We start from the raw sequence: 288,358 nt of genomic DNA, 5'->3' as shown, positions 1-288,358 counted from the left end.
CGTGCGCGACATCACATCGTATGTCAACACGACGCATGCAAGTGCATCGCGTTGCCATGTACATCGTTGGTCATTAGATCGAAAAAGACACTGACTTTGCCGAGTTACGTTTCTTTATTTAAGAAGAAGAACAGTGCCCCTTCACATTACGTGCATTCCTTTTGGAAACTGGAAACTGTATATTATGGGCCTTTTTCCTTTTGGAAACTGGAAACTGTTTGTTTATTTAACAACCACACTTCACATTACGTGCAGAGAGCGAAGAATATGATGTCAGAATATGATGTCATTTTTGGTTTATTTCAGAACACACTTCACATTAAACTGGAAACTGTTTGTTTATTTAACAACCACACTTCACATTACGTGCAGAGAGCGAAGAATATGATGTCAGAATATGATGTCATTTTTGGTTTATTTCAGAACACACTTCACATTACGGGGCTTTTATCTTTTGGAAACATTACCATTTTTTGCATTTAAACATATTTACGTTTCTTTATTTATATGTTGCCATGTACATCGTTGGTCATTAGATCGAAAACGACACTGACTTTGCCGAGTTACGTTTCTTTATTTAAGAAGAAGAACAGTGCCCCTTCACATTACGTGCATTCCTTTTGGAAACTGGAAACTGTATATTATGGGCCTTTTTCCTTTTGGAAACTGGAAACTGTTTGTTTATTTAACAACCACACTTCACATTACGTGCAGAGAGCGAAGAATATGATGTCAGAATATGATGTCATTTTTGGTTTATTTCAGAACACACTTCACATTAAACTGGAAACTGTTTGTTTATTTAACAACCACACTTCACATTACGTGCAGAGAGCGAAGAATATGATGTCAGAATATGATGTCATTTTTGGTTTATTTCAGAACACACTTCACATTACGGGGCTTTTATCTTTTGGAAACATTACCATTTTTTGCATTTAAACATATTTACGTTTCTTTATTTATATGTTGCCATGTACATCGTTGGTCATTAGATCGAAAAAGACACTGACTTTGCCGAGTTACGTTTCTTTATTTAAGAAGAAGAACAGTGCCCCTTCACATTACGTGCATTCCTTTTGGGAACTGGAAACTGTTTGTTTATTTAACAACACACTTCACATTACGTGCAGAGAGCGAAGAATATGATGTCATTTTTGGTTTATTATTTAAGAAGAAGAACAGTGCCCCTTCACATTACGTGCAGAGAGCGAAGAATATATTATGGGCCTTTTTCCTTTTGGAAACTGGAAACTGTTTGTTTATTTAACAACCACACTTCACATTACGTGCAGAGAGCGAAGAATATGATGTAATTTTTGGTTTATTTCAGAACACACTTCACATTACGGGGCTTTTATCTTTTGGAAACATTACCATTTTTTGCATTTAAACATATTTACGTTTCTTTATTTATATTTAAGAAGACAAATGCCGTAATGCAAAACAACATGTGGTATGACGGATAGGTTGACTTGCTTTATTTCAGAACACACTTCACATTACGGGGCTTTTATCTTTTGGAAACATTACCCTTTTTTGCATTTAAACATATTTACGTTTACATTAAGTGGCTTTTTTAATTGTGAGACTTTTGAGAGATATGGAAATGCCGTAATTTTAAACAGTAGAGCCTCCACTCATAGACCACCCACCCATCCATCCATCCATGACAGACAGCAGAAGGACACCAAAAAGAGGGGGGAGAGCGGACAGAAGGGCACGAGAAACGAGTGATAGGCACATTTTACTGCTCAGTTGTCCTAAGAAATGGCTGCGAGAGGCATCATTTGTAATAGACATTCTAAAAAGCACTCATGAAAAATCTGTTGTTGAGTTAGTAAAAATCACCACAGCAGAAAAAGTGGGTCCTCTAGCAAAAGAAAAATTATTTGACAACATACAATATGTGTTACAAAATCAGCATGCGTTCCCCGACTCTTCCCATATGGGACACACTCCATCCATGCACCCTTTTAACCAGTCATACAAACCCAGGCAAGAACTGGATAAACCCAGAGATCACTACCGTGCCACCCCACGGGCTGCGATGCGCTGTACAGTTAGCAGGAACATTACATAACATAAACATTTTGACCTATAGTTGGACAACGCTTTAATTTTTAACAAGACGTTAGCCAGTGCATTTTTTCTAAATTATTTTATTTGGTGTTCTTATATAGTGCACGAGGATCGTTGGGTTAAAGGGGCTTTACATAAAGCTAGAGAATTCTCTATAGTAGGCCTTGTTTGCTTTGAACTCCTTTGTTTCAAGGGCTGTTGAAACAGATGGCTCGTCACGAAAAAGAGGGGGGAGAGAGGACAGAAGGGCACGAGAAACGGGTGATAGGCACACAAAATCAAGGGGGAAACCATTTACACAGAGGCCAGAAGACCACCCAAAACGAGGGAAACAGAGGGTGCAACGATTGAAAATGAGGGCAAAAGGACACAAAAAGCGAGGGAGACTGAGGACAAAAAAAAACGAAGGGAACATAGAGCAGCAGAACGACACGAAAAAGAGTGGGAAGAGAGGACAGAAGGGCACGAGAAATGAGTTAAAGGCACAAAAAATAAAGGGACTAACGATTACAAAAGAGGGCAGAAGACTTACTTGTTCCAAACTATGTCGACAGGGTCACAGGCACAAATGGCTGGTGACGCGGTGGGCAATACTATATATACCCCCACCCCCCCACAAACCCATTGGCAGAAGTTTTTTTCCAAGTGTAGGGTAAGACATCGCGTTGTCATGTCGCGCGATGTTAAATCGGCGATGTGACACGCGATCCAATGAAATTGGAGGAAAAAACGGCCGGTGTAACGGCCGATGCGATGTTGTGGCCGCGATGGAATGTGCCGCGATGCGTTTTACCGCGATGGTTCGTCATACAACCCTCCAGAACCCAAGGTTAGTGTTTAATCTAATTGTTAAAGCTAGAAGAAAGTCGGGATACCTTTACTCATCATGCGTGTCCCCAAAAGTGACAGGTCTGTGTGTCACCAAAAGTGACAGGTCTGTGTGTCACCAAAAGAGACAGCTGGTGCACAACAAGCATTTGCAATGCAATGGTCTCGCCTTTAGGAAACTTTAAAGTATTTAGCCATGCAGCACATTATGTAAATACTGTTTAACACTATGTGTAACACCCCCTTTCCAGACCCAGAATTACCACGTGTGAATCGACATAATGGCCCCTTTGTCCAACTAGAGTGATGCTAAGGGGTATGGCTGAGCCATGGCAGCCTGTAGTGCTCTGAAAGCAGACCTCCTAGACTACTGCCTACCAGAGAAAGCATGTGCTGTCTCTGTGGTAATTACTGTGGACCTCTACACTTAGGATACCCTGTCTCTGAGGTATTCTGCTCAGGTACTAGTAGGCCTCTGTCATACCCCGTCTCCTATGTCTTGGGCACTCTGCCCTCCAAGTATTCTACCCATCATTGTCCCCGTGGTGCTATGTCCCCGTGGTGGTATACCCGCCCCTGGTATTCTTCCACACTCTATGTCGTCTCTATGGTCCTCTGATCTCTGTATTGGCCTGGCCCGGGGCTGCCCGCAGAGTCCCCCATGAGAGGGCCTTTGTTGGCGTAGATGGAGACAAGTGGTGGATTGTTGTGGGCGGCAGTGAACGGGCTCCCTGTACGGAGCACCGTTCCGGGCTAGGGTGGAGGGAGAGTGGCGAGGCTCTGACAGCCTCGGCGGAGGGAGCGAGCGAGGGGGGCCATGCAGGTGACCGCAGAGGTCCGGAGATGTACTCACACGCTGAAGGGAAGGAGGGGTGGGCAGGTGACCGCCGAGGTGACGCGTTAACCCGAGGAGGGGTGGAAAGGAGTTGGCCAGGTGACCGCGGAGGTCCGGAGCTGTACTCAAGCACTGAAGGGAAGGAGGGATGGGCAGGTGTGAGAAAGTGGCTCTATATATACTGGACCAAAGTAAGGTACAGTGTGTTTAGAGTCCACAATCCCCAGATGTATAACAGAGGTTAAAGCCAGGTGTGACCTTACTCTCTAAAGTGGTAGCTTGGTCGAGCAGTAAGGCAGTACCAGAGGACAGTGTAAAGCATTTGTTGTGCACACTCAGTCAGCAAAAGGTTTCATACACTCAAGGACTGAACTCCAGGCCACTTGTTTTTATATCAAAAGATATAGTGGTTTTATTTTTAGAACCAACAGGTATCAAAATATACTTTTCTCAATATGAGTGATCTCAGATGAATACTTTGCTGGAAAGCAATAAACTTTGTATACACAATAGTTACAGTGGTTGCAGTAGGCAACACCATTCTAAACACAATTTAACATTGAGCTCAATGGGCTTTTCTACATAAATGCAGTTGATTACTTTATAGATTACTTTTGTAATCCCAGGACTGGATCCTAGATTCGGTCTTGGGGTCTAAGTTGAAAACAGTTTAGTAAAAACGTTTTGGTTATTGCAATGATTTTTAAGGAATAAAAAGGTATTTTAAAAGTTGACAAACTTTTCAGTGAAAAACTGGCAATATTATCCTAAGGCAGGAAATTCAAGTCACGGGTAAAGTACGTTCTCATTACTTTTGTAATCCAGTACTGGGCTCCTAGGTCCAGCACTGGGAAATCTATCTGAGACAGGTAAGCAATTAAGTTTCAGTAGTTGGTACGATTTTTAAGGAATATTTGTAACTTTTAAAAGTAGACAGAAGAATTTTCAGAGCAAAATAGTCAATGGTTTCCTATGGAACAAAATTCAGTTATGGGTTAGTCCGGTTAAAATTACTTTTGCAGGTCAGTTCTGGGCTGAAAGGTACAGTGCTGGCTCCTCTCCTGATTCCAGGTGAGTATTTCAAAATTCTTTACTCGGCTGATTTTATAGGAATATTTTAGAGTTTCAAAACTTCACTCTTAAAAGATTTTTCGAGTCAAACCAGTCAATGCTATCCTATGGCAGGAAAGTGAAATTGGTTGTCAGGTGAGTACTCGACTGGTGAAGTTAAGGTTCTGGGCATAGACTCAGGAGTCCCCCAGGGACAGGTAGGTACAGTTGGTACACCCGCAGCGGCACAGGGGCGGCCGGGTGCAGAGGTAGTTAGGCCCAATGTTATCCAACAAGAGGCAGGGGGCCTTCGGTTGGTGGCTGCTGGCTAGCAGGCCACACGGCTGTGGGAGCTGGGCTTCTGGTCACTTGCTCAGGGCAAATGGTGAACTAGGATAGGGTACAGTTTGCACTACCAGAGGCACTCGGGCGGCAGGGTGCAGGGTGCAGGGTGCTTTTGAGCCGTCGGGCGCTCAATGTTACTCAATGACGATCTTGAAAAGGGAACAAAGGCTACAGGCTCTGGGACGGAGGACCTTCTGGAGAGACCAACACTTCGAGGGGTAAGTTGGGATCTTGGAGGATAGGTAGGCACCCAGGAGTTGGGCACAGGGGGCCGTGGGGTGCCGGGTGCAGGGGTGTCTCTTGAGGGTGGAAAATCTTACCTCCTGCTGGTCGCGGTCGGAGGGGTCCTTTGTCCTGAGGCTGCAGGCGCCATTGGGGTCATCGAGGAGGGTCTTTGGGCACTGGACTTCGGGTCCCAGTCGCCGGGGGGACATCCTCGTGGTCTTGGATCACTCGGGCATGGGTCGGGCTCGGCGGATGCAGAGTGGGTTGGTCGGCAGCTTCCTGGCCTGCACCAGGGGTATGATTGTTGAGCAGCGCCTCTGCTTAAGGGAGTCCCAGTCTTTAAGGGGGTCAAGGCAGGTAGGTCCTCCGGGTGTCCCAAGGTTCTGTCCGTAGAAGTCGCCGGGATTAGGCAGGGGCAGGTTCCAGGATCGACAGGCCGGTAGGGCTGGGGCCAAGTCAGTTGGTGTCGTCCTGTTGTTAGCAGCTGCACAGCGGGTCTTCTTCTTCTTGATCTTCTTTCTTATTTTCTTATCGGGATCTGCCAAAGGAAGGTTCAGGGAGCCCCTAAACACTGAATTTAGGGGTTTTACAGGTAGGGCAAGGGCAGGGACCAATTGGTCCCGGTCCTGGGGTGGGTACACCTCCTAGCCTGCTCCTCTCCTGTGGAAGGGGGGCAGGAGCCTAGCTGTGATTGGGCAGGGCTCCCCATCTTCAAGATGGCCGGAGCCCGGGGTCGTACTTCACCTCGCCTCTTCCACCTGAGGGGTGGGGTTGGCACAGGTTGGTACCCCCCTTCCTGATGTAGGTTTTCCCGCCAGTCTTCCCGCCAGAGTGGGAGTCAGAACTGGTGGGGGCCAGTTGCTGGGTACAGCAAATGGTCTGGGGAAGCTCACAGAGGCGGCATGCCTTTGAAGCTTCCCCCTGTCTATCCTGGGGGAGGAGACCTAGCACCTCGCCCAGGATGTGCATTGTTGCAGGCCCAGGAGAGCGGGGGCTCTCCACCCAGGGGTCCAGCAACATGTCTGCTGTGTGGCAGCCTAGGCAGCCTCTCAGTCCAGACGTGGATTGTAGGTTAGGTTTCAGGGGGCATCTCTAAGATGCCCTCTGGTGCATTTTACATTAAATCTTACACTGGCATCAGTGCGGGTTTAATGTGCATAGAAGTTTGATACCAAACTTCTCAGTTTTCAGTGCAGCCATTATTTTGCTGTGGAGTTCGTAACAACGACCTCCCAGCACCATATACTCTTAATGGCAGCACTGCACTTACAGTGCCCAGGAATGGCCCTGGGTACTGTAGGGGCACAGGGCTCATGCACCTGTGCCCACACCACTGGCATAGGGCACCCAGCTAGAAGGGTGACCGAGGTATGCCAGAGCAGTGGGTTTGTGGGTATGGCACACAGGGATGAGGGCCATGTCGACTCTCTGTTTAGTTCTGCACTTAGACACTCAGCCTGCAAAGGCAGTGTGTGGGTGTCAGGGTACAGGGCCCCTAAGGGTGGCATAATAAGTGCTGCAGCCCTTAGGGGTCTTCTCTGGTCACCATGCCCTGGGTACCTAGTGTACCATTTACTAGGGGCTGATAGGTGGCCAGAGATGCCAATTGGGTTTTAGTTTCAATACAGTTTTAGGGAAGGAACACAGGCCCTGGGCACCTGGTTGGCAGGAGCCCAGGGCACACTCAGTCAAAGCATATCAGCAGTTCAGAAAAAAGTGAGGGCATACAAATGCAAGAAATATGTCACTTTCTCACACAACCCCCCCAAACGAAATGTGATGAGACTAACATTGCCCTAGGGAGTCTTCATTGTCTAAGTGGAAGAACCTGGAAAGTCCGTCTGCATTGGCATGGGCAGTCCCTGGTCAGTGTTCCACTTCAAAGTCCATACCCTGTAGGGAGACGGACCATCTTAGTAGTTTTGGATTTTCCCCTTTCATTTGCATTTGCCATCTGAGAGGTCTGTGGTCAGTTTGAACTAGGAAGTGAGTTCCAAACAAGTAGGGCCTCAACTTCTTCAGGGACCAAACCACAGCAAAGACCTCCCTCTCAATGGCACTCCAACGCTGCTCTCTGGGAAATAGCCTCCTGCTTATAAAAGCAACAGGTTGGTCTTGGCCTTCCTCATTGATCTGGGATAGGACCGCTCCTATCCCCAGCTCTGAAGCATCAGTCTGCACTATGAACTACTTGGAGTAGTCTGGTGCTTTTAGAATTGGTGCTGAGCACATTGCTTCTTTCAGGGTGTCAAAAGCCGTTTGGCAGCTAACAGTCCAGTTTACTTTCTTGGGCATTTTCTTGGAGGTGAATTCTGTGGGGGAGTCACAATGGAGCCACATCCCTTCACAAACCTCCTGTAATACCCAGTCAAGCCAAGGAATGCCCTGACTTGGGTCTGAGTTGTTGGAGCTGCCCAGTCCATGATACTCTGTATCTTGGGCTGTAAGGGTTGGACCTGGACTCCACCAACAAGGTGGCCCAAGTACACCACAGTGCCCTGCCCTATCTGACATTTATATGCCTTGATTGTCAGTCCTGCAGTTTGCAGGGCTTGTAGAACCTTCCCAAGGTGGATTAGGTGATCCTGCCACGTGGAGCTAAAGACAGCAATATCATCAAGATAAGCTGCACTAAAGGACTCCAACCCAGTCAGGACTTGGTTCACCAACCTCTGGAAGGTGGCAGGGGCATTCTTTAACCCAAAAGGCATTACAGTAAACTGATAGTGCCCATATGGGGTGGAGAATGCTGTTTTCTCTTTGGCTTCTGGGGCCATGCCAATCTGCCAGTACCCTGCAGTTAAGTCAAAGGTACTGAGAAATGTAGCTGCCCCCAACTTGTCTATCAACTCATCGGCTCTTGGAATGGGGTGAGCATCTGTCTTGGTGGCAGAGTTATCCCTCTATAGTCCACACAGAACCACATCTCTCTCTTTCCACCCTGTTGATGAGGCTTGGGAACTAGAACCACTAGGCTGGCCCAGGGGCTCTCAGAGGGTTCAATAACCCCTAACTCCAGCATATTGCTGACTTTAGCTTTGATGCTTTCCTTGACTTGGTCTGATTGTCGATAGATTTTGTTTTTGACAGGGTTACTGTCACCAGTGTCCACATCATGGGTACACCAGTTGGTCAGACCAGGGGTCAGGGAAAAGAGACTAGCAAATAGCTGCAAGACTTGCTTGCAGTCAGTCTGCTGTTGGGGAGTGAGGGTGTCTGAAAAAACCACTCCATCCACTGACCCATCTTTTGGGCTGTAAGAGAGGAGATCAGGGAGAGGTTCATTCTCTGCTTCCTGCTCCTCATCAGTCACCATCAGCATGGTGATGTCAGCCCTGTGATTGTAGAGTTTAAGGCGGTTCACATGGATAACCCTTTTGGGTGTCCTGCTTGTGCCCAGGTCCACTAGGTAAGTGACCTCACTCTTTTTCTCCAGGATAGGGTAAGGGCCACTCCATTTATCTTGGAGAGCCCTTGGTGCCACTGGCTCCAAAACCCACACCTGTTGCCCAGGTTGTAATTCAACCATGGCAGCTTTTTGGCCTCAAGATTCTTGGATGCCTTTTCCATATACTCAGCAATTCAGGACCTTAGGCCAAGCACATAGTCTACAATGTCTTGCTTGGGTTCTTGGAGAGGCTTCTCCCAACCCTCTTTTACCAGACAAAGTGGTCCCCTTACAGGATGAGCAAACAGAAGTTCAAAGGGTGAAAACCCCACTCCTTTCTGTGGCACTTCCCTATAAGCAAAAAGCAGGCATGGCAACAGGACATCCCATCTCCTTTTGAGTTTTTCAGGGAGCCCCATGATCATACCTTTCAATGTCTTGTTGAATCTCCCAACAAGGCCATTGGTTTGTGGGTGGTATGGAGTAGTGAACTTGTACTGCACACCACACTCCTTCTACATGTGTTTCAGGTAAGCAGAAATGAAGTTAGAACCTCTGTCTGAAACCACCTCCTTAGGAAACCCTACCCTGGTGAAGACACCGAGGAGGGCCTTGGCTACTGCAGGAGCTGTAGTAGCCCTAAGGGGAATTGCTTCAGGGTACCTAGTAGCATGATCTACAACTACTAGAATGCATTTGTTCCCTGAGGCTGTGGGAGGCTCAAATGGACCCACAATGTCTACACCTACCCTTTCAAAGTTCAAGTTCAAGTTTAACATTTGTATAGCGCACTACTCACCCAGAGGGTGTCAAGGCGCTTGAGGGGGAGGGGGTACTTTACTTATTGAATATCCAAGTTTTTAGTTGTTTTCTGAAGGAGAGGTGGTTCTGAGTAAGGCGGAGGTGGGTGGGGAGAGAATTCCAGGTTTTGGCCGCTAGGTAGGAGAAGGATCTTCCCCCCATAGTGGATCTACGGATGCGTGGGATTGCGGCGAGGACTTGATTGGACGATCGAAGTTGGCGGGTGGGGGTGTAAAAGGACAGGCGCGTCTTGAGGCATTCGGGTCCTAGGTCGTAGAGGGCTTTGTGTGCGTGGGTGAGGAGACGGAACGTTATTCTCTTGTTGACGGGGAGCCAGTGGAGGTCTTTCAGGTGGCCGGAAATGTGAGCTTGGCGGGGGATGTCTAGTATTAGTCTGGCTGAGGCGTTTTGGATGCGTTGGAGTTTTTTCTGTAGTTTGGCTGTGGTTCCGGCGTAAAGGGTGTTTCCGTAGTCTAGTCGGCTTGTGACCAGTGCGTGGGTGACAGTCCTTCTAGTTTCTGTGGGGATCCAACGGAAGATTTTTTTGAGCATGTTCAAGTTCAGGAATTTGTATAGCGCACTACTCACCCAGAGGGTCTCAAGGCGCTTGGGGGAGGGGGTGCATTATTTATCGAATAGCCAGGTTTTGAGTTCCTTTCTGAAGGATATGTGGTTCTGTGTAAGGCGGAGGTGAGTGGGGAGAGAATTCCAGGTCTTGGCCGCCAAGTAGGAGAAGGATCTTCCTCCCATGGTGGATCTATGGATGCGCGGGACTGCTGCGAGGGCTTGATTGGAGGATCTTATTTGGCGGGTGGGTGTGTAGAAGGACAGTCGTGTGTTGAGGCATTCGGGTCCTAGTTTGTAGAGGGCCATGTGTGCGTGGGTGAGGAGACGGAACGTTATTCTCTTGTTGACGGGAAGCCAGTGGAGGTCTTTCAGGTGGCCGGTAATGTGATCTTGGCGAGGGATGTCCAGTATGAGTCTGGCTGATGCGTTTTGAATGCGTTGGAGTTTTTTCTGTAATTTGGCTGTGATTCCGGCATAGAGGGTGTTTCCATAGTCCAGTCGGCTAGTGACCAGTGCGTGGGTGGCAGTCTTTCTTGTCTCGGAGGGGATCCAATGGAAGATTTTTTTGAGCATACGAAGTACGTTGAAGCATGAGGAAGAGACGGCGTTGACTTGTCTGGTCATCGAGAGGGAGGAGTCTAGGATGAAGCCTAGGTTACGTGCGTGGTCTGTGGGAATGGGTGCTGTGCCCAGGGCCGATGGCCACCAAGAGTCGTCCCAGGCAGAGGGGGATGATCCTAGGATGAGGACTTCCGTTTTGTCTGAGTTAAGTTTTAGGCGGCTGTTTTTCATCCATTCGGCTACTTCTTTCATGCCTTCGTGAAGATTGGTTTTGGCGGTGTTAGGGTCTTTGGTGAGGGAAAGGATCAGCTGGGTGTCGTCAGCGTAAGAGATGATGTTGAGGTTGTGTTGTCGCGCGATGGATGCGAGTGGGCTCATGTAAACGTTGAAGAGGGTGGGACTGAGTGATGATCCTTGTGGTACTCCGCAGATGACTTTGGTGGCCTCTGATTTGAATGGGGGAAGTCGGACTCTCTGGGTTCTCCCGGCGAGGAACGAGATGATCCAGTCCAAGGCTTTTCCTTGTATGCCGATGTTGCTGAGTCGTTGTATGAGGGTGCTATGACAGACTGTGTCGAAGGCGGCGGAGAGGTCGAGTAGGATGAGGGCAACTGTTTCTCCGTTGTCTAGTAGTGTTCAGATGTCGTCTGTCGCTGCAATGAGGGTGGTTTCGGTGCTGTGTTTGGCTCGGAAGCCGGACCGTGAGGTGTCGAGGGAGTTGTTGGATTCGAGGAAGGCGGCGAGCTGGCTATTGACGGCTTTCTCAATGACTTTGGCAGCGATGTCCGGTGAAGCGGTGTCGAGTAGGTCCCAGAGTTCAGTGGCGTGTCTGTGGACCGAGCGGGTGTTCAGCAGGATGCATTTCAGGTGGTTAGAGTCGGAGCTGTGTTTGGAGTTAGTGGATTTGGCGTGGGTCTTGATGCAGGCGAATTTGCAGGAGTGGCAGGCGAAGGGACCGTGGGTACGTCCTGGGGCAGCTTCGAAGCATTGTGGTGTGCTTCCGGGGTTAAGGGCTAGGAGGGTGGCGGTGTCATACGTTATGCGGGAGGAGCTCGGTTTGCGTGGACCAGGGGGTCTGGCGCTGGGCGCGGTCCAGGCGCGGACGGGCGTAGACGGGCTTACCTTTGGCGCACCGGTGGGGCGCGACCGATGCGCGTGAACGCTGCGCGCAAATGCATCTGTCATATGCGGGAAGTGAAGGGGAGGGGCGAGGGAGGAGTAGCTGGGAGGCGGGAGTGGGGGTGGAGAGTCAGGGAGGGAAGGCAAGACAACAACAACAATCTGAGCAAAATGGCAGTAAGCCAAAAGCGATACCGGGTTGGGGGCACAGAGAGTGTGAAAAAACGCGGTGAAAATAAAGACACAATCAGGCACAATACAATATCAGGCACAATACAATTAATACAGGCAGCACAAATAGTAAGAGCGTTGCAGCGCGCTATGGGATACTAGCGCTACAGTAATATGCTAATTAGTTAAAGCAACCTGGCACACGAGGGTGAATAATAAATAAATATATTATGCGTCTTCACTGCGGTGGTCTAGTGGTAACGATACCCGTCTGGCCTGTAGGTTAGGGAGCAGCGTGAGGAGGAGCGACCGCTTCTGAGTGTTCAGGACGGTAGGATGCGTAGGATGTTGAAGCATGATGATGAGACAGCGTTGACTTGTCTGGTCATCGAGAGGGAGGAGTCCAGGATGATGCCCAGGTTACGTGCGTGGTCCGTAGGTATGGGTGCGTTTCCTAGGGCCGGTGGCCACCATGAGTCGTCCCAGGCGGAGGGGGATGAACCTAAGATGAGGACTTCTGTTTTATCCGAGTTCAGTTTTAAACGGCTGTTATTCATCCATTCGGCTACTTCTTTCATCCCTTCGTGTAGGTTGGTTTTCGCTGTGTTTGGGTCTTTGGTGAGGGAGAGGATCAGCTGGGTGTCGTCTGCGTAGGAGATGATGTTGAGGTTGTGCTGGTGCGCGATGGATGCGAGGGGACTCATGTATACGTTGAAGAGGGTGGGACTGAGTGAAGATCCTTGTGGTACGCCGCAGATGACTTCGGTGGCCTCTGATCTAAAAGGGGGGAGGCGGACTCTCTGGGTTCTTCCGTCGAGGAACGATATGATCCAGTCAAATGCTTTTTCTTGTATTCCGACGTTGCTGAGGCGTTGTATAAGGCTGCTGTTAGAAGGTGGTTCTGACACTAGGGCCGCCCAGATTTTTCGCTTTTTGAGCACCTAATTATGGAGCTTTTACTGTGGGGGAGACTCATAATCTGGGACTCATCCACAGTGAACTCATAATGAAGGAGACTGCATGGAGATTTTACTGGTGTCCGCCTGGCTTGACTAGGCCGCTGCGCAGCAGCTGGAGTATGGGACACCGTGCTGGTTACATGCAGATACGGGTGTACATGCGTGTGCACACGTGTAGGAGCTGCGCAGGGGAGATTCCTAGCGTGCGCAGCCCAGGAGCAGCTACAGAGTGAATGGTGTGGCAGGACTTATGCAGAATTGGGCGGTGACATGGAATAGGCTTTATACCCTGGGAAGGAAGATGCCAGGGAAAGTCAGTGCGTTTTACTGTGTTTTCACTTCATTATTCCCCAAAGGGGATGTGGGGCCCATGGCTAAAATGACTTCCACAAAGCCTACAGATTCCAGACATGCACTAAAGTCCATTGTAGAGTAGGTGAAAATGAGTATTCTGCAGAGTCCAAATTCATATTTGTACTGCTTTTGGGTCATACAGAACTGTCATATTTCTCTGAGCCAGCCATGACCAGACCGAGGCTGAGGGTTGACCTCAGCTGGATGGATTGATAACCTTTCTTCCACAAGCTAGGGCCTCCTCTCCTCAAAGAAGAAGATGGGTGGGGCTACAGGCTCATCCATTAGCAGCTGTCACTGGGTGCCAGGCACCAGTTTGCACCCAGGAGAGAAGGCAGTGGGGAAGGAGTTGGGTTTCAGAGGCCATGTGGCCAGAGACACTGGAGGACTCCATTTTGAACAAACCCAGAGGCTGGACAAGAAGGAGGGGGCAGGGGCAGGGAAGTGATGTGTGCTGTTTGATAGGACCCACAGAGACTTTCTGCCAGCCCCCTACTCAACTTTAAAAAAATACTTGCACAGGAAGGGAAGCTCTCTCTGGGGTGTCGTCTGCTGAGGTGGAAGGTGCTGGAGCCTGGCAATGGGCAGTTGGAAGGAGAGACCCCCTGACTGTCACCCAGGCCCCTAACAGCACCAGAAGTAGCGCCCAGGACCGGTGCACAGAAGCAGGGGCCTCTGTGCAGGGAGAAGAAAGGTGCAGGAGGAGAGCCAGGCGAAAGGCTGGCGCAGGGAGCCAGTGCAGACCGCTCCCTGCAGAGTGCACCTTCTTGGAGACCCGGAGAGTGAAGGAGAGTGCTTCAAGTGGCTGGGGGGCGTCGCCAGGAGCAAGAAGATGCAAAAGTGGGGCAGATCGGACCTCCAGGGGCTGAGATATGGCCCCAGAAGGTGAGAGACCTTGGACCTGTGGCCCCCTGACGGCGAAGCGCATGAGGCGCCGGTGCTGGTCCAGGAAAGGCCCCCGGGGTGGGTCAGGTCACGGGGACTGCCCTCTGACGTGGAGAGCCTGCGGGGGTCCCGGGTGGGACCGGGGCCCCGAACAAGGAAGGAGGAGCCAGGGGCCCGGGTGGGACAGGGCCCCCGACCAAAGTGCAGAGCGGCTGGGTGTTGGCTCCCTGCGTCGCATACCCTTACCCGGGGGTCCGGGTGGGACCGGGCCCCCCAACGAGGCCCCAGAAAGCGCAGGAGCTTGAAGCGCCCCTTGATGCCTTGCAAGGCATGAGGAATGGATTGTTTTTGGTGTTTTGGTGGCCCCAGAGGAGAGGGGTCACCCTTGAGTGTGAAAGGTGCCGGGGGGAGCTGCTGGAGCAGGGCAGTCTAGCCCGAGCACAAAGCTAAGTCCCACACTAAGTTTCTTGAGGATTTAAAAGGAATAACCCCTCAACTCTCAGTGAAGATTGCATCACCTCCTAGGCTGGAACTTTTGTTCTACAGCTGGGGGTTCATTGAGAAGTGCATCAAAGACTGAAGGGCTGAGTTGGAGATGTCTCGAGAAGGGCATCCCCTGGAGGTGAAATGGCGTAATTGCACTGAAATGCATTTATTAATGGTTATTTCTTTTAGAGGGACTGATGTTCAATGTGAAGTACTGGTGTAAGGTGATGTCACAAGCAAAGTGGATTTAAGTGGCTAGACACTCCTGCTAGGATGTCTGACGGTATTTACAACTTAATCCTGTGATCATCTGTGATGCCTTTAGGGGCTGTAATTGCAATGCATTTTTAATGATATCCAAATGTGCTGAGTACTGTCATTCTAAAGTGTGCGTAAACATGTAGTCTTGCTGCTGCGCTTAGGTGAAGACCCCAGACTGTTAGCCCTTAAGATGTAGAGGTGTATACTTTAGGGTCAGTAGGAGATGCTTGGTCAGGGTCATGTGTCACCAAGGCAGGTGTATCCCTGTTTAATGCTTGTTGGAGTAATGGGAGGGGGACGCCATTGGGATGGTGCCAGTGCGCAGGGCCCTCGCTCCAGGATAGGTTCAACTAATTGCATTGGGGGCAAGATGATGTGCATACATGGGAGTGGTGGTACTAGACCCCACCCCCACTGCGCGAAGGGCGGAGATGTTATGCAATGTCACAAAGTAATTCCAACAGCTTATGTATATTTGTAAATTGGTGTATAGTATTGAGTGATGTGTGTGTTTAATAAATGTACTCTTACTTTTATAAAGCAAAGTACAGACTGGACAATCAATTATTGAGTGTTATTTTTGCGCACCTGCAAATGGCGATTACTAGCCCACACCTTTCCCTTGTCCCTTGAGTAAGCCTCAGACTGCTCTGCAACGCTACCCTCTGAGAGTCAGGCGCTGCCCTAGGGTGTTTGGTTCCCAGTGAAGGACAAATGTGTCATGTTATTTGCGCAGGCCTCACAGATGCTGCCTCGTTTTCCAACAGGTGCTATGACAGACTGTGTTGAAGGCTGCAGAGAGGTCAAGTAGGATGAGGGCAGCTGTTTCTCTGTTGTCCAGTAGTGTTCGAATGTCGTCTGTTGCTGCGATGAGGGCGGTCTCGGTGGTGTGTTTGGCTCGGAAGCCAGACTGTGAAGGGTCGAGGGAGTTGTTGGATTCGAGGAGAGCTGACTGTTGACAGCTTTCTCAATGACTTTGGCAGGGAATGGGAGGAGCGAGATGGGGCTGTAGTTTTTAAGTTCAGTGGGGTCTGCTGTGGGTTTCTTCAAAAGGGCGCTGAGTTCGGCATGTTTCCAGCTTTCCGGGAAGGTAGCGGAGTTGAGGGGGCAGTTGATGACGTCTCGGAGATGGGGTGCGATGATGGAGTCTGCTTTGTTGAAAATGTGGTGGGGACAAGGGTCGGTTGGCGATCCTGAGTGGATGGTGTTCATCAGACGGATGGTGTCTTCAGTGGTGATTGGGTTCCAGGCGTAAAGGTTGTTGGAGGGGGGTTTTAGTTCGGAGGTGGGTGGGGTGGACTGGTCTCCGGACTGGTTTTCAAAGCTGTTATGTATGTCAGCGATTTTGTTCTGGAAGAATGAGGCTAGGGAGTCGCAGAGGTCTTGGGAGGGAGTGATGTTGTTGGTGCCGGCGGTGGGGTTAGTAAATTCTTTGACGATGTTGAATAGTTCCTTGCTGTTGTGGGCGTTGTTGTCGAGTCGATCCTTGAATGCTGATTTCTTGGTGGATCGGATTAGTTGGTGGTGTTTGCGGGTGGCGTTCTTGAAGGTGGCCAGGTTGTCAGTGGTTGGGTTTTTTCTCCAGGCTTTCTCGAGGGTGCGACAGAACTTCTTGGATTTCTTAAGGTCATCGTTGAACCAGGGGGCTTTTTTGCTACCTTGCTTTATTTGATATTTTTTCAAGGGTGCTAATTCGTCCGCGCTATGGGTGATCCATTGTTTGAGGTTGGTGGCTGCAAGGTTTGGGTCTGATGATTTTATCGGAGGGTTTTGGAGAAGCGATGTGAAGAGTTGGTCGGTGGTAATTTTGTTCCAGTTTCTGCGGGGAATTGGTTGTGGGTGGTTGTGGGTCGTAGTCTTTTTGTAGTTGAAGTGAACGCAGCTATGGTCTGTCCAATGGAGAGCTGTGGTGTGATTGAAGGAGATGTGCTTGCTGGAAGTGAAGATTGGGTCGAGTGTGTGTCCGGCGTAGCGGGTGGGGGTGTTTACTAGTTGTTTGAGTCCGAGATTGGCGAGGTTGTCCAGAAGGGTGGTGGTGTTGCTGTTGTTGTTCTTTTCCAAGTGGAAGTTGAGGTCTCCCAGTAGAATGTAGTCCTCGGAGGGGAGGGCGTGTGGGCTGATTAAGTCAGTGATGTCTTCGCTGAATTGTGTGCGGGGTCCTGGTGGCCTGTAGATGAGGGTGCCTCTGAGTGTGGTCTTGGGGTCGGTGTGGATCTGGAAGTGAAGGTGTTCGGCGGCTGCAAGGTGATCTTCGGAACTGGTCGTGATGCGGATGGTATTCTTATGGACAATGGTGATGCCTCCTCCTGTATGGTTGATGCGGTTCTTTCGGATAATTTTGTATCCGGCCGGGATGGCTATGGCGATGTCGGGCGTTGAAGAGGCGTTCATCCAGGTTTCTGTAAGAAAGGCGATGTCCGGCGATGTGGTGTCGAGTAGGTTCCAAAGTTCAATGGCGTGCCTGTGGACCGAGCGGGTGTTGAGTAGGATGCACTTCAGGTGGTTAGTGTCGGAGCTCTGTTTGGAGATTATGGATTTGGTGTGGGTCTGATGCAGTCGAACTTGCAGGAGTGGCAGGAGAAGGGTCCATGGGTGTGTCCTGGGGCGGCTTGGTAGCAGTTTGGTGTTCGGTCGGGGTTAAGGGCTGAGAGGGATGCGGCGTCGTACGTTATGCGGGTGGATTGGAAATTGCGGGGGCCAGGGGGTCTGGCGCTGGGCGCGGTCCAGGCGCGGACGGGCGTAGACGGGCTTACCTTTGGCGTGCCTTCGGCGCGCATGGGGCGCGTCCGCTGCGCGTCAGCTGTTCTGACATAAGTGGATAGGGGGGCGGAGCGAGGGAGGAGCAGCTGGGAGGCGGGAGCGGGGTGGAGAGGACGGGCTCCGAGGCACAACAAACAAAATGGATGGCAGCAAAAGCAAAACCGAAACAGGCTGGGGGCACAAAGTGTGATCACGCTGTGGGCACAACAAGGCAACAATAATTAAATGCTCAAATGAGCAATCGAGCGTTATACGGCCAATAGAGCGCTATGAATTTTAAGCAGGCAGCAATTATTTCGAGCAACAGGCAATGCGAATGAAGCCAAATCAGACCAAAATGCACAAATGAGCTATCGAGCGTTACACGGCCAATAGAGCGCTATGAATTTTAAGCAGGCAGCAATTATTTCGAGCAACAGGCAATGCGAATGAAACCCAACGATACCCAAGAAGACCAGGGAGCGTGGGGAGCGACCGCTTCTGATGTAGTCAGGAAGGTCACAAGATATCCCCACCATTGGCAGTGGTATCAGGGGGGCCTTAGGGTGGCCACCTGTCTTGACAGGTAATACAGGAGCTCACAAACTCCTTCACCTTTTGGTGCATCTGGGTCCAGTAGAAATGACTAACTAGTCTTTCCCAAGTTTTGTTCTGCCCCAGATGTCCAGCTAGGGGGATGTCATGAGCTAAAGTTAGGAGGAACTCCCTGTACTTCTGTGGCACTACCAACCTCCTGGTAGCTCCAGGAATGGGGTTACTTGCCTCAGTATACAGTAATACCTCTTCCCAATAAGCTCTGTGGGTACCACTGACATCTCCCTTTGCTTCTGCAGCAGCTTGCTGCCTCAGGCTTTCAAGAGTGGGGCAGACTTGTTGACCCTGGCACAGCTTTTCCCTAGTGGGTCCCCCTGGGCCCAGGAGTCCAGCCTGGTAAGGCTCAAGCTCCATGGGCTCAGTTCCCTCTAGGGTTTCCAAGTCCTCTCCCTGAGGAGAGGGGTCCTGAGAGGCTTGCTGTGTATAAGCTGGTCCCCCAGTCTTCTTGCTTTTTCTCTTGGTTGGTTGGGCCATACTTTCAGGCTCCAAACCTACTTGTTATAACAAAATGAAAGAAATAAATGTTTTTTCTATTTCTTTCATGTTAGTATAATCGCGGCACCCGCGCTTTACTTTTAAAATGTTATAAGTAAAGCGGGGGTGCCGCGATTATACCAACATGAAAGAAATAGAAAAAACATCTATTTCTTTCATTTTGGTATAACCGCGGCACCCGCGTATTACTTTTAAAATGTTACAAGTTACACCTCTCTCTCTCTCTCCCCCTCCAAACAGAGAGGCCACTGAAAACAGATCACAGCCTGCAAGAGACACTCTGAGACAGACACAGATCTCTCCCTCCCCCTCCTCCCCACAGAGAGGCCACTGAAAACAAATCACAACCTGCAAGAGACACTCTGAGACAGACACAGATCTCTCTCTCTCTCTCTCTCTCTCTCTCTCTCTCTTTCTCTCTTCTCTCCCTCCAATATCCACAGAGAGGTCAAGAGGTCTCTGAAAGCAGCCATCAATTACCTAAAACTTCTAACTCAAAGTTCTTCTATTCGCCCTCCACTCTCTCTGCACCCCAACACTACTGCACCCCAACACTACTGCACCCCGCTTTACTAACTTTACATGAGATGGGGAGACTCCTCGATAGCCCCGCACATATCCAAAGCCGCCGAGCTCGGGCCCGGCCCGAACGACGTTCGGGCCTGCGCTCCCGTCTATCTAGGAGTTAACTCGAAACACATGTGCGCTCACATTTCTGAGCAGGGGAACTTGCGTCGAAATAACAAAATGTCAGAGCTCAGGCTCGGCCCTCGCAGGGACCAGGACACTGAGCTGCGCCCGACTGAAAGCAGACTTCAGGCTGGCGGGAAAGACCTGATCTGAGCCCCGTGTGGAGGCGAGGCCGGGCCACACCAGCAGTCACTCCATTCTGACAACGGCACATGTGGTACAAGCAGAACATACATTTGTATGTTAATCTTGACAGAAGGGAAGGATTGCATTACCCTGGACACGCACGCGCACCCAGGCACACACACAGGCACGCACAGGCACACACACACACACAGATGCTTTCACACACCCAGCCTATATATATAGAGATAACTCAGTTTGTATCTTTTATGTAACACATGTAATCCTAAATCCTTATGTTTTGCAACTGGTTCTTATGTAAAGCGCTCTGACACCTTCGGGTAAAGTTTGCGCTATATAAAATCGCATTAAATAAAATAAAATAAATAAATGAACACAGACATAGATGTACACACGCTCAGCCACGCACACACACACAGATGCACACACACGCCAAGGCACTCACAAACACACCCAGGTACGCACACATACACAGGCACACACATATAGGCACGCACACACACACACACACACAGATGCACAAACACACACAGATGCGCACACATACACAGGCACACACACATAGGCAAGCTCTCATACACAGATGTGCACCCATACATAGGCAACCACCCATATGCACGCACACACACACTGACAGATGCACACACACACAGATGCGCACACACACCCAGGTACACACACACACACACAGATGCGCACATACACAGGCACACACACATAGCCACGCACACACAGATGCACACACACACAGATGCGCACACATACACAGGCACCCACACATAGGCACGCTCACACACACAGGCACGCACACACACACACACACACATGTGCACATATACACATGCACACACACATAGGCATGCAAACACACAGATACACACAGATGCGCACACACGCCCAGGTACGCACACACACACAGTTGCGCACACATACACAGACATACACACATAGGCACGCTCACATACACAGATGCGCACACGCAGGCACGCACCCACACAGATGCATTCAAATACACATTCAAATACACAGGCAAACACACACAGGCATGCACACATACACATACGCGCGCACACACACACACATTCATGTTTCCGTCTGCGAGGCTGGAAGAAAGAGTTAATTCCAAACTCCCGAGTGTTCACATCTAAGAAAAGACCAACATTTTCTAGAACAAAACTGGCCAATCAGAGGCTCCGGCAGGAAGTAGTGTCAGAGCTCCAAGGGGCTGAAAACAACATTTCACCGCAGCAGAAAAGACTTAACAGAACTACACCTTGAAAGAGAGGCCCATCAGTGTGTTTTATTCTGAGGACCGCAAAAGGGACACAAAAAATAACATTCCTTTTCAGTTACTAATGACAGCAGCCACTACTATTTCAGATTCCTTCCAAAGCCCCCTCATGCTCTTGCACGTGACGCTACAGCGCTGCCTGAATGAGGAGAGCATTGTACTTCAGCGGAAATATCTGAATTAGACACATCTGGGGGCTCCAGCAGGGCTCTACATGGAATGAAACATCTGGGGCAGATGTAATTAGGGGCGTGGCTTAAAAAAGTGCGCGCATAGTGCCCCCCCCAACCCCGCCGCTGGTATTTTGCTGCTTCTGTCATTGCCTCCAGATATAGAATACAATAAGTAACATTACACCTCCAACAAGCCAGGACTATTGACTTTGTCATTGGTTGTAAGTTGGGTAAGATAAATAAGAAACAACTGTGTCTTCGTTGTATAGAACATAGTGGAGAAGTGTGGCTCACTGGTTAGAGGAGGCAGACCCTGAAGCAGAGGTCAGACCCGGGACCAGGGTTCAATTCCCGACGCGGCAGGGTCTTGAGCCCAAATATCCACGGACTCGATAATTCTCGTTTCGGTGCCTACTCGAATCACGGGTTCACACTCTGCAGCTCTGGGCATTAGCCTGCTTAATCTCCACTACGGCCTCCCCGCGGCGGGATGCCTGGCTTTCACCTTGGGGAAGCCAGGACGGGTTCCCAAGGCAAGCGCCGAGATGCCTACGAGCGCTATATAAGAACGCATAATAATAATAATAATAACATGCTTCAGTTTTGAAATGATGAGGTTGTGAGAACCACAGCGAGTCTCTTTGACGTCACATCATATACAGTGAAGGGCGGCGCTGCTGCAGAGGTAACTGAGGGTGATGGCAAGAACCGAGAGCCCGATAGGAACTCGTTTTAGCAGCTGCTTTTTAGATCTGCCGGTGCTGCGTACCAGCAGGACCCGGCCCACTTAAAACACTGGGTTCATGGTAAAAAACAAAAGCTCTAACATGTTTACCCAAGTCTTACCGTCCATATTTGCCAACAGAGCTCATTCAGGCGGGAAACTCCAGATTTTTAAAGCAGAAAAGTGGCTAATTGTGGCTGTCTCCTGCCTGAAATTGCCTCTGCTTTAACAGAAGTCAGTAGGACGGATGCATTCTCCCGATGCTATTTTTTTTTTATCTCCCCCTTACCTCCTCTGAAATGTTGGCATGTGTGCCCATCGGTTCCCGATTTTCAGCCATGCTCTTAAGTGAAAGCTGCTCCCCGGAACCTCTGATGCAGACGGGTGCAAGGACCGCCGGGCTCCGCATCTCACCAGGGCGGGGGACGGGTGCAAGGGCTGCCGGACTCCGCATCTCACCAGAGCGAGGGACGGGTGCAAGGGCTGCCGGACTCCGCATCTCACCAGAGCGAGGGACGGGTGCAAGGGCTGCCGGACTCCGCATCTCACCAGAGCGAGGGACGGGTGAAAGGACTGCCGGACTCCGCATCTCACCAGAGCGAGGGACGGGTGCAAGGACTGCCGGACTCCGCATCTCACCAGAGCGAGGGACGGGTGCAAGGGCTGCTGGACTCCGCATCTCACCAGGGCGGGTGCAAGGACTGCAGAAGGACCGGACCGGGGTTATCAGCAGATGTCCCGTTGCCTCCCCCCTCTCGGAGGCTGAGCTGTGCTGGAGAGTTCCCGGAGATCTGCCCTTTTATCTGGAAATAGGAGTCTAATCCGTTCCCGCCAAATTCCCAGCGCTGCTTCGGTCCACATGTTGTAAAAATCATCTGTTACACCCCTTTTGGCCTCATGCCCATCTGTGGACGAGGCACTTTCTAGAAGTTTCATGGGTGATTGATTCAGACATTGGATTGGCTCGTGTACACATTGTGAGAGAGTGTTGCATTGTTATTAAATACGGGTTGGGTACAGGGAGATTAAGTGATTTGTCCAGAATCACAGGATGTTCAGCGTCGTTGCCGAGACTCTAACGCAGGTCCCCGTATTCAAGGTCCACGGCCCTAGTCGTTAGGCCAACTCCTCTCCCCATTAGACGAAAAAAAGCTTTCCACCAGTTCTTCTTTCGTTTACGGTATATATTGTCTCACGTGTAAAATGGTACTTGCAGAATCATACTAAAAAGACGTGCATTTCATTAAAATATAAAATTATTGATGCATTTTATTTGTATCAAGCTGCTTTTATAATACAAGCTTAAACGTTTTGCACATGAAGCATGGATAAAGTAAACATTTCACCACCAAACACGTATAAAATAGACATTGCAGAGCCATTCAAGTGGTAATTGTACTGTATTTACATAGCGCTTTCTACCCAGGCTAAGCATTAAAGGACGAGCCTGATCTAATAGGCGACACGCTACTGCAGGGGAAGGGCTGCTCATATTAATTTGTACTTGGAAGCACTCTGGAACCGCACCTCGATAATTTTAAACAGTAATTGCGCGAAAGCACTTTTAAGTATTTTGAAAGCTTTTTTACTTTGTGTACTGCTTATTATGCACTGACCTCTGTGCTCCCTTCTGTTTCCCGGTCGTGGCCCCGGTCCACCGCGGCAAGTGCCGTTTGTGTGAAGGGCGTTCTGACCGTGGGCACGCCCCCTGAGGGTGTCACTCTGCACCAGAGGCGGGGCGGTGCTTATATAGATTTCTTCACTTCTACCGCGCAGCGGTCGCGCACGGCGGGTAGCCGGCGGGTAGCCAAAGGCGAGCCCGTCCGCGCCCCGCTGCCCTAAAACTCTGGTTGCTCGTCTAGCGATGGCGCCCTATGCCCGGGAAGAGCTTCTCGCTCTTAGATATCGGTCCGACTGCCTGGCTCACACATGGTATCCTAGCTCCCCCATTCTTCTATGTAATCAGTGTGGCTTCAATATCTCTACGGCCTGCTTATCGCTACCTTCTGCTACTGTGGAATTTTAGTTCGTGTACTAAACATCATCTACGCCATCTTGCCGATTCACATATGAACATACACGACAGCCATTTTAGGTACCATGGTCTCCCTGTTCACGATCGCCCATCAGCACACTTCCCTGAACCTTGCAAGCCTTCCCCGCGCCTCCTGGCTGCCCCGCGCTCACATGCACAAGCCATGAAACCCCCCCCCATGACTCTGTCTCAGGGAATCACACCCCGCGCCTGACCAACACCTCCTTTCCGTCCATGAATACCCCTCCTTTGATGACCCCTTCCTCTGAGCCCGACTGCCTGTACGAACCGCTGGTCATCCCTTAGCCCGAGGATACAGTTTATTGCCCACTACTGTATGCAATCGCCTCTCCTGAAAGAGACCACTATTGATCATGACGTCCCCACCCCCTGAGATTCGATCAGGCGCACACATTCCAAAGGAATCGGCAGAACACTCAGCTGCGTGATAGCCCCTCCCAATCATATGAAGGGAAAGGGCCTCTACTGTTGTCATGTGTTGGACTGGGCCGGAACTGGGGGGGTGCCGGGGATGTCGTTCTCATACTTCACAATGTCCTTGCTGTAATAAAGAACGTTCACATGTCTTAGACCAGTGTATAAAAGACCAGGTCTCAGAGAGGTTGGGAGAGCACCTCGAGACGATACCTTGTTGTCTGATCTGATGTGTTCTACTCCGACGGAATAAACTTGTTTCCTGTCTTCCTGTCGCCAGCGCCTGCCTCTTTATTGAATAACTTCGTATGGTATTAGAGGCGCTTTACGCCGGGCAAATTTAACTTAGAAAACATCTACTGAAATCGCCTGACCATTTTGAATTGATCTTTATCAATTGGCGTCCCTGGGTGGGCCCATCAGCGACACGTGGATCCAGTGGGAGAGGTCCCGACGACAGAGTGAACAACTGCAACGATCGGAAGAGCTCCTGTCCGATAGACCCTCGTCTGACAGCCGATCATCTGAACTTCACTGATTCCGAGCAGACCTCTCCCGAGTGATCTACGGTCCTGACTGGGAACCACCAGGAGTGCCGCGATAGCAACAGAGAGTAGAGGACGATCGGGCGCTGGAAGCGGAAGACGAGAAACTGTCCATACGGTCCGGGTAAGGTCGTGACACACGACAAATTGCGAAATTGATTGATTGATTGTTTGAAAATACTAGTATTACTTATTGACTGTTTCTGAGGAATTCTCTATTTGCAAACAAGCACAGAATCGCCATACTCTGTTTAGTCTTTGCAGATAGTGAAGGGTAGGCAACGCAAGCCTTTAACACGTCGTGCCTATTTTTCTCCTCATTTATTGATTGATTGAATCGAGCATTGAATTGTTCGAAGTTGGTTCTCTTAAGGATCTTCTCTGCCTGCAAACGGGGAAGAATAGGAATATTCTCTCTCCCTTTGCCGATAGTGAAGGGTAGGTAACGCAAACCTTTAACACGTCGTGCCTATTTTGTTCCTCATTGATTGATTGTTTGCCCGAACATTGACTGTTTTGGGAATTGGTTCTTTTTGGAGGTATTCTCTATTTGCAAATAGCGTAGAATAGAATATTCTGTCCAGTCTTTGCAAGTAGTGAAAAGATAGGTAGTGCAGGCTTTTGCCCCCCATTGTAATCCGTCATGCCTATCTTCTCCCCATTGGTTCATAGTTGGGTCAACCCGGACCGCTTATTAGAGATGAACCATCCAGCTCCACTGGAAGGCACCCCTAATAAGGACATGTTTACTAAGCAAGGACTAGTCGCTATAGCTTATAGTAAGTTATGGCATAAATATACAAAAAAGGATCCTAAAAGTCAGTGGCCACTGATAGGTTCTTTTGATAAAAATAAAATAAAAACACTAGAAGCAGCTGTAAAAATAAACAAGGCAACGCCCACTATGCTTGATAGTATCGGCATGTGGCGCAAAGAAGCAGAACATCGCAGGAAAAGAGAGGAAGCGAAAATAGTGAGAGAGTTACGAAAAGCCGCCCATCTGGCCGCAAAAGAACTAGATGAAGGAATAAGAAGAAGAGAGGAAGTTAAACAAACGCAAGAATCAGGACTGACAGGCCAATGCCCTGTCAGGACCACCTCTGCGCTCTACCCGGAGATGCCCTCCAAACAGCGGGCAAATGACGATTTACTGCTCGGTTCTCCAATTATCTACATGCCTCCTCCTTATGCTCCCAGCCAGCCTCTAACACAACACTCACCAGTTCAAGGTGCAGGTGTGGGTGACCCTAGCGCTAGTGCCCCGGCTCTTACGGCCTTCGCACCAGCCGCATTGGTAACAACAGCAGATGAACATGAGACTAACAGGCACCTAACAGCCAGACCAAATAGGTTGAGCAAAGATGAGCGGGATGGAATCGACAAGATAGCAAAAACATTTGTAGAACGAAAGGAGAGCGAAGAATATACGATGAATATGCACAATTCGCATGCCGGTAGTCACAGACGGCATTTCATTTTACGGTTCAGCTACCACACCCTGAACGCGTATGAGGATAGGTACCAGAATAAAGGTCCTGCTAAATTGACGGCTCTATATAGAAGGGTCGATGTTGGAGATGGAGCTGAGAGCGATGTGACGGACCTCTTCATGCAAACGCTTGAGCCCTCATTAGAAGCAGCCAACACGATGATGCCTATCAGAGAAGCCGCCCCCTCCCCAAGAGGTCAGGGAACAAACGATGATATCAACCACGCAGATGCAAAAGGGAGGGTTGTGTACAACTGGGTTTACCAACCATGGGATCAGCAAGATATTTTAACCTTTAGGCAAACCCTGCCCGATTTACGAATGAACCCTACAGCCTTTTATACAGAACTAGGCACAGCCTTGGGCTCAACCATAATGACTCTAGCGGACATTGATTTGTTTTTCGGGTTGTGTCTGCCGGCTGATGTATGGAAGCAAATCCGGAAAGCCGACCACACAGACCTGTTCGGACACACCTGGAAACAACTCGATGACCTAGATAGGCAGCGAGATCCCGGAAAGAAACCTGTAAAAGACATACTGGAACTCCCCGACAAAATAGTGCAGAAGCTAAAGACGTTGATCCCAGAAAAGAAGGTAGACTGGTCGGTAGTCACGGCTTGTCACCAGAAACCTCAGGAAGATGTATCAGAATACTTCTCACGATTTGAAACAGTGTTCTCCGACTACAGTGGCCAAGATATGACCACCGCAACCGGACAACACCTATTCGTGCAAAACTACGTAAAGGGGCTATCGCAAGAGGTCTCCCAAAAGTTACAGACTAGCGAGAGTAGTTGGGGAGCCTCTAAACCTGCAGCTATCCTTCAGATGGCTCAGTATTACGAACACCAAAAGAACGAGAACGAAAGGGCAACTGAGAAAAAGAAAAAGGACTTAAAGGAACGAGTAATGATTGCTCAATTGCAGGGAGTGACTACAGGAAGGGAACGGTATAGGGGGAACTACCAGTCGAATGCCCCTAGGAATTCGGCCCCTAGAGACCGAAACCCCACACCTGGCGCTCCACGAACCGACCTCGATGAGAACCAGTGTGCATTTTGCAAAGAATTTGGGCATTGGAAGTCTCAATGCCTGGCCCTTCGGGAAATGATTAAAAATAAAGAAACAAGGGACATGACAAATGGCTCCAAAACTGGAGGGCAGGGACGAGGGCAGACCCGCGACACTACCAATGACCGATCTGACAGACCAAACACATTTGACCGCCCCCGACAGAATCAGTGCCAACAGTCCGACTGCAACAATGCTCACGACTCTGCATAGGACTGCCAGGGGCAAGGGAGGGATCCAGTCGAGCTCTGTGTTGACCAGCAAGGTCCTTACGTCACTGCTAAGGTCCTGGGTACAAAGTCTCCATTTTTGGTAGACACTGGAGCGACACGTAGTGTATTATCAAAACGACTGATTCCAAGGGCACCCTTGACTGGCTCACACATTACCTCGATAGGTTTCGATGGAACGCCCTCCACTAATCCCCTGTCTGTACCTATCTCCTTTGACCTAGGAAACAATCCCACTGACACAACATTTCTGCTCTCCTCCAACTCCCCTGACGCCATTATGGGTATTGATTTACTGAAACATTTCCGAGCTACTATTAGGTGTTCCCCGGATGGAGTCCGAGTCATCCTGTACGACAACCCGAGCATGTCCAGACCCTACCCCGCACTACATATGTACGCCATAACAGATGCGGACCTATCCTTGCTCGATACCCTACCCCTGTACCTATGGGCCAGAAACGACTCGGATGTAGGACGAATGATGATCGATCCTGTACACATAACTGTTCGACCAGATGCAATACTCCCGAAACTCCCACAGTACCGGATATCGCCCGAAGGCGAGAAGGCATTGGTAGCAATTATTCAGTCCTTGGTAGATGCAGGAGTGGTAGAGGAAGTGGTTAGTAATGTCTGCAATAGCCCTATCCTACCCATTGTCAAGAAACAAGGTGAGGGAGATGAGAAAGCGTACCGCTTCATCATCAACCTGCGAGAAATCAACAAAGTGGTGGTGCCACAGTATCCCGTAGTCTCAGACATCGCCACCATTCTGACTCTCATCCCGTCCACTGCCACCACCTTCACCGTTATTGATCTTAAAAATGCATTCTTCTCTATCCCCATCCATCCAGACAGCCGTTATCTCTTCGGCTTCACTTTAAAAAACCGTTCGTCCCGATTTTGTAGAGCTCCCCAGGGCTACACTGAAAGTCCCAGCATTTACAGCCAGGCCCTCAAAAGACAGCTGGACGCCGTCCAGCTACCAGATGGGGTGGTGTTGATCCAATATGTTGATGATATCCTTCTGGCGGCCGACACCACTCCACTTGCAATCACAGCCACTATCCACCTCTTGCACTTTCTTGCGGAGAATGGCCACAAAGTCTCCAAAAAGAAACTGCAGTTCTGCCAGCCCCAAGTAACATACCTAGGTCATCTCCTGTCCAAAGAAGGGAGGAAACTTACGCCCGACCGAATCCAAACCATCCTAGACACCCCCATTCCAAAAACACAGAAGCAAGTCCGTTCATTAGTGGGCCTTACTTCTTTCTGCCGACAATGGTTAACAAATTTCAGTCTCATTATAAAACCCCTACTCTCCCTGTTGGCCAAAGATGTTCCGTTCCCACTCCCTTGGACTCCCGAATGCCAAGCATCCTTTAAGGAATTGCGGGATGCCCTTTGCTCGGCACCCGTTCTAGGAACACCAGATTACTCCAAGCCCTTCTCCCTCTTCACTCACGAAAGGGAGGGATGCGCATTGTCTGTTCTAACTCAGCCCATCGGCGCCAAACAACGCCCTTGTGCCTACTTCTCTGCCACTCTTGATCCAGTCGCCAGAGCTCTACCTGCCTGCCTTCGAGCAGTAGCCGCTGCTGCTGTCTCTATCCGCCAGAGTGAGGGAATTGTACTTTCAAACTCCCTCACGGTATTAGTGCCCCATGCAGTTGACACCCTTTTGAACCAGACTAAGACTCAACATCTGACTAGCGCACGACTAACAGGGTACGAACTGACTCTACTTGCACCCCACATCACCCTGAAGAGATGCACGACATTGAACCCTGCTACACGGTTACCCTTGCCCGAAAATGACCCCGATGTGCCCCCTATACAAGACTGTGTGACCCTCACGGACGAACAGACTAGGAGTAGAGTTGACCTCCGAGACATTGCTCTTACAGATCCTGATGGAGAACTATGGGTAGATGGCTCTTGTATCAAACTCCCAGACGGCACCACTTCTGCTGCCTATGCGGTAACGACAGCTCGAACAGTAGTTGAAACCGCTCGCATCACACAACGATCCGCACAGGCAGCAGAACTAATTGCCCTCACACGAGCATGTATCATAGCAGCAGGAACCACGGCAAACATTTACACGGACAGCCAGTACGCCTTCGGGGTGGTTCATCATTTTGGGCTCCTGTGGAGGGAAAGGGGATTCCTGACGTCCCACGGTACACCCATCCTTCACGGAGATTTAGTCTCCGCCCTGATTGAAGCAGTTCTTCTCCCCAGACAATTAGCAGTGATCAAATGCCAGGCACACAAGAAGGTGACAGATTTAGTTGGACAGGGAAACGCACTAGCCGACAGCACTGCCCGAACCACAGCTGAGAATAGGACAACGACACGCATGTATGTGACCAGGTCACAAGCAGAAAAATGGACTGACGCTAGGGAAACGATCAGGGACATCCAATCGGCCAGCACACCACACGAATTGACTGAGTGGGCGCGGGTGGGTCTAAGGGATGATGAAGGCTGCTGGTGGACAAAAGACACGAACAAATGGTTGCTGCCTGATGCATATTTGATCCCCATACTGACAATGGCACACTCCCCTGCACACATAGGCTCTGCCCCCATGATTGAACTCATTTCCAAAGTTTGGCACAACAACAAGATCCCCGACTCGGCCAAACGCCTAGTCCAGCAGTGCCTTATCTGCTTACAACACAACCCCGGGAAAGGAACTGTGGTACCCCTGGGAGGGTTTGGGATCCCCGACCACCCCTTTGAGGTCCTTCAGATGGATTACATTCAGCTAGAGAGGTGCCAAGGCTTGAAGTACGTTTTAGTCATTGTATGTGCCTTCAGCAAATGGGTGGAAGCCTATCTGACCCGAGATAACACTGCCATGACTACTGCCAAAGTACTACTGAAAGAGTTTTTCCCCCACTACGGCCTTTGTCGAATTTTATGGAGCGACAATGGCCCCCACTTCATAGCTGAAGTTATCCAACTAATCCTGAAGGGGTTGGGGGTAAAACAAATGTTCCATGCGGTCTTCCACCCCCAATCCACTGGCCTGGTTGAACGACACAACGCTACACAAACTGAAACTGTCAAAAATAGTGGCCACCACAGGACTTAAGTGGCCAGATGCCCTCCCACTGGCATTACTATTGATGCGCTCCACTCCCACTAAGCACCACTTGACCCCCTACGAAGTTGTGTTTGGGCGGCCTATGAACCTATGGACTGCCCCCAAACCGACCTCCATTCACGACGTCCCCGACGTCCTGCTGTCAGATTATTTATACAAGTTAACTAAAACATTGTCTGTCATTCATCAACAGGTGCAGCAGGCCATCCCCGATGCTTCCAGGGGTCCCGGTCACGATATCCAACCGGGTGACTACATCCTAGTCCGGAACTTTCAACGAGCGAAGAGTCTGGAACCCCGGTGGACGGGCCCCTGGCAAGTACTGATCACCACTCGGACGGCTCTTCGAGTGGAGGGGAAGAAGCACTGGCTGCACGCCCACCACTGCAAAAAGGTTTCCTCGACCCTGGCCACGACAGACAACGTCAGCACCCAAGAAGAGCTCCTGAACAAAGACCGACCATCACTGAACTGCTATCCTGATACCGAGGCACTTGAACTTGCAAAACACTCTGATCCCACTGTGCCATCTCGAGAAGGGTATTTCCTGCGTCGAAAGGAGGGAGCTTCGGCTAAGTAGGCCACTGACTAAGTTAAAAATCTCAGAACGGTGACCCAAAGCAACCAAGGGTTACCCGGAGAGAAGCTAAACAAAGTCTGTGGTTCTGCCCACTACTGAGCACCTTGAAGATGAAGATGATGGAAGCGCCAGATAAGAAGATGATGGAAGCGCCAGATAAGAAGACGTCGAAAGCAACAGGAAATACCCACTACAGGAACCCAAAGACTGACAATTTGCACAAATCAAAGACAATCGCTTTCTTCATTGTCTTCCTCTTTTGCCTCCTCCTCATGACCTCCTTCTGGATCTTGGAGGAAAGCACACCCGCTCACCAGATGTTGCCAACCACTGTCCAGCCAACCACCATGAAAGAGCACCACCTGATCACCCTTTCACCTCAGCTCCGAGAAAGGCGTAGGGAGTTCTGGAACAATTCCTTCGTACAACTGTTGCACCAGCACAACCTTGCTGCAAATGCCACGAACTGCTGGATCTGTGGGTTGCTCCCACATGCTACCGGACACTCCATCCCCTTCATCCCTTCTCCTTCTCAGTTCACGGCTCCTGCCTCGCCTGGTTGATCCTCATGCAGGAAAGCCACAAGGACAACGCCGCTTCTGGTCAGACAGTGTCACACTTCTACTATGGGTTCTGGCTGAACAAGACAGGAAAGCCCTTTTGTCCTGCAATTTCAGGCTCAACCTTCCTTACGAACATCCCTGCCAAAGAAAGGGTCGAAATGCAAGTGCTCCACAATCCAGCCAGACCCACCTTCTCCCACCTGCGGAAACAAACGGCTGCCACCCTGACCGTGGTCCTGTCTGTCATCAGTGTCACAGGACTCGTATGCCTCAAAGGACAAGGAACGCAGCTGGTGGGTCACAGTTCTTGTCGCATCACCAAAACATTGGTCTCAGCTGACCCCCCCACCTTTGTTGCTTCCCCGAATATGTACTTTGTTTGTGGCACCAAAGCTTACACTTGGCTCCCAAGAGGCTGGAGGGGTACGTGCTACATCGCCTTCGTTCTTCCTCCCACGTATGTGGCTCCAGCCAACCACCACCGGCAAAAGCGCGCCGGAGATGTTGAACAAGCCGACTCCACCGGAGCACAGTTCCTGGATGCAGCAAAGGTACTTGTTCCTCTGTGGGGACCAATGGCAAATAGCTGCGCTATCCGACACCTGACTCACGCATTAGAAACAACCATTAACATCACCACTGGCATCCTCGCCAACAACACGGCTGAGCTTCAGGCCGTCCGCCTGGTGGCTCTTCAAAACCGTCTTGTTCTAGATGTGGTTCTGGCCGACCGCGGAGGAGCATGCCGCATCATCGGCTCCAGCTGTTGCACCTACGTGCCAGATAACTCACCTTCAGTCTACAAAGCAATCAAACACCTCCACAGACTGTCCTCAGAGGTTCACCAGGAGCAGGAAGGATGGTCGCTTGGAGGCTGGTTCTGGGACACTTTGAAGAACTGGGGATGGAGATTGTTCACGTTTTTATTGATACCAATCATGATACTGTGTGGGTGTTGCCTAGGTATTCAATGTTTACCACCTTTATGTGCACTCATTTCCAACTGTATGTGCCCAAAGACTTTGAACTTTAAACCTGAGCACATGAGTCCCCTATACGAGATAGAGGTGCGTGGTCTCATGGGGATCGATCCGAACTGACAAGCTGGCGAGACATGTTAAAGGGAGGACTGTGGAATTTTAGTTTGTGTACTAAACATCATCTACGCCATCTTGCCGATTCACGTATGAACATACACGACAGCCATTTTAGGTACCATGGTCTCCCTGTTCACGATCGCCCATCAGCACACTTCCCTGAACCTTGCAAGCCTTCCCCGCGCCTCCTGGCTGCCCCCGCGCTCACATGCACAAGCCATGAAACCCCCACCCATGACTCTGTCTCAGGGAATCACACTCCGCGCCTGACCAACACCTCCTTTCCGTCCATGAATACCCCTCCTTTGATGACCCCTTCCTCTGAGCCCGACTGCCTGTACGAACCGCTGGTCATCCCTTAGCCCGAGGATACAGTTTATTGCCCACTACTGTATGCACTCGCCTCTCCTGAAAGAGACCACTATTGATCATGACGTCCCCACCCCCTGAGATTCGATCAGGCGCACACATTCCAAAGGAATCGGCAGAACACTCAGCTGCGTGATAGCCCCTCCCAATCATATGAGGGGAAAGGGCCTCTACTGTTGTCATGTGTTGGAATGGGCCGGAACTGGGGGGGTGCCGGGGATGTCGTTCTCATACTTCACAATGTCCTTGCTGTAATAAAGAACGTTCACATGTCTTAGACCAATGTATAAAAGACCAGGTCTCAGAGAGGTTGGGAGAGCACCTCGAGACGATACCTTGTTGTCTGATCTGATGTGTTCTACTCCGACGGAATAAACTTGTTTCCTGTCTTCCTGTCTCCAGCGCCTGCCTCTTTATTGAATAACTTCGTATGGTATTAGAGGCGCTTTACGCCGGGCAAATTTAACTTAGAAAACATCTACTGAAATCGCCTGACCATTTTGAATTGATCTTTATCACTTCCTCAGTGACCGCTGGCTCGTCTAAACTACATATATTGAGCCTGAATTGCAGGTCCCTTGTGAAACATCACGAGGACATCCACGAGCTCCTCTCTGATAAATCTCCTGACGTCTTGTTTCTAACAGAAACCTGGTTAACCGAAGATTCCTCGGCCATTTTAGCCCTGGCCCTCTCCCTAGGCTATTGTATCTGTGTTCAGAACAGACCTATAGGCAGGGGAGGTGGAATAGCGGTGATTTACAAGTCCAAATTCATCTGCACTTTTGAACCCACTAATATAGCAAACAGTGAATGTGCATTATTCAAGATAAAGGTCTCTGAAACTTATACCTTCTCAGGGCTTCTGGTCTACCGTCCCCCAGGACCAGCGAGTGCATTCCAAGAGTCGTTGGTATCGATGATTTTATTATCAGCGCTCCAATCAGCCAACTTTAGCGTATTCGGAGACTTTAACCTCCATCTCGAACGCCAAGACTCTCCTGCTATATGAAAGTTTCTGGGTGACTTGGAGGCATGTCAGCTCCACCAGCTGATTGTGGGTCCCTCTCATCAGGCAGGCCACCTTCTGGATCCTGTCTTTACCAACATTGAGGAAGCCACGGCTGAACCCCCTAGTCCTCTCAGCTGGACCGATCACTTCTTGGTCTCTGTCTCAGTTGAGACAAGAGTAAGCGGCAAGGAGAATCCTCCCCCTCCCATATGGAGGCGCCCCTGGAATAGCCTAGATAATGCTGTATTAGAAATCAAACTGATCCAGTCACGCCCTGTCTGGTCGAACAATATGGAGGAGGCAGACTCTGCATACAGAGAGTGGTTAAACACCTCTCTGGATCATCTCATTCCCATAAAATGCTCAAGGCCCAAACGAGACTACTCTCATCCTTGGTACTCAGAGATGCTCGCTGATACCAAAAAACAATGTAAACGGCTAGAACGTATTTGGAGACGTTCGTACGACCCGCTGGCCAAAAGCGAGTTCAGGCTGGCCACTAAAGCATATCACAAACTTATAAGGAAAAACAAAGCCACATACTACACTGATCTGATCACGTCTAGTACCAACCGCTCCAAAACTATCTTCTCCCTGGTAAAAGAAATGACCAAGGCCCCGGACGGTATGGGCAACCCGATAGTGTCAGATACACAGTGTGAGGAACTATCCTGCTTCTTTATTAATAAGGTCAAAGGGATATATGATTCACTACAACTAGATGGCCCCCTGGGGCTCTCCAATCCTATTAGTGATCAAGCTATTCTCCCTCACTCCTTCTCTATTATACCATCTTTAGAGTGGACAGAGATGGAACACCTTACACTTAGAGTAAAATCAGGATCCCCAGACGACCCTATTAAACCTGAATTGTTCAGATCTCTACGTGATTCCGCCCTGCAGGCTGGACGAGACCTGATCAATAAGTCCTTTCAGCTAGCCTCGATCCCTAAATCATGAAAGCATGCCAAAGTGGTGCCTCTCTTGAAGAAGCCATCTTTAGACATCTCCCGGCCTGACAGCTACCGCCCCATATCACTGCTTCCCTACCTTGCAAAAGTGGCAGAAGCACATGTCAACCACACCTTGACTACCTATCTGGAGTCCAATGGGATCTTGGATGAGTCCCAAAATGGGTTCCGTGCGAACCATAGCACGTAATCGGCCTTGCTAACAGCTACAGAACATCTAAAAGCTTCACTGGATATGGGCGCAACCTCTATTTTGATTCTGCTGGATTTGAGTGCGGCTTTCGACACGGTCTCCCACAAGATATTGCTTGAGAGACTGTGGGAGATCGGAGTCAGGGAAACGGCCCTGGACTGGTTCGTGTCGTTTCTATCTGACCGTTCCTTCCAGGTGCACGCCCCCCCGTACTCATCCAGCAGGCTCCCCCTTGAATGTGGGGTGCCTCAGGGGTCTGCGCTCAGTCCCACATTGTTTAATGTGTACGTCCGCCCCCTGGCCGTGATGGCCCGGGAACGTAAGATACAATTAATATCATATGCGGACGATACACAACTCATCTTTAACTTCTCCAACAACAATGTGACAGACCAAATGAAGTTTCAAGAAGACATTTTGGCCATTTCTAAATGGCTATCTAACAACTGTCTTCAATTAAACTCCTCCAAAACAGAGGTACTTCTGATTGGCAATGGCACACAGACATGGGATGAGCACTGGTGGCCTCCTGCGCTAGGACCAGCTCCCATGCCCAAGGAGCTGGTAAAAAATCTAGGAGTGATGCTTGACAACTCGCTCAATTTAGACTCCCATGCCAAAAAAGTGGCGGGCATCTGCTACGGGCGCCTGCGCTCTCTCAGACCCATCTTGGGGTACTTCGAGCCCCCAACTCGTCAACTCATAGTCCAGGCGTCAGTCCTTTCTCACCTGGACTATTGCAATTCCCTCATGCTAGGCTCCAACACGACTACAATAAACAGGATGCAAAGAGCGCAAAATGCTGCTGCTCGTGTTTTGTTTGCTCTGCCCAAAACCTGTCACACTTCCCCTTTTCTTCGGTGATTACATTGGTTGCCTATAAAGCAACGTATTCAATTCAAAACCCTCTGTCTTACCCACAAAATCTTGTATGGCGCTGGCCCCCAAACTCTTCAAGGACTATGCTCCCATTATACCCCTACGCGCGCACTTCGTTCAGCGGACCTTTTCTTAGCACGCACCATTAAGATACGGAGGAGCAGAGCTGGTGGCCGCTCCTTCAGGTATTTGGCCCCTAAACTTTGGAATTCCATCCCTTTAAAAGCTCGAGCCACCTCAAATCATCTGTTATTCCGCAAACTTATAAAAACTTGGTTGTTTGCATCCATCTAATACACCCTCTGTCGCATTAGTGGTAGGCATGTCCGCAAGCGCTGGGACGCCCCATTGCTGGGGTAGCCATGCACTATACAAGATTCCTTAACATAACATAACATAAAGCGCTTTACTGCCAGTAGCACGCTACTCCAGAACCCAAGGTTAGTGTTTATTCTAATTGTTAACGCTAGGAGAAAGTCAGGATACCTTTACTTATCATGCGTGTCCCCAAATGTGACAAGTCTGTTTGTGCCCAAAAGTGACAGCTGGTGCACAAAACGTTTGGGGACATGATGTATGTGTGGCAGCCCTACCAGGAGATGAGCTGTGCGGTGTGTCACATGGTTTGTGTCACAGTGTGAGCATGTGTTGAAGGCGGTGTTAGGTTAGGAGGCTCATGTAAGGAAAATGATTGTGTTCCTAGGGGTGTGCGCAAAAGTGTCTTCATGGGCACGTTTTAAAACTGTGCCGGCAATGCTGTGACAGATGGTGTTTAGGCTGAGCTGTGAATGTGCAGGCCGTCCTCAAATCCCCCCACCCCCAAGGGTGGCAGTGTGAGGTTCATGAAACTCTTGTCCTTAAAAGTGACAGGTCGATTTTGTCCTTAAAAGTGACAGCGTGTGTGCGAAAAATTTCGTAACATGATGTATGTGTGGCAACCCTAACCGGAGCTGAGCTGTGTGGGGGTGTGCACAGGGATGTGGCACAGGGGGGGTGTCAGAGCGGGAGACAGTGTTGAAGGCTGTGTTAGGCTAGCAGAGCATTTAGGTTATGTAAAGAGAAATGTGTGCGCAAAAAGCTCCTTCGTGTAAGAGGGAGATGCCTGGGCATGTTTAAAATGTGAGCAGAGCAAAGTTGAGAAGAGGAAAGAAAACTAATCAGCCCGCCCCAAGTTTCCCAGGAGAATGAGTACCAAGCACAGCTGATAACGCAGCTCTTCCCACGACAGGCCGTAGGCTTAACAACAAGCTTTCAAAATGCTAATGGGTGTATCTAACAAACAAGGTCATGATTAGTAAATGTACCCTGGTCATCTCTCATGTCCCCAAACTTCAGCCGGAGCCATCCTTCCCAAGAGAATGATTCCTAAGCACAGGTGATTACGCAGCTCTTTCCACGACTGGCCGTAGGTTTAATTAACAGAGGTCAAATGTTAAAGTGGCATCTAGCATAAGCTGCTCATCGGTCAGAAAATTTTCCCACCAAAGGACCCCACTACCCGAAGGTCCGAGGGATGGGTCTGTAGCAGAGGCCTCTATAAGCACGTCACCCACAGGCACAAACCATACTGTTCCGAACCTAAAATAAAAAGATGGGGTGAAGACACTAAAGAGAAAGGAGAGGTGCTTTGGGAATTAGGTCCTGAAACTGATGAGGTAGGCCAGCTCCCCAAAGGGACTGACCTAGCCACAGGATGTAAGGCATAGTAGGCCCTGCAACTTTCAAACCACTTCCCCAACTCTTCCTCGCCTGAAATACTAGGAAGACTCTCCCAGCATTGGCAGAGTCTCCTGCCTTTGGGCTGGGGGGGGGGGTCATGTAGGAAAGTGGGTTTCTATTGCAGTAACCCCCACCCACTTTTTGCCAGACTACTGATGCACTTTTCCTTGGTGTGCCCTGGGTCCCTGCCAATCAGGTTCCCAGGGCTTGCGTTCTTCCCCCAAAAACGAACCCAGTTGGCATCTCTGGCCACAGGTCAGCCCCTGGTAAGTGTTAACACAGGTACCCAGGGCACTGTGACCGGGGAACACCCCAAAGGGCTGCAGCACTTTTTGTGCCACCCTTAGGGGCCCTGTACCCTGACACTCACACACTGCATTGGCAGGCTGCGTGTCTTGGTGCAAAACAAAGTGAAGGGTCGACAAGGCACACATCCCTGTGTCCCATGCCCACAAAACACTGCCCTGGCATACATCAGTCACCCCTCTAGCTGGGTGCCCTATGCCAGTGGTGAGGGTACAGGTGCATGAGCCCTGTACCCCTACGGTACCCAAGACCATTCCTGGGCACTGTAAGTGCAGTGCTGTCATTAAGAGTATATGGTGCTGGGAGTTTGTCATTACAAACTCCACAGCACCATAATGGCCACACTGAAGACTGAGAAGTTTGGTAACAAACTTCTCAGCATGTTAAACCCACATTGATGCCAGTGTGGGATTTAATGTAAAATGCACGACAGAGGGCCTCTTAGAAATCCCCCCTGAAACTTGACCAACTCCCAGTTACGTGACTGAGTAGCTGCTGAGACTGCCACCGCCAGACATGTTTCTGGACCCCTGGGTCGAGAGCTTGCTGCTCTCGGGGGCCTGAAACAATGCACTTCCTGGTATGAAGTGCCAAGCCTCCTCCCCCAGAATGGGCAGGATTCACGAAGGAGAAGCTTCAAAGGCATACCGCCTTTGTGAGCCTCTCCAAACCACTTGCTGCACTCAGCAACTGATCCCCACTGGTTCTACCCCCCACTTTGGGCGGGAGACGCGGCAGGAAAAACAAAGTGAGGAAGAGAGGTGTGCCCACCTCTGCCGACTCCACCCCTAAGGTGGGGGAGGCGAGGTGAAGCACAACCTCGAGTCCCCGCCATCTTGAGGATGGGGGGACCCAGCCAACCAGGGACAGGCTCCTGCCCCCCTCCCACTGGAGAGTGGCAGAATAGGCGGTGTACCGAACCAGGGAAGGGACCCATTGGTCCCTGCCCTCTACCTGCCTGTAACACCCCTAAATTTAGTATTTAGGGCCACCCTGAACCTTGCTTCCCCAGATCCAGCAACCACAAGAAAAGAAGAAGGATGAGAAGCCGTGCAAAGCTAACAAGAGGACGCCGCCCACTGACTTGGCCCCAGCCCTACCGGCCTGTCTCCCCTCGAATCTGCTCCTGCAAAACCCCGGCGTGTCCAGCGGCCAGCAACCTCAAAAACCCCGGAGGACCTGCCGGCATTCACTTTCCAAGCTGTTTCTCCCGTGAATACCGGACGTGTTTAAACTGCAGCTTCTGGTGTCAGCCAGAAACCGCGAATCCAACACACTCTGCACCCGTCGAGCCTGGCCCATGTTGGAGTGAACAAACACCATGAGGAGGTCCCACCCGGCGATCCTGACCCAAGATCTGATGACCCCCGACCTGCCTCAAGCCTCCAGACGACGCCTGCAGCCTCAATCCAGAGAACCTCCCTACCGTGATCGGAGGGGGTAAGAAAAGCCAACGTCCAAAGGCACCCCTGCACTTGACGCCCCATGGTCTTGTGTGCCCAACCCTGCAGTGCCTAACCATCCCTCTACATCCCAACTTACCCCTCAAAGTGGTGGTCACTCCTGGAAGATCCTCGTCCCCGAGCCTGCAGTCTTTTTTTGTCCGGGAGAATCTCCATTGAAATCAACAGGGCACCCGACCTTAAAACAGCACCCTGCACCCGGCTGCCCTAGCGCCGCTGACGGTGGCCCTTTGGTACTAACTTGGTCCCCAACTTGCCCTGAGCTTAACCCTGGGAGCTTTCCTCCCACAACCCTGTGGCCTGCTTGCTAACCCCCATAGGATAACATCGGGCCTCAACACTCTGCACCCGGCCGCCCGAGTGCCACTGAGGGTGCAACAAAAGTGCATCACTGACCCTGGGAGACCCTTGATTCTAACCCCCAGAACCCTGACTCAAAAGACCGATTACTTACCTCAAAACCGATAACTCATTTTTCCTCAGGGTAACATTGACACTTTTTCTCCCAAAAAGTTTCTGTCGACTTATGAAATCTACAAATATTCCTTAAAAATCAGCCGAATAACAAAAACGCATTTTCCCAACTGTTTTCAGCAAATGTCCCAGTGCTGAATCTAGGATCCAGCACTGAGTAAGAAAAAGTATCCATAACATAACTTACCTGCTAAGTGAATTTCCTCCCGTAGGATAACATTGGTGATTCTAAGTGAAAACGTTTTAAAGTGTCAACTTTTGAAAATGCAATAATGTTCTTTAAAAAACATACCTTCAACTAAAACACATTTACTCACCTGTTTTCAGGAAATGTCCCAGGGCTGAATCTAGGATCCAGTCCTGTGTTCGCAAAAGTAATCTGAAAAGTAATTATCTGCATTTTACTTAAAAAGCCCATTCAATTGAATGTACCATACCTGCAATGTGTTGCAAACTACCTACTTAAAAATGTAACCAAAACAGTGTAAAACTGTAACCAAAACTGGTTTTGGTTACAGTTTTACACTGCAATTATTAACTGTGTTCATACAGGTAATTTACTACTGAAAAGTATTCTTATGTTTACCTGTACCAGGCTTGCTTTGTTCTAGAAATAAAACAGTACAACTATTGGCCTAGAGTTCAGTTCTTGAGTGTGTGAATTCATTTGCTGACTGATTGTGTACATCAAATGCTTTACACTGTGATACTGCTCGACCAAGCTACCACTTTAGAGAGTAAGGTTCTATCTAACTTTAACCACTGCCAAACCTCTGGAGACCCTTGGACTCTATACACTTTGTATCTCACTTTGGTGCAGTATATATAGAGCCAGTTTCTTACAGGGTCTCAGCAAGAGGAGCTGTGAATAATCCGACATCCCAAGTTCCCCAACCCCCATGGCTTCCTGGCCGCCTAACACTGGGGTTTGCTGCGCAGAGTTGTTTAAAAAAAAAAATGAAGTATCTTTCTTTAGAAGCAGCTAGGCCAATTTGAAATGCCTCCCTGACAAAGATGCTAGCATCAAACTATCCACAACAGGCCTCAAAAGGAGTTGCGGCTGTTAAAATGTTAGAGTGGGAAACTGTTGCAAGGATCACAAGTCGTGAAGTGAAAACACATCTGCCACAGGGCTGCTTTCCAGGCATGGCTCGGTTATGATTAGCAGATGTCAAATTGATAACGTGACAACAGTCGTGAACAGAGCTGTGTTGAGAAGAGGGAAAAACCAAGCAAGGGCTGGGCCCAAACTTCCCCAGGAGAAGGAGATACAGGATAACACGACCGGCAGACACCATATATCACCCTTGCTCTAAAGTTGCGAAAAAAGGCAATTCCTTGTCTCACGGATCCCTTAATGTTGCTCAGGGGTTCACAAAAACTGTTACATACGGCCCGTAATATTAATAAGACCCAGCACCGATGACCTCAATCAAGTCCCACAAATTAATATAGTGACAACAGCCGTCAGTACTATAGGTTGTATACTACTCGTCACCATGTATTTTTGACAGATGGCCATGGCCCTTTGGTCTGTATGTGTATATTGGAGTCGGTCCAAATCTGAATTTAATCGGTCCTTATAATGTATTGATAAGATTATAGCTTTTTTCTGTTTTATTGGTCGTTATTTTGTGTATCAAGGCATATAAAATAATACATCTGTGAAATCCCCCCAAAAAGTATAAAACAATAAGTTAGCATTTGTGAATCAAGGCATATAAAATGATACGGCGATGAAATCAACAACAAAAAAACTTATAAAACGATAACTTAGGATTTGTGAATCATGGCATATAAAATGATACGTCGATGAAATCAAAAGCACATACAATGACCAAGCACCCTGGGGGTTGCTAAGAAGTGGTTGCAGTGTGAAATACGAGTCTGCAAACATACTGGGGGCGTGTCTAGCATGTTCCCAGAGAATATAAGCCAGCTTTACGAGGACAGTGTGTTAAGAAACACCGATTTATTCAGACGAGGAAAACTCGAGCTTTAAGACAACTTTGAGAATGTCTTGCAGTAGCGTGGAAGCTGGACCCCTTTGAGAAACTATAACAGCGATGCTGAAGGAAGCCGCAAATGCAGCAGATGCCACCGCCAAACTCGATGATAGTGATAAGGAAAATTGCGCGCCAACAACGCCTGAGGATACTACGGCGGAGATGACGTCACCGCTGCTGAATAAAAAGCCAGAGACAGGCATCGTGGAGTCGGCGCTGCTGAATATAAACCCAGAGACCGGCGCTGGTGAAGAGGCGGCTGGGCATGTTGGTAAAACACCGAACAATACCCCTGATGCTACAGACGGCGGAAAAAGACCTGAGCCTAGTGAAGATGACAAGTGTATTTACCTGCAAGAGCCTGAACCCGAGGACTCTAGCGACTGTACAGAGATGGATTCCGGAGAAGAATCTGTAAACGAGCCAGAGAAGTCAACGGATGCTCAAGAAGAAAAGTGTGAAGTTGGTAAACGAAAAGTAAGTACGAACCGCGATTTTTCAGCAAACCTTTGGGGCGTTTAGGAGTGTGAGGATGAGGCGTGTAGTTATGAGGAAGGTTGAGGTTGAAAAACCCTTTTTTCTTTTTATCAGCAAAAGAGAGGAGGAAGAGCCCCAGGTGACAACACCGCTAGCACGACTATGTTAGTTACACATCCATCGCTACATTTTTAATTTCTCTGCTGCTCAAGACAGAAAAAACTTGCAGTTGCGCATAAAAACTGCAGCTGTAAGCGCCAAGATGCAATTGTAGTGATTGGCTCCTGAGGGGGAAGCCGGGAGTTTAGTTTTTAAATTGTCACTTTGTTTGTTCATTATTTGCGCCGCATTATTTTATCATTTTGCACTGTTTTTAATTAAAATCAATCTTTGCTTACCTTCCTTCACTCAAGCCGATTAGGTGCTTGAGGAATACGCCCTTGAACTCAGATCACCGCAGGAGCGGGAGACATATTGGGCAGGCATTGGACTTAGTGCACTAGTTGGTGGCTCCTTGGGGTCTTTAAATCGAGGCTGTCAGTGCGAGCGCACAGTTCTAGCGATTGGCTCCTGAGGCGGATGCCGGTAATTTTATTTTTAAATTGTCACTTTGTTTGTTCATTATTTGCGCCGCATTATGTTATCATTTTGCACTGCTTTTAATTAAAATCAATCTTCGCTTACCTTCCTTCACTCAAGCAGATTAGGTGCGTGAGGAATACGCCCTTGAACTCGGATCACCGCAGGAGCGGGAGACATATTGGGCAGGCATTGGACTTAGCTCACTAGTTGTTGGCTCCTCGTGGTCTTTAAAACGAGGATATCAACGCATACGCGCGCAGCGGGCGCGCTAACGGCGCGCCCAAGGCAAGCCCGTCTGCCCCTGTCCGCGCCCTGACGAGCCCAGAGGCCACAGACTATTCCCCTATTAAGGAAACTAAGGTAATGCAGGTGAGCTCCTTTACCAGATACTACTCTGCTGACCCTCTAAGGGCTATAAGAGGGACACACTCTACTAGGAATCACTGTTAAACCACCTTCAATTGCACCAACAGATTCCTGAATGTGTTAGAAGCACCAATAACATGCAGGCAGTGTAATTTTACTACCATCTCCCGGGTGGAGGCGCCCCCTGTGGACAGGAAAGCCCCCCTTCCAACTCCCTGGAATTAAAAACGTATTATGTAATGTGAGGTCTCTGGCAAAACACCCTTTGGAAATTTGGGACATGATTGTCTCTCACTCACCTACTTTGTGCTTCCTAATGGAAACTTGGCTGAATTCCACCAACCGTACTATGATCAACCCTGCTATTCCGGATAATTATAAACTAATCCATCTGGATAGGGAGGGTAAAACGAGCCAGGCTTTCAGGATCACCTAACTGTAAACTGGCTATCAACAATCAGTAGTGAAAGTGTAGAACTGGGTATTTTTAAGGCTACATTATCGCCGACAGGCTGTTGGTATGGAGCCCTAATCTACTGAACCCCTGAATCAAAACTGATCTTTACCGACCTTTTGGTCGAACAAATCACTTTGCATGCCCTAGCAACCAGCAAGTTCCTCCTATTGGGAGATTTTAATTTCCATGGAGATAACACCTCTAATCCACAGGACAGCAAACTTTTCTCCGCCTTGGAAGCCATAGGACTCACTTAAAAAAATGGAAGGTCCGACTCACCAAGCCGCACATCTGCTAGACCTAGTGTTCCCCAAAGAGGATCAACTAAGTTGCAGCCTCCCTGCCCCCCTCACATGGACAGATCATTCTTTGATCACCTTTTCTATATGCCAAACTCCTGTAAAGAAGACTGGGAAACTGGTCACAAATAAAGCGGCTCAGCGTAGGCTATGGCGTAATCTCACTATGGAAGCATTGGACGAGGTCTTCATCAGTGAACCAGTTAACAATCCGATGGAAGCCCCCAATAAGTTAGAGGCTTTTAAGATTGCGTTGGAGTCTGCCTTTAATGAGATTATCCCAAAAAACGATGCCCTGTTCATCGGCGACCCCTAAACCCTTGATATACAGAAGACTTAAAGACAGAAAAAGCAAACTGTCGACGACTAGAAAGATCTTGGCGGGCCAATAATGCCCCCCAAAATAGACTGCTACATAGACAGTCCCTGGCCAGTTACCATCTGAACCTAAAAGCAGCGAAACAAAGCTTCATTATAAAACAAATTGAACAGTCAAGCAATTCCTGGAAGACTCTGTTCAGTATAGTCAAAGACTTTACTTCACCCAAGGCCTTTAATCAGTCCCCAAATGAATCCCAGGATTTATGTAATTCCATAGCCACGTTTTTTCAGGATAAGATATCCTTCATCTACGATCATTACCCTCCGATAGCCCCCTCAGTCTTTGAAACTTTGGCAGAACTGGAGGAGAAGAGGAAGACACCTAATTGCTCTTTGGAGCGCTCCAATCTAGTCACCATCGAGTAGGTCCAAAAAGGCTTAGCCATGGGAAAATCAGGGTCTCCCAATGATCCATGCCCCCCAAAAATCATGACTCTCCTAGCCAAGAGCTGCGCACCAGCAATCCGTGATATTTTCAACTGCTCCATATCCACAGGTATAATTCCATCCTGCTGGAAAGAAGCAGTGGTCCGTCCTATTCTTAAGAAACCCACAGCAGACCCCGCAATCCTTAGTAATTATCGGCCTATTTCCCTTTTTACCTCTCTTGGGGAAACTGCTGGAAAATATCATAAACCAACAACTCAGTTCCTATTTGGAACAGAACGAAATCCAGGATCCCTCACAGTCGGGCTTTCGCCCAGGCTTTAGTACAGAAACTGCTGTCCTAGCAGTTACCCACTCATTAAGACAGACTTTAGACTCGGGCGGTTCTGCGATACTGATTCTTTTAGATCTCTCAGCAGCTTTTGATACTGTCTCTCACACTAAGCTAGCTGAGAGACTATCTGATTGCCACAACAAAGGAACAGCCTTAAAATGGCTACAACACTTTCTGTCAGAGAGAACACAAATGGGCACTTTAGGTACCTATTCCTCGGCCAAAATGCCCTTGGAGAAGGGGGTCCCACAGGGCTCTTGTCTGAGTCCTACCCTCTTTAATATATATATATGGCCCCTCTGTCTCAGATTGTGGAGCAGCTGGGTTTTAAAAACATCTCATCCGCAGATGATACTCAGCTTATGTTCACAATCGGGAAATGTCCAGAGCTAGAAAAAATACGCTTCACCAATGGTATGAAGCTGATCTCAGACTGGATGATTGTGAATTACCTTCAAATGAATCCAGGGAAGACGGAGATCATGTTAATGGGAAAAGCTCCAGCCATCTGGTCAGATGATTGGTGGCCTGACCAAATGGGCATTGCTCCCTCTCCTTAACTTTCCGTAAAAAACCTAGAAATAAAAATTGACTGCTCCCTGTCTATGAATGACCATATTGTGACTATGACCGACAAATGCTTTTACGGTCTCCGACTTCTTCGGAAAATACTTCCGTTCATACCCACCTCCCATCGTAGGACTTTAGTTCACACAATGGTAACTAGTTGTTTAGATTATGGCAATGCCCTGCTGGCAGAAGTGGGGGAGACTCTCCTGGCCATATTGCAAATTGTCCAGAATATGGCCGCAGAATTATCTTAAATCGCCCGGCCGGCTCTTCATCAACCCCGCTGCTTAGAGAACTGCATTGGCTTAATGTAAAAAAAAGATCCTTTTTCAAAATCTGCTGCCTAACCCATAATGCTCTTAACGATAAAGGTCCTCGCTACCTACAACGTAAACTGATTAAATACTGCCCCAGTAGGAGGCTTAGATCCACCACACAGGGTCTGTTACAAGTTCCCCGAATTAGTCTCACCCGAAAAGGTGGGAGAGCTTTTTCCTATCTGGCTCCCAGGTATTGGAACCAGCTCCCACAGGCCTGCAAGCCATCCCAAACTCTGGCACTTTTAGAAAACATCTGAAAGCCTTCCTTTTTTAATTTCTGTTCTAGTCCGGTTTCCGCCTAGAAGAAGTCCAATCTCTAGTTAGCGCCGAGATGCCCAAGGGTGATTTGCAAAAACAACAATTGATGGACAGAATGCAGAACAATGTCATACATTCACCCCAGTACAGAGATCTGGGCCTAAATCCATCGTTTGTTTGCACTCCACACGACCCCAGGTCAGACATGGCATATGCAAATCAGCCTTGACCCTGTGCCTCATGGGAACAGTCCAGCCCGAACTGCCAAGCCATGTCTTTCCTGGACCGGAATCAAGCATCCAAGGACCGGTTTCTGGCTATCAGCCTTCATCAGCCTGGATAGCTTGACTCCAGTGGTGTGGAGAGCATGGGACTCACGTCTGAGCATACCCATCCCACTAGGGGTGACAAATGCAAAAACAACAATTGATGGACAGAATGCTCACTTTGCCACTGGAATCAAGCAAGCCTGGCTGAAGACGGCTGAAATGCCAGAAACCGGTAATAGGAAGCTTGTTTCCGTTCCAGGGAAGGCATGGCTTGGCAGTTCGGGCTGGACTGTTCCCATGAGGCACAGGGCCAGACTGATTTGCATATGGCCATGTCTGAACTGGGGTGGCAGAGTGGGCTAAAGAACGGTGATGGATAAAACCCAGATCTGTTGACTGGGTGTGAGTTTTTGATTAGTTCAGATGCTCCGTCCTTCACCACCCCCTTTTGTACCGCTTTGTTCGCCATAAGTTGGCAGGGTATGCTCAGACGTGAGTCCCTTGCTCACTTTGCCACTGGATTCAAGTAAGCCTGGCTGAAGACGGCTGAAATGCCAGAAACCGGTCCTAGGAAGCTTGTTTCCGGTCCAGGGAAGGCATGGCTTGGCAGTTCGGGCTGGACTGTTCCCATGAGGCACAGGGTCAGACTGATTTGCTCATGGCCATGTCTGAACTGGGGTGGCAGAGTGGGCTAAAGAACGGTGATGGATTAAACCCAGATCTGTTGACTGGGTGTGAGTGTTTGATTAGTTCAGATGCTCCGTCCATCACCACCCCCTTTTGTACCCCAGGGTGATTTGAGCGTTTAATAAATTTCTAATCTAATCTTCTAATCTAATTGTACAACTTTGGCATGGTGAATGTTGGGGCACGGAGCAGTATCACACACTTTTGACCACGATAGCCGCGATCATAAAATTGTGCTTGAAGGCGGGGTGGTACAACAATTGCGAAGGTTGTAAAATTGATGACCCGAGTCAGTTGCATCACGACTGTCTCACGATGGGTTGTGAATATGAAGACAGGTATATACGTAAACTATGTTGTAAGCTGGACCCCCATAAAATCATGGCCACGTTGGGGGAGGTCTTTGGCGTAAAAGAAATGTTTAAGTATATTAAAAGAGTACAGTCCCCATCAGAGAATGTTAAAAGTATGTATGAGGCGGGTGATGAAGACATAAGATCGATAATGAAACAGCATATGAGGAAGAAGAATTATCGTAGATATTTTAAGATCATGTATCTTTGTAGGAGTTTAAAACCGCGGAACATGACATTTATTAATGCAGAGTAAATGAAAACATGTTGATGTTCGCGTTTGCTACTATTATGTATGTGTGTTTTTCTGTTGCAAGAAAGTTTGTTTCGACACATGGTCGAGAACGGGGTGCGGCCGAGCGCTAAATGCGTGGAAGACGCTTTTTATTTTCTGATCAGAGCAAAGATGCCGTACCCCAAACCTGTGTTTCGTCCGACCTCGCTATGCCGTAAGGAGCCCTCGGAGGGGGACCCCTCGGCAATGGCGGCGGAGGCGTAACTTGCGATGGCGTATACACCTCGGAATACACCGAGCCCGGTGATCCACCACCAGCCTGGGACGTTGGCGAGCCTCCCATGGCATCAGGCCTCTACTCCCGCTTCTTCGACGTCGAACGGTGACCAGACGGCGAGCGTCGGCCCCTCGACGTCGAGCGTCTCTTCCTCGGCATCGACCGTCTTCCATGCCTCGACGGCGACTTCGTACGCCTCGACGGCGATCTCTCGTGCCTCGACGACGTCTTGTGCCTCGACGACGACCTCTTGGTCCTCGACGGCGACCTCTTGCGCCTCGATGGCGACCTCTTGCGCCTCGACAGCGACCTCGACGGCGACCTCTTCCGCCTCGACGGCGACCTCTTCCGCCGCGACGTTGTTCCTCTCCTCGACGACGAGGTTCCCCTCGACGACGATCTTTTCCTCTTCGCCGACGGCGAACGGCGGTGTCACTTCGACGGCGAGCGCCGACGCCGGGTCCTTCGACGTCGAGTCCGACGAGGATGATGACAAAATCGTCACAGGAGACTTCGACAGCGGTCTGTGTAACTCCCTCGACGTCGAGCGTCGACGGCGCTTCACCCCAGAGCCCTGGGGAGATGGGGAACAGACCGTGGTCATCCCTCTCGACGTCGTGGTCGGTGCAATGGACCCAGACGGAGAGTGGGCACGCTTGCTGGCCTTCCTGCCTCTGGGGAGCCCCCCAGAGGCCTCAGCACGGGCAGAAGAAGCCCCTCCAGACCCACCTTGCGCCTTCAGCCTTCTTTCCTCGAGTCCCTGAAGCCTGATCTTCTGTCTGTCCTTCAGGGTCCTGCCAGAGAAGCCCTGACAAATCTCACACTCCTCTGGGACATGGGAAGAGGGAAGGCAGAGGATACACATCTCATGGGATTTTGCCTTCTTCCTGGAACACTCCGGGAATTTGTCAAATAATGCAGGCATATTTGACATCAAAAAGGAGCAAAAGCCAAGAAGAACAGCACTAAAGTACTTTAGAAGCACTCAAATCGAAATTAATAGTGAAAATCATCAATAAACCCTTGAAAAGGGAGAGCTCAATGCTCCAGGGTTCTGCTTGCAGGAGCCGGAAAAAAGAACTGAAAGTAAAGAGGGCCCTGCAGTGCATTCTGGGATACTGTGAAGTTCTGGAAAGTTCTCTTAAAGGCACAGTATCCTGTTCTGAGCCACATAATGGCAGCCTATGGGGCTTGTCTGTCCAGATCCTCCCTCTCTATCATTCCAGGGGGTTTTTGCTGCTGAAGCAAGGGAAATCTGTGCAGGCTTTGCTGTTTTGTGGATTTTTTTGGTGGAATTTCTAGTTGAAGTACTGGACAGTGTAGCCTGTGTTATAGGCTGCATTATCTGTCTTTAATTCTCTCTTAAGTGTCTGTGAAGGTCTGCATTTTTCGACACTTTAAGAGATTATTTTTGACTGCTCCGGGGTCCACGCACATGGGCGGGACTATTCACTAGATTATGACTATACACAGAGATCCCCTACTACAGAAGTCGCTCCTACCTTAGGATGTGTACTGAGGAAATTCGCAAGCAAATTGATAAGGGGAGCAGGGCCTTCCTAATCCTACTTGACCTACCAGCCGCATTCGATACGGTAAACCATACCGTACTTACGCGCCGGCTGGAGGCAGTGGGAATTGGGGACTCCACACTCACCCTTCTTTCCTCCTTTTTCTCAGTTAGAGAACAGAGGGTGTGCTGGAATACCCTAGAATCAGGAAATTTCTATCTCCTGGGGGAGTCCCACAAAGGTCCACCCTTTCTCCTACTCTGTTCAACATATATGTTCCTCCGCTAGCCAAGCTCATTGGGAACCATGGCTTCTCACTTGTATCATAAGCGGACAATACTCAAATTATTATCTCCGTTTCAACGATGACCAACTACGTAGCAGACAGATTTCATAGATGTTTAAGCCACATCATGAAATGGATGCATAAGAATGACCTCAAATTGAATAACAACAAGACCAAAGTCATGGAATTTGGGAAGGGCCCCCCTATCTGGTCCCAATCTTGGTCGCCAGCATCGGCAGGACCCTGTCCGATCCCAGCCTCCAAAGAGAGAAATCTTAGCTTATTGTATGACACCAAGCTTGAATTATCAGCTCAGATTAACCAGTTTACATCTACTTGCTATTTCTATTAAAGGTGCTGTGTACAGTTGCCTTAGTATTATCGAGGCTAGACTATTGCAATGCCCTTTATGGTGGCATTAGCAAAGCTTCCATCTACCGTCTCCAAATGGTTCACAATGCCGCGGCCAGGATGGTTTTAATCCTCCCTAGGCGAGCTTCTGTAACAATGGCCAGAAGGGACCTCCACTGGCTTCCGATTCCTTTTAGGATTTCTTTTAAACTTCTCTGTCTGGCTCATGCTGCTATTCACGGCTCAGGATCAGAAGGTATTAGGTCTCTTCTGTGTGTGTACACCCCCAGTAGAACCCTCCGGTCATCATCGAAGAACATGCTTACAGTTCCCAGGTTTGCGAAGGCAAGATGGGGAGGCAGAGCCTTTTCCATCTTGGCTCCTAAACTTTGGAACTCCCTCCCTCTGGAGCTCACTAGTCAATCTTCCTTGCTGGTCTGCAGGAAAACCCTGAGGACCTGGCTTTTTTCTCAGGCATATTAGGGGTTGTGCTCCTAGCGGTTTCTTGGTTCAGTTATCTGGTAGTTTGGACTTCTATGTTTGTTTGTTCTGCGCTTTGATGCCCCTTGGGGCTAAGTTTGCGCGGTATAAAAATGCTATTCATTCATTCATACGATCCTGCCTTTTTTAACTATGGACCTGGGGAAAACAGTTGTTGTGGCCCTTGTTCTCTTCCGCATAGACTACTGTAATGCCCTGTACCTAGGCATTGACAAACACCAGCTCTCAAAACTCCAATCTTTACAGAATGCAGCAGCGTGTACTTTGCTAAACATTCCGAAATATGGTCATAGATCTCGTGCCATTAGAACACAACACTGGCTCCCCGTGAAACAGAGAACAGAGTTCAAAGCACTGTGCCTGTCCACAAAGTCCTATACGGGGTGGGCGTAGAGATTACCATAAACTGTTTCAATGGCACTCCCCCGTCGAAGCTTAAGATCGGCCAATAAAGGTTTGGCCCATGTTCCTAGAGTGAACAAAACTAGATGGGGAGGCAGATGCATTTCTTTCATGGCATCCTGTCTCTGGAACAAACTTCCCCTCAACATCCGGTCAATTCCATCTAGGTCCCAGTTCAGGCAACAGGCCGAGACCTGGCTCTTTCCTTCCTTATAGCTTTCAAGCATTCCATGACTCTCGCCCTCTGCTCTTTTTTCCTTCCTCCAGCGCCAAGACACCTCTTACAGGTACAACTGCAGAGTTTAACGACGGCACAAGCAGAGGGACTTTTTGAGGAAATAATGTTGGATGACCAGCAGGAGGCACTTTGCGAGATGGCTAGGGGGAAACGCCATGGACCAGGCTGCACTGCTTTGCCCTCAGCATTGTTGGATACCCTCTTGGAAGCCCATGACAAGGGCGAGTTACTGCTGCATATGAGGGAATACTGATGGGAGGTTGGTCTTGCCAGATTTGTTACTACTGACAAAATTCTTAGATTTTGTTAATAAATTCTATAGATTTACTAAAAAGGTATAGGAACATAATGAATTTTCTGCTAGGTTTGAATTCATTTGCTTACCTCTGTTTTAGAGGGTGTGAAATATTTTCAGTTTATTTGTAGTCCTATTCAGTGTATTACTCTTTAGTGATGCACCAAGACTATTTAGAAAAGCGTACTGTTGATTCTCATTAATCCCTTAAATCATTTACCAAGATAGGAACTTTTTAGAACTGTTTTAAGCTTCACAGCAACAGGATTGAATTTATTAGCATAGTGTATGCTGCCAAAACAGTCAGAAGAAATGACATTTGAGAGTATGGATTGAATTTGAATTTATTTGCATAAGTTAATTAAAACCATTTCATTACAATAAAAACATTAAAGGAAAAGGACAACACAATTCATAGAAGTTAAAAACTCTGGTACGGTGCGGTAGTTGAGTCCTAACGTTTGACTCGGTGCTTCTTCACAGGTTTGCTGTTGTTCTTTGTCCGGTATTTCGGCACTGGATTAATTATCCTGGAGCCTATGGTACATATAATATGTTTGTGTGCTTTTGCCTGCCTATCTTTATAATATTGGTCTTTTCGGAGTTGATGGTAAGGTAATTCGACGTGCTGTATTCATGTAAGCTGGCCTGGGCATGTTGGAGGTCCACTTTGGTGTAATCCATGATGACTATGTCATCTGCGTACTGAAGATTGTGTAGAGATCGATGGCCTAGTCGGGGGGTGGGGCAGGCAGCTGTTGACGAGAGCTTTCCCAGGTCTGCCATGTAAAGATTGAAAAGGAGGGGAGCCAGCACACAACCTTGTTTCAGACATCTGGTCGTACAGATTTTAGATGAGAGAGATGTGGTGCATATTTTCACCTGAACCCAGGTTTCAGAGTATAGGGACATTATGGCTATTAGGAATGAGGATGGAATGCCCATATTTATTAGTTTCTTCCACAGCAGTTGTCTGTAAACCTTGTCAAAGGCTGCTGTTAGGTCGACAAAGCTGCAAAAGAGTGGAGGTTAGTCCGGCTGCGTGGCTTGGTGACAGAGGGCAGATAGATCGATTATGTTGTCGGTTGTAGCGGCTCCGCCACAGAAGCTTGTTTGGAAGAAAGGGAGCAACTTATTTTCTTGTGCCCAATGTTCCAGTTTTTCCAAAAGGATACATGCATATGCTTTAGCTTCCAGATCTAACAGGACATTTGAGAGTGAAAGTCGCAAACACACTCCAGTCTTAGAATTAGGAAGTTGCAAGAAGGGAGGGTCTGTTTGATGTGAATAGGAAATACTGAGTAAAATGGATTAAAGTCCATGGATACAGCACTCTTACATACTTCGGAGACCCTAACATTTGCCCTGGATGAAGGGAAAAATGCAGTGCTAATTTCTTTCAAATTTACCAGTTGCCTTTGGTACAATTTGCCATGACATCCTAAAGATGTTCAGAAACTCCTTTTCTATCTGCAGTTCATAAGTTGGACACTAGAGGTCTCTGTTGAATCAAATACATATAATTGAGCTGATGACATTATGATTAGACAAGGGTCAACTTTAGTACAGCTTTTTGAAAAGTAACACAGAAGGTGCTTCAAGTAAGAATAAAGAAAATAATTTTTGCACGAAGATTCAAAATCGCCTTGCTTTAGATATGCTTTGGTGAAAGGAGAAGTCTGTCATGTGGCAGGGAGTCAGTGCTGCACTTACATTCCAGATAATACTGAGCATTAACAAATAATTTGATAAATATCTAATACTGTGAACAAGATTTATCTAATGGGAGAACATGGCGTTTGGGAGAAGACCGGTTCATGGTTTGGTGAGATTGGTAAAGGTATAGTAATCATAATAATTCTTTTAAAAATAGTAATAATTCTCAATATAATGCGTGTTGTCATAATATTGTACCTTTTAGAAACAATTTGCATTGGTGCTTTAAGTTGCAACTGCAGAGGGAAAAAAATTAAGTCAACAAAACAGTTGGCTTATGAAGAAATCGCACTCTAAGAGATGAAAGTCAAAACGCATGATCACTTGAAAGGCTTGCAGGGGAAGAAAATCGACAAACCCAAGAATGATGAAAGGAAAATACTACTTACCAGTATGCATCTGTTCTTGGCATGTAGGGCTGCAGAACCACACACTGTTGCATTAGATCACCATCTGGTGGTGGGCCCAGATGATTACACTTTGTTGTTGTCTTGGAAGAGTCTTTGTCTGCTAGGTGACTCCTCCCTTAGTGCACATGGGCATCGATTCCATCCTCAGATTATTTTCGCCATTGGGCAAATGATGGAGTTGTATCAGTACAGATGAGGATGACCATGTATTGTGTATCTAAATAAGATAATACTGGAACAGATATAGGTAGCCGGGGAGGCGTGTGGGCGTGTGTGGTTCTGGAGCCCTACATGCCAAGAACAGATGCATACTGGTAAGTAGCATTTTCCGTTCGAGGCATATGGGCTGCAGACCACACACTGTTGCATAGATTGCACAGCAGTTTCTCCCTTAGTGGCGGTCACCCACATCTGTTGCAGTAGTTTGAAATAATGTTTTAAGTACAGCCTGGCCGACACTTGCTTGTTGTTTTGCCTGCACATCTACACAATAGTGTTTTGTAAATGTGTGCGTAGTAGACCATGTAGCTGCTTTGCAGATATCACCTAAAGGTATGTTTCCTAAGAATGCCATAGATGCTCCTAATTTACTGGTAGAGTGAGCCCTAGGAGGAATGGATAGAGTGTGTTTTGTTTTTTGGTAACAAATTTGAATACACTTAACAATCCATCTAGCAATGCCTGATTTAGAAATAGGATTGCCTTTACGTGGAGGTGAAAAGGACACAAACAGTTGTTTAGTCTTACGAAAATCTTTTGTCCTATCAATGTAGTATAGAATTGCTCTTTTTACATCGAATGTGTGTAGAGCTCTTTCCGCAACCGTTTGTGGTTGTGGAAAAAATACTGGCAACTCAATTGATTGGTTGAGATGGAACGGTGAAATGACCTTTGGCAGAAACTTTGGATTTTTTTTAAGAACCACTTTATTATGATGAAGTTGTATAAATGGTTCTTGAATTGTTAATGCTTGGATCTCACTCACTCTCCTTAGTGAGGTAACTGCTACTAGAAAAGCAACTTTCCATGTAAAAAAAACCAATCCACACTTATGCAATGGTTCAAAGGGTGGACCCATAAGTCTTGTGAGAACAATATTTAAATTCCATACTGGAGAAGGTGGTATTCTGGGAGGAATTATTCATTTAAGCCCTTCCATAAACACTTTGATTGCAGGTACTCTAAACAATGACAAATGTCTGTTTTGAAGATATGCTGCTATAGCAGCAAGATGTAATCTGATTGAGGAGTACGCTAAATTAGATCTTTGTAGATGTAAAAGATAGCATATGATGTTTTGTATAGAAACATCTAATAGGTTAACGTTGTTATTTGTGCAATAGACAACAAATCTTTTCCACTTTGCTGCATAGCATGCTCTAGTGGTAGGACATCTTGCTTCCTTAATGACATCCATACAATCAGGAGGTAAATTCAGATATCCAAACTCTAAGATCTCAGGAGCCATATCGCTAGATTGAGCTGCATTGGTTCTGGATGCATGATCTCTCCATGGTTCTGTTTTAGTAGATGTGGGGAGAGTTTTAGTTTTTGATGTGGTACTACAGAGAGCTGTAGTAGCGTTGTGTAACATGGTTGTCTGGCCCCCGTTGGTGCTATGAGAATTAACGTGAGAGAATGTTGCCTTAGTTTGCTTACCACTAATGGAATTAGTGGGAGAGGTGAAAAAGCGTACGCAAATTTGCTTGACCAGTTCATCCATACCGCATTGCCTTTGGATAATGGGTGTGGGTATCTGGCGGCGAAACTTGGGCATTTATAGTTGTGGTGTGTGGCAAACAGATCTATCTCTGGCTGTCCCCACCGTTGAAAAAATGGCTGAAGAACTTGAGGATGAAGCTCCCATTCGTGTATCTGTTGTCTCTGACGACTTAACCTATCTGCTAATTGATTGTGAACTCCTGGTAGATGTTCTGCTAACAGAAAAATGTTTTGAGGGCTGGCCCATCTCCAAATGCTCTGCGCCAGCCGGGAGAGCTGTCGGGAGTGTGTCCCTCCTTGCTTTTGAATGTAATACATTGCTGTCATATTGTCCGTCCGGACTAGTACAGCTTTGTTTGATATGTAATGTTGGAACGATTTTAGAGCTTGAAGGATTGCTAGTAACTCCAGATAATTTATGTGGAGTACTTTTTGTTTCATTGTCCACGTACCTTGCACTGTGCGACTTTGTAAATGCGCTCCCCTTCCAGTGAGAGATGCGTCTGTGGTCAGTATGATTTGTGGAACTGGCTCTATAAACGTCCGGCCCTTGGAAATGTTTTTGGTGTTCCACTATTGCAGAGAGCAATGTGTCCGGTCGTCTACCACCACCAGAGCTGTTATCTCTTGTTGAGCCTGATTCCACTGACCTGCTAAACATTCTTGTATGGGGCCCATTTGTAGTCTTGCGTATGTCACTATAAAAATGCAAGATGCCATCATTCCTATTAGCTGTATGAACACTCGAGCTTGTAGTGAGTGTTGTGGCTGGAATTTTGTGATGAGATTCTGCATAGCTTGTATTCTTACTAAATTGGGGTACGCTATTGCTTTGGAAGTATCTACTGTGGCCCCTAGATACTGCTGAGATAGGGACGGTTGTAGATGTGACTTCTTTTGATTTACTGTAAACCCCAACTTGTGCAGCAGGCAGATTGTGTGTTGCGTGTGCTGTACACATTGGTTGTATGACTTGGATTTTGTTAAACAGACGTCGAGATATGGGAAGACATGAATGTTGTCCCTTCTTAAGTGTGCTGCTACTACTGCTAGACACTTTGTGAACACTCGAGGTGCTGTCGTTACTCCGAAGGGGAGCACCTTGAATTGGTAGTGCTGACCTTCTAGTACAGGGGTACTCATAGTACGGCCCGCGGGCCGCTGGCGGCCCAGTAAGCCTTCCCTGGCGGCCCGCGGACCTTGCAGACATCGTACCAGAGTTTTAAAAAATGTTTTTTTTTGTGTTTTTTTTTTGCTCTGTGTGGGCCTGGCAATTCCCGCCATAGTCAGAGTGGGGGCGCAGGGGCGCTGAGAGGTGAACCATTTCCCCACTGAAGATATCTCAACAGGGTGCGACATCTCCCTCTTTCCTCCACCTCCCGCCTCCGAAAATAATGACGCACCCCAGCTTGTACCAAGGGTACGCTTGCAGGAATCTTTTGTCATGGATCTCTGATGCAACTGCTGAGGGCTCGTGCAAAACAGAATAGCCTTAAAAAGTGTTCTAAAGGGGGCGTGGCTTGCAGCCGATCATGGTGGCTGTGTAGCCCAACAAGCTTTTCGCACTAATCCGTATGCTGATCCGATACATGGAATACCTCTGAGGGCATTAACCGAGGTCCGGGACCAAGCGGCACTGGTCGGAACGAATCTGGACCCGGCACGGAGCTGGGAACCAAGATAAATTATGAGCGGAGAGTTGGGGCCTAGTTCATTGGTGAATACCGCGCCCCACAGTGCCTCGAGAGACGGAGCGGCAGGATAGACCTAGCGGGCGGCGGTGGAACAGAGGGGCGCGGTGGGCCCCGGAGCTACGGGTGCAGCCGGTGTTTTCAGCGCCCGACTGGGGAGTTGCGGCAGAATACAAGAGAACAGAAGGGCATTGCTGTCCCCCCGGGCGACGTAGTGGAAAGATCGGAGGTTGGTGAACTACGGGTGAGCGGCACACAACGGGCTTCGTTGGAGGTCCCCCTGGGTGGGTGTGCCGCGCCTATTATATGACACTGGAGCCCCGAGCGCTTCGCTGCGATGCCCCCGTGCACCGGGGGTACTGCCGGTGAAGGACCTGACACACAACGCGGGGGATAAAAGGACTCTGAGGTCGAAGGAGGAAGGGCGCAGGGGTTGAGGAAAAGATGGCGGCTGTAGAGAAGGTGGAGACGGCTCCAGTAACAAGGTGCCTGAGCGCAAATGAGTGACTGATCTGGCGTGAAGGACGGGACCGCAAGGTGCCCCACATCAGAGAAATACCGCACGGCCCAGGGGGCGACAGTTGGTGCCTTAGGACTCGGAAGGATCGCGGCCCCTCCTCCCCCCATTGCGGCCCATTGCTGAAGGGCTCGGCTGTGTGGGTGGTGGATGGGGGTGAAACTGCTGCAGGTACAAATGCACAAAACTGCATCACACTGACACTGGTAGAGGGAAGCAATTCATAAAGAGACCACAAACTTTTTAGAACTGTATAACGCTATCCCGAGGCCGGCCCGCAGAAGTATTAGGGCCCATTATAGTGTATGCTTCCTCAGTTGCCCTCCCGGATTAACCGCACATAGAGAAACGATAATATACTGGTGGCTGGGATACTCCAGGGTCAGGTGTGGGCCATTTGTTAAGATTTTCTGGAATACATCGCTGGAGTTCCTTGACATGGCCGGCAGAGGACCCAGAACACCATCGACGCAGTCGAAACTGGACAAGTATGCATTCGATAAGAACTTCCCGCCCTTGCCAGAGGGCTGCCCCTCCACGGGGAAAACCTCGGATGGCGACAGCACAAAGAAAGTGACACTGGAGGACATCATGAAAGCCCAATCCAGTGTGCAAACGACAGTGGGCACAATTTCAACAGACGTATCACTACTAAGGGCGGACTTCCATAAAGTGACAGAAAGGATTAAGGAAGTAGAGGTGGTCACTAAATCACTAGTGGAAGATACCTCTGAACTGCAGATAGCGATAACCCGTATCCAAGCGGATAATAAGCTACTCCATGAAAATGCTGGATGATCAGGAAGGGCGCTCTAGAAGGAACAACGTACGTATTCTTGGTATTCCCAAGACCGAAGGCACCCAAACAATGGACCTTTTTGTGGAAGACCTGATCAAGACAGGGCTGCAACCCATAGGGCTGTCAAATTTATTTTCCGTGGAAAGAGCACATAGAGTGCCCGGCGGCAGACCAGAGCCCGGGGCTCCCCCGCGCCCGGTGTTGGCCGGTTTGTTTAATTTCAGAGACAGAGACGTTATCCTGCAAACGGCGAGAATCTCTCCACCAATTAGGGTACAAAATTCCACGCTAGCCTTTTTTCCTGATTATACAGCCGAAGTGGCACGTCGCAGACGAAACTTCATGGAGGTCAAAAAAGCATTAAAGGCGCAAGAACTACCCTATTCCATGTTGTTTCCTGCGAGGCTCAGAGTGGTAGCCGACGGGAAAACGTGGTTTTTGAGACGCCAGAAGCGGCTTACGATTGGCTGGAAGGCTGGAGAACAGTGGACGTTCCCCGCCGTGGAAAGCAACAACGGCAACGCCGGAAGGACGATGACTTCCCCGGAACGCAAAGGTCACAACAAGATGAGGTAATGCATTCGTCGCCCGCGAGAAACGAAGAAACTGAACATGGATAGACCCCCGAGTTACCGGCTCCTGAAGGGCTAACTGCAGCACTACACTTTGAATCGAGCTGCTTATGGACACTGGACTGAGGCAGGCCTAGGAGGGCACGGAGGGCCGCAGTTCTCATGGACCTTTTACCCCGCAAGCAAGTACCATGGGTTGGGGTTGGATGAAGCACTCTGCTAAGTTGGGAAGGCGGGCGGTTGTCATTCCGTGGAGCAGGGAGGGGGGTGGGCATGTCGAAGGGGTTTCGGTTTGGGTTGTTGAATAGGTTTAGAGTTGTTCTCGACAGCATAGACATATCGCAGGATAGGATGATTCTGGCGCTGAGACGACTCCTCCTCCCCTCACAAATGGCTCATGGCGCTAGGTTCACAACTTAACCATGCCTGTGCATCGACGCAGGTGACACCGGTAGCACCTTTACGAATAATGAACTGGAATGTAAGGGGGTTGGGTGACAAAATAAAGAGAGGCCCAACATTACAAGCACTGAAACGTCATGGCCCAACACTAGTGCTTTTGCAGGAGACACACCTCACCGGGAAAGCGTGTAAGGCCCTAGATAGATGGGGGTACAAAAGGGTGACACTCCGAATTTTCCACAGGATCGAGGGGAACGGGTATCCTTGTGAAGAAGACTTCCCCACTCATGATACTACAGAGCAAGGTGGATGATCAGGGACGCTTTGCGGCAATACAGGGACAATGGGAGGGCAGACTCCTGAATGTTGTTTCGGTCTATATACCGCCGGCGCTCCAATCAGTGGCACTACCTGCTCTGGGAGACTTTATACTAGACCTACCAGAAGGTGATCTTATAATAGGGGGGGATTTCAATGTCACAGCAGACACTACAATGGACAGATTCCCTGCTCGACCGCAGGCGTCCGGACTCTCCCGAATTCAGGGCTTCTTCGAGGCCGTGGGTTTGGTAGATGTTTGGAGAGTAATGCACCCCACAGCCTGTCAATATACGTACTATTCTGCAGTGCATAGTAGTTTATCACTAATAGATTATTTCCTGATGTTGGGCGCTAGACTACAGAGCGTCGAAGAGGTAGAAATAAAGCCCAGGGGCATTTCAGACCACTCCCCAGTGATACGGACACTCTCTTGCCGTGAGAGCTCTCGTAAAAGGATATATCCTATCTACCCTAATTATCTTAAGGTCCCCAGCATTAGAAAGGATCTCAAAAAAGCTACTAAACATTATTTTGAGGAAAACACAGCGTCAGTGGACTCACCATCAATAGTGTGGGTGGTGTACAAAACAGTCCTTATAGGTCAGGCAATAGCTTCTATTACTGGGCATAATGTTAATGTTAATGTTAAGGGAAATTTATTGAGCGCACTGTCACCATGAGTTTCCTGGAGCTGATAGGACAACGAGGTTGAGCGGGAGGAATTTAGTGGGGATGTGAAAAGAGCAGAGTTTTTAAAGATTTCCTGAAAGATAGGAGGGAGCAAGAGGTCTTGAGTGAGAGTGGAAGAGAGTTCCAAAGCCTGGGAGCCAGGTGAGAGAAGCTGCGGCCGCCAGATTTAGTGAGTTTAAACCGGGGGGTAACTAGAAGCTGAAGGTGAGTGGACCTCAAGGTGCGGGAAGGACAGTAAGGGGTGATCAGGGACTTCAGGAAAGCGGGGGAGGGACCAGTTAAGGCTTTGAAGACCAGGCAACAGACCTTAAAGGCTATTCTTTCACTGACTGGTAGCCAGTGTAGTTGATGTAATAGGGGTTTGGCCGATTGCCATCTAGGGATTTTAAATGCCAGTCTGGCAGCCTGGTTCTGGATGATCTGTAACCTAGCCAGCTGGGATTTGGGGAGGCCATGGTATAGGGCGTTAGAGAAGTCCAAGTGGGACATCACCAAAGCTATTAAAACTTGTAGCAGGGCTTCGGAGTTCAGAAGGTGGGCAACTTTCCGTATCCTGTATAGCTGGAACATACAGGAGGATGTTACAGCACTCACCTGGGCCTTGAGAGTGAGCTCGGAGTCAATAATGACCCCGAGACTCTTTACACAGCCAGCGGGAGAGGGAGGTGACCCAAGCTCAATTGGCCAGTACTCGGGCCCCAATGGGGGGCACTTCTCCCAGGGAGGAGAAGCTCAGTTTTGCCAGGATTGAGCTTTAATTGATTTTGGTTCATCCAGTGTTGGATGTGTGTCATGACCGCCTGGAAGTTGGTGACAGCGTCAGGGGAGGTGAGGGGGGAAATAATTTGTAAGTCGTCTGCGTAATTAAACACTGACGTCCCACCTACCTAGGGAGTGAAGGAGAGGTTGAAGGTATAAATTAAAAAGGAGGGGGGACAGAGAAGAACCCTGGGGGACCCCACAGGATGAAGGGACACTGGTGGCGCTGAAGGGACCCAAACTCACTGCTTGAGATCTACCCTCTAGAAAAGATTTGACCCAGGACAGGGCAGGCCCACAGACTCCGGCGGCCTCGACACGGCGGAGTAAGATGTTATGATCCACCGTGTCGAATGCCGCCGATAAGTCTAGTAGGACTAATGCCTGGGGGAGTCCTCTGTCAGCGTTGCTTCTGAGATTGTCCAGCACGGCGAGAATCACAGCCTCAGTGGAATGGGCTGGTCTAAAGCCGGCCTGGTTTATTTCCAGGAAGTTGGACTCCTCAATAAATTGCGAGAGGCAGGTAGTAACATGTGCCTCCAGGATTTTAGAGAGGAAAGGCAGGAGGGAGATGGGTCGGTAATTGGTGAGGACCGCTATAAGCGGGAGCAACAGAAAGAATTAGCTGAATTGGAATTAAAACTGCAAGCAGCAAACACAGCGCACATGGCAGACCCCTCCCCAGAAACGGCACACTCCCTGAACTTACGTCAGCAAGCACACAAGGACCACCTGCAAAGCTGGACTGCCAGTAATATTACAGCAACAAAACATAAGATATACAATATAGGGGATAAAGTAGGCAAGTTGCTGGCTTGGTTAGACAAAAGAGGGGCTGGTTCAAGAGGAATACAGCAATTGCGTACATGATAAGGGACACTTCAGACGCACCCTGCAGAGATAGTAGACACACTGGCCGGTTATTTTATAGAGATTTATACGTCAAGTCAAAATTTGACAGAGGCTGAGACAATGGACTCACTTAGACAAATTGAAACTCAGACACTCACACCTGAAGCAGCCGCGGACCTAGAGGCAGACCTGATACAGGACGAAATTCAGACGGCAATCCGCTCCATTCAATCAGGGAAAGCTATGGGCCCCAACGGGATCCCAATAGAATGGTACAAGATTGTATCAGAGACTATAAGCGCGCCCCTATTGGCAATGTATAACGATAGTTTGGAAAATGCGGAACTCCCACTGGATCAGCGCATCGCGACAATAGTGACGATTCCAAAGCCAGGTAAACCCCCAACGGAATGCACCTCCTACCGCCCGATATCGTTGCTAAATGCAGAGGCCAAAATCTTGGCTAAACTGTTAGCGAATAGATTGATGCCCCACCTCCCACAGTTGATCCATCCGGACCAGTCGGGGTTCATGCCACACAGAAACACGGCCCTAAATATCAGGCGCGTACATGGAGTGCTTGCTCGGGCTCAACAAATAGCAGAACCGGCAGTGATTCTCTCATTAGATGCGAGAATGGCATTTGATATGGTGGACTGGCAATACATGTTTGCTGTCCTGGCGCATATGGGTTTCGGCCCCAAATTTAGAGCATGGGTCCGACTACTATACACAAACCCACTGGTGCAAGTTACGGCTAACGGCCATATCTCCAGCGTACTACGACTAGAGAGAGGAACACGCCAGGGATGTCCCCTGTCACCGTTGCTATTTGCGATGGTATTGGAACCCCTAGCAACACTAATAAGGACGACCCCATTATTGAAAGGGATTGACTGGGGGGAGGGATGGGAAGACCGTCTCTCACTCTATGTGGATGACATGTTAGTCTATTTAACGAACCCGGAACAAGGTGTGCCAGGTCTCCTGGCAATCTGTGACACACATGGTAAGGTATCAGGTTACACCATAAATTGGGATAAATCAGTACTTTACGTTCTGCAGGGACCGGAGCCCGTGCTCCCCATGAACTGCCCATTGATATTAGCAGGGAATACCTTCAAATACTTAGGAATTCACATTACTAAAGATGCAACAACCTTCCTTAAGGAAAATCTGGCTCCACCTCTGGAACGCCTGAGGCGCGATGTTGTACACTGGGCGTCTTTGCCTCTAACACTACTAGGCAGAGCAGCATTATACAAAATGATGGCACTACCGAGATTTCTTTACGCACTCGATAATGCACCATACCCGATCCCTCCTAGATATTTTAAGCAAATAGCAGCACAAATCTCGACCCTGCTGTGGGGTAATCGCCCAGCACGTACAGCGCAGGTTAAGCTGCACAGGAGCTGGTACGATGGCGGAATAGCGCTACCAAATTTACAATTGTACTATTGGGTGGCACAACTCAAAGTTTTTAATCAGTGGATACACGCGCCCCATGATGATCCAGCCTATAGGGCACATCTAGGCACAAGCAATATGATGGCGGTGCTTTATAGTGGAGGAGTTGGTAAAACACTAGAGGGACCCACAAGGCAGACGGTAGCAATATGGTACACTGCACAGGCAAAACTGGGTTGGAAGGGCGTTATAACCAGACTCACACCACTGTGGGACGCAAGGGCGCTGGGACAATTAAGACGCAGTAAAGGCTTCACACAGTGGGATAACATTGGTATCTCAACAGTGGGAGACTTGTGGGATAAAGGCACGATCGTTCCTTTTGCCCAGCACCGCCAACAATATGACTTGGGTCCGAATGAAATGTATCGGTATATACAAATTAGACACGCGTTATTAACAGCGCTCCAGCCAGACACTGAAGTCCCGGAGGCCTCCCCGTTAGAAGACCGTCTACTCACAGACTATATGCAAAAGCGAGCAACATCACTTACATACCATAAACTACTCAATAACTTGCCTGACCCCACCACCATACTGAGGGAGAAATGGGCGACAGAAATAGAAATAGGAGACATGGATGAAACGGAGTGGTCAGAAGCATTGGCATCTCCTAAGGAGGTGGCAATCTCGGCAAATCGTAGGTTAGTACAACTTAAAATCTTACACTGTATATACTACACTATTACTACGTTACATAAGATACAGAGAGCGCGACACCCATACTGCCTGCGGGGATGCGGGGAGGAAGGGACATTTCTACACACTATGTGGGAATGCCCAGCGATAGTGGACTACTGGCGACAGGTGCTGCTTACTGTGTCCCAGACACTAGGGGTCTCCATTCTGCCAGAACCACGAAAATGTCTACTAAACATATGGGATCGCAATGATCTTACCCGCTATGGACAGACCTGGGCTACTCTGGGTCTCATGATCACAAAGAGGGACATAGCGCAGAAATGGGGTGCAGCAGACTTGTTCTTTCCTGTACCTCGGTGCATTTTCGCGGTACATTCTGGTATCTGATGTTGTTAATACTTTATGTATGATGGCTTATGGTGTTTGTTTGTTCTCTAAACGTGTGTTCTGACGAGTGTCTAGGGCATTGCTTCAAATGATTCTACATAAAATACATTCGCGGGTGCCGACCCGTTTGGATATGGTGATTCTGAGAAACATATGTATCATTGTTTGCACTTGCTACTACTGTTTACCTATAACGAATAGTTTACGTCTCTTATTAGGATCTTATCTGATGTTAAAGCACATTGTTGCTTTTTCCGCTGTTCACCATCATTCGCCTTTCTAAAGTACTCTATGAGTCTCTTTTCTTTGTGTGCTTTATGGCAAATGCTACTGTTTGTTCCTGCTAACTGCTGAAAGCTGCTCGCCATATTTAAAAGTGTCTCGTGTCTTTCCGCGTTGTGTGTCGCGCTGTTAACAGAATCATGTAATACAACGATTTAACAATTTGGAATGTATATTTAAAGAGTATTTAAAGAGAGTTTCATGGTAAAATGATACATAGAGGGTTACCCCCTGAAATAATGAACTAATATATACGTTTGATTTGTTTATGTTTATAGAAATATCCCTGATGAAGGCAATTAATGCGGAAATGCATTGGATATAATAGCTGCCGGGATGACTTATGTGAACTGCTACCGGAATTGGACATAGAAAGCTCAGATGGAGAAATAGAGGGGGAATGATTAGAATATTGTAATAAGATACATCGGAACTGTTACAAGTGTATGATACATTGTGGCATATGCTATTAAGTGTCCATCGGTACGAATTGTCCAAAATGTATGATAAATGTCTACATAATGTCATGATTGTCAAACAGATGTTTTGATTTAATAAAAACATGTTTAAAAAAAAAAGTGTTCTAAAAATGCCTATACGCCGCTTCAGACGTCTTTCAAGCTTGTGTCTGGAAATTAGGGGATGGCACAGGGCGGGATCAGGGTTATCAGCAGAGCTGCATCTTCACAGTTCGAGTAAAGCTAACTACACTGCGACATTGACATGCCACGGGTGAAAATGCACACTGATCGCCTTTCCTAAACTACCCCCTAGAACACAGCGCATTTGGGCTCATCCACAAGACCCGAGCGCTGGCAGAACACTGGTGGAAAACAACAACCAACTGCTCGGAAATAGGCATCTGTGACTACCGAGCCTGCTGAACCACAGATCACAACACGTTCAGAGATAAGATAAATGTCAGTAGTTTGAAATGCAGCTTTCATCGCTGTGTAAGCGAGTGTCCATTCAAAGGTACCATTTTTCATTCAAATGCTTTTTTTTTTTTTTTTTAAACCGGGCACTCATGTAGAGCTATATTCTTCTGTAATGGGCTCAGTCGATCAGCAATATATTAATTTTCACAAAAAGGGGAAGCAGAAAAAAACAGTGACCTAGCAAATGCACTATAGGCCCTAATACACGCAAGAAACTCCTACCACACACACCCATCTCTTAGTTTGACATTAAAAAACATACACTAATTGAGACTAAATGGGTCCCCACACCTATGGATCACGACACTACTGTTAGATAGGCCCCAGAAGAAAGCATGTGGGCCTTAACACCTCAAAACAGAGCTTCTACCAGCGAGGTTTGAAAGCATAGCTAACAGCCATCAACTATGCCACGACAAACCCAGAGCTAACAGGAGCAAAGAGAATACGAACTAGGAAAAAATCGGAGCAGCACCCTATCAACTCCAAGGGGGTTTAGGAGGAGTGAGTGATTTTGAGCCCTACCACCCAGGGCTTTTCTAGCTGGTTATGTCCAGTGACCACAGGGGATGCCATTGGTGGGAAGGTTAGACAGCTGGTGCCAGGCTCTTCAAAGAAGAATAGGGGACCCCCAGAAGGATCCCCACCTCCCGTATCCTAAGGGCTGCCTCTGAAATGAACGTAGCTACTCTTTTTGCGACAGGAAAGCACAAGGGTGGGAGAGGCCTGACTGCTTTCATGGAACGTTTAAAGTGCAAACAGGAGTGAACCTACACACAGAAGAACAGATAGAAAGAGGTGGGGATGAACAAGCACGGAGATTGGCAGAAACAGGCAAAGTATAATGTCTATACTTTGACAAGCGCTCTCTACAGTTTCTCTGATCTCTAGGCGTTGAAAACAGTTGTTAATCGTCTGTTCCAGAGTGGGACTCAAAACAAAAATGCTTCATGATGTGCTGTATTGACATTGTCGACACAGTCTCCCCTGATGCACCTCCCGTTGTACAGGTGCTTCTTGTGTATTGTTCGGGGGGGAGGGGGTTGGAACTTTCCTCTGCACAGTGGGGGTTTCGTGGGGCGGCAGTGACATTTCCCTGATGCATGTATTTTTGGTATAAGATTTGTTTTTGTTATCTGTGTAAAAATGTTAGTAGTTATTACATTTTTTTGTTCTAATTGTGGATTTTTAGTTCCATAGTGGGATGTGGGTTTATAGGGGAATAGGGTGGGAGGTTATTTAATTGCCTCAAATTGTAAAGCGCTCTGATATCCTTCGGGATCAAGTTCGCGCTATATAAAACTTTAGAAATAAATAAATTTAAAAAAAAGCCTCATTAACATGCCAATGGTCTTTTAAAGACCTGTGAAGTGCTCGGGTGCGGCTGTGTGTGTGCGCCTGGAAGCTGTCACAGCCCGGGCGCACACAGGCAGGGTGAGGTGACAGAGGGAGACAGACAGAGGGAGGGAGAGGGAGGGAGGGAGAGGGAAGGAGAGAGAGGGAGACCTCAGTGAGAGGGAGACCTCAGAGTGAGGGGGAGGGAAGGAGAGAGAGGGAGACCTCGGAGCGAGGGACAGGGAAGGAGAGAGAGGGAGACCTCAGAGCGAGGGAGACCTCAGAGTGAGGGAGACCTCAGAGTGAGGGAGTGAGAGGGCAGGAGAGAGAAGGAGACCTCAGAGTGAGGGAGTGAGAGGGCAGGAGAGAGAAGGAGACCTCAGAGTGAGGGAGTGAGAGGGCAGGAGAGAGAAGGAGACCTCAGAGTGAGGGAGTGAGAGGGCAGGAGAGAGTCAGACAGAGGGAGAGACGGAGTGAGAGAGTCAGACAGAGAGACAGCGGGAGAGAGAGAGAGAGAGAGAGAGAGAGAGAGAGAGAGAGAGAGAGAGAGAGAGAGAGAGAGAGAGAGAGAGAGAGAGAGAGAGAGAGAGAGAGAGAGAGAGGTGTATGCCGGGTCTGGTGGCTCAGTGGACGAAGGCGTCCGCTGCAGGGACCTGTGATCAACCTCATGGTCACTGTTTTTTTTTGTAGCTCTAGCCCCGCCCTCTTCACCACTGACCCCGCCCCCACCAGTGCGGCCCTCGGACACAAACCACATTGTATATTTGGCCCCCGAGAGAAAGTTTGTGAGTACCCATGTTCTAGTACGAACCTTAGGTACTTCCTGTGAGACTGATGAATGTGAAAGTAGGCGTCCTTGAGGTCTAATGTGGCAAGGAATTCACCTTTCTCTAACACCGGTAGAGCCTGTTGTAATGTGACCATATGAATATGGTCTGAATGTATGTACATGTTTAGGGGTCTTAGATCTAGAATTGGTCTGAGAGACCCATCCTTTTTGGGTATGAGAAAATAAAGGGAGTAAACCCTTGTGTTCTGATGTTCTTTTGGTACCGGTTCTATTGCATTCTTTTGCAGTAGTGATTCCACCTCTTGTCTTAATAGTAAGAGGTGTCCCTGTGACATAGAACGTTGTCTGGGTGGTATTGTTGGAGGGTTGGAAGTGAGATCTAGGCAATAACCTGACTGAATTATTTGTCTCACCCACCTGTCTGTAGTGATGGAGTTCCAGACAGGTAGGAACTGTTGTAATCTTCCCCCAACCGGAGTGGAATGGTCTGGGGGAATGGAAGGGAAGTCACTGTTTGGGAGTAGAGGCGTTGCGATTGTTATTGCTTCTGCCTTTATTATTGTTCCCTCTATACCCTCCTCTATAATATCCCTTATTAGGCGAGGTTTGGTTGGGCGCTTTGTAAGGAGAGGAGGTGTTGTCAGCTTGGAAACTTTTAGAGGCGCCCCTATATGAGGAGCGACGAAAGGAAGGTCTATGGGCTTGTGTTTGTAAAGCTCCCATTGATTTTGCCATATCGGTATCCTTCATTTTTTCGAGTGCACTGTCCACATTTGGACCGAAAAGATGTTGTTGGTCAAATGGCTGGTTTAATATACTGGCTTGTACCTCTGGTTTGAACCCAGAGATTTGTAGCCATGCACGTCTGCGCAACAGTATCCCTGTATTCACTGCTCTAGATGCCGTGTCTGTAGTATCTAGCGCGCATCTAATGGAGGTATTAGTTATAACCTTGCCCTCTTGTATCAAGTCAGCAGCCCTAGCCTTATATTGTTCTGGCAGGTGTTGCATGAGTGAATCCAAGTCATCATAATGTGCTCAGTCATATCTTGCTAACAGAGCTTGAGTGTTAGCAATCCTCCATATATTAGCAGCTTGTGAGAGTGTGCGTTTCCCAGACGCATCTAAAAGCTTAGATTCTTTGTCAGGGGGTGGAGCATCCCCTGTTTGCGAGTTGGCTCTTTTCCTAGCATTTGACACTACCAGTGAGTCTAGTGGCAATTGTCCCTTAATATATGCTGGATCCGAGGGAGCCGCTTTGTATTTCTTTTCCAGTCTAAGGTTAATTACTCTGGCCCTGACTGGGTCTTTAAATATTTCTGGTGTGTGTCTTACCACTCCACTAAGTATTGGAAGTGTGGTTGTGGTTGTATGTGACGTGAACAGTGTATCCATAAGAAAATCTTCTATTGGATCTGTATGCAAATCTACTCCATGGAAAGTAGCTGCTCTATGGATGAATTGTGTGAACCCAATGGTGTCAACTGGTGGAGAAGGCCTAGACGGGTATGCTTCATCTTGTGGTAGATCTAGTGCATTGTAATCTTCCCATGGGTCACCTGATGGCCCAGCTATATCATCTGTTTCATTAATATAATCTATTTGATTATAACTCTGCTGTGAGTATGTATCCCCGTAATCCCCCGCCTGTGGTATAAAGCTATGTGTGCTAGCTGGTGAATGTAAAGGAGAAATATCTGCTGTTATTTCTACTTCAGGGGAAGGAAGTCTTATAGGGGGAGTTTGAGCATGCTTCTTTGGAGGAACAGGTGATGGTTTAGTACATTCCATTTTCCTGGCACTGTGTACACATGTCCAGTCTTTGGATGAATTTTTAGAGTCTTTTGCCTTACATCAGGTTGGAAAAGCTCTTATATTGGTAAATTTCTATTCAGCGCCGATTTCTCTTGTTTGGAGCCGACAGGTTTAGGTTTCACAGTGTCTATTATCTTTGGAACGAGTCTTGGTTTCGGTTCCGAAGACTTTTCTTGCTTTTTCTTTGGATCTGTGTTTTTTGGATCCGAAGCTTTTGCTGCCGAGTGTTTAGACTCATCTGCCTTTGGTGCCGAAGTGTGTTTCGATATGGAAACTGCTTTCGGGTCCGCTTTTTTAGTTACCGGAGCCGTTTTTGTTTCGGTAACCTTGGTAACTTCTTTCGGTGCCGAACTTGGTTTCAGAACCTCTTTTGGTGCCGAACTTGGTTTTGGTTCGGTAACTCGGTATCGATGAGTGTTTCGGTGCCGGTGTTAACTTCGGCTTAATCACTTTCTGCTTTTCAGGACAAACAGACTGACTCGAGCCCGAGTCGCCTGGAGGCTTTTTAATACTCTTCGCTGCAGAGCCTGAAGGCGGGGCGTCGGAAGGTTTAGATCAGCGTGTACCCGGACCCGATGATGGGGGTGGAACCGAAGCCTGTCCCGGTATTGGGGGGAGGGGGTGGGTGAGCAGGGTCGACGCTCTTACTTACGACCTGTTGACCAGCTGGAATAAGATAGTCAACTTCGGATCGATTCTTGGCTCCTGAAGCTGAGTCCTCTGCTTCGGAAGCGATGTTTTCTTGTTGTTCTTCAACGTCAATCTCGATTGGCGCTTCGTCTATGACAAGGTCTGGTGTAGACGATGTAGACTGCTCCATGGCTCTTCGAGCTCAACGGTCCCCGATTGTTTTCTTGTACCGGAACGACGCGCAGGCCTCACAGTCTCGATTCTCGTGCTCTGGGGACAGGCACAAGTTGCAAACCTCATGCAGATCAGTGTGGGGAAACGTGTGTCCACACTGAGGGCACTTCTTGAACGGTGTTCTTTCCACGAGCCAAAGGCCCAATGGCGCAGTTGGGCCCAACGGCCCCGACAAGTGCTGGAATGGAGAAGTGGGTCCTTTCTTCGACGAAGGCGACCGGAATAAGTGTCAAAGACGATATAGATGTAGTAGATTGATTTATGGATTCGAAAAGAGATCGGTAACAGGACCGAACAATGAACACATCCGAGCCCGATGGCGGAAAGAAAACAATCCGAGGATGGAGTCGATGCCCATGTGCACTACGGTCTAAGGGAGGAGTCACCTAGCAGACAAAGACTCTTCCAAGACAACAACAAAGTGTAATCATCCGGGCCCACCACCAGATGGTGATCTAATGCAACAGTGTGTGGTCTGCAGCCCATATGCCTCGAACAAAATGTTATATTATGGTAGTATAGTTTGATAATTAGAGTGATAATGGTTACAGACGAAGATCGTAAACTGTTTTTAATTCACTAGAATATGATTAATTTAAGTGTATGCTAGAATGATAAGAGCCACAGCACCAGTTTCATATACAAGTTAGGTGTTTTCTGAATAATTTTCAACTAGAAATGCTTTTTTCCTAGATTTAGTGTAGGTCCCATATCTGATTGTTACATGTATGTGTTGTTCTATGAGAAGAAATGTTTTGTTTTTCAAAACATTTTTCGCCCTGAACTATACACACATTAATACTAAGGCCACAGCCTACTGCATTGAATATTATTTACATTTAATGAAGTGTCCATTTATTTCAAGTGAACAAGCTTTCCACATGCATGTATCTTTTACTAGTTTAGAAAAACATCAAAATACAGCTTCAGCCATGTCTGTCTATTACTAAATTGTATAAGATTTGTTCTTGCCAAGAAAGGAAGGCAAACGTTTTTTTTCTATTACAATGTTTTCAAAGGTCCTTCGATAAGTTCCAATTTAGGTAAAGCTATTATATACCTGTATTTAATAAGGATGAGTTTTTAAATATGTAAGCTTTAAGTAATGAATACATTACGAAGTAGGAGTTTACAGCACTGCCTTGCAATCTAATATATTAGATTGATTGGTTGCCATAACTGAAACATTTTTGTTCCAACCCTTCAGTGGCATTGCGAGCCCCCCACTTTTTTAAGCTTAAACAGATGTGGTGTTGACAGTCTGTTATTTATGAGCCTTCACTCTCTGCAGCTCTGCAGACAAAAGCTCTTAAAAATACAGGACTCTGAAAACAGAAGTCAAGTAAGGAAAGTTAATTACCACAAAGAAATTAAAAGGAAAAGGGAAGAAAAGAGATAGAGGGGACTGGAAGGAAGGGTGAAATGAAGGGCATATGAAAATAAAGAAGAAACTGACGAGAGGGAAGGGTAAAAAGGATGAAAGGATTGATGCAACGGCGAATGGGACTGATGGATGCAAGGATAAACTAATATTTGCGTGAGAGAAAGAAAGTGGCTGGAATGACAAAAAAGTCTGGATGAATGGGTGAATGATCGCTTTGTTGGAGGTGTGAAAGGAAACATTGCTGGATTGATAAAATAAGGGTGAATTGGTGGATGGATGAGTAAAGGGATGAATGAATCTTTGGTAGTGTCAGCGGAAGGATGGATGGCAAACTAATAATGAAAGGGTGGATGAAAGTATAAAATGACTGCTGTATTTATGAAAGGCTTAAAGATGAACAGAGGGAGTTAATAAGGGACCTCATCTAGAGTGGATACGGCTTACTCGCTTCGCTGACGCAGTAGGATTCGAAGTATGTATCAAAGTGGGGTGTATTTTAATTTGCCAGGTACTCCCTTGCAACCCATCCACATAATAAATCATGAAATGTGTGAGCCTCATTTTGCATTTTAAAACAAAGTGCAATTTGGAGATAAGTCAGACCTTTGCTAGCAAGTGTTCTGCTTTGAGACCATTACTGAGATTTTTTTTATCTCAATCAATCAATCATTCAGGGTTTTATAAAGCGTGCTACTCACCCGTGAGGGTTTCAAGGTGCTGGGAGGTGGGTGGGAGGGGTGCAGCTCCAGATCATTCGAAGAGCCAGGTCTTGAGACTCTTCCTGAAGGTGTGCAGAGTAGGGGAGCGTCTGATGTTGACTGGGAGCTTGTGCCAGGTCTTTTCTGCGACGTAGAAGGAACTTCCGCCTGCTCTGGTTCTGTGGATGCGTGGGGTCTCTGCCAGGGCGGGGTCGGCAGACGGAGGTTCCTTTTGGGTACGTGGAAGGAGACTCTCTCGTTGAGGTATTTGGGTCCGATGTTGTGGAGGGATTTGTAAGCATGGGTGAGTAGCTTGAAGGGTACTCTCTTCTCGACGGGGAGCCAGTGGAGGTCTCGTAGCTGCTGGATCCTGTGCGTGTGTCGTGGGGTTCCAAGGACAAGTCTGGCTGCAGTGTTATGGATGGTTTGCAGCTTGTGTAGCTGGGTCCTATTAATTCTGGCGTGGAGGGCGTTGCCGTAGCCCAGTCTGCTGGTTATGAGTGTGTGGGTGAAGGTTTCTCTGCATTCGGGGGGATCCACTTGAAGGTCTTGCGGAGGGAGTTGAAGCAGGTGGAGGCGACGGCGTTGATGTGGCAGGTCATGGTGAGGGAGGAGTCTAGGTAGATGCCGAAGTTTCGAGCGTTGTCTGATGGAGTGGGTGGGTTTCCGAGGGCGGAAGGCCACCAGGGGTTGTCCCAGGCAGTGGAGGAGGGTGGGAGGACGAGGACCTCTGTCTTCCCCGATTTGAGCTTCAGGCAGCTGTTGTTCATCCAGGCTGCAACAACCTTCATTCCTTCCTGGAACCAGAGTCTGGTGTCTGAGACCTTTGCTTTATTTCTTTGTGCAGAGATCTACTTCAGCCTTGCTTTGTTTGGGAGACCAATATTATGTTGGTCTGCTTCTTCTTTCTGTAAGGAAACATACAAACTATATATATATATATATATATATATATATATATATACACACACACACTTATATATTATATATATATATATATATATATATATATATATATATAAACACATATATACATACATGCATACATCAAGTTGATCATTTTAGAATTTTGTTATGTGCCATTTTACTGATATCCTAAATCTATGAGAAACTCAGATAGTACTGTTTCCTGCTACTCACCCACTCAATGTATCAATTGATTGACTGATCAATGTATTGTTTTGATGATGGGAACCAACCCGGATTAAAGTACTACATATTTTACGACACTGAAAAATGCTGACAAGTAAGACACGAAGGTCAAGACTTACAGACCAACCTATTTTTAATCATGTGACTGAGGGGCAAGAATACTGACCAGAATGTCGCCTACACTCACACAATTTGGACACCTTTAGGTTGCCCATAATTCATACCATCTTTACATACACCCTTACTACACAGCATAATGAAACTACATGACAATTCATTATCATGCAGGATGTTTCCCAATGCTAGATAACCAAGAAAATGATCAAACAGGTACACTGGCAGGTGAGGGTCTATCATCCTAAAACGTAAACCCTATTTTAATAAGATAGCAGTGTATACACTATATACGAATGGACTTAACTCTGTGTTTCACAAAATGCTCAGGGTGGACATTCAGTTCTCCTTTTCTTTGAGAATTTGAGAAATTCATTTTTTCCCTCTCCTTTCTTCAGGTACCTTTCCAGGTCTAAAGAGAATGATCCATCAAACCCACCGTCTGCCCCTCCACCGATTTCCAGGATGCCCTGGGAGAACTGATTACAGGGCAAAAGGAGTAAAGGATGTCCAACCAAGGCAGCGAGAGGTGGGAGGGTCCAATGATAGACCCAATAACAGGACGGATGGAGGTAGGAAACAAGCCCAGGCCTTGCAGTCTAGATCAAAGAAAATAGGAAATATAAGAACACAGCAGCAGACCACGGTCAAGCACGTACACCCCTTTAGTTTCAAAATTCGATGAGGTGTGCAACAACTTCCGACAACAGCTGATGAAAGATGCCTTTTTACAATTAGAGAAAACCCCAAAGGAAGGTGCACAACATTAAAGTCCAGACAAAATAATATTTTTCGAGATTCTTCTTTTATTGAATTTCTTTTCAGAAGAGAACTGGCACACAGCTAATGCGTTTCGTTCCCCAGTGCCACGGGAACTTCGTCAGGCCTTAGAGTGATCTCACGGTGTCTTAATTAGAAAGGTAAGGGATTTCTTTAAATTTGCGTAGAAGAAATTATGTGCGATCAGTATTCCAATTCTGAACAAAAATTATCGGTCAGTAATTCAACTCTTGCAAATCCACTCTTCAAGATAAGATGAAAACAGATATCCTGTACCCACGTGTATCCGCAAAATTGGTGGCGAACAACACTGGCCTATAAAGCGTCAAATCCTTGAATATCAGAGGTGTGTCAAGTGGTAACCAACGCCTTAGTAGCGGCCACACCACAGTAGAGCTGCACACCAATAGCGTGTTCGTCAATGGAGAAAAAATATATATATATAACTCCTAATATACGCGACGTTGAACTGATCCGTTCCATAGCGTTTGGTCACAGGGAGTCGCGTATTCAACCTGCCCTTCGGTGTAAATCAAAGCTTCCGTAGTACGAAGACAAACAGCATGGTCGCTTGTATGTTCCGCGGTCGACCGCTCAAGCATGGGTCTCTCAACGTCTTACACGTGAAGTGAACCCTTAGCAGAGCAGGGAGGATTCTTTGTTTTGTGGTTGCAGGTTTGGATATATTTGGCTAGCTCACTAGCTATGCCAGCCTTGAATATGGGATGCCCTCTGTGAGGCTTTAAGAAGACAAAGATCCGATTCGATTTACAGACAGGCTTGGTACTGTCAATATAATACATAAGGGCTTTTTGACATCTAATGTGTACAATGCAGGGGTGGCTCCTCCGCAAAGTCAGAGGACTGTCACCCCAATGCTTTTAAAGCAGTGCTCAAAGAAAACTATAGGATAATGTTACTTACCCAATAAATATCTGCTCTTGGCAGGTAGAGCTGTAGATTCACATGCTTTGCATACTACTGCCATCTAGTGTGGGTCTGGATGTTTGCAAGTTGTTTTTCTTCGAATAAGTTTTTCCAGTTACGAGGTAGGGGACTCCTCCTTTCGGTGATAATGCGCATGGGCATGGACTCCATTGTTAGATTGTTTTCCAGCAGAGGATGAGAATGGAGTTAGTAAGTAAGGAATACCGATGTCCATGCGTATGCATATAGAGTAAGAGAGAACTGCAATAAGTAACATTATGCGTTCAAGGCATTTGCCCTGTAGATCACATGCTTTGCATGGACTATACAGCAGTATTCTCCAAAAGCAGTGGCTATCCTGTAGCTGTTGGAGTTGTCTGAAAGAGTGTTTTAAGTACTGCCTAGCTCACATTAGCTTGTTGACTGGCTAACACATCGACACAATAGTGCTTGGTGAATGCGTGTGGTGTAGACCATGTTGCAGCCTTACAAATGTCAACCATGGGGATGTTTCCTAAGAAAGCCATAGTAGCCCCTATTTTGCAAGTGGAATGCGCTCTATGGGGTATTGTTAATGTTCTTTTTGCTTTTGCATAACAAGTCCAAGTCAGAATGCATTTGACAATCAATCTGGCAATACCTGACTTGGATATGGGATTACCCTTGTGTGGTGTTGCAAAATCAGCTAACAGTTGTTTAGTTTTACGAAATGCTTTTGTTCTTTCAGTGTAATATAAAAGGGCTCTTTGAACATCCAAGGTGTGCAGAGCTCGTTCTGCCACTGAAAAAGGTTGTGGAAAGAATACAGGTAACTCAACTGACTGATTGATGTGAAAGGCAGAAACCACTTTAGGTAGAAACTTAGTACGAAGAACCACTTTGTCTCTGTGAAGTTTGAAAAAAGGTTCTTCTATGATTAGTACCTGTAGTTCACCCACTCTCCTCAGTGAAGTGATTGCAATGAGGAATGCGGTTTTCCATGGGAGAAACTGTAGTTCACATTTATGCATGGGTTCATAGGGTGCAACCGTTAGTTTTGTAAGGATGCTGCTAAGATTCCACACAGGGGCAGGTGGAAGTCTTGGTGGGATAAGTCTTTTAAGTCCTTCCATGAAAGCTTTGATAACTGGCACTGTAAAAAGAAATGTTTGCCTATTTTGTAGGTATGCAGTTATTGCAGCGAGATGTAGTCAGAGGTGTAGCTGGGTGTGGGTACCTGGAGGTGACGTTTGGGCATTTTGCTTTTTGGTATGTGGCAAAATGACCTATTTGAGGGACTCCCCAACTTTGAATGTATGGGAGAAGAATTTGAGGGTGAAGTTCCCATTTGTTGATTTGCTGTCTCTGTCTGCTGAGAAGATCACAATCTGATTGTTTACTCCTGGGAGATGTCTGCTAGGTGATAGATTTTGTGGTGAATGGCCCACTTCCAGATATCTTGAGCCAAGCCAGACAGTTGGAGAGAGTGTCTCACCCCCCACCCCGTTTTTGTACCTAATACATAGCTGTCATGTTGTTGGTACAGACTTGGACAGCTTTGCTGACCAGGTGAGTCTGTAATGCTTTGAGTGCTAGAAACACACCGAGGGCAGAATTGAAATGAAGTCCGTTCCATCTACTGCGAGGTGGACCGACGCGGGTATGTACGAGGGCAGTCCACGAGTTACCCGATCATAAGAAGGTTTTTTCAACAAGTACGATAGGCGGAGAATGAGATTAAGTGGTTGAAAACGATACCGTTGATTGTGAGTGTCTTGCGCACCAAGGGAAACCGGAGAAACGGTGTGGAACGGGAGCGCAGCAATTCATGTCCGAACCCAATGGTGGAAAAAAGCAATCTAACAATGAATTCAATGCCCATGCACACTATCACCGGAAGGAGGAATGAGCTACCTCCTCGTTCTTGGAAAGACTTCTTCGAAAAAAAACAGCTTGTAACGATCTGGACCGAACACTAGATGGCAGGAGTATGCAAAGCATGTGATCTACAGCTCACATGCCTTGAACACTTAATTATTTCGTTTTTTGGTAGCTGTGGATTGGGTTAGAGAGTGGTGGGTCTGGGGTCACAGGGGGAGGAGAGGTGGGCACACTATAAGTGTGCATAACTGGCCGGCCGCCTTGGGACCCACCAGGCTGTATTACACAGCCTGGTGAGGAACATGCTCAGGCTCCCATTCCCTGCCTTAGTGCCAATGGCGGTCAGACCAATCACAATGCTGCATTGCAGCATTGGGATTTGCTATGGGGAGGGTACCTGTGTGCTTCCAGTTCCTGCTACTGTTCTGGGACATTGGCCGGGAAGCAGAGGAGAGATGGGGCCGTCCAAAGAGGTTAGTGGAGGTTTTTTTGTTTGTTTTCTCCAAGTACGTGGAGTACCCAGGTTGGGCATTTTGCATTTTCTGTTATGGCAAATCGGTCTATCTGTGCGGGAATCACAATAGTGTAAGTATGTAGGCCTTGCCGGTGAAGTTCTCAAATGTGGGCTTGTAGATGCATCCTACTGTACAGGCCTGAAAAATTGCCCACTTCGGAGGATGTTCTGCCATGAGGTGAATATTGTGACAGAGTCCCCAATGCCACAATAAGGGGTGCATGCACCACCCGTTTCTGTAGGTAGTACATGCCAGCCATGTAGTCTGTTTTGATGAGGTTCCACATTGCTGGTTGGAAGGCTTTGTGAGATAAGTGAACAGCTAGGAGCTCCATATAGTTGACGTTCCCTGTAAAGTCATGTTGTTGAGATGTATGCCTCATCTTGTGAGAGAGGAGTCTGTGGTAGTGGTCACCTGTGGTACGGTGTCTGCAAAGGGCCTCGATTGCAATAAGTAGTTTCCTTTTCCCTCACTGCAGAAAGCGGTGTTCCCTGGCCTGAACTAACACAAGATCTTCCAAGCGACCCTCCACCTGGGGACACTGAACATTGAGGCACTCTTGCAGGGGGAGCAAGCGTGAGGGGGATAATGGCAATACCAAGGTCAACTATCCTAACCAGCAGGAGTATTACTGTACTTACTGTGAGCAGACAATTGGGTAGAAAAAGAGGCAACAGCTGTTGAAAGGCCACAACTTTCTGCTGGTTGGGGTAAGCTTTCCATGACACTGCATCCAACAAGGAACCTACAAGGAGATGGATCTGCAGAGGCTGTTGGTGGGACTTGGTAGGGGTTTAAAGTGAACCCCAGGTTGCAGAGAAGGGGCACAATCTGTGTGTGGTCTAAGAATCGCAGCCTGCTACCAGTCTTGATAATCCAATCGTCAAGGTACAGAAAGACGTGTATGCCCTACCTTCTCAAATAGGCAGCCGCCACTGCTAGGCACTACGTTAGCTTGGTGACCCCAAAACAAAGTACTATGAATTGTTAGTTTTGTCAAAGCATAGTTGGCGTTGATGAGCAAGATGGATGGGTATGTGAAAATAGGCATCCTAGAGATCAGGGGCCATCATGTAATCACTAAAGAAGGGAGAGGACATCCTGGAGAGCTCTTATGCAAACATGTTCTGCTCGTATGTAGGGTTTAAGAGGCCTTGTGGCTGGGGAAGGGCCTGATAGAAAGGTCCTTTTTAGGTATAAGAAAGCATAGAGTAGACACTGCTGCCTTGATGTTACACTTTCTCTATGGTGCCCTTTTGTAGGAAAGGGTGTATTTTTTCCGGGAAGGAGATAGAGGTGTCCTTTGCGTTCAGTGTATATGAGGTGGGATGTTGGGAGGGGTTGCGAATGGTTCAAGGCAACAGCTGTATTGAACCTTCGCTAGGACCTCCTGGTTGTATATGATTTCCTGCAGAGACAAGAAATGGTGTCTTCCCTCTCTCAACCAATGGCTTATGATTGGGTGGTAAGGTGGCAGCTCATTTGCTGGAGCAATCTTTGCCCCTACCGGTTACCCTTTGTTGCACCCCCCTCCCAGCACAAGACTGCTGCTGCCCCTGGTAGGAGTGCGGTTGTTGGGCAAGGGCGTCTTGTATCTTTCCCCTGGGCTGCTGCTGACAAAAATAAGTGGTGTAAGGAGTGGCGGTTTAGAAGCCCACATGGACTTTGATATCTCTGTTATGTGCTCCCCATTGAATAAGAGGCTGAGGAGATGTTGATGGCCTTCAGAGAAATGGAACTAGGCATGGCGTCTGAGGATAACGCCAGTATTAACACCCCTAGAGGCTGTGACAACAGCATCTTGCACACAGCGAATGCTGATGTTGGAGATTTTCCACTCAGGTCTATCTATTTTCCCTAATTTCCTGTACTCCTATGAGAGATGCTCAAGTATTCTTGCACCTCCTGCCTCTGGGCCCCATAGCATCTCGACAGGAGTGCCACAGAACTGGCTATGTGCCAATGCATTGCTGCACCCACTGCTACAATCTTGCCCATCGCATCAATCTTTTTACTCTCTTTGTCTGGAGGAGTAGGCAGAACACCACTTGCAGCCTGTGTGGACCACCAGAGAGTCGGGCGGAGCCTGGCCCTGATGTATACCGATAAAATAGGGGAGGGTCTGAATTTCTTTTCAAGCTGTGGATTACTATCTTGAGCTTAATAGGCTCCTTAGAGCTATTCAGAGCAGATTTTAACCTGCTCTCGAGGACAGCTAAAAATGTGATTGTGCGCCCTGACTTGGGGGCGCCAAATTATCTCATGATATGCAGTGGTGTTATCAGGCGGTGAGACCTATACTCGATTGTGTTTGAAATTTGGATCACCTTAGGAGGTCTAAATTATAGCCATTCCAGGAGTCATAAGTGGCACTTGGCCCTGACAGCTCATCATAAGGTTCAAAGGGCATATAAGGACTATCTAGCCTTTGAAGCAGAAGAAGATAACTGCTTGTGTTGTCCTTATGCTGCTTCTGTGCTGGCTCTGGGAGGGAGGCTTAGAGGAAAGTAATCCTTTGCAGGCCTGTCTCCTCTTTCAAGGAAGGGGCTTGGGCTCTGGAGCTGGCAGAGAAGGGGTATTCAATGAACTTTTGCCTATAACAGTGTGGATAAACAGGCTCTACTGACTGGCATGGAAGAGGATCGGAGCTTTGACGTCCACAGCGGAGTCTCTTCTGAGACCTTGATGTTGGGGTGGCTTTCAGCTTCGAGGAGGGCTTCTGCATCAACAAAGGTTTTATTTATTTATTTTGGATTTGTAATGCGCATGGCTGCCACAGTGACGGGGCGTCCCAGCGCAACCAGAAACCAGAGAAAGAGCGGAAAAGCCTACATGCACCTAAGCAGAAGAAATAGGAAACAGCCAGGTCTTTATAGCCCTGTGAAACATCAGTAGATTTGGAATGCCTCGAAACTGCACTGGGAGAGAATTCCAGACCTTGGCCGCGAGGAGGCCGAATGAACGGCCACCGGCCCTCGCTCTCCAGACCCGAGGGACACAGACAAGCCCTTGATCAACAGAACGCAAAGTGCACCTGGGCACATAAGGCTTCAATAAGCCAGATAATCCAGTGGGGGCTTGGTGCATCAAGATTTTATAAGAGATGCACAGCACTTTGAACTGAATACGTTCTTCTATGGGCAGCCAGTGCAACTTAGGAAGCACATGAGCCACTAAATGGAATTTGGGTAAGGCTACTAACATCCACGCTGAAGGCGCTTGATGCTAGCTTTATTGGCACCTAGGTATAGAGAGTTGCCATAATCCTGTCTAGCCAGTATAGAAGACTGCACAATGGTCTGGCGCGCCCTGGGGGGAAAGAAACCCAGTAAGGGTCTCAGTCCTCTCAAGAGCCCGAAACGAACAGCGGCAACCGCTCGTCTGTTTCTCGAAAGTCAATCCACTATCCAGCCAAACGCCTAAGTACTTGACAGCCTCCTTGGGTAAAGGGGCGGATTTGAGGTGGACAGGCCACCACTGTTCAGACCAGAGATCTTGGTCCTTCCCGAACAGAAGAATCTCTGATTTACTCGCGTTTAATTGGAGACAATTAGCTCCCATCCAATCCGAGACAGCTGATAAATCCTCCTTAAACTTCTCAAGATTGGCACGGCAGTTTTTAGAAAAAGTGATCACCAGCTGGGTGTCATCCGCGTATGACACCAGCAACACCCCCCTGCCTCTAGCCACCTCAGCCAAGGGCTTCACATAGAGATTGAATAAGAGCGGGCTCAAAATAGATCCTTGAGGTACCCCATGGCACAAAGCATGATCCTGAGAGTGAAAAGGTGGCACTGAAACCTGAAAAGACCGCCCTGCCAAGAAGGACCGGATCCAGTCAAGAGCACTACCCCTAATTCCAACTGCCCATAGGCGTTCAAGGAGAATTGTGTGAGACACCGTGTCGAAAGCGGCGCTTAGGTTCAATAGGACCAAGGCCGCAGAGTCTCCCACATCTAGCCTGCTCCGGATAGATTCCGTGACGGCCAAGAGTGCGGACTCAGTACTGTGACGAGCGCGGAAGCCATGTTGCGACGGATCATAAATGTTACACTCATCAATGTATTTGGACAGAATAGAATTCACATGCGCCTCCACAAGTTTAGCCAAAAACGGAAGCTGGGATATTGGGCGATAATTTCCGGGATCTTTCGCGTTAAATTATGGCTTTTTTAACAGTGGAATAACTTTAGCATGTTTCCATGCCCTCGGAACGGCGGATAACTTCAAAGACAGGTTGACTAGTTCTAAGCCCACAGGAGCGATAGGTAACTGAAGCTGGCGAAAATGAGCGGATGGTAACGGGTCAGCTGGGGAGCCAGACTTAATTTTTGCACTTATGGCCTCAAATTCCTGGGATGACAACAAAGGGAAGACGGATAAGTTATTGTCCTCCACTATGTCCGTCCCTGCTAGCATATCATTCCCAGTGGGGGTAGTCTCATTGGATAGGCTCTGATGTATCAGCTCAACTTTATTTACAAAGTGGTGAGCTAAGTCCTCACATTGTTGATTAGAGGCTATAGGAGAGGCGCTAGTTGCACCAGCACTTTTAATGTTTTTAAGTAGGGAGAAGATGGTCTTGGCAGGGTTAGAGCTGGCGAGGATTTTGTTAGTCACAAACTCAGCCCACGTTCGGCGGATGAGCCTGTGGTATTCCTTAACCGCCGTACGATAAGCTAGTTTAGCAGATGCCTCATAGGAGCGGCGCCAAGCGCGCTCCAGTTGCTTGCATCCCTTCTTGGCTTGAGTTAGAGAGTCATTAAACCAAGGGTTCGACGTCTCACGACCCTTACCTCCCCATTTGGCCAGGATGCAGCTATCTAAGCCAGTCACCAGCCAATCGTGAAAACACAACTGCGCCTTCTCAATATCTGATGGAAGCCGGGGTTTGTGCTTTATTAACCAGGAGGCAAGCATCACCTGGTCTAACCTATGCCAAGGTCTCTTTTTCACTAAGGCTGGGTGGGCCAAATTGGCTCTACCAGGCCAAAGCAGGGAGAATGACACCAATGAATGATCAGTCCACATCTGGGGGACAGGGGGGGAAGATTTGTAAGCAGCTATGGTTGGAAAAATTGGGGTCAAGTAAGTGACCAGCTGCATGGGTGTCCTTGAGGACGAGTTGCGCCAGCTGGAAAGCTTCCAGGTCCGCTAAAAAACTTGTAATCACGGCCTTTCCAACTAGCTCAAGGTGAAGATTAAGATCACCCAGGATAGTAAAGTTTGCCGTCTTGCTGGCCAGTTGTCCGATTTTGTTCGCTAGGTCCTCTCTAAAAGTACCTGACGGCCTAGGAGGTCTATAAATCAAAAGACCGGACATTGTGAAATTGCAGTTAAGCTTAATTTTAAACAGGGCGCTTTCACAATCTGCTATATTGTCCTTGATCAAACTGACAGCATAGGCTTCCTTGGTCACCACAGCAATACCACCCCCTCTCCCACCCGTCTGTTAATGTTATTTAAAATATAGCAATCTGGGAGGGTGAGACAAGGCTCTGCCACTGAGTCATGAGTAAGCCCGGTTTCAGTAAGGAAAAGGACATCTGGGCTCTCATTCGTTAAAAAATCAAATACCTCTGCATGGTGCCTCACTAGAGAGCGACAATTGAGGCTGGAAAACTTGTATTCAGTGTCATTGCATGAGCGTGATGGCTGCTCCCCAGCATCCACCTTAAACGCACAAAAATCACATGAAAAGCCCAGGGTGCCGACTGACACCTAGAAGCCAGACCCAGGAGCTCCTCACGAGTATAACTACATAATCTACCTGGTTGAAATGCAGGGGTCCTGACGACTGGCGACGACCCGGCGCGGACGGGTGCAGACGGGTTTGCCATAGGTGTCGCATTTATCGAAATAGAGGAGGGGACCGGACAAGCAAGGCTGCAGTCACTAGTCTAACCCCGTAGTGCCTCCCTAAGATGGCGGTCGCCCTCCAGCCCCCTCCGGGAGCTCGGGGATGATGGATCACTGTCTGAGCCCCTGCTCTGCCTGTGTAGCAGCGTCCACCCGCCTTGAAAGCAGCAGCGGTTCCCTCGAAAAAGCAGCAGCAGCGGAGGGTTTAAAAGCGCGATTTCGGTAAGATATCTTTATCTCATAAAAACGAGATCCTAGGAATCGATTTAAACACAATACAGTAAGTGCAAAAAATACAAGTAATACAAATGAAGGCAATAAGAAAGCACAACTATACTCCCGGCTCACACCTCAGGAGACTGGTGCCTATAGACTTGTGACCAGGTACAGAAGGAGCCTTTTGTGCTGGCTTCAGGTGTGAGTGATGGTGCTCCGCACCCTTGATGCAGTGCTGACTCAAAAGCTGATAGGTGTAGACGTCCTTGCTAGGAGGCTTGTTCATTTTTCTTTTTAAATGTTTTTATTATTCATCATCATCATCAAGAATATATTTTCATTGCCTATTGCACAAGAGAATGCATAGTAACAAATAGCGGAAAAACAAAAAAACGAAAGAACATAGTACCTATGAAGCATTTTGCCCTTAACATATTTACTGTACTTATTCTTACAAAATCAAGATCATTTGTATCATTGTATATCTGGTTACTAACTCCCCAGTCTTAGCTTCCACTCTGTTATTGGGGCCCATATCCGTTTGGCATCCTCTCTTCTCACCCTTCCCCTTTTTTCCACTAGAGCCCATTCCAACGTAAATATGGCCAGTACCCTAGAAATCCATTGATGTAGTGTTGGTGGATTTGGATCTTTCCAAAGTGAAGCTATACATAATCTACTTAATGCCATGGCTATATACAAAAACTCGAAATGAGGTATTTCCAGACTACCTTTTGTTACCCCCAAAACCATCACTTCGTCTAGTAATGTTATATTCATTCCCAGCGAATTCTTGAAGAATTGCTCCAAGTCTTTTTTATACTTGTCTAAAGCCGGGCAAGATGCAAACATGTGGATGGTATCAGCTTGGGTAGAATGGCATCTTGGACAAGTTACACCATTAGTTCCACCCCATTGCGCCACTCTATGGGGGGTATGATATAGTTCAAACAGTGTTTTGTATTGCTGTGTTTGTACATTTGTTGCCCTCAGCACAGAGTTTAACAATCTTAGTGATTTCTCGGCCTCGTTCCCTGTAAGCCCTAATTTGGATCTCCATTTCTCATACATTTTTTCAGAATCATCCTCTTTATAGTTACACATTTCGACATATAGTTGTGATATGCTACATCCTGTCTCATTTCTTATAGCTTCGATTAAATCTATTTTTTGCATATCTCCCCCCCCACATTTCTTTGATAAGACCGACCTAACTTGTAAGTATTTGAAAAAATCCCTGTGCCTTAGATTGTATAGCCGTTGCGCGTTCTCATACGTTATAATCCCTGCCACCCTCATTAGATCTCCTATACCTTTTACTCCTTGTCTATCCCAACCTTTCATTACAGTATCATGAAATATTCCTGGCAGTGATGGGTTCCCATATAGTGGTGTATAATAGTTTATCCTCCCCAAGTTTATCTTTTTCTTGATTGTTGACCATACTGTTGTTGCTGCTCCTAGGGTCTTAAAACGTACTTTCTTGTAGTAGCTTTTTTCATCATACTTAAGTAGCCATTTATCTGAATCCTTGACCAGAAGTTCATATACGTCTGGAATCCCATCCCTTCCTCTCCATTTATCCGTTATATCTCCCCCCAGCATTCCTCTTATATACTGCAAGACTGTAGCTCAGTAATAGGTCTTGAAATCGGGAAGAGTCAGCCCGCCACGCTCTCGGGATAGCGATAAGAATTTTTGACTGCGGCGTGTTTTTCCTCCAGCCCAAATGAATCTGTTGGTGACTCCTTCCAGTTCCCTAAACCATTTATTATCAAAGATGAGGGGGATAGTCCTAAAGAGATATAAAACTTTGGGTAGGAATGTCATTTTTATCACGTTACAGCGGCCTATTGTAGTCAGGTGTAAATTATTCAGCCTATTAAAATCAACCTTGGCCTTTCTTATTATTGGATCTAAATTTTTTGCCACGACTGTCGAGATCTCTGCTGTGATAGTTACCCCCAAATATACCGCTGTTTCAGTAATTCTATGGTCTGTCCATGCTATCTTTTGGTTTATTACAACCTGCGTTTTGCCTGTATTTAACTTATATCCTGAGAGCATGCCATACATGGCTGCCTCTTCTTCTATTTCCCGTAGTGCCGTTTCAGGATCGCTAGAGGTGATCGCCAAATCATCCGCGTAGCCCAGGATTTTTGTTTCATATCCATTGAGGACTATTGGCTGGATGTTTCTGTTCTGCTCTATTCTCCTAATAAATGCATCAATATACAGAGCAAATAAAAGTGGAGAGCACGGACACCCCTGTCTGGTTCCTCGCCCGATCATTATTGCCTCGCTCTTTTCTCCCATGATCCTTAGTCTTATTCTGGGGTTGATGTATATTGCCTTTACAGCTTTTATGAACACATTTCCTATATTTACATTCTCTAACACTGCCCAAAGGAATTCCCACGAGACCCTGTCGAATGCTTTTTCAGCATCTAATAATATTAATGACATAGGGTCTCGTGAGGCTGCCGTTCCATCGAATAAGGTTAATACCCTCCTTATGTGTTCTGCGGTACCCCTCCCAGGGATGAACCCGTGCTGTCTGGGGGATACAATCTTACCTATAATACTCCCTAATCTATTTGCCAAGATTTTCGAATAGATTTTTACATCACTATTCATTAAGCTAATAGGTCTATATGACCCAGGATTAGTTGGAGGTTTATTCTTTTTGATGAATACGATCATAACTGCCTCGCTCCAAGATTCTGGGGGGGGTGCACCATTTTGGATATTGGTTATTAGATCAAAAAAGTCCTCCTCTATTTCAAGAAAAAAAGTTTTATAAAATTCTAATGGGATGGCATCCGGGCCTACCGCTTTTCCCGCCGGAAGATCTAGGACTGCTCTGTGTATTTCCCCCCGACTAAATATTTTTTCCAAGGCCCCCTTATCCTCTATATCCAATTTTTCCAGATTTGATCCTTCCAGAAACCTCTCAATATTGCTTGTCTCGGCCCTTTGTTCCGGACTATATAGTGCCTGGTAGAATTCCTTGAACCTTACACAAATATCCCTGGGTGCTGTAGCTATGCTTCCATCGTGCAGCATAATCTCCGCAATGTCCCCCTTTGTTGCCGTCTGTCTTGTTCTAATGGCTAGTATATGACCAATCTGTTCACTATATTCGTATTGCTCTTTTCTCCACGCCAGATATTTCCCCGCTGCCTTCGATGCAAATATTTCCCCCATTGCTGCTTTTGCCAATGTTAACCTCTGCAAGATGACCGTAATATCCTGTTTCGACCTTATTGCAGCACCAAGTTCTTCTTCTATGTGAGCCACTGTACCAACTCTCCCTGACACCTCCTCCCTCTCAGCCTTATATTTTCTAGCAGAGAAGCTAATTGTCTCTCCTCTTATGCCCGCTTTCATTGTGTCCCAGACTATAGCGGGAGAGGTTGTGCCTCTGTTTATCTCAAGGAACCCTTTTAACCACTCTTTCATGTGTTCAACATATGTTACATCATGGAGCAGGGCTCTCTCAAATGTCCAATTCGAAATCTGTTTGTGATGCATAGGAATTGTCAGATCTAAAATCAATGGGCTGTGATCCGACATGACCCGTGGCAGCCGGCTAACTTTACCTATTGATGATATTGCAGGGGAGACCAAAAAATAATCTAGTCTTGCTAGGGCTTTATGTGGTGCTGAAAAATACGTACTACCCCCCTATATTATGCTGCTGCTCCCATATATCTACTAGGCCGTTATCTTGCATTAGCCTTATCAGGGCCATGTGACTTCTCTTTTTCCTACCCAAATTTTTTTTGGGATCATGCTTCCATAAACCATTCAGGCCATTAATATTCAGGTCTCCACATAACACCAAGGGTTGTGGCCAATTAGATAGCTGTACATTCATAGCATTGATGACTTCAGGGTCATCTACAGTCGGGGCATACAATGAGCACAAAGTAAAGTTGAATCCCTGCACCTGACATTCCATCAGCACCCAGCGCCCATATGTATCTGCCTTCTGCCTTTTGACTATCACACACCCATGCCGTGCTAATATGGCCACCCCTCTCGTCCTGGTCCCTTGTGTTGTGCAATCAAGTATTTGAAAACCTAGCTGCCCCAATAATCCTTTTTGAGCAATCTCTATATGAGTCTCTTGCAGGCATAAAAAATCAACATGGATTGTTTTTAAATACTCCCTCACCGCTCTTCGCTTACTCGCGTCATTCAATCCACAAATATTTAGTGTGCCTATCCGCATTGACAATCTTGTTTTAACCTCCAATCCTTCCTCTGTTCTTCTATTTCCTTCCCTCCTCTCAAATTTTGTTGCTTCTGAGCTTCTCTTTTTCTTGCATATCTTGATGTGATGATATTTTTGTTATTTTTCCCCCTCTCCCCCCCCTCCTCTTAGAGTAAGCAGGCCGCTGGCCTCTGTGATGGAGTCTGGCTATCGACTCCCCTCTGCCGACCTTTGTGTCTGCATATCTGCTTGCCTGATCGAGTATTCTTTCCTTTGACATCCCGTTCACCTCATACCCCCGTGCCCTTTCTTAATGTGGTCATTTTATATATTTATACATGCATTAAACCGTGCTTACCCCACTAGGACCAGTCTAAAATCCTACATATCTTTAATCCTTTCCATGAATCACAGATGGGCTATAAAAAAAAAAAAAAATGGGATAGAAGCCTTAAAGCAGTTTAACAAATGTCTCTAGTTTCCCTGTTGGCTTCACCGCTAGCGCGTATCATCTCTATGTATTCCTTTGCCTGAATTTCAGAAAAGAACACCCTAGTGGAGTTTTTGTAAATTATTTTGAGTTTAGCCGGGTTCATTAGATAGGCCTGAAGGCCCATCTGATGGCATGGATCCAATAGCTCTCTAAGTCTCCATCTTCTTTCAACGGTGCTATGGCAATAGTCTGGAGTTGAAAAAAAGGACTGACTCTCGAACTTCCGCCTGGCGTTCGGTCTTGCTTTTGCGTATACTTCTTCTCTCAGCAGGAAGTTGCCAAAGTATACCAAGATGGCTCTGGGTCTTGATCCCTCTGTAGAGGGAGGTCCTTTCTTTTTAATAGTCATCGGAAATCTATGCACTCTTTGTATTTCCTTATCCCAGTCCCAGTGGCTCAACTCCGGGAATGCGCCTTTAAACATTTTCAGTGCATACGCTCTCATATCCCCGCCCTCTACTCCTTCTTCAATACCCAAAATTCTAAGGTTGTTACGCCTCTGGCGGTTCTCCAAGTCCTCCAACTTCCACTGGGCGTCTACCATCTGCTTTTCGTATCCTTTCAGCCTGCCCGAGTCTTTGGCTTGTTGATCTTCCATCATGCCCGTTCGATCTTCCAGGTGGGTCACTCTTATGTTTGTAGCTGTGCAGATCTTGGCCACCTTTTTCACTGCTCCCTGTAGGTGTTTGGTTGCTAAGCGGTTTTTTTTCCCCTCGACTTTTGTCGCATCTTGCAACTGCTTGATTGAATTCAAAATAAGCTGAAGCGTAGGCTCCACTGGTGCTGTCGCCCCATGTGCCCCCCAGCCACGGGGCCCTCCTTTTCGTCATAGGTGAGCAGTGTAGCTGAGTAGTCCCAGTTTAAGCCGGCCTCGGTCTCGGTGCTTACCATGCTGGTTCGTCTATGACTGCTGCCGGCCTTTTCCTGTGACTGCGTGCTTCTCTGCCGCCTCGAGAGTCTTTTTTTCCTTTGTTCTAGGCTTTTCCCCTCTGATATAGACCCATTTTCACCTTCGGAGCTTATAGCCAGGCTTGAATCTGTATGCGTCTTTTCATTGTCTTCGGAGTCAGAATGTGTGTCCTTAGACGCTTCTGATCCGTCTGTTACTGAAAAGAAATGGTCTATTAGATCAACATTGTCTTCCTGCCCGCTCGGGCCGCTGCTTGCTACTATCTTTTGCACCAACAGCCCGGTCCGCTGTGCCGTGGTGGTTGAGGTCTCAGGGGTGGTTGATATCTCGGGTAGGCCATCTGTGTTTATGTCCATATTTACTATCTCTGTGGGCACATCGGAGTGCATATCTTGCTCAGCTATATCTGCTGCGCCATTGTTATCATTGTTATCCATTATCTTGCTCCATTGTGCCTCTGTTGCAGGCGTGCTGGGCTGATCAAATGTAGATGCACTGCCAAGAGCATCTGTTCTAGCCACAGGGTTGGTGGGCTCAAAATAGCCAGTGATGTCTTTTGATTGACTGGTTAGCTGCGCAGAGTTCATCGCTGCTTGTTTTCTCGCTCTTGTTTTGTTCCAGGCTGCTGCCCCTTCCTCATTCAGTGTATTCGGAGCGCTTGTCTCCTTGTCTGCACTTTTGCCCTTGTTCCCCTCCTTTTGCTCCTTCTGCCCGAGAGGTTGCTTCCCAGGGTTTCCCCTCCCTTCTGGCGCTCTCACTCTCCCTCCTCGGGCATTTTTTGGTGCCATTTCGGTTCGCTCTGTAGCCTCTGCCACCTCTGCCACCTTGTGCAATTGCTGGAAGTTGTTTAGTAGTCCTAAGCTAAATAGATTTGCACCCTGACATTGTCCAAATATCCTTGTGAGGTCTGCTACTTCAAGGGCCCTGCCTGCCCAATCTGCCAATGTCACAATGTTTATTAAAATATCTGAAAGCTCCTCCAGTGCTGCTCTGACCCAGCCCACAGCATCAGCCTCTATCTTACCCCTGCCGACGTTGTTGCTGCTGGTGCGCTCTGCTCTGTGGTCCTCAGACGCTGTTCTCAGGGTTCTCCCGAAAGCGTCCCTGAACAACTTGCCAGAGTTCGGCATGGCTCTCGGCGTCCACCACCTCCGTTTGCCTTGAGCCGGCGCTGACAATCCGACCCTCCAGATTCTGCCACGTCTCCTGCGTTGCAGAGCGCCGTGGAATCCGTGCGCTCTGCACTCCGCCCAGCCCGCTACGCAAACTCCGCAGGCTCTGCCTGACCGCTGATACCGCTGCCGTTGCTGCTCCCCGGATGCCGCAGCAGAGGACAGCCCAAGCGCTCCGTCGTTCCGCATGCAGGTAATGTTGCAGTACGTAATTAAGTACTGTTAATCCTTTACCCGGACCCTGGCATATTTCGTCAGGTTCTCCCCTCGATCTTCCTGGTCTCAGTAGGTCAGCGTCGGAGCGGTCACCTCTAGCCGCCTAGCCAAACGCCATCTTGCTCTCTCGCAGCCAAGCCATATTTGAAGACGCTAGGAGGCTTGTTCAGCTCCAAATTATTTTGCCAGTGCAGGCAGGAACCTGAAAGTGGCCGGGGCCCTTTGCTTGACTAGTCCCAGTCCCATTTGTGCTTGGGACTAGATGCTAGACTTCTGTGGGAGCGGTGCTCTACTTCAGCCTGGGACTTCTTTGGGGTCACTTGCTTGGTGGTATGGTCCAATGGCATTCTCATGACCCTAAACATTGTCTTTGTGCACAAGCTGCTTATCTTTGGCGTTTGCCTAATTCCTTAGTGTTGGAACTCACTGGAAGACAGTCTCTGGACTGGGTGGAGGTGGAACAACTCTGAGACCCAAGGGATCAGCTTCCTTTTGTTCTTCTGTGCAGAGGGGACCTTCCTCAGGAGTGCCCAGTGCCACTCCAGAATGGTTTCTTAATTTTCAAAGCGCAGCACCACAAAAAAGTTTCATCGTGGTCAGAGGAATTACAAATTACACACACGGTGGTCCCACAACACATACTTTGAATACAAGCATGAACAATTTTGCCAAAGGGTGTCTTCCATTACTGATGATGTCGGATTTCAGGAACAGAGGCTTCACATGTTAGGGAGTCTAAAGTATCAGGGCTTATTCGAATGTGACACAATGGAATCGATAAGGAACCGAAAGGGGCTGAATTAACATGTTCACAACACAAGGAGCTCAGAGCCCACTCTGTATGTGTCTGGAGCCAATGGCGGAAAGAAAATGTAACATGATAACGTCCCAGTCCAACACTAGAAGGCAGGAACATGCTACACTTGTGTAACTACAGCCACACATGCTACAAAAAAATTGACTATTTCAAAAAAATCCTACTTTAAACTTTAGACACAAATAATTACCCAATAAAAGTCAGTTCTAGCAACATAATACTGTTAGAAAAAATAGTTTTAGTCTAAGATCTACTTGTTACTCTTCTTGAGATAAAGAGGTAAATATTTTAAAAAGAAAACCTAGGCTCCTGCAAAAAACACCCACACATGGCTGCATCGCTCACTAACTAACTAAGCTAAGGGAAAATAACTCCTTAATGTATTGTACGACTCGGACACTAATAAGCATGTGTTGCATGACCACCCAGTGACATCTAGTTAAGGAGGAACAATACAAGTAGTTTGTAGAGTGGTGCCCTTCTAGTAGCTATATTCAACTACAAATTTTAAGGACACACTCTTATATGTTGGCCACTTTCATGCCATGTGCGAAGTTTCCTATGGAAAACCACCATGACAGTGATTGCTAATAGTCAATGAGCGCCATGCCTTAAATGAAATAGCCATACCTAAGACTGCAACGTAATGTAATGTAATGTAAATTTATACTTGTATAGCGCACTACTCACCCGCAAGAATCACAAGGCGCTTGTACGAATACCGCTGTGGAACCCATCCTGGCTTTCCCTGTGAGGTGTCCACTCCTGGGCACCCCCAAGGTGGAGGCCAGGCATCCTTAGCGTTGTGGGGGCCGTTGTGGAGATTAAGCAAGCTATTGCCCAGAGTTGCAGAGTGGGACTCCATGATTGCAATAGGCACTGAGGCGAGAATGATCAGGTCCGTGGAATTTTGAGCCCAAGACCCGCCGAGGCGGGGGGAATTGAACCCTGGTCCAGGGCCAGACCTCTGCATCAGGGTCTGCCGCTCTAACCATTGAGCCACACTTCTCCAAGACTCACCTTCATACCTTGGTTTCCATGCTTCTCTTTCAAATACCATGCAGAGCAGGATCCAGGAGAGTTAAAGACCCTCTTCAGCACATTCCTTAAGTTGGACACGTTTGGCACATATGAAGGCTAACTGTTTATAAAGAATGCTTTTATTGAGCAAGCTCTCGCACACATCAATAGTCAAAGATTTTAATCTACAGTTGCCTGGTAACTGGCAAGTCAACTGCACATTTGGTTTTAGAGAAGCCATCACAGTTAATAAGACAGGTAAAGCAATGCAACTTTTTTTCTTTACTCCAGTTTACACATTTTAGTAAGTTTTCACTGTGGTACAAAAGTCATGGCTTTGAAATCCCTTAAGTGTTGGAGATGAGTGTCAGGATAAAGTGTAATAGCAATGTGAAGCAAGCATGGATGCCCACACAATGGACATCTGTGACCAAAGTAAACAACAACACTGCTACACTCAACAAAACATGTCCAACACACAACACTCTCTCAAGCAACAGTTGTTGCCAACATTTCCCAAACAAAAAAGTGAAACAAAAAGCGAAAATATGACAGTGCCAAAAATAGAGCTATATCATAAAAGTATGAAATGTTAAATATTAAACTAATGAAAAAGCACCTGCATTTTTCAAGCAGGGAACCAAACACTATTCAGAACAGAAAATCAACCTTACTACAACCCATTCAGATTGTACTTCCACAGGTTAACATCTGTCTCTTCCAAAGAAGGGAAACTGGTGCAAAGCAAGGGATGCAAAGTACCACAGCTATACCTCTCGCTATCAGTTACTTTCCATCACAATACAAAAAATTATTTCCAATTAAAAAATGGGAAGCAACTGACACATTTTAGGGTTATGCTAATTAGACATATGGTCCTTCTTGTACAGTAGTAGAGCATTTATGGAGCAGTATTTGTGAATTAGAAGCAATAGGTAAAGAGAAGCTTGACACAATATGGGCCACACAAACCTACAGAACTAAATAAGTGACCGTCTGTGATTATCAAATAGGTCACAGACCCTATTCACTCCTCGCCTCCGTTTCTGTTCACCTGCTTAATGCCTGCGCTAGTGTCTTCACTTACATTAACCACATACCTAGAATCGGAAACCGGTCTCTCAGACTCTTACATTTATTTCTCTAAACTTTCTCAAATCTAGTCTCTTAACATACTAGCTGGCATGGGTTTCAGCCATCTTTTAAACTCTTAAACGGATGGGTGGCTTTACTAAGTTCTACATATTTGCATGTGTAACAAGCTTTCATATTTCTTGCAAAGTCAAATTAACTCTCTGGCCGAATTTGTAACACCACTTGAACATCATATATTCTGTATTGGTGGTGGTAAACAACCATTAGACCAGCGTTAAGAGAGGCCTTGGCACAGGAAGATGATAATTGTTACTACTTTCTTAAACCTCACAGATCTTTTCGCGACATGTGATCCTATGTGAACTCTAGATGAATAACATACTCTATTGGCGCACTGTGCACAAATTTGCACGGCTCTACCCATGACCTCATCGCTCTATCTGCTTGGAATCTATTATTTTCAGTGTGGCACCAAAAGCGCCAAGCCCTTATCTGTGTCCTCATAGTAATCGCAGATACAAAATGTACACCACACATAGGGGAAGTCCATAGACATATGCATAGTTCGCTTACGAACTTTGCAAGACTCTAAAAGATAAGTGAACAATATAGACCAGAGGGAGATGCACCTCTGTATAAAAGCCCCAAGGCGAGCCACAGGCTGTGACTTATTCCCTAAAACACAGTAAGTAAAGGAATAAATTAATGATTGCTACATCCACCCATTTTATGTTCTCAGTTGACGGGAGCCTGGTTCTGAGAAACTCATACGAGTTTTAGTCTCTCTCTTTATGCAGCAGCATACAATCAATCAGAATTGTCCCTGCGTAGTTTCAGAACAGTCTTGTGTTTAAAAGCACGAAATCTAAATCTAAAGCAAACAAAAGAAATGGCAGGCTCATGGGTAGCTCATCCATAAAGGCTGGACTTATATCTATCTGCAGTCTTCTGTTTTGTATAGTCAACTTCTTTGCAAGGCTCAGGATGTACAGAAGTGTACTTAAGCGAAGGGGAGCTCTACCATCACAAGACGCAATGAAATGAATTAAGAAACAAAACATTTTGCAATGCTGTGGGCTAAATTCAGCTTTGAAGCAAGAGAAAACAGCAAAGGGGAGCTTTTCAAGCTCCCAAAGGTAAGCAAGGAGGAATCTTTGAAATGCTGCAGCATTTAAGAGCATTTCACCCTGCTTCAGGTGAGGTCACATTGGCTAAATAAAAGACACATTCAGAACATGAATCACATCACCAGGACGGGGGAAAGACTGAGATGAAGTGAGTGTTTTTTATGAATAACTCCTATTCTGTCAACAGAGGCCCACTGCATCTGAACACACCTTTCCTCTGTAACAGAAAAAATGTATAAAATCTATTGTGTCAGCGATGCAGATCCCAGAAGCACACAGGAGTAGCATCACGCCCTACGCAAATACATGCGGAAAATCATGGTCAGGATGTCATGATTAAATGGGAGGCTGCAGCTGGACTACCTGGAATGCCTCACTGTTTCCAAGGCCTCCTAAGTCCTGGCATAAATGGGCATTAGGAAAAATATATATATATATATATGTATTTATCAAATAAAAGAAGTCCACTTCAAGATGCGCAGCTCTTCTCACAGACAAAAGAAATTCGAGAGCTGAGTGGTGTGATGCTGCTAACGGTCCGGCCGCTGCACACAGAAGACTTTGGCTTGGTGATCTCCGGAGGCGGTCACTACCGTGGAGGCATCCCTAAGAGAGGACAGAACAACAACATCACACTCATGAGGCACACAGTTCAACATGCATTATGAAATAATATTAGCTCAGGCCAAAACAAGTACATTGGTTGATGTGTGGACAAGACCATAAGTTGGCTTAGCAATGCTATCATCTTTAGTGTGGTATAGGGCCTACTAGGGGAGTCATAAGAACAGAGCCACTGTGTGTTGGGCCGCACTTAACGTTAATGGTCACAAATGGCACTTTTACCATGAACTCTTAGCTATGCTCTTTCATCCAGTGCGTCCTTATTGCAGGATAATCACTTTGGGCCAGATGTTCGACCATTCACTCTTGCTAGTTGCAAATTGCATCAAATTGTGACTCGCAAAACTGAATGTACAACTGTCTCAGACACTGTTAGCGATTCCCAATGGGGTCGCAAATTGCATGCCTCATTAATATTCATGAGGCAAGCGCAATTTGCGACCCGATTGGGAATGGCTAGCACTCCCAGGGATGGTGGCCTGCTGACTGTGATTGCTTTTTAAATAAATTGCTTTTTAAATAAATGCAGCCCGTTTTGCTAAAAGGAAAACGGGATGCATTTAAAAATGAAACTTTTCAGTTTAATTTTTTACGGGCAGGCAGTGGTCCCGGGGACCACGACCTGCTCTTAAATAATATTTTCGTGCCCATTCACAAAGGGGAAAGGGTCCCCTGCGGACCCCTTCCCGTTTGCGAGTTGTTTACTACCTACTTGAAGTAGGTGGTAAACTTAGTGTTTTACTGCAGCAAATGCAGTCACAAAACAATGGTAAATTGCATGGAGTCTCGCTATTAGGAAGTGACTCACAAAATAGCGTTTGTACATGCCAAGACCCTTTTTTGCTGTCACAAACAGGCCAATCTCCCGTTTGCAAGCGCAAACAAGCATTTACAATGCAATGGTTTCGCCTTTGGAAAAGTTAGAGCTATTGGCATTGTAAATGACAATTACTTTTATTTATTTTTTGGTTTTTAAAACGTAAATAAAAGGGATTGTCATTTACAATGCCAATAGCTTAAACTCGCATAAATCAGAGACCTATTGCATTGCAAATGCCCCCCCCCCCCCCCCCCGCAGGCGCATATATCTACAAATATACACTTCAAGATAAAAGTCCAGAGCCGGGCTGGCCCCTAAAGCCGGAAGCAGCTACTAAAGCGTTTCATGATAAAATCAGGTTTCCCCAGACTAATGTGGAAAAGTAAATTTTGCCATGTTCTGTGTCCCTACGTGTCCTCCATCTTATGTTATGTGTGCATGATTAAATATGCATATGTATCCCCCATGTTTGATTAAAGACGCAATTACAGTTGTGTCCATCACTAGTATGCCAGTTTCCAGTTCTCGTGAAAACTACGAGTATCAGGCCTATGTAAAGTTACGTTGCCACGTTTCTCAGTGTGCACGTTATTTCATTGTAAAGTCCCCGTTTCTAGGCCTCAAAAGGGCCCGGACACCAGATTCAGTTCCTGTCTCCTGAGCCTCGCTGAGGAGCGATACAGCCCCCACCTGTATCCTCGACCCTTCACTTACTTCCTGCCTCACAGTGCCCGGCTCAGCCTGGCTCTGCCTACGAGTCTGCCAAGAGTATGTTATGATTCTAGTTATCAGTCCAGCCCCCCTTCTCTGCATTCCTAAGCTACTGAATCGCATCAATAGTTTCCGTCATTGTCTAGCCTTTACGTCTTCATGTAAGAGAAATACTGCATTTAATGGTCATTTAATATTCTTCATCACGCACTACATGTAGAATAATGCATGCTCCAGTCTTAGAGTCCGTTAGCCTCTCCCCTCCTGACTCTTAGTTTATATCAACATGTTCTCTAAACATCAGATACTAGATACTGTTTAGGTACATGTCGCCCTGACTCTCCAGACTTCAGTCTCTGCTCCTAGCACAGAGTTCATAGCCCCCAGCTTCTCCTAGTAACACGTCATTGTCAGTTTGCGCGCACCATTAGGTTAGAGGTCCCGGCTCCTTAGGTAGCCCCCTCCATGTTTCCGCCCCATTTATGACATATTCTGTTACGTTTACATCACATGTCTATGTATACGCCCCTGTTACACCCATTTTCACCCTTATCTTTCGCGACTGCTATTGACCACACCCACTGCTCCGCCTACTGTAATTCATTGTAATGTAACTGTTTTAGTATATATATTTGTGCACTGTTATTAAATGTTACGCCGATTCTGATCCTGCCCCCGGCAGCGCTGCCATCCTGTTCCCGTGCAGGTTGTCCTGTTCCCGTCCTTTATGCTGTATTAAACCTGCAAACTCCTACTACCTCGAATCTTGACTCTTATTTATTGAGCTATCTGTTATTGCTATGTCCAGTAAAACCTAGATCCGGTATTATTTATTTATATACCACATAATGGCGCCCGAATAGGGACTTGCCCTTTCCCCACGCGCCGGTGAAGCCACGCCGGCCCCCTGACCCTCTGCAGCCGTGACGGAACCATACCGTGCACGTGCAGATATTTCTGCTTCAAGTATCCCTCAGGCCCACGGAGGAGACGGAGGTGGCGGTCCAGCATCCAGACGTGGCGGTGGAGGAACGCGGCGAGTCCCGACCAGAGCCCAAGCCGAGAGTCCAAGGTCCGAGGTATCCGGAGGCCCACCCGTAACTGAAGTCCGAAGTTCGTCCGTCCGGCGTCGAAGCAGTCCAGTCCAGTCCGAGGCCTTCCGTTCTTGCTGCCCGGTGAGTACCATTGCTGGGGTAGTATCTAGACAGGGTCAATCTAATTGACTCTGGTCCGTGGGTTGGTGGTACACAGACCCACAAACGAAGTGTCCACTTCGGTGGATGCGGGTCCTGACGTGTCTCTTTATGAGACCGGTAAGTTTCGTACTGTTTCAGCAGTGCATCTAGTTTCTGTTCTAGTCAGTTCTGTTCTCGAGAAAATTCATGTATTCTGTTTTCAGTATTCCAGGTAGTATTCTGTTCGAACTGTTATTTTAAATATTCTTCATGTATTTTAATGTCGTGGTATGAATGTGAAGTAATTATCGTGTTCATTGTGTATTGTATTGTGTCTAGATTACAGTTCAGTCATGCCCTTATTCTCGAAATTACGTCAGTTAAAAACTAGAAAAGGTCTGCTAGAAGCAGCAGTTCCTGTCCCGCCTAGGGACAGTCCAGGTCATTTTATGTATCAGAAGCATGGCATAAGTGCCATATTATATCTAGATTTATGGGTAGAGTATACCAAAGAGTTAGAGGAAAAGTATAGATGGCCCGTATCAGGTACGTGGGATGCCGAGTGCATCATGAGAGTAGAAGAAGCATTATGGAAAAAGAAAGCCAGACAGTCACAGAAAGATGCCATCGAGTTATGGCGCAAAGAATCTCATAAAAGAACCGAAAAAGAAATCAGAAAGTCAGAACTAAGTAGAGAATCCTTAGAACGAGCCCAAGAAAGGGAACTAATCGAGATAGGTGAACGAGTTAAAACAGAACAGTCAGACAGACAGAGGAATGCCCTTATTAAGGGTATGTATCCTCTTCTTGCCGAGGGCTTGCCAAAAGCAACCCCGGAGGCATCCAGTAATTTTCCGCCACCACTAGTTCCGACTAAGCTACGTCACAAACCGACCGCAGCTGATATTTTCATCTCGTCCTATTTGGACGACACAGTCCCGGAATATGCAAATCCTGTTCCGCCAGTCCCTGTAAATCAGGCAATTCCTGCTCCCCCAGACACCGGGGCACCTCTTGCAGTACCTGCTACGGTACCCCCGGTCCAGCCTACATTACAATTTCCCGCCACGCTAGTACGAAGAGTATCAGTCGACGATTCCAGTTTAGGGGCCGCAGGAGGAGGTCCTCCTGGTACCCCGCCACCGCACCAACGTAGAACGTTGGCCGAGTTACATGAATGTGCGTTACAGCGTACGCCCAAATTTAAGTCCGTTGCAGAAATCCGACGAGCTCTCACTGAATGCCGCTATGATCCAGTTGCAGGTGATGATAGTACAGTAATATATTCCATCCGTGTAAGACGGTGACCGGGTATTTGGACACCCTACCAGATATGAAAGGAGATCTAGACAGAATATATCGTTTCATCCGTACAGGGGATGATCCAGAAAGTATTGGCGAAGCCATGTCTCAAAGGAAAGCGGAGATCCAGCTCATGATATTAAAGTTTCTGATTAATTGTCTAATAAGAGAACAAGATTACCCGACTAAAGATCCGGCCGAAATGAAAATCCTGACAAGGTGGAGTGATAATATAGCCGAGGGTAAACACAAGACTATCAGTAGTATAGAGAGTATGTACAAGAAAATTCGTAAGGAAATACTAAAGTTACACGAACAACGTAAAGCAGCACAAGTAAGCGAGAAAGAAAATGACTCTACTGAAGAGGTAGAGGACGAGAATCCCACTAGAATAGCGTATGTAGGAAAATCTAGATTTCCAGATCGCCATTTGCGCCTAGAACACAAGTCAGTTTTACATCATCCAGCACCAGAACAAGGTTCTCTGGAACAAGTATTTCAAGCTACCGATCACATTCTGAAATCACGAATCGGTTACAGTGAATTAAGTACTATGCATGAACAAGAACTAGCCCGATCAGCAGTCCGATGGATTACTGATTCTACCACTTTTCCAGACGAAATAGTGGCACAAATGTTCCTGAAATTGCCCCCAGCCGAGCAGCGACTGGTGGGTATGTATATGATCCAGCACCTCATTACATTGTATGAGGGTCAACATTCTGATCCAGGTCCGTTACACGATGTCCTGAACGAGTTACTCCAGTATAGATGGAAAGGTTTAGGTACCGATTTAATTAGTGTCATTCTAGAACAGCGCCACAAATATAGTATGTTTTTGAACCCGCATTTTGTTCATGTCTCACCTCCAGAAAGTAAACAGTTTTACATAGACAGACAGAATCCGTTACGAGAAGTACACCCAGTTAGGACAACAGATGGTGAAATGCAACGAGTGTTTGTTTACACTCCGATTACAAAGATGGAACTCTTAGAGATGAAAAAGTTAATTCCCTGTCATGATAAAGATCCAGCAGGGTTCCACTGAGAATTAAAGGACATGCTCCGTATGGGAGAATACACGTATCCAGATATAATTAAAATGTTAAAAGTCCTGTTGCCCGCAGGGGTATACGAAAAACTCAAGGAAAAAGATTGGGAGGTGGGAGAGAAAAAGATCGATTGGGCAGTTCTCGAAGCTGAAGTTAAGATACGAGTACCAGGTACCGGTCTAGGAGAAAAATGTAAAGAATTACCAGAACCGTTAATACAAGTTTTGCCAAGATTATTAGCCACTAAAAAGGAAGACTGGGATGCAATCTCAGCCTGTAAACAGAAACAAGACGAAGACACTAGTGATTTTTATTCTAGATTTGAAAAATGTTTTAGTATAAACAGTGGCCTCAAGACAAGTAGCGAGTCATACCCTCATCTTTTTGTTACTAAATTAGTCGAGAATTCAAGTCCACAAGTTAAGAATCGAGTTTTGAAAGTCGAAAGTACCTGGCAAGCTAATACCCCGTCCCAGATGTTACAGATGCTCCAATACCACCAGAATAGAATCAGAGAAGAACAAGATCACGAAAGGAAACGTATGAAAGACACGAAAATGAAAGTACTAGTTGCACAATCTATTCCTCAAGACAGTCAGAAGAGGGGTCCGAATCAAGCCAGTCATCCTACAGCTCCCGTTAAAGGGACATGCAATTATTGTAAACAGCCAGGTCATTTCATAAACGAGTGTGCAGTTCTGAAACATAATATAGCTACCGGTAAGACTAAAGAAAGACCACGTCCGCCTAGACAAGAACAAGTTTCACAGACTTCTCAGCCACAGAATGCACAACAGACAGTTCGAGTACCGCAGCCTATTGCTGCAACACAGCATGTTACACAGCAGATGTACCAGTATGCACAGTCCGAGTATCCAGAGTATCAGCCATATTCATGAAACAGCCTAGAGAGGGAGGTAGGCTTGCCTCTCATCGAGATACCTGTAGATCAAGAGGGTCCCTATGTTCATAGTCAAGTATTAGGGAAAGACAGAAAGTTTTTGATTGATACAGGGGCAAGTAGGACCACCATCAGTCACGCCGAAGTTCCAGGGGCTCCGCTCTCAGGCTCAAGAAATGTTTCCCTTGGATTTTCAGGAAAGCCTATTGTAAATGAGATATCTCAGCCAGTTACTCTAGAAGTAGGTCCATTGTCCCGCACTACTGATCTGTTACTTACGAAGTCATGTCCAGAAAATCTGTTAGGCATTAAGACACTGAAAGAATTAGGTGCAGTCATATGCTGCTCCCCCGAGGGAATACGACTGTTCCTACGTGACTTCAAGGGTCACTATGTATTACGAGATTTTGATCCGAGATTGTCTAATGTTCCGCAGCATCTATGGGCACAAGGTCCAACTGATGTTGGCTTCATGCAAATCACACCCCATCGTGTGACTCTCAAGCCAGGTGTAGTGTTACCACGAATCAGACAGTACAGATTGCCACCTGAGGCTGTAGCAGCCTTATCCAAAATTATTGACGAGCTCATCGCTCATGGAGTAGTTGTAGAAACTGACTCCAATGTATGTAATTCTCCGATCATTCCAGTCATGAAACGTACTGATCCAAATGCACCTCCAGTAGATCGATTAGTGATTGATCTCCGAGAGCTTAATAAATGTATTATTCCCCAGTACCCAGTTGTCCCAGATATCTCTTCCCTATTGACAGCCATTGATTCTGAAGCCTCATTTTTTACAGTCATAGACCTCAAGAACGCGTTCTTCAGTGTCCCCATTCATCCAGACAGCCAGTTTCTTTTCGGATTTTGTTTAAATGGAAGGAGCTATATGTTCACACGCGCTCCTCAAGGTTTCACAGAAAGTCCAAGTATTTACAGTCAAGCACTTAAGAGACAACTAGACAATATTCACATGCCAACTGACACTGCCCTGCTCCAGTATGTCGATGATCTACTGATCACAGCCCGTTCTGAACGTGCTTGCGAGCGAGCATCCCTTACAGTCTTGTATTTCCTTGCCGAGATGGGGCACAAGGTGTCCCCTTCTAAGCTTCAATTCTGTGTCCAGCAAGTGATCTATTTAGGCCACTTACTGTCCAAGAGGGGTAGGCAGTTGACACCCGACCGTATCCAGTTAATAGCGAGTCTTCCTCAGCCCAAGACCCAGAAGGAGGTACGTGCTTTTATTGGCCTCACTTCTTACTGCAGACAATGGATTCCTCAGTATGCATTTCTAGCTAAACCACTGATACAGTTAACGACACAGGAGGCAGCCGTATCGACTGTCCTCCCTTGGACATCTGAACATACATTTAGTTTTAATGAGTTAAAGAAGGCTCTATGCCAAGCTCCAGTTCTAGCAACACCGAACTACAGTAAGCCTTTTACACTTTTTGTCACTGAACGCGAAGGTACAGCATTATCTGTTCTCACACAAGATCAAGCAGAACAATACAAGCCCTGTGCTTATTTTTCGAGCACATTAGATCCTGTAGCCCAGGCTCTGCCTGCGTGCCTCAAGTCAGTTGCAGCCACAGCACTAGCTATCAGACAAAGTGATTCCATAGTATTAGGACATTCCTTGACAGTACAAGTCCCACACTCCGTGGAAGTTCTTTTAAACCGAACACAGACTCAGCACTTGACAATTGCACGTTTAACAGGTTATGAATTGACACTGTTCCAGCCACACATAGAAATCAGACGCTGCAACGTTTTAAATCCTGCTACACTGTTACCGTCAGTTAATTCAAATCCTGCCACACACGACTGTGTGGAAGTAGTTAATATTATGACTAAGCCAAGACAAGATCTGACAGATATTCCATTACCAGATCCAGACCTGACACTTTATGTGGATGGTTCATGTATGAGAACAAGTACAGGAGAACTAGTAGACGCGTATGCAGTGACTACTGACACTGAAGTTATAGAAACACACCGTATTGACACCCTGTCTGCTCAAGCAGCAGAGCTAGTTGCTCTGACAAGCCTGCATACACGCCAAGAACCTGAAAGTTAATGTTTACACAGATTCACGTTACGAATTTGGAGTCGTACACGACTTCGGAGTGCTCTGGCAGGAGAGAGGTTTCATGACTTCTCATGGAACCAAGATTCAGCATGGTCTCCTTATTCAAGCTCTGTTAGATGCCATACACTTACCGACATCCATTGCTATCATGAAATGCAAAGCACATACGAAAGTTACTGACACTATTTCTCAAGGTAATGATCTAGCAGATCGCACAGCCAAGCTTACAGCACAGACACCAGACATTCCAGTTAATAAGACACCGACATACACTCCAGATCTGACTACCTGTATGACAGTTAAGGACCCCACTCAAGATGTCATAGATATCCAGTTACATGCTACTCCCGATGAAATCAAGAAATGGTCCGAACAAGGAGGGGTCCAGACAGATCAGGGATGGGTAACGAAGGGTAAAGCCACATGGTTTCTCCCCGACTCCATGGTTCAAGTCATTATCAATACCGCACATAGTCCAGCACATTTAGGAGAAAAAGCTATGTTAGATAGTATCCAGAACATTTGGTTCAACAAGCATTTACGAGCTGCAGCCAAGCAGAAGGTCCGTACTTGTATGATATGTTGCCAGTTTAATCCAGGTAAAAGTGTCCCGGTGGAACAAGGTGGATTCCAGCCCCCTGACCACCCTTTTGAAGTCCTCCAGATGGATTATATTCAGATGGAGCGATGTCGAGGTTTCAAGTATGTCCTTGTAGTGGTATGCGCTTTGTCCAGGTGGACAGAGGCATATCCAGTCCCAGATTACACAGCCGCGACCACTGCCAAGCAGTTGGTTCGTGAATTCTTCCCCCGCTACGGACTCCCTAGAGTCGTATATTCTGACAACGGCCAGCCATTCTCATCCGAGTTGATGAAACATGTTTCCCTTTTGTTAGGGTACCAGTGGAAGTTCCATTGTGTACGCCATCCAGAAGCAGCCGGTCTCGTAGAGAGACATAATCAGACCCTGAAAATCCGAATTGCAAAAGTATGTAAAGAGAAAGGTGTGGACTGGCTAGTAGCTCTGCCAGTTGCCTTGTTTTATATGCGCATGGTCGCACATTCCAGATCAGGTCTGTCTCCTTATGAGGTCGTATTCGGCCGCCCCCCTAACATGTGGGGTACACCTAGACCTCGAAGTATTACCGATGTTTCAAGTAATATGCTGACAGATTACCTAGCTTCCTTGATGTCTGCCCTCAACTCTTGTCGTTCACAGGTTGCTGCCGCATTTCCAGACAATACCGAGGTGGCACCGCATGAAATCGTTCCCGGATGCATGGTTTTGGTCAGGAACTTTGATCGTTCAAGTCCGCTGGAGCCCCGCTGGAAGGAACCCCGACAGGTCCTCCTGGCCACCCGTACTGCCGTCAAGCTGGAAGGCAGGAAGGGCTGGGTCCATTTGTCACATGTGAAAAGATTTTTTGGATTGAAACCTGTTTCAAAGAACATTTCCGAGGATCTTAAAGACTGCCAAAGTACTATTCTTAAGGACTGTCCCGCAAAAGACATTGCTACGAACCCTTCCCTGTTAGAGAAAACTCCGCAACAGGAGTATAAGCTTAAACTAAGGTCTAGTAAAATAAGTCAGCCAGTTTGATTGTCTAAGTCCTCCCCTAGGTGAAACGGTTAGACCGGTTTCTGACATGTATATAATAGACCCCCACAGAGAGAGAGTTAGTGAGAACTCTAGAAATTGCACTATTATTTTATGTTTTCTGCTATATTTCAGCATTATGATCTCCTGCACCAGTTATGCATTTTATTTGTGTTTTTCAGTTTCTCATGTAAATAAGTCTGCTAATGTTACAGTAGAGCACACGTTTAGTGATCTGCCTCCTCATGAACTCTCATATCGTCTTGCTATGCGTAATAACTCCTTTATCCGCATGTTACATTATTCACACCAGACCAGCAATGCCACAAATTGTTGGGTGTGTGGTCGACTCCCCCCTTTCCAGACACCGAAGGGAGTTCTGCCACTCTTTCCTTATCCATTTTCACATAATGGTTCGTGTGGAGCATGGTCCACGTTAACGTCATCCTCAACAGATATGTCTTTTCTGAACAGTACATGTTTCCCAGACAAGCAAGGTCTTCCCCACAGAACAGGGTTAGATCTAGAGAATGAAGTTTATAATCTAGGTAATTATTCTTCGAATTTCATGGTCCTGAATGTTCAGTCTGATTCTACTCCAGACTTACCTGCTATTTCAGTACTACCAGTCAAAGGTGAATTATGTGTCCGAAATAATGGTTCCGTACATGTAGGCCATAGTGATTGTACTACTATTGTCAAGTATAGTGACAGTAGGAAATCTATTTTCAAAGCTTCACGTCATTCTTATTTTGTTTGTGGTCAGACCGCATATGTTCGTCTGCCCCTCGATTGGGAGGGTACATGTTACATTGCCTTCCTACTGCCACCAGTTTTCCTAGCCCCACCTGACTATCATAGGAATTCCCACCTAGTACATACTAGACACAAGAGAAATCTCCCGATTGTCGATTATACTGAAACTGCTCTAGAACAATACATAGATATCAATAAAGGTGTCTTCCCCTACTTAGGTACTGTTGTAAATAGTAAACTGATACGTAGATTAACCAGAACACTTGAAGCAGTAGTGATTGAGACTACTTCTGCTCTAGGTAACTTAACCGAAGAACAATCCTTTATGAGAATTGTCGTGCTGCAGAATCGTCTCGTCCTTGACGTCATACTGGCCGATAGGGGCAGGGCCTGTAGAGTCATCGGATCTAGTTGCTGCATTTTCATTCCTAATAACGCGCCGTCTGTTTATTCAGCTATTACCAGACTCCATAAAATTGCCCATATGTTACACCAAGATCCAGGCACCTGGACATGGTCCGGTTGGTTCTGGAATATAATTTCCGCCTGGGGATGGAAAGTATTGTCATTTCTGGGTATTGCAGTAGCGATCATATTCAGTTGCTGCCTCTGTTTACAATGTGGCCCTGCGATTTGCGGCATTTGTGCTACATCATGTGTTCCTAGTCCCAAGTCCCGTCCTAAATCCAGTTCCAAGAAAACTCGAGACGAGCAAATGATACTGTATGAAATGATAGATGGTATCATGAATATTGATGTTTCCTGATGGAAACGTAGTGACAAGGAGGGAATGTGGAAAAGTAAATTTTGCCATGTTCTGTGTCCCTACGTGTCCTCCATCTTATGTTATGTGTGCATGATTAAATATGCATATGTATCCCCCATGTTTGATTAAAGACGCAATTACAGTTGTGTCCATCACTAGTATGCCAGTTTCCAGTTCTCGTGAAAACTACGAGTATCAGGCCTATGTAAAGTTACGTTGCCACGTTTCTCAGTGTGCACGTTATTTCATTGTAAAGTCCCCGTTTCTAGGCCTCAAAAGGGCCCGGACACCAGATTCAGTTCCTGTCTCCTGAGCCTCGCTGAGGAGCGATACAGCCCCCACCTGTATCCTCGACCCTTCACTTACTTCCTGCCTCACAGTGCCCGGCTCAGCCTGGCTCTGCCTACGAGTCTGCCAAGAGTATGTTATGATTCTAGTTATCAGTCCAGCCCCCCTTCTCTGCATTCCTAAGCTACTGAATCGCATCAATAGTTTCCGTCATTGTCTAGCCTTTACGTCTCCATGTAAGAGAAATACTGCATTTAATGGTCATTTAATATTCTTCATCACGCACTACATGTAGAATAATGCATGCTCCAGTCTTAGAGTCCGTTAGCCTCTCCCCTCCTGACTCTTAGTTTATATCAACATGTTCTCTAAACATCAGATACTAGATACTGTTTAGGTACATGTCGCCCTGACTCTCCAGACTTCAGTCTCTGCTCCTAGCACAGAGTTCATAGCCCCCAGCTTCTCCTAGTAACACGTCATTGTCAGTTTGCGCGCACCATTAGGTTAGAGGTCCCGGCTCCTTAGGTAGCCCCCTCCATGTTTCCGCCCCATTTATGACATATTCTGTTACGTTTACATCACATGTCTATGTATACGCCCCTGTTACACCCATTTTCACCCTTATCTTTCGCGACTGCTATTGACCACACCCACTGCTCCGCCTACTGTAATTCATTGTAATGCAACTGTTTTAGTATATATATTTGTGCACTGTTATTAAATGTTACGCCGATTCTGATCCTGCCCCCGGCAGCGCTGCCATCCTGTTCCCGTGCAGGTTGTCCTGTTCCCGTCCTTTATGTTGTATTAAACCTGCAAACTCCTACTACCTCGAATCTTGACTCTTATTTATTGAGCTATCTGTTATTGCTATGTCCAGTAAAACCTAGATCCGGTATTATTTATTTATATACCACACTAAGCATCTCGATTTCGAAACATACCCAGAGGTCATGCCCCTGCTTACAAGGTTATGGTGCTGACAGCTCTAAGTACCTGGTCTGACCGAACAAATTCAATGTAAAGGATTCAGTCAAACTCAGTTAGCTCAGTTGGGGTAAACACCCCCGGCAGAGGTCTGTGTTAAACGTAGGCGCCCAAAATAGGTAAAACGCATAGCCGATTTCCACTGTTTAGAATAATATATATATATGAAAATAATGATCCCGAACCGAGCATATATATATTAGTCAGTTACAGAGATACTCAAACACCAAGTCTAGCCATAGTGCAGTCCTCCAAGACCTACATTGGATGCCCCTGGAGTACACTTTGCAAGTTCAAATTCACGTAATCAACTGCCCTCCTTCAGCCTCATGTTTGGTAAAAATTGAATAGTGGAGCAGTGCCACCCTGTGGGCTAAACGCCTTATGGAACTGTTGCAGTACAATTATTATGTGAACGATTTTAAGTGAAAAGAAAACATCATCGTGCTGGAAACAAACATTTCGCAGACCCAGGTCTAAAATAGGTTCCAATAAATCAAGTACAATAAAATTAAACACAAACGGGATCGTGCAAAACGTTGTCCCTGCCTTAGCAAAGAAGTATTTAAAGTCCATTATTATCCTGCTGTGTTAGAATGATAAGTCCAGGAGGTTCTGCAATCCAACACAGCCTCCAGCCGTGTGTAGCGCTCTCTTGCACGCAGTAAGTGGGATCCTCGAAGGTCCAAAGAATATTCTCAGAATACAACACAGCGACTCACGCTTCTACACCAATTTGCTATTGTAGTGCGACTACTCCTGTGCTCAAGGGGAGGCTATCGCCGTGTGTAAATTGCCATCTTTTCGTGATGGGGAGAAACCTGCCTCCAGCTTGAGAAAAGGACCCGCTGAAGGCGGCAAAAAAAAGGGTCCGGTGTTGAACCAGTCACGGTGTTTGAGTTGCCCTTAATGTAACTCTAAATGCTTCGGCTCAATAGTGCTTTACCAACACATAAGACTCTGCCCAGCTTGGTGCTGTTAACCCTTCCCCATCGGCAACATAAAAGTCCTCGCCTGCCCCGCCGAGAATCCACTTTTAGAAGACTGCTGCAGGCAGAGGCGCAACTAGAACCACATTTTGCGGTGGCGAGGGCTACTAAAAATGTTGGGGCAGGGGGTAATAGGCAGAGTGGAGATTCAGGGGAATCTAAGAAGGGATAAAAAAAAAACCCAGCAAAGCCTCGTTAACAAGTAAATGGTCATTAAAGACCTGTGAAGTACTCGGGTGCGGCTGCGATAAGACGGAAGTCAGACCAGCCAGCCCTGGAGGCTGTCAGCCCGGTCTCACACATGGAGGGGGAGGGGGGCCCTATGGGCGTTGCGCGCCTGGCTGCAGTCATCCCAACAGTGTAGTTCAGAAAGCCAATGGCGACACAAAGCAGAAGGCACGGGCAAAACCCATTTTTTTCTACCCTAACAAGGATCAACTGTAATATTCACCGCTGAGGGACATGTAAGGATATCACTGGTCGACCTGGATGTGAGAAACCGGCCTGAATGAGTACTTGCATCCACACCAGGAAAGCCCTCCCATAAAAAAACAATACACATCCAAATAAATACATCATAAATATAAACACACAAAATTGTTGATCTCAAAGGCTTGGGAACGGGAAACCGCACAGCCACTGCACGGCCCTCATGCCAATTGACCACTCGGCTAAACAAGTCAGGTCCCGGGCCGGCAGCCAATCACAGCGCGGCCCGGGAAATGACATCACGGGGGTGTCCCGGGCCGGCAGCCAATCACAGCGCGGCCCGGGGAATGACGTCACGGGGGTGTCCCGGGCCGGCAGCCAATGGCAGCGCAGCCCAGGACAAAGGGGCGGGACTTAAAAAAAGCCCGAGAAACGCCCCCGAATCGCGTTTTCACGAGAAAGCGTGATTGACAGCCTCTGTCTCCCAATGGCTAGCCTCCATTTATGGAGCTAGCCAATGGGAGACAGAGGCAGAACCAAAGTCCATATGTAGGATCATGAGGTTTCGCCGTGGGCGGAGCAACTGCTACGCAGTTGAACGCCCAGGGCGAAACCTAAAAAGGGTCTTACATCTGGCCCTTTATCTTTGTGTGGTTTACATGACTGAGAAAACATGCTAAGCATCTGGCACCAGGTTAATGAGCCCCTATCTCATTCAGAAATAGTTACAACTTTCCCATTGTGTTCTCAATTTCTTGCAAGCAAGCTACGGACCTCATCCTCTTTACGAGGTATGGTATTTTTATTTTCTATTGCAGTTGAAAATAATTTGTTCTATGCGGATACACATTCGGGGAAGGTTCATCTGATGTATAACATACCCACCTGCAAAATATCTTATTTTAAGAGTTAATATGGAAGAATTTGCTGCAATTCAACCAAGTAGCGCCAGCTATGTAAATCATAGAAGTTTCTACTTAAGTAATAAAGTGACCTAAAAGTAACACTTTCACTGATGTCAATTTCACCTTATTTTCTCCTCTCTGGGCGACAGATTAAAAAAAAAGCCAACTATGTGTAAGCCAATAAAGCCCTATTAAAAATACATGTGTTGTCAAAAGCAGGTAGGATTACATCAATCAATCTGGAGAAATGTAAAGCAATCAAAAGAAACAGCATTACAAAATATAACTTATTTTTTCAATGTATACTCCACCCCACAAATACTTTGTTGCAGAACAATTGCCCACAACAAAAGTTAGGCTAGAAAACGTTAAAGAAAAGAACCACAAAATACTGTACTTAGCAACGTCTCCACACGAACACAAACGTACCAAAAAAAGAACACCAAACGTAAATTCTCAAAAAGATGGTTTCTCTTACTATAATCTGAGATACATTTATGGTGAACTATTTGTTGTCAAGAATGTGTTAAAATCTAGGTGGGAAAAGCTTCTGTCAACAGAAAATTGCTTGCTCAAAAATATCTTCAGGTCATAAGAAAAATGGGCTGGTGGAATCTGAAAGGCCGTCAAAATACCACACTCCGAATGTTAAATATATAAATGACTTGACTAATCAAAGTAAACATTACTGTGTGAAAACCTAGTAGTAAATGCATATCACGGTTTTAAAGGCTGCTATGTACACATACACTGAGATTTTCAAACTACAAGTGGATATATTTCGCCATCTACACCAATCAAACGAGTTCTCATTCTAAAAAACTTCAACTTGGCAAGCAAACCATGAGATTCATCAGGGAAACACCTGTGAGATTACTTGACTGGGTCCCGATTCCACTTACATCACAATCTAACAACCCATTTCTACTGTTCAATACTAAATCGCGTGTAAAACAAGTTACCTAGCTTTGGTAATGATCCTCGTGGTCGATGGTCTATCTTTCTGCAGCTTCCATATCTCCTGAATATCCCTATGTACCAGACTGGCTTAGAAAAGTTGAAACAGCTATCTTACAGTCCGGTCTATGTCACAATTGTTTCCCATGTCAACGACACGAAGACAAGTAGATGGACAATTCAGTCCAGTGCACCAAAACTAAAGAGTGACCTAGGACCCACTGCAAAGCTTTGCAGGGCTGAAATAGCACAAAGTCCAAGACACCAGAAAGGTAAGCTTTAAGGGCATCGACCTTTTCTTCAACGGATCAAGTGACCAAGCAGGACAAGTGTACGGAACAAAAATATGTTGTTGTTGTGGTACGCTACACTGGTAAGATTATGTCCACAATATCTGCAGACAACTCACGCGGCCTCCATCTGCTTTGCTCAATCTCCAGAATCTGGTGGAGATTCTGGAATTTCAGATGCAGATTCTGCCTCCTCCTCCTCCTCCCTTACTATGAGAGACGGTGCGCTCTGAACAGAAGTTGAATGAGATGGCACAGAGACAAGCGAACCAGGTACGGACATGCAAGGGGACCACATCCACTGCGGCTATTCAGATGCAATTAAGATCACTTCTTTGTACACATTTCTACTGCAACTTGATCAACACTCGAGCAAGCAGAGAAATAAATGGAGAAAAGACAGTTCTATGCAACAGAAACTGGAGGGTGAAGAACAACTGGTAGTTCATATTCCCGAGCGTGACAGAGGTCTGCTGGCGGGGTGGCCTGGCAGGCAAATATGTACTGAATCACTTTATTTTTTATTTTGACGGTTTTGTATAGAGCGAACAAGACCCTTGCAGGTAACAGAGCGCTTTACAAGGCAAATATAGGTGAGTGGCATATTCATATAAATATACATATACAGACTTCTGTGACAGTATTGGTAACTATTAGAAATGAGCACCTATCTACAAGAGTGTACAAGAAAAGTTCAAGTAAATTTGGACATGAGAATTGATTTCACTTATTTTTTTTAAAAAGGCAGCAGACGGGTTAAGTTTCGTTTCTGGGGGTAAGGCTTTCCAAATCCTGGGAGCCATTCCTGAGAAGGTACAGTTGTATGTTTTCTTCTTGGAGAAATGTTGAGGTTTAAGTAGAAGATTATCAGAGCTCCTGGTAGCTCTGTTACCACCAGATAGCACTAGTTTCTCAGCTAGGTACCTCAGGGTTTTGTGATGTAATGCCTTATGTGTCATACAGGCAATTTTTAAATTGATTCTAGCCTCAAAAGCCAACCAGTTGAGGGCATGAAGGTCATCGATTTGGGAAGGCCACAGAGAGCGACACTCCCATAGTCAACTCTGGGAATTACTAGAGTTTGAACTGCCTGTTTAAAGTCGTTTGCGGGTATGAAGGGTTTCAACTTTCTCAGGACGTTCATCTGAAAATGTGCTCCTTTAGTTGCAGCCCTGATGTGCGTCTGCATATTTAGCTTATGATCCAGGGTTATTCCTAGGGATTTGGCGGAATCTATAATGAGAGGTTGACCGTCAAGTGCAGTTAGGTGCTTCATCCACTCAAGGATGATGGTTGTTTGGTTGGGGGGAGCGATTAAGAGGAATTCTGTCTTTGGTGTGTTTCGTTTTAAATGGTTCCTAGCCAGCCAGGTCTGTGTCTTTTGGAGCGTTGAGTTAAAGGCCTTGATGTCTTCAAGAGACTGGACCTTTATGTAGAGTTGTGTGTCGTCAGCGTACATGTGATATTGGATATTTGCAGAGTTGAGAAGCTCAGTGAGTGGTTCCATAAACAAATTGAACAGAGTTGGGGAGAGGGAAGATCCCTGGGGTACTCCCAAAGTGACTGGGGTGGGGTTAGATAAGGATTGGTTGACCTTGAATCCTTGAGATCTGTTTTGGAGGAGGGAGGTGAACCAGTTTAGCACTGTTACCGATAGTCCCATTCTATGCTTTAGGAGGTAAAGTTGGTGGGCGAAAACGTCCCTCATGGGTGAGGAGGTACCCATAGGATGGTTGATGACGAGCAAGACATGGTGAGCTAGAGCACAGGCTCACAGATTCAATGCCTCCTGACTTCAAAGATGTGAGCCCACACTGCCCTGCTAGTTACCATAGGACATTGCAGGCCTTTCGTCCAGGAGGATCAGAACCAACTGACCACAGATGCAGAACAAGTAGGCCTATAGCATCAGGAACATCGTCCAAAGGTTGAGCAGGTTGATGAAACCTCTGCTTCACTAGATTCCAAAGGCGTCTGATCACCCAGGCATTCAGAGGAGCACCCCAACTGAAAAGTGGCATCGTTCACAACCATGGTCACTGAGGGAAGAGGCGTCACCTGCAAGTCAATGACCAGCACCGAAGACCTACTTATTCCTCTGGGGAAATCTGGACAGTGTATATCAGCACAGCCCAGTGTTGACCCACCACTAAAGAGCAAGCATGTGCCAACAAGCGTGAGTGACCAGCAGGATACAGGCTGCCAGGAGACTCAGAAGCCTGAAGAAGTGGTAGGTGCCCCCTCCTGAATTATCACACCAGTATGTGAAAATATGCATTCTGCAAGTTGCGGAACACCATCTACTCTTCCAGAACAGTCAACAGAACCTGTAAGGGATAGCTTCTTGAATTTCTCCTTGCAGAGGAATACATTTAATACCAGTAAGTCGAGAATGGGACAAATATCTCAGTCTTTCTTGGAACAAAAAAGTAACGGAAAGAACATCCCTTCCGATCTTGTGCTTCGAAACTAGCTCCACATCCAATTTTCTCAGCAGGGTCAAGACCTCTTGGTGTAGAATACTGTGGGATACAAGCATACTCATCTGAGGTGTTTGAGCAGGTAGAGGAAATTGAAGGAGTAAACTATCGAAAAGGAAGGATGAAGTCATACCTTATTACTTGCAGCATCCAGTGGTCCATCGTGATAGTTTTTCAACAAGGCAGGTGGCAAGACACCCTCTCCCCCACTAGCCACACATGCTCCTTCAAAAGAGTTTAACTGGTTTTGCAGGTGGAGCTGGAGAGGAGGAAGGCTGTTGCTGGCCATGACAATCTTTGACACACTGTGATCCCCTGTTTACGTGCAGGAACTCATTCGGCTGCCATCTCAGCTGTGAGTACTGATGGTGTTGAAAAGGCCTTTCCTGGAAAACCAAGGAAACTTTCACTACTCCCTTTGGAATTGGCAGCCAGTGAAGGCCACATCCAGGGTATCAGATGAATCCATAAAATTATATCCGATTAGCCTGGACATCCCATGCAAATCTGGTGGAACAGACCCAGTCATGCCAGCAGATTTCAAAGGGAGCAGCACATCGAACATGTCACGGAATAGACTTTCAGAACCAGACCTACAGATTTCTTTGGCTGCATTCTGCACTTAATGCATGACCTCTGTAAAATGATTTCACGATTGAAGCGAAAGATTTGGCAGAATCTTCTGGGCCATTTTCTATACAGCATGAGTAGTGAAGGGCAAGGCTCCCTGAGCTGTAAATGTTTTCACCTATGGCCGCTATTTTCTTCGATTCACAGTCATGGGGAATAGGCCTGGGGTCTTCTTGGAGCAGGTGCACAGGCATGGTTAGGGTGACGCCTACACTACCAGCATTGGAGTCTCTGCTGGGGGAAGACTTAACAGGAACTTTGGAACAGGTCCTAGGCACTGTCGATCTGAAGGTTCACCACTTGAGCAGAAGTTGGCCTTGCTCCTAGGAAAATGTGCTGCTAAATGCAACACCCACGCAGGCTCCTCCAATGCAGAAGGGGGTGTCACTGATGAGACATTCAGTAAAAGAGCAATGTGAGGAGCAAGGCTGAGAAGGACTGCCTAGTGAATACCTGCCAACAGAAGACGAGGCTTTGAAATAACTTTTGTGAAGGGATACAGAGCACAAGAGGCAGTAGATGCAGGTGCATATGGACAAAGCTATAGGACCACAAAGGAATGACAATCACAGACACAATCAGAGCAGCATTTTCGTCCGTTAACTACACCCAGAGTAGAGACTCTCGGAGCCAAACCTTGCCTCTTTTTATTGGACATCGTGCAATGCACTGTCGGTCAACAATTAATGACAACAACTTTGCACTGGAGAGACAGATACCATCAGCGATCAACAAATGTTTCTCTTTGCAAATCATTTACGTGGAGCTTCTGCTCTTTCACACTCCAAAGATCAATGGCCAATCCAGCTGAAATGGTTGTTCCACCAAAAAGTTCAAACCACCAGCAGAGTGCGAGTGAAACCATACTATATTTGCAGAGGTGTCCAGTGAAATGGCTCCACTGCAAGCCCAGGGAACTTTGGCAGTAACTCATCTGCAGCCCTTGCAGGGGCACCAACTAGAGGAAGGAGGCAGGCGCAGCAGGCTCTGCTTATGCAGAGGACCAAGTTCAGAAGAAAGAAAGCTACTAAGGCTCTGATGCTGTACACACACTCTCCTGCAAAAGGACAGATTCCGGAATCGAACGTATGAACCTAAGTTACCACTCTTGTACTCGATAAGATTTCTCTGCATCTACCAAAAACAGACCATGAAGCTCTGTATGTGACGCAATGCTTCATCAGAAGTCTGATCTTCGTCAACAAGTCGCTTAGGTAAGGAAATAAGGGTACTCCACCAACTTTCAAGATGAAAAGCTACCAAGACCTTGAAATTGGGAAACCGCTAAGGGAGAAGTTAAGACTGAACAGTGCTGTTGCAAACTGAAAAAACACTTTAAATCCAAGAAACATCCTGTGACAGGAGCATGAAAGTACGAGACTTATCGAACCAAAGACAATCATGCAACCCAAAGCATGTAGGATTTTCGCTAGATCCACCAGTGCAAGCTTCTGTTTCTTCAGGTGTTTAGGGTAGGGGGGACATCCCAGGAATTTTCATGAAGCCTAAATTACCTTCAATAGTAATGGGTGAGGGACTGTCTCCATGTAATAATTTTTAAATAAGAACCAAGACCACATTTATCAGGATGCCAATGTGTGTGACAAGTTAGAAGGGTAAATGTTTTGGCAGAACAGTAAGGATTACTTTGTTTTCATAATCTAAAAGAGCTACTGGTTAAAAGTAAAATCGATCCATCTTGATTGAAATCCAGTGACTATCCTGTACTATTATAATGTATAACTGTCGTGTTTCGCGGCGGCGCTTGCCGTTCCCCGCCATCCCCGCTAAACACACACAAGTGCCGGGATACTCACTTCCGGTCTAGTCCTTGGCAGCTGACCTTAGTTCACAGAAGCACTTCCGGGGGAAACGCTTAAACATCGCGTTTCCCGCCGGCTCCGTGCTTCGAATTCTTTCTGGAGTCTCCTGAGACGCGAGTGATGTTCCCGGAGCTGAGACGCGTCAGGAATCAGCTGTTCTACTCCGCGCTGGAGCGCTGTTGGTTTGCCTTCCTTGCCGCGCATGAACATTGAACCCCTGCCGCGCAGGAGCGCTTGTTATTTGTTCGTGGTGTACTAGCGCTGAAGCGTTGTCTGGTTTCCTTTGGTTTTGCCGCGCTGGAGCGCTATCCAGGGCGGTGCCGGTTTCGGCCTACACTAACTCTTGCCGCGCAGGAGCGCTGTACAGGGGTTAAGGGTCTTTGCACAGGTGTGCTTTCCTGTGGGTTTTCCTCACAGTTGTTTTGTTTCCCCATCGCGCAGGAGCGCTACTTTGGGGGATAGCTCCACAGAGCTGGAGCATTTTTCCTAGCTTACGTTTGCCTTCCAGGGATGCCATAATGTTAGTTGTGACTAAGTTTAGGTTTGTGCAATATGCGCAGGAGCGCTTTTCCTTTGGATTGGCTTGCGTATCTTGCGCAGGAGCGCCTCACCTTGGTTATCTTTCTTCGGAGCTGCAATGACCTCTGGATACCGTAGTCTACAGAAGCACCGGTGAGTTCCTGGAGGGAAAACTATTTCTGTGTGTGTTTTAGGGGTTACTTCGAAAGCGGGAGGTGTGGTTCTTTTCTGATCTGGTTCTTTTCTGGTTTCCAGTTGGCACCGAGATACCCCGCAAGCTCCACACCCACACCAAGCCTCTACATCCTTTTCTGGCTCCCTTCCCTGCGTCCATCTCATCCCTGCTGGGTCCTACATTCCACGAGGGTCAGGTGGGTACAGGGGCGGGTACTCTTGTCTCTGCGGAATCGCTTCACAAGCAGAGGTAAGTCTTGTGGGGCACCTGACAATAACTTGGTGATCACCTCTAAGCAATATGGTTTGGAAGATTAACTTTATCACTTCAGCTTCTCCCTATTGAGTCATGACCCTCAGAGGGTAAAAGGACGTCGAAAGTAGGCAGAAGTTGCAGTCTTCTGTAATGCACAGGCTATACTCTCTAAACTGCCTCATCTTTGAGGTTGGTTCCTGTGAACGGGTAGTAGAGCTCTATTTATTGAACAGCTTGCCGTTTTGGCAAAAATTATTTTACTAATGGGGGGTTTATCAGTCAGTCTTGTGGGAAAACCCCATGAAAAACCAGAGGAACATAACCTATTTGGATTGCAGGTGATGGCATTCTACTAATGGAGTGTTCTACACTACAGAGAGTCACTTGTAAATGTACAGAGAGAGGCTTATTTATAGATGAGCCACCTCTTAAAGGGTGTGGGAGACCATGGCCAGAGTGCATATTTTGATATAGTCAGGCTGTTGAGGAAAAACTTTTCTATCTATGGTGCCAATATACTTTGATTCGGTGTTCAGCGCAAAGCATGAAATGCTTTGGGTCACAGTTCGAGCAACACAAGTGCTAAGAAACATGCAGACCTAGGGCACCCAGTCTCAGATCCATAATTACTTGTATCAATGGTAGGAGCAGAGGAGGATTTGCATCATGAAGTAATAACCACCTCGAATACGGCCTCTTTAATGGGAAGCAGCAGCTCAGGTGCCAGCCATTTTGAAATCTTCTCGGGGACGAAAACTGGGTAAAACTGCTTTTTTTTTTAAACATCTGAAACGGAAGTGCATTTTCTTGTCTTTTTCACAACTGAGCAGAAGTATACGTTGAAGTATCCACAAAAGCTGCATTTTACTAATTTAGAGCTCAATGCTGAAAGTAATATTTGGGAACGGGTTGCCACGGATATCGGTTTCTGCGTACAGCTCAGTAAAGTTGACGGATTCTGAATCTGAGACAAAGTATCTCAAATCAGTGAAGCATTTCAGGAAATGTAAATATTTTTGTCCATTGCTCGTAAGCTCATCCACCCTCTTTTTGCTGAATAAAATCAATGACTGGAGTTGGATCAATGCAAGAAATCAACACCATAAAAATTGCACATGCTGTTGCGTATCTATGGAAAACGCTGGATCGTCTCCCATAAGTGGCTAGGAAGAGGTTGATACACGCACTAATTACGTCTCGCCTTGACTATGGGAACGTACTCTACCTGGGAGCCACTGCAAAGGGCCTTGAGAGATTAAATATTCTACAGAATGCCGCAGCTCGGTTGGCTCTCATGCAGCCTAGGAGAGCGGCTTCAAAAAAGGCACTGGACTCATTGCATTGGCTCCCAGTTAAGCAAAGAGTACTGTTCAAAATGGTTGTCATATGCAACCATATTGTCCATGGCGAGGGTCCGGCATACCTAGGAGACCTAGTTACCAAGTATGTTCCTAGTAGATCTCTTAGATCCAGCGGGATGGGACAGCTAGTAATCCCCAAGATAAAGAAGGCCAAAATGGGTGGTCGTTCCTTCCAGTTTCTAGCTGCTCAGAACTGGAATAGACTGCCGATCCCCCTGATGCTAGAACGCTCTGAAACTAAGTTCAGAAAGCTGTTAAAAACCCACCTGTTCTCTGCTTAGTGCAAGGCAGTTCCTGCTGTCGCTTCTGTCTACTCCCTCTCACCTAGTGCGGGGACACGCCGAGATGGCGTAACCATGCGCTTTATAAATGTTACTATTATTATTATTATCTTAGATGCTATTGATGTCATTTGCAAATATATGACAAGGAGCGGGCATAGTTTAATCCGTGTTAGGGCATTAGAGGCTGGACGAATGGGACCCCAGGACAACTCCTCTGGCACTGCAAACAGACGAACAAATGAATTGTTCAATACCAAGAGCTGGGGACCACATTCGGAGGAATACAATTATCTCACCATTACAATGAGCATTTCATTGTAATGGCAAAAAACTAAAATCCACTCCATGATATAAATTTAATTTCACCGGTATGGACCTATGAAAGCGATCCACCTTCTGGCATGCATAACGGGGTGCATTTCTGCTGGAGGTGGATGTGTGTACTGCTTACTGTGCCACTCTATGCTGCTATAGTCCCTAATGCTTGGTGATACAGTGAGGTTGAGAAGTGAATATGACTTACAATGGGCTGACATTAGATTAAGGCTTTATACGGAGGTATCAGCAGAAGAAACAATGGATCTTAAACTCTAACTGCACAATCACCTCCTGTTCATAGCACAGCGATTTTACACATGAACAGTGCCATACGAGCATCCGACCATGACATGGCGGGATCGGGATCAATGTTAAGGCAATGGGGGAAGATGTGACAAATATACCAGCATAGACCATCATGCCTCAAAAACCAAGACCAGGTTGGCAGAGACAGGGTTTTGCAACCATCTATAGCTAGGTCTAACCCTTTGCTCCTTCTTTAACGCAGAGCACATCCCACGGCTCTGAGATATTTCAGCATTTTTGTCTGGTGCTTGGGATCAGAACAGGAGGGCAGAAGTTGAATGAGGCATCCAAATTATTGTTAACTAAAGCATACATAATTTGCATTTGTGCATACGAGTGCAAATCCATAAATATAAGAGGCTGAGCATCCCTAGCCTCAACACTATTAATACGTGTGTCCCTGACTGGAACAGGGAAAAAAACTATCAATATAATTAAGCGGAATAAGTGGAGTGAAACATGTACATGCCTGTTGAACTATAATGGGGCTTCTGGGTACCAATATACTTAGCACCAAAATACTCTGAGCAGCTGCTAAGGCATCACATCACTACGGATCTAGAAAAGTTGTGAGCTAGTGCTATCAACCAAAGCATCAAATTTAAGGATTAGCCCTATACCCACAACACTTACTTGCTGACAGCAAAGTCGAGGATTTCCGCTGAGTGTCCTCTATATTCACTGATCATCTTTCCAGAGCGCGCGTCCCAGAGTCGTACAGCACCATCAAGACTGCAGGTGTACACCACAGCAGAGCTCTCTTCCCATAGAAGCTGGACAATGCCCGACTGCAGGGGAAATCACATAGATCACATCTTTAAAAACTTCAGCTATTACTGGGAAGCCTAATTTCTATCACATTATCCCTGTTCCAACACTACAACAGATCCTGACCACACACTAGAAGCAAAGTACAAGTAGCAACTCGGAGTAATTTTTAAAAACACAATCAAAGATTTGGGGCATAAGTATGGAGGGGTGGTTATTTTGCAAATAAAATTAGTAAACCGCCAAGAAGTGCCTATATGCAGAAAATGGGACCAGGTATAAATATTGCTTGGTTTGGTACCTATTATAGGAGTAAAAACAAAATCTGATATGGTAGTGTTGTATAGTGCATAGTGATCATTGAAAATCACAGACTTCGTCAGGTTTCATTAAAAAATGTGCACGTCTAGTGAGATTTATTGCACTTGTTAGGAGGTTCAGGTACATATATGGTAGTGGGAGGAAGGGAAGGATTCCTGGAGTAGCTGGTGAAGTGAGACCAGTACAGAAATCACAACCAGAGCTTTAAAGGTACAGATGATCGTGAAGATGTACCAGAACACAAGCTGTACTCATAATAGTCTTAGAATCAATCACCAGGCACTCAGCAAAGAGCGGTCTGGAGTCTAACCGGACCCCAAATGCAGATGTGTGGGACAATAGACAGATACCTTTGAATGATATGAGATGTGTGTTCTCTTTAAAGAGGAATACAAAGAACACCAAGAAAGTAACCTTTCTCCCTTGCATCAGTGAGTGATTTGAGATGGGGTTCAGACAAGGGACGGAACAGAAGTGGCAGCAGCGATTAGACAAAGAACCAGATTGGGGCTAGCACAAATCTTTCAGCTTCCGCAGTCATTATAAGTTGTAGGAAACACTCCTTGTCTAGAAGTGCATCAAGGATCCGGAACTCTGTTCCACCAGCAATTCTTACAACACCCACTTCGCCATATTAAAAATAAAAATAAATCTTCCCATTTTATAGACACTTTGCTAAGGCTGTCAACACTTCAACTTATTCCCATCCCTATGATCGACTACCCAGTGTTGTGATGACTTGACCAGTCTGTCCTGTTTTGTCGTTTATCAGTTTATTTTTGACAGTTGTTATACAATAGTTAGTTGCTATTAATTCCACATTTTTTTGTCGAGCACTCTTATGCCTATGGGCGATGTCCACATTAAATAAATGCATAATGGATGATGGACACACATCAAACTGTCGCACGAGCTGGGGAGAAGACCCCGACTAGGAATCATAGATGGTACCATACAAACAAAAGAAAGAGAAAGCCAGAGAGCAGGGCCCACCTGTGGATGGACTGGACTTTAGCTCACTACTGGGATAACCAAGTGAGCAAGTGAGTCTGTGCCCAGCGTCCCCAATGAACCTGAGCCCCTGTGTACAGAGGCCAATTCTCTGAATGATCCGGCAGTACTGGCTGCATTGCATTTTACTGCTGTTGTCGATTGTTAACATCTTATGGAGGCGTGCAGCACTTTAGCTCGGATAGGGGAACCATGGCCCATTGTGTTGCCTACTTTTGTCCCGTCGCCTTTTTCCCCTCATGTGCCACTGATTGATCAGGTTTGTTTTTGACATAGTGCAGTATAGGGCACATGCTGTCCCTGGACCGGCTCCCCTGTGTGTTGACTTGCATCTGCTTTCGGAAGGTGGTCCCCCCACGTCAAAGACCTTGGCCTGTCTTCCATCGGGTCTATCCCATTCTGCTACCTGCCTGTATCGCACCATTGCTCTGAGACGATCAAGAAAGGTCAGAAAAGTTTACAGTAATTCCTGCTTGGGTGTGAAAGGGAAGCCATAACAGGAGTCCACCCAGGCCTCCTTTTCACAAATACCCTCCTCCATGGTGCTGAGTCTAGTCCTCTGCTACCTTTCCATACTTGTGAATGTCAAGAGCTCACTTCACAGGGCCAGTACTCTCCCCCTGCATGGGCAATCACACCAAGATACTGGAAGTTGCATCTTGCTCTGGGTTGCACCTATGCCATGTCTAATTGAAAAACTCAGCTCCCTGGTGGTTTTTGGAAGATGCATATACTGGCGGTGCACTTTCAACACTATTAGGTGGCCTAACTACACCAAACTCAGATCACCTGATGACACTTACAGCAGAACTCCATGGACTACATTTTCCTGGTGGTTGCATCAGGCAGTCTGCAAGTGTTTGAAATGTTTAAGGCTAACTTGATGACCTGAAGGTCTTGGTAAGCAGTCTTCCTGGGGTTTGCTGCTTTGTCATTCTAGGTGGGGTCCAAAATTGGGATCCACAAACATTAACTCACTAGTGGTTTGGAGACCGCACTTTCCTGAGGGTTGTATCTTTGCCATCACTAGATGGACTCCACAGAATTTGATTTCTCTGGTTTGTTCATCAGGCTGGTGGTTCGTGTTGTCAGAAATTGCATTTTCCAGTGGATTATTACTATGCCACTTCGAAGTACATTTATTAAATTATATTCCGTAGTGCTTTCTGCTTAAGCTGGCTTTTTAACAGCCAAGTGAGCGCTTATAAATTTGTTTACAGTTTTACAGCAGGAGAGCCAGACAGCGCTTTAAATCAATTAAATATGGCAAACAATGTCATAGTGGGGTATAAAGTGTGAGATGTCATAAAAGACAGGGAGGAAGGAAGTCTTGGGTAGGAAAGGGAGTGGAACAGGTGAATCATAAGCCAGACGGTTGTATTCAGTTGGAGAACAGTGGAAGCAAACAGTCTGGTACTCCCATTAGAGTTATTCATTATATCATCCATGCCTCTGCGGATTCGTTAAACGAACAACTACTGAAAACCGGATGTATGTTAGTAATAACTGTAAGTAGCGAAAAAAGAGAATGGATTTGGATGAATACTAACCTTGAGGTTTTTGGTATCTAAGTACTTTTCAACCGACAAACTCTGAACCAAATGTAAAGACAGTAAGGAAGTTTGAAAGAAAACGCTTGCCAAGTGCTACTTCACTTTCCACAGCATATTTATGGGCCTCCGGGAGCAAAGACATCACCTTTTCAGTCATACCATCAGATTTTTTTCTTCAAACACCGGCTGCAGCAGTCGAAACCTCCCAAGCACTATAAAAGCCTTTGTGTACCAAGTCATGAGTGTTCGTGCATTAAGTGGAAAGCAAGAGATAAAACAGTAATGAGCATTAGAAAAACTAGGTATTGCCTTCGGAACCTACTGACTTTGCCAATACCTTTTGGTGAGACTGTACAGCATCAACAAAATGATCTGCAGCATGGCCAAAGGAAGAACAAAAAGACACAGAGGCACGGTGATGGGGTCATTGCCCATGTGCAACTACAAAGTGAGATGGGTGCCGTTTTTTTTGTTTACTGATCCGAGATGGGACTGTATATTAAACAAGCATTGGAAATGCAATAGGTCTCGCATTAGGAAAGTTTGAGCTATTGGTATTGTAAATGACACTTTTTTTATTTATGTGTAGGTTTTGAAAGTAGCAAAATTAATAGCTTTGTCAGTTACAATGTCAATAGTTTTAACTTTTGCAAATGTGACACCTATAGCATTTGTAATGCAATGTGTGTTGTATTTACGTGACTTAGATGTATTGATATTACAAATAACAATGGCTTTTAATTTTGTAAATAATTAATACTTAAATAAAAGTTATTGTAATTTATAATGGCAATAGCTTAAACGTTTGTAAATAACTTTTGTGAAGATTATGTTCAGTGTATTTTATTGTGACGACAATCCAAGAACATTGCATTTGCACCTACACACACAGAGCCACACACATGTAGATGTGGTGGTGGTGGATCTGGGGGATATGGTGGTGGTGGATGTGGTGGTGGATGTGGTGGTTGTGGTGGTGGTTGTGGTGGTGGTGGTGGATGTGGTGGTGGATGTGGTGGTGGATGTGGTGGATGTGGTGGATGTGGTGGATGTGGTGGTGATGGCGGTGGATGTGGGGGTGGATGTGGTGGTGGATGTGGGGGTGGTGGTGGATGTGGTGGTGGTGTTGATGGTGGAGGTGGTGGTGGTGGAGGTGGTGGTGGTGGAGGTGGTGGTGGTGGAGGTGGTGGTGGTGGAGGTGGTGGTGGATGTGGTGGTGGTGGATGTGGTGGTTGTGGATGTGGTGAAAGTGGTGGAAGTGGTGGTGGAAGTGATGGTGGTGGGTGTGGTGGATGCGGTGGTGGATGCGGTGGTGGTGGATGCGGTGGTGGTGGATGCGGTGGTGGTGGATGTGGTGGTGGTGGATGCGGTGGTGGTGGATGCGGTGGTGGTGGATGAGGTGGTGGTGGATGCGGTGATGGATGTGGTGGTGGTGGTGGAGGATGTGGTGGTGGATGTGGTGGTGGTGGATGTGGTGGTGGTGGTGGATGTGGATGTGGTGGTGGTGGTGGATGTGGTGGTGGATGTGGTGGTGGTGGATGTGGTGGTGGTGGATGTGGTGGTGGTGGTGGTGGATGCGGTGGAAGTGTTGGATGTGGTGGTGGATGTCATGGTGGATGTGAAGGTGGTGGATGTGATGGTGGATGTGGTGGTGATGGTGATGGTGGATGTGGTGGTGTTGTGGTGGATGTGGTGGTGGCGGATGTGGTGGTGGTGGATGTGGTGGTGGATGAGGTGGTTGTGGTGGATGCGTTGGTGGATGAGGTGGTGGATGTGGTGGTTGTGGATGTGGTGGTTGTGGTGGATGCGTTGGTGGATGAGGTGGTGGATGAGGTGGTGGATGAGGTGGTGGATGCGGTGGTGGATGCGGTGGTGGATGCGGTGGTGGATGCGGTGGTGGTGGATGCGGTGGTGGTGGATGTGGTGGTGGTGGTGGTGGATGTGGTGGTGGTGGTGGATGTGGTGGTGGTGGTGGATGTGGTGGTGGTGGATGTGGTGGTGGTGGATGTGGTGGTGGTGGATGTGGATGTGGTGTTGGATGCGGTGGTGGTGGTGGATGTGGTGGTGGTGGATGCGATGGTGAAGTGGTGGTGGATGTGGTGGTGGTGGTGGATGTGGTGGTGGTGGAGGTGGTGGATGTGGTGGATGCGGTGGATGTGGTGGATGCAGCGGTGGTGGTGGATGCGGTGTGTTGGTAGTGGTGGATGGGGTGGTGGTTGTAGTGGATGGGGTGGTGGGTGTGGTGGTGGTGGGTGTGGTGGTGGTGGTGGTGGTGGTGGATGCGAAAACAGCGAAAAGTTACTAACACCCTTCTTCAATGACTGAGTCAACCTTCCACTTTTGATGTATTAGCTTGTAGGTGATTTAAAGGTAAAACAAACCCTCGAAACATAGCTAGGAAGGAGTAGATGCTCCCACAGTATATGCAAGCAATGGTTTTGGATAATGTACACAGATGAAGAGATCGTGAAGTGTTGGGGGTGGGGGAGAAGTTTTTGGGCTTAGCCCTACTGACCGGAGGAACTGAATATCCGGAGGATGCAACTGACTGTTTAACTATAAGCGTTTTATGCTAATGCTGTCCATGGTTTGTGATAAACCAAATAAATCTTGTAATAATAAAAATAAAAATAATACTATAATATAATGTACAAATAAAAACAGTAGCTATAAGAAAAACGTGCACGTTCTAGTGAGTTGCTGTCCTGTTTCCTGTGCTGCAGATCACCATCGTACACCCTGAACTCCAACGCAGAGCATCTAGCAAAGGGTAACGCAGGTCGGCGAAGTTCCTCGTTCAGCAAAGTGCGCGAAAATTGCCGTACAATTCCATTTGCAAACATGTTTACCACCGCATTATATGTATTATATATTTCACGAATGCGTGCAAATAGGTTCTCCCTTTGGTACAACGAGCACCAGGCGTATGCATAAGTTTATAAACAGTAGACGCATGACTACATCAACAGCTCCCTGAGTTACAGATTAATATTTTGAAATGTAAAGCCAGGCGTACAGAGCCGTAGGGGGCGAGACCTGTTGATATATAAAACTATTGGTACAATCATCACAACAACGGCACCCTGACGGGTAGAAAGGGTGTAGCTGGGTAGAACGAGATGCCCATCTAAGCGCTAGGCCCCGCACCCCCTCGCTCCCCGTCTACCAGAGGGTCCACGTTCCCCACATTTCAAAGGTGAAAGCCGGGCCCGGAAAAAAAACACGTTGTGTGATAGATAGCGCCGAGACAGTAACAAGTGGGAGGGAATAGCTCTCGGCATTGCTGGGTGGGCGGGGGAGCAGGAGTCTGTGGTGTGAGAGACAAATGTTGGTGTGTGAGGCTGCCTTTCAAGTCGGGTGGGGGAGAAGGTAGTCTAAATGCGACAAATGGTAGTCTGGTGCGAGGCGGGGGAGGGGGAGGGGGAGCAGGGTAGCAAGCGGGAGTGGGAGAAATAAGTAGGGTCGGGGAGTTTGTTCGCATATTTGCAAAGGAAACTGCAATAATATATTTTCAGTAGTTTAATGTGTGTTGAAAAGTGAAATTTAAAATATGCTGTACGACACAGATACATTTCTTATTGATTGTATGAAACTCCAACTGTGCAATAAATAAACCCTTTCCTAAAAATGTCTCCGTGTTGCTACCTTGCGTGTCAAAGCCATTTAAAGATCAACTAATTATTATCGTGAGGTGCGGAGGATGTGTCGTTCTTTCACCACACCCGTTTCATTTTAAATAAAAGTAGTTTAAAACAAAACACAGAGGAGCTCGACCAGAGAGAGAGAGATGCCGAGACATTTCGAATGCATACAATCGAAAGGTGTCAGTTAATGGAGGGAACATACTGAGCAAACATAAGATCTTGAAGAATGAATATACAGACGACCTCTGCCTCCTGCACCCAGCACCGTAGCTAGGAAAGCTCCTGTTTTCCCGACTGCACAGCTATTAAGATAGGTGGCTGCGTGTATGTGTTAAAGCTCCTCCTCCCAGAAGCACACTTTCGGGCTTGGGACAAATTGCTTGCAATTTGCATTTTATCTGTTGAAACAGCAGGGTCAAATAGCCGCAATTGAAAACAGAAGGGCAAATACAAATATTGGTTCCTAAACAGAACCACAAAGCGCGTTTACACGGTCTTTTGAGTTCATGCGAGTGATTTGGGCAAGAGCGAGGAAAAACAAGCATTGGCCGCGGGGCCGGGAGCGATGACGAATTTTGGATGGGGGGAGGGGGGAGTATTGCCAAGCACTTGAGAGCTAATAGAGATTTTATTACAAAGCCAAACAAAACTGTACCGCAAGTCACAAAAAGAACAAGCTTTCACTTTGTAAATAATACACCCCACCCAAATGGAGATCAGGACTTCAAGGGAACATACAATACCAGGGCTTTGGGGAGAGGAACATTTTCTTGCGTAGTGCTGTGCATTTTTGCCGCTTGGGCTCTCCGTGTCCTATAGAAAGTACAGGATCGCTCGAAAATAATTAAAGCACGCTGTCAAGGTTGAACAGCAATTGTTGAAACATCTGAATGCGCTTCCTAGGTGGGTATACACACATACACAACTTGCAACCAGTCAATTCAGCATCTAAACAGAGAAAGCACCAAGTATAGATTGCGGGTGCACATTGTCTGTTACCAGAATGCAGCCGAACGTTATTAAGAAACCGCAAAACCCTGCGATGAGGACGAGTACTCCTTACGACGAAGGAAGTCGGCAAAGCAATTCACCGGCCACGGTGAGTGACACACGCCTTCCTCTTGACATACACTGAGAGTGCAGATGGTGTATTATGAACGCGTTAAAAGCGGATATGGAACACAAGAATAAACAGAAGGGAAAATAATGTGATGGGGACCGAAAATAATGACCATAACCCTGCGATGAGGACAAGTACCCTTTACGACAAAGGAAGTCGGCAAAGCAATTCACCGGCCACAGTGTGTGACATGTGCCTTCATCCCGACATACACTGAGAGTGCAAGCGCTCGTGTATAGAGTAACGGATGGTGTATGAATGCGATAAAAGCGGATATGGAAGAACGCTACATTAAACAAGACGGAGGGAGAGAAGGGGAGGGGGGAGGAGAAATGCGACACGGCGGGCAGTGGAGGGGGCGGAGCGGGGAGAGGGTGTTAAAGCAGCCGGCTGAGGGAACTGATGTGCACGAGCTTGAATTTCACGGGCACTGCAAGGAATCGCCACGATTCCTTGCAAGTTGGTTAAAGACTGTTTAAGCCCCAATAGTCTCGCAAGCTCGATGCGCATGCGCATCGACAGGCGAGACCTAAAAAATTAAATAAATGAACTATGTAGCACAAAAAATGATTTTTTAGGCCTAGGCAGTGCTTGAGCTGTCTCTTCGAGACATGCTGTATTCAGGATATGGGCATAAAGCTCCACCCACTTTACGGCCATCTTTTTAATTGGCTCCTGTCCTTTGTAAATGGTGGCTTTTCATTGGTCAATAGGCTTAGTAGTCCCTCCTTAGTTCCGCCTTGCCTCTTCTTGTAACCTTCCATGAGGACACCCCCTGTTACATGTGTTGTTACTCCCTAGGTTTTAATTACAGCTTCAAGGCACTATTTTCTTTAAAGGTTTCAGGCAGGACACACACTTGGTCCTAAGCTAGGTTGGCAGTGGTTACTTCACTCACTAGAAAACCTCACATTTATATGAGACCATGAATACATTTCCATTAATCAGTGCCACACAGAGTACAACCTAATCTGGAATTAATGTAATAATTCTTTTGTCACATTTCAGAGCTACTAATTGTATATATGGACATAGCTATTTAAATGTACTCGCAGTACTGTCTAGGGTTGATTTACCATATCTTCTGCAGGGTGCAGTACCATACATGTCCAAAAGAGGTCCCCTTCTGGCCACACATTGTACTGAACCCTGCAACATGGCTAGGTAAAAAACATTGCCATTTATAATGCCAATAACTACAAATATGTAGATATGCAGTGCTGATGCCTTGCTCACTAGGGACCTCTAGGAGCAGTTTACAGTACTTCACCTAGACATGCAGTGCTGGTGCCTTACTCACAAGGTACCCCTTGGAGCAGCTTGTGGTACTGCACCTTGACATGCAGTGCTGGTGCCTTGCTCACTAGGGACCTCTAGGAGCAGTTTACAGTACTTCACCTAGACATGCAGTGCTGGTGCCTTACTCACAAGGTACCCCTTGGAGCAGCTTGTGGTACTGCACCTTGACATGCAGTGCTGGTGCCTTGCTCACTAGGGACCTCTAGGAGCAGTTTACAGTACTTCACCTAGACATGCAGTGCTGGTGCCTTGCTCACAAGGTACCCCTTGGAGCAGCTTGTGGTACTGCACCTTGACATGCAGTGCTTGTGCCTTGCTCACAAGGTACCCCTTGGAGCAGCTTGTGGTACTGCACCTTGACATGCAGTGCTTGTGCCTTGCTCACAAGGTACCCCTTGGAGCAGCTTGTGGTACTGCACCTTGACATGCAGTGCTGGTGCCTTGCTCACTAGGGACCTCTAGGAGCAGTTTACAGTACTTCACCTAGACATGCAGTCCTGGTGCCTTGCTCACAAGGTACCCCTTGGAGCAGCTTGTGGTACTGCACCTTGACATGCAGTGCTGGTGCCTTGCTCACTAGGGACCTCTAGGAGCAGTTTACAGTACTTCACCTAGACATGCAGTCCTGGTGCCTTGCTCACAAGGTACCCCTTGGAGCAGCTTGTGGTACTGCACCTTGACATGCAGTGCTTGTGCCTTGCTCACAAGGTACCCCTTGGAGCAGCTTGTGGTACTGCACCTTGACATGCAGTGCTGGTGCCTTGCTCACTAGGGACCTCTAGGAGCAGTTTACAGTACTTCACCTAGACATGCAGTCCTGGTGCCTTGCTCACAAGGTACCCCTTGGAGCAGCTTGTGGTACTGCACCTTGACATGCAGTGCTGGTGCCTTGCTCACTAGGGACCTCTAGGAGCAGTTTACAGTACTTCACCTAGACATGCAGTCCTGGTGCCTTGCTCACAAGGTACCCCTTGGAGCAGCTTGTGGTACTGCACCTTGACATGCAGTGCTTGTGCCTTGCTCAATAGGGACCTCTAGGAGCAGCCTGTGGTACTGCACCTTGACATGCAGTGCTGGTGCCTTGCTCACTCGGGACCTCTAGGAGCATCTTGCAGCCCTGCACTGAGACATGCAGTGCTGTTGCCTTGCTCACTTGGGACCTCTAGGAGCAGCTTGCAGTACTTCACCGAGACATGCAGTGCTGGCTCACTATGCAAGCATTTGCAATGCACTTGGTCTTGCACTACTGAAAGTATGAGCTATTGGCGTTGCATTATTATTTGTAACGCCAATACCTCAAACTATCAGTAATGCGAGACCTATTGCATTGCAAATGCTTGTCTTTTTTTTAAAGCAGAGTGATTGGCAGTAATTTGCTGGTTCGCCTCTCCACCCCAAAAAGTTAATAAAATATTTTTCAAAAATGCACTGGGCTTGGGAAATGGCGAAGTGGGCTGGAGGAGAAGCAATGAGGAGAGGGTGGGTAGGGGGAAAAGCAGCAGATGAGGGAGAGCAACACATGAGGCAGGAGATGCAATCTAGCGCGTAATCTACACGCTGCGCCGTGGGAACTTAGCAGGGAGAAACACAAGAGGGCGTGTAACACAATGGAAACAGCAACACAGAGAGCAAGAGGGAGAGAAGTCCACCAGGAAGAGAGCTGGAAAACACACACTCATGGAAGTCTTAAGCAAAAAGAAAAAATAAGTTCTGTAAAAGCGATCAGTGGAAGAAAAGTAGCCAGCCAGTTAGATTGATGGTACAGAAGCTATGCATCAGAGAAGGGGCAAACAGAAAATGGGCAAGCTGACACAAGGAAAACATTGAATATAGAGGAAGCGATTACGCGTAACAATAAAGACAAGCAATAGTAAGCAATAGGCAGGCTGCAAGCTCTTCGTAAGCCCGCAAAAGGTCTTTTGCAACTAGTCCGCATGTGCTATCTGGTGTGCACGACCTACAACCTTTACCCCTTAGCTGTAGTAGCATTTTTCCAGCTGAGGCGCTAAGCCCTTTTTTGATGTTGGAGCCATATGCATTTAATCCTTGAGAACCTTTTTTTTTTTTTTAACCTTAAAAAGGTATCCATGCCACATTTTATGTTTTTAACCAGTCATTGGGGATTCTAAAGGTATAAAGTGTTTGTGGATTCCCCTACATGGAACTGAGAAAAGAATCATAATATAGCCCTTTAAGAAAAATAGGAAAAATATGCTGTGCAATAAAGCATTTTTTTCACACACAAAAAAGGCATCAACACAAAGACTGCTGTGCTAACGTAGCCCTCTTCCAAGCTTTAAAGAGTACAATTGTTTTACAAAGGTTTTTGCACTTTTGTATATAAAAGTCCATTTAAAAAAATGTTTTGTAGCTTTAATCAACTTGCAGTTTGTGGCGGAAACAGATGTGAAACCCATGGGTTACCCGAAAAGCTATACATTTATGAAAATAAGGCAATATTTTGAATTCGCATGGTTTTCCTAACAAAACTAATCATTAAAAATAAAATAGTATGCAAAAAAAAGGGAACAAAAGAAATTGTTGATGTTTTCATGTATAATGTTCTGCCCCGACGGCAGATTTACAGAAGTAACACACTTATGTCCATCAGCCCACTCTGTTAACAGGGATATATAGTTTCCCATTGAGTGCCCAAAAGCACAAGTTAATACCTTCGATAACGATATATCTGTAAGAAACAGTAGTTAGTATTAGATTCCTTACCTTAGAATATCCCCAGGCCAAGCCATGTCTTTCCTGGGCCGGAATCAAGCATCCTAGGACCGGTTTCTGGCTATCAGCCATCTTCAGCCAGGATAGCTTGACTCCAGTGGTGTGGAGAGCATGGGACTCACGTCTGAGCATACCCATCCCACTCGGGGTGACAAATGCAAAACAACAGTTGATGGACAGAATGCAGAACAAGGTCATACATTCACCCCAGTACAGAAATCGGGGCCTAAATCCATCATTTTATTGCACTCCACACCACCCCAGTTCAGACATGGCCATATGCAAATCAGCCTTGACCCTGTGCCTCATGGGAACAGTCCAGCCCGAACTGCCAAGCCATGTCTTTTCTGGACCGGAATCAAGCATCCTAGGACCGTTTTCTGGCTATCAGCCGTCTTCAGCCAGGATAGCTTGATTCCAGTGGTGTGGAGAGCATGGGACTCACGTCTGAGCCTACCCATCCCACTCGGGGTGACAAATGCAAAACAACAGTTGATGGACAGAATGTAGAACAATGTCATACATTCACCCCAGTACAGAGATCTGGGCCTAAATCCATCGTTTTTTTGCACTCCACCCCATCCCAGTTCAGACATGGCCATATGCAAATCAGCCTTGACCCTGTGCCTCATGGGAACAGTCCAGCCCGAACTGCCAAGCCATGTCTGTCCTGGTCCGGAATCAAGCATCCAAAGACCGGTTTATGGCTATCAGCCGTCTTCAGCCAGGATAGCTTGACTCCAGTGGTGTGGAGAGCATGGGACTCAAGTCTGAGCATACCCATCCCACTTGGGGTGACAAATGCAAAAATAACAGTTGATGGACAGAATGCAGAACAATGTCATACATTCACCCCAGTACAGAGATCTGGGCAACAGTACCACCAGCATATTACTGCTTCACACTGCTGCAACACCGTCGGGGAACGGAGATTCCCCGGAGTTTGCAGCAGACCTGTGTCGGTCTGACCGCCAAACTCATAATAGGGTGGTCGACCACCGGTGCTGCGGTAGCTGAAGCGCAACCGCAGGTTTGGCTGTCCTATGGGACGCCAAACTCGTAATCACCCCTTAACCATTTCCTCACCAGACAGTGTCTATTGTCTTCAATGAAGCCATAAAAGAACCCAACATTGTAATTCAAGTTATTATGATTACGACTACATTTATTATTTCAATTATTCAGGCTAAATAAATATAGATCAATAGAGGGCTCTCATTTGTGCACATACTGTTGTCTCAAAGATTCAGGTCAGAGCCAGCAACAAACAAGACAACGTCAATATATTATATTGAGAGAGTGGGATATTCAGAACAGTAAGAGATTTGTGACAAGTTGGATGTGGTAAAGAGCATTACCTCATGATGACATCTATGCCTCAGGGTTTGCGTGGAGATGTCATAAATTGCCAGGGTTCCATCTAGGTAACCAACAGCAGCGAGGGGCAGACTAGAACCAAAAGGAGAAAAGTAAGAAGGCATCAGACCAAAGGCAGAACTTACCCAGCAAGTAATGTGGAACTCAGTAGTGTCAAGAAGGACCAAACAAAGGCAGTTGAATGAAAGACATAAGAATGGAAACAGACCAAGACCAACAACAAATCTGGTGTAGTCAGAAGGTGAAAAAGACAACTATCTAACTAAACAAGAAAGGACACAGCAACAAATGGGATGCTACAGTGCACAGCCACCAGACCATCTTTGAGCCCAGAAGAGTAATGCTGTGCCTTCATACACAGCATCAGTTTGCAGTGGTGGGTACAGTCAAATTAATGGAACACTCATTAATTCATCAACACAACACGTTTGTAGAACAGCTAGAGATGCAAAGTATTCTTATTGTCAATATCCTGGCTCTGCTTTCAAGTGGTCAGAAGCAAGATGTTCCTTCCACCGGATTCTCATAAAGCTTTACTGTTTTTAGCAACCAATGCTGTTACTCAGTGATAGCACAAAGCAACAATTAAGTGAATAAAATATTTAAATTAAAAAAAAAAAAATTTCATCACACCCTATTGGCTCTAACACATCAATGTTGTACCAGCAGTATCTTCATAGGAGGCATACTAAGTAAGTAGCTACACTACTCAAAAAGTAGTCGTTTTGAAACCCATATTTCAAAGGGATCATATGCTAATTCACAAGAATGATGTAATATCTGCAAAATAAGTATTTCATCCAGTGTAAGGCATACTTCTCAGTCTGATCCCAGCTAATCATTCTTGAAGCATGACAAAGCATTTAGACAATGGCAGAAGCCCCAAAACTCTTAGCCATTGCCATTTGTATAATTAGGACATTGTAACTGCAGCCATGGGCCATTGTTAGCCCAAACGTGTAAGTAACAACATCAGAAACATAAGTATTACAAAATGTTTTTTAAACAAAGCAAAGGTATAGATTCTTACCTGTAACTCCAGTTCTCTCATAGGGGTAGTTCCATTATAGTCATAATCGTTGAATAGTGCCGCCCATCTGCGGGGACCCGGAGCACTTTATCCAATATAACGTCTTAAGTGCTGGAGTTCACCTTTCTTCGGGAAGGCCTTGAAAAGTCACTTAAGAAAGTCATAGTGCAGCCTGAGGACCAGGCTACAACGGCCAGAATTCTTCATCTGGAGACTAAGGAAATATGTGCCTAGTACATGAAAGAATTCTTTGTAAGGGCACAAAAAAATAACCGTCACAAACCCTTTTCCTAAGAGAGAAAACAGATGAAGAAGTGCAGGGCAATGTAGCCTATAGACTGCTACTATAGGAGAAGAAAAAAAGAGACTGTGCCTTTAAGAGCAGAGATACCTCCAATATCTCATCATGCTCAGCCAGAGGCAGTTACCTCAATTCTTTTTGAAGGCTGTACTAGCTGATTAATAGCGGAGCATGAAAGTGTCTGTCTGCTCTAGCTGGGAGGAGGAAGGGTTGCTTATGACAATCATGGAAATACAGCTACGGGAGAACTTGATTTACAGGTAAGAAACCATACCTTCTCTCGTAGGAGATTTCATGTATAGTCATAAACGTTGAATAGAATAGCAAGCTCATCAAGTCAAGTCAAGTCAAAGAATTTATATAGCGCACTACATACCCAGAGGGTTTCAAGGCGCTTAGGGAGGGGAGGAGGATTACTTGTCAAATATCCACGTTCTAAGTTGCTTTCTGAATGCTAGGTGGTTCTGGGTAAGGCGAAGGTGAGTGGGGAGTGAGTTCCATGTTTTAGCAGCCAGGTATGAGAAGGATCTGCCTCCCATGGTGGTCTTGTTGATGCGAGGTACAGTGGCGAAGGCTTGGCTGGAAGAGCGTAGTTGGCGGGAGGGGGTGTAGAAGGACAGTCGTGAGTTGAGGCATTCTGGTCCGATGTCGTAGAGTGATTTGTGTGCGTGGGTTAGCAGTCGGAAAGTGATCCTCTTATTGACGGGTAGCCAGTGGAGGTCTTTCAGGTGGCCAGAGATGTGTTCGTTGCGCGGGATGTCTAATATGATCCTGGCTGAGGCGTTTTGGATTCGTTGGAGTTTCTTCTGGAGTTTAGCGGTAGTACCTGCGTAGAGGGTGTTTCCGTAGTCCAGTCGGCTCGTGACAAGAGCGTGGGTGACTGTTTTTCTGGTTTCGGTGGGGATCCAGCGAAATGTTTTTTTGAGCATGCGGAGAATGTTGAAGCAGGATGAGGATACGGCGTTGACTTGTCTGTTCATTGAGAGTGAAGAATCCAGGATAACGCCTAGGTTCCGTGCGTGGTCTGTCGGGATGGGTGCTTTTCCAAGGGCTTCCGGCCACCAAGAGTCGTTCCATGCAGAGGGGGATGTACCTAAGATGAGGACTTCTGTTTTATCTGAGTTCAGTTTCAGACGGCTGTGTTTCATCCATTCGGCAACTTCTTTCATTCCTTCGTGTAGGTTAGTTTTGGCGGTGCTGGGGTCATTGGTGAGAGAAAGGATCAGTTGAGTGTCATCCGCGTAGGAGATGATGTTGAGGTTGTGTTGGCGGGCGATGGCCGCAAGGGGGCTCATGTATACGTTGAAGAGGGTGGGACTGAGTGAGGATCCTTGTGGTACGCCACAGATGACTTCAGTGGCCTCGGACTTGAATGGTGGAAGGCGGACTCTCTGGGTTCTTCCGGTGAGGAACGAGGTGATCCATTCAAGTGCTTTTCCTTGTATTCCGATGTTTCTGAGGCGTTGTAAAAGGGTGCTGTGGCAGACTGTGTCGAAGGCTGCAGAGAGGTCGAGGAGGATGAGGGCGACTGTGTCTCCATTGTCCAGAAGAGTTCGAATGTCGTCTGTTGCTGCGATGAGGGCGGTCTCAGTGCTGTGTTTTGCTCGGAAGCCAGATTGTGAGGAGTCGAGGGATTTGTTGGCTTCGAGGAAAGCGGCGAGCTGGTTGTTGACAGCTTTCTCGATTACTTTGGCCGGGAATGGAAGGAGCGAGATGGGGCGGTAATTTTTGAGTTCGGTGGGGTCCGCTGTGGGTTTTTTCAGAAGGGCGGTGAGTTCGGCGTGTTTCCAGCTTTCCGGGAAGGTGGCGGAGTTGAAGGAGCAGTTGATGACATCTCGGAGGTGCGGTGCTATGACGGAGTCTGCTTTGTTGAAGATGTGGTGAGGACATGGGTCTGTGGGGGATCCTGAGTGGATGGAGTTCATCAGGCGGATGGTGTCCTCAGTGGAGATTGGGTTCCAGTCGTTGAGGGTGTTCAGGGGGGAGAATGTTCAGCATATGGTTGGGTGGGTTGGTCTCCGGGTTGGTTGTCGAAGCTGTTGTGGATGTCTGTAATTTTGTTGTGGAAGAATGAGGCTAGGGAGTCGCAGAGGGCTTGAGAGGGGGTGATGTCGTTGGAGTTGGCCGAGGGATTGGTAAATTCCTTGACGATGTTGAAAAGTTCCTTGCCGTTGTGGGCGTTGTCGTCAAGTCGATCCTTGAATGCTGTTTTCTTGGCCTTTCGGATTAGTTGGTGGTGTGTGCGGGTGGCGTTTTTGAAGGCGTCCTTGGTGCTAGTGGTTGGGTCTTTTTTCCAGGCCTTTTCAAGGGAGCGGCAGAGTTTCTTGGACTTCTTAAGATCATCGTTGAACCATGAGGTCTTCTTGCGGCCAGGTTTGCTTTGACGTTTTCTCAGTGGTGCTAAGGTGTCGGCGGTGTTGGATAACCATAGGGTGAAGTTGGCGGCGGCTTGGTTTGGGTTAGAAGAGTGGGTTGGGGTGTTTAGAAGGAGCGATGAGGAGATCTGGTCGATGGTGATTTTGTTCCAGTTTCTTTGCAGAGTTGGTTGGAGGTGGTTGATGGGTTTTGGCTTGTTGTAGGTGAAGTGAACGCAGCTGTGGTCAGTCCAGAGGAGATCCGTAGTGTGGCTGAAGGAGACATGATTGCTGGAGGTGAAGATGGGGTCGAGTGTGTGACCTGCGATGTGGGTGGGGGAAGTGACCAGTTGCTTAAGTCCGAGGTTGGCGAGATTGTCCAGGAGGGTGGTGGTGTTGCGGTCGTTGATCTTTTCAAGGTGAAAGTTGAGGTCTCCCAGAAGGATGTAGTCTTTGGAGGGGAGCGCGTGTGGAGTGATGAAGTCCGTGATGTCTTCACTGAATTTTGCGCGAGGTCCTGGTGGCCTGTAAAGGAGGGTGCCTCTGAGAGTGGTCTTGGGGTCGATGTGGATCTGGAAGTGAAGGTGTTCGGAGTTGGCGAGGTTGGCGTCGGAGCTGGTTGAGATGCGGATAGATTTTTTATGGACGATAGCGATTCCTCCTCCTGTGTGGCCGGTACGGTCCTTGCGTGTGATCTTATAGTCTTCAGGGATGGCGATGGTGATGTCTGGGGCAGAGGAGGCGTTCATCCATGTTTCTGTTAGGAAGGCGACGTCTGGAGAGATGGTGTCTAGTAGGTTCCATAGGTCAATGGCGTGCCTGTGGACCGAACGGGTGTTGAGCAAGATGCATTGTAGGTGGTTGGGGTCGGGAATCTGAGGTGTGATCGTAGCGGAGTTGTAGACGGTGCCGATGAATTTGCAGGAGTAGCAGGAGAAAGGTCCATGGGTGTGTCCAGGAGCGGCTTGGACGCAGTCGGGGGCGCGACCGGGGTTAAGGGCTAGGAGGGTTGAGGCATCGTAGGTAATGCGGGGGGGCTGGGCAGCGCGAGGGGCAGGGGGACTGGCGCTGGGCGCGGTCCAGGCGCGGACGGGCGTAGACGGGCTTACCTTTGGCGCACCTTCGGCGCGGATTGGGCGCGGTCGCTGCGCGTTAATGCAGCGGGCATATATGGATGGTTGAGGGGGAGAGGCGAGGGAGGGTCTGCAGGGAGGCGGGGTGGAGTCAACAACAAACAAAATGGCAGCAGTAAGCAGGCAATATCAAAACAACACAGGGGCACAGTGGAGGCGAGCGCGATGCTAAATCACAGCACAATAGCAGGCAATAATGTGTTTTTCAGGCAGCACTGACTCGGCGCTTCGCTGAAATAATGCTACTTAACAAATGAATGCTCGGCGGTCTAGCGCTAATCACACACTAGGCGCTTCTATTTAATAATGCAGGCTCAGGGCTAATCACACACTAGGCGCTTCTATTTAATAATGCAGGCTCAGGTAGGGAGTGAGATCGGCGTCAACAATACCACATCCAGGAGGCAGGGAGCAGTGAGTGGAGCGGCCGCTTCTGCTGAAAGCAGGACGGTCATCCCCCCCTGAAGCGGTGGAGTCGACAGAAACCAAAAGGTATGGACACCAAGTCAGAGATTTCTGAGAGATGCCTGTCCTACTTGAGCATCTGCTCGATCATCTTTGTCAAGGAAGCAGTGTCTAGTGAATGTGTGGATTGATCTCCAAGTAGCTGCCTTGCAAATATCCGCCAAAGGAATATTCCTCATCAAGGCTGTAGTAGCTGCCTTGTCTCTAGTGGAGTGAGCTTTGGGCTTACCAGTAAGACATTTATTAGCTAGCTGATAACAGCAGTGGATCCAAGAGATGATCCACCTTGAGACTGACTGTTTGGAGGTAGTTAAGCCTGTGCAAACTGGGCCATAATTGATAAATAACATTTGCGATATGAGAATGGACTTGGTCTTATCCAAATAGAATTTAAACACGCTCTTTGCATCCAATGAGTGGAAGGCTCTCTCCCCTGGAGAAGAAGGAATTTGAAAGAATGTGGGTAAAGCGATCGTCTGATTTGCATGGAAATCTGAGACCACTCTAGGTAGGAACTTGGGATGGGTACGCAACACTACCTTGAAAGAGTGGAAGACTGTATATGGCTCATGAGCGCAAAAGGGCCTGGGTCTTACTAACTCTCCTAGATGAAGTTATAACGACAAGGAAGGCAGATTTCCATGTGAGATGCTGAAGTGAAACCTTATTAAGAGGTTCACCGGGTGGAAGCATGAGGCGAGAAAGCACTACATTCAGCTCCCATGGAGGAGAGGGACATCTAATGAGAGGAAAAACCTTTTTCAACCCCTGTAGGGAATCTTTAATAACTGGAATCCTAGAGAAAGATTTGTGAATGACTCTTCCTGTATGCCGTGAGTGCAGACAGGTGGACTCTGATTGAAGAGTATTGTAGGCCAGATTTATCAAGGTGTAATAAATACAGGAGAATGACCTCCTCATGGCAAGAGGTGGGATCGATCTGCTTGGAGGACCACCAAATGCAAAATCTTCTTCATTTAAAGGAATAAGCAGATCATGTAGATGGTCGCTTTGCTTCTTTTTAGAATTTCCAGTCCCAAGGTAGGTTTAGATGACCATACTGCACTATCTCACAAGCCATACTGCCAAACTCAAGGAGAGGTTAGGGTGTAGTAGTTGCCCTCTGAACTTCGTGAGAAGGTCCAGCCTGCATGGCAGCATGAGATGTGGACGGATAGAGGTCCAGGAGCAACAGTTGTCTCGCCATTCTTGGGCAATGAGATCAGCTTGGCTGTCATGGTTGACAATTTGTACAGGACTGCGGGTATCCGCAGTATTGGAGGAAAATCAAAGAAATTTGTTGGTTCAGTCGATCAACAGGGCATTCCCTAGTGACCTTGGACGGTAAAATCTGGAGGCGAAGTTGCTACATTTATTGTTTTTCCGCTGCAGCGAAAAGGTCTGTAAAGAGTGAGCCCCAAAAGCTGGAGATATCTTGTACGACCTCTTCGTTCAGCACATACTTGTGTTTTTTGTCGAGAACCCTGCTGAGCACCTCTGCCTGGATGCTTTGCACACCTGGCAGATGAGCGGCTATCTGCTTCAAGTTCCTGGCGTAGAGCCAGTGGCAGACCAATTGAGCTTCTTGTGACAGGGCTCTGGACCGTGTTCCCCCCCGGCTTGTTCAGATAGTACATGGTTGTTATATCGTCTGTCTGAACAAGCAGGGTGTTGGTCGTGAACGAAGGGTGAAAGGCCTCGAGTGCCAGGTGAACTGCACAGAGTTCCAGAAGGTTAATATGGTATGTGTGTTCTCTCAAGGACCATATTCCTTTTATCTGCAGGTGATCCATGTGGGCTTCCCACCCCAGCAGTGAAGCATCCGTTACAATGGTCTTTGTTGGTTCCTGCTGGTGAAAAGACATTCCACTCAGGAGATTTTTTGGGTAACACCACCACTGGAGCGATCCTACAGCATGAGCAAGTAGGATGATCTTGTCTTCCCACTTCCTTGAGAACTGGTTCCACTGATCCTCCAAGCACTCCTGTAGGAGGCGCATGTGGAGGCGAGCATTGGGAGTCATAAATAAGCAGGAGGCCATCGAGCAGAGGAGCAAGAAGACTATGCGGACTGATGGATGGGCCGTCCGCTGGAGGTGGAGGGATTTCTGGAGAATGGATAACCGTCGCTCCTCCGAAGAAAACACCTTTTCTTGTAAAGTGTCGATGGTAGCTCCTAAGTAATACAATATCTGGCCTGGAGTTGACATGGACTTTTGTGAAGACCCAAGCGATGTAGCAGATCACAAGTCCACTGGAAAAGTTCTTGGGCTTCTGCAAAGGTGGAGACCTTGATCAGCCAGTCGTCCAAGGACCGACAAAGTCTGTGTTTCCGTAGGTGCGCTGCCACCACCACCATGCATTTCAAATAGGTCCTGGGAGCTAACTTGAGGGCTAATGGTAGCGCCGCGTATTGGTAGTGGGTCTGCCCCCACAACGAATCTGGGGAATTGCAGATGAGACTTTGCGATGGGAATATGAAAATAAGCATTGTGTAGATCTATTGAACAGAGCCAGTCTCCCTGTTGAAGTTGAGAGTATATTTGATGTAGAGCAAGCATCCACAATTTTTCCTTTCGGATCCACTGGTTTGCCATTCGGAGGTCTCGTATAGGCCTGAACTCTTCTCTGCCCTTCTTTGGCACGTGGAAATATCTGGAGTAGATACCGTGACCTTGTTGGTTTCGAGGGACTGATTCCACAGCTTTCTTGTGGCATAGTGTTGACTTCCTCCTGTAAAAGCCAGAGGCGAGACGTGGACGACCTCGGTGGGAGGGATGGTGGTGAGGCAGTACATCTGAGACAATAGTCATGTTTGACAATATTCAAGACCCAGGAGACTGTGGTTATGCGTTGCCACTCTGTCAGGTAATTTGCAATACTTCCCCCTACCGAGTGGGTAATGGAAGCAGATGAAGAGAGGATTCAGGGTTTTGATGCCGCGGGTTATCGGCCTGGCTACAGAGAGGTCATATGAAGCCATGCATGTCTACGTAAGGAGACTCTGTGATAGTAACTGTGGGCGGCTAATATCTATGAATACGCTGCCGCACTGATGACCTGGTTGGAGTTCATAGCTCGCTCCTGGACGATTTCCAGGAAATCCTCCCGGTGTTCTTTTGAGAGGTGATCCACGTAGTGGAGAATAGAATCCCACAACACACGGTCGTACCTTACTAGGAGGGCTGTGGCGCTGGCTGTATCATCAATCTTAGTGAGGACTGAGGTTGAGGGGAGTCTGACAAGGTAGAAGAGTATACCCTGGTAGAAGAGGTTGTATCGACATGGCGATAAGAACGTGATCTTGACCTGCACTGAGATTGGCACTGCGACGGAGTGGCGTGATGTAGAGGAACATGAGTGTCCATGGCAAGAGTGATGGCGTGCCCTTGAGCGTGATCTCCTAGGCGCTGGTGTGATAGGAACAAGAGGGACCACAGGAGGTGGAAGGACAGGTGCCGGTAGAGCTTGCGGCGGTAGTATTGGAAGTCGAGGTACTGGCAGAGGAGGCAGAGATGGTATCGCCGGAGGTGGGGGCCCTGTTGGAGCCGATGAGTCTGACTGAGGAAACACCGGAATGGGAGAAGAAGGTACCTCTATGGGAGATGGAGATCTGGAATGAAAATAATCAAATTAGGGGTAGATTCCCCTTCTTTTGGAGGGTTTTCGCTGTCTCCACAATATTGATGATCTTCTCGACCTCTGTCGTCTTCAACTGTTTTTGATGACTGTCTGCTTTTTGGCGTCCACCACTGTCGATGTAGGCTACTCAATGTCGACCGGCTTCTCGATGTCGACCACTATCGTTGTTGTTTGGCTCTCGACATAGACCGCCTACCTCTCGGTGATGGCGATCAGAATCCCTCGACACCAATCTTGACATCGGCTTTTGGTGTAAAGTAGTTCTCAACGTCACTTAAGTGATTCTTGACGATGAGCGTTTGTACGGCATTGAGCCAGTCAATGACGGCGAGCATGTCGGCACCTTACCTCCTCTCGACATCGACCGGGACCGATAGAGTTTTCTGCAAGAAACACACCTCTCAGATCTTCCCACATCGACTGGAGGTTGAGGGAACAGCTCTGGTGGAAGAGTTGCCTCCACCTAGCTAAAGGTCCCACTGGCTTCTTACTGTCGTCTTCTTTCTTCCCTTCCCTGCAGGTAAATCTTCTCCCTGGGTTCGTCTGGGGAAGGTCTTGCAGATTTCACAGGAAGGTGACAAGATGATAGACAAATAATACGGACCTCGTGGGGGTCTGTTTTGGCCTTTTTCCAGCCACAGCAAGGACATTGGTCAAAAAGAGATATCATTTTAAATAGGAAAAAAAGCCTCTTTCCTGTCAAGAAAAAACTTCACTCAACAAAGAAAGACAAAAGACGTTGAGTGAAGCAAAAAACACAGAACTTTGAAGTTCTATATTGAAGAAAAAAAACTAAAAAGGTTGAGTTCAATGCTCCGAGGATCCTGTAAGCAGGAGCCAGAAAAAAGAACTGGCTTAACTGCCTGGATGAGCATGATGGGATATTGGAGGTATGTCTGCTCTTAAAGGCACAGTCTCTTTTTTTTCCAATTATAACAACAGCCTATAGCTCCATTAACCTGCACTTCTTCATCTTTGCTTTCTCTCATAGGAAAAGAGGTTGTGAAGGTTCATTTTCTGTGCCCTCATGTACTAGTCGCGTATTTCTTTATAGTGTCCGAGATTAAGTATTCTGGCCATTGTAGCCAGGTCCTTAGACTGCATTATGACTAAGTGACTTTTCAAAGCCTTCCCAAAGAGAAGCGAACTCCAGTACTTAAGAAATTATATTGGAGCAAGTGCTCAGGTGTTGCCGCAGATGGGCAGGAGTATTCAACCCTTATGACTATACATGGAAATCCCCTACAAGAGAAGTGTTATTTTCCAAAATCCTACCTTCTCAAATAGTAAGTAGATATGTTTTCTTCTTTGTACAATCAAACAGAATAGTTCCTTATTTTAGGTCATGTATTTAAAAACTTTTCCCGGTTAAAAAGAGGCACCATTTTAAGGCTAAATGCACCAAAATAATCATGTAGTATAAAATATCCACCTCTGTAATATGGGCGAATTTTGCCATCTCTCGTAGTCTGATGATATTTGCAAACCATTCGGCTTAGTGGCCAAATCCCCTTCAAGGCAACACTGGGCCATATTGCATTGTTACTATAACTATCTATAGCTCTACATTGGATGGACCCAAACAGTCATCGAAAAAAAGACCGATTGACGGAGTTAGAGGAATGGGCTAGCTCGGAGGAACCGCCTCTTAAGTCGGCAAGAAAGGAAGGTCAGACTACTGCTGAATGGAAGGCAGAGATACTCCAACAAGATAAATACTCTCCATGACTTTTTTGAAAAAAGGAGAATGTGTGTTACTAGATTACAGGGATATGGCAGGAATAAGCAATTAATGGAACAGAACAGCGGAAGAGGGATAATGTGGGATGGAGATTCAAACTCTGGGAAGGTTTGAGAATTCAACCTGAGGTTTTACTCTCTGCCAAAGAAACAACTACTGGACAGAGTTACACAATACTTGGCATGAAGACCGAGCTCAGATCACCTGAGACCCTTTTCATGGTTTAGTGAAAATACTACATTTTAGCAATATTTCCACTGCTGGGATGGTGACCGATTTCTTTTTACATTTTATGAAATTAATGCAGTTCAGAATAATTTTCCCTCGGTTTCATTACATGGCAACATGTCACCCTTTCCACTTCGCGAAGATATGACTCCCTCGAGCATCGTTTCATTGTCATATGAAGGGGTGAGCTGGGGCTAAAATGGCCATCAAAGTTTGCCAAAGTGCCACTCCTAATGAATAGTGGCTTAAATAAAATGATTAGAGTCTCCATCTCGCTGCCAGCTGGAACACTGTACAGCACGCGTAAGTCATGGACACCTAGGAATTCCAGCAGACTACGTAAGAACTTAGGCCGATTCTATTGAATCTGAATCATATTAATGGTCTTGGTCACTAGACTAAACCCCAGAATGACATAAGAGTTCATCGATCTATTTGGCTGTGGGTCCAGATGCCAGCACTGCTTATAAATGCTTACAAGTGTTTCTATGTTCTTAAAACCAGTGCAGCAACCAAAATACGGGCCTCCAGTGAAGCTATAATCCAGCATGATTCAAAGTATTCAGAAACCGTACAGCTCGTGCTTTGTCTACCATCTTCTACCCTCCAGTTAAGCTGCTTCATATCTATTATTTCATAAATCTGGTATCACTAGTTGCCTCAATAAGTGCAAGAAAAAGGGACTAGGTGTGTTCCATGGTGCCAATAACTCATCTTCTGCATCCTACTTCCTTCGAATTTCTGCACATTGGGTATTGAGGCATTTATTGACTAGAACACAAGTATCTGGCAATTCTGCAAAAAACAAAATCACAAGTTGAGCAAACGCTGGCAGTTCTACGATCTTTCTCTTTGAAGAATACCTTAGTCAATCAAATTCTGTTAGGTTGGCAAGCTGGTACAGAAGATATCCCAAGCAATATAATTACTTCTATATTCCACTCTGCTGAAACTGCATCCTGCTAGGATGCCCCATCTCTTGTACTGCATGGCCCTCCAATATCTTAAAGTCCAACAAACACATTGCCGTTTTAGTAAATAGGATCTGTTACAACAAAAAATGTGGTCAATATAGTCAGCGTCTCGAGATTACAAAGTCATGATCTCACTCACCAGAACACTTGTCCTCAAACCTCTCATCAACCCCCTTCCCAAAGAATCCTTACTTACACGCTGCAGAATCCCAGAGATTCCACAGAGTTCGAATCTGTTTCACCTGCTTCCCTTGTGGATGCCTTGGACACGTTGCTTTCAGTTTTAAATATCCCAACAACCTGGAGTGATAGAAAGGAAATAAATGAAAATTAAGAGAGAGAGCCACACATACTAAACTGTTTCTCGCCATCATATATCCACAATGTGAATCATAATCTGGCCTGCCCACCTACACCCCAAATGCCCCTCATGGATGGTTTGTTTAGATGGCTAGTCTTCTGGAATGATTCCCATTCAAGACTATTATTTGTCTGTCCATAAAAAACATAGTCCACTGCGAGTTATCACTTTTTTTCTGCATGCGGATGCAAAGGCAAATCCAATAAATGGCTGATTCAACTGGTGATTTCCTTCAGCATCCCACAGAAAAATCACCAACCGCTAGATTTTAGACTAGGGACAGCTGTTTGAGAGATGCAGGTGCCTAAAATGTGATTCCCAGTTGTGCCAGTAACTACTATGCCCCCCCAGGCATAGGTTCTGGGTCTTTGGAAATAGTTCATTTTGTGGGTTTGGAATCTAGATTACTTTGAGTGGGAATGTTTCAGTTTAATTATATTGTTGGCAGATACGCAGACACCTGGCCTCACACCCAAAGAGCTGTCCTCAAACTCCCCAACCAACAATAGCCACTGAGGGGCTGAGACAATGGACAGGCATGTCAGATCAGACATATCAGATCATCCTTAAATCATTTACATTGGCGGTATGTACCATTAATAAAGACACAAAGGTTTCTGCAAAAGGCAGAAGGCTCGTTACACATTGTGGCCTTGGTCTGGTGGGTGACGTTTATCGCCACAACATGGAGATGTATGGTGTAATGCTTGATAATGTACTGTGTACTGTGATGTGCTCATTAAATAAAATATGTTTTTTTTTTAAAAAGGCAGAAGGCTCATTGTCATCCCAAAATTACTTGCATCATAGTGGATAATGCTTAAGAGTTAAGAATAGTTTGGGATTTACACATGGTGTTAGGGTCTTCTATTTGTATGCATCTCCACTGGTACTGTTTGAAATTAAAACCCACGGGTATGGCTAGAGACTGGCATTTATCGTGTGGTATTGAATTGTATTCTAGGGCATGGGTCTACCTGCAATGCTTGGCCATTTACGATTTTGAGAGTAAGGACTCAAGACAAGGCGACTAATGGGCAAACAAAGAGCAGTGCTACATTTTTAATGGTCCTAGAATATCAGTGGTAAACTAAGTACTCGCAGGGAATTGCAGTAATCACAAACCCCCTCAGAGCCTAGAAAAAGGGACCTCACATACCTCTACAACATACAAACAAAAGAATACACAGATCATGGATATTTGCTTCAACAGACGTTAACACTGAATTGAACCTTAAGCGTCATTGTTTGTAGGCTATTCCTCAATATGGAGTAAGACAGGGGGTGCTACTGTAAGTGACATATTTAGCAGCTTTGTACAGCTCAGATGGTCTTCTAGAAAGCTCATAAACAGGTCTCATCCATCCCCAGATAGCACCTCCTAATAACTCTGAATGACCTCCAGTAGAAAAGCAGAAGCCACCCACAACTCACTTCCTTTTCCGGAAAATATATGACTATGCTTTAGCATCACATTTTAAGCATGCAGCAAAGTAATCTCATGATTCACACCACAAACATGCCTAACAACACGTTCTGCTGCCTCCCGTCAGCATCAGCTCCATCTCAGTTATTCTGCTAGCAGAGTTTACAGCAGCATATTGTAAGCAGACAAAGATGTGAATGTGACCGTGTCACAGGCTCCACAGCGGCTACATAAGCTACTTCTAAAGGTGAAACCTTAACGTTATGTCAGCAACCGGATACACCAATGACTAAGTTTAGTCAGGTCTTACAACTTGTAAGCTTGAAGTTACACTAGTAAACTCACTCAGTTACACCTGCCCACTGCCAGCTGGTACATCTGCCAAATGAGACATAGTCAGATTTACAATTACCACCACTGCATTGGTGCGGGCACACAGGCAAAGTGGTACATTTTCATGGGCCAATGAGAGTTTCAAAACCCGGACATTTAGTCCAAATTATAGCACAATTATAACAGCCCACGTCAGCTGGCGCAGGTACATCCTAACCACAGGGTGGTCCTGGGCTCATTCAAAGCTACAGCTGCCTTCCAGTCGTACAATTATATCACCACAGGGAGGTAAGTTTCGAAGAGCATGGACCTTTGTTATTCCAACCTTCTCTCAGGTCTGCTATACTGGTATATGTGGAACCCCACCCTAATGTAAACAAGCATTTGCAATAGGTCTCGCAGCATTAAAGTTTGAGTTGCTGGCATTGTAAATGACAAAGCTTTGCATTAATTTTTTTTCTTTAATTTGCAATTGGTATATAAACATTGTTTGTGAATGGTTAGCTGTTGCTTATGCTAAGCAAAGTTGGCAGTAATATAGAGTGCTAGTCTTGCTTGTTATAAGCATGCTGATTTAAAGCGCTCTAATACCTGCGGGTAAAGTTTGCGCAATATAAAAGTGAAAACTAATAAATACATTTAAAAAATGCGAGACCAATTGCATTGCAAATGTTTGTTGAAACTGTGATCGCCATCCAGATCTCTGCCTTCTACGGAGACCTGCAGGATTCACATGATCTCTGTTTTCCATCTTAGTGAAAGGATGAACTACAATTTAGGTTATCACTTGTACGCCGACAACAAAATCAAAATATTCAAGGATGTGGATAATCGCTACATTTTTAAAGAGAGCCTCTCACATGTAAATCATTTGGTAAGCCAAAATTGTCTTTGCATTAGTACAGTAAATGCAGAAACCTTGCTCAGACTGTGCAGACACGTAGGATTAAATGTTGATTTGCTGCTACTCCAGTTCCCTCAAGTAAAGTCAGAAACTTGGAATGCATGTTCAACTCCAAGTTACCCAACATTATGGATGCAAACAATGTACCCAAGAACAGTTTTACAGCCTTTGAGAATACTCAATCTCCTATAGACATCATTAAATTACCCTTGCACTTGCAGTGATCCTATTTGTAATGCCTGTCCCTTCATCATTGTTTTCCTACCTTTCACGGGGGCTTACAACGTAGCACGTTTGACGCTACACTGAAGACTTGTGTTTAAAGAAACTCTCCAGATAGACCCCCTGTGGGTGAAGTGATCCCTCTTGTGCTAACTGAAGTATCTTTAAGGCAAAATGCAGTCGCTACACAAATTTCAAAAGTCAGCCCTGGTGAAATGTAAAATATGCATTTCTTTTGTATGCAAAGAATATGCCCAGATTTTACCCTTCGCCGTCTCCAGACTGCTTACGTGATGTAAAGAAGCTATATAAAGCTAAAAAAAAAACAAATAAATAAACCCGTCTCTTTACCATAAAGATTAGCACGAGCCTGGTGCTTTCTGTCCCCATTCGAAACGCTATAAAGTGTATGTGCGCAACATGTCGGCACCACACAGAATACCAATGAATAACTAAATCCACATATAACTAAAAAAATGTGTCTCTGCTTCACAAGCAAGATGGCACCAACCTAGCGTTTCATCAATCGTTGCAGGCTATCTAAGCGCACTGAAGTGCCTGGAAGGCAGCGTGTTGGCGCTACGCAAAACACCAATAACTGCATTAATGGGTCTTTTGCTGGGTAGGAATACAGCATGGCGAGCCTAGCTCCCTCAATCACTCCAGATTCTCAAAACATTCTGATGTGCCTTGAAGGCACCACGTTAACGCTCTACAAAATACGAACCAGTAGGCTAAGAAAACAAGTTACTTACCTGTAACTTTGGTTCCCCAGTATTGGTAACTTTCATAGATTCCCATGCTTTTGTATCATTCCCCGTCGTCGGAATGGGAGTCTCGGTAACAAAAAAGAACATAGCAGTAGGCATAAAAGAGAAAGAAAAAGGCCTAGGCCTCATTCCCTGTGGCCTCCGCCACCAACTTGGCATTTAAATGTAGTCCTTTCTCAGCTCATGAAAGCTCCATTTGAGCCGATTCATCATTCGGACTTGAAATTCCTATCTTGGAAGTTGACTCTCCTCTTGGCCCTTACATCAGCTAGGAGAGTTGGAGAGTTACAGGCCCTCACCATCCAGGAGCCATTCTTACAATTCAAGAGAAACACCGTAATCTTGAGAATGAACCCAAAATTAATTCCCAAAGTACCATCGGACTTTCACTTAAACGAGCCGGTGATTCTGAAAACGTTTTTTCCTAACCCAGCTACTCCGGCGGAGGAAACACTTCACACTCTGGATGTGCAACGGTGCTTAAAATTTTACTTGGATCGCACCAAGGGGTTTAGGAGATCTTCACAGTTGTTAGTTGCATTTGGTGGTCCAGGCAAGGGTCTTCCACTGTCTAAACAGGGAATCGCAAGATGGATTACAGGTGCCATTCTTCATTGCCACGCTGCAGCAGGGAAACCTCTGGCTGGCAGGATTCGTGCTCATTCGACGAGATCAGTGGCATCTTCAACGGCCCTCTTTGCGGGGGTGCAAATTAAAGACATTTGCAGGGCTGCTACCTGGAGCAGCGTGCACACCTTTACTAAGCATTACTGCTTGGAGTCTTTACAGCAAGACGATGCGGCTGTGGGCCAGGCTGTCCTAGGAACCTCTTCCAGTGATTGGTGAGCTTTCCCTTCTTCCCACCTTCCGTTGATTGCACAGTTGTATTTCTTGTATCGTATTGACTGTTGCAATGTATTATTATTATTATACAAAATGTATTTGTGGGTCTAACTGCTTGCTATTCTGATACAAAAGCATGGGAATCTATGAAAGTTCCAATACTGGGGCAAGAAAACAAGTTACTTACCTGTAACTTTGGTTCCCCAGTATTGGTAACTTTCATAGATTCCCATGCGCCCACCCACCTCCCCAAGGAAAGCTCAGCCTTTAGCAGATATGGTGTCGGATATACAACGGCTACGAAAACCTGAGGCTCTGAGGTTCCTTCTGGAGGGTTCTAAGGGGTGAGGCACGTCTGATTGGCTGACGCCTAGAGTTTGGTCTCTTTTACAAAGAGAGGGTGATAGGCTACAAAAGGGAATGAGGCCTAGGCCTTTTTCTTTCTCTTTTATGCCTACTGCTATGTTATTTTTTGTTACCGAGACTCCCATTCCGACGACGGGGAATGATACAAAAGCATGGGAATCTATGAAAGTTCCAATACTGGGGCAATAATATTTATGTGTATCCAGTTTGAAAACACAAGAGTGCACTCTGCTTTTGTACTCTGGAACATCGTGCGCTCTGAAGTGTATGAAAGGCAAATTGTTGGCGCTATACCAAACAGCAACACACAGTTGAATCGTATAGATGTCGACATCTCCTTTTTGATGGTTCAGCACTCTGGCAGCACCGACCACACATTCTGTGGGTTCAATGAGGGTCTGGGACAGAGAGATAAGATGTTGCTTTCATTTTAAAAAATGTTTACATATTTGTCTATATTATTGCCTATAAAGCGTTGCGTTTAACCGAAGGCAGCTCCAGGCTCCTGGATAGCCGAACAGAATACATCGAATAATCGACCGTTGAAGACATCACAAAAAAAAACAAGTAGCCATATATGATACATGATAGTTAACTTTGTAGTGAGTCTGCAATTTCTGCCACAAGCATTCTGATTCTTGTTACGCCTCTAGTAGGCTGAGTAAGAATTCTAATACTGGCCCTGTGATCTATTTTTATAACGCACAGCTACAGAGTTAAATGTGGTGTAGTGTTTAAATGGCAACGTTACTACTATATGTAATGATACCCATGTTATCACCCTCTAAAGGATGGCCTTTCGTGCTAGTATCCTGGATTTCACACACAAATTATTTAGGTGCTCACCCAATGAAATTGCGGGGTACATTCACATACATACGTTTCCTCTGGGCTGCCTCCTTTTTTTGTTCGCGCAGTACTGTGCTTAGATTCTGACACAAAGAAAGAGTTTTTCAATTGACACATTAATTGTAAATGCTTAGAGATTAACTCTCATACAATTGCTGACTGCGCCAGACAAAAATGCATTGTTGCATAATAAATGACTGCGATTTTTTCATATCTCTATGACTTTCCCTATTGAAAGAATAAATCTATTGTGAATATTTAACTTCCTTATTTCGCAGATGCAAGTACAATGCAAAGTGCTGCACTGTTCTCTTTAAAAGCATATTAGTGCACTGAAAGCCAGGGTTGGCATCAATTTCTGTTAGATTGCGTGCGTGTGTGTGTGCGCGCACGCGCAAACAAAGTGGTGGCATGTGTCTGTCAGTGGTAACCATTTTAAGCAAGTGACATTTTGAAGGGATTTTACATTTTTACCGAATGAATGTGGCTGGAAAGCACACCCATGCAGGTTTTCTATTAACTGACGGGGCCTTGTGCATAAAATGGCTCTGGATGTGCGCCGCGTGCATGTGAAGTCCACATGTGCCAATATTGACTCTCAGCACCGCGAGGTTGGCAAGGGCTGGGCGTCAGTACTGGAGGCCGTCCACGGCCTGTCCTTCACATGTTGATACAGCCATCTTGAGAACTGCGCGGAGAGAGAGGCGGGCCCCAGCTGAGTGTCCCGCTCCTCTCCGAACAGATACATTCACTGGTTTATGACCCGAGGAAGGGATTAGGAATATTCATCCTCCCGCTGCAATGAACAGCCATGCTGGAGCAGCGTAAAGAAGGTCGATGAAGTAGGTCATTCATCATATGGGGAGACAGATGTTGTAACATATTGGAATAGATTACTGCGCAGCACACAAAGACAGCTCGCAGAGTTAAAGAAAGCTGGGTGGGGTGGGGGAGGGGGTGATCAGCCGGTGTATTCTCCTACGGACTCAGAAAACGGATGATTATTTGTGGAAACAGTCAAACAATTGAGTCAAGGCAGCATCGCCACATCGTTTCGAATCTGTCTGCGGGGCACCTATTCTTTTTTTTAAAGTCCTGACACTACGTGGAATCTGACAAGCAGGGGGTATCTCAAATTAAGCACCACGCTTGCTTATTCGAAATATTGCCGGGGCACGTATATTGGAAATATGGGCACGTTTTATTGGTCACTTCTGCATTTCGGAAGCATGGTATCATCCCATCTGTTATGGCACCTTCCCCATTAGCACTCACTCACAAGAAAAACAAGTTTGCAGCTTACCCTTAGTGCTGCTGGTGCAGAGCAAGTCGGTCTCTGGCAGAGCTGTGTGCACGAGGCGCCACTTGAGTCCTCTAGTGGTAGGCGCGGAAATAAAACAAGACGTGCGCGTCCACTGATAAAAACGAAACCTGTCGTGGGGCAGAACTTCCGTTTTCTGCTGGAAGCCCGCGCCCACGGAGTGGCTGGCCAGAGAAGCAGTGGTGACGCGGGGCTCCCATGCCAGAGGGAGAGCCCCGCGGTGGCGGCAGAAGTCCGGAGTGGCGGTGAGTGGTGCTTAGTTGCAGGGGGGAGAGGGGGCGGCGGGGAGTCTTGGTGCGCTCGTGTGTGTGTGTGTGTGCGCGCGTGTATGTGTTCGGCGGCGGGGGGTGTGTCTGTATGTGTGCGTGCATGTATGTGCGCTCGTGTGTGTCTGTGTTGTGTGTGTCTGTGTGTGCGCGCATGCGTGTGCATGTGTGTGAGCGTGCGTGTGCATGTGCGCACGCATGCGTGTGCGAAAGCAGGGGGAGGTGTGCCTGTGTGTGTTGGAGCTTCCCAGGAGACAGGAGATGTGCACACGCGCGCGCGGCCCGCTCCGATCCCATTCTTGAAGATGCGCGTGGCCATCTCTTGTCTCCTGGGAAGCTGACCCGGTGACTATAGGTCTCTGGCGAGACCGCGCTTTCGCGCGGTAATCGCCTCAAGACCTAAAAAGTGTAAATGGAAAATTCGAGTAAAGCTGTACACCTTCATTACATTGGGCCTCCATATCTTTTGGATCAAAATAATTTGAGGATAGTTCATACAAGCAGGGTTTGGTAGATACTAAATTAGAACGACAGAGACTTGAATAAACTCTGCTTGTTATAAAGACTGAATAAAGCACTGGAGAAAGGGACCTTAAGTGGTTAGATGTCGGTCCCGGAACCTAAAGATGCAGTAAATTGAAAGAAGACATTTTATGTAGTGGACTTTAAAAGCTATAAAACCCATGCTGGGTATCCAAAAGCTAATAGACTTCCTAAGACCTTTGGCGAATGCACATTATATTCAAAATTGGGTATTCTGGTGCTTCATGACTAGCACCACCTGAATCTAAAAGATATCCGATTTCCACCTCGTCTGCTGGATCTGAGGCAAGTTAGAGAAATACTTCCCGACCACCCTCAAAAGAACTGACTCTTTCCCACACACACATTCTACTGAGGAAAAATGAATACAGGATGTGACACTCACTTTTCCACTAGCAGTGTTCACCAGTTTAGTGCTGCAGTCCACAGACCCGGTAAGAACCAAGCTTCCATCTTTGTTACTGGCCACGCAAGTTAGTGGCCCCTGGTGGCTGTCCTGACCTGTTGCCGCATGGAGAGAACACTGGTCATTCAATGGAAAAAGTGCAAAGCATCAGTACCAGTAATTAAAGGGTACGTGGCAATCATGTGGTTAATGGCCCTGCTTATAAAACTGCCAGCTGCTTACGGTCAGCATTAGTGATATCATGCAAGTCTTCCTCAAGAAATCCCCAGATGCAAGTAACAAGCATACAGTAGCAGTTCCAATCACAACCCTGCTCAATGTTTATTTCTGCAACCAAGCTACAGAAATATACCACAGAAAAAACAGGGTACACAAATCTAGATCAATCGAGTAGCAACGAGTTCACGGGACTCACAGAACAGTAAAACATTGGTAACAACTCGTCTACAATTTTATGCACATATAGTGTGAAATCAAATAATCTTTGCATTTAATCTCTACATCAAAAGACTTTGGGGTTTATTCCTTTGTTGGTGGGCCGCCACCGACAGGCCGTTGGTGGCGGGCCCATCGACATCTACATGAGCAGTCTGACTGCCGGATTCTGATCAGACAGTCTGAGGCATTGGGTGGGGGGCAGACTACTGCTTTTCTGACGGGCTACTTAAGCCAGTCGGGGCAGCGGATGGACAGTGATCCCTACAATAGGGGCGGTGTCTGCTCAGACACCGGCATAAGGATTACAATGCCCGTTTCCCTCTTCCTTTTCATGGCGACCGTCCAACCGCCATGAAATGGCAGACAAAGGACTTTGGGGGCCACTAGCAGAGCCCCCCGTCTCTCCTGGGCCTCCGCTATGGGTCTGTGGGGCACGTGTGGTGCCCCTCCAACACATCCATGCGCAGTGTGCCTGGCACCCCGTGGTGCCTGGCACAAGGGGCATGGATGTGTAAAATATGCCCTTTCCAATTGCAGCTTGTGCTGCGGCCCGTTTGCACGCCATGGCATAAACTGCGACTGGAAAAGGCATATATCCGACCGCCGTGCGCATCGAAATACCGGGAGTGGAACTGCCGACTACTAGTTGGGCGGTTTCACTTCCACGGCGACGTCCCGACATTGAAAGGAGTCCCTTCGAATTTTCCCTTAGACAAGACCACTTTATCCTTCATGATTCCCATCAACCTTGCTCATGCCTTAACTGGGGGATGCAGTCAAGTGGCTAAAGTTTTTAAAGTAACTAAAGAAAATGTGTACAGTAGCCCCAGCTTCACAATTAGTTCCCCGCCCCCTTGTTTATTAACCGTCAAAATAATGAGATTAAAAATGGCTATTTGTTGGTATTTTAATGTAGCGTTAAAAAAATACACATCCCCATTCTCCCCATTATTAAATATTTATATTTAAATAAATGAAATACCCTTCAAGAGTACTCTGCAATCTACGTAAACGGCTCCTGTCATGGCAGGTAGTTCGACATGAGAAAAAGCTATGAATAGTGGTAGCACACTGTCACTCGGCATTGAGAGCTTTCCACAACATCTGCAGCCATTTCTAACAAGGGGCCGGATCCTGGGGCAATCCCACCAAGACAATATACAAACATTTCACGACAGATGCACTGAGCCTGGCTGACAGTCAAGCACACAGGCACAGGCATGCATACCTTTCAAGACATGGTCCGAGCTGGCCTGCTTCAGATCCCAGATGCGGACCGTCCCGTCCTCGTACCCCACTACAGCCTTCTTCCCTGGAGAGAAACCAAAGTCAGATTCACAAACAGGCTTAGAGGTTCCAAACCATACTGCCTGGAGAGTATAGGTGCCCTCGCACTGCCACATCAGAGGAAGGCTTCAGTCTGCAAACACAACACAGATGAAGTCCTATAAGTGTCGAGTCTGCCTTTACTGCTGGTTTAAGGGCCTGTACTTCTGGCAATCGGGCTCAGCGATAAAATGGATTACAGATCTGATGGGCTAAATAGGTAAGTTAGCATTTCACTTACATTAATGAAGCGCGGCTTGTAAATGTCTATCACATAATGCTTGATAAAATTAATGATCGGGCTTCCAAAATGGAACCTCGGTAATTTCTCTGGTACCACTTGTCCTGGATGCAACAGACTATTTTGGCAACTCTACCAAATGAGTTTTGGAAGAGAGGCTTTTAGTTGTGCCACGGAATTCTGTAGTCTCTAGGTGACAAAATAGAATGTAAGAACAAATAAGGACAGATTATTGTCAAAGACCTTTTGAGCGAAATCAGGTTCTGCCTAAGGTAGATACCCGTGTGAATATTCAAAGTTTGTATCCCAGGATCATTCTAAGATTTTCAAATACTGTTCAAGTCCAATGGATGCAAGCTGTGCGCGAACAGAGGGCAGGCAAAGGGACAGCTACCTCTATTTTGATTAGTGTGCGTTTCAAGTGGCTGGCACGAATTCACTGGTCAATGGTTTATAAAAGGGCTAGAAGAGGCCCAGATGTAGTTAGTTTATTTGAAGAGTTTTATATAGCGCTGGCTAGACCCGGAGGTATGAGAGCGCTTTACATGAGGAATATTGTTACAAAAGAAGTGTTACATAACTTACTAGAGAAAAACATAGAACAGAGAACAACAGTATTACATAAATACATCCGTTACTAGAGCAAATTAGATAACATAGAAAACAAGTCCTAAGGGGAATAGATGGTAGAGGGAGGAAACAGTACAGGGGTTTGAATACAGATCAAGTCTATGTAGTGGTGTCTGTTGTCATAACTTCATGTAGTCTACATATTTATTGCACAAGACATCAGAGTTTATAAACATGGACCGCATCAGTACTATGTTTATGATAAAGATCAATGATCAATGGGCACAAGTTAGAGGATGCGATACTCGCAGGTGACTTGTTTGAGCTGGTACTTAAACTGAGGTAGGTTTGTAGATGGCTGATATTCAACAAGAAGGCATGTAATGTGATGTGAACCAGATATATAAATCGCGACATAAGCCCAGGGGCGTCTTGGCGTCAATCCAGAATAGGAATGGTGTGTTTATAAGTAAATTTAATGGCGGTGAAGGAATGGCATGGTTGCCTGTATAAACGGCAGTTAGTCCGCTGAATAAGATTCATCAACTAGTATGAAGTTAGACAAACTATTCTCTAGTTGAATGGCACGCAGCATGATCGCTGGAATTTTGAACCAACATCATCACACAGATGACTAAGGAAGGTGCATTAATCCCTCATTTGACAGTGTAGAAACAAAAACACCTGCCCTGTTTATTTCTTCTTACCATCAGGAAGGATTTGGCCACAGGTAGCCGGGCAGTTGGGTCCTTGCAGGGTTTTGCATTCTCCACTGGGAATCTTCCACATCCAGGAACCACCATCAGCTGTGCCAGCCAGCAAGACATGGGCACAAGGGTGCCACTCCATCCACTGAGAACACAGATGGAAGACTTAGAAGAGGAAACTGAACTCACACACAGAAAAGACACTCATTGAACAGAAGACATGCTCCACAAAGGGCACATAGGTCTCATGCACAGAACACCATTGAAATAACTGGGGACACAGTCCTCTGGAAGAGCAGGACAATATCCCAAAAAATGTACGGAGGTAAACACTCCATGGCATAGTCGCAGGCAAAAAACAAAATGTGCAGTGATGCCACATCCGCAACAGTGATACAAAAGGGGATGATGGACGGAGCGTTTGTATAAATCAAACACTCACCCCCAGTCAACTGATCTGGGTTTAATCCATCACCATTCTTTAGTTCACTCAGCCACCCCAGTTCAGACATGGCTATATGCAAATCAGTCTGAACCTGTGCCTTATGGGAACAGTCCAGTCCGAACTGCCAAGCCATGTCTTCCCTGGACCGGAAACAAGCATCCTGGGACCGGTTTCGGATTCATAATCCTCATCAGCCAAGCTATCTTGAATCCAGTGGCCAAGTGAACAAGGGACTCGCGTCTGAGCATACCCTGCCACACTTAGGGCGAACAAAGCGATACAAAAGGGGATGATGGACGGAGCGTTTTGCCACTGGATTCAAGCAAGCCGGGCTGAAGACGGCTGGAATGCCACAAACCGGTCCTCGGAAGCTTGTTTCCGGTCCAGGGAAGACATGGCTTGGCAGTTCGGGCTGGACTGTTCCCATGAGGCACAGGGTCAGACTGATTTGCATATAGCCATGTCTGAACTGGGGTGGCAGAGTGGGCTAAAGAACGGTGATGGATTAAACCCAGATCTTTTGACTGGGTGTGAGTGTTTGATTGATTCAGATGCTCTGTCCATCATCACCCCCTTTTGTACCGCTTTTGGCCGCCATAAGTGTGGCAGGGTATGCTCAGACGTGAGTCCCTTGCTCACTTTGCCACTGGATTCAAGCAAGCCGGGCTGAAGACGGCTGGAATGCCAGAAACCGGTCCTCGGAAGCTTGTTTCCGGTCAAGGGAAGACATGGCTTGGCAGTTCGGGCTGGACTGTTCCCATGAGGCACAGGGTCAGACTGATTTGCATATAGCCATGTCTGAACTGGGGTGGCAGAGTGGGCTAAAGAACGGTGAAGGATTAAACCCAGATCTTTTGACTGGGTGTGAGTGTTTGATTGATTCAGATGCTCTGTCCATCATCACCCCCTTTTGTACCGCTTTTGGCCGCCATAAGTGTGGCAGGGTATGCTCAGACGTGAGTCCCTTGCTCACTTTGCCACTGGATTCAAGCAAGCCAGGCTGAAGACGGCTGGAATGCCAGAAACCGGTCCTCGGAAGCTTGTTTCCGGTCCAGGGAAGACATGGCTTGGCAGCTCGGGCTGGACTGTTCCCATGAGGCACAGGGTCAGACTGATTTGCATATAGCCATGTCTGAACTGGGGTGGCAGAGTGGGCTAAAGAACGGTGATGGATTAAACCCAGATCTTTTGACTGGGTGTGAGTGTTTGATTGATTCAGATGCTCTGTCAATCATCACCCCCTTTTGTACCGCTTTTGGCCGCCATAAGTGTGGCAGGGTATGCTCAGACGTGAGTCCCTTGCTCACTTTGCCACTGGATTCAAGCAAGCCGGGCTGAAGACGGCTGGAATGCCAGAAACCGGTCCTCGGAAGCTTGTTTCCGGTCCAGGGAAGACATGGCTTGGCAGTTCGGGCTGGACTGTTCCCATGAGGCACAGGGTCAGACTGATTTGCATATAGCCATGTTTGAACTGGGGTGGCAGAGTGGGCTAAAGAACGGTGATGGATTAAACCCAGATCTTTTGACTGGGTGTGAGTGTTTGATTGATTCAGATGCTCTGTCCATCATCACCCCCTTTTGTACCGCTTTTGGCCGCCATAAGTGTGGCAGGGTATGCTCAGACGTGAGTCCCTTGCTCACTTTGCCACTGGATTCAAGCAAGCCGGGCTGAAGACGGCTGGAATGCCAGAAACCGGTCCTCGGAAGCTTGTTTCCGGTCCAGGGAAGACATGGCTTGGCAGTTCGGGCTGGACTGTTCCCATGAGGCACAGGGTCAGACTGATTTGCATATAGCCATGTCTGAACTGGGGTGGCAGAGTGGGCTAAAGAACGGTGATGGATTAAACCCAGATCTTTTGACTGGGTGTGAGTATTTGATTGATTCAGATGCTCTGTCCATCATCACCCCCTTTTGTACCGCTTTTGGCCGCCATAAGTGTGGCAGGGTATGCTCAGACGTGAGTCCCTTGCTCACTTTGCCACTGGATTCAAGCAAGCCGGGCTGAAGACGGCTGGAATGCCAGAAACCGGTCCTCTGAAGCTTGTTTCCGGTCCAGGGAAGACATGGCTTGGCAGTTCGGGCTGGACTGTTCCCATGAGGCACAGGGTCAGACTGATTTGCATATAGCCATGTCTGAACTGGGGTGGCAGAGTGGGCTAAAGAACGGTGATGGATTAAACCCAGATCTTTTGACTGGGTGTGAGTGTTTGATTGATTCAGATGCTCTGTCCATCATCACCCCCTTTTGTACCACATCCGCAACAGTGGCAACCAATGGAAAACACATCAGACCAGATGCAGTAGGAAGTCAGGATTGTTAATTTGGCTTTATATTGTGCACTTTCTTTTCATAGAATATATCAAAACATACATGCAGTAGATCTGATAGGGTACAGAGCAAAAATGCAAGATCTCACTAACAGAATGAGAAAAGTTCTTAAAGCACAATAAAAGCAAAGAAGAAATAAAGACCAGATGCTGATGCATTTGCTCGGTGACTTAGACTCAATATTCCAGATAAGCATATTGGTAACCAGCAGTGCCAACGACCCCTTGCAAATGGAACCCTCCCTACCCACCCATTCCTTAAGTGGAGGACTGAACAAGCTGACAAGATGGAAACGTCACTGTGGTCGATGGGGTTAACTGGAGGACGCCAGCATTCATCTACTCTTCACAAGAGACCGCTACGTAATACTGTGAATCATGTAGCAGCGTGACATACTGAAATGTAGGGTGCTGCTTCGATAATGCAGTTAGTTCGATTGGCCTGAGACAAATGAAAGCTCAAATCGGCCACAAATCTGTGACCAGAATGTCTACAGCAGGAGCTCAACTAACTAGCTTATCGGGTCACACTAACAAGGATTATAATCTTTCTACTGTAAATAAGAACTAGAGAGTGGGGTATGGCGTGGAAAGAGGGTTATTCAGGGAAAAGAGGTAATCTAGTCAGAGATAATTCAAGAGCAGAGAGGGAAGTAACAAATAAAAGGAAACAAGCACATCAATCACCCAACAGGGAGACCAAAGTGACACCGCTAACTCCCTAATCTCATTGCTTATGCAATGATGTAACCAGATCACTTTGTGGTTTCCAAATGAAATGCAGGAAGCAAATAAGTTTATGGGGAGACAATATGTGCTGGGCAGATATAAAGAGCCTTTCTTCTCTATTCAAAAGGGATATGGAAGAATCATTCTGTAGAAACCACAGTCGAGGGGGAGAACTGCTTTCCCAACAGACTAATACACTCAAGTGTGTCTGGAAGCGCGTTCTTACCTCCAAGTCCCCAACTTCAAATGACCACACTTCCTGCTTAGTTTCCACGCTCCACACCTTGAGAAGGCCACTCATGTCCCCAGTAGCCACCAAGGTGGAATCATGGCTGAAGACTGCACAGGTCACCGAGTCTTTGTGACCTGGAGCCAATAAACAATAGGCAAAAAAAGACAACAGCAGAAAAGATGATGACAGGATATGTGCTACACATAATCTATACTAATATTAAGGATACATGTTTTTATTAAAGATAACATTTTACAAGCAGGCACCGAAAATATAACTCACAAAAAGGACATCAGTGCATGTGCCCTTTGCAAAAACAAGATAACACCCTCACAACTTCTGCATTGAGCAGAACTGTACCCTTCCCACTACTGTGTGCATCACCATCTTGATTGCCATCTAGGAGATATATATCCATCCAGGAGTTCATATGATATGCGTGTATAAATGAACTCTAAATCTAACACTAGCAATAAAGATGAACTATAATGCCTCTACAGACATTTTAGATGGTCATTTAAGGTAACAGACTAATTGTCTTGCTGCGAGAGTACTTTTGCCCTGCCAAAAGCCATCCCTCTTCCAATAAGTGGGTACAGCTTCTGCAGCAGCAGCATTATATCTAACAGCCAGCAAAGAGACGCGTGCACAGCCAACTGTGGTGTTGATGAAGAAGACTAACAACCCTACTGTTGTGTCAGTCTCTTGTGCAGCCTTCTAAGGATGATTCAACAGCAACTCTAACGAATGTCAGATTTTTTTTGTTGAACTGCTGATAATTTGGACAGTGGACAATATTAAGTGGAACATCCCTTATTTACTGTGGTGTGCATATTCCCACAAATTGATACTTGTTCTACTACATGTTCAATAAATAGAACACAACTCAAGAACAATTGGAAGAAGAGGAGAAAAAGGGTGATTTGAATCCTATTCAAGCCTGCGTTTGCCTGTTCTAAGTATCATGCACGTCTTAGACACACCACTAGTGGAGGCAGTCAAGATTCAAATTACTGAAGAGAAAAAAGTAACATTTAACATTGACCACACATATTAAAGTGATGTTTATGGATAGCCATGTAGCAACTGCTTAGCAACACAAATTAAAGTTGGGTTAGTGGGGGTATCATGCTGATCGAAAGCAAGTTCGCACAAAGGGGGTAACTGTTTTAAAGCAAAAACATCCGAAAAGATACTATCAAGCATCATTTATTTTTTGTTAATTACCCTGCCATTATATTTGATACTAAAGTCTTCTATTTATTGGCATCTACCTAATGTTTATTAAAATATGTATTTGGTGCCTCTACTACCCCCAACCATCACTTCTAGAATCCAGATTCAAAAACACATAGCACTAGTTATAAGCGGTACAACGCTTTGACATGCATCTGGCTTCCATGATCTGAATAAACATACAGACTGTGTTTACACATATTTTAAATGAAGGATTGTATTAGTCAAGAGAACACTCTTAAAAGAACATTATATGTTTGACGTTATTCATGTAAGAAAAAATTTGAAATCACAACTCATTTGTGCGCTGTGTTCTACTCCTCACATATCAAAAGTTATTAGCAAAAAGCGACGATATGGGTGTCTTGTAAGTAATCCCGAAAGCTGTATCAAGAATAGTATCAGGGAAACTCCTTTCACTCTGATCATCTCCACCCTACAGATTCTACACTGTCTTTACTATCAACACTCTCCGTCTCACCAACAAGAAAAGCCCCTAAGCACTTAGTTGGAAAATAAAGCCCTGTGTAACTGTTCTGCTCACTAAATACTACCCTAAATTCTGAGACGACACTTCAAGTGGAAAGTTAGATGCTGCTTTCCAGCCAAAAGTCTATGAAACAGCCTTCCAGCTAACATCCACCACAAAGAAAAAACACTGGTATTTGAAAAGAAACTGAAAAATGCATCTTCTAACCACATCTCTTTTTCTGTGAGGAAGCACCTAGGAGGAATTCAGCTGGCAGTGTCCTGCTTGTTCACTCGTGAATTTCACAACAAATCATGAAAACTCAAAAGTTTGCATGAAAACCATCAATGCCACCCCCAGGATGTCTGGAAAAGAAATTACCTGAACATTCGAAGAGCAGCTCCCCGTCACTTACACGCCACACGAAGGCCTTGTCGTCCTCACCGCCTGTGACTGCCAGGGCACTCTGTTGTGGGTCCAGACTCACACAGAACACGGAGGCTGTCAATGGAGAGGAATAAAAGACAGGTCTATTGGAGAAATCCGCCTAGGACAAGGCATTACATTACTAGAAGTCAGCATGACATACAAGATTCACTCAACGCCACACTGGTCTGCACCTCGTTTTATGTTATGTTATGTCAGGCTGTATTTATAAAGCGCACTGACACCATACGTTTCCTGGCGCTGAGAGAGTGCAGAGGTCGTGGCAAAGCAGGCTAACCGGATTTAGAGAATAGTCAGGTTTTTAAGATCTTTCTGAAATTCAGTAGAGAGCTACTGGTCTTAATTGAAAGAGAGGGGATTCCACAGCTTAGGTGCCAGGTGAGCGAATCTACGGCCACCTAGCTTCTGGAGTTTGATGGTGTGGCCGACCAACAGGTGACGGTTTTACAGGAAAAAAGACTGAATGTAGATAAAGGATAAAAATACTTTAACATGAACCACCGGTAATTACTGTGGATTAATTCCGCTGTTTTAGTGCCTCTGTGCCACAAGAGACAGAGAACCAAAATACAGAAGTAGCACTGGTATAGCCAGACATCTGCTGCCAAGCTTACTGCACCTCAGGGACTCGAGCTTCACCTCAGCTGTGCATCCAAAACACACCTGTGGTTGCATGTGTTCAGAGCAGTACGGGCAATAGTGTACCCAAATAGGTAAAACCAGCTACACAAACCAAACAATACTAAATATTTCAACACCTTAAAAGCACACATGGACACGTAACCTTAATCGCATGCACAAAAGATGCACCTCCTCAAACAGAGGTCAGTCAGTGAATGAATTTGGAAGACCAGGGAGTAGGATATACACAGAACCAGACAGTGTATGTGAATGGCAGTACAGCACTCAACATATGGTGGGTCCAAATGAACCAATGAAAGGGAGCAAGTGTAAATGGTAAGTACCGAGAGTAATTACCAGTGATTTAGATGCATTTATGCGTTTTACCTCTCCGCCCATGACAAACTTGTTAGACAAATGAAGTAACAAAGGCACACAAAAATGAATTAATCACGTCACAGAATTTCTCAAATGTGAAAGCTGTGATTGCAACCAGTCTTCTGGTTCTACAGTAAGTGTTATGCCTTAAAGTCTAGGGTCGCCCATAATAAACGTAAATGAATTAGGCCCTTGAGTACATTCCTCATTCAAAGGGGTTATTTTCCTTTTCCTTTTCCATACAGATTCCACAGCTGTGGAACAAGTTCTCAGATCTTCTCCGTAAAGAGGCCAATCTTCTACGCTTCAGAAAGCAGCTGAAAACATTTTTGTTTAGGGAAGCCCTTGGCCCCATTTAATTACATGTTATCTTATCCCCCTTTTTGGCTGGTAGAATTGTTGTGTTTTCCTTGGTCTAAAGCGTCTTGAGACCTGTAGGTGAGTTGGCGCTATACAAACTAAAGTAACATAACATAACATAACATATTTGAAGCTTGCAGGAAATATAGGCCACTCTCCCTCTCATCCATGAAATGCCAAGGATGCCCACCATGCAGGTCCCTCCACATAGCAGTGTCCTGGAAGACACAGACACTCTGCCAAGTGAGACTTTCAGATACCCGAGAAATCACAGGTTTGACACTAAAATATACTTTCGCTTTATACATGTGAACTATAAGTGTGCTACTAGATAACTGCAGACAGAGAAATTCACTCAGTTGAAGCATTTTGGAAATAAGGAACAGAAAAACCCTCTCATTTCCATAGACTGAATAAATCATTACAGTTAACATAGTACCTACCCGAAAGTGTGCAATCCTTCAGGTTACATCTCCATATACACGAGTGGTCTTATTTAAGCATACATTGAGTGTAGCAGTATATAAACAATCAACATTAATATCTACAACTACCTAAGAAAAAAAAAAACACTGCAGCAGAAGACAAAAACTGCCTTGGCCCCAGCCTTACCGGCCGGTCTCCAGCTTCGATGCCCCTGCTACCCGTCTTGCAACAACGACCTCCAAAACCCCTGGGAGGACTGTTGTCTTCAACACAGCCTCCAAATCTCCCGTAGACAGAGGACCTGTCCAGAAGAAATCAACAGCAAATATTTAGGATCCAGGCAGATCCGTGCTCTCAGCCCACTCTGCACATGGCGCCCATGGCCCGAGTTTGAGTGGCTAACCTGTGCAGTGAAGTCTTTCCGGCGATCCAGACCTCCTGTCCAGCGTTGGCGGACCTCTCCGGCCATTCAGGACGGCACTTGCAGTGTGAATCCAGAAGCTCTGCCTCGGACCGGCTCCAGTAAGAAGATTCCGACATCCAGAGGCACCCCTGCATCCAAAGTTCCTGAGCCTTGGTGAATTGAACTGATGGTGCCCAAACAACCCAACTTTCCTCTACTGCTGTTGGTCATCCTCCGGTGGCCCGCCTGTAGCCTCTTTTACATCAAGAAAATCCTTGTTGGGCACCTGCCGTCAAATATGCACCCTGCACCCAGCCGATCCTGTGCCGCTGGTGGTGTGTGTTTGGTGCTGGTTTGTGCCCCCCCCCCATGCTTGAGCTAACCCCCAAAGCCTGGCCCATGCAACCGAGTTACTTACCTGCAAGCAGTGTGGCTCCAGGCACCCTCAATTCTATTGGAAGGCATTGGGTCAAAATCCGATTTTGACCTCTGTACCCAGCTGCCACTGTGTCGCAGGTGGTGCAGTTTCGGCACCTGCCTGACCCTTGCTTACTTTTGACTCCGAAGACTGAATTTATAAGTTCCATCCTCACCTGTTAGACTGCACTATTGGTTTCCCTATAGGATAATATTAGACAGTTTAAAAGGTGTCAATTTTTGAAAGTGAAAAGTATGTTTAATTAAAAACGTACTTAACTTATTACGAAGGCCTGGGTCTTAAAATAAAGTACAAAGTATAATTTTATAAACTTGGTCTTGATCTCCTACTTGAGATGGGTGTCCTTTATTGATCACGTGTGCCAAATAAATGTCTTACAGCCCTCTGTGTTAGGCCGAAGACTGCTCGCCCACACTACCACCAATAGAGATCTTGGGGTTTTGCATTGAGCCCTGTACACTTTTGGGGAGCCTCTGGACTCTGTGCACGGTATCATCAACTAGTGGCATACCATATACAGAGCCAGCTTCCTACACTGTGGCATTAAGTGAGAGTAAGGATTAGAGATAGAGGCTCCAGATGCATTACAGGATGAAAACAGTGGTTAGTAAACCATATATTGTTTAAAGCAGTATTCCCTCACAATTGCGATTACTAAACAGGAGATTAAAAGAATTCACTGGAAATAAGATGAATATAAAAGGAGTCATGTATTTTTAGGTATCGCCTAGGCAGCCCGCATGGGCTGCTCTAGGAGGACCTTTAGCCATCGGTCTTCACTTTTCAAGCACTGCACGCGTGCTTGTGGCAGCATCCACCTTGCGGGAGCGAGTAAAAGGCGCGCCACAAGCACGATTGCAGTGTTTGAAAAGTGAAGACTACTCTCCCAAGTGTTCGTGCGTGCGCACCACTCGCGGGCTCACCTCCTGCTCCCCCTCTTTCACAACCTCTAGGCTTCACGGCACCGCGCTTCATGTTTCATGAAGCGCAGACGTATTTTTTTTCTTTACAACTGCCACTTCTGTGGATGTGTGTGCGGCCGCCCGCCTTTTATCAAAACACAGCGTCCGCTTCTCGGCACCGCGCTTCATGTTTCATGAAGTGCAGAGGCCATGAAGCGGGTGCCATGTTTCTAAAAGAAAGGCACGTGGCAGCTTCCTCTGACTTTAATTCTTGTTTTTTATTACTTTCGTTTACTTCACTTGCAGGAAATGTTCTAATCGCTGGAACAGGTTTCAGGAGTGACTGCGATATGGCTTATTTTGCTGTGTGGTTACTGTAACAAGAAAATCCTTTAACATCATGGTGCAGTTGTGGCATTGTTAAGGTTTTGGACTCAATCGTTTCGATCTAGTCGTGCAAGTTAAAATTGTGATGGGTTTCCTTGACCTTTTCTTACCAATAATAGCTCTGCTTTTCCCATTAACGTGTTTTAAGGCAAAAATTTTGATTCTTTGCTTTGAAATGTTTTGTGATATGTTGGTTAGTGAGGAAAATGTTTCCTCGTGAGCTGAATCTTTTTATTTTAACGTTGGCCAGTAAAAATATAGTGGAAATTATGGTGAGAGGAACATAATGTACTAACTCAAACGACTACTTCCCACCTGTAGTGTAGCTTGCACTGCTGATTCAGTCTGGCTAAATTCCTAGATATTTTTTGTGCGGATCCTAAAATGTTCCCCGACTTTGTTCTGATCACGTGCAAGTCAACTCAGCGTAAATCTAAAGGCTAATGTCTTGCGTCCCTGGTTGATTTTACTTGCCGTTTGAACGTAGGTCTCAAAATGCTATTAAGAGCACGGACTTTATTGTGGAGAAAGTATATAAGACTTGTGTTAATGTTTTTAAATATTTAGTAAACAGTTTGCATGAATCTACAAACATGGGAACTAAATTAGAGTCTGAAACTATCCAACAGGCCAATCGACTGTGTACCTTTCAACTTTGACATACTGTTTTAGGTTATTACAATTGTAAGTAGGGGGGTAGGTTGATTGCATAAAACTTAAAGTTTAAAAAAATATATATATATTTTGACTAGTTAAAGTTTAGGTTATTGGAAAACTTCTTCAACGCCACCCGAGTTAAATCCAAGTCTGTTATGCTTCCACCAGTTTAACACAGAAGCACAAAATCATGTCATATGCACAGACTCAGTCCTTTGACCAACACCGCCTCTTCACGCATGGAGCCAGACACCCATGCACTGCGTGCGTCAGCGAGCAGATAGAATTGGGTCAAAAAAATATTCTTCCTTCCGCATACAATTTAATTGTGCCATCCAGGATCCTGCCCCAATCATCTTTCTGAAGCTGTATGATTTGTTAGGTTATCAAAAATGTTCTCCAGCCTGGAATCCGGATTCCACTGTATTCCTGTGTTCAGCATGATGTCGTGGAGTTGCTCACACTAGTCGCGCATCTCGATTTTGGCTGTTGGCGCTGTGGTGTTATTGGTACTTGCTACAAAAACTTGCATAGGTATTTCAAGAAGAGAAGAGGCTCTCCACATCTTGTATTCATCACTCGCCGCTTTCAGTTTTCTTGTTTAAGGGGACCTCTATTCCTTACACCACTGCTTTGGCCTTCAGAGTAGCTATGGTATACATTTGTGCAGATAACAGCTGGGCTCAGCTGAGGAAAGGCCCTGCTAGTTCTTTGCTGTCTGAGAAAGTTGTGCCTCCTCCCAGCTGCCTGGCCAGTTCTGCTCGTTCCTGTTCTCATACATATTTGCCAGGAGCACATAATCATGGTCTTCTCTGCCATCTCTTGCTGTTCAACACCAGCAAGACAGTGTCTGTGTGCTGAGGTGGCAGAAGCAACGGGGCGCAGCGAGAATCCCTTTCAAGATACGCAGCCGATGGAGACCCTAGGTCGGTGCAGAACTCACCACCACCAAGGAGTTTGGTTTCGTGCTTTGTCCACTAAAGAGGATGGAGAGCTGGCAGCCTTTATATTGTAGCAGTAGTGAAATGCATGCAGTCTGCCCTGTTGTATAGGCCACAGAGCACGCCTGCTCTTTGTGTTTGGGGTATACAATATTATGGGCATGGGAGTTAGGGGGCGCATTCATTACTGCACTTGTGTGTTGGAGGACACGCATGCCACATGTGTGTAAGGGCATGCATGGCGTGTGTGACTGGATGCATTAGGTGCTATAGTTTGTGGATGTGCAGGGCAATCTCTTACATAAGACAATGCAACACCAGTTTACTAACAAGCATTGGCATAGCCAATAGGTCTCCCCTTTGGGATCTTTTAAGTGTTTAGTTATCCAGCACAATATCCTTGGTGCAACAACATGAAGTGTTGCATGGCTAAACACTTATAAGGTCTTAAAGGCGAGACCTATTGGCTATGCCAATGCTCGTTTAAGTCAAGATGAGGTCTCACCGCCCAGAATTGCAATAGCAGTATATTGTATTTGGACACAGTCCAAAGGGGCTACAGACCACTCAGAACAAAATAGCATAACAAGCACATCAAAAAATAAACGGAAGCCACAAAGAGAGAAGGAGCAATACCACGAAGATCTTCTAGAAATTATACAAGCAATAGGCCAGGAAAAGAGAATAAGTGGTTCAGAAAGGAATTAAACCAAATCAGTGACAATCCTCCCACCCCGATTGCTATTAGGTGTTGGAGTACAACATTACGAGCAAGAGTGCTGAAAGGTCGAATAAAATCAAGGCGGCATTAAGAACAAGATCGAAGGTCATCTTAATAGATTCTGTAATTTCCAATAGGGCAGTTTCTGTGCTATGGCTTGATCTAAAATCAGATGGAGGGGGTTGTAGAAGTCAATGTCTCCCAAGAACTCAAAGTTAATTATTGAGGATTTTTTCAAACTTTTTTTAAGGCAGCTAGTAAAAGAGGGAGATGGGTCTAAAATTGAAGAGAACCTAAGTGTTTGCATTTGGTTTTTTAAAGAGAGAAATTACACTTGCCCTCTACCAATCCTTAGGACCCATGCTCAACTGCAAGGATGAACTAAACAAACCAAGATAAACTAGGCAGATGGTATCCACAATCTGAGAATGTGTGGGGGACACAGATCTAGGGCCAAGCCAAATTTACCCTTCAAAAAGCAAGCTTTCAGCACCTCCCCAAGAGCATACCTTCTGTTGGTGTCCGGGTTAAGAGACAGTTCAGTGGTAGCAGCAGAATTTAATGGCAGTAGATTCATCCGAATCCGAATGATTTTATCAACAACAACAAAAAAATCACTCGACCTAGAGCATAGGCTTAAATTAGCTTCAAGAGGCGGGCCGAATACATTGAGACCCGTAAAGGGACACACAATTTTAGGGATCTCCCTTGGACTACTATTAGACTCACTTGTATTTTTGAGAGGCCTAGAAAAATCATAAAAATGTAATTAGACCTGCAGGTCTAGTGACTTGAATAATCTACTTGATCCAACTGTAATGTACTTCACCTGTAAACTAGTCTCATTATGCCATCCTAGGCACATTATTTTGCAGAGACACATTTTTCTTCATCATCACATATGAAAGCACGTTCTAATATGCGAGCTTCCTGTTGTAAAAAATAACCTATTCGGTTTGATTTAATAGATTAAATGTTTACTCCATGTATATTAGGAATATAAAACAACAGTTGATGGACAGAATGCAGAACAAGGTCATACATTCACCCCAGTACAGAGATATGGGCCTAAATCCATCGTTTTATTGCTCACCATGCCATTCCAGTTTGAACCCAGCCATATGCATATCAGTCTTGACCCGGTGCCTCATGGGAACAGTCCAGCCCGAACTGCCAAGCCAGGTCCCCACTGGACTGGAAACAAGCATCCTAGGACCGGTTTCGGGCTTTCAGCCCTCATCAGCCAGGATAGCTTGACTACAGTGACATGGAGAGCACGGGACTCACGTCTGAGCATTCCCGTCCCACTCGGGGTGACAAATGCAAAACAACAGTTGATGGACAGAATGCAGAACAAGGTCATACATTCACCCCAGTACAGAGATCTGGGCCTAGATCCATCGTTTTTCTGCTCACCATGCCATTCGAGTTTCAACCCAGCCATATGCAAATCAGTCTGGACCCTGTGCCACATGGGAAGACTTGGCTTGGCAGTTCGGGCTGGACTGTCCTCATGAGGCACATGGTCAGACTGATTTACATATAGCCATGTCTGAACTGGGGTGGTGGAGTGAGATAAAGAATGATGATGGATTAAACCCAGATCAGTTGACTGGGGGTGAGTGCTTGCAATGTTCAACACTCCATCCATCATCCCCTTTCCTTTTGCTTTATTGGGAATCTAGCCCACATACAGGGTTCACATCACCCCTGACTAGCCTCTTGGTTTAGCTAATAGCCTTGCCATCAGAGTGGGTGCAGGCATGTTTGTCAGTTCATCCTTAAAAACTAATTTTTAATAAATATATTACTAAAGCACGAGGTAGTAGTGCACTGTCATTTACAGAAACCACATTTTCAACTGATATGGCCAAAAACGTTCCCAGTAACAGGCAGGCTTACTTATAAAACTAAATAGTGTTTAAACAATAATCTGTATAAATTGGGTTTCAGTCAACATATTTATCATTTGCACATCACCCAGCAAGGTGTTCTGATTGGTTTTCATTGTACTCATTTTTTTTTTCATCACAATTACAAATCTAAGGCTTTCAGATCTACTGAAATTTATATTGAAATGTTTGTACAGTGCACTCATTAGCTATAAAGTTTACAGTTCGCTTTACAAAATCCTCAAACTCTGCATTCAAGCAAAACAAAAGCACTTGTAGATGTAACCTGAGCTTTGACCGGTCTCTGAACACAGAATAAATGTGACAAGATAAAAACAATATTTAAAGGCATCATTAAAGCTCCTTCACCTTGTGAATGAACAGAACATCTGTTTTTTAATATCTGACTCACCATAATGAGTGGGCAGGTAGATTTGTCGAGGCTGTTAATTATAAATATCTCCAAGCAACTATTAGACTTTTATGATATTTGCTTACGGCTCATTTATAAAATAGTGTATAGTCATTGTTATAGTGCTGTTCCTACTTTTCGAACCTTCTACAATATTTTCTTTCCAGGGAGTGCTGATGGGAAAACCAGTGGACCAATGAGGAGGATCATGAGAATTTTTTCCGAGGCCACATTATTGGTAGAAGGTGTTTCTCAAAATGAACATACTTTAGATGTAATATGAACATGGGAAAGAGGTTGTGCAAAGAAGCTCAGCTTTGAGGTTTAAGTGAGGAAGAATAAGCATTTTCATTGTGCTCATCCTGTTTTTTAAATATAGACTCATAGGCTAGGAATGTGTTAAATGTGAAACACAAATCAAGGATTTCAATACAAAAATACAAAAATATGGCAAAGAAAGTTCACGGCCTCCACGTGTAACTTTTGTTGTAGGTGTGTCTTACATAACACCAAAGTGTCGACTTACTTGTGGAGAAGCATGGTGAAAGTAGGAGTACCTAAGGTCAATCCTTTTGGACATAAAGCACAGGGGAGGCAGACAAGCATCAAGCGTTTATGTTTTGACCCAAGGGCACAAAAAAGGGAATCACTAATCCAGCAAGAGTGCATCCAGTACCACCGCCAACAGGGAGTAGAGCTGCTGCTTACAGTACACTCTTATGCACTTGTTTGCTTAAGCAATCATCAATTTCTCTTTAATCCTTTTCGATCTCGTCACTACTATATTTCGCCAATTTCAAAATTCCATCTATACTCTGTCTGCGGACACATCTCAATCTGCAGAATGTAATTACTACTATCTGGCCTAAAACTATTCACAAAAGCAGACAAAATTCTTCTGGCACAATCTCTTTCAGGATCTTCAACTCCAATATGTCTCTGAAAATCTCCCATAAAAAGGCAATACGTCTCCTGAAAAATCTCTCATAAAAGGCAATGTGTCTCCTGAAAAATCTCTCATAAAAGGCAATGTGTCCTGAAAAATCTCTCATAAAAATCTCTCATAAAAGGCAATGTGTCTCCTGAAAAATCTCTCATAAAAGGCAATGTGTCTCCTGAAAAATCTTCTCATAAAAGGCAATGTGTCTCCTGAAAAATCTCTCATAAAAGGCAATGTGTCCTGAAAAATCTCTCATAAAAGGCAATGTGTCCTGAAATATGTCTCATAAAAGGCAATGTGTCTCCTGAAAAATCTCTCATAAAAGGCAATGTGTCCTGAAAAATCTCTCATAAAAGGCAATGTGTCTCCTGAAAAATCTCTCATACAAAGGCAATGTGTCCAGAAAAATCTCTCATAAAAGGCAACGTGTCTCCTGAAAAATCTCTCATAAAAGGCAATGTGTCTCCTGAAAAATCTCTCATAAAAGGCAATGTGTCCTGAAAAATCTCTCATAAAAATCTCTCATAAAAGGCAATGTGTCTCCTGAAAAATCTCTCATAAAAGGCAATGTGTCTCCTGAAAAATCTTCTCATAAAAGGCAATGTGTCTCCTGAAAAATCTCTCATAAAAGGCAATGTGTCCTGAAAAATGTCTCATAAATCTCTCATAAAAGGCAATGTGTCCTGAAAAATCTCTCATAAAAGGCAATGTGTCTCCTGAAAAATCTCTCATACAAAGGCAATGTGTCCAGAAAAATCTCTCATAAAAGGCAACGTGTCTCCTGAAAAATCTCTCATAAAAGGCAATGTGTCTCCTGAAAAATCTCTCATAAAAGGCAATGTGTCCTGAAAAATCTCTCATAAAAATCTCTCATAAAAGGCAATGTGTCTCCTGAAAAATCTCTCATAAAAGGCAATGTGTCTCCTGAAAAATCTTCTCATAAAAGGCAATGTGTCTCCTGAAAAATCTCTCATAAAAGGCAATGTGTCCTGAAAAATGTCTCATAAAAGGCAATGTGTCTCCTGAAAAATCTCTCATAAAAGGCAATGTGTCCTGAAAAATCTCTCATAAAAGGCAATGTGTCTCCTGAAAAATCTCTCATACAAAGGCAATGTGTCTCCTGAAAAATCTCCCATAAAAAGGCAATACGTCTCCTGAAAAATCTCTCATAAAAGGCAATGTGTCTCCTGAAAAATCTCTCATAAAAGGCAATGTGTCTCCTGAAAAATCTCTCATAAAAATCTCTCATAAAAGGCAATGTGTCTCCTGAAAAATCTCTCATAAAAGGCAATGTGTCTCCTGAAAAATCTTCTCATAAAAGGCAATGTGTCTCCTGAAAAATCTCTCATAAAAGGCAATGTGTCCTGAAAAATCTCTCATAAAAGGCAATGTGTCCTGAAAAATCTCTCATAAAAGGCAATGTGTCTCCTGAAAAATCTCTCATAAAAGGCAATGTGTCCTGAAAAATCTCTCATAAAAGGCAATGTGTCTCCTGAAAAATCTCTCATACAAAGGCAATGTGTCCAGAAAAATCTCTCATAAAAGGCAACGTGTCTCCTGAAAAATCTCTCATAAAAGGCAATGTGTCTCCTGAAAAATCTCTCATAAAAGGCAATGTGTCTCCTGAAAAATCTCTCATAAAAGGCAATGTGTCCTGAAAAATCTCTCATAAAAGGCAATGTGTCTCCTGAAAAATCTCTCATAAAAGGCAATGTGTCCTGAAAAATCTCTCATAAAAGGCAATGTGTCTCCTGAAAAATCTCTCATACAAAGGCATGCGCTGACTCTTTCGGGTGCTGTGACGTTCTCAAAATTGTATTCCAATGTATATCCTCTTCGGAACTCATTGTTTGCTCAATTAAATTGTTAAGATGGGCTCTCGAAATAATTAAACCCATCTCTCTATTTTCATCAGGTGTCAAATCCATTTTCTAATTTTGTTTCACATTCTTCATCTTGCTGATGTCAACCTCTAATTCGTCAGCTAATTCTTCCTATTTATCATGTGTTTCATTTGCACATCTGGCTGCTTTTTTGATTAAGTACCACATTCCATCAGCATTGTAGTCAATAGTTTATTTGAGTCAACATTTCCTGCAACAATTAACCACATTTCTAAAATGCCAATATTCATTTATTTATGAACTTATACAACTACCACTGTTCTCACAGATGCGGCAGCTTCAGTCTGTACTTCCAATTGTGTATCTCCACTCATGCTACGTAAATCAGCCATAACTCTCTGTCAGTGCACTTGCTGCCACAACAATAGTAGTAGAGCACTGTGCAACTGCACCATCATCTACCCCCGGCCTCCTATCCGGTCCTCAGCTAGTCCCACTTGTTTCCCCCGATATTGCTGTGTATGGAGCAGGTCTAGAATTCAAGATCTCATTAAAAACGTATTCTCATCATCAGAATTAATATTCTGCAATGGCTTTTTATTTATTTGTATCTTTGCCATTATTCTCACTAGTTATAGCAGGAAATGTTTTTACACATGCCATCATATCCTGCCTCCAACTCTTTTTCTGCAGATTCATTATACTCTCTAGCCAATGTTTAAATGAGCTTTTCACATGCTTTGTTGCTTTATTTCTTTGTCGCCACGCGATCCCATTTATTAAGCACCTCAAACTGTGCAAGTCAAGGCATCATCTGCATGTTATACATGGTCTGCCTCAACAAATCTAGCTTTCTGGGGGGTGCTAGAAAGCCCCCAGCCAGAAGGTCGCACTTTAGTGCCGCTCTGCTAGCCAAGGAACATTATCCACTGAAATCCTGCAATCTGGCTCTATGGTCCCAGTTGAAGAGGAATATAGCTAACAGGCAGCAGACAAAACTGCCTCAATATTGCCACCCTTTGCATGATGTTGAACGATTTGTGCTTGGCCGGCCCAGAAGCTCTGCAAAGCAGGTTGCTAAGTGCGATCTGGAAGGAAGGCCCTTGCAGCTGTGGCATGGGAGTGTGGCGTGCCTGCCCTGGCGTTCACCCTTTACGGCTGGCAGCTCTCAGGAGATCTGAGCTCGGGTGTTTTGGGCAGTGGCGTAACAAAGGCCCCTGCAGCAGGGGCCTGAGCTCCAGGGGGCCCCCTCAGCACAGTACTCTGGCATGAGAGCAACCGAGTGAGCCCAGTAAAGGGATGGGGCAGGCTCTATGTACTTTGCAGGGGCCCCACCTCAGGTTTCTTTATGCCACTGGTCTTGCGGGCCCTAGAGTGAGGGTCGTAGGAGAGAAGGAAGTGCCAGCCCGCTGGGAGCGGTGCGGCATGCCCAGCCTGGAGCTTGCTTGCAGCGTTTGGCAAGCCGTGGAGGTCCCAAATGGAGGCATCTCCAGCAGGCGGCGGTGGACTGAACTGAGTGCTCTGTGGTAAGGACGTATGTTACAGCTAGACACTGCCCCGGGGACTTGTTACCGGGCAGGTGCTTTCAGCCGAGGGGCCCTGGAGACAGTACTGTGTAACTGGAGAGAGTTGCGCTGGGGCCAAGCCACCCAACGGCCCATTTGCATCCCACTCTGCTTTACTAGACAGCAATTCAACACTGCATAAATGTCTGAGCATATCGTTTGGGGCATAGCATGCACTTAAAATACTCTGTAGTGCAAAACTACCACCATAGAGGGCATGCTATCTAACCCCCAGCTCTAAAACTAGCAAACAGACTAAAGAATACAATGGTCTACCTATTGAATCGCTAGGTGTCCCTGTTTGACCTCACACCGCATAGCATAGTGCCTGCCCATATCTTCCCAGAGACGTGTGCAATTTGGAATGGGAAACACAGACTGTGGTCAGCCTTGCCTCACATTTGATGCTAAATGCACAACTAAGCCATCAGGCGACAACTCTACGAACCTGGAGCAAGCGACCACACTGCCGAATGAGACAGCCCTTACAACTACGCTGCAGGCCATGCAGCAAAACCTGGCTTCCATTGATGGTAACATAGACACTCTCAACCTATACACGGACCACATATCAGCAAAATCAGATAAGCAGACTGCTTGCATTACCTAGGCAGAACAGCGCATATCTGTTGCGGAGTGTGAGTTGCAAATAGTATCCACCGCATGCTTGGATATGGAAAAAGTACTGAAAGTCATCCGAGTGAAAAATGAAGTCCTGGAAGCGCGCTCATGCTACAACAACTTGTGTATCATGGAAATCTCTGAATCCACCAACACTGGTAAGGTTGAACAGTATGTGGAAGCTATCTTGATATCTGTTTGTTGAGGATAAACTCTCTAAACTGCTGGTGGGGAAGTGAACTCACAGCTTTCTCATGGCGCGTCCGCCACCGGGAGCTCCTCCATGCACCATCAAAATGAAGCTTCTAATTTATAGGGATTGTGATGCGGACCTTTGACAGGCCAGGAAAAAGAAAGCCCTCAAATACCAAGCCAACAACGTCGCTTTCTTTCCGGATTTCACAGCTGCGGTGCAAGCAGCTGGGAGAGAATATCTACCTGTCAAGTGACAACTACAAATAGCGGGCATAGCCTACACCAAGCTCAATCCAGCACGCCTTCACACTGAACACCACGGTCCACAGAAAATATTCACGACCTCTAAAGCAGCATCGGAGCACCTGAAAATACTCTCTAAGCGGCGGGATGACTCACAGGATTTTGCAGTGGAAGAAGAATATTAACTAGTGCCCCACCCCGCTACTTCATCCCGTGCTTGGACACAATGCTAACATGTAAATACAGCACCAGACAAAGAAACCTATCACCCACGTTTGGCTCATTCTACCTCCTCCCCGATTAATATTAAAGTGCCATGACCAGATTGCGGACTCCTCTCCCTTGCCACCTCCGTGACTTAGGAGGTGGAGGTTGGGTCTCTGCCCATCTACCATGGGAGCACCCCGAGAGATGGCACATGTTGGGGGCGGGAAAGTTGACTTGAAAAGTGAGTCACTGTATCCTTCTACTATGGTATTTTTGGGATCAGGGAGCATCGTTAACATGAATAGGATGCTGATGTGGGTGGTGGGAGAGAGGAGAACAAGTTGTTTGCTGAATCACAGCATTACTGCAGACAACTATATAATGACTGTGGCTAACACACCACAGATGCCTTGCTCATGCTCTGGTTAGTGAGAGAATATGACAACAGCTACAACCAGGGGTAAAATATCTCTACTAGGCGGGAAAGTACAGAGCCTAAATAAACCATGCAAAACGTGGCAGGTATTAGCACATCTAGATCGCCATAACATGCTTGTCGCACTCCTGCAAGAGACTCATTTGACTGTGCTGTGAAATGAGTGTTGTGATGGAGATAGGCACAAGATGGGCTGGCACAGAATAACATTCTCCCATTCGATTCTTATGGAAAAAAGGGTCCCCTTCCAACTTACACAAACACAATCACATGAGCAGGGGAGTGGCATCAATGTCACCTTGGTCAACACATATGAACTGAATACGGATGACCCAGGGTTTTAAACAGCAGTTTGGAACCAACTTCTCACACTGACGACAACAACCATAATATGGGTTGGAGTCTGTAACACGTAGTTTGATCCCATTTTAGACAGATCAGGGTATGTTCGCCTCCTCAGTACATGGTTGCTGCTCTCAGCTGGATTACTGGTTAGCAAACAGAGACGTCAGCACCTGGGAATGTTACATTGTACACTTGCCTATGAAGTTGTCAAATCATGCACCTGCATAACGTGAGCGGAGTCTCCCTACCCACACTCCTACACAATTTATGTGACACTTGCAGGCAACTGCCCTGCTAGATCCAGGGTTCCGAAAGGAGCTGCACTCTGCCATTATTGCGTATTTCAAAGATAACGTGGGCTCTACTGATAGGGACATTAAATGATTCCCAGAGCGAGCCATCACAATCGGAGGAGTTTGCATTAGCAAACAAGCTGGTATTCTCAAGGAGCTAAGAGGACAATTATGGACCACAGAGCAACTATTGCATATGCTAGAGCAGTTTTGAGTCCAGGCCGACCACTACATTCTAGTCGCTTTCATGAACAGGTCACTAACTTTAACAATAGAGCTAACTCAGAAATGCATCATATGACCAAGCGATATCTTGCTTAGGCAGACGGGGCAGGAAGGCGGCATGGACAACACCTGGCTAATGCAAATTGTTAAAATATTATCCCCCGATAGTATAGTTCACTACAATATGGCCTCTTCTACGTAAACCTCTACAACACCTGCAGAACAACCTCTGTGGATACGATAGTAGAATATCTAGATAACATTACTCTAGCGTGGTTATCAGCTGGCCACAGGGAATATTTATCTCAGCCCATCAAAATAGCTGAAATCAAAGAAGCTATATTCTCCCACATGGCATAGTTTTCCACCATCCTTGGACCGTACCTTCACACATTGTCTGAGGAAGCGTAGAATAGTCGCATCTTACCACACACGCGCAAAGAAACACTCATTATCACTCTGTTAAAGCCTCATAAAAGCACCAGAATATTGGGGGTGATACCAACCTCAGTTTCTTCCAATCAGAGCACTGCTCTGTGATGACGTCACTAATTCCAGCGCAGCTCTCTGACTGGCCAACCAATAACATCATGCCTAATCCATGAACAGGAAAACAATTGCAAACCCTCTTTTAAACCAATGAACTGATTTAACCTGGTTTGAGATTAATAATAAGGCGATAGCTCTTAACCATCAATACCTCCGAATTAGCATTTTGGTCGTTCATTTTGATTTCATTAATTGGGCCTGGCCCGAAAGATTGTTGTCACAGATGTTCACAAAAGTGGGTTCTGGAATACGTGTAGAGCTGTGGGTGTTTTCAATGAAGGCTGAGTAGCTAGCCCCATAGACAAACAAGGTGGGAGAAAGAGTTTTTCTCTGTAGAAGGTTTACTTCTAAATGGGTAAGGCCAGCATCGGACACAACACCTGGGCTACTGTTTGTGCCTGTGTGGGCAGCATGGGCTCCAGTAATTACTCAATAACATCAATCAAATATGGGCTTGGTGCATTTTAAAAATACAAGCACGTATAAACCCAATGAGCTTGGTAATAAAGACGTAATCATCAGTCCAACTCACCAGCTCAGGCTTGCTCCTGTGATCCCACAGCCCCATCCAACCCAGTCAGCCACTTGAGCGAAGCTCCTCGGTATTCCTAGCCTCACAACCCCTTCTTATGGAGTATGACAGAGGTCTAACTCCCTCCTACTCAGCGGTCTATAAGGATACCAAGATGTGCTACTGCTGCCTCAGTACACTACACGATCGAGGTATATGCAGCGGTGGGCAGAGTACTGGATACATCTCACATGCTCCCCGACACTGGCAGAACAACTATAAGGAAACGGTCCAGAATGCAGAAGCTGGAATGAAGGAACTGCAGCTCATGAATCTAGACGCTTAGGAGCGATGGCTCAGAGGCCAGCTACCCCCCCCCCCAAATACTAATGTAGAAGCAAAAAGTGAGCATTTTACAAAGGAAGTGTACATCAACAGACAAAATCTAAATTGGCTCTGTAGCGAAAATCAGGTACATAATTAATCGTCTGGTAGCAGAGATGTGCAAAGTTGACAATTCTGCAAGTTGAACAAGTTGTGAGGTTTGTCAACTTGGCACAAACAAAATTCCATGACGCGAAGATGTGATACTATCAACAATGCTGCACTGTGAGATCTGGTTTAACCTCCGCTCCTACCTGTGTGTTTGGAAAAAGTGACCTCGCTATCGTCCTGTGCATCCATGCCTTCCTCCACACCTTCATCTTCAGTCTCCCAATCTTCGTCATCAGCAAGCTCTGCTCCATCCGCTGCATCCTCAAAATCCACATCCTCAATGTCATTGGCCAGGTCATCTGAGGAGACAAGTGCTTAACAATGAGATCAATTGTAAATAATCTCTGTTCTATCAATACATATGTGCCAGTATCGTCCAGACTGCTTAGCATGCTGCAGTATGCTGCAGTGGGAATGATTCGGACTAGGAGGCTATCTATCTCCATAGTGTTTTGCATTTACCACTAAATGTCACATCCATGTGCTCCCTAGTACACACTCAGGTTGATCATAGTGAAGCCGGTACCTTCACAATTAACACTGGTCCCAATCATTCGATCTCTGGCATTTTGATATACCGACCACCAGGTAGACTATATGAGTTCACATCGACCCTAATGGAGGTGGTCACTCATCTAGCGCTGAGGAAATCCAGACTGTTAGTGCTAGGAGATCTCAATGCTCATTTCGAAGATCACTTAGATAAAGACGCTGATGATATTCGAATGGAATTGCAATCTGTTCAGCTCTATCTAAAAAATAAAGAACCGTCCCATCAATTAGGACACTTACTAGACCCCGTCTTCGGAAATTGGCAGGGAGTGCATACCTCTGATCCTATACCCATACCTTGGTCGGATCATTTTATTATTCCTATCACAGTCCAACTTGACAGAACGGAGCTTTTTCGTCATCAATCCCTGCGATACAAACGCAGAAAATGGAAGAACTTCTCTCTAGATTCGTTCAATCAAATTGTGCATGACGAAGGCCCTCCTAAAGGGGTCGACTGTGAGGCAGCTAACGATAATCTAAATAATATCGTCACTAAGGCCCTGGACACCACAGCCCCCAGCCGTACCCTGTCCAATGCCAGGAGGCCTAAGAAAACTGCTCCTTGGTTTAGCCAAGAACTGCAGGCCATGAAAACGGCTTGTAAGAAACTTGAGAGAGCTTGGCGACAGAACTTCTGTGCAGATATTAAAATACAACATAAAACAGCACAGAGAGAATATTACAAATCAGTTCGTCTGGCCAAAGCAGAGCATTATCACACCCGTATTATGGAAGCAGGCAATTCCTCTAAGGAACTGTTTCAGATATACAAAGAGATATCCATTGTGGACGTGACCTCTCCCGCCCAAAATGATTCAGTGGAAGCATGCAATAATATTGCACAGTATTTTGCAGGCAAAATTAACAAAATCTATACTAGTTTCTCTAAACAGATAGATTCGGCCACGGACTTTATTGAAAATGATAAATTTGTAAATACACCTGTATGTCTCAACTCTTTTGTAGTTCCCTCTTATGAAATCCTGTCCAAAATGTGTAACAAAATCAAATCGGGATCTCCCCGGGACCCGGCACCCCCGAAAATTTTAGCTGAAGCCTTTCCTGTACTAGAACCTCATCTCAGGCACCTACTACAAACCTCCTTCACAACCTCCTGCCTTCCGGAGGAATGGAAACAGGCAATAGTATTACCCATCAAGAAAAGAACCGAACATCAGCATGGACATAATGGATAACCTACGACCTATATCCTTGCTACCTTATGTGGCCAAGTTAGCAGAGAAAATCGCTAACAGTCAACTTATGGAACATCTTGAGACCCATAATGTTTTCCATAAATCTCAGTCGGGTTTTAGAACTGGCTTCTCTACGGAGACAGCTCTCCTGAGGGCCACTGAAACCTTACGTGAGGGAGCAGATGAGGGAAAGACAATGGCCCTCATCATGCTTGATCTCAGTGCCGCTTTTGACACTGTAGCACATTCCACCTTGCTACAGTGTCTAAATAAAGCGGGAGTTACCAACAAGGCACTGGGGTGGCTGAAATCTTTCTTGATTAACAGGAGCTTCCAAGTTCAAAGAGGGACTTTCCTCTCCGATAGGGTGATGCTTGAACAGGGGGTTCCTCAGGGCTCTGCCCTGAGTCCCACCCTGTTCAATCTCTACATGGCCCCTCTGGCAGAGGTAGTGCAGTCGTTCGGCGTGGAGCTTGTCTCCTACGCCGACGACACGCAACTCCTCATATCTCTGACCCAAGCCCCTTCTAAGGAAGCTGATAACTTCAATGCCTGCATGTCCAAACTGGCTATGTGGATGAATGAACACTGTTTGAAACTTAATGGGACAAAAACAGAGGTCCTCATTATTGGAGGTAATGAGGTCAAATGGACGACAGAGTGGTGGCCTAGCTGTCTGGGTCCTCTGCCCTCGCCTGCACGAGAGGCGAAGAATCTAGGTGTATGGGTGGACAATAAACTGTCCTTTGACAGCCACGTAAAGAAGACTGTTGGTAAATGTTTTGGGGTAATGAAAACCCTCAACCGCACCCTCGACCTGTTACCCATTAACTCCAGGCGTACCATGACGCAGGCACTGATAACGTCCCGTATTGATTACGGAAACGTGCTGCTCATGGGGACATCAGTGAAAAACATAAAAAAGCTACAGGTTTTACAAAACTCGGCAGCTCGCCTGGTGCTAAGGCTTCCCCGCCGAGCTCCTTCACGCCCCTCTCTAGCAGCCCTCCACTGGCTACCGATCAGTAAGAGGATTGTCTTTAAAGCTATGCTGTGGTGCCATAAAATAATTCATCACAGAGCACCGGCATATATGTCTGATTTGGCGTCTGTATATGAACCTAACAGATCTCTTAGATCCAAAGGAATGGGTCTGCTCAAAACTACCTGCCCCAAAAAAGCTAAAATGGGAGGCAGATCATTCCGCACCTTAGCTGCCAAGCAATGGAACCGCCTGCCTCTAGACACCAGGTTAGAGAGCAATGAAATTATGTTCAGGAAGAAGTTGAAAACCTGCCTCTTTGCTGTGTGATTGGTTTCTTTTCTCTGTTGCTGCACTCTCTCTCCATAGCGCGGGGACACGCCGAGAGGTGTTACCAAGCGCTCTACAAACTCCTTTAAACTAAACTAAACTAAACATGCTGTATCCCATCTGTGATATAGTTGATAAATTAGAACTCATCCAAATACGGTTCACAATTAAGACATGTTCTGCCACTCCCACGTGATGTTGATGAGAAACCTGTCTTAACTCAGACCACACATTATCCACTGTTCTTCATACTACAGAGGGTTTTAGTAAGGGTAGTACGAAAGAAGATAAAGTGACCTAAAATTACAGCCAGGCATTGTGCAGAGCAAACCCCAAACACGATACCCTAACTATGTTGTAAGTGAACCGCCAGCTGTTCCCTTTTCATAACCTACAAAGCAAGCTCCAAAGAAACTGGACATTAAAAAGGAGGATGACGGTGCAATATTGGTTACTTTAAAAAATGTCTACTTGTGGCTGAAAACTACAAAGACAGGTTCACCAATGAGATTTAGTTTTAGGCATCAAATACTTGCATCCAGAGATTTGCTATGCAGAAGAAACATGGAGCACTCTAACATCTGACAACATTCATGTTGCACAACAATTGTGTTTTTGAGGAGGCGGCAATGGCAGAATATTAATCTCAAACCTGCACTGGACTCCAGTTCAAGCACTATAGACTTAAAACTCCTCACAAACTCTTTAACAAATAAATCCGCAGGACTACATGGCCCACAAGCCATAGATTGGGACACTTCAAAATTTATCAGACACATGACCACTCTATAGCTTGAGCAGAGGCTCACCTCCTATCCCCTCACCCAACCACCTGGAACAGATTTTCCAGAGACAGAAAGGACCCAACAACGGATAGAGCTGGATTCCAAAAGTGTTTAGATTGCTCCACTGGAGCCTTTGAGCTGTATGAATATACATATCAAAACAATATACAGACTGTGTGAGGCGTCAGGCATGTTAATGGGTGTCAAACAAAGCAGACATGGAGACCCTTCAGGGAATGTTAATGGGCGTAAACAAATGAAGATTATGAGGGCACCAATGAGCATAAAGCACCTCAGACAGAGTAAACGGTGGTTTAAGGTTTATACCTTTAGTGTTTACCACTGAGACTGAGTGACTCCAGAGGAAACAATCGAACGCAGACCTGGTAAGACTTTGAGAACACATATTGGTGCAACCCAATGCAGTTCAGAAGAATCTAAACAGATGCAGACAGGGAGACCGCTCAGAAAGCATAACTGCTGTTAACAGACAGAGCTGCTGACCGTTAGCAAACTCCTGTATAGATATATGGAGTTATAAACTCCGATGAACACTGTAATGATTCTGCTGTTCAAGGGCACCGACTGATGTAACTTACATATTTCAGTCAGGAGAAAGTGATAGTGATATAGCTTGAAAACAAGAAATACTCTATCTGCACAATGCCCCCCAAATTAAAATGTTACAGTGAATGCGTTCAACATTGAATAGGCGAATTATGCATTCAGGGATACATACTTAGAAGAAGAAAACGCGAACAAGTATGTGTTTAAAAAACACAGTTGTAAACTGTATCAATCTGAGGTTTTGAACAAGTGCCTTCTTTTAGGGGAGACAGCACAGTGAAACACATTATGCATAGGACTTGGTCTTGGGAACTGTAAATTTGTCAGGGAGAGGATGGTAGTACCAGGGTCGTGTTCAGAGAGGCTTTGTGCTTTAAGCCCTTCTTTTGAAACTTTATTTACTCTTTCTGCTTCTGAAAAGAAATGCAATCTTCTTTACTACCATTCAAGTGTTTTACTTAAGAGAACCATGCGCCCCTGATCCACATAACATCTGCCTCCTTGACAAATGTACAGTTCCCAAGACCAAGTCCTAGTCCTGAGGAGAACCTCAGAACGACATGAGGTCCGAAACGCGTCGGCTCATGCTAATGGGTTAAGCAACTCTGGGTGTGCTACGAGGGAATTACCTTGAATTTTTTTCCCTTCAAAGACAACACCCTTTCTAATTTATTGTACCCTTAGCTTTAGACACAGGCATGACTTTAGGCTTTAGCCTCTGTCCATGAATAATTAAATGTCCGCCTAGTGTTACTTTAAGCCAGGACTGGTAGCTCTGTTTATACTGTATGTCAAATGTAAATGTGTCATAACGTGCTTCACTGTGTTGTCTCACTATTGAGTTTATGTATGATGTTTTAAACATTTCACCAAAAGATATTGTTTATGTGTTTAAAAAGAAGTGTTGTCTGACATATGACATGAAAAGAATGTTAGGACATAATATTTCCTAAAGATTTCCAAACAAATGTGAAATAAAACAGACGTACTTTGGAAGTGCCATCCAAGGTTTCGTTTTAATAATCATTCACCACAGATGGTCTATCTGGACAGTATGTTTGTTTAATACTAGTTGTGTGGTCTAGTCCAGGTAGTACAAGGACCCAAGCCTGTTTAGCAAAACAAGTACTTTCAGTTAAAAGCATTGTTGCACCACTAACAAATTCTCTACTACAAAGTGAGGATTCAGATACAACAATATAACATGCATTGGCCAAGACTAGCATTGGCTGGTAGCCCTCCTGCTTTGGCAATGCTTGCTTTGTTATGGTTTTTACAAAACTACTGTTGGGGTGGCTGCAGTCAATCTGAAAGAAAAAAAAACATTGGCTAATAGCAAAAATATTTTTGGCCTCATATCAGTTCCTGAACCACCAGTCCATGCTGTATGCTGTAGTGGAAGGAAGAAAAACGTGAATGACATAATAACCGTCTAAATTGATGAAGAGGACTCGACCAAACCCCAACAACTATATAGAACACATAATTTAGTTAAGGTCAAAAGGCCTGGCCTAAAACTAGACCTAGAAAGGCAATACTAAAAAAGATGCCGCTGTATACATCCAACAGAAGCCAAACGTATTATTCTCCGGTTGTAAACAAAAGAACAAACCCTGGAGCTAGAAGAGTACTGGTGAATCAAGAATTTTACTACTTTGTAATTGCAACACCTTTACACCATTCAACACTTTGAGAAGCTACTGGCACCACTGTGCAGAACAAAAACACGTGTAAATAGAGAGCACTGGCTTTTAGTATATGTATACTAAAACATAACAAGCAAAACACAAACAGCTCAGGTAACACAGCTCAAGAGTCCCATCAAACAGAATTAGAACAGGAAATATGAGGGAAAGTGAGAAACTCAGAAGAGCTACAGCACAGACTCAGCAAGATGGGTGCACAGAGAACAGGTGCAGGACATACAGCAGAAGGACATGTGGCCTTACACATCAAAATAGCCAGCAGAAGTGCATTCAAGATAATTAGGGACAGTAATAAAGTAGCTATAAAAGCCTCCCTTCAGTACAACGGAAGCAGGACAACCTACAGAACTGAAATCTTTCCTTTTGCAAGCAGAACAGGAACAGACAGACAGACAGGAACAGTGCAAGTATCATTCCCACACAGAAAGATAAATCAAAAGCAGAAGCAATAAAAACGTTGCACACTAAACAGATAAAGCAGAATTACAGAACAGAGTTAAGAGTATCCCATCATATAACCTCAAACTCAATACAGCATTACAGGATCAGAGGATTAGAGAGATCATCAGGGTATGAGCCAATGTTCATAGCATTACCAAATGCCAATGTAAGAGAGCACTGAGGGGCCCGATCACACAAGAGGCTAAGCACTGCACACAGCTTATGGCCAGAACATTACAATACAATAACAATACAATAACCAGCTATATTTTCTATCACTCATTGATTGTATTCTTGCCTTTGACACTGTACAGTAATCCACAGTCCTTTTAGTTAGGTTTGGGCTATATAAATGGCACACACATACAACAGAGCGCCCGAGAATCAGGGTACATTAGAACTTGGGATAACAGAACATCAAGCTTGTGTCACTGCAAACAACCTTAGCTATTTATTTATTTATCCATTTATAGAGCACATGGTTACACCGCCGGTGTGTCCCCACGCTAGTAGCCGAAAAAGATAGCAGACAGTAGGGGTTGAGAGTCAGGCAGGATCGACCCTCTGTCCCTAGGCCTGTAACAGGAGGTCCGGCTTTATTGACTAACTGGTGGGAAAAAGTCATGTCTTCAACTTTCTGTGGAAGGTCGTTTCCCCGGGCTCTCTTCTTATTTCAACTGGCAGTGTATTCCAGTGTTTAGATGCCAGGAATCTAAAGGATCGGCCACCCATCCTAGCCTTTCTAATTCTGGCGCTTTGCCTTCGGATCTCAGGTTTCTGCTGGGTGTGTAAGCTGCTATCATTGTTTAACCTTCTGTTTAAAACACCCCACACACACTAGAACACCTCAGGAGCCGAGATGAAGATGCTGCTAGGTATTTGATTCAGAGTTCCTAGAGCTGAAAAGTGTCACTGGAGCAGAACACCCATGATCTGAAGAATGCCACAGAGTATGAGGAGAGCACCCTAGGATCAGAGAACATCAACATCAGATATCACCAGGTTCAGAGGAGTCTGGCCAGAGCTCATAACACTTCGAAGAGTCGCTGGATCAGACCACGTAAGGACAGAGCACTCAAGGGCCCATGGATTTGACAGAGCATATGATCAGAGGGCCCTGACACAAGTCAGAACGTGGAAGACTCTAGGATGGTGAGTCGTCCAATTCTAGAACTAAGGCGGCAATGATAAACTATTAAACATTTGTGAAGCATCACGTACAAATATCTGAATTACAAAAATCCTGGGTAATTTATTTATAAATATAAACCCTGCACCACTTCCTTGATCCTTCCTTGTAAAACATTCATTAAAAAAATAACTGGCGGAGGACCGCATGGCAGACCACTAGGAAGAGTGTATGATCGACATGAGAACACCACCGCATTCATACGTGTAATTTTGTTATCATGATCATCACTGAGGAAGATTATAATGGTTATAGGATCAACTCTCTCCCCCAGATTCTAAAATAAAATGTCTATTCTCCCCATTTTCTGGGTGCATAAATGATTACAGAGAATATACACTAACAATACACTATTTCTTTATATCATCTGATCTCGAAGCCTTTCTGGCAACTGGAAAAGTGATCCCCTCTAGTTATGGCGATCACAACCCAATCAAGTAGTCTCTAGCCTGGCCCACGAACCCTCTTATAACCGGGAGATTGGGGCAGGTGACCTTAACCCTTTACTTGTTGGTTTAAGATTAAAATGGAGCACTGGCGTAACATAACTTGAGGGGGACCCCCTGCAAGGTATGTGTGCTGATGGAGCACCTTGGAGCCTGGGACACACCCCCCCCAACACCACGGGGACGGTGGGGGCATGTGGTACACACCTGAAATGTAGAGCTCTTTCACTTTTATATTTATTCCAGAAAGTGATTTGTGAAAATCTGCCGGTGGAGCTGGCTTGTCTTGTCTTGCCGAGCCTCACACTGACCATCCTGCAGCGGCAGCCTTTGTGCATCTGTGCAACAGTATCAAAAAAAGAGCTTATGATCCCGATATGACCATCAATTAACAGGCCTCGATGGTTCAACCGAGAGTGCTCTACCATTAACCGTCAACTGTGACAGACAGAATTCCGTAAAACAAACTAACTGGTTACTACATCCCGGAAACTATTAGAACAGCAATGGGTCTCCCTAGTATTGACAGTAAATAACAAAAATAGTAAACTTTTCTGGCAGCTGTAAAGGAGATGAAGCAATCAGACAAAGTCAAAGATTAGTTGTAACATTGCATGTCAGGCTTAGGAAGCACATTTCACTAATGCCTACGTACTGGATGACCATGAAAAGTAATCCCCTCCCATAGATCTTTTTAAACATAACCCTGGATTCAGAGCAACCTTATTGTTAAACGCTTTTAACAGTCTCGCTTTTGTCCCTCTACCTCATACATGGTCAACATCAATCATAGTGCCCATTTTTAAAAAAAGGAGATCGTTCTCAGCCTAGTTGGTATAGGCCCATATCATTGATAGACACCTTTAACAAGCATTTGCAATGCAATAGGTCTCGCATTTGCGAGAGTGTGAGCTATTGGCATTGTAAATGGCAATGCCTTTTATTTGTGTTGTTTTTCAAAACAGATAAATCAAAGGTATTGTCATTTACAAGCCAATAGCTTATCACTCACAAACGCGAGACCCATTGCATTGCAAATGCTTGTTGAACACAGTAACAAAGTGCAAACCCACCACCTCAAATCAAAAAAAGCCAATGGAAAATAAACAGCTTCAAAAATTTCTAAAAGCTTTTGTCAGCCAGGCACCTATGGCAGAGTATATCTTACATTTCCCTGCAAGCATCAGGAAGAGCCATATCATAACAAACCACCGCTTTAAAAGGTGGCCCATGCTGACAAACTATAAAAACACTTTGACCTCCTACAACACGGTGTACAATGCATGAAAACGAGACACAGAAAGCCAGGCGGAACTGTCCGGGACTGACTGGTTGAGGGGGGGGCCACCAGCACAGACAGGAAGCGGACGGGAGCCTACCCCACGCTCCTGTGAAGGGAAGGGAGCAAGCCGCCTACGAATCCCGTGCAGCCGCCACTACCGCGGGACAGGACGAGAGGAGTATAACAGACCCGGTGAGGGGGGGGGCGTCGGGCACATTGACGGTGCCCGCCCCCCCAGTGATGGAAGCCCTGCGTGTGCCCGGTGAGTGGGGTTGGGAGGGTGTGTGTGTGTGCGCGTTTGTGTGTGTATGTAAGCCCTGCGTGTGCCGGGGGGAGGTGGGGGGGCGAGTGTGTGCGCGTGGGAATGTGTGTGCGCATGCGTGAGTGTGGCTGTGTGTGCGCACGCGAATGAGAGAGGCGAGAGGCTGCTGAATGTTGAACAGGAGATGTGCACGTGCGCGCCCACGAGGTGAAATCCGCCGTGGGAAAGCGCGTGCACATCCCCTGTCCAACATTCCCGCAAGCCGGCGACATAAGGTCTAAAAATCTTAGGCAGGGCCATATACAGTCGCATAAAGGAATGGGTGACAGATAAGTCAGTACTCTATCCCAGTCAGATTGGTTTATGTCCATGGTGGGCACTGTAGAGCAGTGACTTAACCTAAATGTGTTAATAGGAAAATATTTCATAGCCCAAATTCCCCAATCTATTTAGCATTCATGAATCTGATCACTGCCTTTGACAGTATAAATCGCTCAAAGCTGTGGTCTGCTTGCTAACCCTTGGAATGGACAAAGCACTGGTGCAATTTTTAGCATATATGCACAGGGACATGAAGGATAGAATAAGAATGAATGCCCTGGGGAGGTGTCTCGAAATGTAGACATTCGCAGAGGCGTTAGACAAGGATGTGTTTTAGCCCCGCTTTTATTCATTTTCTATATTAATGACCATCATCCTTTTTTATCAACCATCACCCCTGATGTCCCCAAAGTTAACGGTTCCTTTTTACCATCGTTATTATATGCTGATGGCGCTGTGTTAATGGCCCGCACTCCGAAAGACCATTGTCTGTTAGTGAATGGCTTTGTAACCTTGTTGGCCTTGCGCACAAATTTTAGTAAATCTTTTATTATGAGCTGTGGCCCAAAGAAGTATAATCTGGCATCTTTAGCAGGGAGTAATTTTAATTTGAACTGCACAAGCATTTTTCCTTATTTAGGATTAGTCTTTGCTAACAATGGCTCATTGAGAGCACATATTGCATATAGAGCAGCGATACTCAAAGTACAGCCCGGGGCTACACGCAGCCCTCCAGACCTTTAAATGTGGCCCCCTGAGCGGCAGCAGCACTGGGCAGCTGTTAACCAGACTCAGCATTAACATTAAAAATATATATAGCACTTATTTAAACGTTAATGGTGTTAAACAAAAGGAAGTAACTAGGCCATTCATTTTAGGAACACCTTCATTTTTAAAGACAGCAAGCATGTAAAAAATACGATAGTCTTTTCAAAATTCAAAAGGTATATTTCATTGACCTGTAGAACCATTTCACCTTAGTAAATCAAATTATTGTAGTGCACTCAGCAGTTTTTTTTTAAGTGACACTTTTCAAGCATGAATTTAGAAACGTTCATGCTTTACAACCCCCGACAACAAGTGATTACATCCCAGCACAGGAGATGGTTTTGTACCTCATGCATCATGTATTTCGAGGTCCTTGTATATGTGAAAATTAAGAACAAGCATTTGCAATGCAATAGGTCTTGCATTTGCGAGAGTTTGAGCTATTGGCATTGTAAATGACAATGTCTTTTATTTATGTGTTTTGAAAAGCTGCTCCTTCAGATCAAAACAAGCACTATTGATTGTAAGTTCCAGAACCCTGTGCACACAAAACACTACTGCACGGCATTTTACATCACTGGAGACAGATATTCATTTTATGGATATTTTGACCTTTCAAAGCACAGAAGAGAACAGCCGTTATTACACAGTTCAGGGGTGCACAAGTGAAATGCAAGGATATCCGTTTGGCATCAAGTAAAACAACGGTTTGCTGAAGGTACTTGTGAATCCATGATCTTAAAATATTTCAGCTCCCTTTTCAGAGACTTCTGTGCTATCCTTTAATCATTTTTCTTCCTTCCTCTCGGTTATCTTTAAAGCTGCAGTTGGCACCCAAAGGTGGGCTGTGGCTTAAAGGCTACGGAGGACGACTGAAGCAGGGGGACCAAGTTAGAGAAAAATTAATGAGTCCATCTGTAATGCATCTGGTGCTCATTTAAAGCGCTCGGATGACTTCGGGTCAAGTTTGCGCTACATAAACCTACATATCCAAAAAATAGGATGCAAAAGGCAAAACCCCAAAGACTAAATGCAATTTGGAACACACGGACGAGTGCTGATGCCTACCACATGCATCCACCGGCACAAATTAAGCACTATGACCCATCCATCCATCCATATTGCGCATGAAGAACCACTCTCGGGCTACACACAGAAGGCCTAAAGAACGGACTACACTGAAGTTAAAAGAGTGCACACACAATTCCACACATGCTGCCCAAAGGAAACACGATTACACAGAACTTTAAATATTACACACATATTAAACCCGAAAAACATCATACATAGACACCCTACATTTTATGCACATGGAGCCCTGAATGTTTTGCAATGAAGCCCCAAATACCGTGGCCATAAAACCCCTGGTATTTCCAGAGGCCTTAATAGTCCCCATACTGAGTACACTTAACACACTAGCCCCAAAGCTTGCACGCAGACCACAAAATACTGTGAATATGTGACCTTAGAAAATACACACAAACCCAATATTCTACAAACGGAACCACAAGTTGATGCACACACCAGAACCCTGAATACCGCGCGCACAGAACTCAAAGGCTGCACATGACATCACCTTAACACATGGGGTGGTGGATGTTCCAAAAAGTGCGCAAGTGCACAGCATGTAAGCAATGAGAACTGTAAATACATGTGTGCAAAAGTCAAAGCATGCTACAACCAGGTGCACTGTTTGTGAAACATTTCTCCCCATTGCTAATAGTGGGTGTTCAGTTCTCCGTTGTCCCGCGTAGTTGAAGGCGAGACATTTGGCAAAGATTAATTTACCACCTTTCGCTCTTACATTAACTTTTAGTGTATTCGAGTGCCAAACAGCTACAAAATGTGTGTGTTGGTGGGATAGTGGGGGGGGCAGAGAAATGTATACTGCATTATTAGTTGTTAGAATATCAAAAAAATACTAATATTTACAGACTGCATTTTCTTGCTGCACACGTTTGCCAACCCTGATTAATAATTTGATCCACTGTTGCGGCATAATTTCAGTTTGCCTTGAAGATGTAAAGCCACAACAGTAAACATTAAATGTATCTAGCATGAGTAGTAAACACTTTGTTACTGGTGGTTTACAGACTAAGTAGCATAATTGTCCCTAAAAACAATGATCGGCTGCCCCCATCAATGTTGCTTTGCCTGCTTTCGCGGGAGCTCAGCGAGGACGACGCTTTGTTGTTGGGAGGCCCCAGCTGCGGGCGGGGACACAGCACTCCGGGCACCTGAAGTGTAAGGGATACGCGTCCTCCTGGATGGGCACGCAGCCTGGGTGAACGTCTGTGTGCAGTGGCGGCCGGCGCGAGCACACTTTGCTGTCTGCCGGAAAGGGAGAGTTCGGTAAGGGGATCTGAGCGCAAACAGCTTTGGCATGTGCCTCGTGTGACTGGAATTAATATAAGCACTTCAGGGGCACTGGGCTGTTGACTGGAGAGTGTTCCTCCAGAATTTATAAATGCAGAATATAAACTTGAGTACACAAAGCAGTAGTAGAGATAGGCGCCAGTTACAGCAAAGCGTAGAACGTTGGCTCAGCAGCAGACGCTTCTTGGCACTTTAATTTATATTGCAATGACCGAATCAAGAAACTTTCGAAAAAGGCGTCAAAAAGTATGAGTCGACATTAGTGTAGCAGCCGGCCCCTGATGGTTTCAGTTTTGAACATGGCAGTTAAAGCCTAACTGGGCGCGGGGTGCATTGAAAGAATGTGCAGCGAGCCAGCCGCGAGGGAACGGAGTGGGTGTGCATTTTGTTATAAATTACTGGGAGGTGTATTTTTGTGCGGACGCGCAAACTACTAGGACTGAACAACAACCCCAACTGGCAGCACTCCTATGATGAGTCAGCGTTTCTTATTTAAGCCATGCTTGAAATCGCCGCCTCCCAAACCACCGCTTCTAATCCCGGCCCCAAAGATGTGTACGTGGAGCCGACGGGGGGAATGGAAAGTGAAACTGGAGGCTGACTTGCCTGAGAAGCGGGACAGGAGATGTGCACAACGCGTGCGCGTACACCTGCTCAAATCGCCAAAAGCTCTGCGCGTGCCCATCTCCTGTCCCACTTCCGAGGCAAGTCCACAACAATAAGCCTCGATGGCGACAGCTTCGCGCTGTGTACGCCAGGCTCGACCTAAAAAGGAGGGAAATTGAAATAAAACAATTGCCCAGGGTAACACAATTTGGTCAAGTGGAGAAGCCGGGATTCATCCCATGTTTTATGGTTTGACATTGGTCAATTGATTTTAGCAGGTAGATATAAATGCTTCCCTTCTCCTACATCCACTTCACAAACGACCCCCCTCACCCCCCCAGTGGCATCAGCATGGCCCACACCAAAGACCAAACTTTGCGGCCCCTGGGAAAATGTTTGTGAGTACCCATGATATAGCGGTAACAAATTCTCTAGAGTGATTAGCTCATTGCTCAGTTTACTGCGACCGAGGATATTGGAAACATCTGTCCCTCTACTGAAGCTTTTTAAAATACTAATTCTCCCAATTGCTACTTATTGGGCTTACGTCTGGGGCATTAATAAGTGTAATTTAATCCAAGCTGAAGAAAACTGATTCTGAATACCCCTTTTGTCGAAGATTACATTAGCGCCCATCCTCTGTTGTGGCTTGCTGTGTGGAGAAACACAGAAGCAGGTCTCAATAGAGACATTATTGCTGATTGCTTCCTGTGCGCGAAAAAGCAAAACCAAAGGGGATGATGGACGGAGTGTTGAAGATTGCAAGCACTCACACCCAGTCAACTGATCTGGGTTTAATCCATCATCATTCTTTAGCTCACTCTGCCACCCCAGTTCAGACATGGCCATATGCAAATCAGTCTGACCCTGTGCCTCATGGGAACAGTCCAGCCCGAACTGCCAAGCCAGGTCTGCCCTGGACCAGAAACAAGCAGTTCGGGCTGGACTGTTTTTGCATTTGCCACCCGAGCGGGACAGACGTGAGTCCCGTGCTCTCCATGCCACTGGCTGATGAGGGCTAAAAGCCCGAAACCGGTCCTAGGATGCTGGTTTCCAGTCCAGGGAGGACCTGGCTTGGCAGTTCGGGCTGGACTGTTCCCATGGGGCACAGGGTCAAGACTGATTTGCATATGGCTGGGTTCAAAATGGAATGGCCTGGTGAGCAAAAAACGATGGATTTAGGCCCAAATCTCTGTACTGGAGTGAATGTATGACATTGTTCTGCATTCTGTCCATCAACTGTTGTTTTTACTCCTGTGCGATAAAGGCAGGTACATTCGATGGAAGGTGTATATAGAATCTAGTCTACGTAATGCAGGTTACCTACAGCTGTTTGAGAACCCTGGGGGACCACACATTATTTGTAAGAAACAACTGAAGTCTACCTGGTTTAAATCATTACAAACGGAGAGGCTAACAACTGAATCCGCTAAACTGCGAGTGTCTGCTTACCAGAACATTAACACAGGAGGAAATAGCTTAATCCCAAGGTATCTGACAAAACCCCCGGGCAATGGGTCGGTTGTTTCACCTCAGGGCAGGCACTGTTATATATATATATATATTAAGCTTCACACTAGGTTTTCAAACTAACCTAGATATTTGTCCTTGCCCGTGTGACGGGAGATCGGGTCAATACACGCTACACTTTATACTGTTTTGTGGTTTTTATTCCGTGTTTACAAAGAATATCCTACTCCCCCTAGTTAAGAGGCATTGCATTATTGACTTTAGAGTTGCGTATAGTTAGTTGCTTCAACTGAAAGACGATGAATGTATTTTACATGTAGGAATACACCTGGGGAAAAGAACACAGTGCTGGCTCGTCTCACTATGACGACCCTGTAGATTTAATGTTAGGGCACTGCTGCTATCTCATGGATTTTATTATTTTGCATATGATAATGCAAAAGCGTATTAATATTTTTATCGTACTTCATATGCACTTTTATGGATATTTTTGAACCCGAATAAAGAACTGATTGATTCATTTCATAATTAAAGTATCACAGTAAAATCCTTTTCCCTTTCATAGCAGCAGCTACTTGGCAAAATTGAATTGTAATAAACTACCCACCACATGAATGTAAAGGAAAATCTCAGAAGCTTTGGTTTGTGCAGGCTATTGCCAATTCAAGACTGGAAAATTGAGCCCAGCACAGCCCAGAGTATGGAATTGCATAAAGGAAAATTAACTTAAAAAAAATATATTACTATATCATTGTGGCTATTTCTAGATTCTCTCCGAGTACGATGGAGAAATAGAAGCAGTAGAGTACATTTAGGTCCCTATATAAAGAAGTGGAATTGAGACACTTCTTCAAAATTGCTTGTCAACCGCCGGAACTTGCACAACACCCATGGTGCCACGTGGTACCTAATTTTGCACTGTCAAATTAATGGATGGATGTTACTCTAATAAATACTTATTTTGCATATATATTTACACACACATACACTTTTTTTTCCTCTTTAAAGTAATGGAAGGCACTAACTTTATCATACCAACAGCATAGTATGTTATGAACACTTTCATACAAGTCTTTTTTTGCAGTGTATATTTGGACCACCCAACGTTTTTCGTCTTGAAAGAACAGCCCTCAACTGCAATTAGTGCATGCTTCATTATCAAGGTCTACATCCCGACATTCTCCCTGTAGGAACGGACTTGACCACTCTGGTGAGAGCACTTAGTATGCTGTTTACTTTCTTAGTGCAGGATCAAAAGTAATTTTTTTCAGAAGTGAAATGTCCTTGGAAAATTGAACTCAATTTATTGGGTTTTAATTTTCTCCAGACAACAATAAAATATTTACTGGTGTATGGGGATTAATTTACTATAAAAAACTGAAAAAAGATGTGATGCGCGCTGTGCCCATCATTTAAGAGTTGCACAGCCTTATACACATTTGTGATTCACATACACATACTCAAAAAGTAATCAAAAGTGATCAAAAAGTTCAGTCCGTTTATTTATGCTCTTTTCAGTTTTTGTCTATCACATCAAAGGTACGAGGTTCCATAATTTCATGTATTTTGTTTGCTTTAGAATTGCCCATCCAGGCCTAATCACAAGCACGTTTCAAGAAACTCGAATCCTCCATTGACATTTAAATTCACCGAATACATTTCGATCATAATTGATCTTCGTCAGGGGTATCTGTAATAGTTAATGAATATATATCAGCCAACCAGAATCGTTCATATACAGCACTAATAAATTAACACTACTTTCTTGTTGTAACACCTGCCCTTCAAATGAAACATTTCAGTGTTACCAAAACAAATATCATCATCCATTTGTGTGCCCCGTGCCAATCATCCCCATCCTTCATTTCTCGACCCCAACCTATTGCGCAATGCCCCATAGCCTAAAGTGTAAACATAAATATTAAGTGCAACCTTACCAACATTGCGTTAATAAAACACAAAATAAATTGCAAATGCCACCTCTACGATGTCCTCCCTAGTTTACAACTAACTGAATCTGCTGTTTGAGAGTCAAGTCAAGTCAAGTCAAATCATTTGTATAGCGCGCTACATACCCAGAGGGTCTCAAGGCGCTTGAAGAGGGGTGGGGAGTTACTTGTCGAATATCCACGTTTTGAGTTGCTTTCTGAATGCCAGGTGGTTCTGAGTAAGGCGAAGGTGAGTGGGAAGTGAGTTCCAGGTTTTAGCTGCTAGGTAGGAGAAGGATCTACCTCCCATGGTGGTTTTGTTGATGCGAGGTACGGTGGCAAGGGCTTGGTTGGAGGATCGTAGCTGGCGGGAGGGGGTGTAGAAGGATAGTCGTGTGTTGAGGCATTCGGGTCCGATTTCGTAGAGTGCTTTCTGTGCGTGGGTTAGAAGCCGGAAAGTGATCCTCTTATTGACGGGGAGCCAGTGGAGGTTTTTCAGGTGATCAGAGATGTGTTCTTTACGCGGGATGTCTAATATGAGCCTGGCTGAGGCGTTCTGGATGCGTTGTAGTTTTTTCTGGAGTTTTGCGGTGGTGCCGGCGTAGAGGGTGTTTCCGTAGTCCAGTCGGCTCGTGACCAGAGCGTGGGTGACTGTTTTTCTAGTTTCGGTAGAGATCCAGCGAAATGTTTTTTTGAGCATGCGAAGAATGTTGAAGCAAGATGAAGAAACGGCGTTGACTTGTCTGTTCATCGAGAGTGAGGAATCCATGATGACGCCCAGGTTCCGTGCGTGGTCCGTCGGGATGGGTGCTTTTCCAAGGGCCTCTGGCCACCAAGAGTCGTCCCACGCGGAGGGGGAGGTACCTAAGATGAGGACTTCTGTTTTGTCTGAGTTCAGTTTCAGACGGCTGTGCTTCATCCATTCGGCTACTTCTTTCATTCCTTCGTGTAGGTTGGTTTTGGCCGTGTTAGGGTCTCTGGTGAGTGATAGGATCAGTTGGGTGTCGTCGGCGTAGGAGATGATGTTGAGGTTATGTTGGCGTGCGATGGCCGCGAGGGGGCTCATGTAAACGTTGAAGAGGGTAGGACTGAGTGAGGACCCTTGAGGTACGCCGCAGATGACTTCAGTAGCCTCTGACTTGAATGGTGGAAGGCGGACTCTCTGGGTTCTTCCGGAGAGGAACGAGGTGATCCATTCCAGTGCTTTTCCTTGGATTCCGATGTTTTTGAGGCGCTGTAGAAGGGTGCTATGGCAGACTGTGTCGAAGGCTGCGGAGAGGTCGAGGAGGATGAGGGCGACTGTGTCTCCATTGTCCAATAGAGTTCGAATGTCGTCTGTTGCTGCGATGAGGGCGGTTTCGGTGCTGTGCTTGGCTCGGAAGCCGGACTGTGAGGAGTCGAGGGATTTGTTGGTTTCGAGGAATGCGGCGAGCTGGTTGTTGACAGCTTTCTCGATGACTTTGGCCGGGAATGGAAGGAGTGAGATAGGGCGATAGATTTTGAGTTCGGTGGGGTCAGCTGTGGGTTTCTTCAGGAGGGCGCTGAGTTCGGCATGTTTCCAGCTTTCCGGGAAGGTTGCGGAGTTGAGGGAGCAGTTGATGACGTCTCGGAGGTGCGGTGCAATAATGGAGTCTGCTTTGTTAAAGATGTGGTGAGGGCAAGGGTCTGTGGGGGATCCTGAGTGGATAGAGTTCATCAGACGGATGGTGTCCTCAGTGGAGATTGGCTTCCAGTCATTGAGGATGTTCAGGGGGGGAGGGGGTCCTTCAGGGGATTGAGTGGGTTGGTCTCCGGGTTGGTTGTCGAAGCTGTTGTGGATGTCTGCAATTTTGTTGTGGAAGAATGAGGCTAGGGAGTCGCAGAGGGCTTGAGAGGGGGTGATGTCGTTGGAGTTGGCTGAGGGGTTGGTAAATTCCTTGACGATGTTGAATAATTCCTTGCTGTTGTGGGTGTTGTTATCTAGACTGTCCTTGAAGGCTGCTTTCTTGGCATTTCGGATTAGTTGGTGGTGTATGCGGGTGGCGTTTTTGAAGGCGTCCTTGGTGCTGGTGGTTGGGTCTTTTTTCCAGGCCTTCGAGGGAGCGTCAGAGTTTCTTGGATTTCTTAAGGTCATCGTTGAACCAGGAGGCCTTCTTGCTGCCTAGTTTGATTTGTCGTTTTTTCAGTGGTGCTAGGATGTCGGCGCTGTTGGATAACCATTGGGTGAGGTTGGTGGCTGCTTGGTCTGGGTTTGAGGAGTGGGCGGGGGGCTTTTGAAGAAGCGATGAGGAGATCTGGTCGATGGTGATTTTGTTCCAGTTTCTTTGCAGAGTGGGTTGGGGGTGGTTGTTGGATGTGGGCTTGTTGTAGGTGAAGTGAACGCAGCTGTGGTCAGTCCAGAGGAGAGCTGTGGTGTGGCTGAAGGAGACATGTTTGCTGGAGGTGAAGATAGGGTCGAGTGTGTGACCTGCGATGTGGGTGGGGGTAGTGACAAGTTGTTTAAGTCCGAGGTTTGCGAGGTTGTCCAAAAGGGTGGTGGTGTTGCGGTCGTTGTTCTTTTCAAGGTGAAAGTTGAGGACTCCCAAAAGGATGTAGTCCTCGGAGGGGAGCGCGTGTGGAGTGATGAAGTCCGTGATGTCTTCACTAAATTGTGCGCGGGGTCCTGGTGGCCTGTAAAGGAGGGTGCCTCTGAGTGTGGTCTTGGGGTCGATGTGGATCTGGAAGTGAAGGTGTTCAGAGTTGGCGAGATTGACGTCTGAGCTGGTTGAGATGCGGATGGATTTCTTATGGACGATAGCGATGCCTCCTCCTGTGTGGCCGGTACGGTCCTTGCGAATGATCTTATAGCCTTCCGGGATGGCAATGGTGATGTCTGGGGCTGAAGAGGCATTCATCCATGTTTGTTAGGAAGGCGACGTCTGGAGAGATGGTGTCGAGTAGATTCCAGAGGTCGATGGCGTGTCTGTGGACCGAGCGGGTGTTGAGCAGGATGCATTGTAGGTGGTTGGTGTCAGATCTCAGTTTGGTGTTAGTGGATGAGGAGTTGTTCTTGGTGACGTCGAACTTGCAGGAGTAGCAGGAAAAGGGGCCATGGGTGTGTCCAGGAGCAGCTTGGACGCAGTTGAGGGAGCGGCCGGGGTTGAGGGCTAGGAGGGTGGTGGCCTCGTAGGTAATGCGGGAGGGGTGGACTTTACGAGGATCAGGGGCTCTGGCGCTGGGCGCGGTCCAGGCGCGGACGGGCGTAGACGGGCTTACCTTTGGCGCACCTTCGGCGCAAATTGGGCGTGGTCGCTGCGCGTGAACGCTGCGCGCAAAATCAGCTGTCATATGTGGATGGTGGAAGGGGAGGGGCGAGGGAGTGTCAGCTGGGAAGGCGGGAGCGGGGTGGAGACTGGGGCGTGTCACAACAAACAACAACAAGGTTAACACCAAAATGGCCGGCAGCGCGGAACGGAGCAGGCAGCCACAGAGATACTCAAAGTGCGGGGAAAACTACACAAAAATGCGGTCAGGGCAACACAGAGACAGCACAGTGCTACAAGCGGTAAATGAGCAGGCGAGGTGGTAAGCGCTATCAGGTTACATTAATATAACAGCCAAACGAACCTGCAATGTTATGCAAATAATTAAATAATAGCGATGTAGATGATTGCAGCGGTCTTGAAATGCACGTTCTTAAATAAATATATATCAATGCGCACAATCAGCAGATGAGAGCAACGATACCAGGCTGTGAGGGGAGGCAGATCGGGGAGCAGCGAGAAGGAGCGGCCGCGTCTGTGGAACACAGGACGGTCACAGCTCGAATTTTGCAGCGTGGGGCAGATGGCCTTAGTGGGAGGGAGTGTCAGCTGGGAAGGCGGGAGCGGGGTGGAGACTGGGGCATGTCGCAACAAACAACAACAAGGTTAACACCAAAATGGCCGGCAGCGCGGAACGGAGCAGGCAGCCACAGAGATACTCAAAGTGCGGGGAAAACTACACAAAAATGCGGTCAGGGCAACACAGAGACAGCACAGTGCTACAAGCGGTAAATGAGCAGGCGAGGTGGTAAGCGCTATCAGGTTACATTAATATAACAGCCAAACGAACCTGCAATGTTATGCAAATAATTAAATAATAGCGATGTAGATGATTGCAGCGGTCTTGAAATGCGCGTTCTTAAATAAATATATATCAATGCGCACAATCAGCAGATGAGAGCAACGATACCAGGCTGTGAGGGGAGGCAGGTCGGGGAGCAGCGAGGAGGAGCGGCCGCGTCTGTGGAACACAGACTGTGAGAACGTTTATATCCCTAGTTCCCACCTGCGGTAATCCTGTCAGGTTAAACAGCGTATCCTCCACCTCTCCGTTCAAACACAATCAAAGTAAAATTGTCCCTAGCAACTGCTTTTAACATCACGTGTAACATTACCCAGCTGTAATGGGGAATGTTATACGTGCAATTTATTTTGTGTTTTATTAACGCAATGATGGGAAGGTTGCACTTTAGGCTATGGGGCATTGCGCAATAGGTTGGGGTCGAGAAATGAAGGATGGGGGATGATTGGCACGGGGCACACAAATGGATGATGATATTTGTTTTGGTAACACTGAAATGTTTCATTTGAAGGGTAGGGGTTACAACAAGAAAGTATTGTTAATTTATTGCTGCTGTATATGAACGATTCTGGTTGGCTGATACATATTCATTAACTATTACAGATACCCCTGACGAAGATCAATTATGATCGAAATGCATTGGGTGAATTTAAATGTCAATGGAGGACTCGAGTTTCTTGAAACGTGCTTGTGATTAGGCCTGGATGGGCAATTCTAAAGCAAACAAAATACATGAAATTATGGAACCTCGTACCTTTGATGTGATAGACAAAAACTGAAAAGAGCATAAATAAACGGACTGAACTTTTTGATCACTTTTGATTACTTTTTGAGTACGTGTATAATGTGAATCACAAATGTGTATAAGGCTGTGCAACTCTTAAATGATGCGCACAGCGCGCATCACATCTTTTTTCAGTATTCACACAGGTGCACTCGGGATGGTGCACAACAGAGTGCATGCACGCCAAACTTGATAAATAACTATGGTGAAAAATAATGGTGAAAGACAATCGTAAAACAAATGAGTGTGCTTCAGGATACTTCTAGAGATTAATTTATTATCCCATCATACAATTTAGTCAACATGTTTCAGGCTTCTTTGATGCCCAAAATGTTACAAGACTTTCAACAGGGCTGTACCCATCACTAGTTTTTCGTTTAATAATAATCGGAACCTAGATCACAAGTTTGTGAATATTTTGTATGCCCTTCAGTGAAGTTAATCAGCCCCCCTTCCCCCACCCCAAGGATACTGCAGGCTGTTTTGGTAAATTGTGCAACCTCAAAATATGTACATTGCAGTATTTTTGCAACAGGCACAAAACATGCCGGTCACTAAAATAATGGGGCCCATATGTGGGGTCAGCAAAACAGCACTGCACAGCATGTCAGAGCTGGGAGTGCCATAGAGAGTGCAGATTTAAATTTTAAAGCTGAGACCTCCGTTACCACCCTCCCATCACGCTTCCCAGCATCCAATCCAGGGTGCTGGTGGGAGCGGTTACTTTAGCCGCCTCTGCCCTGCTCCAACCTTAACGAAGGTGGGAGGAGGGCAGAGGGAGCTAAAATAACAGTTCCCTCCAGAACCATGTGTTTCACATTGCTCAGTGTGCGTGATGATGGTGCAGGAGAAAGCAGTGGAGTGGGGATAGACTCAAAAGTTGTCGCCACAGGGAATGGAGGGGTAATTAGGAGGACAGCAGAGAGAGGCAGAAGGCTGGGTATGTAGCTGTTATTTAGATACACTGCCTTTGGGTAGGGGTGAGCAAAGAATAAGTGCCAAAGACAGGCCAGGGTATTAATATAACTGCTTAGTCTGGGTCTCCTGAAGTCTTTTGACGTAATGCAGCAGTGAGGGTAAGAAAGCACTCTCTTCTGCCCAGTCTCCTTGTATTGGACCAGCACTGCAAGGTCAATAAAGGAGAAGGTTGAACAAAGGGTTTAAGATTATGTGGGAGTTTTGTGCAAATCGCAAAATCTTGGAGGGTCCGGTTAATGTCCTGGTATATCAAGAACATGTAGAACACGCTCAGTATCACATTAATCTCCCATTTGATTAGCATTCTGAATTAGACTTAGAATCTCTTATAGGAATATGCCCCAGGTGGAATCTGAACGTTACTGAAAACCTCCTCAGCCAGAGTAACTGGGATTCTCCCACGGAGACACTTTGTCTTAGACTTAGCTACGATCATACTAACAGATAACGTCTTTGAATATGCTGGGAAATATATTTACATACCCATGGGACATCCATGGAGAGTACTTTTGCCATAAGTCTTAACAGGACTTTAGCTACTCGGACAGCGATCCCTTGAAAGACAACATACAAATTTGTTGTCAGTATATGGACGAGATTTTTATGATTTGGCAAGCAAATTCAACAAGCATTTACAATGCAACGGTTTCGCCTTTGCAAAAGTTAGAGCTATTGGCATTGTAAATGACAACATTTTTATTTATTTGTTGGTTTTGAAAACAGATAAATAAATGGCATTGTCATTTACAATGTCAATAGCTTAATCTCTCGCAAATGCCACACACACACACACCCACAGAACGCCAGGCAAAACCTAAAAAACATTCCTAATTGTGTGCATGCTTGCTTACCTCTACCGGCCATATTGCAAGTTTGGAAACAAACGTTCACAAAAACAACAACTCTATGCCTCATCATAAAAGGCGACAGTAGGCTTTGTTGACTGCCATGCACACGTTTAAAAACCGGTAACATGGCAACTTATAGGTGTTGTGGTGACACATTCACGGTTGGGGGGCAGGTATAGTTGTGCACGTGGGGAGCGCAGCAATAAAATAGGACATACTGACATATGCACATTCGTGACAGTGGCATGTACACATGTAGGATCAGGTGACCAGCACGGATACAGCAGTGTGGCTGACAGGTACATGCAAAGAGACTGTGCCCTACTCTTATGCAAAGACACTAGACTCTGACGTGTAAATATTTAGGAGCCAGTGGCGTGTGATCTGGTAGCACGGGTGGTGAAAGAAGAAATACGAGGCATTTCCATGCGCACAGGAGATGCAGGTACACACAGATGTAAAGAATATGTTGATGAATCGGCATGTATATAGCTGGCAGAGAACAGTACACATAAAGGAGAGGCGGCCTGCACATATATGCACGTGCCCGTTCAGTAGACATAGGTGAAGGGAGGCTGCATGCAGACACGTGGGGATCTGTGAGACAATGACGTGTGCACACACAGGTCAGAGAGTGCCAGCACTCACAGAAGAGACAGTGACATGTGTCCACTTATGCCTCTGGGAGATGGTTACCTATGCACACGAAACAAAGATAAATGAGCATCTATAAGAAGGAAACGTATACCTGTGGCAGTCTTTCACAGATGCATGCTGCACTGCACCACGTATAAAATGTGAACGCCCAGAAGTCGAGGAATTGCCTACCAAAGATATTGTCGTTTTTGTCCAAGATACCAAAGTTAACCACAGACTTCACAACTACTCAATAACTCAAAGTTGGTGGTACCAGCAACCACTCCGGATAGACTCCAGAGCATCAAAAAGTCATATACCACCACCGCCAACCGGAAATGATACCTTACCCATCTATGAAACGCTCAGTACCAGAAGATCTTGTCTCTGGGACCTACCACCCTCCTGCTTAGCTAACAGAACACTGCCCCCTGAAGTGGTCCGTCAAATAGTGGATAAAGTATTCATTAACACCCCCATTCCTAACAATACTCTGTCAACCATGAATCGTGCGAGTATATTTAAATATTCGCAAAACCATATGTAAGTGCAACTTAAAGACCGCCATTCCCATATTAGTAAGGCGGCCTACCAAAAATAGCACTGGATAAAGAAATAGCTCATATAATATTCTTCTAAACTGGGAAACTACAGAAACATGGTTTGTCTAATGAATCCAGCCACACGTTGTTGTAATCAGTGACAAAAAGGCAAATAAGTGAAAACTACAGCAGGGCTAGTAGAGCAGGAATTGCTACCAGGGTGCCTTTAAAGTCGAATAATGGCTCCACACGAGGACGGATTAGCCAGCTGTTGATGTTCCATTCGGTCCTCAAACTGGTGTGAAAGATTAATGTACAATTTTTCAGTAGTAACCATGTGTCAAACCGAGCTAATGATAGCGCGCTTGTGCAAAGAACAATGCAAGCAAGAATAATAAAGGCAGCAGCCATTCTTGTGCATTTTGCACACAACCCACCTTTCCACACGCAAAAAAGGGGTATTAAGCATATAATATATCTTTTTTTTAATACAATCTATATGCATTTTTAAACTTTTGCCACTTTGTATTGTATGTGCTTTTCTATCTGGCTTCGACCCACATCAAGAAATGTGCCTTTAATGTGTTACAACCATATGAAATCAGACCATGCTTTTGGGGATTACTGTATTTGCAGCCATTAGTCAATTTTGTTCCCATTTCATGCAGTTTGCATCTTAACTGCAATTACAAATTTTGTGGTAATACTACGCTTTCCTGCTACACATTTTGTAAGGTAGAGCCTGGCCGAATTGGTGCACAGAAAATTACCACATAAATAGAGCACGTGGCAGTACCACGTGATCCTCGAGCCATGTTACTAAACTGAATGAGCAGGTTACACCCCACTTAATAAACATAGAAGAAAGCAGTATCCGTATTAAACCAAGCTACAAAGGGCCATTTGTTTTGCATGTGCCCAGCAGGTCCTTCAAGACGGCTTCAAAAGCAAACAATAAGAGCTATTTCACACACTAACTTGGTGCCTAAGAGGTCCGCCAGGCCAGCCTGCTAAATTACGATGTTCACTCTAGATGCGCCTTTCCTTCATCAGATAATAAAATAAAACTAGGAAAAGTAGGCCTGACGGAGCATTTTCGGACTTTATTTAGCCGATGCCTTTTTACAAATGCAGATGGGTACGGACTTATACACGGAAACCTATTTCCTTACAGCTCCCTGCTCGCACCATGTAAACAAATTACACGGCTTCTAGGAACTCATCACGCGACAGCACGCTTCGTATGTTGGGCACCAATGAAAGGCTGCAGGAAATTCCATTTGTTTTTATTCAGCAGTTCATCTCCCTCCTGCCATTTCTAAGCGCTGGAAACAGCAAGTGTAACTATCACCCAAACTCGAGTTACAAATGAACGGTTTTGCCATCTTCGGGTTTTGTGCAGCGCTTTGCTGCCCCTGCGGCGAGTCTCGGTATGCAAGTGCCTTATGAAGTAATTACAGCGGGCTTTGCTAACCAGCTCCTCCCGCCTTTCTACCCGAGGACGGTCACACACAAGCTCCGCTGCCCTGCAGTCCGCCGAAACAGCGAGCCGGGGAGAAGGAGAACAAACACGCCCAAAGAACGATAGGTTTTTCCATTGTCGCAAAAAAATAACAAGTCAGGTCCCGGGCCGCGCTGTGATTGGCTGACGTCACAGGGGGTCTCCCGGGCCGGCAGCCAATCACAGCGCGGCCCGGGACAAAGGGGCGGGGCTTAAAAAAAGCACCAGAAACGCCCCCGAATCGCGTTTTCGAGAGAAAACGCGATTGACAGCCTCTGCCTCCCAATGGCTAGCCTCCATTTATGGAGCTAGCCAATGATAGGCAGAGGCGGGTCATCACCCCAGATAGAAATCAAGAGGTTTTGCTTGCGCATGCGTACTTCGTACGCATCGCTAAGGCAAAACCTAAAAAGGGCCAAGGAATTTTTAGAATGGAATACCAGCCAGAATCCTAGTAAAAAAATTACACATACTATTTCCAACAAAGAGTTGGCATTTTTGGACCTATAACTCTTTCCTGGTAACGGTTACCTCGAGACAGATGTAAATCACAAGAAGAGAGACAAACATAGTCCTGCAACCCATCGAATTATTAACAAATACTTATAAAGGAATGTCTGAAAGACCCATGCTCTCTTATAAAAAAGAATGCCAATCTAATGGATCTTTTACTAGATACTGGTACATGGAAATTCCCCTTGTGGGAATTGTAGTTTAGGTAATATGACTAAGCCTACTGAAGAGATTAATCTTGGTGTATCCACTCCACGGCTCTTAAAAATAAAAAAAAACACACACTACTTGCAATTCCGACCTAGTTCTGTACTTGACCACTTGTCTTTGTTGCCTTGGATGGCTACTAGGAAAGTAAGAATATGGATGAATAAACAACAAAAACAGATAAGACGCAAGAGACGTATGACACAACGGAGCTCGTTTCTTAGAAAAGGTAAAGACTGAAGAGGACTTCTACTGGCTCATTCTCGATAATCCTCAGATTCCATCAAAACACCCTGACTCTAAAGCTATTCTTTTCGATAGGAAACAAAGATGGATTTCCTGTCCCAACACCCATGTACAGAGTTTAAAATGACGAAATCCCATGGAATCACCTACACTCCTTGAAAACTGGCTAAAGAGATACAAGTCTACTTTATGGGTCCACTTCAGAAGATTATTATAATGAGTTTCTAAATGCAGGGATTCAAGAGATGGCATGATGACAGGCACTGGATATCCTCCTACCTCAAACAAAACATCTAACTGTATAGGCAACTATATGTCAGGATGATTCACTTACACATAATTCATTAAAAAGCATTGAATCTCAAACGAAAATAAGCTGCGTCTCTTATTACAAAAAACATTTACATTGAATTAGATTATCCTCCTGCCCCCCATTCGGATGGTGCCACAAGAAATGTCTACCAACCAATTACATTTAAAATCATGAGCTCTGCTTCCCTAAAAAGATTTCAAATAGAATAATTAGGAGATCGTCCAACCCCCTCCTTTTTAGGGCTCGGGCCTAAGCCACCACGAAGTGGAGGCGGAGCTTCCGAGCTCTTATGTGTTAAAAAAAAAATGCAGAAAAGGGTCCGGCTGGCACATTCCGTAGTTTTTAATGGCATCTGCCTAGTGATTCGTCTTCGCTGTGTATTTAGTAGCGTTGACGTGATAGGCTATAAGTAATTTACGTGTGCCCGATGTGGCATATTCTGTGCGAGAACGAGCACGGCAGAGTGATTAATCTTAATTACGAGCTGTCAGAGTGCCCGTGTAATGCAATCCAGATGGTGCGAGCGCGTTCACCATTGCATGTATCATGCGCGCGTTTAACATTTACCTTTCGCGCACGGCAGTCCATTCATTTTAATTAGGAGCTGTCAGAGTGCCGCGTTCACGGCGGAGATAATGGAAAGAATTTTCCTGTAGCTTAAAGGGCAGTCACAGTTGATTTTGCAGCAGGCGTGTGGCGGCTTTAGTAACGAAAACCAGGTAGCTCTGAAAAAGCAATCTTAAGCACCTTCCAAGTATTAATCTGTGAAAGAACCGTCAATGCGGAGCAAGAAAAGAATTCTGCAGACATACAAGCTGCACTTTAAACCTTTTTGAAAGTATACATACTGAGAATCGCAGTAGTATGAGCTCAACCCTTCATCCTCTCGGGTCGATCGAATGACTCCAAATGGGTTAACCCATCAACGGGACACATAAAAAGAAATCCGCTTGTTTTGGGCACTACATGCTATGATTATATATTCCAGAACACCTCCATGCCGCATACTGAGACGTGTCTTTAGGCAGAACTCTGCTGACACAGACACGATGGTCAAGTCTCAAAAAACCAAGCCCCCTGCCCCACGATGGTCAGATAAATAGTGACATTCTTTATCACTTTTGCTGCTAGTTCACTTCACGTGGCATAGGCAGGGACCCAGAGAGTACACAGACTCAGCAGTCATCGATAAGTGCTGGGTACGTAGCTGTGGGATCCAACTGACAGCAGTGCCCAGCCAGCTGTTTGTCTCAGATCACACCCCAGTGTGTTCCAGGAAGCGCCCTTCTACGAACGGTATGATGCCCTCTTCCCGCCAGATGGCTGCAAAGTAGATGGTCACTGCGTAACGCCCGTTCTGCTAGCCTTCTGAGACGGCTCCTCAATAGGGACATCAGGGCGTCGACCCACCACCTGCAGTGTCACCGATTGCTTGGCCAGTTACAACTTTTACATGACATTGATAACAAATGATCTGGATAGTTTGTTTGTAAACCCTGTAATGTCAGGTTGGCAGCAGTAGAGGGCTCCACTTGTATTGCGCATGTGTCAGGCAGGAGCTTTTCCACCCAGCTCCACACAGTCAATACATATCCGACATGCTGCACTAGCGTCACACAGTGCAACATGTTAGATAATGGGGCTTCAAGGCTTGTCAATCATGCCCTCTTGCCCGGTCAAAAGTTGCACAAAAATAAAGTGTCTCAGTCCAACTCTATCTCCACTTTTGATTGGGTGGAAGCTTGTGGAAATTGTTCTGGTGTGGCTTTCGCCGGAGGTGGGAGATTACAGCCGGAATTGTGGGCCATGCAGTTAGAAGAAGACTGCCTGAGACAAGTTTTGTGTTCCGCTTGTGCGTTTGTATGGGTGGTGGGGTGTAGTTCTTTAATGTGTGTATGTTTCATAAGGTCGAAATCAGATTCCACCGCAAAGTGGATATCATCGACTGCTGCCTCAGATTTCAAACCACTGTTCTAATTTTCAATTTTAATGTCCAGGTAATAGGTATTGAAATTAAAAGGGGAGGATGTGTTCCTGATTGTTTTAATAGAATTGCTAGCTACCAAGCCTCTCTCAAGGGTACTTTGATATAGAAGGAAATTGTCTTAACAATGTACATAAACGTGTGGAGTGATTTTGCAAACCATATACATGGCCCAAACAGCAAATATAGTTAAGGACTTTTTTCTAGTGAATTACAAAACTCAGATTGGTTTGCATCCATGTTTTTCAGGTCTTGTTGTCAAATTACTTTTTGTGTCATAGTGAAATAGAGGTGATAGACTGCTCTGTCTTCTGCTATTGTGGTTTCTCGATTTATGGTACTGCTCTTAACACATAAGCCATAGTGAGAGTGGCTGATCGCAATGCTTTCTAGTAGATTCCTTCCAAGACAGGTTTGTCAGTGATCTTTACCATCCCTGAACAAAGTGATGTTGGCACAAAGGAAGCTTCCATTTCAGGAAGATAAAGTGTTACTCCTTTCAGTAAATGATCTTCAAATCACTGAACTCATCATATTGCATAAACCCAAGGAGGGCGCTATTAACCGGCATATTCTATACATGAAAGAAAGGTATTTCGTTTCTGCTGTGAGTAATGCTATTTTGTGTGCACAAAATTCAAAGGGCCGGATTCACAAAAGTAGCCAACTATTTACACACAGAGGTTTATGGGGGACTAGCACCCGAGCACCCATAGAGAGGCCTACACAAACATTTTGTTAGATTTAATATACATTTTAATACATAACTTGTCACAGGAATCAGGATTTACAGGCAGAAGTGGCAAAATAGGAAACTTTTCAAAATTCACGTATACTGCAAAAATTAAATCTTTGTAACATGCACTTTCCTCATCTTGTATGCGTACATAAAAGGCTAACTGATTTGCGCTATCCAAATCAGCATTGTCATAGGCAGCAAAAAAATGGTACAAAATACACAAAAACATATCAATATTGCTTATGGTGCCTTAGCCGGGTCGATATGAAACATGGTGCAAATTGTACACGATTGGGTTAGTAAGTTGCTTTTATACTGCAAATGTAGCAGGAAGCAATAGTGCTGAACAAATGGAAGAGGCAAGTTCTATGAGTGCAGGGTCAACTTTGTTGATGCAGGGTAATCTGTGTAAGTGGAGAGTGAGCAGTGTTGCTGTGTGAGAGCAGGGCGAGTTGTGTGCCTGAGCGAGGGCAGAGAGCTCTCTGTCGTGAGTGGAGGGGGAGTCTTGAGTCTGTGTGTCATGGGTCATGGCCAGTGCAGGAGGATTTTGGCATGTCTCCCGGTCCCTGCTCAACGAGCAGTGGTCCAGGTCCTCGTGATCTCCAGGCTAGGCTACAGCAATGTTTTGCATCTGGGTATTGCCAAATCTTTGCTGAAATGGCTCACAATTCTCCAAAAAGCGGCAGGTTCTAGGCTAGCAATGACAGTGCATAATTACAGGCCAGTGATGACACTTCATATCTTCAGGCTAGTGAAGCCAATGCACATCTTCAGGCTAGTGAAGCCAATGCACATCTACAGGCTAGCGATGACAGTGCATATCTACAGGCTAGCGATGACAGTGCATATCTACAGGCTAGCGATGACAGAGCATATCTACAGGCTAGCGATGACAGAGCATATCTACAGGCTAGCGATGACAGAGCATATCTACAGGCTAGCGATGACAGTGCATATCTACAGGCTAGCGATGACAGTGCATATCTACAGGCTAGTGAAGCCAATGCATATCTACAGGCTAGCGATGACAGTGCATATCTACAGGCTAGTGAAGCCAATGCATATCTACAGGCTAGTGATGACAGTGCATATCTACAGGCTAGCAATGACAGAGCATATCTACAGGCTAGTGATGACAGTGCATATCTACAGGCTAGTGATGACAGTGCATATCTACAGGCTAGCGATGACAGTGCATATCTACAGGCTAGCGATGACAGTGCATATCTACAGGCTAGCGATGACAGTGCATATCTACAGGCTAGCGATGACAGTGCATATCTACAGGCTAGCGATGACAGTGCATATCTACAGGCTAGCGATGACAGTGCATATCTACAGGCTAGTGAAGCCAATGCATATCTACAGGCTAGCGATGACAGTGCATATCTACAGGCTAGCGATGACAGAGCATATCTACAGGCTAGCGATGACAGAGCATATCTACAGGCTAGCGATGACAGTGCATATCTACAGGCTAGCGATGACAGTGCATATCTACAGGCTAGCGATGACAGTGCATATCTACAGGCTAGTGAAGCCAATGCATATCTACAGGCTAGCGATGACAGTGCATATCTACAGGCTAGCGATGACAGTGCATATCTACAGGCTAGCGATGACAGTGCATATCTACAGGCTAGCGATGACAGTGCATATCTACAGGCTAGCGATGACAGTGCATATCTACAGGCTAGCGATGACAGAGCATATCTACAGGCTAGCGATGACAGAGCATATCTACAGGCTAGCGATGACAGAGCATATCTACAGGCTAGCGATGACAGTGCATAACTACAGGCTAGTGAAGCCAATGCATATCTACAGGCTAGCGATGACATGCTCTGTCATCGCTAGCCTGTAGATATGCACTATCTACAGGCTAGCGATGACAGAGCATATCTACAGGCTAGCGATGACAGCGCATATCTACAGGCTAGCGATGACAGCGCATATCTACAGGATAGCAATGACAGCGCATATCTACAGGCTAGTGAAGCCAATGCATATCTACAGGCTAGCGATGACAGTGCATATCTACAGGCTAGCGATGACAGAGCATATCTACAGGCTAGCGATGACAGAGCATATCTACAGGCTAGCGATGATAATGCATATCTACAGGCTAGCGACGACAGCACATATCTACAGGATAGCAATGACAGCGCATATCTACAGGCTAGCGATGACAGTGCATATCTACAGGCTAGCGATGACGGTGCATATCTACAGGCTAGTGAAGCCAATGCATATCTACAGGCTAGCGATGACAGTGCATATCTACAGGCTAGCGATGACAGTGCATACACTCACAAGGAGACCACAGGCAGCTGAGGTGCAATCTTCTCCCACTCACAAGAACGACATCACAGGCAGCAGCAGTGCAAGCTTCTTACACTCAAAAGGAGACCACAGGCAGCAGAGGTGCAAGCTTCTCACACTCACAAGAAGGACATCACAGGCAAGTGGTGCAATATTCTCACACTCACAAGGAGATCACTGGCAGTACACACCACATGAACACACTCCATAACACATAGCAACAATACATTGGCATTTACAATGCCATTAGCTCAAACTCAAATAAATCCGAGCCCGATTGCATTTCTAATGCTTGTTTCAGAGTGGTGGTACAAGAAACAGCATGCCAACTCATGTTGAGTTTCTTAGTATTAGACATGTCTCAATGGCGACCGCGCAAAGCGCACTGACATGCATCAATCTGAGGATGCATTATGCCATCCATAGCGTCTTGACCGAACACGCTACATGGGACTGTTCTATAAACACAGACATGTCTCTATTCCTCAAAGCATCAGTGAGAGCAAAGCGCCAGTGACATTGCTCCTTTGACTAAATAAGTGGATGGGCAGGGAGATATTCTCTACATCTCCAATGCAGATGTTTGCTCCTACGTTTGAATAATCAGACATGAGGAAAATTCTTTCCACCTACATTTTCACCAGAGAGCAGTGCTATCGTGAAGTTTGTAGTGTGACACTAATCACATCTGTATTTTGAAAAATAAAGTGTAACATTTGTTTTTAAATGTTATTTTCATTAAGTTTGTTTGTTCTTACTCCAATGAAATAAGCTCATTACCAGATACTAAATGAGTATCATGCATTTTTTCTGCATCCAATGTTTGTTTTGTTTACATTGATTTCAGTGTTAAATATATTGGCTTGAAATCAACAACTAATGTGTCACTAGTGGTGGGTGAGGGCAAATCTTTCAAAACGAAATAAATTGGGGGATCCAAACACACTGCCTTTAGATTAGTATTCATACCTTTTTATACTGTTGGGGTGGTAATTATTGGAAAAGGAGGATTAAGTAGTATACTTTTTTCCATTGTTTTCCCTTTTTGTGTATGTACTGTTTCATATAAACCTGGACACCTGATACCCTAACCAGATAACCATGGCAGATCTCCAACCCATCCCCACACATTCAAATCTAAATTTTTGTTACTGTGAAAATCTTTGATGTAATTAAAAAAGTCTAATATGACTATTACACAAACCTCGCCTGATAAACAGTACAAAATTGGGTACTATTATTAAAAAAAAGTTCATTCATGGGAAGTATCTTAGACATACCTTAAAAGCTTCAGAACAAAAAAAAATTTCTGAAAAAAAATGTTGACCAACCAGAGCTCAGCTGAAGTAGTAGGACTCCCTGTTCATCATAAGACATTAGTGTTATCCCATAATGTATGCTTTAGAGGCAATCGGGATCTGCATCAGTCTGTGAAAGTATATTTTTATTTAGAATATCTGTGCATCGTGAGCAGTTAAGCTGTGCTTGGCTGTCAGTTTTGAACTTATTTATCAAAAGAGGGGGACTTTAGGAGCTATTCAAAAGTTCGGGTGACCCGTACTCCCGAAGTTAAACTTATACCAAAAGGTTCCCAAGTAGAGAGACAAAAAATGAAGGGAAGTAAGAGGTACTCTCATTTGGGGGGGGGGCAGTGTGTCTCATCTTGAAGCCCTCACACCCCCCGAAGGATGTCATGCTTCATCATCTGGCTTTTGCTCCTTGTCGGGCCAGTCCTACGGGTCCCCTGAAAGGTCTCTTTTTCTGAGATCTTTTGATGAAGTTGAATGGGTGCATGGTGTAAGTGGCAGCGAAGTCCTAGAAGGTGTATTCAAAAATAGCTGGAGGGAGACTGATAAATTTTTATTAAGGTGAACCCTCTGTCTTTATTAAAACAAAGTGTATGGTGCTGCTTTAAGGGGTGTTATGTCCCTTGCTAGCTGGGTAACTATATGTCCCTAGTGGGAATATGTGCTGGTCAACATGTTTTGCGCTTTAATGGTCTCAGGGGGAGATCCAGGACACTTCGTCAGGACAGAGTGAGAAAGTTGTATCTACAGTGGGCCGAAAATTTCGGTGCCCCCGGACAAATGAAGGGAGTAGAACTTCCCTTAGTAGGTAGGGTAAGATCCCATAAGATCAGTGAGTATCACTTGATAGTGTTCTCTCTGTGCATCTGGGCTGTGTCACCTGTGCGCCTCTTGCTGTCTCAGCATTGACTGCAGCTGCAGGACCAGGCAACACTGAGGAGGTCCAGGAGCCGTGCATGAGCTGTCCGACGAAGTGCTGAGATGTCGGTGTCCGGCGGGAGCATCAACAAGCCTTGGCAAATGCAGCCATCGCATGAATCAAAGAAGGAGCAATGTTGTGACCATCAAGGTCCAGAGGACTCACCAACAGCAGGAGAGTCAGGGCAGGCCCGAGCAATCAGGGGAGCCCAAAAGAAACAATTGTGACCCTCAAGTGGACCCACAGGCCGGAGGCACTGAAGTCGCAAGAGGACCTCAAGCAGCTCACCAAAAGATGCAGGCCACGATGCGGTGTGGATGAAGAGTCTGGTCACTGGAGGTGCTCGAGGTTGGGGCTACTTGGAGCCCAAAGTTATTCTTGGAAGGAAGCCAACAAGCCTTTGCAACTGCAAGTTGGAAGCGGTGCACAGGGGTTTGGTTATTTGAACCCCTACAAGGGATACTTGCCTCAAACTTGGTGAGAGGGAGAGCAGGCCGTGGGAGCTGTGGAAAACCACCACCTGTGGTGCAAAGCCGAAGGAGTCCCGAGGAGCTCAGGATCTGCAGACAGGTCGACTTAGTTGCAGTGCCTGCAAATAAAGGGGACTGACTGCTTTACTTCAAGGGAGATTACTTCAGGTGTCTTCGATGCTTCACAGGCCTTAGAAGTTTCCTGTATGATGCACAGACGATGCAGCAGACTGGAAGGGAGATTAACTCAGCCCCCAAACGACCAGAGTGCCCAGACGGTAGAAGTGCAGTGGTGTCTGATCTGAATCTTATCCCACTACTAATCTAGGGACCTACACCCAGGTAAACCCTTAAGTACCAGCGGGAAAGGGTTGGGGAGATTCAGGGGAGGGTCTGGGCAGGGGGAGGTTACTCCCATGTCCTTTGTCCAGTTTTGCGCCACAGCGGGCGCCAACGGCTTCCACAGCTGGTTTGAACTGGACTAGGCACAGGAACACAAGTGTGCCCCTAATGCAGACTTTCTGGCGCTGGCAAGCACACCCACCAAGTACCAATACACTAAATCCTGTGTGGGAGGTGGTCACACCTCCCTGTGACAGGATGCCTATTGTTCCACCTTCCTCTGTTCGAGCTTGGCCCAGCAGAAGGGCAGAAATGTGTCTCCGGTCGGCAGCAGACATTTTGTGCTATCCGAGTCTAGAAGGTTGGCACCAGGAACACAGAGCCTAACGGAGGGCTCTTCCAGTGCTTGTAATCATACCCCGTTGATACCAAACATGATGGGATTAGTTGCAGCCGTTTTCGAAATGGTCATCGCATAATTATGTGGTGCCCCTCTATATAGTATATGGCTGCTTCAATGACAACCCGGGAGAATGAACTCTGTAGGCTGCAAGGATGTCCTGTTCATGCAGGGGCACCCTCTCACTTAGAACCATGCACCCTGCCTTCAGGATTGCTACAGCCTATTATAGGGAGGACTTCTAGGTTTTAAGTGCAGTGACTCTTCGTATAGGAAACCTATATCTTAACTTACACAGGCTACAGTTGCAGGCCTGTAGTTCTATTTTGCATGGTCTCTCGTGGGTGGCTTAATTCATGCTTCAGCCCATGAGAGACCACTGGGGTACCTATGCCCTGAGTACCTTAGTACCAGGGTACCCCAGTATCCAATCTGTAATGTACCCAAGAACGCAACACAACAATTTAGGGAGAAAGCAGATAGACTGGGGTTCTGATTAGCAGGTTCCCAGTCAGACTAGTCAAAAACAGCACCACATCAAGCAAAAAGTGGGGGTAACCAAAGAAGCAGACCCTACTTACCTACAATAATTATTTAGTAATTCCAGATATATTTTGAAATACTTGTACTAATCATTTACAAGCTGTTTAAATGTTGTGTGTTAGAAACAAAACTGACATCCTACAGCCTTTTGTTTCACAATGATCGTCAGACAGCTCACTTGACAAAAACCTGTAACTGTAATAACAGAAGGAAAGTAAACACCATTTTCCCGGATAAGATAAGCAACAATTAGTAAAAACATAAACTGACATTTGACCTCTGTCCTTGAGCAGACATCAATTGTGTCAAGATAAAAACAAGGTTTAAAGGTGTGCTTATTGCTCATTCACATTCTGAAGGACAGAACGCCTCTTCCTTTCCAGACTATGTTCACTCTCCAGAATGGACGAGTAGGTGCTCGACCTGATAAAAATCTGACTCGTCATGGCGAGTGGGATAGTAGATTTTTCTAGGCCTGATTGGGACTATATGTTTGACAACCTGGAGGTGATGGGTTTTGAAAACTTGATTTGGAGGTGGATGTGACAGCTTTACTTGGTTCTAGCAGCAAAGAAAGGCAGGTACAGTGATATCAGATTTGTGGCTCATCCATCAGGCACCCAGGAATGTTGTCCCCTCTGGTGTTCACAATGGCCATGGAGGCAGGTATCAGCAGGATGTGGGCCAATGGGACAATAAAGATCCCACACAGCAAGTTTCTCTATGCAGATGATGCCCTACTGTATCGGTGTAATGTGATGTGCGGTGTGGAGCAAGTTCTTTTTAAACTGAACGAGTTTGGGGAAAGCTTGGACTAAAAGTAAATTATGATAAGTTCTTCAGCCCTGCCTTTCTAATTTTCTTCTTACTTGGGAAAGAATTACTTTCTATTAAAGAGGAGCTCAGATCTACCATTTTGACTCAAACCTTGTAGGTGGGAATTTGCCCAAGACCCTATTGGGTATACTTGAATTGACGGTTTACTGGGAGACAATCCTGATCTTGACAATGGGCATAACCGCACCGTTTACAATTATAATATTACCACAACTGTTGTATATTTTCTGTTTGTACCAATTAACCTGCCCAGAAGGCTATTTGATTACATCAAAAGCACACTATTGGACCTCATTTGGGAAGGGCAAAGGCATAAGACGATCTTATACAGTCTACAGCAACCCATTAAGAAGGAAAGGTTTGGTGTGTTGGGTTTTGAGTTGTACTTAATGACAGCCCATGACCAATAGGTGGCTAAATGGGCACAGAGTGCCGCTACCCTGAAGCAGTATAGAAGTGTAATTCGCTTACTGAGAGCAAAATGTTTACAAAGCTGCGGCCACGCAGTGTACTCCAGACTGATGGAAATAGCTAGGCACAGAGCTCTGTACTATACAAACAATGAAGTGTAATGTAATGTAATGTTGGATACTTGTAAAGCGCACTGTTACTCTACCCGAGTGTCCTGGCGCTGTAGACCGCTGGGGAACCCGTCCTGGTTTTCCCTGTGAGATGGTCCCTTTCTGGGTATCTCCAGGGTGAAACCAGGCATCCCCGGCGTCTGTGGGGGGCCGTTGTAGAGATGAGGCAAGCTTAATGCCCAGAGTTACCGAGTGTGTTCCCTGGTTAGAGTAGGCACTGAGGCGAGAATTATCGAGTCCGTTGACCCTGGTCCAAGACCCTGCCGCGTCGGGAATTGAACCCTGGTCCCGGGCCGTTCTCTGCTTACAGGTCTGCCGCCTCTAACCAGTGAGCCACACCTCTCCACTAAGTGGCATTTTAACTAGACCTGCAGATACACAAGGCCCTCCCCTCACTCTATATAGGAAAGTCATAGAACCGGGGGGAAAATGCACAAAGAATTATAATAAGGGGTCCTACCTGTCTCAATCTCTTTCGTAAAGGAACAGATCCAACAAAGCCAGACCACATTGTATTTTTTGGTTTATATATAGCATATAACTTTGCCATATTTTGTATATACAGTAAAATTGGCATGCGCACTTCAGTGCCCACCACTCCTCCCCCCGCTGGCTCGGATGACAGACCGCCCCTTAAAACTGCCTTAGTATAGAAAAATAAAATGATACCAACATGGTTTTATTCTTCCTTTTTGCACTGCTCAAAGAGCAGGGGGGCAGCGTACTTCCGCCTTAGCAGTGGACTCACCACTGACAATCTCTATGAACCATTCATATGCATGCTATTCGCATGGCAGTGTGTATATACTTTTAAGCATCACAGTGGATGCATTTCCTTTATTCAGCTGGACTTGTTGCCTAACAGTCTGTTACAAGTTGGCAGATCTTTTTCTTTTACTTTTGACACTATGGCTGTCCATGGTCTGTTTGTACTATTGATATGTTACTGTCTACTATGGTGATTTAAAATACATTTGGTTAAGACATTTCCTGACCAACAACGAAGGAGACTAGGTCTCCGAAATGCGATGGGTGTGTAGTTTAGTCATTGTTTCACAATAAACCACTGCTGGCAAGAAAGTCAGGACTGCAGCTGGTCTTTTCTAAGCACCTGGATTCTGGGGGGATCTTTTTAAAGAACCAGGTTTTGGAGGTTCGCTACCCCGCCGCATTTAAGTGGCAGGGAAATCCTATGATTCTTTTGGAGATAATAATATATATATTTTCACTGAGAAAAAGCAAAGGTTACAGGGTTGCTATAGTTAGGCTGACATTTCACTTGTACAAAGACAGAGAAATTCAGCAGTTATAGTTACCTGAGCTAACTATAACTTACGCCCCAGCAATGCACTGCTTATGACCTCACATATTACATCACTCATGACATAAGGTTATGCTGCAGGGGGTGGGGCTACTTGTCCATTTGACAAAATAAACATAAAAAGTGCTGGTACTAACATCATAAAATAGATCTTGGGTGTACAGGGATAGGAATTCCACACCATTAGGGGGTTACATTTTGCACAGTGGTTGGCTTATCGAACGCTAGCTATTAACTGCCGGTTTCAAAGAGACAAGGGAACCCTTAAGGTAATCAAGGACCTGGGGTAATAGTTTATACAAGCAACAATGGTCCTTAATATATCACAATGCTTATAACCAAAATTGAATTATAGACAACGATCTGTACTATGAGGCAGCATGTGTCCAGCCGGACACTAATTTAATCAATGTAGAAGCATACATAAGATAAGGTGAACAATTATACAGTGGGATACAGTCCTGTATCCAGTAAACATAACACATAAGAAACAAAACAAAGGTTAGGAATTTACAGGCAATTAGGAAGAAAGGCAGGCACTAGTACCAGTTTAAGATTTGTCTAGCTGACCTCATGTAGTATACACAATTAAGGTAACAAAATGGGAATTGTTGTGTCACTACATTAACTGTCGACGGCGTTTCGATCCTACATAAAATAAGGGATCATCATCAGGACTAACAATGAATTGCCTGAATATGCAAGCCTGTTGAGAAGGAAGCAAAAGAAAGGGGACATGGTTTACCCTGTAGCCTGCATAGCGTTGCATTACTGATAGACCATGCCATACTTATTGTGAAACCTTCCATACGTGCGTGAATGATGTATAAGGTGTCACGCATTCTAAAAACATGGTGAAACTTGGTGAAACTGTGACATGCTTGTGGATGTTGCCACAGTATGGAGGGAGTGCAAGAATCGTGGTGATAGGTAAGGGAGTGCGGCATGGGAGGGTGCCTAGGTAGTTGGTGGATCTAATCCAAGGGCTCTCACCCAATGATGGCTTGGGGGCAAGTGTTTCAGGGTAGAAGACACGTGGACTAGGAGTGCATCCAAGGAGCGCACGTATGGAGTGTCTCAAATTGGGCAGCAATAGTGCGAGCGTTGCTTCCTTGCTGAACATGTACAGCTTGGCAGCAGGAAAGCAAGCTACACTTTTTCAAAGAAAGCATCAAGTGTCATTTATTTTCCCTTCACAACAGATTCGGCAAGGCAGACTAGAACACGAGTTCATCGCTGGCACTGAGGCAGGTGCAGGTTGTACCACCGACGAGGTCCAGCAGGGACTCCGAGCATCCCTCTCGATCCCGGACTTGTTATGAATCAGAGGACTATACAATGAACTTACTAATGATAAAGGTCTTGCGAGCCCTTCCCTGCTACTCGTGTCGTAGCCACCGATGGCACTATTCCCCCTAAAACACGTACCACCTACCCTACCTCACAGCAGTTCTGGGAATAGTGGCTGGGGGCTCCCATTATTGTACTTCATGCCAACTTTCGAAAAAGACAACCTTTGAAACTGTGACAAACCCAGAGTATGGACCAACAGCATACAATGGAAAATACAGCATGGACCAGAATATCAACATCAGAGGAACTCATTAAACTGGTGAATGCTCTCAGGGCTAGGAGGTCCCCCTAAGTCCAGAAAGCAGCTCTTGTCCCCCTGACCCCACTGCGCCCCCTCAGTACCCGGGTCCGGGTCGTCGTCATTCAGCTCCAACACCTCGATGATCTCCTCGTCACCATGAAAGTCTCCGACCTGCGCCCCTGCCACAGCCCCCTCGGCGTCCTCCATGGGTACAAGTGCCCAGCCTGACACACACGGGTCTCTTCCACTCCCACGGCCGGATCTTACGGTGCAGCCTACCCAGGGGGGCGTCAGGCAGCAGCCGCCAATGGAAGCGAGGCGTAAACAGCAGTAGGCCAATCATGACTCGCATACTTTCCGCGGTCCCGCCCTCCCTGTGAGCCTGGGAAGCTTGCATGGACAACGAAACTAGAGAAAGCCGGGAAATGTAGTATTTTGGATCCAGACGCTTATTGTGGCATTAATCCTACTAGACTGTTTTAGATTCGTGATTACACACTATGCGAAGTAGAAAGAGGACAGAACAGAAGCAACTGTATTCAGAGCCTAATTCGCTACCGTTTTGGAACATTCGAATGACGTTTTACTAAGCAAAGATGTACCGTATATGCCACGACGGTAGATATTTTTATTTACGATAAGGGCAAAAGTAAAAATAAATAACTCATCTAATACTTGCATTTCTCTTTTCGTGTAAGAAATATTGTTCAAATTGGGTAAAGTTATGCCGTTCCATATTAAAGCAGATACTCGTGAAGATTCCTGACTAGCTGCTTGAGTAACTAAAACTATTTTACTAGTGAACAAAAGACTACAGCTCCCGGCATGCCCAGGGCCGTCAGTCACGCCGTCCCAACATGGCGGCTGCCAGTGGCTGGTTATTGGGGTCAGGAGCTGGCAGATTTTTGGGTGAGTACAGAGGCTACCCAGGGGTTGTCGCCTCATTGCACTACGTCTGTCAGTTCGTATCTACAGACCGTGTTATGTTTAATCTGTTTTAATTTTTAATAACAGTTCAGTGGGTTGAGTTAATGATTTTGGGATTATCTCACTGATATAAATTTGTATTTTTTTTAACTTAAAACCGTGGGAAATCAAGTGTCTTTAGCGGAGCGTGGGTCACTGATCTGATGCATACGATGGTTCACCTGTAGCTCATTTCAAATCCTAATACAAGCTTGCAGTGACATCGCTGCGCATACTAGACCTGGTCGAATTTATTCCAATCATGCAATTTTAAACAAACAGAACATTTTTAATGTAAATGCTAAGGATAAAATTGAAAATATTAGCATAACATTGCCATATTATACTAGGTGTTATAACAATTGAAGAATGAGTGAAGAGTGTGCTGTGTTGCTAGTTAAAAAAACGCAGTGGTGACACATAATGAGAAAAATACTGCGTGTTTACACTGAGCATAGTCTTTTCCATGCTCAAGGTGCATATAGGCCTACAGCTTGATTACATTTATTCAATCTTTAAGTTTGTGTGCTCTTTGTTGCAGACAGCGTTTCCAGACGTTACACACCCAAACCACTCGCGACATATAAAGGCTTTCTCTGCCTGTTCATCCCGCAACAAAATGGTACTGCTTACTCACTATGCCTATCACAAACAGGAAAACCAACAATATGATTGCTTCACTTTTAGGCGTAGTTGCCTGTGCCAGGGATGTAGCTATCATCAGTTCAGAAGGTGCAGTGACACTGAGGCCCAGAGGAGTGAGGGGCCAACAGCACCACAATTATGGTTGTATTATGCTCCTAAACTACAGTCTGGTGTGCCCATTTTGCATACTTGCATTGAGGCCCAGAGCATCCTTGCTGCACTGCTGACTTCAGTTTCCTTTAAATCGCCTGTTTGGTATAGAGTAAATTCCTGTGCTTTTTCTTAATCCAACCTATTTAGTGGATTCTAATTGTAGTGTTCTTTTACTAGAACCCGCCCAAGAGATTTGTGATATGTTACAGCGAGAATCCGTTGCAATCGCTTTTCTAGAAAAGAGAGGCACCCCTTGACCCTGGTTTTCGAACATGATGCTATAGCATAGCGTTTCACAAATACAGAATATCTCATCAACAAACCGTATGTATACATGGTACATGCGCATTAAGTGTGCACAAGTTTGTCCTTATTATAGGATTGGTTAGGAGTGGTACACTACGAGGTTTGCAGAGTTGTCTGAAACACACTTTTTTATCTTTTTATGTGCTCTCAACTGTGTTTTTAAAGAAACATTGAAATTGGTTTTAACCATCGGGGGCTGAATTTGAATGGATTATCTGGGGGCTTGTAGCGATTCTTTTTTGGAGGAGTGTGTTATACTCCCATAGCTGAACTTTTCTGTAACATGTGGATAGCGGGCGGCCATTTTCAGGTTGCCACGCGCTCTCTGCGGTTAGCGCACTAGTCTTTGCACGCCTTCCTGCCATTATCTTATCTAGTGGAGAAGTGTGGCTCACTGGTTAGAGGAGGCAGACCTGGGAGCAGAGGTCAGCCCGGGACCAGGGTTCAATTCCCGGCTTGGCGGGGTCTTGAGTCCTAAAATGTCCATGGACTCGACAATTCTCGCTCCGGTGCCTACTCGATTCACGGGTTCACATTCTGCGACTCTGGGCAATAGCTTGCTTAATCTCCACAACGGCCCCTCGCGGCGGGATGCCTGGCTTTCACCTTGCGGATACCCTGCCGGGGTTATCTCACAGGGGAATACCAGGACGGGTTCCCTAAGCAAGCGCTTAGAAACTGCTCGGTGATTTGCGCTATATAAATTCCTGTACATTTACATTTACATTTACATTTAATGGACCGGGAGCGGATGTGCATTAGTGGAGGCAGACATGAGGGAATTGTCATGCTAATCCGGCTCTAGGTGATGAATTCCGCGTGGTGCTAAGAGCTTGGGGATCCGGGGCGGCACAGTGTCCATCTGTTCGGCGCGCGGTGGCTTCCGGAACAGATTCCCTGCTAACTAGCAACGCCGAGTAATTTATTTATTCGAGCACCACAACCATCCCCGTGGAATCCTTCCAGTCCCCCTGCTCATTAGCACCTCATGACCGTTGCCTCATCGAGATGTATTTCTATCAAGCAATTATTTGTTTTTCCTGACGATGATCCCATTATTTGTCTAGAAGGGATCGAAACGTTGTCGACTTTTTAAACCGTGTATACAAACCTATTCATATTTAATTTGTAACGGTTTTTGGTTGTTCATTACTCTTGTTTAACTTTGATTATTTACCAACAAGCCTTTTTGTTTTGCCTGATTGTTTGTCCTTTTATGTCTAATGTTCTATGTAGGATACAGGACTGTGTCACACTTTATTCATGTGTCGCTGAGAATTTTTTTAACATATTTATTGATTAAATCTTACTGTCCGGCTGGACAGCGACTGTATAGAAGAGATTGCATTCTATATTTATTTCTATTACTATTGAGCCTTATCAGGGACCATTGTTTATGTAAAAAATCACTACCCAAGGTCCTTGTTTACCTAATGGGTTTCCTTGTCTTTGTATAACCCTGCATAATTGTTAGTCGCAGCACGGCTCAATCAATAGAGGATTGGGACGAACCGCAATGATGAAGCATGCCACCTAGAGGTAACCCTGGTGGGTGAGGGGTCTCTAGAAAAAAAGTATTTTTTTTTCTAGAAAAAAGATTGCAGTGGATTCTCGCTGTATTCTATTACAAATCCCAGGGCAGGTTCTCTACAAATTATTCAATTTTTGTTTGTTACATAACCGTTCGGAGGATAAACGTAGCCTCTACCTCCCTCCTTTCCTTGCTTGTGTTCTTTTACTAGTACAGGGCTTAATACTGATGTCTTCCCTAATTGTTCACTGCTCTGGCAGTTATTGGGAAAACAATTGTGAGATACTAGGATTTGCAATCTAAAAATGTGTTCTAGAAAGCCAGGAGAAGAGCCCCAGGTTTATCATCAGGCATCTGTGGGAGTTATTTAAGCATTGCTCATAAGATCAGAGGTAGTGCTTATAAAAATTGGGACAAAGCAGTCATGCAGCCTTTTTCGATTTATAGTGCAAGACTAGACTTGAGTAATAATTGTTGTAACAAAAATGATGTCTTTTCCTTCACTTAACATTTATATTTGTTAGTTCTTGCAGATAGAGCACTAGCCTGTACAAGGGGCTATTCGTGTCTTTTGGATGTTTTGAAATCAGCCATTGTTTGATTGTTAGTGTCAGGGCGAGTTCAGACATTGTTTGATTGGATGTGTCAATCATGACAGTAGCGTCCTCCTGAGTCCGGGAGCATCTAACAGAGCACTCCACACATGGAGCTCTGGTTTGCGCATCTTTATTTTTCCGCTTGCAACCTTAAACTGACGTGCTGTACCACAAACTTTATTAACTGTACACACCAGGTTACGTAATACTTGTAAGGAGTCTGCAAAGAACCAATAGAGGCCTCATACATATAAACACAGGACACAATATCTCCCACTTTGTTAAATAAAAAGTATGTACAAATGTATTGTACTTCCATTTATATGTTTTGTGTTTGTTTGGGGAATTTGTTAAGCGCACATATACCAAAAGGTCTCTTGGCGCTGAAAGGGAGGGGGAGAGACTTTGAGGGCTGCTAACAATAAGCTGGAGTGAACAACCATGTTTTCAGTTTTTTTCTGAAATTAGTGTACTCTGGTATAAGTCTAATATCTATTGACAAGGAATTCCAGAGAGTGGGGCCAAGGACAGAGAAAGGGGAGCCACCCGTTCTCTTGTGCTTGAATCTTGGAATCATTAGCATAGCCATCGTGGCCGATCTGAGATCCCGTTTGGGTACATACCTTGAGATCTTAGCAGAGAAGAATTTGGAGCCCTTGTCACAGAGGGCATTGAAGATCATGCTGCCTGTCTTGAACATGGACGCTGAGTCACCGGGAGCCAATGCAATTGCTTCAGAAGTGGTTTAATATGACAATGTCTTGGTTGCTGAAGGACCAACCTGGCAGCTTGATTTTGTATTAGCTACAGTCTATGGGTCTGATTGATGGTGTTAACGTAATCCAGCCTGGACATGATTAAGGCAAGCATAACCGTCATGCATGTATTGCGCTTACTACCTCTGACGAGGCTTCAATGCACTTTTTGGCAAGTAGCACGCTACTCCGGATTCCAAGAAGGATTACTGGTGGATTAGTATAGTGAAATTTGAGTTAATTTGAGCGGTGGACATGTGAGTCAGTTAGTTGGATTGAAAGAGGGAAGAGTCTAGAAAGTGTTTATTGGGAGATCATAGTAGTAAGATGAGGTTTGGTATGAGTATAAGGAGAGATAGAGGAGAGAAGAAACTCTAGAAATAGATTAGGGAGATCATAGTAGTAAAATGAGTTTTGGAATGAATCCAAAGAAGGATAGTTGAGGGAAGAATTTAGATGAGTTCTTTTGGAGATCATAGTATTAAAATGAGGGTTGGGGTGATTGAAGGAGGGAAAGAGAAAGGAAGAATCTAGAAAGTTATTTTGGAGATCATGGTAGTACAATGAGGTTTGGGATGAGTCGGAGAGTGAAGGTAGAGCGCTGGGATGCCCCGGGTAGCCAGGCACTTTAGAAATGCTTCCTCATTCATTCATATTGAGAGAGGTAGAGGATAGTGCATCGGAGACAGCATGGCTAACCACATGCGCATAGACAATATCTCTTGCATCGGCATTTGCCAATGCTTGTTGTAATTTCACTTTATAGTCCGCTTGTATTACGGGGAGAGCATCGCCCCTATTTACTTCACTCTCAGTTGTGCCATTTTAGAGGTGCTGTATTAGAAGTGTGCTCTCTTGTCTTTTCCAGTTGGTATATGTAATTCATCCATGCCCTATTTAGACCGGCAGCAGAGAGAAGCATGCTAAAGGGAAGCCTGTCTGCGTCCCTCTGTGCTCAGACCTAGTCCAGGGCCTGGTACACTGCTGAGTCTTTTTTTCCGCAGTTGGTAAGAAATGACTTAATACTAATGTTAAATGATTTGTACCTGTGCAGCATTGAATCTATTAGTTTGAAGTGCCTCACTAGTGCAATTGGATATCTAAGGCACTTCACAAACATTTCAATTCACACCATCCCTCCCTTATCTTCTAGAATTTTAAAATCGAGCTGTATATCATAATTGTTGGAATCCCAATATAATGTGCATTCTAATCAATGTCTGTTTGATGGTTAAACCTGTGACTGAGGGGGCGGAGTCTGTAAGACTCCTTTTGAGTCTGCATTTATAACAGAAACCTGCTTAAAGTGGACTCCTCCCCTGGTCTTATATTCCTCCTGGTTATCTTTTCAAATTTGCCAACGAACCTATGCGATTATTTACAAAAATACATTTTTAGTTTCCCCATGGACTATCGAGTCCTTTTCCTTTACAGAATATATTCTCAATATTTCTCATTCAAAATTGTAATGAATACAAACAAAATGATATTAACTTACAGACTCTCTCTAACTCTGTGAATACCTTTAATACTTCTATACTTGAATCTCTAGTTTAGAAACTACCAATTTAATTTTGCCTTAAAGTTTTAATCTCCATATGGACAGGGATTCTGAAAAGGATGCCACAGAGTTGCTCTTTATTCGACGTTTGATTTGCTTTAACTTGTACAAGGACCAACTTACTCGGCAGGCCATATTCTTGCCTGTATCTAGGCGTACCAAGCTTTAGTCAACACTCTTTCTACTTTAGAACTGACATGGATGGACCACAAAGCTATTTTCTTGTCAACCAATGAGTCGTCCACATTTCTGATCATTCATGGTCTAAATTGGACCCTCCTAAATTGATCACCTGCATTCTGATAGATGTAGTCTTATGTTTCTTTATTCAGATTAGATAGCTTGGCTAAGCATCCCTATCACAATTACTTATTAATGGATAGTAGCCCAGGACTGGATATCATGTGTTCACATGAACGAAAGCCATTTGGTAGCCCACCGAAAGTATTTGGGCTTCGAGCAAATATTAACAGACAAGTGCAGTCGCACCTCACAACAACCTATTGGCAACTCCTCATCGATTGCTACTGGTCCCCTGATGCTCTAACATGAGCATGAGAACAGGAGACCCACTCCCGGATACTGACCCGCTCACAGGTCAATGTCTGTCCCTGCTGCGCTGCTCTCACCAAGCTTCCTCCGACATTCCAGAAGCTAGATACTTGTAGGTTAGGCTGTCCAGGCACCCACCCTTCGCCAGCGGGTGATCGATCCCCCACAGCAGCATTAAGAGAGAACTCAGCTTGGAATCAAATATATATACATATACACATCATAACTCCTCAATAAGTCGTCCAGATGCTGGCACCAGTCTTCCAGATCTAGTTGTATGAGATAGAGGAGGAGTGCCTTCATTTAGCATCTGTAGAGCAGAGTTGGATGATTGACTTGGGCACTCAGGAGGACTTGCATGACTCCAGGAGGTCTGGAGCTGACAAACATTGAGGCAAAGGCTTAAAGTGTTATGAGTCTCTGATTATAGATTTATCCAGGTCGTTAGGTAGTTACTATATGTCTCTTGCTTGCCACAACTCTTAGCGGTTCAGCAGAGTGCCCTTCTTGCATGTTCGCTTTTGCTTGACAAGAATTCTATCTTCTTTATAAAAAAAAGTTTCTCAGCACTTATCGGCGTAAGCCTTCATTTTGCATTGGCAAGAGGGTTTCATGACACAAATTTCGTTTGGGTATATTGACCGGTTGGTGGCTCATATTTGTATCATCGTTCCAAGAGCTTCCCTGAACAGCAGGGTGGTAGGACTTTCTCCTGTCGTAGAATGAGGAGTGGAACAGTAGGCATGAAAGGCTGGGCTTAACCCCTTCGACGCTCATGACGGAACGGTTCCGTCATGAGCTACGGTTGAGCTGTGCTCATGACGGAACCGTTCCGTCATGACCACGCCCGTTTTTATTAGGGCCCAGCACCGGAGGGGGAATCGCGGTCGCGTCGAAGAGGTTAAAGCAGAATTGTGGTTGATACATTTCAGTGCAGCACGCTGAACCACTCTTTTCACTGCACTCATAAATCAATCAACAACGCCACTTGCCTGTGGCCAGAGAGTAGTGCTTTTCTAATGTTTGTTTTTTGAACTCTCTGCTAATGAAGTGTGGACCTTTGTCAGATTTGAGAATGGAGGGAACACCCCATGCTGTGAAAATGTCATCTAGCCTCTCAACTCTGTCATGTGTGGTTGATGATAGGTCTTCCACTAATGGAAAACGTGAGTACCCATCGACAACTACCATGAGATGATGTCCATTATTGAGGGGTCTGAAGAAATGTAACACAATTCTCTCCTAAGTTTGCTTAGGTAGCTCACACATGAGTCATTTTGAGAGACGGGCAATTGCATAGATGAGCTTTTAAACTCACTTTCAACTCATTCTCATTTGTCAAGACACTTGAACCACACTCTATCCCTGAGGGCTGTTATAGTTGCAGCAATGCCATGATATCCTTTGTGTGTCAATTCAATAATTTGTTGTCTCAGGCTTCCAGGGATAACTATTTTTACCCCACTTAGTATGACACCATCATGTGTGACAGAAGGTTCTTCCTGAATATTCTTGAACTTCTGGTACTCCATATCATCAGTAAGAGTTAGAGTATGTTTCTGCCATGATTCTGTTGTATTGATTTCCTGGAGCTTAAGCATGTCTTTGTCAGTATTAGTTGATGTCAGAATCTGTTCAATAGAAAGTGGTGCAGGCGCACTTGCCTATAATATGAAATTGATGTAGACGTTCTGCTATAACGCTGTAGCAGCACTCGTGAAAAGTAGAATGCAGTGTTCAGAGTTTTCCCAGGTTTGTGCACAATAATGTAAACATACTCCTGCAGACACAACACCCCCATCTTGACGCAAGGGGGGCATCTTGGCTTTCGGATTTCTGAAGTTTTTAGTCCCTGTATATACTATACTTCAGTAAGGTATAGGGTGGACAGAGTCCAGTGGAACCCCAAAGGCTTCCTGAGATAAAAGTAGATAACACCTTACTCTCTATTTGTGGTAGTGTGGGCTAGCAGTAAGGCTTTATCAGAGGGCAGTGTTAAGCATTTTTGAACCAAGCAGGACTTGGTACAGGTTAAGTAAAAATGTACTTTTCAAAACAGGATGATAAGAATATACAATCTGGATGAAATTGATGTTGTTACAGGTTTGTAAAACATTGAAAGACAGTTGATATTTGTAATGTCTTTGTGAATACTTTTTAGATTACTCTTGAGATCACTTTTCAGATTACATTTTCTACTCCATGTGGTATGCCTTGATATCACACTGGAACATTTCCTAGACAAAGGTAAGTAAACCACCTTGACATTAAAACACAGTTGTGTGGGTTTCCATCCAAACACAACTCAACACTTGGAACTTTTTCAGAGGAGAAACAGTCGATGCAATTCTGTGGAAGAAAATGTGGTTATCGGTTTGTAGGTAAGCAATCGGTTTTGAGGTTTGAGTTTCTGGGGTTAGAATAAGGGTTTCCCTAGGGTCAAGGATGCACTCAAAGAACACCCTCCGCGGCACTAGGGCGGCCGGGTGCAGAGTGCTGAGGCCCAATATTAGCCTATGGGGTTAGGGCGTTGTCGGTTGGTGGCTGCTCTTGGGCAAGCCCTGGGGTTAGGGAGCAAAGCTACTAGGGTTAAGCTCAGGTCAAAGGGGGATCCGAATTAGGATACAATGTGCACGCACAGCGGAACAGGGGTGACCAGGTGCACGGAGCTGATTTGGCATCGGGTGCCCTGTTGTTTTCAATGGGAGATCTCCGATCGGAACAAAGACTGCAGGCACGGGCAGTGAGGCTTCTTGGAGGCAATCACCAGTTGGAGAGGTAAGTGAGGATGCAGGGGGATGCCTGGACATGGCCGGTTGGGCCACCCAAGCTTGTGGGGCGTCGGGTGCAGGGGTTTCCTTAGGCGTCGGGTTCCCTTACCAGTTCTGGTCGTGGGGACCCTCGAGGTAGAGGCTGCAGGCGTCGTCGGGAGGCTTTAGGTAGGTCAGGGATCACCAGATCCCAGGTCAGGTTCGCTGGGGAGACCTCCTCATGGTGTTGGACCACTCGGACTCGGGCCTTCGCACTGGGGGCAGGGTGCTGCCTGCAAACTCGCAGCTATAGTCTGTTTTTTTAACAAGTCTGGTGCTCACGGGTGGCAGAGTCTTTGCAGGGAAGGCAGGTCAGGTCCTCCAGGTTCTGGGGCGCTGCTGTGATAAGCGTGGCTAATTCCACCCGAGTGACTTACCTCACTCACCTATAGTTACCCAAGAATAAGTCAGCCGGACAGTGGAGAAGAATAACCAAAGCAAGTTTATTAGGCCACAAACTCCCATATGAGAGGGCCCTATATCGACCTCACCCCTAAGAGTGTGTCGAGAAGGACTAACTCACATCATCATGGTGATACATTATAATATGAGAAGGCAGAGTAAAACACGCCCATAATGGAAAAGTACTGGTCCCACAAAAGTGTAGACAATGGCCTCATACAAGAGGCATCAGCACCTGCAATAGCAACACTTGTTATCATCTCTCAAGGACACAGAGCCAGGCCGCTACATCTCCAACACATGAGAACGGCCTGATAAGGAGTTTCGTTAGCAGGAGTTTCAGCTACAGTAAACCAAGAAATGAAAATATGCTGACATGAGGAATTATTCCTATTCCTACGGGAGGGGGATGAGCAAGTGCAGTTTGCACGCATAGAGAGAAATGATTCAAAATGGTGGCACACAAGCTAAGCTAAGAACACTGAAATGATGTCACACGCATAAGTGAATAACTGAATAATGAGAACATAAATGTAAATGCGTAAATACAAGTAATTAGTTAGACACATTCCGCTAACTCATAAGCATAATGTACGAAGGGGGCGGGACTTGAAATTGACGCCTATCAGACCCTCCTTTTAGCGGACTGTGGCTAACACGTTTGTTTCCATTTATTAACCAAAAGGAGGGCCTTTACAACAAAATCTATGGGCTGGAAAGTCATATCTAAACGAGAGCATCATCATGAATAAACATCAGCCAATTAGCATCAGCAAGCTCAACATCATTGGATACCGGATACTGTGTCGTTGGGCTCTTAGACTTTTTTATATTGCTGGCACACATGGAGCAACAAGGGGGAAGACAGTAAACACAGAGGCAGCATGACAGTAGGAAACCTATTACACCTACAATGACCATGAATATTTTCCAACCCCAGGAAGAGAAAAGACCCCACAACCATGACTGTAAGGACCAAGTACCAGTATCTTGATGAAGTTCGGCAGCTAACCTATGGAGTTTCTGCACAGCCAAATTAACTGTCGGGGCGGAGTCAGGAATATACACGCAACAAGACGTCCCGATGACGCGACAGGCTCCACCCCTCTCCGCCAGGATGACGTCAAGAACCATTCTATTCTGGATCGTAAATAATCTCATAGCCTGCATCTCCAGAGACATATTAGCTGCAATGTCAGCTTCAGTATTCACTACCTTTTCCATTACCCTTGAAAGACGTCTGATGGCCCTACTGTTAAAGATAGGACCCCAGAATGGCAACAGGCCCTTAGAGAAATCTGGAAACTGCTGTCCAGAGGTGTCTGTTTGATCTACGTCATCAACTTGAATTTCCCTCCTTTTCCGCTGTCCTTGTTCCATGTCAAACCTCCTATGTGTCTTATGATAATCCGAAGGTGCCACGTAAACGGGAGGAAGTAGATACGCCAAGTAGCATGTCCCGCCCCAACCCTCAGGCAACCACAAATACCCATTATCTCCACATACAAAATAGACATTTGGGGAAGTGACGAGCGAAGGACTAAGGGTCAGGCGAATCGAGGCAGTCACATTACAAAGACTGTCACCCACCTTTATCGGACCTCTACCCTGAATACAAAAATAAGACGAAGGCCCCACTACTGCTAGGGGCACCAGGGAATGACCACTACTATTTGTTGCAGGAGGGCGTCTGTATACTAGAGAAGAGTTCAACTGTAAGAAACTCTCTCGTACTTTGTCAGTGTCATTGGGTATCAGAAACCTGTCCACCTTCTTCGAACAAGTTTCTAAGAATGTTTGGTCAAAACGTCCATCAGTAAATAACCGTCCAAGGGATGAAGGGGGCAGAGGGCGTACTCGCATTGTCAGTGTTGACCCACTACCAGGGAGTCGTGGGGTCAGAGAATCAGGCTGCTGAAAGAACTTTACCATACCTATCAGGGTGTACCAGCCCACACAGCTATTCACAGGAGTCAATTGAAGTGCCAGTAACCTGTCCTTATATGCGGCAGAAGGAAGCAACCCACAGACCCAGCAATCTGTCACATTGTATACGGCATGTGCATGATGCAGTGTTTTTATGAAAACATTATCACGATAGCCTTTTCTCATACATTGTTCACCATAATCAACAGTAACCATATTGTGTTCCGGTAAGGGAGAAGGGGTAGGAACCAGTTTGTGGACGGGGTAAGCTTCATCCAGAAAAAACAGTATTACAAGCATTATCAAGAACACAATAATGAGCACCACAATAACCACAATTTTACTTTTACGTGATAGGGCACGCCATGGTGAATCTTGTTCTGGTCTGCGAGGAGCAGCAAAAGGCTGTTCCTCCTCTGGGATCGGACGGCCAAAAGGGTACATGTCTCCTAAAGAGCGGGGCAAGGGATATCCTAAAAGTTCAAAAACTAGGGGCACTACTAAAAGTTCAGACACTCCAAAACCGGCCAGAGGGGTTCTTCACCCTTCAAATGGGCTCTTCTCCCTATGTCCGTTAAAGCCTCATAGGCAGGCTTTCAATCTCGTAAACCCTAATCCCTCGACGGAGTCACACAACTGCAGCGACTCAGGAGCACAGAACTTGGGCCCGCATACAACTCTAATGTTCCATTCAGCAATGTCTCAGAAGTGCACCAGGGCTCCTTTTAGCAGTCCATCCCTATTGCTATACTAACCTATCGAATATAGTCCACTCCTAGTCCCTATCTCAGCCCTTCTTCCAGTGCTCAGTTCATTTGCCTCTCTTTCCTGGGCCGCAAGTTATAGCGAGTGCTCCCTCGCACTTCGGGGTCTGAAAACAGAATTGGTGGGTCGTTTTGGAAAGGGGTGGCTTCGGTCGTTTGGGCACTGTGACCAAAGGAAGCCTCCCTACTCGTACTCAGGGCTGGCTTCTGTGCGTTCTCGTCGTGCTCCTCCCCGATCAGCAAAGCATCAGAGAAGGGGAGATACTGAGGCACTGACTCTGTTTCGTGATCTGCAATGCCACCTCTTACCCATGCATCATAGGGTAAAGGTAGTGGAACCTTCTTGACGTGGGAAGCATGTGTCCACGCCTTTCGACCCTCCACTCGAAGTGCGGTGCGGGTGGTGAGCAGCACCAACCGCGGCTCAGACCATCTAGGCTCCAAACAGGACTTCCGCTGGTACTTCTTGACGACTACCCAGTCCCCTGGGCTGATGCCGTGACCGGGCCCCTCAGGCAGCGGCTTCAGTGTGTCTGCTACCTGCTGGTGAACAGAATGGAGATCTTTAGTCAAAGCATACAAGTAGTCTGTCAACATAGGATATTCTATCTCTGAGAAACATTTAGGTCTAGGAACACCCCACACATTGGCGGGCCTGCCAAATACGACTTCGTGGGGAGAGACACCTGTCTTAGAATTCACTGTGACTCGTGTGGAAAGTAAGGCAAAGGGAAGAGCGTCTGGCCAGTGTAGCCCTGTACTTCCCGTATCTTGGCCATTTTCAGTATCAATGTACCGTTAAATCTTTCAACTAAACCCGAAGCCTGTGGATGTAGGGCTGCGTGGAATTTTTGAGAGATTTGCAATCCCTTACATATTTGTTTCATCAGCTCAGCATTGAAGGATGTACCGTTATCACTCCAGATCACTCTAGGTAACCCGTACCTACTGAAATACTCCTTAATCAACATCTTAGCTGTCGACATGGCTGTACAGTCTTTTGTTGGAAAAGCCTCCACCCACCTACTGAATGCGCACACCACCACGAGTACGTATTTAAGGTTGTTCACTCTTTCCATTTCAATGTAATCCATCTGTATTACTTCAAAGGGATATGTTGGGGGTGCGAAATTGCCCACAGGGACGGGTGTTCCCTTCCCAGGATTGTGTCGTAAGCAAATCATGCACTGTTGTACCAAACGTGTGGCCAACCTGGAAATGTTCTTATTACTCCACACTGGGTCTAACAATTTACATATTCTCTTGGCACTTATGTGAGCTGGTCCGTGAGCCATTGTCACCACTGGGAGGACATATGCATTTGGGAGCAACCATCGTCTTTTGTACGTTACATCCGTCCAACATTCATCTGAGTCCAACTGCCCCTTTCCATTCTTCCATTCTTTCAGCTCCTCCTCAGTCACTTTCTCTTGTATGTTCCGCACACTCTGTACAGTGTCTGCAAACATGTTAACGTCCGGTACCCATCTAGCTGGTCCAGCCACAAACATTCGTGGGAGTCTTGTCCTAGCAGTTTCCTTAGCTGTTTGGACTGCAAACGCGTTTCCCCGCCCTACGTCATCCACCACCGCTTTATGTGCACTACACTTTATTACTGCTAACCGTTTGGGAAGCGTTAGGGCAGTCAGCAGTCGTAATATCAATGGGCCATGTTGAATTCGTTGTCCATGTGATGTCAAAAATCCCCTCTCCACCCACAGTCTCCCATAACTATGAGCCACGCCAAAAGCGTATTGGCTGTCAGTGTAAATGTTCACGTCCAACCCTTCACTCAATTCACATGCACGCATCAACGCTATTATCTCTGCAGCTTGAGCTGAGTTGTACGGGACTCTAGAAGTCTCCACCACTGTTTGTAAGGTCGTGACTGCATATGCTGCTGTTGTGGTACCGTCTGCTAGTTTAAAACAAGACCCATCAACCTACAGCTCCCCGTCAGGGTCATCTAAGGGCTTATCCGTCAAATCTATTCTTCCTTTTGTTTCCTCTTCTGTTCGGAACAGGCAATCATGCACTTCATCATCTTTCTCATCTGAAGGGAGAGGCAGTAGCGTGGCTGGGTTCAGGGTAGCACATCTTTTTATCGTTACATGTGGGGCAAATAGTGTCATCTCATAACCAGTCAGGCGGGCACTAGTTAAATGCTGCGTCTGTGTTCTGTTTAGCAAAATGTCCACCGCATGTGGTACCATTAACGTAAGAGCTGAACCCAGTACGAGCCCTGCCGATTGTCTTATCGAGACTGCAGCAGCCGCTGTAGCTCTTAGACAGCTCGGAAGCGCTCTTGCCACGTTGTCAAGCATCGCGGAGAAGTAAGCACACGGTCTCTGTTTCCCTCCAAAATCCTGTGTTAAGACAGACAACGCGCAACCTTCCGCCTCGTGCACATAGAGTACAAAAGGCTTCTGGTAATCAGGTGTTCCCAAAACAGGTGCGGAACATAGAGCAGTTTTTAGTAACTCAAATGCTTCTTGACATGCAGGGATCCAAGGTAGGGGCTCGCGCACTTCTTTGGTAGTCAGATACAAAAGGGGTTTTGTTAGTAAAGCATAATTAGGTATCCACTGGCGACAGTACGATGTTATGCCCAAAAATGCGCGCACCTCTCGCTGTGTGTTAGGTACTGCCATGTTAGTTATCGCCTTGACGCGCTCCGGTGTCAGCCTTCTCCCGTCCTTCGATAGGAGATGACCGAGGTAGGTGACCTCCTGTCGACAATATTAGAATTTAGGGAGAGACCCCTTGTGTCCCTTACAAGCCAAATGGTGTAACAATTTAACAGTAGACTCACGGCATCCCTCCTCATTGTCGGATGCAATGAGAATATCATCCACGTATTGCAACAAGACATTGCCCTGTGGAAGCTCCAAGTCATCCAACTGTGCTTTTAATGCTTGGCTGTAAATACTAGGACTTTCTGTATAACCTTGAGGAATTCTACAAAATCTAAAACTTCGGCCAGCCAATGAGAATCCGAAGAGGTAACGGCTATCCGGATGCACAGGTATACTAAAAAACGCATTCTTAAGGTCCAGCACAGAAAAATATTTAGCTGAGGGAGGTATCATAGTCAAAATGGTAGTAATATCAGAAACCACTGGGTACTGGGGCTCAACAACCTTGTTAATGTGACGTAAATCAATCACAAAACGATAGACATCCGGTGCACCCTCACCTGCCTCACCTGAGGGTCTTTTAAGTATCGGGAGAATTGGACTATTACAAATATTTGAGTCTGTTTCCTCCACTACCCCTGACCCAATCAAATCCTGTATTATCTGCAACAAAGCCTTCTCTCCATCCCGGGATATCTTGTATTGGGGTATGCGAGGTAGCTTCGCCCCCACCTTAACATTTATGGACACCGGTGCAATGTCCATTTTTCCCACATCAGTATCGCTGCTGGCCCACAGACTCGCAGGGACATCCCTGAACTCAACCGGGAGGGGCTCTTCCTTCGAAAAACATTGCTGCGCACGCGCAACGGAAGGGCCCAACGTGAGGTACACACCATCTGGGGAACAGTAAATCGTAGCATTCAGCCTTTTCAACAAGTCCAAACCCAGTAAATTCTCGCCACAATTCGAAGTCAAAAGGAAGGAGAAATCAATAGTGAAGGAGCCAATCGTAAGTGCTAGGGGCTTAGAGATGGGGTAACCACTGGGGTACCAGAGAACCCCACTGAAATATTAGTCTTGCCAGACAGAGCCGCCCCTGGAACCTGGGAACGTGCTACAGAACTTTTCGTAGCACCTGTATCCAATAAGAATTTCTGATGGGATCCCGACAAGTCTGCCGTTACATAAGGCCCACGTTGGTCAACATCCACAGAAACAGGTCCCACACTCTGCCCTACGCTGTCCTAGTTATAGGAAAATCCTGTCAAATCATCCATAGCGTATGCATCGTTGTAGAACTGTCGATCCCTGCAGTCATCGCCTTCCCTCTGAAAATGCTGTCTATCCTTTCCTCCGTCAAAATAATTTCCTCCCGGTCTCCTGCCCTCCTCGGACTGTCTAGTATCCTTATTCACATCTCCCCGACCCCGTCCTCTGCCAGGTCCAGCATGGGACCGTAGCAGTGGACAGTCTTTCCACCAGTGCCCTTCCTGTTTACAGTTAGCGCACTGGTTGGGTCCTAAACGCTCTCTCCTCTCTCCCCTTCCGTAGCTGCTTCCTCGACCAACCGACACGGGCGGGGCACCCCGTCCTCTGCCCTTCGCCACTTGCTGCAACAAAACCTTTGTCTTTAAATCTTTCGCCTTCTTTTCTTGCCTGTCCTTATTCTCATTTTCTCTATGTTCATAATACTGGGCCATGCTCAAAATCCCTGAGGGGGTAGATGTCGTCCATGTACTCTCTGACGCTTGCAGTCGGGCCGATATTTCGGGCAGCAGATTCGTAACAAATCTGTTAACAAAAAGACGTAGCCCTCCGTCTTGAGATATATCTTGCCCGCTAAAATCCATAAACGTTTCTTCAAAACGGGTGAAGAAATCTGAAACTGCCTCATCCTTCTTCTGTCTGCAAGCCGTTAACTTATCCCAATCTGCCTTCTTGGGAGGGATGAGTGAGTGCATATATTTAATTATGCGCCCTGGTAACGCTAATATCTCAGCCTTCGGCTTCTCACCTGGCTTTCGTTCCTTATCCCAATCCGTAAACTCTTCCCAAGTACCGCCCAACTCCTCTCTATGTTCCGAACCCTTCACCTGTCTCCACACGTCCACAGGAACCAATAATCCAAAAAATAAGTCAATATCTGCTAAAGTCATTACTTTTGAGGAAGCTGCCTCCGTTAGTTCTTTGTAATAAGCTGTTGGATTTTTCCTCGAGTCGGGTAACTGCGCCTTCAAAGCTAACACCTCGCTCCTTTTCCAGGGCGTATACACCCATTGTTCTTGAAAATGAGCATCTATACGAGCTCTAGTCACAACCTGTGTTGTCGGGTCTACTATTTCAGGTACCTCAGGGTGAAATATAGGGTGTACTTCACGCATCGGATGTATCCCAGGGAAATGGGTCTCACCTGCCGCTGTTAACTCATTCCTGTACTCCAACAAGTACCTCAGACTACGGAGCACCTCTGTTACTCCAGTGTTAGCCCTATAAGCATGAGTCTTAATATCACGAAGAATCGCTGGCGCCTCCCCACCATATCCCTGCTCCCACAGCGCTATTAGTGTCGTTGACATGTGCCACAAAGCATGCTGTTGCATCAAAGGCTCATAATCTTTCATAGTAGACCAAATATCCTCTAGTGAATAAATATTATTCCTGGCCCATTGACAAGCTTGATTAGCTACCATGGTCTTCTCATCCAATCCAACATTAGCACGCGTAAGTAACTTCCGTACCTGAGTAAATAGTCCGCCTCCCGCTCCTCTAATGGGTGTTAGCAACGTGCTCTGGGGGGTGGCAGTGGCAGAAACAGTGGGGATAGCGGGACCAGCGGAGAGCACCGGGGATAGCGCAGCAGACGCAGGGCTCGTCACCAAGAAAGGGAGCAGGGGCGCAGTGGTAGAGGGAGAAGTTTGTCCCACTGCAGCGGAAGCAGGTGTACCGGACAAGGGAGGGGCACTGACTTGGGGAACTGAAACCACCGCTTGTGAGGCGGAATCTCCGAGCACGGGGTACAGGGGCTGTGGAGCATATGGGGGAGGGGGTCGGGTGTTCAAAATATCCTCCATCTCATCTATGTCCTCTTCCTTCACCACATAACACTTGTTGTCCAATAGCCTAAAACGCCTATCTGCGCGCTCAATCCGCAGCTCGTTCTCTTTCTTAGTATGTACCCTAGCCTTCTGCGCCATGGTCTGTGCCGATCTCTTCAGAGCCACCTTCTCCTCCCTCATCTGTCGTTCTCGTGCCTCCTTCTGCCACATCCGCAAAGAATCAAACATACTCTGACGGCTGCGCCTAGCAAACAATTTGTCTTGTAAATAATCTAATTTTGTTCCGTCAAAAGAGACCAGTAAAGGCCACTGTAAATCCACATTATCCTTTGTATACTTATGCCACAAAGTGGAAAACAAAATGGGAGGTAAGCCATGCTTGACATACATGTCGAAATTCGGAGAGCCCTCCGCCGGAGCGGGTTGGCTCTCAGCCAATCTAACATCTGAAACCTCATCGCAACACCCGAAACACCGCAATTTACAAAAACACGGCATCTTGTTCTCCTACAATCACACAACGGCACAAAGACTCACACTCATATACTCCGTTACCGACAGGTCACACTCACAGTTTCGATATACATATATTTATTACATAGAATCCGCACCAAAACACGTGTTACCAAAATGGGACAAGGCCCGTCGACCAAGTCCTGGGGAACCTGGACCCTACCGCAGACCGAACAGCACACACCCGCTGTTCCGAGACTGGGGAACCAATCCGTCTCCTGGGCCGCACTACAAATCGGCATGCACCACACCACGCGGGACCCGGCACTTTCCCGCAAACCACCGTCTTAGGTGTTCGGGTGAGCCCAAAATCCTCACGTAGCAAGCCGCTCACCAACCTGCAGTATTATCCAGTCGGATTTTTACAAACCAACGTTCCCCAATCTCCATCAAGTCTGTCAGAGCGCCATTTGCACTCTGAGTTCCCCGGAGCACACTAGCCCCAGGAGCACACCGGCTCCTCCAATCACCAGAGACACACCGGTCTCACGGAGCTCTCCGGCTCCTTTTACCACCAGTCGGACCACTTACCTTCTGTGCGCGGTACCGACCTCTACCGTTCTCCACTTCCGGCTGCCTGGACCAACACGGTCAGCTCCAAAGTTCCGCCTTCTGGACTCCGGCGTAGGATCATGGACCGAGACCTCCTCCGATCAGCAGGGCGGGGCAGCGCTGCGAGAACCAAGCTCGGCATCAAGTGGGTACCCGGGCCCACTGTGCCAACCAGAGGGTCTCCGGCCTTCTGCTACCCGCTTATGGGTGAGAAAGGTCCTAATCGCGGAGTACCTGTTCGGGCGCCATCTGAGAAGCGTGGCTAATTCCACCCGAGTGACTTACCTCACTCACCTATAGTTACCCAAGAATAAGTCAGCCGGACAGTGGAGAAGAATAACCAAAGCAAGTTTATTAGGCCACAAACTCCCATATGAGAGGGCCCTATATCGACCTCACCCCTAAGAGTGTGTCGAGAAGGACTAACTCACATCATCATGGTGATACATTATAATATGAGAAGGCAGAGTAAAACACGCCCATAATGGAAAAGTACTGGTCCCACAAAAGTGTAGACAATGGCCTCATACAAGAGGCATCAGCACCTGCAATAGCAACACTTGTTATCATCTCTCAAGGACACAGAGCCAGGCCGCTACATCTCCAACACATGAGAACGGCCTGATAAGGAGTTTCGTTAGCAGGAGTTTCAGCTACAGTAAACCAAGAAATGAAAATATGCTGACATGAGGAATTATTCCTATTCCTACGGGAGGGGGATGAGCAAGTGCAGTTTGCACGCATAGAGAGAAATGATTCAAAATGGTGGCACACAAGCTAAGCTAAGAACACTGAAATGATGTCACACGCATAAGTGAATAACTGAATAATGAGAACATAAATGTAAATGCGTAAATAAAAGTAATTAGTTAGACACATTCCGCTAACTCATAAGCATAATGTACGAAGGGGGCGGGACTTGAAATTGACGCCTATCAGCTGGACATGGCAAGATTCCGCTGGAGCAGGTCAAGGTAGGGACAGGCAGGTAGGACTGGAGACCAAGGCATTTGGTGTCCTCCTCCTTCTTCCTTCAAAGAGGTTTTTGCCAGGAAAAGTTGTCCGGAAGTCCTAGTTTCTGACAACGGAGTTCAGCTTGTCTCTCAAGAAATGGAGGAGTTTTTCACCAAATGTGGGATCAGACACATCACCACTTCCCTGTATGAACCTAGTGATAATGGTCCGGTGGAAAGATTCAATTGTGTTCTTCAAGATAGTATTGAGTCTGTTAGTGGGAGATTATGGATGTACCGTATTACTCCCCATTCTGTTACGGGTGTGAGTCCTTTTAGGCTTCTTAAGGGGAGAGATCCTGTCTCTGATATTTGCCTTTGGTGGATAAAGAAATCCTGTAAGCAGGTGGATGATATTGATTTGGATGTCATTGCTGGTAGGGTAAGGAGGAAGCAAGATAAAATGAAGGAAGCTTTTGATGAGAAATGAAAGGTTAGAGTTCCTGATTTTGTTGTTGGAGATTTTGTCAGGATCAAGTAACCTGTTTTTGTAGCCAAAGGTCGTTCCAGATTTGGTCCTCCTATTTAAGTTGTGAAGGTGTGTAAAAACCGTGTGGTTACTCAGGATGGTACGGTCTGGAATGTAAGAAGAGTTGTCAAGTGCAGGTCTTGGGAAGACTCCACGTTCACTGTTTTTAAATCTTCTTTGGGAAATTGTCCTGTTCCTGATGAAGGGTTGTCTGTTGCTTCAAGGGTTAAAATTAACAATAGAACCATTTATGTGGCAAAGAGGTACAGTACTACTTAATGTTATCATTTTCTTCTGTTATTTTTTTATTTTTGTTATTTGTTTTTTTTGTTTCCATTTGTGTTATGGGGTGAGATGTGTTACATTCTGATTTCATCAGTGTGCTGCTTTCATATGTTCTACATGTAATGTATAGAGCATGCCTGCTCTTTCTGCTGTTCCATGTTCTATGTTCTGTTTGTGGCATTAATCTTCTACCGGCTGAGCTGTTCAGACGTACTGTGCTGCTACTAAATAGATTCCTTAAAACCACTTACCAGCTGGTCCTCCTCAATCTTACACATCCTAAACTCAAGTACTTAACAATGATCTAATATGTGATAATGATTAAAAAAGGATGCTCAGTGACAAAGTATTTGCCTAGGTTCACACAGTTGTGTCAAGCAGGCAAGCCAGGATTCATTCCAGATTTTCCAGTTTCGCCCTGTGTAATTCAGCAAATAGAAGGGTATCTCTTTCTAACATGAAAGATTAATGCATTGTCCTTTATTTGTGGAAGAGGAGATTAACGCTCGGGTGACAGACAGGAACAGGTGTTTAATTCAATTCCCCCCTCGCCCACCCTCCGACGCTCCTGCTGCCCTGCCTTCCTGCCACTCCGTAGTGGCAGTAGCCGCGACTGCATGTGGGTGATGTAGAGTTTGGTGGAGTGGGAGCACCAGCATACATGTGTGTTATTCCTGAGCTTCCAAACTTGTGGGTTCCCTACTTCATTTGTAGTTTTAGAGGAAGGGAAACCCTCTGATGTTATTTCCAGAGGAAACTGGCAGAAACCTTTAATGTGCCAGCCCATCCGCTAGTGGGTTGTCCGATCAAAGTGTCAATCGCTCTGTCCTATTTAAAGTACCATGGCTGTCGTTTGTTTTCCCTACTCGGAAAAGGCACAGTGGACCTCACCAGCGGGGAGAAAGATCTCTGCACATCAAGGCCATTGTTCTCTTTTTTTCCCCCCAATAAACAAATTGCTGCTTTGAGAATATTCTTCTTGAAACCAAAATATTTAGCAGAGGAGACGCAACAAACAAAGTGCATGCTTTGCAATTTGCTGTACAAGTGAAAAAAAAGTATGGCTTTTTAGTAGTCACTAGCTACAACGGATAGTTTCTCTAGCAACACTATCAAACGTCACAGATAAATCTTAAGAAAACCAGCCTGCCACCTTGTCTTGGCTTTTGGACGACGCCCTCAGATGCCAAGAGGGGCACTTTTAGTGCCATGGCATGGGGGGGCAGCCAGATTGAATTGAGTTGAGCCATTGGTTGGATTCCAGATGTCATTGGAGATGAGACACAATCGCACCATGATGTAACTCCAGAACGCAATCACAACAGTCAGATGCCACAATCCACAGTTTATACTCGGAGCGAAGCGAAGGTCCTAGTTTTGGGTTACCTGACAGGCAATCCCTGGAGAGACACTAGACTCTCTGCTCAGAGTACCAGTAAAAAGGCCTCTGCACAATTGACTCCTCTGCGACAAATGTTAGTCTTCCTGTAGCCTAGTGAGTAACCCTTCACTTACACTTTGGCTATATCCTATCTGCAGCTGATCAGGGTCATTTGTGGATGGGCAAACACTAAAAGTTGAGCACCTCCTGTGACCTCCAGTTGACTTGCAGATGTTGAGCCCACTAGGGAAAACCGCAGAGCAGACCAGAAGAGTTCAAATTGTCAGGGTGTCATAACTTTCCAACCAAGCAAGGTCTTCAGTCCCCACTCAGGACACTCCACCAAACAAGGAGCACAGCTGGGATGCTATCTGCGCAACTTCATTGTAGTGTGGCAACATTTCCTATTGTGACCAGGGTGTACGTGGATGACCAGTCCCGAATGGCAGAGGCTGACTTTCTATCATAGCCAGTCCATAAATAAACAGACCACTGCGGGTTTCGGAGAGAAATAAAGAGTGTATTATCCACAGTAATAGTCTGTGCAAGGACCTAGTTGCATTTTACATAGTACCAAGAAGTATGTGGACGTACAATGTCCTTTACAAAACACACTTAAACAAAACAAAGGTTGGCTAATAAAATTAACCCCAGTGTATTGAGGAGTTATTTAACAGTAATACTTCTTATTATTTGTCTACACAGAACTTTGTGGCAGCAAGTGTTACTTAAAACTTACAAGCTTATATAAAAATACTCGTTTAAATAATTGCTTGCTTTGAAAATCAAATCATTAAATCAAGGCATATAGCAGGGTTGTCGGTTGGCGCCGACTGTGTTTAGTTTTTACTAGTCCGACTTTAGTTGATGGGCAGTTAAAGGCATCTATGACTCTCAAATGTTACAGATCACCTTTGTATGCAAAGAGCACTTTTCTGATGCACTGCGCTCTCAGTTGTCTCTAGAACAGGCTTGAGGCACTAAAACATATATATCTGCAGATGTGGACAGTGTAAAATACTATAATTGTTGATTGTGGTGTTTGATCAGACTCTTAGTACCAACTCATCACATAAGCACTGTTGGACAGGCCCCATGAAGGGCTCGCTCCCTCCCCGCAGGACAGGGCCCGGGTCCCGGCCTTCCAGGTACTACCCACAGAACAAACCCGCACCCCGTCCCCCATGGGGCGCCTGCTCCCGGATGTCCCTGTGTCACGGGCCCGGGCCACCGTCAGCACCATTGCCCGGCCCAGCCGCCATCTTGGACACGGCACCACGCGGCCGCGCGGCCTCCGCCCGACCCCGACCCTGGGCCTGGCCAGGCCCCGACATCCCGGCACCACCATCCACCCAGGAGGTGAACGGACCACTTGGCAGGTCAATGGGAGTAAGAAGTGTCGATGGCTCTCCCCCGCCAGGGGCCGAGCACCCCCAACCTCCTCGGGCGCTGGCTCCACCCCCCTGCTGGGTGTCTGGACTCCCTCATCCCAGACCTCCCGACCTCCAAGAGGGAGGGTCCGGACATCAAAGGGGGCCAGACCTATAACTGAGGCAGCCCCAGGACAGGAAGGCAGTTGTATCCTGGAGTAGAGAGACACCGCGACAAACTCATCCTTGACGGACTGCTGGCGCTGCCGCAGCCCTGCCTTGCGAACTATTGTCCTGCCTGCTGGCGCTGCCGCGGCCTGTTGTGACCATCATCTTCGTGGGGACCTGCTGGCGCTGCCGCGGCCCGTTGTAACCTTCATCCTCGTGGGACCTGCTGGCGCTGCCGCGGCCCGTTGTAACCTTCATCCTCGTGGGACCTGCTGGCGCTGCCGCGGCCCGTTGTGACCATCATCTTCGTGGGGACCTGCTGGCGCTGCCGCGGGCTGTTGTAACTGCCATCTTTGCTGGGACCTGCAGGCGCTGCCGCGGCCCGTCACCACCTACGACCTCTTTGGGACCTGCCGGCGCTGCCGCGGTCCGACCTGTCCGAATACCGAGCTCGAGGATTGTGAGCTCCAACCGGCTCACCTCAGTACCCGTGGGTACCAAGACTGTCCCGCTACCCCCTTCCCTTACTAGAGACTAGAATCGAGAGGATCCTCGTGTCCTACCCTCACTGTACCGTATTACCTTATTCCAAGAACGGCCTATAAAGAGTGTTGAATCTTATCTTCGTGTGGTGTCCATCTGTGGGGGGGGGAGTTACTTGTCTGTACGATCACTGGAGACGGCCCTCACCGGAGGCCTCTCCCCCTGTGCTCGGCCGACCCTCCCGGTCCCCGTCCAACATTGGTGGCCAGCGGCGTGATCCGAACCAACGCGTACCGTACAGATAGTAACTCACCCTACGACTAAACCACAATGACGACCAAAGAGAGCGGATCTGCAGAGAAGTTCCAGATGGAAAAACTGGAGGAATACAACCACCGAGAGCTAAAACAGTTTTGCATGGACTTAGGAATTGCTACCACCGGGCTAAGCACAAAAGAAGACTTCAAAAGCGCCCTAGAGGCCTGGACAGAGACGAATACCGCAACCCCCCGGGACCCCGTATCCCCGGAAGTCAACACCTCCCTGACGGAAGAACGGAGAACCGGCCCCTCCCGAGAAGAGATCCAGGAACGGGAAAAAAATAGATTACACGAGTTAGACTTGGCACGACTCAAATTAGACGGAGAATTGAAGCTGGCGGAACAAAAAATAAACTTAGAACACTTACGGCTCAGAGAAGAGCGAGAGGAAAAACAGAGACAGAGGGATCTCGAAGAGAAAAGACTGGCATACGAGCACGAGTGCAAACTAGCGGAGATAGAAATACGCAAACTGAACAAAACCCTAGGGGTGCCCGAGACACTGCGCTCCCCGGGTACTACCGAGCAGAAGGTCCACATCCCCAAGGATGTGGTCCGAGAATATCACCGAAACGACGACATACAGCAGTGGTTCAAGGCCTATGAGATCGCCATGACTGCCCACCGGATCGCTCGAAGTGACTGGGGGGCCGGTCTATGGGGGAGATTCGTCAATGAGGGCCGTGATGCCCTGCTGCAGCTTCCGGACCATCAAATGACGTCCTATGACCACATGAAGGCCGCCCTCCTCAGTCGATATGGGCTTACGCCCGAAATGTACCGCCAGAGGTTCCGCAACTGCACCCGGATCCCAGGTACAACATGGTTGGAATACGTGAACTATTTCAGCCGGGCCTTCGAGGGATGGATCAAGGGCAACAACGTAACCACGTACGAACAACTCTTCGACCTCATTGTGTGGGAGCACCTCTCCAACAACTGCTTCGTCGAGCTCAGGCAGCACCTCCTCGACAGTAAATTGACCGACCCACGGCAGCTCGCCACCGAGGCTGACCGGTGGGAAAGCACCCGAGTGGCCCGGAGTGGGCCGAACGAGCAGAACAGAACCAACCAAGGTCATCATCGCCCCCGGGGAGGAGGTGGAGGACCGGGCCGGGGCAGAGACGCGGTCCCAGCCGCTCCCGCCAACGCCACCCCACCCCCAGCGGGCCGGGGAAACCCCCCGATGCGCCCGGGGTTCCGAGCCAACGTGACGTGTCATCGATGCCAGCGAGTCGGCCACTATGCCAGTGACCCGACCTGCCCGAAGAACCAGGTTCCCGGACCCCGCCAGATGGCGGCTGCCGCCCTAGGAGAAGAACAAGTCTCCGAAGACTCGGAGGCCTACGAGTCGGAGCAGTGCGAGTGGGAACCCGCCGCCATGACCCTGGCATGCCTAGGAGGGAGAGACATGGTCCCGCGGACTCCCCTGCCCGCCAACACTCGGAAGTACAGCCAATGGGTGAGCATAAATGGGCGCAAGGCCGAGGCCCTGCGTGACACCGGGGCCAGTGTGACGGCCGTCCGTTGTCACCTGGTGACCCCAGAACAAATCCTGCCAAACGCGCTTTGCCCCGTCCGATCGGCAGATAACTCGGAGAGCCTGTGTCGGATGGCCTGCATCCCCTTCGAATGGGGAGGAGTGTCCGGCATGCTGAAAGTAACTGTCCGCGACGATGCCCCCGTGGACTGCCTCCTGGGGAACGATCTTGAGAGCTCCCCGTGGGCAGCTGTTGAAAGAAGAGAGCATCTGGGGATGTTGGGTCTCCCGGACTGGGCGTGCGTGACCACCCGGTCCATGGCCCCCCGCACCATCCCCGGACCAGAAGAACCCGAATGGGCAGCACCTCCGCCCTCGATCGATCCCGAAGAGGACCTCCTCCAGACCGACAACCCGGACCCCACCACAGAGGGGTCCACACTGCCCCCCCGAGCTTCCCGACCTGGCTCAGTGGCGTCAAGAGGGGGGGGCCCACCCAGGAACAATTCCGGCGGGAGCAAAAGACCTGCCCCTCCCTCGAGGGATTGCGACAGCAAGCGCTCGCCCAGGGCCAAGGAGACACCACCGGGGCCCACTGGGTTTATTGGGACAATGATCTCTTGTACAGCGAGCAGAGAATCGCAGAACTGGGGGCCGGTCAAGTGCTGGTGGTGCCCCTCCACTTCAGAGACTTCCTGTTGAACCTGGCCCATGATGTCCCCCTGGCTGGGCACCTGGGGCAAGACAAGACCTACCACCGCCTAGTGACTCACTTTTTTTGGCCCAAAATGAGAAATGACGTCTCCAACCACTGCCGGTCCTGCCCGACCTGCCAGGCCAGCGGGAAGAGCGGCCGCAAACTCAAGGCACCCCTGCAACCCTTCCCCGTGGTGACCACCCCGTTCGAAAGGGTGGGAATAGACATTGTGGGGCCCCTGGACCCCCGAACAGCACAGGGGCATCGCTTCATCCTGGTCCTGGTGGACCACGCTACCCGCTATCCTGAGGCGGTCCCCCTTCGCACTATAACAGCCCCAGTAGTGGGTCGAGCCTTAATGGGGATCTTCTCTCGAGTGGGCTTCCCCCGGGAAGTCGTCAGCGACAGGGGTACGAACTTTATTTCAAAGTATATGAAATCCCTCTGGCAGCAGTGCGGGGTCACTTACCGATTCACAACACCCTATCACCCCCAGGGGAACGGACTGGTCGAGCGGTTCAACCGCACTCTCAAGGGGATGATTATGGGGCTGGAAGAACCCCTACGCCGCCAGTGGGACGTGCTACTACCGTGCCTCCTCTTCGCCTACCGAGAAGTCCCCCAGAAGTCCCTCGGCTTCAGCCCCTTCGAACTCCTGTACGGACACCCCGTTCGCGGGCCTCTCAGCCTAGTGAAGGAAGAATGGGAAATGGCCCCCCTAAAAACCCCTCCAGACGTCTACAAATACCTCCTGACCCTCCGCAATCAGACCCGGAAATTCCGAGAGATCGCTAAAGCCAATCTGGAGGCCAGTCAAGAGGACATGAAGAAGTGGTACGACCAACATGCCTCCTCCATCGAGTTTGAACCGGGTCAGCAGGTATGGGTGATGTCCCCCACCGAACCGTGTGCCTTGCAGGACAAATGGACGGGGCCCTTCAAGGTGATTGAGCGCAAGAGTCCCGTCACTTATCTCATCGACCTGGAGTCCCCCCGGAACCCCCTCCGGGGCCTCCACGCCAACAGACTCAAACCCCACTTCGTGCGCTCCGAGCTCAGCCTGCTGATGGCTACCGACAGTGGCGCAGAAGGAGACTCCGAGCCCCTCCCTGACCTACTGAGGACCCGGGAAAAAGATGGTTCGATGGACGGGGTCCGACTCTCCGAGGCCCTGACCCCAGAGCAGCGTCAAGATTGCCGGGCCCTCCTGCTGCCGTTCGCAAACCTGTTCTCCCTCGCACCCGGAGTCACCTCCTGGTGCCTGCACGACGTGGACACGGGGGACAGTCCTCCTGTTCGACACCGGGCGTACCGAGTACCGGATCGGGTACGTACATGCATCCAAGAAGAGGTCTCCAAGATGCTCGCCCTCGGAGTCATTGAACCTTCGGACAGTCCCTGGGCCAGCCCGGTCGTCCTGGTCCCCAAGGCCGCGGCCCCGGGTACCACCCCTGAACTCCGGTTCTGCATTGACTATCGGGGTCTGAACGCGGTCACCCGAACCGACGCTCACCCTATCCCCCGAGCAGATGAACTAGTCGACCGCATGGGGGCAGCCCGCTACCTAAGCATCTTCGACCTGACAGCGGGCTACTGGCAGATCGGCCTCACCCCCAGAGCCCGAGAACGTTCCGCTTTTTCCACCCCGGATGGGCACTACCATTTCAGAGTGATGCCCTTCGGCATGAAGAACGCTCCAGCCACTTTTCAAAGACTGGTGAACCAGGTATTAGCGGGCCTCGAAGAGTTCAGCGCCGCATACCTGGACGACATCGCGGTATACAGCCGCCACTGGACAGACCACCTCCACCACCTCAGAGAGGTCCTGCAGGCCCTCCAACAGGCCGGCCTCACCATAAAGGCCAGCAAGTGCCAAATCGGCCAGGGGTCCGTGACCTACCTCGGACACCAAGTGGGGAGCGGTCTGGTGGCCCCCCTCCAACTCAAGGTAGCTGCCATTCAGTCCTGGCAACCCCCCGAAACACAAACCGAGGTCCGAGCCTTCCTGGGGCTCACCGGATACTACCGGCGGTTTGTAAGGGACTATGGCAGCATTGTGGGGCCCCTCACGGAACTCACGTCTAAAAACGACCCAAAAAGAGTCAACTGGACGCCCGACTGTCAAGCAGCCTTCGAGACGCTGAAGGCCGCCATGTGCACCGCTCCTGTGCTCCAGGCCCCCGACTACAGCCGCGAGTTCATCGTGCAGACCGATGCCTCCGACCATGGTATTGGGGCCGTCCTCTCCCAACTGAACCCCGAAGGGGTGGACCAACCAGTGGCCTTCATCAGCAGACGCCTACTGCCCCGAGAACAGCGCTGGAGCACCATTGAGCGAGAGGCCTTCGCAGTGGTATGGGCACTCAAGAAGCTCCGGCCGTACCTCTTCGGAACCCTTTTCCGGGTACAGACAGATCATCGGCCCCTGCAATGGCTCATGCAGATGCGGGGGGAGAACCCCAAACTATTGCGGTGGTCCATCTCCCTGCAGGGGATGGACTTCACTGTGGAGCATCGCCCTGGCCAAGACCACGCCAACGCGGACGGCCTGTCCCGCTTTTTCTGCCTCGACGAGGAAAGTCCCCAAGAAGATGGGTGACTCTCCCCGCCTTCAGCTGGGGGGGACGCATGTTGGACAGGCCCCATGAAGGGCTCGCTCCCTCCCCGCAGGACAGGGCCCGGGTCCCGGCCTTCCAGGTACTACCCACAGAACAAACCCACACCCCGTCCCCCATGGGGCGCCTGCTCCCGGATGTCCCTGTGTCACGGGCCCGGGCCACCGTCAGCACCATTGCCCGGCCCAGCCGCCATCTTGGACACGGCACCACGCGGCCGCGCGGCCTCCGCCCGACCCCGACCCTGGGCCTGGCCAGGCCCCGACATCCCGGCACCACCATCCACCCAGGAGGTGAACGGACCACTTGGCAGGTCAATGGGAGTAAGAAGTGTCGATGGCTCTCCCCCGCCAGGGGCCGAGCACCCCCAACCTCCTCGGGCGCTGGCTCCACCCCCCTGCTGGGTGTCTGGACTCCCTCATCCCAGACCTCCCGACCTCCAAGAGGGAGGGTCCGGACATCAAAGGGGGCCAGACCTATAACTGAGGCAGCCCCAGGACAGGAAGGCAGTTGTATCCTGGAGTAGAGAGACACCGCGACAAACTCATCCTTGACGGACTGCTGGCGCTGCCGCAGCCCTGCCTTGCGAACTATTGTCCTGCCTGCTGGCGCTGCCGCGGCCTGTTGTGACCATCATCTTCGTGGGGACCTGCTGGCGCTGCCGCGGCCCGTTGTAACCTTCATCCTCGTGGGACCTGCTGGCGCTGCCGCGGCCCGTTGTAACCTTCATCCTCGTGGGACCTGCTGGCGCTGCCGCGGCCCGTTGTGACCATCATCTTCGTGGGGACCTGCTGGCGCTGCCGCGGCCCGTTGTAACTGCCCTCTTTGCTGGGACCTGCAGGCGCTGCTGCGGCCCGTCACCACCTACGACCTCTTCGGGACCTGCCGGCGCTGCCGCGGTCCGACCTGTCCGAATACCGAGCTCGAGGATTGTGAGCTCCAACCGGCTCACCTCAGTACCCGTGGGTACCAAGACTGTCCCGCTACCCCCTTCCCTTACTAGAGACTAGAATCGAGAGGATCCTCGTGTCCTACCCTCACTGTACCGTATTACCTTATTCCAAGAACGGCCTATAAAGAGTGTTGAATCTTATCTTCGTGTGGTGTCCATCTGTGGGGGGGGAAGTTACTTGTCTGTACGATCACTGGAGACGGCCCTCACCGGAGGCCTCTCCCCCTGTGCTCGGCCGACCCTCCCGGTCCCCGTCCAACAAGCACTCCAGGGTGACACATTACAGAAGTATTTTGAATTATTCAGAATTGGATGAATTTCTGTCTCTTCAATCAAAATGATAAAAGGGGCGATTCAGCTGATCGGTATGGATAATCAATGAAAATGCAATAAACGCTACGTATGAGTTCTTTAAAGGGGGGCAAGTGTTATAACCCCCCAAAAGTAAAGAAATGTTGGTACTAACACGTCTAAGGATAGTCAAACCATTATGATGATCTTCCTTTAGTAATAACCCCAAATCATTAAAAGTCCTGAAGGAGAAACTTGGAGTGACTTTACCGAAGCCCACAGTGAGCACAAAACAGACTCCTCTAACCCTCTGCCGGAACCTGTAATCCCAGTGTTGGTACACTTCTGGATATCCAGAGCACGGCAGCCAGGGTTGTCAATGACAACCCACGCACAAATCACATTTTCCTTCCTTTAAGAAACGTATATCGGATCCCGGTTCGTGGGAGACTTTGGTTTAAGTCCCCAGTGTTGGTGCATAAAGCGGTCTATGGATCTATGCTGGACTATCCTAAGTACAGAGAAGTGATGTTTGTAAGACAGTGAGCAGTAGGAATATTTACTGATGAAAAGAACAGGCATGCAAATGCCGTCGGCTAGCCAGGCAACAAATGTCTCTACTAGAACTTGCAGTAAAACTTCATACAAAGAACACTAAATGTAGAATTGTGTTTTAGAGAATGATCCGCAAAATCAACTCGTAACAAGACCCAATGCGCCCCTCTCATCCAATGAACATATGCAATTCTTAAAGAAAGTAGAAATATTTGCAAAAGATGATATGTGGAAAATGTATTATTAGTACATAAATTAATGTATGATGATTGAACGCAACCACATTATACCTCTCTTAAAAATATCCATCCCTTGATCTTCACCACCCAAATTCTCATACACTTTTCTCAATATTTCTGTTGGAACAGCAAATAACTTACTGTTATTGCACACTCTGCCATCATGGAGTACAGCAGTGTCATCCAAAACTTTCATACTTCTTGGGAACCAGAGAACGTACTGTAATGTTTGCAACACCTCCCGCTCATTATCGCTCACATAGCATCACCAGGTTCCATCCTCAGTCTTCTACCTTTGTTTGTGTGCTTCCTATTCCAAACAAGTAGCTACACAGCCACCATCCTTTACCATTCCTCCATTATTACTGCCCCATCTACTATCTATCGAGAAGCTCCTATGCAGTCGTATGAAAATCATGAAAGTTGACACTGATTCTGTCACGAGATGGACTATGAATTGCTCAGAGCATCTTACTTATTTTGTTGTAACTTAACCTGTAAAGGTAAACAATAACACAAACGCATCGCACTGGAGAAAGGTAGTAGCACGCACGCGCGCTATTCTGCTGAATTGTCATTCTCAGCACTGCTGTAACTTTTTAAATATCGCTTTTGCATTTTTGTTTGGTAAATTGCATTTACTTTGTTTTTAGAACGATCTCTGTGTGCCCTCTCACTTGCACCCTAAATTGGGCCCCCCACCGCGCTTTTCGCGGATCTATTTCATTTTATTCTGAGCCTTCGTGTTTGGCGCCGGGCGCCATCTTGGGGGTGGTGTGGAGCGAGTGTGCCACTTGTGTGAGCGCTCTAGCGCTCATCTGCAACACAGGTGAGCCCTACTTAATGCTCGCCTCCTGCGCGCAGCGGTGACGCGCAGCGGGAGCGCCGGACTCTCGCCGGAGTCAAGCCAGAGTCCTGCCCGTCTGCGCCCGGAGGCGTCCCGGAGGCGGGCGGAGCGGCGGGTGGGATTCTTCCTACAGGGATGTGTCCCCCTGGAACCCCCGCCTTGCGCTATTCCCCTAGCGAACTTCGCTCATTCTATCCTCATGGCTCTGGCTGTCGCACTGTTTTCCCTGGCCGTTACCATGGGAAATCCCGTTGCCCGGGTTGTGGCTGGCGCCCGACCCGCTCGCTCTTTTTACGGCCGAGCAATAACATCTCTAGTATGGGCTTCGGGTGCATGCTATTGAACACCAGGTCAGCTTGTAAACATGCGCAGGACATCTATGAGCTTCTCGATATAGATAAACCACTATGTCTCATGCTTACTGAGACATGGTGGGGTGACTCTTCTAACCCTGACGTCGCTTTGGCAATCCCGCCTGATTACAACATCTTCAGAAAGGATAGAGCCAAGGGAAGGGGAGGTGGAGTAGCGCTAGTGGTCCGGAAAGGAACCCCCTGTGAGATCCTGCCAGCTATTGACATCCGAGGCTCGGAGACCCTAGCCTTCTCTATCACTCTTTCGCCCCACCAATCCTTCAAGGGACTGCTTGTATATAGGCCACCTGGTACTCCCGGCACCTTCTTTGAAGATCTGGATACGGTGCTGGTGGAGTTGGCCCTGAAAGCCGAACATTTCATCGTGGCTGGCGATTTTAACTTCCGGATGGATGATTCATCCGACCCGGCTGCCGCCAAACTCTCGGAGGCGCTGACCCCGCTGGGGCTCATCCCCTACTTTCAGGAGCCTACGCATGAGAAGGGGCATACCCTTGACCAGGTCTTCTCGTCTGTCCCTCTCGAGGGTATAGAGATCACTCCTGTCCTATGGTCTGACCACTTTCTTGCCAAATTTGTGATCAAGGGCTTAGTTAAATCAGTGCCTATCCCGGCACATCAACAGGGTCGTGTCCATAGGGCTTTCCATCGAGTAACCCCGGAGATGCTGGCCCAGGCAGCTGAGGCCCACCCCTGCCTTCTTTCAGGTGATCTAGACAGGGATCTGCAGACCATGCAAGACTGGTTAGTGGACAGGCTAAACGATCTTGCCCCGGAAGTAACATCTCGCCCGACACCGAAACGGGTCTCTGCGCCTTGGTTTACCGCTGCACTGTCGGCTACGCGGCAGCAGTGCAAGGTAGCCGAAAGAGCCTGGCGGGCACAATATGACACTGTTGCCAAGTTGACATACCAAACGGTGGTTAAGGCTTATCACCGGGACATCCGCCTGGAGAAAAAAGCTTATCTAGCCAGGAGAATTGATGCTGCTTCCAACTCCTGCAAGGAGATTTTCTCCATTGTGAGAGAATTCACCTCACCTTGGTCTAACACCTCGGACCAAAAACCATCTGGTACCTGGGCCACGGACCTTGCTGACTTCTTCACGAGCAAGATCCAACGCATCCAGGAGTCATTCCTGGTACCAGCGTCTGCGGGCCAGACTGAGCCCGACATCACCACACTGCCACAGGCCGGGCCAGGGGCGACGTTGAGTGTGTTTCCTCCAATCTCTGCTCCGGACTCCCTGGCTCTCATGGGCAATTTAAAATCGGGTTCTCCCCTTGACCCATGTCCTGCTAAATTTCTAGCGAAAGTCGCGGAGGTGATCAACCCGCTGGCTAATCCACTCTTAAATCTTTCGCTGAGGCTCGGTGTGGTCCCGCGAACCTGGAAGCAGGCGATGGTGATTCCCTTGCTCAAAAAACCTGGTCTAGACCCGAAGGCCCCTGTTAATTATAGGCCTATTTCTCTGCTGCCGGCCCTCACGAAGATTCTGGAAAAGCACGTCCATGGCGTGCTCTCCAACTTTCTTGAATCTAATGAGATCCTGCATGCCACCCAATCGGGCTTTCGTCCCCATCTCAGTACTGAGACAGCGCTCCTGGAGGTCTCGGAAACCATTAAAGGGGTTCTGGACTCTGGGGGCAAAGTCATGCTGGTGATGTTAGACCTGTCGGCGGCGTTCGACACCGTTCCACATGATGGTCTTCTCGCTAGACTTTTCGAGATAGGCTTACGGGGGACGGTGTTCGACTGGTTTTCCTCTTTCCTAGCCGGCCGCCGGCAATCGATCTGGGCCCCGCCTGATTCCGCCGTGATGCCGCCTCTGGGAGTCGGAGTCCCTCAGGGCTCTATTTTGAGCCCGACCCTCTTTAACATCATTATGACCCCATTGGCGGCGTTGGTGGAGTCGCATGGTGCCCAGATCGTATCCTACGCGGACGACACCCAGCTCCTCTTCTCTTGTAAGAGAGGAGGCGACTTTGATGGGGAGAGTATTCGGGATTGCCTTGGGGCTGTTTTTCATTGGTTCCATCTAAACAGCCTTAAGTGCAATTCCGACAAGTCCGAAGTACTTTTCTTTGGGTGCGACACAGAGCCAGATTGGCAGACCTGGTGGCCACTGGATATGTTCCCTCCGTCCTGCTCCTCTCAGGTTGCTAAGAATCTGGGGGTGAAGATGGATAACAGGCTTACCTTGAAATCCCAGATCCTGGGGGTGTCGGGCATTTGCTTTGGCATCCTTAGGATGCTGCGGAGGTTCCTTCCTCTGTTATCCGTGGAACATAGGACGCTGACAGTCCAGGCTCTGATTGGGTCCAGGTTGGATTATTCCAACGTTCTTTACCTGGGCCTTCCAGAGTACTTGCTGCAGCGGCTTCAAGTGGTACAGAACGCCGCTGCCAGGGCAATCTTTGGCCTTAGTAGGCGCTCCAGGGCCTCGGGCTTGCTGGCAACTTTACATTGGCTTCCTATCCGCAAGAGGATCGCCTTTAAGGCGCTGACCTTGGCCTACAAAGCTCTTCACAAGGAGGGAGCCAAGTACCTCCAAAAGAGGCTGGTCTTTTATCATCCGACCAGGTCTCTGAGGTCGGAAGCCCTGTACCTTGCTGTTGTCCCCCGGGTAAAGAAAGCGCGCCTCGGAGGCCGCTCTTTTGGACTGTTGGCATCTCAGTTGTGGAACTCTTTACCACTGGCCCTGCGGGGAGCCACCAGTCTACTGGCTTTTAGGAAAGGCCTTAAAACTTGGCTGTTCACTCAGTAGCCGGTCTTCCGTGAATCTTTGGCCCACTCTTCTGTTATGTTTTTTTATCTGGTGTTATGTTAGTATGTTGCAGTTTTGTCTCTTTCTCCAATAAAGCGCCGGGACACTCTCTTTGAGTAGCCGCGCGCTATAGAAATAAACAATTAACATAACATAACATAACATAACTTTCCAGGTAGCGTACAATATAGCACACAGAAGTAATGGCAGTATAGCTTTATGAGCCAGGGCATGACTAAATAATAAATAAGTCCTTTGTAGAGCTAGGCGAGAAGAGGGCTCTGGTTACAATGTTATTGTAGGGATGTCCTCGAGCCAATGTCCCAGGGTGTCGATCCAGGGCTGGTGATAGAGCGCGCGAGGTCATCCGGCCAATGATTTCGCCGTTTCCGGCTTCAGGGCCCATATACTTTCAATTCACACTACTCATTGACAGGGCGACTTCACGGACTGCTACCAATTGTGTGTTCCCTACCGTTATTACTCAGTGTACCCGACTTACCATCCACCGACACGGGTACCTATGACCTCAACGGATCAGGGGCCTAGCTGTAAAAGGAAAGGCAGCAAATGCAAATTCAAAATGACATTCAATACTGTTGTAAATGACCACGGACAACTGGAAGTTTTAAAATGTTTATCTAAAGTTCGTTTTCTTCATGCATAAGATACACAAGAATAAGGCAATAAATAACCAAGATAATGTAAAGTATGTAACTATAGAGAAATAAAGACAGGGTAATCATTTAAATGCAAATATGAGATGCAAAGGAAATATGCTATGCATTCAAGGCAAGGATTCTTTAGAAAACTTAAGTAAGGCCGTTCTAGACCAAATCAGAAAATGACAAAATGCAATGCAAAATATGATTTCTAAAAGGTAGGGTAACATGGGAACATATCAAGAAAATATGCAAATGACTTTACGTTTCAAGTGTTGCGGCAAAAGCATGGAAAAATCACCATGTGCAAGGTGTATCTTTATTAAAGCAAAAGATAGAAAAATAGAAAGGTGCAAGTTTAAAGAACTTAGAGCAGTATTTACCTAGACTGGTGTGGAAACCAAACCCTGGCCACGGGTCAGTTAAGGACAGGAAACCCTCAAGGAAGGATACCCCTCAAAGGACAGCAGGTGCAGAATGGACACCCAAGCAGGACAGGATACCCTCGGAATAGGAATCAGGACAGGACCCTCAGGACAGGACAGCAAACCCTCAGGACAGGACCGCTCAGGACAGGACCGCACCCGCAGTTTGGAAGCAACGCCTGCGCTCCACCCTTTCTGCAGCTATCGATCAAGACCCCGATTGGGTCAGCGAACTCCCAGCAAAGTGCTTCGCCGGCACTTTAAGGTTCAGTAAAACCTTAGTCTATGGTCAAATTCGGACAGAGTGCTCCGCAGCGCTCTGTATCTTCAGTCACCTATTGAGTACGATGGGTCAGTGACAGGTCAGCTAAACCAGACAAGTCGGACAAATTCCCTGGGTGAACCCAGGGTAGATATACTCTTTTGGGGCAGTGTACCACCCCCCAATGTTGCAAAGTGTCAGAATCCCTCAATTTGGATTGGTCCTAAGGTAGGATTTGGGTAACACACCAATCATAACATGCTATTTAGATGCTTCATTAGCATATTTGGGTACCGCCTAGCAAGATTGGGGTTCCCATGAGAAAGCTGCGCAGAATACAGGCAAAGAATACATTTTTGCAACATATTAGAACAATATCGTGACGTTGCGGGCGAAGGTGCTGCTTTCCCAGGCTTGCTTCTGGTATCAACCTTCTTTGGCAGCTATTCAATGCCGAGATGACTTTCGGCGAGTCTGCGCACAAGTACCCTCCAAGATGGCTCTCAGTTCAGTTTGACCCCCATTCCCCGCGGTACATGAAAAGTAAGCGAGAACAAATTAATACATAGAAATAACAGTATGAAATCACATCACAGGGTTGTACTTTCAACTTATCATCATAAAATATACTTATGCAGTCTAAATGTTAGCTACATGTATACATACACAAGAGCAGTGGCACGAGCAGTACCACGTTATGGGCCAAGCTATGTATTACGCATGCGCATAATTTTCCCTCCAACTCTGCAGACACATCAGGACACGTGAGTGTGGCTGACGCATGCGCAGTAACTAAATACAAGCGGCAGACATTTTAAATGACTCGAGTAAATTATTTTAGTAAAACACATGTGCAAGCTTCTTAATCCTTATTCAAACTTAATATAAACGTTAGTAAGACGTACACTTATTACCTTGTTACACATAAACGAGGTTCATGAGTACAGCAAGTCGCAAAATATGCGAAGCTTTGCTTCATCAATCCCCTCTTTGATGATATTTACTATCAGCACAAAATATAATGGAACCAGATGCCAACTTTTCTTTCACACTTTATACAGCTCTATCTCGTCCAGCAATCGCTCCAGTTTTTCTCTTTCAGTTTTGGTAGGGTGAGAATTCTTCACCTTTTTATAGATCTGATTATTCATCTCTTCTAATTCGAGCTCATCCACACTCCGTTTTACTCCTCTAGCATTCCCTTCTCCTGCATTCACTTCATACTTCTTTGTGTGTTTACGACACTTGCAGCAGACAAATATGAAAAATAGGATGAGACCTATAATTCCAATTGGCATCAGTACCTTGAACAATAAGCCTTTACCTACGCTAGCAAGCCATTGACCTACATTTGAGAGACCATCTACCAGTCTCTTCCGGGCACTATCAACCTTGAGTGGTTTGAGTTCCTTTGCCAAATTAGTAATCTTTTTCACATATCTTTTGAGCTGTACACTTTTATCCGGAATGTAAGTGCAACAATGTTGCGCCTTCAACATCCGGCAGACTCCGCCCTCTTTCGCTAATAAGGTATCAAGAGCAAGTCTGTTCTGCAAAACCATTGATCTAATCGCAACCATTTCGGTATTGACCAGTAGAAATCCATGAGCTGTCTCAGTAGACAATACATCCACTATAGTAGACAATTTGCAAATTCTGTGAGTGTTCAGAACCACTCCCACTCTAGGTATCAGTGCACTGAAAATACTACCCATAATTTCACCTATACTTTCTCTTTTACTACGCACTAAGCCATTAGTATTTTCATTGCTTCCAGCAACTCCATTCACATGGTATATTTTCGGGAAGACAATGCCAAAGTAGCAGCTTCCATACCAGTGATCCGGCAATTTGAAATAAGCCTTGTCCCCACAAATATAATAAATTCCAGGAAACACAGGCTCTGACCCATTTTTGAAACCCCAACCTCCAATTACCTTGTAATTATGTTCGCATTCACTGGAACCAATGAAAATGTTATTATAATAGCTAGTCTTCTCGCGGTGAAGACATAGCTTGCCTTTCTTTTCAAAATCCAGCAACAGAGCAGGACCCGCCCCACCAGATGAGGTGCCTTCCATGTTCTCTGCCCATCTTGGTTTTCTCTGACTTTCGTCATTTGCCTTCTTTTGTATTTTAATTCTCCTTTTCTCTGCCATGTTCAGGAACATCTTTTCCTGCTCACGCAAAGAACAAGTCAAGTTATCTCTGTGTGCTTCCGCTATGTCAATGTTACCTATAGTCAGAAAATAGTCTCCCATATATCGGATTACGTCACTTCTGGTATGTACAGGATTCAAGTTCCCACGTATAGGAAGTTCAGAAAAGATCACGTCATTGTTAGAGTAATAGTACTGTAACGGTCCTCTTTTGTAAAATAAACTAGCTAAAATGCTACAGGAGATTCCATATGTCAACGGCAAGTGATGGTATGTCACGCCTTCAGCTACAGAAGTAGGTAGCTTCATGCAGACATAGCAATCTTCTATTTCCATGGTTTCTACATAGTGTATTAACAAGTTTGCAAAAACATTTAAGTGTGTCTTGTTCTTAACTCCGTGATAATGTAGTCCTCCCTCATCTGATGCTTCTAAGTCTTGTTTTGTTTGTCTCAGTGCTCTCTCATGTCTTGCTACACTCTGTGTTGTCAGCGCCTCACTGTCAGTATTTACAATTTCAGTAGGGACAATGTTAGTATCTTTACTCACAGCAAAGGGAATGAAAATTGTTAGTCCTATCCAAAGTAATATCAGGACCACTACACTACAGACACATACCTTGCAGCATGTTTTGCAACGACTGCAACTAGGGCTACCATTCACGTTTGAATCAGACATTTTGGCTCAGAAGAAGTTTCTCGACCCCTCTTTGTGACTTTACACGAGTATCTTACTTTGTGCAAATTCACGGTGGCTCTTCTTCTTCTTCGTCAGAGTACTCAGGGACGGGCTCTCCGTCGCTTACGTCAGTTATATCAAGATCTTCAAGTTCTTCCAACACAAGTGTCCATTCAGGAGACTTGTACTTCTTGTTTTGTCTTTTTATTCGATCACTCCTTCTTTTGGAAGTATCTTCTTGCTGCTTAGCTATGCGTGCACTTCTCCTTTCTTCTGCACGTTTTTCTTCTACTGTTTTTATCCTTAGTCTCAATTTCTTTACGAATTTAGGCTCAAGATGCTTTCTTTTCTTAAGTCTTTTCGTTGGTACTTGGACTTCGTTTCCTTCTCTTGCCCTTTTGTTTTCATTTACTTGTGGTAATTCTGTTTCAGTTTCTTCTTCTTCTATCTGACTAATTCCAGGGCTCGCATTTATTTCTTCTGCCTGGTTACTAATCTGGTCTTGTTCAGGACAGTTTTGTGTTTGTTTTTCAAAAGTCTTTCTTTCTGTTTCCTGAACACTTTCTTCTGGTACTATCTGATCCTGTTCAAGCACTTCGATCTCTTGATTTTCTTCTGCTCGAACTATTACACTATATCTAGTCTGTCCCTTCCCGATATCAGGAGTCAGTGGAGGTGTATCAAACACTTGCTCTGTATCCTTCACTTGTTCAGTATCGGGCACTTGTTCAATCTTATTCACTTGTTCTGTATCAATCACGTGCTCTGTCCCTGTCTGACCTTCTCCTTCCTCAGTTTTGATGTGAATCTCAAGACTCTGAGGCTCTTCGCCTGTGCCTTGCTTTTCCTGACTAGTCCACTCTCTACCTTCCCAAAGTGTCTCACTTGTTCGAATAGGGTCTTCAGTGAGGTCAATCAATGGAATCCACTCTTCTGGCCATATGCTTGGCAGCTCGTCTTCAGCTACTTCTGGCTCAGCTTCTTGGACCCTTTCAGCAGGCTGGACTCTTGGTAGTTCGTTATCAACTATTCTTGGGCCAACGTCTGCTGATTCTGCAGCTCGACTGGTACTGGGCTGTACGTCGTCAGCTACTTCCGGTCTGGCTCCTGCAGAGTCCTCTGCTGGACGCCCTTCTGCTTCAGGCTCCTCGTCTGGTAATACCTTCTGGGTGTGGCTGGCGTGTACCCAGCGTGGAACTCCTGCACACTTTACTGCTGTGGTAGTTACCAGGATCACCTGACGTTTTTCTCCCCACCTTGGCTCCAGGCAGCTCTTCCGAGTATGCTTCTTTATCTTCACCCAGTCCCCTGGGACCAGTTTGTGGAGAGGAGTCGTTGGATTGAGGATGGCGTCTTCTCCGATCTGGCGAGAGATAGAACGCACTTGGTCACCCAATCTCTTGCAGTATTCAAGCACCAAATCATCAGTAATACTCAACAGTTTGCTTCCTGGCACCCACGCTTGTCTCATCACTCTTCCCATAATGATTTCATGAGGACTTAGGCCTGTTTTGCGATCAGGAACACTTCTCAGTCCCATCAGGACCAGGGGCAGGGCCTTCACCCAGGTCAATTTAGATGCATCACACAGTTTTGCTAGTCTGTTTTTGATAGTCCCATTTATTTGTTCCACTACTCCAGAAGCCTCTGGACGGTAGGCAAAGTGAAGCTTTTGGGCAATTCCAAAGGCCTTACAGAGTTCGTCGATCACTGCATTCTGAAAATGTGAGCCTTGATCTGATTCAATAGTGACTGGCACCCCGAACCTAGGTATCAGTTCTTTTAGTAAACACTTAGCTACTGTCTTTGCGTCATTTTGGGGAGTAGGGAAAGCTTCCACCCACTTGGAAAATAAACAGACCATGACAAGGACATATCGCTTCCCTTCACAACGGGGCATGGTGATGAAATCAACCTGTATTCTTACAAAGGGACCCCCGGACCTCCCAATTTTTCCCAGTTCCACCAAAGTTTTCTTCCCTGGGTTCATCTTTTGACATGACAGGCACCTCTGGCAGAGGGATTCTGCTACTTTCCTGAACTTTTTACTGTACCAAGTCTGTTGGAACACTAGAATCATGGCATCCCTACCAATGTGTGACCCTTCATGTATCAACCTCGCCATTGTGCTAAGTAAGTGTCTAGGTAACACAGGCATACCAGTTGGACCTAAGATGACACCATCCACACGCCTTGGTCGACACCCATCGTCCTTCCACTTCTCTCTTTCTTGCCAAGGTGCCGCCTGCTGCCACTCTTTCACTTCATCCCATGTGGGCACTTCTTCAAACACTTGAAGTTGGCAGCTGGTTCCTGGCCCCCCTCGTTTTGGATTTACGATATACCGATCTCTGGCGCACCATTGGGCCACTCGATCAGCATAATCGTTTCCCAGTGATACTTTGTCCATGCTCTTCTTATGAGCAACACATTTCACCACTGCCAGTTCCTTTGGTAACTGGATTGCCTCTAAAAAGGTCTTGAACAACTTTTCCATTTCGAATAGGGGTACCTGATGAAGTCAGAAACTCCCTCTGTAGCCATAATTGGCCAAAGTCATGCACAACCCCATAACAGTACTGACTGTCAGTATACACTGTTATCCGTAGGTTTTTCCCAATTTGGCAAGCTTTTATCATAGCAATCAATTCGGCTACTTGTGCAGACTTTATGTGATATAGATAACCTGCTTCCTCAATTTTTTCTAAGGAGACTACCGCATAGGCAGCACTCAGGCCTCCTTGTTCATGCCTTAGACATGATCCATCTACAAATAATTCTTTGTCATGCTCAGGCAATGGCACTTCTTTTATGTCTGGGCGTGGCTTGGTGTTGAATTCCGTTAGATCAATACAATCATGTTCATCATCCACCCCCCCTTCCACGTCCTTTGGGTCGGGGAGTAAGGTGGCTGGGTTCAGAATACTGCACCTAACAATGTTTACATTTGCAGCACCCACAAGAATCCTCTCGTATTTAGTCAGCCGACTAGGGGTGAGGTACTGAGTCTTCGTTCTGGTCAGTAAAATTACCACTCCATGTGGAACATACACAGTTACCGGATGTCCCATGACAATGGACTCACTCTGCTCTAAACTTGCGCAGGTAGCAGCTACTGCTTTCAGACAACCTGGTAATCCAGCAGCCACTGGATCCAGGGTGGCAGAGAAATATGCCACAGGCCTTCTGGTTGTGCCATGTTCTTGAGTTAGGACAGACAACGCGCAATTATCGCGAGTGTCACAGAATAGGGCAAATTCTTTAGAATAGTCTGGCATTCCCAATGCAGGGGCTGTACACAGACAATCTCGCAGTTTTGTGAAGGCTGTTAAGCTTTCATCATCCCACTCTACAATATCTGGAGTTCCTCTCTTGGTCATTTTTATCAAGGGCCTGGCTAGGACTGCAAATCCCAGAATCCACTGCCTGCAGTATCCTATCACACCCAAGAACATTCTAATTTCTTTCTGAGTACGGGGTAACTGCATCTTTTGAATTATTCTCACCCTTTCGGATGTCACTTTTCGGACACCTTTTTCTATCTGGTGCCCCAGATATTTCACTGATTTTGCACAGAACTGTAATTTGTCAGGGGCCACTTTGTGTCCCTTCTCACACAAATGATTCAGTAGGGCAATGGTGTCAATCACACAATCCTTATGACTTTTAGACGCCACCAAGAGGTCGTCTATGTATTGCACCAAGACAGAATTCCCAGGTAAGACCAAAGTTTCCAAACATTTTTTCAAGATCTGATTAAAGATAGAGGGGCTCTCTGTGTACCCTTGAGGGACCCGGTTCCAGCAATACACGTGACCATTGAATTCAAATGAGAAAAGAAATTTGCTATCTGGATGCAAGGGAATGGAAAAGAATGCATGACACAGGTCTATCACGGTGAACCACTCAGCATCCCAGGGAATCTGATACAGAATCACTGCTGGGTTCGGGACAATAGGGCAACAGGGAACTACTATCTTGTTAACTTTTCGTAGGTCCTGCACTACTCTGTACTTGCCACTAGGCTTCTTAATGCCCATAATCGGGGAGTTACATGGGCTACTCATTACCTCCTGTATGATGTTCCCCTCTAGCAATTTCTGTATTTCCACAGTAACACCAGCTTTCACTTCTGCATTCATTCGGTAGGGTTTAGTATTGGGGTATACAGCATTGTCCTTTATTGCTATCTGTATGGGGTCCACGTTTTTCATTAACCCTACATCTTTCCCAGTAAAGTCCCACACCTCTGGCTTCACTGCTTCTTGGAGTTCTTTGGGTAAATCCTGCATGGTCATTCGTTTAATTTCCGAGTCAGGGCGGACCAGCATTAATTTATAAATGCCGTCTTCATCTGGGGTCTGAATTTCAACACCCTTTGGTGTGCAAAAGATGGTACAGTTCATTTTGCACAGCAAATCACGTCCCAGTAAGTTTAACGGACTGGTGTCACAAACGACAAATCTATGCATTTCCTTAAAGTTTCCAATTGAGATCTCCATGGGCTTGGTAACAGGAGTACTAATCAATTGATTAGATACACCCACTACTTGGATTGCTTCTCCCGAGAGGGGTAGGTTTGGAACGTCCACTGTTCTCACAGTAGAACGGGTAGCCCCAGTGTCCAACAGAAAGGTGACATCATTTCCGTCAACCTTTCCTTCAATGTATGGTCCGGACTGGTCTACCGGCAAGGAGGCGCCAAGTACGCACTCCTCGTCCTCCCCTCTCAGGCCCCGTCAGTATTGGTCATCACAAAGGAAGGTATCATTTAATAGATACTGCGAAGTTGCTGCATTTCTGTTCTCACCGCTTTCCCAAACTTCTATCTCATCACCCTCTGCCTGTTTTCCCCTGTATACTTGCTTTGGTGCTCGGGGCACCTGAACTGTTTTTACCTGTGGTTAAGTCTTTCTCGGTCTTTCTTTCTGCGTCTGTGGAGTTAAATCAGGTGTTTTGGGGTTATCGTCAGGCAAATAAGGACACTCGTTGCGCCAGTGTCCAATTTCGCCGCACTGATGGCAGGGAAATTTCTTCATAGCCTCTTCCCTGCTCATTTTGGGCCGGGGCTTGCCTCCTCCCCCTCCCCCAGAACCTTCGTTCTTAGCATTTTTGACCATGTTACTCAACTGCTTTTCCTGCTGTTCTGCGAGCTTCACCTGAGCCCACATTACTTTTTCCTTGAGAGCCTTTTTCTTTTCTGCCATCTCGTCCTCGCAGTACTTTGCGTACCGCAGGACCTCGTCTACCTTTTTGGAGTGCCAACAGATTTTGTTATCCTTTATCCACTGACAAATTTCAGGTCTTAAACCGTTTACAAACCTGTAAATAAAGTGCGTCATATCCTTCATCTCAATGTTATCTATACCACTGTAGGTTTTGAACACCTGCAACAGCCTTTCATAATAGGAGTGTACTGTTTCATCTCTTTCCTGCGTTGTTCTATCTATCCTGGTCCAATCAGTTTCCTTTGCGGGCACCTTTTCTTTCAAGTGCTGAATTACCTGCTCGTATTTTCTCATAACTTCCTTCGAAGGCTCCCCTGTTTCTTTATCTCTTGTGTACTCCTCACTAGGCCAGGCTATGGCTATTTTACACTCGGTCCATAGATCGACCGGGACCACAATGTCGAAAAACCCATCCAGGTCTTTCCACAGGCATTTCTGTACCTTTACGAACCTTTCCACTTGCCGGTACCATTCGACCGGTTTCTCGCGCAGTTTCGGGAAATCGTTAGTAAAGGACACAATATCCTGTCTGGACCATGGAACGTGCACATACCTCCCACCCGGTACTTCACGCATTGGACATAACGTTTCGGGCTTGTCTACTTCTCTCAAAGGGAACTCAGGGGTTGCTTGTCTGGATCGGGCCTCATCTTTCTTTCGCGCCCACCTCGTTTTCCATCTTTCCACGTCTCCCCATTTTTGCAAAACTGCAAGCAACTCTTTAATCTGCAATTTCCTCCCTGACACATTCAAGTTCTCTAAATCTTTATCTGAGAACTCCGCTCGGTATGGTTTCTGCAAGGGCTTGGATCTAGAAATATCTATCCCCATACTGGCTGCGGTGTCTGTCAGTTTCTCGTGGAGCACTCTAGTACTCCGGGTAAGGCTTTTACACATAAACAGCAACTCTTCTTCAGAATAGGTATTCAATCTGTCTAATCCCACATTTCCTGCCATTAATTCCTCTATTTCTACCCTCAGCTTGTAGAGGTCTAAAGGTTTCGTTTGCGGAACCTGTTTTTCTAAGTCACGACTCCAAATTTCAATTTCTTCTGGAGTTACCAGAGACACACTCCTGGTACCAGTTGCTGATTCTAATTTAATTTCTTTCACATCAAAAGGGTTATGCCGCTTTGGCACTCCCTTTCCGGTCTGTTTGTTGGGTAGGTCCAAGAACGCAACTTCAGACTCACACTCACTGGACTGATCATCTATTATTATTGGTTCCTGTCTGGGTGGTGCCCTAATTGGGTTCATAACTGGAGGATTCAAACCTCCTCGATTATTCCCATACAACGGAACTACGGGTCCGATCGTTACCGGAATAGTCAAGGCTTCAGGACTGGTATTTAACTGGGAGATTTTCTGAATTATTTCTGTTCTCTGTCTAGCTAGGACTTCTTGCTCCCTCTCTTCCAATATTCTTCCTAATGTTCGTTCAGGCACTATCTGTGGGGTCAGTTGAGGCGTAAAACTCGGGGCAGTAGGATGCGTTTCACTCGGTCCCCCACCATAATTTGGTTTCGGGAATAAAGTTCCTGTGCTGAATGACCTGCGCTCCTCCCCATATGGAGGCTGCAAAAAGGGCACTCCTGAACTTACTGGCTTTTCTTCGTTTTCATAAAGAGGTCTGGGGTAAAAGAGCTTTTCACGGGAATATTTTTCTTCCGGGCTCACGGGCATTCTAGGATATATAGTCCTCACTTCTGGGGGTTCGGGCTTCTCATAATAGGGCAATACCTGGCCCCCTCCCCCCCTACATAGGGATCTATCCTCCTCCTTAATAGATGGACGTTGGGCAATTTCTCCTGTACTGGAAGGTCGGGCTCCCTCATTATAAGGTGGCGGACTTCTCGTAAAAATGACATCTAAAAATTCATCGTCTGACTCCCCAGGGGCTCCCCAATGCTTACTCTTTTCTGTCTTCTTCTCTCCCGCCGAAGGGTTACCTGCTGGCATCATGGGAAACAGACCCTCAACAATCATACTCTGTCTCCACTGTTTCATCCTTTTATCCCTGGTCTCTTGTTTCAGCCTGGGGTACCATTTGGTCAGACCTTTGTCCATTCGGGGTTTCTCTCTTTCGAAAGCCTCAATTTCCCATTCCTCTAATGCCTCATACTTCGTTAGTCTCGGTCTGGGATGTAATTCATTCATTCGGGTTCTCAAATAAAATAAAATTCTACCATTGAAAGTACCATCTAACGGAAAAGCCAATACTCCGTCATCTTTTGTGTACTTTACCCAATTCTCCAACCACACACAGGTATTGTACCCTCGGTCAAACATCATGAATGAGGCAGGAGTATTCGGTGGCGGGACAATAACGCCCTCTCTGGATTTAATCGGTTTGTCCGTTTTAAAATAATTCTTTACCCTACTTACAAGGGACATCTTTCTCTTTCCTCCGTACATAATATCGTATCTATTGGCTTTCCACTGATCCCTCTCAAACCCTTGGTTTCTCGGATCGGGTCTAGTCTCTGGACAATACGAGTGCCACATACGATTTCTACGCTTAATTCTGTTTACAAAGCTACTTCCAATCAGAACGCGCCTTGCAACGCCGTGCAACCAATGGGGTGCACGCGTTCAAATAGTTTCGACCAATGGGTGCGCGGCCCCTTCGTGAGACAGTTCTCACTCTTCGGCGCTTCACCCCTCCTTTACAATTCCAGCCCCGCTACCCGCCCGCTGTTTCTACCAATCCCAGCGCGGCACGGAGTGACGTCAGAAACGCTTCGCGGCTGACTCCCTCCCTTCACAAGGTAACGGAAACTTTCTTTCTTTCTAAAGTGCTCAGTGCTTGGTTATTTAACAACGAATACACATTCGCCACAGTGCTCAAGTGTCTAGACAGAAAGATTTCTTTTACTGCAAGTAAACTACTTCCATTTACTTTTCATGCGCTGCTGGTAGATCTCTTCCGCCTACCCTTCACTCTAGCATCGGTGAACCTGTTATTCCCCTAAACTCATCCACTTCTCTGGGATATATCTGAGTCTAAGGTTTCTCAGCGGACCCCTTTGCTTTCACCCAAGCTCCGAGGAACCTGCTACTCTTCCGATGTGACCCTTACTAGGTTACGCCACTATGGGAATTTTGCCAATGAACCTCGTTACTAACATTTATTCACACATGTATTCAGAAAACCCTAGTTAGTGCTTCCCGGTTATCCTAACCTGCACCTAACTTTCCTTAAGCCTGTGACCTCAGGACAATGGATTCTATTCACCACTTGCCCTTTCAATTCCCCGGGGAGTTCGGACAACAAGAAACAATACGGTTTACTAACGCATGGATTAATACATATAACAATATAAGAACAAGAATAATAACAATACAATAATTCATGAATTCCAAAACAGCGTATTCACAAGAGAATGATCAGCTCTCTTAGAACAGCCGCTCTTCTAGCAGCATCAATATACTAGCAGCTACCGACTTAACTAGCCTAACTAGTCCTACCTGACCTTTAGCTAGTCCCTAACCATCCTCTGATCTACCAGAAAACTGATAGAGCGCGCGAGGTCACCCGGCCAATGATTTCGCCGTTTCCGGCTTCAGGGCCCATATACTTTCAATTCACACTACTCATTGACAGGGCGACTTCACGGGCTGCTACCAATTGTGTGTTCCCTACCGTTATTACTCAGTGTACCCGACTTACCATCCACCGACACGGGTACCTATGACCTCAACGGATCAGGGGCCTAGCTGTAAAAGGAAAGGCAGCAAATGCAAATTCAAAATGACATTCAATACTGTTGTAAATGACCACGGACAACTGGAAGTTTTAAAATGTTTATCTAAAGTTCGTTTTCTTCATGCATAAGATACACAAGAATAAGGCAATAAATAACCAAGATAATGTAAAGTATGTAACTATAGAGAAATAAAGACAGGGTAATCATTTAAATGCAAATATGAGATGCAAAGGAAATATGCTATGCATTCAAGGCAAGGATTCTTTAGAAAACTTAAGTAAGGCCGTTCTAGACCAAATCAGAAAATGACAAAATGCAATGCAAAATATGATTTCTAAAAGGTAGGGTAACATGGGAACATATCAAGAAAATATGCAAATGACTTTACGTTTCAAGTGTTGCGGCAAAAGCATGGAAAAATCACCATGTGCAAGGTGTATCTTTATTAAAGCAAAAGATAGAAAAATAGAAAGGTGCAAGTTTAAAGAACTTAGAGCAGTATTTACCTAGACTGGTGTGGAAACCAAACCCTGGCCACGGGTCAGTTAAGGACAGGAAACCCTCAAGGAAGGATACCCCTCAAAGGACAGCAGGTGCAGAATGGACACCCAAGCAGGACAGGATACCCTCGGAATAGGAATCAGGACAGGACCCTCAGGACAGGACAGCAAACCCTCAGGACAGGACCGCTCAGGACAGGACCGCACCCGCAGTTTGGAAGCAACGCCTGCGCTCCACCCTTTCTGCAGCTATCGATCAAGACCCCGATTGGGTCAGCGAACTCCCAGCAAAGTGCTTCGCCGGCACTTTAAGGTTCAGTAAAACCTTAGTCTATGGTCAAATTCGGACAGAGTGCTCCGCAGCGCTCTGTATCTTCAGTCACCTATTGAGTACGATGGGTCAGTGACAGGTCAGCTAAACCAGACAAGTCGGACAAATTCCCTGGGTGAACCCAGGGTAGATATACTCTTTTGGGGCAGTGTACCACCCCCCAATGTTGCAAAGTGTCAGAATCCCTCAATTTGGATTGGTCCTAAGGTAGGATTTGGGTAACACACCAATCATAACATGCTATTTAGATGCTTCATTAGCATATTTGGGTACCGCCTAGCAAGATTGGGGTTCCCATGAGAAAGCTGCGCAGAATACAGGCAAAGAATACATTTTTGCAACATATTAGAACAATATCGTGACGTTGCGGGCGAAGGTGCTGCTTTCCCAGGCTTGCTTCTGGTATCAACCTTCTTTGGCAGCTATTCAATGCCGAGATGACTTTCGGCGAGTCTGCGCACAAGTACCCTCCAAGATGGCTCTCAGTTCAGTTTGACCCCCATTCCCCGCGGTACATGAAAAGTAAGCGAGAACAAATTAATACATAGAAATAACAGTATGAAATCACATCACAGGGTTGTACTTTCAACTTATCATCATAAAATATACTTATGCAGTCTAAATGTTAGCTACATGTATACATACACAAGAGCAGTGGCACGAGCAGTACCACGTTATGGGCCAAGCTATGTATTACGCATGCGCATAATTTTCCCTCCAACTCTGCAGACACATCAGGACACGTGAGTGTGGCTGACGCATGCGCAGTAACTAAATACAAGCGGCAGACATTTTAAATGACTCGAGTAAATTATTTTAGTAAAACACATGTGCAAGCTTCTTAATCCTTATTCAAACTTAATATAAACGTTAGTAAGACGTACACTTATTACCTTGTTACACATAAACGAGGTTCATGAGTACAGCAAGTCGCAAAATATGCGAAGCTTTGCTTCATCACTGGATCCCCACCATTATAAGTTCGAATAGTCTCATGCAGCTTCTCTAAATTCTTCCCATTGCCCCCAGATTTTAGTGTATTTTTGGGGGCAGCCCATGCCTAGTAGATCGTTTCTTCCATGCACATGCATCAATCTTTATGGAACGCACAGCGGTACCCCCACTGGAATGTCCCACTACCCGAGAGCTGGAAATGTCTCTTTAAGCTACTATCATTGCATTATTTCAGAATATTAGTGCATGTTTGGGGAGTGTTTGAGCCTTCAATATCCCCAGGATTACCAGTTGTGGAGTAAGCCTCAACGGCTTTCCAAGATTGTGTATCGGGGCAAATAACTGTCTCACACACAGGTGTTAGTGGCCACCTTTCGTATTTTGAACAGTTGTGTTCCGGTAAAATACGCCTTAAAGTATTTTTTGTTTTTTTAATTGTATAAGTTGGAAGCCCACTTTAATCGCTTCTCCAGGGGGTTCCTACAAGCCTCCTCCCTGTCTCCATCCTCTAGCATTCCGAGTTCTGCTTCCCACTTGCATTTAAGAGTCACTAAGGAGTAATCGGTATTAATGATCCGCATCCTGTAAATTTCAGATATGTCATGTTTGTTCAGTGGTGCTGCCAAGAGTCTGCCCTCAGAAAGGGGACTCATCTTCAACTGGTTCCATGCGGGACTTGTTCTTAGTCAGAGTATGTTTCAGTTGTAGGTAACTGTAGCCCTGGGTCTCCGCCAACTCATTGTTGTTAGAGCTGATGAATTGTTAATAGTCTCTCTGTGCCCCACACATCTCCTAGTTTGGATATACCCAGGAGATCACCCTTCTGAAAGTCCACCACAGTCATTAGTTCTGCCATCAGGGCAGAGTCCAACATGGGCATTTTCAATGTGATTTTATCCTGCCACCCTAGCGTCCGAGTTACCTCCCTCCAGATCTTGATGATTGTGGCAGTCAGAGTCCGTCTTTAACCCTGCACTGCCCCGCCGTATAGTTCCCTGTGATATCCTCTGGGTGTCCTGGCTCTCCTATCCGCTTGAACTAAGGGTTTCCGCAAGTCCAAGAACTGCCCAATTGTTAATAATCAAGAGGTGAAGGGCCCAGTGATATAGTTTATAGGGAGAGTTTGTCCTCCCAGTCCCCTTCCCATTTGATACTTCTCAGTTGGGCATCGCTCCCAATTGGCCAGGGGTTCTACCTCCAGGGCATATAGCAGGGGGGTAAACAGCACATCCCAGGCTAGTCCCTCACCCCAAACAGAACTCTTGCAATCCCTTGCTAGGACTCCATACAGGTGTCTGAGATTTTGTTTTGTCTATTCATTTATTTATTGCATTTGTAGAGCGCGACTGCCACCAGCCTGATATTGATCTGTTGAACACAAACCCTGATTGGTCTACATGGATGAGCTTTTCAATCACTTGATGCAGGCGGTTGGCCAATATCTTGGCTAATATTTTAGTCTCTATGTTCAGTAGGGATGTATGTTGATAAGAGGAACATTCCCCTGTAGGCTTTTCTCTTTTATGAATAAGGGTGATGGTGGCCAGTCTGAGATCTTTGGGTAGAGAATCTTCTTTCCCAGCTTCAAGGGACGTGTGCAGGAGCGGTTCCCATCTTCCTCACCTTTGGTGATCGATTTCAACTGGAACGCCCTCCAGATGTGACCGTTCACCAAAGCTAACTGCAGTTGGTCTTTAATCACTTGTTTAAAGGTTCGACCAAACCTTTCTGTGGTGATATAACAACATCCTAAAATGGTGTATCTTCTGCTCCTTTCAATGCACACAGGGCAAAAACCGTAACCTCTTCACGCAGATTTCTTCATTGTGATACTACACCACCCAAAGCATAGGTAGCAGCATCAGTAGCTACAATGCTCTTATCCCAAGTGTCAAATGACTTAAAAGGTTTGCCTTCCACATTTGTCAAAAAGCTTTGCCATATTCCATATTAAAATAAATTATAATTTCTGTTAGTCAGGACACGAACAATGTTTAAAAGGGCATTTTGAGCAGAACATGCTTATAAGACGGCGTATTTGCTGTCGACCATGCTGCTTGCTCCGAATATTAACACTGTCACACTGTTTTAAGGCACTTATCGTACAGAAAAAATTACTTTTTAGAGTTCTGTCTAAATTTTAAACTGAAGAAGTGGGAGTCCCCATCAATATTGGTTGTACTAACAGCATATTAAAGATTGGAGGGTATTACTGTGGTTTTACCTGACAAGAAGGGTGTATTTGATTTTAAGTGAAAAAGTTTTAATTAACTGATCAATACATTTATTCGTATTCAGTGCTGTACCATACTTGCGTGTTATTTACTGGAAGCGGCCATTTGTTAGAGGTGCAGTAGTTGAGAGAGAGGTAGTGTGGGGCTTGTGGATATGGTAAAGCCCTTAGAAGTTTGCTCCCCCCTTGACCGACAACCATTGCTGGGATGTGGCAACTCCAGAAGTTTCTCTCCTGATTAATATCTGTTATTTACCTGAAATGGAATCTTTTAATTATAGTGTGCATCTACTCCTTGTTCATAGGTTATGTCTCTCGCGTTTTGAAAAGAGTGGTGCCGGCAGTGAATGGACCAGCCCCTCCGCAACACATCCGGAATCTTTACTGCAATCATGGAAGGACATCCGCATTACGGGCCAAAGTTGAACCAGGGGGCCCGGCTCACCAGGAGCGCATCCCTGAATACATCCCACAAAAAAAAGCCAAGAACCCCATGAAGAAGGTGGGCCTGGCATGGTGAGTGGCCCTGTATTTCTCTTTAAGAAATTGTCCTGTTGACCTAAAAGCCTGTATATAGCTCAGTAAGTTGATGAATCGGCCGCATATGTACATGGATAATTTGTAGGTGTATCTTGGTTTGATGTCCACTGGTGCGCAGTGCAAGAAACTAACTATTCAGTGGTAATTTCTGTCTTCTGTGCCTTCAGTGTACACTGGACTGAAGGCGGATGATGATATAAATAGTCCAAACTCACTGATTTCAGTAAACTGCTCAAGCCACAAAATGGGTAATTGCAGTTCGAAAATTAGGACTTAAAGTAATTGGAGGGAAATTAAGCCTTCGGTAGAGATGGTAGAAGAGTAACTCATGTGCCTTCCTACAACAGTATTGAGGGCCAGGGCTGGTATGGTGAAATTACCCCTCAAATAGAAGACCTATTTGTGGAGCAGATAGTCTGCTTCAATGCCGGGTCAGGTGGCTCAGTGGACTAATGCGTCCACTTCAGGGACGCATGATCACAGGTTCAAATCCCGGCGGGTCCACTCAGCCTTTCATCCATCTGAGGTCGATAAAATGAGTACCATTGAGTTGGGTAACAGCAAACATCTGTTATTCAGCGCCAAGATACCCATAGTGGTGAACGTGTGCTTTACAAATACATATGTTATGTTATGTTAAATGCCCAGAGTCCGCTCTCACTTTCAATTGTAAGATGGTGGCAGCGGGCAAGCGTGGCACACTACATCTTTTGAAAAGAACTCAGAACATTTTCAGTACAATCATTATACAAAAAATGATTTGATGGAACCTCTGGTCATTTTCTGACGCTGATCTGAGACAAGGGGCCAATAGCTGCCATTAATGGTTGTAACCTAGCTCTGGTGACTCTAGGAAAGGATGTCAGAACTTTGGTCTTATACTAACATGTTGGGTTCCAGTCAGTGAACACTATTATTTAAGAACACAACAGGATATATGCACACCAGTATTTGCCTTTCTGTCAATATGTCTTTACTATGGAAATACCCTGTTTACAACGTGCCCCGAGTCACCCAAATTCTGAGCAATCTCCACTTTTTATTTTCCATTTTTGTTTCAAGTTGACTGTAATGTTCTTGCAAGTTCTGAAAGTTCTTGCCCGGCAGGGCACCTTAGAGGGCTGTGATTTGCACGTAGGTCTCTAGGGGGAAGGGGGTTCATCTACTGATACCCAGTATGTTTTACCCAACACTGGGTTGGTAGACTTTCCATACCAAACTCGCACTCTATGGAAGAAGTCTAACATCATTTTGGTCTTGCTGTAAGACGCGGGACTCGATATCTAAAAAGGTTTTTGCCATGTCGTGCAAGCACAAAACCTCAAAGAAGCAAATTTACAAAAATGCAAATTGCAGTTGTTATTGCCACACTCAATGCAAACATTTAAATTCTTGAGAGTGATGAATGAGACAAAATGGTTCCTACTTTCCTTGCAATTGTATGTATCTGTAGTTTTTGACCACTTTGCAGTCGCAAACCATAGACTCATAACAGACCGGCAAGGGTGGCCGCTAACATCTGCAACATGGAAGCTACTCTTGATGTACAGCTTCTCCTATGCAAGTGACCAGTGCAGGCATTATGGGAAGCAAACAGGAGTATCATTGAGAAATGCAAGCTTCTCCAGTCTACCTTTTTTCACCTTTGCTACACTTTCTCTTTAGGGGATAGAGAACCCCTTTCAGACAACAAATGCAGAGGCTCATTCCTCTATTTCTACCTTTGTATCCAGTCACAAGGATTCGCATATGTGGTTTTTGTTATGGTGGAATCCAAGGTATATTTCTCTGTATATGTTGATTGTTGCAATTTACATAGATGCTCCTTTTTTCTTGGGGTTTACTTTTAGCTAAAATATAGAGCATTTAATATGTAGCAAGGATGATCTGTTATTATGCAATGATTCAGTCTCTGCCCCGTCTTGTTCTTTACTTTTAGGGCCATTGGTTTCCCTTCCGGGATCTTGCTGTTTCTATTCGCCAAGAGAGAGGTGGATAAGAAGCGCCTGCGACAATTGAAGGTTCGCCAGAGGATGAAAGCCTCTAACGAGGGCGAGTATGAAAGTGGGCGGTACAGGAACCTGCCTGTGGCTGAAGCAAAACCTTAATGCTGGGGGACTTCTGCGTGGGATGGAGCCCTTGAACCCACCTCTGGGTGTCAAATGTGTCGTCTGAGGGCGTTTTTGTCAATGTGAATTGAGTTGATATCCGTTTTGTCCAGAGTAACACCAGAGATTCTCCAGTCCTGCATTAACATATGGATGAAAGAAGGATGCACTCACATCTATGCATTAGACATGATCCCTCCAGAGAAGGGACATTGTTTGCCTCATATTAATGATGTAAGTCATTTATAATTCAACCAACACTCGTCTGAATCAGTTACGAGAGGTCATCAAGCAAGCTTGCCACAGCCCAAAAACTACTGTCAGAAACCCATTCGAAGCTATTTAAAATAAAAGCAGGCTGTACAAATGTTGCATTTGTTAATTGAATGCATTAGAAATGATCTAACTCAAAAATCGGTCAAATACAGAAATGATGTACTTTGTAGATATACGTACATCACAAACAACTACTTGGTAAATCAGGTACTTTTTGAGGAGGTCTCCAGCTGATTGAATCACATTTTTAACTTCTGCAAATATATGTATATGGTTCATGTTGCTTTTCGTATTCAGTTTTTTGTTGCAGAAAGTAAGCGCTGTTTTCTCTAAACCAAAAAGTTGAAATAAATTGCTGGTGAGAACCTTGTACCTTGTCGAGTATAACTTTGTGTGTCTGCTTGAATGCCACATGCTTGTATGTTCTATTTTCATGCTAAAGGTGGTTTGAAAGCAGAATACTGGGCATTGTGAAGCCTGGTTGACATGTTGGCAGTGTCTCATTAGAGACACTGTTGTTTTCGACACAAACATGTACACTTTTTCGATTAATCAACTAGGACAAGCACCACTTGTGAAACTTTAACTGTACTGTGCAACAATTACTGGAGGTAGGCAATTTGTTTCACTTTGATCAAGCCCTCATTACAAGTTATCTGTTAACTCCGCATGTAGAAGCGAGGGAAGGAATTAATGATTCTGGACAGTATCACTCTGACTTAACAGGGATTACAAGCCTTTTCCCCCAGAATGGGGTATTACACCCAGGAACACAAGGTCCAAGTCTGCATGTTTTTCTCCTTCCTGATGAAATAAGAGGCCCAAATCTGAATCCTTTGCCAGCGGGTGTGAAATGTTGGGAAAGATAGATCTATCTAGATAGATCTATATTCAGATCTGTATGTCTAGATAGATAGATCTATCTATCTAGATAGAGCTATCTATCTAGATATATCTATATATCTAAATAGATCTATATATCTGGATTGATTGATCTAGCTATCTATGTAGATCTATATATCTAGATATATATCTAGATAGTTAATTGTGGATGCGTTAATAATTGATGTGTGCAGTGATGGCTAGTGGTGTGTGTGCCTGTAGAAATTGTGCACTGCTGGCTGGTGGTGTGTGTGTGCCTGGTGCAAGCGTACACTGACAGCTGATGGTGTGTGTGACTGGTGAAAGTGTGCACTGACAGCTGGTGGTGTGTGTGACTGGTGAAAGTGTGCACTGACAGCTGGTGGTGTGTGTGACTGGTGAAAGTGTGCACTGACAGCTGGTGGTGTGTGTGTGCCTGGTGAAAGCATGCACTGACGGCTGGTGGTATATGTGTACGTACGAGACGTTCCATGTACTTGACGAGAAAACAAACTGCATATATTGTTAGGACAATGACACAAGGTACCTTTTTGTCTTTGATATTAAATTCAGAGGCTGCAAAATGTATTTGAAGTCGGAGACAGTTCTAGACAACAAATGTGCTACAAAACATAGTAAACATTATAACTAGATGTTGCATCACGACCCTGCGGATCTACCGTAGCATTGGACTGCAAACTCTGAGAAGCATTAGTAGCAAATGACATAACACTCTCACGCCATTAGGTTCCACTATGCTCGGTTTGTGCCAGGTTATTGAAACTACCTGCATGGCTTTAAGTATTGAAACAGATCTGAGACAGTTTGAAAGGCAAACTCCAAACTACATGTTGCGCCCATACAGAAAAGAAGCAGTGTGTTGAATGCCAGACACTGTAACTTTACATAGCGTACTCGTGCACCGAGTGCTGACAGGCTAAAAAGCAACACGCCCCTCCCACGATGCACAGAAGGTAGGATGGTATGGCTCTCACGTCATACCTACTTGCTTTAAACAACACCTATAGGGTAGAAAAAACAAGGCTCGTGCACCGCACAGATTCGAGTAGAACATCTACTAAAGGTCACAACACCCCTGCCCCCCACCCACCCAGAACGGACTTAGTGGATGACGTCGCACTGCTCCCTCCCGGCATACATTGAACTCGGGCCGTGACGTCACAACGTGGCTACTGTCACCTTCTACAACCCAAGAGCGCAGCTGCAACCCTCTTAGCGAATTCCCAGCCTGCACACAGACCAGGGACGCGTATGACGCCATACCCAGCAACGCCTGCAGACCATAAACAAAAGACAAGGCCCATGACGTCACATCAGCCGGACTGCACAGGGGCTGAGGGATCCGAGGTCAGGCCCTCCTGCGGGGGCACAGTGACGTACCAAGAGGGGGCTCGGCCGCCTGCAGCACTGAGCTGCCCCAGACATCAGAAAGCGAACCGAACACCCGTTCCCCTACACCAGCTCAAAAGCTGCGCAGGCCGCAGAGCCCCCGTACCTTGGTGCGAGTAGGGTGCGGATCCAGGGGGAAGGAGGGGGTCGGTCTAATGGTGTCTTTGTGTGTGGGGGGGAAGGAGGTAACTAATTGGACGAGACGCAACCGCTCCGCCCCGCTACTGCCGCACCGAGCGAATGAGAGCGACAGACAGGAACTGGGGGGGTTTACAGATCCAATAGGGCCTCCCGGTAGGGCTGCCCTGCGCGACTGCCTGAGTCAAGTGACGGCGTCAGGCACGGGCTGTAGTTCATTGGTCCTCAGCGCCGTAGTAGGGCAGCGCCTTGAAGTGCGGTGGAGGTGAAGAAAAATACCTCTTCGCACGAGGTCAGTGTAACGGCGTTCTCTATATGTAGGGGTCTTTCAGGGACATCTAAGAACATCTAAATGGCCCAGCGGAGGCGGGCGGCCATGAAACACAACGGTCTGCCACACTTTGAGGACCCAAAACGTGAGACGAAATCGGCCATGAAAAGAAGAGGAGGTGCTGAGGATATAGAAAGTGAAGATGGGCAACAGGTGTTCGTTCCGGGGGTACACTTTCAATGCGGCAACTGAGTAGAATCCATTTTGGATGAGAGCGGAGCCCCCCGAGATTGGCCCGGTAAGTTCAAAAGGGCTGGGGGTCTCGGTGCACTCGTGTGTACGTGTGTGTGTGTGTATGTGTGCGACGGCGGGGGGGGTCTCTGTATGTGTGCGTGCGCGTGTGTAGGTGCGCTGGTGTGTGTGCGCGGCGGCGGAGGGGTCTCTGTATGTGTGTGCGCGTGCATGTGTGTAGGTGCGCTGGTGTGTGTGTGTGTGCGGCGGCGGGGGGGTCTCTGTATGTGTGTGTACCTGTCTGTTTGAACAGCCTGCCAGAATTGGAGCGCGACCTGATCCGATTCCGGCAGGCTGCGTGCGCGTGCCAGTCTCTTGTCCTCTCCTCTTCAGTCCTTGAAAGCTGACACAATCGCAAAAGGCTCGCTTTGCGACAGCAGGCGGGAGACCTAACAAGCATTTACAATGCAATAGGTCTCGCATTGACGCGAGTTTGAGCTATTGGCATTGCAAATAACAATGCCTTTTATTCTTGCTTTGTTTTTAAAAACATAAATAAAAGGCATTGTAATTTACAATGCCAATAGCTGAAACTCGCGTCACTGCGAGACCTATTGCATTGCAAATGCTTGTTTTGCTTGAGCAGATTTTGTTAGAAGTAGAAGTGATAAGGAAACATATAGGTCTTCCGCTTTACAGATTTGTGCCCAGGACACGCAGCATTTAGTGAACCTGCAGCCCTTTCTCATCCTAGGCTGGGAAGTCTGGATGCAGCCAGGAGAATTGGTTTTAGTATATATGTATGTACGTTTCCCGACTTGCTGCAAACTGTTGTGATCATATCTGCCTGGTCCCATGCTTATTTATTTTGTACTTCAATATACGGCTGACCGGGGACATTTCGTTGGGTATGCACTTACATTGTATGGGGAGGCTTGTAAGTAACTTGCTGTACACTGCCTTGGAGAGGGTTGTGCTGTGGTTTTTATTCATAATTCTCCCAGTTTTAACCTTGCAAGTTTATAGTTGTTGTCGATTTGTAAATATGTCTTTTATGCATACCGCTTTTATGGTCCTAGTGACCAAACAAAAGTGTTTGACTGACAATAATAGCAACGATATGCAGGTATATATCATGTATATTAAACAGAATTTATATACATTTTTTCAACACAAAAATTTATTTTGTTCAGTGTGTTTTTAAATACCACTGCACATAATGCAAGAACTCCAAGCACTAAGAAAATTAAACAAACTACTATTAACAGGTTTGTTCTAACTTCATACAAACGTCTTTCAAAAGCAAAAGGCTTCTGTCGTAGCACTGTCTCTGCCTATTAATCGCCTGTGGATGGAATATTATGCTGTCCTTTACCGTAGGGAAAAACAAAGCATTGGCCGGGCAGTATTAAATTAACATCACAGTACACAGACCTAGTGTAATAAATCACTGGGTTGGACAACCATTTGTGTTGATTGACTTATTATTTTTCATATAAAATATTTTGTGCAAGAAATTCTTTGGCATCAAAAGATACAATACAACATTCATAACACAATACAAAAACCAAATTCAGTGGACTGAGAAAAAATTATCAAAACAGTGTGAAAACAAAAAAATTGTCATACATAAATACCATGGACAACTACGGAAAGGCCTCAAATTAATCACTTTACAGAGGCTCCAATCCTGGATATGAAATGAACAAGGGGACTATAATGTTTGAAAAAACCTCCTTGTTACAACCATCACAAGATACACAGTAGATACCACATCAGGTGCTTAGGCTAGGAACAACATGGGAACAGTTGAACAATTCCAAAATGTGTTTTGGTTGAATCCTAGCGTGCCCTAGCAATTTGGTATCTTGGAGGTAAGAACGTCGACGCGTTTCGAACCCAAAACCATTCAGCGGGTTCTCCTCAGGACAGGGACTGGGGGGTTGTTGTCACTGTGAAACAATTAAGACACGGTGTAAGTGAGGGGTCGTTTCAATAAGCTCATCGCATGGACTCACCCACTTAAAAATAAAAAGGTACCTTATTTGTGAGATGGAGGGGTCACTCCCTATGGGAAAAATGAAATGCGAGATTTACATTAAATACAATCTACCTCTGTTGTAGATATGCCGCAGACAAGTTGCTACATAAAATCCAAAGCGTACCTTGACAGTGGACGAAGTTGCCGCTGAACAAGGACGCCGTGCCGGCCGTGATCAGTTGTTCGATGTATAGATCTAAGGTCTAGAGAGAGGATTGGGGCTCAGTATAACTCTTGTTACCATGATGATGCACTGGTAAAACACAGAGTGAATGAAAGAAATCCTACCTTTTTTGACGTGGTCGTTTATTTAAATTGAGCGCGTGGGAGGCGGCGGCCGCCACACGGGCTGGTGTGCTGTTCAAAAAAGGGGAGCACACATTTAGATTGGTATTCAGATGACCGTGAGTTAGTACAAGTCCAAAAAGGGGATACATGTCCCGAGCGGATAACTTACTTCTCGGCAGAGAAAACGAGCTGCAACGGTCCGGCACACAGTGACTTCTGAGAGACAGCTTGTTACAAAAGGGGGCGTGTCTCCCTATATTTAAACGCCCCGTGGTCCCAGTGTATTATGGGATTTGAAGTTTTTTAACAGTAGCAAGGAGTGCGCGGCACACGACCGGTAGGTCGTTTCCATGGAATTTGTAGATTAGTAAATCTCTTATACCCGTGGTTTTGGTACAGCGCATTCACGAGAGTAGCAACGGCATAAGCAGACTGACAAAGCAAACAGACAGTTCATTTATAGATTGCTGAGTTCGTTCAAATCGTTCAAGCCTGACACTGCAGTGCCAATTACATCCACTCCGTCTTGTTGTGGGATTTGGGTGTATAAGGACGAAACGTCCATTGTGACTAGAAGTTGAGTATTTGGGTCAAAATCCAAACCTTCCACCTTATTAATGAAGTCCATAGTGTCGGGAAGATACGATGGTACCTTTGTGACAAATTCTTTCAGGAACACGTCCACGAATTTGGAAATGGGCTCCAGCACTGAATCGCATCCCGATACTATCGGTCGACCCGGTGGTGTCTTGGGGTCCTTGTGTACTTTCGGGAGAAAGTACAAGTGTGGAGTTCTGGGATAGCGTTTCACCAAAAATTCAGCTTCCTTTGGACCCAGGATTCCCTGTTCTTTCGCTTCGTTCACCAGTCGTGTTATTTCAAAGGTTATTTCCGCCGTCGGATCCTGTGTGATGCGGCGGTACCAGTTTAGGTTCAACACGTGGCTTCTGCCTTCTGCTTTGTAGAGTTCCTTCGACCATAGGACCACCGCCCCGCCCTTATCTGCTGGTCTAATGACCACATCCTGTTGGTTTTTTAGGGTCATGATGGCTTGTCTTTGTTCTTTCGAGAGATTAGCTGGTATAAATCAGCAGAGATCTCATGGTACACACAGTGGAAACGGCACACAGAATCTGCCAAAAGGAAATTCAAGAGATAGAAGAACAACTCCAAATTATCAAGGATAATCATACGGAATCAGAGGCCAAACTCCTCTTAGAAAAAATTGAAAAAGAATTAACAACATTCAAGGACAACACCATAAATTTCAAAACTGCGAAATTTGAAAAAGACAAAAAATCATTCAATTTGGAAACAGTGTATCCGTATCTAAAAGAAGACTTCTATACTCGTTCTGAATCCACCAGATATTTAAACAGTTACCAAGGTAGATCCAAGAGAAGATTTCTTACATTCTCTGAAACTTCTTCAGACGCTTCAGCTGAATCAGACCCAGGCGAAGGATCATCTAATAAAAACCAACAAAAGAAGCCTTTTTTAGGACAGGGCCAGCAACAACAGAGGACCAAATTCAAACAACCACAATGGGAGATGAGCACGCGAAAGCGGAACTACAAGTCGTAAAGGATTCCTCCATTATTAACATCTCTAATAAGATTCTGACCAAAGCGGAGGAAGAACTGCTTCAATTGGGCCTCTCATATGTACCAGACACCCGCATAGATTTCACCAAAGTGAAATTAGAAGTCATTGAATTCTTCAGAAAGATCCGTCTGAAATGGTTCTTCAGAGAATCGACAAATCAACCACAAACAGAAGTTTCGGGCCTCAGAAACAAGTCCTCCTTCTGTCCCCCAAATTACAACATGGCAAAAAACATCATTACTTTTGAGCAAAAAGTTCTGTCCTCACTGAATGTGTTGGAGAAGAAGAAACGATTTATACCAGCTAATCTCTCGAAAGAACAAAGACAAGCCATCATGACCCTAAAAAACCAACAGGATGTGGTCATTAGACCAGCAGATAAGGGCGGGGCGGTGGTCCTATGGTCGAAGGAACTCTACAAAGCAGAAGGCAGAAGCCACGTGTTGAACCTAAACTGGTACCGCCGCATCACACAGGATCCGACGGCGGAAATAACCTTTGAAATAACACGACTGGTGAACGAAGCGAAAGAACAGGGAATCCTGGGTCCAAAGGAAGCTGAATTTTTGGTGAAACGCTATCCCAGAACTCCACACTTGTACTTTCTCCCGAAAGTACACAAGGACCCCAAGACACCACCGGGTCGACCGATAGTATCGGGATGCGATTCAGTGCTGGAGCCCATTTCCAAATTCGTGGACGTGTTCCTGAAAGAATTTGTCACAAAGGTACCATCGTATCTTCGCGACACTATGGACTTCATTAATAAGGTGGAAGGTTTGGATTTTGACCCAAATACTCAACTTCTAGTCACAATGGACGTTTCGTCCTTATACACCCAAATCCCGCAACAAGACGGAGTGGATGTAATTGGCACTGCAGTGTCAGGCTTGAACGATTTGAACGAACTCAGCAATCTATAAATGAACTGTCTGTTTGCTTTGTCAGTCTGCTTATGCCGTTGCTACTCTCGTGAATGCGCTGTACCAAAACCACGGGTATAAGAGATTTACTAATCTACAAATTCCATGGAAACGACCTACCGGTCGTGTGCCGCGCACTCCTTGCTACTGTTAAAAAACTTCAAATCCCATAATACACTGGGACCACGGGGCGTTTAAATATAGGGAGACACGCCCCCTTTTGTAACAAGCTGTCTCTCAGAAGTCACTGTGTGCCGGACCGTTGCAGCTCGTTTTCTCTGCCGAGAAGTAAGTTATCCGCTCGGGACATGTATCCCTTTTTGGACTTGTACTAACTCACGGTCATCTGAATACCAATCTAAATGTGTGCTCCCCTTTTTTGAACAGCACACCAGCCCGTGTGGCGGCCGCCGCCTCCCACGCGCTCAATTTAAATAAACGACCACGTCAAAAAAGGTAGGATTTCTTTCATTCACTCTGTGTTTTACCAGTGCATCATCATGGTAACAAGAGTTATACTGAGCCCCAATCCTCTCTCTAGACCTTAGATCTATACATCGAACAACTGATCACGGCCGGCACGGCGTCCTTGTTCAGCGGCAACTTCGTCCACTGTCAAGGTACGCTTTGGATTTTATGTAGCAACTTGTCTGCGGCATATCTACAACAGAGGTAGATTGTATTTAATGTAAATCTCGCATTCCATTTTTCCCATAGGGAGTGACCCCTCCATCTCACAAATAAGGTACCTTTTTATTTTTAAGTGGGTGAGTCCATGGGATGAGCTTATTGAAACGACCCCTCACTTACACCGTGTCTTAATTGTTTCACAGTGACAACAACCCCCCAGTCCCTGTCCTGAGGAGAACCCGCTGAATGGTTTTGGGTTCGAAACGCGTCAACGTTCTTACCTCCAAGATACCAAATTGCTAGGGCACGCTAGGATTCAACCAAAACACATTTTGGAATTGTTCAACTGTTCCCATGTTGTTCCTAGCCTAAGCACCTGATGTGGTATCTACTGTGTATCTTGTGATGGTTGTAACAAGGAGGCTTTTTCAAACATTATAGTCCCCTTGTTCATTTCATATCCAGGATTGGAGCCTCTGTAAAGTGATTAATTTGAGGCCTTTCCGTAGTTGTCCATGTTATTTATGTATGACAATTTTTTTGTTTTCACACTGTTTTGATAATTTTTTCTCAGTCCACTGAATTTGGTTTTTGTATTGTGTTATGAATGTTGTATTGTATCTTTTGATGCCAAAGAATTTCTTGCACAAAATATTTTATATGAAAAATAATAAGTCAATCAACACAAATGGTTGTCCAACCCAGTGATTTATTACACTAGGTCTGTGTACTGTGATGTTAATTTAATACTGCCCGGCCAATGCTTTGTTTTTCCGTGTAGTAGTGGTCCAGGCCGGTCAGTGACAGGACCCAAGCCTTCCACAGTTCCCCGTCCTTTACCGTAGTGCAGGGCACCCGGTTGACTACTTGTGAATGGAATGGCAGAGACATCGTTTTCTCCCCTGCTGAGATGTCACACCTGTCCCATTCTAAGCACTCCACATCAGTGGTCATTATGGTTACGCCGAAACAATTAAATGGAGGGTGCCGGGCAGCAACTGTCACGGAAAAGGTGAGAATGACAACACTCGTCTCCGAAAGCAATAAAAAAAAAAAATTGCAATGCAATAGTATTGCCGCTCCCCTGGACGGGAGCTCACCCCGTGAAAAAGAAAGAATCGCCGCCCGGCCGAAAGTCAGGCAGGCCGGGGCGACAAGACAAACCAGAAGCCCAGGCGGGAGCCTACCCCACACTGGGACGTGTGGGCAGGAGGAGAAGGGCGGCTGGCGCTAGCGGGGCTCCCGTGAGGTGAGAGAGCCCCGCACCGAAGGAAGAGACCGCCGCCGCCTGCAAAGAGCCCCGCCTGGAGAGCCGGAGACGAGTACCGGTGAGTGGGGGCCTTCTTCCTTTGCTGAGCTGCGAGGGCTCCGGGGGGGATTCTGAAGATATTGAGTCCCCCGTGAGGGACTCCAACGGTAGTGCCGCTAGTAGTTTCAGGCCCACGAGGAGGGGGGGGGGTTTCTCTATGTATGTATGTATGTATGTGTGTGTGTGTGTGTGTGCGCGAGCACGTGGCGGGGGAGGTTCTCTTTGCGTGTGTGTGTTTGTGCGTGCGTGTGTGTCTGCTTACAAGGAGCCAAGGGAGACAGGAGATTGTGAACGCACGCGCGACCTGATCCGATTCCGCAAGG

General features: G+C 46.4%; 2 protein-coding genes across 2 annotated transcripts; one reads left to right on the top strand and one right to left on the bottom strand.

Annotated features, from left to right (window-relative positions):
- Positions 1-93,632: 93,632 nt before the first annotated feature.
- On the bottom strand, positions 93,633-222,509 carry AAMP (angio associated migratory cell protein). Its single transcript, XM_078679252.1, has 11 exons — positions 222,334-222,509; positions 181,156-181,311; positions 163,939-164,058; positions 161,847-161,986; positions 158,118-158,262; positions 156,502-156,585; positions 154,815-154,930; positions 146,422-146,525; positions 134,339-134,429; positions 121,165-121,319; positions 93,633-96,336 (listed from the first exon to the last, which is right to left on the bottom strand). Exons 1-11 carry the CDS (start codon positions 222,437-222,439, stop codon positions 96,261-96,263), a joined length of 1,293 nt encoding a protein of 430 aa, XP_078535378.1. The 5' UTR covers positions 222,440-222,509; the 3' UTR covers positions 93,633-96,260.
- A 504-nt stretch (positions 222,510-223,013) lies between these two features.
- On the top strand, positions 223,014-278,698 carry LOC144824410 (uncharacterized). Its single transcript, XM_078683520.1, has 3 exons — positions 223,014-223,141; positions 275,710-275,920; positions 277,884-278,698. The coding sequence occupies exons 1-3, from the start codon at positions 223,090-223,092 to the stop codon at positions 278,050-278,052; spliced, it is 432 nt and encodes a 143-aa protein (XP_078539646.1). The 5' UTR covers positions 223,014-223,089; the 3' UTR covers positions 278,053-278,698.
- Positions 278,699-288,358: the final 9,660 nt, after the last annotated feature.

This window comes from Lissotriton helveticus, chromosome 3_1, assembly GCF_964261635.1.
Source record: "Lissotriton helveticus chromosome 3_1, aLisHel1.1, whole genome shotgun sequence".
Lineage (NCBI taxonomy): Eukaryota > Metazoa > Chordata > Amphibia > Caudata > Salamandridae > Lissotriton > Lissotriton helveticus.
The sequence above is the reverse complement of the archived record's forward strand: the minus strand, read 5'-3'. Positions and strand labels throughout refer to the sequence as shown.

Excerpts from the sequence above, each read along its gene's own strand:
- AAMP (XM_078679252.1), bottom strand. The coding sequence starts at position 222,439 with ATGGAGGACGCCGAGGGGGCTGTGGCAGGGGCGCAGGTCGGAGACTTT. Across the intron at positions 161,987-163,938 it reads GCTGCTCTTCGAATGTTCAG|GTCACAAAGACTCGGTGACC; the intron begins GTAATTTCTTTT and ends TATTGGCTCCAG. Across the intron at positions 156,586-158,117 it reads TGGCCAAATCCTTCCTGATG|GGAAGAAGGCTGTAGTGGGG; the intron begins GTAAGAAGAAAT and ends GTTTCTCTCCAG.
- LOC144824410 (XM_078683520.1), top strand. The coding sequence starts at position 223,090 with ATGGCGGCTGCCAGTGGCTGGTTATTGGGGTCAGGAGCTGGCAGATTT. Across the intron at positions 223,142-275,709 it reads AGGAGCTGGCAGATTTTTGG|GTTATGTCTCTCGCGTTTTG; the intron begins GTGAGTACAGAG and ends CCTTGTTCATAG. Across the intron at positions 275,921-277,883 it reads AAGAAGGTGGGCCTGGCATG|GGCCATTGGTTTCCCTTCCG; the intron begins GTGAGTGGCCCT and ends CTTTACTTTTAG.